Source organism: Manis javanica, chromosome 6 (assembly GCF_040802235.1).
Source record: "Manis javanica isolate MJ-LG chromosome 6, MJ_LKY, whole genome shotgun sequence".
Lineage (NCBI taxonomy): Eukaryota > Metazoa > Chordata > Mammalia > Pholidota > Manidae > Manis > Manis javanica.
In genome coordinates, this window is record NC_133161.1 from 142,519,614 (window position 1) to 142,794,008 (window position 274,395).

At 45.6% G+C, this 274,395-nt stretch overlaps 1 protein-coding gene across 3 annotated transcripts; it reads right to left on the reverse strand.

The window, feature by feature from the left end:
• Nucleotides 1–106,170: 106,170 nt before the first annotated feature.
• Nucleotides 106,171–242,577, reverse strand: SORL1 (sortilin related receptor 1). 3 transcript variants are annotated; one of them, XM_073239591.1, is made up of 49 exons: nucleotides 242,126–242,574; nucleotides 227,568–227,684; nucleotides 221,360–221,485; nucleotides 214,853–215,014; nucleotides 213,370–213,437; nucleotides 208,347–208,527; nucleotides 199,399–199,500; nucleotides 198,208–198,377; nucleotides 193,115–193,307; nucleotides 190,729–190,846; nucleotides 190,461–190,534; nucleotides 187,874–187,962; nucleotides 180,916–181,094; nucleotides 179,261–179,447; nucleotides 175,496–175,624; nucleotides 174,879–174,964; nucleotides 171,652–171,824; nucleotides 170,433–170,564; nucleotides 168,606–168,697; nucleotides 167,083–167,329; nucleotides 166,285–166,423; nucleotides 160,993–161,166; nucleotides 159,890–160,003; nucleotides 156,252–156,374; nucleotides 154,116–154,235; nucleotides 148,761–148,886; nucleotides 146,101–146,208; nucleotides 144,461–144,592; nucleotides 143,437–143,568; nucleotides 142,693–142,827; nucleotides 141,728–141,883; nucleotides 137,410–137,559; nucleotides 133,527–133,658; nucleotides 132,488–132,614; nucleotides 132,157–132,326; nucleotides 130,062–130,174; nucleotides 129,717–129,821; nucleotides 128,872–128,944; nucleotides 125,506–125,588; nucleotides 124,199–124,295; nucleotides 121,421–121,605; nucleotides 119,277–119,396; nucleotides 118,255–118,419; nucleotides 117,717–117,891; nucleotides 116,636–116,742; nucleotides 114,053–114,245; nucleotides 111,668–111,880; nucleotides 110,231–110,328; nucleotides 106,171–107,927 (listed from the first exon to the last, which is right to left on the reverse strand). In XM_073239591.1, exons 1-48 carry the CDS (start codon nucleotides 242,399–242,401, stop codon nucleotides 110,261–110,263), a joined length of 6,636 nt encoding a protein of 2,211 aa, XP_073095692.1. In that variant the 5' UTR covers nucleotides 242,402–242,574; the 3' UTR covers nucleotides 106,171–107,927; nucleotides 110,231–110,260. The 3 variants fall into 3 exon arrangements, 2 of the variants coding, with proteins under 2 accessions (XP_073095692.1, XP_036848580.2); XM_036992685.2 differs by having other exon boundaries at nucleotides 106,171–110,328; XR_005054275.2 differs by lacking the exon at nucleotides 114,053–114,245 and having other exon boundaries at nucleotides 106,171–110,328; nucleotides 242,126–242,577.
• Between the last annotated feature and the right edge of the window lie 31,818 nt (nucleotides 242,578–274,395).

A 274,395-nucleotide genomic window follows, 5' to 3' on the forward strand; every position in this document is an offset into this window, starting at 1 on the left:
GCAGACGTATTAAGTGTAATCTTGGAACTGTTCCAGGTTCCCTTTTCAAGACTTGACTGTTCAATGTTTCCTACACACAGCAGGCGGTTCTGGCCTGGCGTGACATCAGGAACTCTGAAGGATTCACTCCCCAAGTGTCCTGGTGTCTGAGCCCTAGCTCTTTGTCAAGGTTCCACAGAGCTTGCCTGGGGAGCAGGACAAAGCCCCATTACAGGCTGCCTCCACAGCCCCACCAGCTGCCATCCAAGATTACCTGCTCTCTGTCACCCTTGGGAGCACCAGCTGATGAAGCCAAGTCCCGCCCACTGCCCCTGCTTGCTTCCGGGAACAGCCTGAGCTCTGCAGGAGGCAGGCGGGGCCCCAGGCTCTGGCTTGGTTGATGGTGGAATTGTGCTCTTGAGAGAAGTCCACAGGAAATTGCACAACCACTAACAAACTGAGCCCCCTGCAGCCTTACTGAGCTAATACCATAAGAGCTGACTCCACCTGCACTGCGTGGGTGCTAAGACCTCACCTGGTTGTGCACTGAAAACTGCTTCCCTGTGACTACTCAGGGCTAATGCCTCTTCTCACTATGGCAGCTGCACAAATGGAATCCTGAGCCTTCTCCAGACGCTGAAGGGGAAAGAAGGAGTTTTAAGGGATCTTTGGGAGCACTTCCATTTAGACCCACCATCTCCCCCCACACACTTCCTCCCCCTTTTAAACTAATTTGCATAATCACAGACTGAACACGTGTGACACACTCTAGACTCAGGTTTGCATTTACACAGGAACAAGTTGTGTGCTTTTAAATGTGATCTTTTCCTGACTTGGTCCCCACCCTTTGTCTTTCTTTTCATTTACTCTCCCATCTCCTCCTTATATTTCTCTTTTTCTCTGACCTTCCCACACCTGGTGGATGACATGGTCACTTGCAACCTCCCTCCATCAAATACCCACCCTCTTCCCTCGCCACGTTAATCCAATTGAACAAGTATATTCCACAATAGAAAGGAAGGAAACTAAGATTCACTGAGCTCCTAGGAGGCACCAGGCATAGTGCAAAAACACAGAATACAGACGGACAAGCTCCCCGCACCCACAGAGCTCACCTGGAGCCTGGGGCCTGCGCTGGTGCTAAAGCTCCTACCTCATGCACACACGTAAGCCAGGGAAGGCATATCCCAAAAGTATGGGCAAAGGAGTTACAGACGCCCTTAAAGAGCATGAGATTCAGAGACTGGCCAGTGAGGTCTTCCCACAGATTGTCACTGAGAGATGATCACCTTTTCTCATGGAAAGGATGGCAGCCTCAGCTACAAGTTTAAGCTCTGCCTCTAACGGACTTCTGTTAAGCTGAAACCTCTTCTGACCTTAGCTTCCTTATTTTCTCCTTTCTAGGACAATTGCACCCAATCACTACTATGGCCAGCTCTGAAATGCTGTGAATCCGTGAGTCCTTCTCTAAGCTTTGTTTGGTGACCCACATTGTGATAAAACTGTATTCAAATGGACTATGGATACAGGTAGACATCAGCTGTATATATATATTTTTCCCAGGAGACCAGATTCCTGGATTCTTGTCATAGTGGTCCACTTCGGGAGCTCTAACAGTTCATAATCATTCTTGGGATATCTTCGGGGTCTGACCACTAAAATGCAGTATTCCGCTGAGCGTTCAAGTCCATGTTATTTGGAAAGACAGACTGTTATTCAGTCTGCAGCCATCTTTCCTGGAATCCCATTCAGACAAAGCTGGAGCTGCTTGAACTAATGAGAGAGACCTTTCATCAAACCCTGGAGGTCAGCAGATGTGGGCTTTATGGGAAAAGTGAAAGAATGGGGAAATTCCATCATGGTCCAGGAAAGGCACTTACAGTAAACTCTGTTATCCATCAGGGGAGAGTAATAAGCTGCTCTGCCAGGTGGCAAATAAAGAATCTTTATAGATGCTGCATGGATTATCAATTCTCAAATATTGCAAGAAACATGGAAAAACACCAAAACATTGCTGTAAATAAATCCTCTTTGAGGATTCCAAAATCCTTTGCCTGGGTGCTACATAGCAAGTGAGAATGACCAGATATGGAGTATCATTTTTGCTATTTGTTTGTCAAGTAAACACAGGCTCTTGTTTATCAATCCTGCTACTTTGAGGAGAAAAAACAATATTACCAAACACGATTGGCGTTTCCTCTTTTTCCCTGTTTCTAACCACTGCCCTTTTTCTGCTCCTTGCCCTAGCCATGCATGGACAGGACCATCTCTAGAAAAGGATCAAGCATCTCCCACTCGCACACCTGGGCTCAGGTGCCTCTTCCCTCTGCAAGCCCTCCTTGCTTTCACTGCTCTACTTTCCTACTTGCCAAGCTCAGCTGTGTTCTTTTTCATGAAGGGTCCTTAATAACCCCCAAAAGATGCCTGTTCCCCATTTCAGAACTCTTACAGCCCTTTGTTTTTGTTTCCCTTAAGGCATTTATCAACACTGTGCTCTTTGGACCAATGAATCTATCTAGTCTTGGCACTCTCCTTTAGAAGACGTTTGGCATATAATCTGTCTGTCTGAGAACATTAATGTTCTCATTTGGTTTAAACATCTTGATAGGAGCAGAAACAGGGTACTATTTATCAAAATTTTTAAACTATGAAAGCACGGGCAATAGTCTGTATTCTGTCTTCCTAATGTCTGTGAGCATCTTGAGGGCAGGAGCATATATATGCATGCAGCATTTCTGTCTCCCAGCACAGAGCCTGTCATCTGGTGGGGAGCAATCAAGACTGGTTGAATTAAACTGAACATAATAAAAGGTCACCTTGCACATTAACACATTAGCAGACTGCTAGAGACAGAAATGCTCACCCTTTTCAACTGGATAAAAAGATCACATTTTACACTGGAAAGAGAAGCAATGGCCTGTGCCATCGCACTTTGAAGCTCAGATGGTTTTACTTTGATAAAGCAACATCACAAATGAGCCTGTGATCTTTCTAAAAATTGCTGACAATGGCCAGTTTATCATGTTGGCTCTTTTTAGCTGTAGATGTAGACTCATTCATTCATTCATTCATTCATTCAATAAAGAATACTGGGCACCAACTATGTGCTAGGAGCTGGTACAGTTTCAGGGTTGCAGCAGTGGAATAAGGCAAGGTTCTTAAACTCAAGGAGGTTGTATTCTCAAGGAGGAAATAGGTAGAAAGTAAACAAGTAACAAATATGGTTCAGTGGTACAAAGAGTAAATCTGGGTAATGATAACCAGAGTGATAGGGAGATCAGTATTTCAGGTAGGATGGGTGGTCAGGGAAAGCTGTTTGGAGAAGATGACTGTATGACTTAAAGGACATAGTAAGTGACCCATGTAAATATGTGAAAGAGGAACAGCACGTGCAAAGGCTCTGAGGTAGGAGCATACATGGTGTGTTTGAGGAAGAGAATAAAACAGCCTAGTAGGAGGCAACTAGACAGGGATGAGGTTGTGACAAGTGGCAAGAGATGAGCTCAGGGTAATAGCAGTGAGCCAGACATAGGAACTATAGGATACAGTAAGAATGGGATTTTACGCTAAGATGGCACCAGAGGCGGTAGGTAGCTACTGCAATGGTCCCGATGCTGATGGTGGTGAGTGGTGAGGGTGGTTAGAAGGCATGGGGGCCTGGCTAGAACTGCAGGTTTTGCTGATAACTGGACATAAAGTCTGAGAGAAAGAACTATGTGGTTCTTAGCCCAATCAATTGGAAAGAGAGAGTTGCCATTTACTGACATGTAGTAGATTGTGGGAGTAGGTTTTGGGGTGAGGGAGTTCAGTCTGGGATGTTAATTTGGGGATACCCATTGGCCATCCAAGTAGAAATGTTGAGCGGGCAATTAGACATACAAGATTGTAGTTCAAGGAAGATGTTCAGGCTGGACATATAAATATGAGTTGCCAGCAAAAACTTTTGATATTTGTCTGCTCAGGTTGCCGTAATAAAATGCCGCAGACAGGGTGGCTTAAGTGACAAGAACTTATTTCATAAGGCTCTGCAGGCTAGTAAGTCCAAGATCAAGGTACCAGCCAGTTCAGTTCCCTGACGAGGGCTCACCTCCTGGCCTGTAGACAGTCCGCTATCTGTGTTCCCACATGGCTAAGGCAGAAAGAAGAAACAGCTCTCTGACGTCTTCTCTTCTAAGCACACCAACCCCATCCGGCAGTCCCACCCTCACGACCTTCCAAAGGCCTCACCTCCTGACACCATCACACTAGGGTTCAAGAGTTCAACACATGAAATCTGGGGGCATCCGATTCAGTCCATAGCAGTGTTTAAAGCCATGCAACTGTTGTTTAAAGAGAACAGAGGGGAGGTGGGGGGAGGAGAGGTTAGCAAGTGGAGCCCAGGAGTGGTGGGAGGAGATGAGGCAGGACCAGCAACAGTCACAGACAGGACTGGCCTTGGGAGCGGCGAGGAGGAGAAGCAGGAGCGTGCTGTCCTGAGAACCAAGTGAAGAAAGCGTTGCAAAGAAGACAGATGGTCGCCTGGGTTAAACACCACTGACAGACCAAGGGGGTTGGGGACGCCAAGAGACCATGCATACAGCGAGGAGCAGGTCATGATGACCTTGACTAGAGCAAGTCTCTGTCAAGTGATGGGATGATATTCTGACTATGTTGGGGTTCAAGAGGAAGTGAGACAGAGGGAATTGCAGGAACTACTATCAGTCACTCTTCCAAGGCATTGCCCTGTGAAGGGGACAGAGAAGGACATGACAAGTTGAAAAAAGCAACTGCTTTCTGCTTAGCGGGAGAACCGCCTGGAGAGAACTCGCTGTCTTCTGAGCGGAGGAGTGCTGCAAAGGCTGGCTGTGCAAAGGCTGGCTGGCACACTCGGAGGACATGCCTATGGTCTGAAACCACCAGAACCGGCTGCTCCAGCTACCCACTAAAACCACAGGAAGTACAGCCTCCCTAGGAAGCCACGCGTCAGTGGTCCCTCTTATCAGCTACATGACTAGACACCACCTAATGCCTTCCCTTCCCTTCCTGACCTCGTCTGCAGGCACAAGTGGGTCTGGCCACCAGTACAATGACACCCCCTCTAACTTTGTCAGGAACCCCGAAAGGAATGTGAGATATGAAAAGGTCAAGAATCCAGCCAATTGGAAAATTACTCTGTGAGCAGATCGCTGGCAAAGAAGGATGGACACAAGGAATGTGGGGAACATGAAAATGGACAGACACATTTAAATGAGTCCCCAGCTCCCTAACTCCTCAAGTGCTCGGCACCCTATGGCGATCTGGGATGTTCTCAATTTACCTCTTCTAAACTGTATCGAGTGATGCTGTGAACATCTATTCTTTCCTGACAAGTGTGTGCCTGTTGAGCCTGGGGCTGCTTAAGAACTACAACATGCTCATCTGCTTTCCAATTTGGCCTCTTAAACTAAGGCTTAAAAGTTGGCGGCGAGGGGCAGGGTAGTGTGGGTTGGGGGGATTCGGCAGTGGGGGGTGGGTTGCTCTTATATTGAAGTGAAACTTTGCTGTTTAATTTCACCCAACTATGTTTTACTGAGCATGTACGAGGGCTGGATAATATGCTATTTGATACAAGATCACAATTTCTAAAATAGAGAGAATTGAACTTGTTTTCATGGACTTCACAGTCTAACTCAGTGGTTCTCAGCCAGGGGTGATTTTGCCTCCCAGAGGACATATGGCACTGTCCAGAGACATTTTTAATTGGCATTGAGTGGGTAGAGGCCAGGGATGCTGCTAAACATCCTACATGCAAAGAACAGTCTCTAACCACAAGGAATCATCTGATCTAAAATGTCAATAGTACCGAGACTGAGAAACTGTATGCTATCTAAAGGCTATGACAGCACATGTTTGAATAACTCTAAGATGAGAAGCTGTGATAAGCAGCAATTCATGTTTCCAGGGATCCTTTAAGCTTTGCAGAGAGACAGCATCTTAGCTGCAGTAGCCTGACCCCACTAGCAGTCCTGGGAATCACACTCTAGGAAACACAAAGGTCCAGCAAGTTCCTGCATGGGGATTTGTGTGCATTTGTCTGGCCTCTTAGAGGTGACAAGGCTCTTTTATCTACATTATCATATTCAGTCCTACCAACATCCTGTTTAGAGGTCCTCCATCTATTTGCATAATGTGACTGAAGAATAGCCCACCTCTACTTGGGAAAGCCATTCTCTCCAACTGAGAGAGAGGAAGGGATCTCAGTCTAGCCAACGAAATGGCCAAATTGAGCCTGGTAGTCACTGATGTCAGAAGCCCCAGATGGACAGCCATCGCTTGACAATTCTCTTACACAAACAGAATCGGTATATCTCCATTTAGACCTGGAAGCTCAGATTTAGTGACATGACTAAGACCTCCCTGCTCCTAACTTGCAATGACTGGGCACTATTCTGGGCCTTCTGACTGTAGATGTGGAAACCTTTCTACTACAAGAAGCTGACTCTCTCCATAGTAAGAACAGTGGGCGTAAACACCCTAATGGAGCTTAACAATTCACAAAGTGATTTTCCTGTGCATCCTTTTTCTCAAGTGTGCCTGTGGGCAAATGCATGGAAAGGAATGCAACATATATTTTGGGCTTAGACTGAAGGAGAGAAAAAGTCATACCAGCATTTTTTTTTCCCAGCCACATCTCAGCTCAGTATGTTCAGACACAAATCATGGGGGAAGCACAGTCTCAGAGCCACTTTGCATCTAAACAGAGTCAGACTAAGGGGTCCTCCTGTAGCGCCATACACCACACTTACATACCCTTAAAGAAAATGCTCCAGGAAATTCATTCAAGGATGGTATGGCTTAAAATGATCAAGTTAAAACGAAGCCACATGCTTTTATTTCAATACAGATGGTCAGGTCTTGTTTATATATCCAGAATCAACTGCTGATACAAAACAGTGCCCTATACATATAAACCAGCAAAGCCATTTTAGTACTCAGAGTTGGAAAGAGTCTATATAAATGTAAATTACCAACCAAAGGGAGCATAAAAATCTATGGATGTGAAAATGAGACTCTCTTTCCTCATCCAGCTCCTATTGGCCAGTGTGGGCGCACATGGCGTTCTCTCACTTGGGGAATCTCCGGAGCATGGATTTAGCCGAGTTCCTCTGTGCCAACCCATTAGCTGGCAGTAATCAGGTGACCCGTGTTTAGTCTGTGGTTGCTTGCCAAGGCTGGGGGTTCCAGATCTTGCAGAGACACTGAGCCTTTGTGCATCTAACTTGTCACCCCAATACTACTTTGATCCCTTGGATTCTCCAACAGGAGTCTTCCAGGCAAATGCTAGGAGTGTTCTGGCACAGTAATTCCGTCTAACGGCTAGTAAGCCAGCTTTGTCCAGGGCCAAAACTGAGCTCTCATTGGAAATGAAGTGCTTCTGAAAGCTGCATTAGGTCTTTTACATCTATGATGTTGTGCTTCATTAAGGACCCTGCAGTGGTGACTCCCTAAATGGGACTTTGGGGCATGAAAAAAGTTCAAGTGAGCTTCTCCAAGCCCTTCCTTCCCAACAAGGGTGGATGTGGCTCAAACAAGGAGTAGGGGATTTACAGAATAAAAGAGACTGTCCACACACTACTTCGAGCTCCTTGCAGGAAGAACTCAAAGAAGAACAGTCTAGCTAAATGAAATTGTTTTCTTCCTTCCCAGCCGTGGATATTAATTGGGTACACATCGGTCCAGTTAATGCCAATTGACAGTAAACAATTTACCATTTGATGGCAATTGAAAACCCACGCTTACTGCTCCCAACCCTCTTGATTGTTCCAAACAGATTTCCCATTCTCAAGTGGAAATGGATTTAATTTGATCTTCTCAGTCTGTTCACCATTACGTGTAAAACAGTGAGTACCAAGAAATCAGCAGCTACCTGAGCAGTGAAGTGTTCAAAAGGAAAACATACAGTCAGTGGCAAAAATCTAACAGGAAGTAATGATGGCTACTGACCTGGGGTGACCTGGTCGCTCTTTTCAGTTGCTCTTTCATTGTTTTAGTTTCTGTTCATTTGTCTTCTGTTTCCTGAACACCAAAGAAACTTGAAGGTGAGGAACACCCTAGAAGGCAATCTAGTTCAGTTCTGCCACTTCTCCAATGAGAAAACCTAGGCCTTAAGGAAGCCACCTGACTTCCCGAGATAGTTCAAAACAACAGCCCGTTCTCTCCTCCTTCCTCTGCCTTTTTACCACAGCTCAGAGCTCTGTGAGTAGAGAGGTGATGGAAAGAATGCGTGACCTTGTAACCAAAGGACTTGAGTTCAGGTTGTGCCTCTGTGTCATCACCTAACTTCTCAGGACCTTGGTTTCTTTACCAAGGAACGAAGAATAAAGGTCCACACCTCCCAGTGTTTTTACAAGGACTGGAGGAAATCATGTATACAAAAGCACTTTTAAAACTGCAAAAGAACATGACATTTGAGGCACTGTCTGACTGAAGCCCAGCCTAGACAGGAGATGGGCTGAACGGGTCAAAGGCTGAAAGGCAGGCAAGGAACAAACTCTGAGCAATTGACAAGATGAGCCGTAACACCCGGTACACTCCACTTGTACTTGAAGCCAAAGAAAGATTAGGGATCAGAAGGCTAAAAATATTTGCAGATGTTTGGCATGGCTGTGGCGAGCTTTTTGACTTTTGGAACAAGTAACATCTAGTGGGATTTGTTCCACTTGTTTTTCTTTTAACTAAGTTGTCAGCATAATGCTTGAAAACTTTTCTTTTTATTGAAGTGCAGTTGATATACAATACTATATTGGTTTCAGGTGTACAACATAATGATTCAACAATTATCTACATCACAAAATGTTGACCACGCTAAGTGCAGCTACCATCTGTCACCATATAAAGATAGTACAATATTATTGGCTATATTCCCTGTGCTGTACTTTCATCCCTGTGACTTATTTATTTATAATTGGATGTTTGTGCCTCTTTACCCATATCGCATATTTCACCCACCCTACCCCCTGCTGCCCTCTCTTCTGGCAACCTCAAAATAGAATTTCTATTTTGTTTACTCATTTGCTTTATTTTTTAGAGTCCACATATAAGTGAAATTGTATGGTATTTATCTTTCTCTTTCTGATTTACTTCACTTAGAGTAATTTCCCTAAGGTCCATTCATGTTACCACAAATGGCAAGATTTCATTCTTTTTTATGGCTGAGCAATATTCCATTGTGTATATTATGTACCACATCTTCTTTATCCATTCACCTATTGATGGACCCTTAGGTTGCTTCCATATGTTGGCTATTGTAAATAATGTGTCAACAACACAGGGGTGCATATATCTTTTAATGTTAGTGATTTTGGAACACTTTTTAAATTTTAGAGGTCTATTTTGCTGAGAGATATCTAATCATTTATCTGAACAAAGATGTAAACATGGCCTATGGGTTCTCTCTGTCATCATACCTTAAAGTGAAATACACAGAGCCCTACCCAATATTCTGCTGGCAATGTGCCCAAATCCTTTGAAAGTGAAAGTGTCCATAGAAATATGTGCAGATGTCACTTCCACAACTACAGGCATAAATGGAACAGCACATAGGCAGGTAACACTAGAAGAAGGCCTGGGCTAGGAGACACAGAGTGCTGTCTCCTGTCAGCCGTGGGACTTGGAGCAAGACACTTCACCTCCCTGAACTTCCAGGAAATATATAGGGACGCAAAACAGGGATAATAACAACTATCAACCTAGGCTTAAATGGGATCACATCATCCAGGTCTCAGCTCAAATGTCCCCCACTCAGAGAGGTAATAGCACCTGCTGTGACTTGTCACTCAGAACCCCCCTTTTAGGACTGAAGCATCATCCCCGTGGCTGCTGAGGGTGTTGGCAGATGGTAACTTATAGCCAGGCCTCTGCAAAGATTGCTCCCATCTGCTCACCTCATCCAACATCTCACTCACTTCCCAAAGGCAAGCCAATGTACAATGCTGGCCAATAAGAGGGTCTACGGGCCAGCCCTCCAGCACCACCTTGGCACCCTCAGCAGGGCTGCCCCAGCTCCAAAATTCCCTGTGGCCTTGGAGCCTGAGGTCTGCTGGGACTAGGAAACAGCCCAGTGTCTCCTTCTTCCCGATCCTGTTTCCTATACTCCCCCACGGATGCTGAGCCTGAAAGAGTCCACAATAAACTCTCTCTATGCTCATCTTGACTTCAGAATTTTCTTCCTAAGGAACATGACCTGCAACAGAGGCCCTTCCTGGCCACACCAAATGACCTTCCCTTCTCTGGCCTGTTCTGTTGCTCTTGTTAATGCTGAAAAAACACCTTTTATGTCTTGGCGTGTTCATTGTCTGCCTCCCTACTGTGTACTATGTGCTCCATGAAAGCAGGGACGTTGTGTGTCTTGCCTACTGCTATGACCCTAGGGCCTGGCCCACAATCAGTACTACTCAATACTCACTGAATAAAAGAATATTAGATGTTAGGAGCTCCCAATCTAGTAAATGCAATGAGCTGTACACATGTTTGCTTATATATTTTTTAAGAACTCAATTTTTTCAGAAAGGATGAATCAAAGATAGTTGATACATCTGCTGTAGGGACCATCCAGTGAATCAGTTACCAACAGATTAATGGATTGGGCCTCAGCTGACATTTGTTTACAAACTAATGGCATGCTTATTTCACTGTCTCCATTAAGGGCCCACAACATATCCAAAGGGTATATTTATACATGAAAAGAAGCAACTAGAAAAAAACTGAACATAATTGCGTTGTTAAGACACCAGCAAATACCATTTGGATAAACTAACAGCTCATAACTAAGGAAACAGCCATCAATAAAATGAACAGATTATTAGTTCAAAAACAGAGTGTTGTCATAGGCAAGAACGATTCATGTGTTGATTCTTGTGAGGCTCTGGGTCGTGACGGCTCTGAGGCAGGAGATCTGGGCTCTAGTCCAAGCTCTGCCTCTAATTTGCCAAGAGACCTAGGTCAAGTCACTGCACCTCTTAGGCCTGAGTGTTCTCATCACTGGGATAAGGAAGATGCTTTCCATCATCCCTTTTAACTTTGAAATTTCTATGTACCTGTATTAGCTGATTGATGTATATCAATGATATATTTACATCAAAGACAACTTAGACTATACTACCAATTGTATTTAGGACAAGAATATAAGGCCTCCTATAGGTCTCTATAAGTCTCTATATAAGTCTCTGTAGGAGACTATAGTGGATCACCAATGTTGGGTTACTTATTCGGCTGTCTTGAGTTCAATGGCATGCTTAAACTGATTTTTCATGAGAGTGGATTACTAGCTGGAAGGCTACTAGGCATGAAGCCAATACGTGGTAGAGTATGTATGACTCTCTTTGATCTAGGGGATGGAATCTGTTTTCCTGGGCCCAGGGAGGCAATGTTTTTAGAAACATTTCCTCCAAAATTCTTTTGAGAAATGCAGCGGCCCCCTTTCCCCAAATGTGTGAGCTAAATGAGAGATATCAGACCCCATTGCTTTTGATTTTGAGTCCTAGACAGAACATTGTGAACTCTGTTTCCCTCTCTCTCTCTCTTTTTTCATAGCTCCTCTCTCCCTTCCTTCCCCATCCTCTCGTTTGGGCCACCCTTCAATGCTCCAGCCTCTACCTTCTTCCCTCCAGCCTCTACCCTCCAGCCTCTACCTACTCCTTTTAGATGATGATTTCATCTACCTCCCTAGTTTGATTTTTGTGCAAATGGCTCCCGGGGCAGTATCTCTAGCCGTGACATCATAATTTCTAAATCAAAACTTCTCATTGCCTCCTGGATTCTGTTACCAGCTACCATATCAACACCTTGAACTCACTTCTAAATAGAAACTTCTTCTCTAACCATATTTTCTTTAAGCAGTTCTTGACCTACACTTTCCTCACTGCATCTATGTTGATACTCATATTCAAGTTCTTGCTTCCTGCCTCTAAATATTCACAAAATCCTTCCCTTTCTCCTTTTCACTGTCTTCTGCATAAGTCCCAATTTCCATTCCTTGGCACCCTAATACAGGTCTTGAAAAGGTTATCCATTCAATAATCAAAAACACTTACATTACCAATCTAAATGTTGAAACAGGCATAGCATGGGGTGGGGGTAAAGTATGGACCTAACTCGTTTATAAACACAGATAAGGCAAAATTAAATAAGTTGTTAGCAATACAAACCAAGCAATGAATAGAAAAGACATTATGATCAAGTTGGCTTTATGCCAGGAATTCATATATGGTTTAACATTAGAAATTTGAATAATATAATTTATAACATTAACAGACCAAAGGAGAAAAACTATGCACTTGTACCATAGATCCATAAACACAGGGGAAAAAAATTTAATGGTAAAATTCAACACTCATTTTTTAATTTAAAAAGAAAAAAAATTAACAAACTAAGAATAGAAAAGAACTTTCTACATCTACCAGAAACTTACTTCATCCATAATTTTTAAGGATCAAATGTTGAAAGTTTTGTAGGAAATGTGAAGAAATTCCCACTATCAACACTTACTTTTTAAAAGAGGTCCTGAGCAGGACAGTAAGAAAAGTCAAAGAAATAGCAGGTAAAGGATCAAAAAGAAAAACAACATTCAACATTGTTAGTACTTGCAGTTGATTAAGATATCCTACATGGAACAATAAAACAAAAGAATATGCAGAGAAAAGAGTAGACTTAATAAGAGCATTAGATAAGATTTTACATATAGTATAATATGTAAGAATTAATTGCATAGAATAGCAGAAATTAACTTCCCGCACATACCTTAGTGACTGAAATGCATGTAATTGTGCAGGGATTAGAATCCAGAATATATATGTGAGAGTGTGAGTGTGTGTGTGTGTGTGTGTGTGTGTGTGTGTGTGTGTGTGTGTGTGTGTGAACTCTTAAAAATTAGCTTTTTTGTTAATTAAACAAAAAAAATGAAATTAAACAAAAAAAATTTAATGTAGTTTTACAAATACCATTAATAGCATCCAATATAAACTACCAAATAATCTCAGAGAAAATGTACAGAATCTTTAAGGATGAGAAGATATAGTATTGTTTAAAAATATTTAAAAGACAAAACAAATAGATGTACCAAGTTCATGGATAAGAATGTTCAGTATCATAAATATGTTATTTCCAAATTAATCTATACATTAAAAAAAGTTTCAAAGTCCTAAATAGTTGAGAAGCCAAATTCTACAATTGTCTGAAAGAGCAAAAGGCCAAGAAAAGGCCAAGACACTTCTGAAAAAGACTTGCCCTAAGATTTTAAGACTAACACTGTGGGATTGGAAAAGGGAAGACAAAAAAAAAAAAAAAACAGGCTATAAAGCTCAAAAACAGATGTGTGTGTATGAGGAAACTTTGGGCTATTCATAAATGGTGCAAGGATAACTATGATCCATATGAGAAAAAAAAACAATTGCTACCTCATCCACACTCACTAAAAGCCATTTATAATAGAAGCAAAAATATAAACATTGCCAATTTTGGAAGAGTTATAGGAGAAAAAATTTATGACTTTGGATGGGGGAGAATTCCTTGAAAGACTCAAAACATAAAAACTATAAAAGATTGATTAATCTGCCTATATTAAAATTAAAGTAGTCTGTGCTTCAAAAGACGTCATTGGAGGGACTTTTGGTTATGGCAGGATGAAAAAGCAGCACTCCAAAAATATGTATAACACTGGACAAAATTGCAAAATGCACAATTTCAAGGCTCTGGAAATCAACCAAGTTTGATAACAAATTGCAAAGCATTTATTCTTGCAAAGCTGCTAGAGCTTTGGGTGAGAACAACAAGGGTCTGCGGTTTTCTCACCTGGGGTTGCCTCTAGCCCCTGCCCCAGGTTGATTGGTAAGAACTGTAGTTTTGCCACGGCTGGGCTAGCTGCAAAACCAGAGACTTTGCTGCTAGAGGGAACCAGCTCAGTTCATGATGGTTGGAGAGGTGAGTGGGAAGCAAAATCTCTGGGCTTTTCCAGCTGAAAGTGGTGAAATCTGTAGGAAATAAATGGGGCAACTCACAGCAGCTTGCTAGCCCAAGATTGCAACCTTAGTTGTGGTGAGTGGTAGGCCAGTCCGAAATTTAACGGAGAGATCCCTCAAATAAGAAAGCCATAGAAGAGCAGAAATTAACTTCCCACACATACCTTAGTGACTGCAAAACTACAGATATATGCAAAAGAGCCCCAAGAAAGTCTGAAGATAAAAGCCAAAAGAAACTTGAGAATTAGTCACAAGTCTAAATGATTTCCCAGTTCACAAACAGATCCATCAGTACAGGTTAAAAACCTTATTGAATCAAGCACAATCTCTGCCCAAACCATTAAGTTTGGCACTAAGTTGTGCAGACACAGGAGTGACCTCTAGGAGGCCAGGACAAAAAGTAAAATAAGAATTAAAAAAATTCAGCAGATAGTGACTACACATCTTAAAGGAAACAGTTTCTCCACAACCCCACCAACACTTGTTATTGTTCATCTTAATTACAGACATTCCAGTGATTATTTGGTGTTATCTCATTGTGCTTTTGATTTACATTTCCTTGTTGACTAACAATATTGGGCATCTTTCCATGTTCTTATTAGCCATTCACATATCTTCTTGGGTGAAATGTCTATTCAAATCATTTGCCCATTTAAAAACTATACAGCAGTACAGCTGGGGATGAAAATATGGTACAACCATTTTGTAAAATAGTTTGATAGTTTCCTAAAAAGTTAAAACTAGAATTAACATACACATCAGCAATTCCACTCTGGGTATCTACCCAAGAGATATCAAAATATATATTTACCAAAATACTTGTACACAAATGTTCAGAGCAACATTATTCATGATATCTAAAACGTGGAAACATTACAAATGGTGAGTAGAGAAACAAAATGTGATACAGGATACAGCCATACCATGGAATACTATTCAGCCATTAAAAAGGAACAGCCTACTGTTATGTGGAACAGCATGGATGAACTTCTAAGATATCACACTAAATGAAAGGAGCCAAACACAAAAGACTATATATCATATACTTCTATTTATATGACATTTTTAGAAAAAGTGAAACTAGAAACAAAGTGGATCAGTGGTTGGCTGGGGTTGGGGGAGGGAGGTGGTGAGATGGATGGAAAACAGGGAGGAGAGAACATTTGGGGGCAAGGAAAATGCCCTAAAATTGGATTGCGGCCATTCGTAATTTATCAGAACACATCAATCTATGCATCAACAATGAATAAATTTTGTGTACCTAAGTTACACTTCAATAAAGCTTGATTTTTTTTTAAAGCCATCATTGAAAAAGTACAAAGTGAAGTTACATATTGGGAAAAGATATTTGAAATGTATGTAATTGTACAGGCATTAGAATCCAGAATATAGATTGTGTGTGTGTGTGTGTGTGTGTGTGTGTGTGTGTGTGTGTATGAACTCTTAAAAATAAATAATAGAAAACACAATTTTGAAAGAAAGAAGGTGGCAAGAATTATGAACAGACAATTCACAAAAGAAAACCTGAACAAGCAATAATAAATATCTAAAAGATAATCAATCTCATTGTAATCAAGAAAATGTAAATTAAAACCACAATAAAATATCAAGGGATGCCAGAAAAAAAATTAAAAATCTTGATCACACTAAATGTTGGCAAGAATATAGAGTAACGAGAATCCTTAAACACTGCTGGGGAGACTATAAATAAGTACAATCACTTTGGAGACCAATTTGGCAATGTCTCATAGTGTTTAAGATGCACACTCTTTATGACTGAGCTATTTCACTTCACACACACACACACACACACACACCATGATATTCTCACACATATTCCACAAGAAAAAACATACAAGAATGTTCACAATAGTAGCTCGTTTTGGTGTCAGAGACCTGGATTAAATCTTGTCTAAACCATTTGTTCTGAGTAGCTTTAGGCAAGAAGTCCTTAAATCTCTCAGCTTAAATTTTTCAATTATAACAATGGGAAAACTGTACCTACCCAACAGAGATATTGTTCAGATTCAAAGAGAAAAATGTTAATGAAAAATATAACACCATGTCCCACATAAAACCTTGAAGGATCATAATTTCCCCTCTCTCTGTGTACTAAATGAATGTTCGTATCTTTAATTCACTGGACGGAATTCCTTGATGGTAAACAAAGCAAGGACCAACAATGAAGGCAAGTGGGCTCTTTCAGAATGTTTACACGCCATTTCTTTTCTTCTGGTGCTTTCCAGAAAGTGCACAATGCCACGCCTCCCAAAGAATTAAGAATCAGAAACAAAAGGTATGTCACGGAAAGAGGGAGGCAGGAACATTGAGACACTTACAAGCTTAGAAAGCCACCGATTTCAGCCATTCCTCCACCTGGATCGGTATGAATTAAATATAGTTATGCTTGGTTTAAAGGAGCATTTGTGTTACATTCAAATTGGTCTCCTTAGCTTTAAAGGGCAAATGTGCTTCTGTATGTTCAGTGGGACACACTGATTCCTGATCCTTAAAAACTTATAATAAGACCATCTCAGTTTTTCTTACTAGAAAAGAAAACCAGTTAAGTCTTGGGGGATAAAGTAAATATTTTGGCCCCTTTTTTAATTTAATTTTACAAGGAAGCACATGGTAAATGAGCTAAAGATGTGGTTGGATTCAGAAGTACAATGGAATATCATCCTCCTACTACAAATGGATGTCATGCTAAGAGGCCAGCTGGGCTGGGTGAGCCCTGACTAGAAAGAATTGTCTACCCCGGTCAGAACTGGAAACCACATGAGCCAGCAGGAACTCTCAGTAGAGGAGAATGCCCTGGGCAGGAAAGGGACCTCCCAGGCTGTAGTCCCGCTTGGTCACTAACTTGCTGAGCGACCTGAGGCAGTCCCTTCACAGCCCTCAAGGTCTCCACGGACTCGGTGACCTACCTGCTCTATATCTGGGGCTCATCACCTCTTTCTCAAACCCTGGTTGTAGAAGTTATATTCCAGTGGGTCTAATAAGACCTGCTGAGAACAAAGAGATCTGTGCTGGACGAAGGAGTGGGAACCAGGCAAAAATGACGTATGAGAGGCAGGGAATGAAGAGACGAATTAGATGATCCATACAAATGCATAAAAATTAGGAATCCATAAAAATAGAAATGCATTTTAAATGGCATTTAATTGGAGCAGATACATCAAACCAAGATACTGCTATCCCAAGTTCAAGGAGATATAAGTAGGATACCTACTTTATAGTCTTAATTCTTCAACTGACTTGCTGTGTGACTTGGATCAGTCAGCTTCCATTTTCTTCTCTATAAAACAAGGAGTTTGGGTGGGATGGCTTCCAGGCAAAATAATTTCATGAATTAAGTTTAAGAGTAAACAGCACATAAGGTAGGTAGGTGTAAGCCTTTGAGGGATAGGGGAGGAACTAACACATGGTTACAAGTGGTCAGGGTTTCCGTCTTAGAGCCTCTCCATTCTCCGAGCTGTGCTTCCCCCATCAGACTTGCCAGACTGCACTGGCCTCCATGCAGGGCTGCTGGGAATTTCTCTGCACAGCCTTGTTCTCAAATGAACTCCCGGGAGATTGAGGGATGGAGGTGGGTGCCAGTTTGGAGCAGGTTTGATGTGATCCAGGACCTGATAGGGTTTCAGCTGCCTGCTCTCTGGCAATTTGCAGAGAAATTAAAGAGATTCTTGTAGAGGTTAAATGGCTCAAGTCCTAGGGAGGGGACGCTGTTGCTCAGAAAGAAACACAAAGACGAGATTCATCTTGCTCAAGAATTATAAATAGAACAGTCAGATTAGATTCGGCAGAGGAATGGGAGCTCCACGAAGGAGCCAAGTTCTCTCCGAATAAAGAGGCAAGGCTCCAAAGCCTCCCAAAGCAGGCTTTCAAAAGGGGAAAGAAGAAAAGAAGGGAAGGAAGAAATCTTCAAAAAAAATGGGCCTTTTCTTTTAACCCAGAACTTCTTTCAGGCAAGAAGGCAAAATCATCAGTTCCTGAAAGAGAGATTAAAAGTAAATTATCACCCCCATAAGGAGTTGGTTCGCTATAAAAGGAATGAAAATAGTTTACTGCTCTACGGAAAATGCGAGCCGCTTCCAAACTTTAGGTTAAAAACTTGGCACAGGGAGTTGGGCCTCCCTGTGCGTCTGTCTTGGAGCTGTTTATCCAGTGGATGGAGATATTGAGATGGGCCTGGTTTTCAGGTTTGGTTTTTGCTCCGCATAAGGTTTCCATCAGATACAGTCTGCAAACTGGTGCAAGCCAGGAGGGTGCTGGAGGAGGGGCCCGGATGTACTTGCAGCAGGCTCTGCTGACGCAGACTCTGCCTGGTAAGGAGCAAAGCCATACTGCAGAGACCAAGCTGGGAGCAACCCTGGGAGCTGGTGGAACACATAGGTCCCTGGCTCAAAAGACCTCCTTTCCAGGCCTGCTCCCATAATCAAATGCCAGACAGTCTTAGACGTCTAAGTCCCTCAACTTCTCTGAGCTCCAGATTCCCCGATTCCCCATCTGTCCGGCAGTGAGTCTGGTTTCCACCTACACCTCAAAGTTGTTTTAAGGAAGTAATATAAAATACAAGTTCTGTAGAAATGCCATCAGTAGTCTAGCAAAAGTATCTCCCTTCAAGGGAACCCTGTTTCCTACAGAATCACAGGTCATGAGCACTGCTCAGTCTCATGATACATCACCTGTTCTCCACAGTATGTCACCTAAATATTTCCAGTCTTCTCTTCTAAACAGAAGTCCACAGAGGCATGAAACAGAGATTTTCACTTTTCAATGGAGACAGACTACAATTTGAATCCCTCCTGTCTCACTCATTAGATACATAACATTGGAAAAATTTTCTTAAACTCTCATCTCAGTTTACTTCACAGTAAAAATGGGAATAACACCAGCCTTACAGATTTGCTGTGAGGATTCATAAAAATGGGAGAATGCATGCAAGCCACAAAGCATGTGGTTCAGTAAAGTATGGCTATTGTTTTTAATCATCACCCACTGCTGCGGTCACCAATCTTACTCTTTCTGGATTAACTCAGGCAAGGCATTCCTTGATTTACTGGTATACCTCTATGTACCATCTGTCTTCATTTTGTTTTGTTAAGAATACATACATTTTTCTTATTATAAAAATAATACAGGGACCAAAGGGAAAGGGACTGAGGAGGATGGGTGGGAAGGGAGGGATAAAGGTGGGGAAAAAGAAAGGGGGTATTACAATTAGCATGTGTAGTGGGGGGGCACGGGGAGGACTGTACAACACAGAGAAGACGAGTAGGGATTCTGCAGCATCTTACTACACTGATGGACAGTGACTGTAATGGGGTTTGTGGGGGGGACTTGGTGAAGGGAGGGAGCCTAGTAAACATAACGTTCTTCATGTAATTGTAGATTAATGATACAAAAATAAAAAATAAAATAAAATAACACAGGGGTATACTCTCACTTTCACTTCCAGAAATGCAGTAGACATACATTTCCCTATTTCCTCCACAAAGTACAACTAAAATGCCTGGACATTATATATAAAACAAACAATATGCTGAAAGGTGGAGTGAAGGTGGAAGACTGCCTAGGGTCCCGAGGACCCAAAGAACAACACAGTGTTGAGTTCCCTGGGTTCTCTTTTGCTTCATATATCCCAGACTTGGAGCTGAAGAAGCTAAATACTCAGAAATGGCAACAGGCACAGATTTAAAATAGCCTCAACAAAAGCCTGTTCACCTTAGGATCAGGAAAGAGGCAGCCTAGCAAGACAGAAAACTTTCAGACAATAATCACTCTACTCCTATCAAAATGGTGGCCCCATCTCCACCCAAGCGAGCCAAGGTCATTTGGGGGCCATGAGTTCTATTCTTGTCAGGCTCTGATGAGGCACCCATCACTCCCCATCTGGGGCTCTCAGAAAAGGCCAAGTAGTCTAGGAATTTACCCAAAGAAAACAAAATCCCTAATTCAAAAAGATATATGCACCCCTATGTTTGTAAATGCTTTATTTACAATATCCAAGATATGGAAATAACCAAAGTATCCATCAATAGATGAACGGATGAAGAAGACATAGTATATATGTGCACAACTGAATATTATTCGGCCATATAAAAGAAAGAAATCCTGCCATTTGTAACGGCATGAATAGACCTAGAGGGTATTATGCTCAGTGAAATAAGCCAGGTGGAGAAAGACAAATACCATATGATTTCACTTACTTGTGGAATATAAAATCAAAGCAAAACAGAAGGAACAAAACAGCACTAGACTCATAGACACTGAAAAGTGACTGATGGTGACCATGGGGGAGGAGTTGGGGTAGGTGGGTAGGGAGGGTAAGGGGGATAAAAGGGCACAAAAATTCTCAATCATGATATAATTTGGACACAGGGATGGAATGTGGAGAATATAGCCAATGATTCTGTAACATCTTCCTATGTTGACAGATAGTAACTGTACTAGTGGAGGTGAGGATTTTATAATATGGGTAACTAGTGAACCATTGTGCTGTATACTTGGAACCAATGTAAGATTATATATCAACTATACTTCAGTAAAAGAAAATAAATAGAAGAAAAAGAAAAGGCCAAGTAGGAAACTAAAACTTTCATTCCTGGCAGGCAGTAATGACTCCCTCCCCACAGTGTCAGTGGAGACCAGGTAGGGAGCCTGGACTTCCACACCCACTCCGAATACTGAGGCACCCCTTTCCCATGGGGTGGTGTCAGAGGACTAGTGGAGAGTCAGGACTTTCACCACTGCCCAGCTCTAATGAAGACCCCCTTCTTGTGGTGTCAGTGTGGCCACATGGGGAGTAGTAGCAAAGCACATCTACCCCTCCCAGCTGGGGAGTTATCAGTGGAGACCTCGTGGGGAGCCACGATTCCCATTCCCATCTAGCTATAACAAGGATGCCCCACACTAGGTGTCAGTGGAGGCTCAGTGGAGAATCTGTACATCTCTCTCCACCTGGCAGTATCAAAAGAAGACCCTTCTTTCCCCTATTGGAGTGGTGTCAGAGGAAGCCAGCTAAAATAGAATGTTGAAATAAGTTCTAGAATATCATAAAATAAAATAATGAATCCAAAAAGATACATGCACTCCATTTACTGCAGCACTATTTACAATAGCCAAAATATGGAAACAACCTAAATGCCTATCAGTAGATGAATGGATAAAAATGATGTGTTACATACATACAACGGCCCATTACGCAACCACAAAAAAGAATGGTATCTTGCCATTTGTGACAACATGAATGCATTATAAGAGCATACTAGGGACACTTACATACCAACAAATTGGATAACCTAATGAAATGGGAAAATTCATAGAAATCCAAAATCTACCAGGATTAGTAAAGAAAAAGAATAGAAATCCTCAAAAGGCATATACTAGTAAGGAAATTGAATCAGTAATCAAAAATCTCCCAGCAACAAAAAGACCCAGACCTGATGGCTTCACTAGTGAGTTATACCAAACATTTAAAGAAGACCAAAGACCAATCCTTCTCAAACTTTTTCAAAAAAAATGAAGATGATGGAACATTTCTTAACTCATTCTATGAGGCTATCATTGCCCTGATACCAAAGCCAGACAAAGACACTACAAAATTACAGACAAATATCCCGTATGAACATTGATACAAAAATCCTTAACAAAATACTAGCAAACCAAATTCAGCGACATAACAAGAGGATTTTACTTTAAGACCAAGTTAAGATTTATTTCCAGAATACAAAGATAATTCAACACACAAAAAATCAATCAATATAAGACACCACATTAACAGCATGAAAAGAAACACATGACCATCTTGATTGATCCGGTAAAAAGCATTTGACAAAATTCGGAACTCTTGTATGATAAAAATATTCAACAAATGAGGATTAGAAGGAAACTACTTCAACATAATAAAAGTTACATAAGAAAAACCTATCTACTACTTCAACATAATAAAGCTACATATGAAAAACAGGTATCATACTGAAGGTGAAATACTGAAATCTTCTCTACTAAGATAAGGACCAAGGCAAGGACGTCCACTTTACTACTTCAGGTCAACACAGTACTGGAAATTCTAGCCAGATCAATCAGGCAAGGAAAAGAAATAAAGGCATCCAATCAGAGAGGAAAATGTAAATATTTCTCTGTTCACAGATGGTATGATTTTATATGTAGAAAAACCTAAAGATTGCCCATCAACTGTTAGAACTAATATATGAATCCAGTAAAACAGTAGAATACAAAATCAACACACAAAAATCACTTGCATTGTTATATGACTTACTGATTGGTAAATATGAGCAATCTGAAAAGAAAATTAAGAAAACAATTACATTTACAATAGCATCAAAAGATTAAAATATTTAGGAATTAACTGAACCTAAGAGGTAAGAAGACATATGAAAACCACAAAACATTGCAGAAAGAAAATAAAGAAGAGACAAATAAATGGAAAGATGTCCCATGTTCATGGATTGGAAGAGTTAATACTGTTAAGATATCACTACTGCCCAAAGTGATCTACAAATTCAGTGCAATTTCTATCAAAATCCCAACAATGATTTTTTTCAGAAATAGAAAAACACATACTAAAATTCGAGGGACCCACTTCCACTACCAAAACAACCTTGAAAAAGAAGAACAAAATTGGAGGCCTCACATTTCCAATTTCAAAACTTACTACACACATAAAATTGATAGCTTAGATGAAATGGATCAGTATCTTGGAAAACAGAAACCACCACAACTCATTCAATATGAAATAGATAATGTTAATACCTTATTAATGAAATTAAATTCATAACTGGAAACTCCCCCCAAATAAACCTCTGGATCCAGTTATTTTCACTGGAAAATTCTATCATACATCAAAGAAGAATTAACATCAATTCTACATACTCTCTTCCAGAAAATAGAAGAAGAGAGTACACTTCACAAATTATGAGGATAATATTACCCTGTTCCCCAAAGACAGCACAAAAAAAGAAAACTACTTTGGTATCCCTCAAGAATATGAATGTAAAAATCTTTAACAAAGTATTTTCAGATAGTATTTGGCAATAAGAAAAAGAATTAAATATCACAATCAAGTGAAATTTATTCCAGAGAAGCAAGACTGGTTCAATATTCAAATGTCAATCAATGTAATTCAACATATTAATAGACTAGAGGAGTAAAAGCACATGATTATATCAATCAATGCAGAAAATGCATTTGATAGAACTCAAAAGTCACTTATTTTTTTTAAGATCTCAGAAACAATAGGAATGGGGTAACCTCCTAAACTTGTTGACAACCATCTATAACAAACCTATGCCTAACGTGTTTAACAGTAAAAGACGAGATACTTTCCTCCTAAGGTCAGGAATAAAGTAAGGATATCTGTTCTCCAGTTTTACTCAACATAGTGCTGGAAGTTCTAAATATAATAATGCAATAAGCAAGAAAAGGAAATAAAAGGCATTCAAATTGGAAAGGAAGAAATAAAATTGTCCCTTTTTGCAGAGAGAATGTTTCACTAGTCAATGGAGAAAGTCCCAAGGAATTTACTTTAAAAACTAGTAGAACTAATAAGTAAGTACATCTGCAGGATGTAAGATAACATATATATACACACACACAAAAAAATATATCTTATGTATTTATATATTATATATAAATAAATATAAATATACTTGTATATTTCTACACACTAACCATGAATATATGACAATGAAATTATACCATTTACAATCACTCAAAAAAAACTAATTGCTTATGTATAAATCAACAAAACATGTACAGGACTTATATGCTGACAACGATAAAACAGTAAATCAAAGAAAATCTAAATACACAGAGTGAACACATTGTTCCCGGATTGAAAGACATAACATAGTAGAAGATGTCATTTCTCCCCCAATTTCTATTCCAGTTTAAAGTAAAAATTCCTATTAAATCATAAAAAGATTTTTTGTAGATATAGGCAAGATTATTCCAAAAATTATGTAGAAAGGAACACTGGAATAGCTAAAACAATTTGGAAAAGGAGTAGTAAAGTAGGAAGACTCAGTCTACCTGATTTCAAGACTGTTGGCAGAGCTACATCCATCAAGACCATGTGGTATTGCTGGTGGATAGACATGGACATAAATGGAATGGGATAAAGAACCCAGAAACAGACTTACACAAAAAAGCCCAGCTGATTTCTGACAAAGCTACAAGAGCAATCCATGGACAAAAGTCAGGCTTTTCCACAAATGGTGCTGGAGCAACTGGACATCTACAGGCAAGAAAGAGAGAGAGGAGCCTGGGGGTCGGGGAGGGAATGGGAAGAAGAAGGGAACCTGGATGTAAGTCTCACCTTTAAAACAAATACTAAGTCAGAATGGATCACAGACTTAAACATAAAAGGCAAAACTATAAAACTTTATTTAAAAGAAGAGAACATCTTTGGAATCTAGGACGAAGCAGAGAGATTCTAGACTTGCCACCAAAAGTGCAATCCAGAAAAGGGAAAAGTGATAAACTGCACTTCATCAAAATTACCAAACTTTGCCGCGTGGAAGATCCTGAAAAGAGAATAAAAAGACAAGCTAGATAATGGCTGAAAATATTTGAAAACTGAATATCCAACAAAGATCTAATATCTAGAGTATACAAAGACCTCAGATTTCAACAGTAAAAATAAACAACACAATTAGAAAACATGCAAGAAAAATGATGAGACTTCTGACTACAGAGAATATATAGGTGGCAAATAAACACAAGAAAATGTATTTGCCATTAGGGAAATGCAAAACCACAATGAGATAGCAGGATACACCCCACCAAATGCTGGTGAGGATGCAGAAAAGTGGACCACCCATACATTGCTGGCGGGAATGTAAAATGAAATAGCCACTCTGGAAAAGAGTTTGGGAGTTTTTTTCAAAAGCAAACACACAACTACAATATGATCCAGAAATTGCACTCCTGGGCATTTATCCCGGAGAAATGAAAACTAATATTCACACAAAAACCTGGGCACAAATGTTCATTGCAGCTTTATTCATAACAGTGAAAAACTAGATGACAGATATACAGGAAATAAACAATTGGTTCACATAATTATGGAGGCTGAGAAGTCTCAAGATCTTTAGTCGGCAAGCTGGGGGTCTAGGAGAGCTGACAGGGTAGTTTCAGTCCAAAAGCCAGCAGGATCAAGCCCCAAGAAAAGCCATAGTTTTAGTTCAAGTTCAAAGGCAGGAAAACCCAATATCCCAGCTCAAGGCAGTCAGGCAGGAGGAGTTCCCTCTTATTTGTGGAAGGGTCAGCCTTTCTGTCCTAGGCAGATCTTCCACTGATTGGATGAGGCCCACCCACGTTAGGGAGAGCAATCTGACTTAGTCTACTGATTCAAATATCTGATCCAGAAACAGCCTCACAGAAACACCTAGAATAAGGTATGGCCAATTATCCAACACAATGTGGCTCAGTCAAGTTGACACATAAAATTAATCATCACGTGGCCTGATGCCATTCTCTTTCCCACCAGTGAATTGCCGGCCCTCCTCTCCCAGCACTTTGTCTAGTTTCCCGAGAGGTTTTTCATCTAAATACAGACATGACCATATCCTAATTCCTTTGTTTATAAGAACCAAAGGGATCACAGCAGTGATGCTGTGGAACTTGGCTCTCAAATTTTCAACCAGATATCCCACATCTGGAATGTACCTCAAGGGGGTTCCTAAGCGATGGTACAGAGTGAAGTGGCCCCAGAGGGAATGCAGGGTTAGTTCCGTGATGCAGACGATGAGTGATGTGGTGCAGCAGAAAAGTCAGAGCACACTCTCACAAAGGGGCCTGTGGCCTGTCACGCCAGGTATTTCCTTATTTATTCTGTAGTAACCACCTCAGTCTGGGTGGTACAGACTAATACCAGAGCATTGCAAATGGGTCTGTTCTACAGAGGAAGCATGGCCCTCCTCGCTACCACTCCATGCCTCAACTTCACCAGCTATAAATTGGGCATCTTTGATCTCTCTTGGGTTCATAAAGGTATGAAGTATAGAGATGCCTGTACAGCGTTTCAATCCCTTAAAAAACCTGCATAAATAAATCAAAGGCCACTCTGTAAGAAACAATTTCAAGTTCATTTATCACCCATATTCTTGTGAGACTTTCTGTAAATATTTAATAGAAGTAGACAAATGGCTGGCAATGTGAGGATTCAGCTTGCAACAGAGTTCAAAAAGAAAAGAATCTATGGAAAAAGTAAGACTCAAATAGAGCACCTGATGAAGTGATTCTCATTTGGCCATGTAGTTCCACGGCTCTGTGGACCAATTTCCCAATAGCATGTTTCTCATCGCACATTTCATCCATTCTATGACCCAGTAATTTTACTCCTGACGTTCACCCAAAAGAAATATAAAAACATGTGTCCACAAAAAGACATGCACAAATAGGTTAAAAGCAGCCTTACTCAGAACAGCAAAATCTAGAAACAGCCCAAGTGTCAGTTAACGAGTGAGCAGATAAACAGATTGTGGTATATTCACAGAACAGAATACTTCTTAGACATGCAACAGAACCACATGATGATACGATACAATACAAAATAAAAATGATACACACATTCCTGGCATAGGAAACCACATGGATGGATCTTAAAACCAGTATGTGGAACCAGAGGAGCCAGACACAAAATTCCTGCATAATTCCATTTATAAGAAGTTGGGAACAAGCAAAACTAACCTATTGTGAGAAACCAGAGAGGAGGTTGGGTCTGGCAGTGCGGATGGGGTCAGAGTCAGTGGGAAAGTAAGTAAGTGGAAAGAGAAACAAGGGTGCTTTCTGAGGTAATGGAAATGTTTCACATCTCATTGGGGGAGGTGGTTTCACAGGTGTGTAGAATTGTTAACTTCATCAAACTCAACATTAAAGATCTGCACATACTATTGTATGTAAAGCATGTCTTAATTTAAAAAATAGTTTTAATTGTCAGCCCCACCCATATCCCGGGGCAGGAAAACTTTATCCCTACTGAATTAATTTTGAACGAGCAGGGGAAACAAAATTGGGTTTTGTTTTGATCACATCCTTTGACTGTGCTTGTTGAAGATCTCAGTTAAGCACACTACTCAATTTTGTCCAAGAAAGGCAGAAAAGAAGGAAGGGGATGTCTGACACCCTCCCTGACTTTCCTGTTTAATACCCTTACTTCCCTGTGCTTCAACTCCATTGTTCTGTCCATGTCACATTTCCCCATCTTCCTCCAGCCCAGGTGCTTGATGCTCCAACCTGACGTGGGTGGCTGAGTAGGTAAAGGCCTGGACAAGCAAAGGATGACAGGAGAGGGTATACACTTGAGGGATGATTGGCATGGTATCTGTTCGAACTGCCAAATTCAGAGAAAAACCTCTTAGAGGGAATCCGGGTGGGAATGATGGGGGGGGGGGGGGAGAGGTTCATTGAGGCGATGGGATGATTGTCCTTTGAAGAACTGGGAGAATTTAGATCCGGAGCCATAGAAGAGGAAAATTCTATACAGGTGATCAGATCAAAGGCACAGAATCAGAAAAGCACCAAGTGTGTTGGAGAAATAGAGGACTAATTACAGCAACTGAGTGTTGTGTTGAATATCTTTGCTTTGCCACCAAGAGATGTAGGCATGTATTTCTTTATTCAAATATCAAGGGATCTCCTCGTTATACAGAGAAGAAAAGGAAGACAGGGGGCAATAAGAGAATTTGCACAAGCTCTCCCAGCTACCAAATGCAGAGCTGGACTTGGATTCCAGGTCCAAGCCCATGTACTTGCAAAGGACACCATGATGCCATTGCCCTAGTTAGCACCCATGAGGCTGCAACAGCCCCTCGTGGCTTTTTAGCCAAAGACAGGATATCAATTCATTAAAACACAGTTAAGGGGTGGTTTAGAAATACTGACGTGATATAGAATGCAAAGTTGGGGGACCAGACCATAGAGAATTTGAGTAATAAGGAGTATCAATTTTATGATGGGTACAAAGACATTGTTTAAGTTTTTAGACCAAAAACCATATGAATCTGAAAGAAATGTTTTAAGAAGGTTGTTCTGGCCATGCTCAACAGGACCAGTTAGGTGAACCAAAGCAGGAACAGCCTGAAAGAGAATGTTATGATAGTATCAGTTCCAAGAAGAGACCATTTAAGTGCCTATGTAAAGGGAACAATAGCGAGAATAGATATTCCAGAGACATTATAAAAGAAAGATGCTCAAGGCCTCGTGTCTGCAAGAATGAGGAACTGAGTAAGGGGAGCTAGGAAACGAGAAAACGGTTCTAGGAGCCAACCCTGGTTCCGTTACAGCTTGGAAGGAGGGGAGGGCATTCAGCTCATCAGCACAGTACATTTGGGGTTGAGACCTGGTGGGACATACAGACATGTTGAGATTTGCAGGCTAATGGTAGAAGAACACGGCGTTAAGATCAGAGGCCCGAACTCCAGGCATCAGCGCCACCTGCTAAGAGCTTGGACTCAAGTCCGAGCAGACCAGGACCTGCCACCTACCTATCTCAGCCCTGGTTATTCCTCTGAAATGAAACAATTAGTGTGGTACCTGGTTTCCAGGGTTGGTAGGAGGATTAAAATGCACAGTAAGTACATGACAACTGTCAGTTCTGGTAATTGAGGCATGTATGTGTTTAAAGAGAATGAACCAGAAGGGAGGCCTAGAAAACCCAGATGAGGAAAAATCAGAGAAATTGAGAGAAGACTTAGAAAAATGTCACATGTTACATGCTGGGAGGGTCTTAAGGAGAGAATAATAAAGGAGGGTAGGGTCAGAATGGGTCACTGACATTGGCAATTGGTAGACGAAAGGAGGCAAAGTCAGATTTCAGGGAATTAAAAGAACATTGGATAAGGTCACCAGGGAGACAGAAGATAAAGACCAGATGGGTAGGAAAAGGAGAGAAACCTAGGAGAGAGATAAGAAAAAGACAAACTCAAACAAGAACTCATTTTCACTATCTAGAAGACTGGACTGTGATTCAGAGAAGCAAGCTAAATAAAAGTCCAGTGGAAAAAAGGAATACAAACTGCACTTAAAAGAAAAATGGCAACTAAGGGACAAAACCCCAGAGAGAGGCAGAGAATAATGACATCAAGAAGAAACATGGATGAATTAACCTGAGAGATAAAGAAGAACTCTCTTATCTGGAGCAGATGGAGAAGAGAGAGAGAGAATGAGGCGTAAGAAGGGTCCCAAGGCTCTGTGGACGCTAGAGAAAGGTGGGACCCCAAGGCTGAGCCGCTCTGTCCTTTGGGTTCATCTGGGAGTAGAACCAGGGGAGTCAGGCCACAAGCAAAGGGGCCCACTCTACCCCTCACTCCTACCTGACCCCAACTTGAATGCACGCACATGGTCTTCCTGTCAAAGGACACATATTTTTGTTCCATAGGAATAAATGGACTCCGCACAGGCTCTCCTAGAAGGCTTCTCTCAGTTACCACCTCTCCAACATATTGTTCCAGACGCACGATGACAGCGATCGCCAAGTGTTCCTAGAACACTAAAGTAAAAGTTGAAAAGTTCAGATCTGTAGACTTGGGTGTGCCCTAACCAAGCACCCTATGTATGGATCAATGATTTCAGTGGAAATTGTGAATGTCCCAATTCTCTGATGTACGTGGCTTTGAAGCCTCACCCTCACAGGGGCCTACTTCAGCAGTTGGCAGTCCACTGGAGGATGTGGCGCTTGGCATTTTCCCTGCTTCATTATTCAAAGGGCAATTCATTATGTGCAATGGAAACAAATAAAACTCTATTTCTGACATTTCTAAATCTGAACCCTGAACTCCCAATAAACCTTCCAGTTCCAAAATAATTATTTAAGCAAAGCCCTGGTGTATTTGCTCTCAACCATTCAGTGGTACTCCTAATGGGTGGTGATGCAATCTCTGATGTTGAGACTTGGTATTGAACTTCCCTGAAGAGTATTAGAGTCTCCCACACTGCAGCCTATTACAGGCAATCTTGTCCTCACAGGCCTCAATCAAATTTGCATAGCAATTAGTCCTCTACAGGGTTTGATACATTTCTTAATTATAAAACAACTTTGTACTCTATTGGCCCTTTCAGATGGGTTAAGAGAACGTTAATTACCTCCTCCTGAGACATCAAAGAGTTTTTTTTTTTGAATCCCCATCTTAGGGATGAACAAAGCAGGACTTAGAAAGGAACCAGTATCCACTGAGCACCTACTAGGTGCGAAGCTCTATTTGGGGTGATCTACACATGTGTAAATAAACCTATAGGTAAATTATTAGTCTTGCTTTGCAGGTGAGAAAAACATTTAGAAAAGTTAGATGAACCGTGATTGGTCCCATTACTAAGTAAGTCTGCCCACCTGCCTGCCTACCTGTCTGCAAGTGAGTTTTGTATCATGGTGCCCACTGAGAGTGATTTTGCCTTTTTTCTTTTTAATTGTCATTATCCAAGAGCACCTTTCATATGCCAGACTGTGTGCTAGATACAATGAAAAATAAAATGACTCGTCCCCGTTCCCAGAGCAAACCTGACCCAAACAGCTCCTCCTCTGGTCCTATACGCCAGCCAGCAGCCCGAGAGCAGTCGGGGTGCAGGGCGGGGAGCCCCCGGCTGGAACCTGGTGGGTGGGGCTCTTCCGGACCCCAGTCCCCTGGGAACCGCCACCTCTGCCTTTCACCCTCGTCTCCGACATCACACAGGGAAGGAAGCTGAAACATATCAGAACCCGGCCCCGCCAGAAAAAGCGCCCAGGCATTCTCAACCCCTGGCTTGGGCATCAGAAAATCCCAGCCACTCTCTCCCTTTGACTCAGGCATCCCAGCCCGGTGCCCCACGCAGCATCCCTCCCCCACCTCTAGATCTTTTTTTTTTCACTGCAATCTTCCTAAATTGCGCATTTCATAAGACCTTCAGGAGAAAGTCAGGAAATGAGGTTTAGGGAAAGACCGAGGCGGAGAGTCAGGGGCCGAGAGGGGACGGTGGAGGGGGAGCAAACTACAGGACAGCAAGTCTTTCATTATCACGACCTGGTAGGCGCCCATCCCGGGCCCTCTTCCTGGGCCACCCTCTGACTGGAGGGGAGCACGCTCCGGGCCGAGGAGCAGAGCACAGGAGCAGCTAATCCTAACGCAATTACCGCTCGCCTGCACACTGATAGGTTGGAGGCGCTGCCCGTGCGCCCCACAGCCCGAGACAGGCTGGTGCATCTGTGCCCAAGCCTCCTGTCTGAGACGTTTTGACAGCTGTATACAGTCCCGGGCCCCCTCCCCACGACAGCATCCCGGGAGAGTGATCTTTTAGCAGCGAGTCCCCAGGCAGCCTATCGGAGGTGAAAGGAAATCTTAGCAGCTGCAGGGAAGCCGGGCCGGGCGGTGCGCGCTCGGCTGCAGATTTCCAGGGCGGCGGCGGAGGAAGCGGAGAGGCAGGCCCCTTCCCGCAGCCCCCCGCCCGCCCCGGCCCCCGCCGCTTCCGGAGGGCTTACGGGGTGTTTCGACTGCAGTGAAAAATGACAGCGCGGACCGGGCCCTCTCCTGGCGGAGCTGGCGCTCCCGTGATAGGGGGCTGGTTTGCAGCACACATGTTCCTTTGTTTGGCCCGACCACGTGCTCTGTTTGCACAGCAGCGTGTGGTACCGCTGGAGGAAATCGAACCAACGCTGAAAGTTCAAGGAACAGCCAAGCTCTGCTGGGAAGCGGCTGGGCCGGGGCCGGGGTGAAGGGATGAAGCAGGAGGCAGGCCCGGCCCCCTCCCGGAGCCGCACAGCGCGCGGGCGGGGGAGCCGCTCAGCTGGATAAAGGCGCTGCAGGGTTCGCGCCCCAGCACACACTGGGAGGGGTTTCTGCAGTAACCAGCCAGGCCTGCCAGGGATGGGAAGTGGACTTTGATTATGATAATAATCTCTTGTACTTGAAAGAGCCTTATAGTTGATAAAGGCTTCTCACAACCTTTATCTCATTTAATCCTTACAAAAACATATGATGCTCAAGTGCCTCTCCTTCACGGGGGTAAAGAGGGAGAGGGGAACTGCTGAGCCCCCGAACCCTTGACCGAGGAGTCTGATCTTCCAGGATGACCAGCCAGGCGGCTCCAGCCATGACTGTTGGCAACATGCAGGAAACAGTTTAATCGTTTGTCTTTCACATCTTTCTCTCTCTCTCTCTCAATATCTCATTTCTTAAGAATTACAAAACAATACACACTTGTGGTTTTAAAACAAATTCCAAACATTATAGAAATGTATGAAATGGATATAAAATGTAAAAAGGGATTTTTGCAAAACCCAATTTCCCACATATAGTCATGGTTAAGATTTGCAGTCATTTAAGAAAATGACTTTTCCATGCATGCCTGAACATATTTACACAATTTATAAATACTGGCATCTTTATTTTGAAAAGTCTACTACACATACCATTCAGTTAAATCTGTTCACTTAAACAATGCATCAAAAGATATCTTTCTAAAACAGAAAATATAAATCTATGTCGTTGTTCTTTTTAACAGCTGCATAGTATTTCTCTATGTGACCATATCATTTCATTGCATAATGAGATGCTTTCAGTTTTTGTTTGTTAAAACAATGCCAACCTAGACATATATGATATATTAATATACCATATATGCATATATATGAATATATACCCATATAGGAATATATATTACACATTGTGAAACTATTTTAGGATGAGTTCCTAAAATTTTAATTCAAAACAGTGTTGGGTCAAAGATAAGGCATGTTTTCAGTTTTAATAGATGTGGCTAAATCATTCAATATCACTACACTAATTTACAATGCATGTAAGAGAGTTAACTGTTAGTATATCATACTACTGTGGGGTCAGTTAACTGCTTATATACATACCTGACCTGGGTATTTGTAAATCTTATAAATTCTTGCCGATTCAACAGGATAAAAATCTTACATTTTTTAAAGTGAAGTTGAGCATATTTCTTATAATATTTTTACTGGCTATTTGGTTTTTTCCTTCTTTAAGTTGTCTCTTTTGTCCATTTTTCTATTGGCTTACTTATTCCTTGTTATTGATTTGATGAAATTCCTTTGAATACATTGCAAAGCTTTTTCCCAGTTTGTTTTCTACCTCTCCTCTCAGATTTCAATTTCAATAGTGCCAAAACATTAAATGCTTAATGTAGTCAAATTGGTCAGTCTTTATCTTTTTGGTTTCAAGGTTTTATGCCATGCTTAGAAAACCTTTACAAAATTCCAGAAAATTCTAATATTCTGCCATATTTTAAACATTTTCATGATTTTTTTTTTTGGCAAATTTGTATTGAGAGGTAACATATGCCAGATACTATTTTAGAAGCTGGATATGTACACATAGTTCCTGAATTCATGGAGCTTATATTCTAAGGTGGAAGAGAGACAATAAATGAATGAAGGAATAAGTGATAACAGAATGCACAGCACTGTGATGAATTAAAGGAGAATTAAAGAGAATAGCTACTTAGGGAGACCGCGTACAGAAGGTGAGATTCAAACTAGGCTTTGAAGAATGAGAAAAAGCCAATCATAAAAGTGAAGATCTTCCTATTCGGGACAGAAAACATGGTATAGGCAAACACTCTGAGGAGGAAAACAATTTGGAGCATTTGAGGAACTTAAGTCCAGTGTGGCTGGAATTTGTGAGTAATGTAGTGAGTCACAAGGTAAAGAACCTTATAGAAAAAGATGAGGAAGGAATTGGTGGGTGTCTTACAAACCCAGGTAAGGGATCAATTCTACCCTAAATGCAGTGGGAAGCCACAAAATAGTTTCAGGAGAGGAATTAGTTCTCTTGATTTATGTTTTGAATTATTTAAAAGAATGCTCCGACTTTCTTGAAAGTGATATAAAGGGGATGAGCTGAAGCTGGGATACCAGAAAGGATTCTGAGAAAAAAGATGGTGGCTTACTGGAGAGGGTTCATGGGAGACAGATAAATGGGAAGATTCCAGAATCATTTGGGAGGACGTTGAAATGACTTGCTGATGGAGCAGATGCAAGAATCATGGCAGCCTCCTGGAGAGAAAGCTTTCATTTAACCGGAGATCTCTTGATATAACAGCTTAATCGGGTGTGTCTCAAACCTGTTGTGCATTAGACTCATCTGGCTAAAAATACAGTTTCCTGAGCCCCAACACCAGAGAGTGTGACTCAGTCATCCCAGGGTCAGTATTTTAAATACATCCTTCAGGCAATTCAGCTACATAGCACAGTTTGAGAACCACTGCTCTAACCCAAAGATTGATCACAGAATGGAATTTCAGACTGTGCGTCTGATTGAAAGGGGAAAGATTTGAGGACAGAAGGCCTTTCAGTTTATATCACATAAGCAGCCACCAATTCTTCTATGAAAACAGTAACTGTACAGAAAAATATACACCACTTAGCCTTATTCTACAGTGTTTTAACCTGAACATGAACTGGATTCACTGAACACAAGCTGAACTCCCTACTTCCCCTGCCTGTTTGGATATAACCGCAGGGAGATTCAAATAACATTTCACAAGTGAAATTCCTTTTCTAATGTTTTTTTTATAAAGGTCTCCCTAGAATTCAAAAATGTCTCGTCTTCCGTAGCTCTTCTAACTGACTAGATGGTCTAAGACTGAAATCATGTTCTTAAAGGCAAAGTCCTTCTGGGACTCCTTAAAGGGGCTCCAGCGTCCCGCCCTTTCATTTAACAACCTCACTATCAGCAAGCATTTCTATATACATGGTAGCAGTGAGCCTTCACATGCACCTTTTGAGGCAATTACTTTTATTTCTATTTTATGGATGAAAAACTAACTAGAATAAATAGCACTGTATTGGTTATTAATGATGTCTCAAAAATAGCATTCCTTGGCTGGGTACAGATCTGACTGTGTTATCCCGACTATGGAAAGAAAAGAGAGCAGTTTATTGCCCAAATGATTCTGATATTTGCCTACCTTACTGCCCCTGCTGTGTAGACCAGGTTGTTAACAGCCTAGGGTCCATTATCAGCTAGGTTTTACTCTTTCCCAACTTGGAAATATGCATGAGCCCTAGGGTTCAAATTCTGGCTCTGCCCCTTAGTAACTCTGTTGCCTTGGACAAGTCATTTCACCTTTCTGAGCTTCCCTGTCCTCATTGTGAATCATGGAGGTCTCAAAAGGTTGTTGTGAGTACTTAATAATATATGCTACATACACAGTATGCTCAATACTCAGTAACTAATCTTACTTATATGAAACCCCATTATTGCCCCTCAGTCAAAGCCCAGTTCCGCCCAAATCTTCCATGGGATATATTCTTGAAATCCTTTTCTGGGAGGAAATGCTGTTTCTTATCCTCTCTACCACACCTTTGTCTCAAACACCGCTTCTTTTACCCAATTACTAAGGCATGCACTTCGGCACACCCACAAGATTTGGACAGAGTTCAAGTGAGGCGAAGTCCAGGTCCCTGAAGTCTGCTACCACCACTGGCAAGTACAGTGAGGGAGGCTTTGGGGTCCTGTGCAGCAGACACGTTTCCTAATCACCACCTTTCTGGGTGATTAAAGACAGGTGTGAAGACATCTGAAGTGACTTACTGATTCCAGGAATTTAAAGTCAATAGCTCCAGTGGTAGCCTCATTCCTCTCTTTCCTGATCGTGGCAGAGCTGGAAGCTTCTCTGGCAGACCAGTTCCCAGAGGCCCAACCCAAAGCCTGCTCCAGCACATGAAATAATTTTATAAGTACCTACTTCCTTGTATTAAATCTCTTGCAGCTTGAAATTAATAGAGTGCTTCCTGTCCCCAGCAACTGTCTGCTAACCATTTTGGAACAATGAGTAGGATTTCTCGAGACAGAAAAGATTATAGCAATTTAAAGTGTTGTTTGACATTCACATAAATGGAATACCTATGGAACCGGAGTAATGATGGAGAGATCGTTGGACTTGTGGATGGAGGAATATGGGAAACATTATCTTCCTTTCTCCATATGTTTATCCCATAATGTTACAGGACAGCAACACTGGCTGGCATTTATATCATTGATCAAAATATGCAGTTTGACTACGATTATAAATCCTGCTGTATTGATCAGGCCTCTTGGTTACAAGGGACAGAAACACAACTCAAAACAATTTAAGCAAAAGAGGGGGATTAATAGTCATCCAATCAGAAGGTCAGGAGGGGATATGGCCTTCAGAACAACTAAACCAAGTATCAAAGTTCGAAGGAGTCTCTCTCTTCATCCCTCATCTCTGCTTCTGTCTCTTTACTTCCCCCAAACATCACCGATGAGTGGGGTGCATGGCTGCCCACTCCTCCAGATTCATATCTCAAATGCTCCAAAGCCAGAGAAGAAAAAAGAAAAAAGACCCTCTTTTCTCAAATGAAATTTGAAAAAAATCCCAAGATAAAACTTCTGAACATGTTTGGATCTGACGCCTATCCCTCAGACCCGTCACTATGGCCTGGGACTGAGGGGCTGGGAAGAGCCCAGCCTGGACCACACAGTTATCCCTTTAGCCTGGTGAGCGGAATCTGATGGCGGCGAAAGCAGGAGAATAGGTACTGAGCAAACAGAACAATACTCACCCCAGGCCTGGAATGAGCTGAGTGATTCACCGACTGCAGGTGTCAACTCCTCTCACAGGACTGACATGAGCATAATAACATCGAGAAGTCTGTCTCGGGACAACGATTCTGGTGAACGTGTTTCCGAAAAATTTCATCCAAGAAGAGTTCTGGTAAGAAGAGACTTACCGCAGGGTCAGTTATTCAACCACATCAGCCATTTGGAATCTAGAAATAAGAAAAATAACCTTTGAGTACTTTGAAGATGCATTTTAAAAATCAAGTGATACAGATGATAAAAAAAGTTCTGAAAACAGATCCTGGTAATGGTTACACGACTTGGTGAAGGCACTTGATGTCACTGAATTGTACACTTCAAAGTGGTTAAAAATGTTAACTCTCATGCATATTTCACCACAATAAAAAATTACAAATTAAGCTATGGATCTAGTTCATTTATCCATTCATGAATTCACTTATTTACCATTGTTTGACTTTAGTCTAAGAGGAAAACCTATAATGTATGAACATACATATGGAACAAAGGGATATAAAATACTAGCCTTGAAACAAACCTCAGGGCACTCAGCTCTCTAGGGGGAGAGCCATTATGCCATAGAATTCTTGGGCTAAAAGTGTTAGCACAGATCATCTAGTTAATCCTCCACTTGTCACTAAAGAGCATTTCACTCCATCCATCCAGAACACCTAATTCATCCTAGACACAGATGCTCCAGCTGGTTTAGAAATGCCTCTGACAGTAATTGCCTTCCCTAGGCTTCATAAGCAAAAACTTAGGTGTGGTCCAGATTGGAAAGACATTCTCATGTGAAGGATGTCAGTACAATCCCACACCCGCTGCCATGTCAGAATGAACCAATAGGCATTTTCCTCCCAAGTCATACAAATTGCACTGGAAGAAAAATGAAGGCCTTCCATGCTCTTAGCCTCAAGAACCTGAGACTGTTCTGTAAAAGAGAAAAGGAGGCATCATGCATTTTCTTCCCTAAATAAAAAGGCATGACTAGCTCAGAGAGGCTAAACTGTGCTGGTGGAAGTTGTCTGTGATCATTGGAGGTTTTAGAAAAAGAATGATCACAAATCCAATGCTATGCTTCTATTTCCCTCTGTCATGGCATTAGGCTTTTATATAACTGTTCATTTCTCCAGTAAGACAGAGGCTGTCATGGAGAAGACCCCCTTCCAGAAAGAATTTAGGGCATTTCTACAGAATTGGATTAAAGCAGAGCTACTCTCTAGTCAATTGGCCATAATCTGCCATCTCTCATGTTCTATTCATTTTTAGCTCTCCTAGAACCTCTTCTTTCTTTAAAAAAAAAAAAAGAAAAAGATGTTTGTGGTTTATTGTTTATACACATTACAGAGAAAGGTAAAAGTAACAGGAAAAAAGGTAAAAATGAAGTAAAAACTCCCACCATTCATTCCTTTAACAGATATTGATGGAAGGTTTACTACATGCCAGGCTGATGTTACAGGTACCTATTACTGCGTAACTACCTCAACACTTAGTTGCTTAAGCAACTGTTTAATCTTGCTCATGATTTTATGGGTCAAGAATGTAGTGATGGCTGAGCTGAATGCACGTGGCATTTGCTGGGCTGGTGAACTGGAGGGTTCACTTCCTAGATGGCACCTTCATCCACGTGTCTAGAACTTGGGTGTTCCTGAGCCATTCTGTCTTGTCTGTCTGTCTTCCCCTCCCTCCTTTCCTTGAATGTCTCCTTCAAGTGGGGCTTCTCCACTGAGCTTGGATTTCTCACAGCAGGATGGCCTCACAGCAGTCATATTCCTTACGTGATTACTAACTTCCCCACGGCACATGTTCCCAAAAACCTGAGTGGAAACCTTGGAAATCCCGGAACATCACTTCTGCCACATTTTATTGGTCCAGATGAGTCAGTAAGGCCCACTGAGATTGAAAGCGGGCGAAGGAGCAGGTTCTGCCTGCCATGGCAGATACCGGGAGGGAAAGCCTTGACAGCATCCTAGAGAGAAGCTACCATCACAGTGCTAACACAGTCTCTGTTCTCACAGAAAGAACACATGATACAAACAAGTGAACATGTCCCTACAGTGCTACAAGAGGTATCATCGTATGGAAGGGGGGCACTGGAAGGAGAACCCAGCTCAGATTTGGGAGGTAAGGAAAGGATTTCTGGAGCAGAAAGTATTCGACATGAGACCTGAGCCAAGCTTGAGGTGGTGGTGGGTGTCTCCCCTGAGGGTTTCAGCCCTGGGCAAGTGCACGCTGGATTTGGTGAGCCTGAAAAACGACAACAGAACGTTTTGGGGGTAAAAGGTCTTACACCAAGCTTTCCTCTTGTGACGGCAGGTCCAGCGCTAGAATCACGCCCACCTCCGGGCAGTCTGCATGCAGCAAGCTCTTCTCTAGCCTCCCGGCCTCGCTTGCCAACAGTGCTGGGCGGGGCTCTTTATAGAGAGTTAATAATAGCTCACTGCCATCACATGTGTAAGCCTGCACCTGCGAGCATTGCACGGGCGTAGTGGACACGCAGACCAGGGCCAGGTGAGGATCCTGGACATGGAACTTCTATTTTCCCCCACCAAAAGTTGGGAACGATGTTCTAGAAGGCCAAGGAGAACGAGAGAGTGTGTTTGCCTCCAGAAAAACTAAAATAATTCCCCTATGTCAGAACAGTAGGGTGAAAGGGTGTGACTGTTGAAAAGAGACCAGAACATAAATCTCTACTCTTTTCTGTGTAAAGGTAGATGTGCATTAAAAGATAGTTTTTTTAACAAAATGGATCCATGCCATTCACAAGGGTTAGTGGTCCCTATTTCATTACTTTATGTTGCTAACTTCATTTCCTTCCCAAAAGGTATGCTTCTAAAACATCAGCTTAAATAAATGCATAGTATTTATGTTTTGTCTCTACAGTATTTTATTTAACCAATCTCTTATTGTGGGCTATTTAGAGTATTTTCCATTTCTCTCTACATTTATCATTATAGCGAAATCTTAACAGTTTTTAATGATAATTTCCAAATACAGAAATATATATGAATTCTTCTTTAAAGTTTTTGATACATAGTACCAAAAGGTAAGGGAGTGCCTATTTCCCCAGATACTTTCCAACAATAGGAAAAACCATTTTTTTCTATTTTTTAACAATTTGAAAAAAATTCATTTACACTTCTGCAATTACTGGGGACACTAAACTTTTTGTGTGCTGGTAGTTCTTTTTTTATGTAGGCTTTTGAAGATAATAAACTTATCAAAAATAGATAAGTGACTAAACTTCAAAGTTTAGAATGTTGTAAAAACATATTAGGCAAAATTTAATCACCAGTAAATTTAAACTGTAATTTGACAGTACAGATTTCCCCCATTACCCAAAAATAAAGCATTCTTATGCAATCTTATCCTAAGCTGAAATGGCATAAAGCAGAAGCAATTTGTGAACATGTCCCTACAGTTTCCACTTTGTAAAAGCAAAAATCCTCTTCAGATTTCTTTTGGTTACTCAATGCAGGTACTAATGTTGCTCTTTCGTAAAAGCAAAGAGGCATAGAGTGGGCTTCTGGATAGCAGGGGAAACCTGACCTCTGCCTGCCTTTTTCCCTCTCAAATGTGTTTGAGCTGTTCTGAAACAGTCAGGATGACTTGGTATAGAAAGAAGGGGAGGAAGTCAAAGGTTGTGACATTTCAGAGAGCCAGACGAAGTTCAATTCCAGTTAAATAGGTGAAGTGGGGTGAGTGGGGGTCTTATTTCATTCATGATAGCTCATTGGCTCCCTCCTTTAATGCATTTAATGATCCTGTGAACTTAATGACTATTGCAATTAATGTCACCCTGCTTAAGCGTTGTGAATTACATTATGCTTGTTAGTGGCTGCCTTTGATAAAACATAATAGCAAGTCATCTCTTCTACATCATAACTCATTTTAAATATTGTTTTTCCGAATCTGTCCTTGCTCAGTTGATTTACTACCTGGTACTCCCTAAGAAATGTAAGAAAAAGAAAGTTAGGACTTGAGTAATTCTTCCAGTGTCTAGATAAGCTGGCAGGTGAAGGGGAGATGTCCCTCTGATTGGTGAGCCTAAAAATGGGAGATGGAAGTGAGGGTGGCAATCAAGAATTAAATTAGTCTAGTTCCACAAAAGGACAATATTAGCTTTTCGTGGCCTTTTTGCCCTCCCTCCCTTTGGATTGAACATCAACAAAGTCTCTGCCAGGAAGATTTGAGATATTTACTTATCTGGGTAAAGAGAGAAATGGATCTGAGAACCAGGCACTGGGGGTGGGGGCTGGGAAATGTTGCACATCGGTTTTTGTCTGTTTAACTTTACCAAGGAAAAATTCAGCATAGATATTTGAAATCCAAACTGAACAACAATCTGGTGAAATTGACTGACGTTGATTATTTAAGGCAAAAAAAAAAAAAAAAGGCAGAGGAAACGTCAAAAAAACTCTTATGTTGCTTTCTTAAGTACCCTCTACCCTCATCCCCAAATTACAGGAGTTGTTTTCATTCTCTTCTTCATTTTGCTCCAAGAACCAAGTCCCAGCCTTTTGGCCATTCAGTCCAAATACTTTCCCAGAGTTAAGTCCACTGGTGCCTAATGTTATTTTAATATAAATCTATAACCTTTTTTCTCCAAAATATTTGTCCCTACTCATTACATTCACACCAGATACATATGGAGTTGGTAAAGGTATTTGTTGCATTAGATATACTAATGTTCAATGTTTCACAGTGATTTCACTCTGATTAGTGTCACATAACAACACAGAATTATAAGTGAAAAAATGTCTATCGAGGACCAATGGAGGATTCCTCCCCCTGGGTACTGTTTTGTGCTTCCTTAGTTAACTGCAACTGGCTCCTCCGTGATGTCACCGTAATAATAGAATAAAGGCTGTTCCATTTCACACACAGAGCAATAGGCCTTGAGTTGAAAGATACAAAAAATAATTTGCAAATCACTGTGCAATGTCATCTGCTATCAAAATTACTTTTCGAGAAACAAAGTTGTCTAGGAGAAAATGCATTATAACATAGACAAGGAGATCGGTATCTGAGGCCCGTTTCAGGCACCAGCCTACTGTCTCTCCTTAGGTGAATTATTTGAACATCCATGGACCTCAGTTTCCTCATCTATAAAAAGAAGGTTAGACTACGCTATCTCTAGCCTCTTTGAGTTCTTAATGACTATAATTCCACATTGCTGTTCTGATCACCTCCAATGGGTTTTGTGATATACCTTCAGTAATTTTCCCTTTCAAAACATTTTTTCCATGAAGATAATCATTCTGAAGGTATTTGCCCCCTTACTACCTGGAAGAGAGAAAATGTTGATGTAAATGCTTTAAAAGAATATCTAACAATAATAATAAATGTATACATATCTACATATATACATACACATATCTTTACTTTGAGTTTCTAATTCACTTCAGGAAAAAATCTTGGTAATAAAATCATACAAGAGACCTAGATCTCCTCCTCCATTTGTCAAGTATGCTTTATTTGTTCTTCAGATTTAATACACTTCCTTACATTACTGTCTACTGAAGATTATTTCCTTTCTAAATTGCTGTAGTAGGCATCTTAGACATGTCAGTTGCCTAAATTCTATTGTGTTTTGGGAAATAATAGGAACAACAATAGCTCACACTTATACACTGCTTTATGTTTTGTATTAGTTTTAAGGTTAATGTCATACTCATCAGGATTATATTAGTGAGAGATCATCAATTCAGAAGATAGCATCTATAATTTCACTCAAAAAAATTCTAGAAATAAATTATTAACATTAAATAAGTATCAAGCTTGATCTAAAAACACACGCTTTAAAAAACAAAGTCAGCAGAACAGTTTAAGTTACAAAATATAGAATGAATACAATGAAATGGGCACTCTAATATCCATTAATGAAAATTTACATGTAACTGCGACAACCCTTCTAGAAGTAAATCTGGGAGGATGTGCCCAGAGGCTTAAGAATGTCTGTACCTTAGTGATTCCTCTATTAAATAGCCTAAAGAAAAATCTGAAACACAAAGAATTTTTTAAGTAGAAATACTCATGTGTGAATCACTATAATAAAGGAAAATTGGACCCAGTCTAAATGACCAATACAAGGTAATGGTTTGGTAAATTATGGACCATCCATATGATAGAACATTATGTAGTTACTAAAAATGTATATTTTGTCAGAATTTTTAATGACACGGAAAATGCCTCTGGTGTTCTATTAAGTGAAAAATGTCACAAAATTCTTTGTTAAAATTAAATTTTAAAACTTACATAACCAATGAAAATGGAACAAAGTATCTCAATACTGTATTATTGTTTTTTTCTTCTCTAAATTTTTTGTAGTGTCCACATTTTCCAAGGTAGGCATCTGCTACTTTCAAATTCAGAATCAAAATGCAGAGAGAAATGAAGGTCACCGTGAAACGGAATGTTTTGGTGGGTTTAACGTTGTGACAGACTGAGGTTAACTAGGAATCCCTTTCTGAATCTCTTTGCTGAGGGTCAAGTAATCAGCCAACAATTATTTTCTGAATACCTGCTACCTATTTGATCCAGGGCTCTTTGAGTTACTGTTGTCTGGCCCAGACCAGGCACCTTGCAGAGATTTCAAACCGCCGCCATTTAATGAGTGCAAACACGGGCCAGGCGGCCTCTATGAGAGGCCCTGGGGCCACAAGCACAGCAACACCCTGCCCTGCTCTGACAGTCTCAATTCTGCTGGAAGAGATCTATGAAAATTCACTCTGAAATACAGGTGCGAATGCTAAACTCGCAGAGGGGAATGTGGTTCTGCCTCATAACTGTGGAAGGAGAATAACTTTTCCTGGAGAGCTCGGGAAAAGTCTCCACAGAGGACCAAAGGGGGCCTTGCAGAATGGACAGGCTTACAATAGAAAATAAGAGTCCCTACCTCGACCCAGGCTGAAGAGCTAGACGGACAGAGGCAGAGAGGCAGGAAGGAAGTCAGGGCATGTCTGGGCCCAGGAAGAGATCTTTCTAGCAAGGGCCAGAGTCTCTTGGGGAACGGTAGGGTGTGGTTTCTCAAAGGCATTCATTTATTTTCTAAATCACCAACTAATGGTCATAACTGAGTCTCTGCTCAATTACTGTGAGTATTTTCTTGCCTCAACCATCCATGGGAACATTAAAAACCACAGCACACTTGCAGAAGGGCTAAGGCAAAAGATACTGTTCTAAATATTAACCGCAGTCCCTCCCCTTTGTACTGCACCTTCCACAGCACAAAGCTTTTCCCTATGGTTTATCTCATTTGCTCTTCACAGCCACTTGATGAGACAAGCATTATCATCAGCATTTTACCGATGGGGAAACACACTTAAAAGAGATCTGATGAATCATCCTCAGGTAAGTGACAGTTGGGCATCAAATCTTCTAACTGCTTCGAATTTCTGCAGGCAGCTGCCTTTTCCCCAGGGACACACCCTAAAGCCCAATTCACTTTACCTCCTTCTGAATTTCATGTTGATCATTGTCATCGTCTTCTTTCTTCTTGGATTATAGAGCAGAGAGGGTTCTGTTTAGACTGGGTTTGGATTCTTCAAAGCCATTCTCAACTTTCAAAGCATTTCCACACCTCATTTATCCTTACAACTTCTCAGGTAATTCAGACAAATTGAAAACTTTAGTCTAAATGCACCGAGGACAGAATGGGTTGCAGAGCGGGTAGAAGCAGGGAGAGCACAGAGACGGGGACGGGAGGGAGCAGCCAATTCGCTCAGCCTTTGATTCACTTCGTGCTGCTCAGACTGGAGCAGAGAAGAGCCCCGCACCCACCGAGGATGTTAAAAGTACTCATACTCTTGCCCTTTCCAGGTTGACAGACTCCTGGAAATATAAAAGGTATAAAATCCCTCTTTACAAATACCATTCTGTTGCACCACTTTTACTACCAACATTTGGTCCTACAAGAAAAACAGTTCTGTCGTATGGTTTCAAGTAAATCCTAACATCGAATATGGCTGCCAACTAATATTGTAAGAACTAAATAGATGACATCTGGAAGGAAGAATTTTAAAACCCACCGTTTCATTACCCCCACCTGCGTCTTTATAGGCTGCGTGGAAAGGAGAGGTGAAGCAGCAAAGGGAGTCTCAGAAACTTACTTTGGAGGAAAACAGGGGGAGAGGAATTGTGTTAAAACTGGGATTTACATCTGTCATTGTCCTGATTCACCAAATGCATTTCAAACAGCTAGGGTGAAGCGGAAGGTCGCATGTGAAGCCAGTGAGTTCAGGATGTCTCCACAGCCAATCATCTCCCCAAAATACAAATCTATTGCTTGAAACATCAGGCTGGCTGTGGCACTGAGCTAGGGTTTAATGAACAGAAAAATCAACGATGCTTATTGAGTGTACCCTGATGTCCCTTCTCTGTAGAAAACAGGGCACAGTGTAACTTTGGGCCAGCTATTTAATATTTCTTGCTCCAGGCTTCCCCATCTGAGAAATTAGGATAGTAATAATACCAGCTCTTCCAAACTGACAGAATTATTGTAAAGCTCAAATAAAGCAATAGATGTGGAAGGCGTTTATCAGCTCTAAAGAGCCCGAGAAATGCAAAGTAACATTATTATACAATGACCCAGTGGGTCTGAGCTTTGCTCACCTACTTAGAGGAACAAAGCATAAACATGTCAAATGGAAGTAATAGCATAGGGATTAAACCATAGAAAAGCCAATATGAGAAGTGGTTTGGCAAGATAATATGTAATTATTTGCAAGTGAGAGGTATGCAGAGGATGAGATTTATGAATCTAAAACTGGTAACGATCTCATGAGCTGGACTGATGGGAACAGGCTTTGTGGCGGAAGCAACACTGAATCTGGCTTCGGAGGGCAAGTAGGTTGAGCAAGAATAGGATGTCATCTCTGCAGTGAACCTGAGCTCCTTCCCCAGATGCAGGTGAAGACATGCTGAGGTGCAATTCACAAACTCCTCCTGTGTGGGCTCTACCAACTGAGGTAAGACTCCCCACCATTATCAAGACACACAGAGGACTTTAAAAGAAGCCCCTGAACATACAGATTCAACTTGGAATTGTTTGGCTACCCTAGAACTAAAATCGGCCCGGACCCTCACACTCCTGTTCACCACATCCTCCTTATTCCCATTCGCCTCACCTGTTCAACAGCAGCGCGTCGTCAGGAAGAGAATAGCGTGATATTCCCTACCTGAGGCAGCCACGGTGACATCCACTGTGGGTCACAAACTCAATTCCAAGTGGGAAACTCTAAGTGACAAGTGGGAAAACAAAAGATGGGTCTCATTTTGAAACTATCCACCTACCTACGGCTGTGTTAGAAAAGTTGTTTTTGATGAGGATGAACTAGGTCCCAGGCTGTGAAGTGTGTTTGAGTTGCTTGTAGTAGAGGTGCTAATGCAAGTCCAGAGGTTCAATCTCCTGCCCATTCATTCCACAGCCCAAAAAGCAGTGAAGAGTCCCAGGGTGCTGGACAGAGGACGGAGCAGAATCCCGTGCAGCCATCCCACTGGTGCACAGTGTGGCTCATGAGACACTTGAGAACGAGGTGCACATGGCTGCATCCAGCACATTGCCTTGCCCAGGGACACACCTGGAGAGCAAGTCGAAGCCCAAGGCACCAGCCAGTCCCTTCCCTCCTCCCAAATGCCTTTCCCCACTGGTCCCATCATCCAGTGTGTCCAAGACATCTCCCAGCGCACATCTTTGCTCAACCGCTCCCTCCTGTCCCTTTGGCCCTTCCATTTTGTGCACAACATTGACTCAAATCTACTCCTTTCCTCCAGACTTAAATTTTCATTCCCGCTTCCTCTACAAGCCACTCCTGGGGCCCCAATTCCCATCATCTAAATTCCTGGCGCATTCATGACACCTTTCATTTTGGCCCTGGGGTTATTCCTTTGAGCTTGTAACAAAGCAAGTACTTTTTAAATGTTTACGATATAAACTTTGGTTACATATGGTAGGAGTAGCGAGTGGCTAGCAAGAGCCGGATAAAACTTTGCTTGCGACTCATGGGACGGGAACACCTTTTCTTCTGAAACAGCGCGCCGGCAGCCTCAGGAATAGCGCACCAGGGGTGACAGTAGGAGGCGGAAGACTAATAGCGTCAGCTCTCCGTTTCTTAACATCAGACAGGAGGAAAGCACTTGGCTCTAAATAGAGGAGAACTAACTGTAGACTTGAGGCCACTGCCTACGTAGTTTGAAAAAACAAATTGGACGGGGGAATGTAGATCTTTAAACCTACAAAAAATGAGAGAATCATCATCTTCTGAGCCCATCCTTTCCCCTTTTCTCCAAAATCCAGTTAGTCACAGGTCTTGTTGATGCTCCCTCTAAAATTCCCACTTCTAGATCACCCTCAGGCCCTTGCCTTACTTATCGGGGCGGTTCCAGAAACTTCTTGCCTGGTCTCCACCCCTCTAGCCTGTCCCCTCCTTGAATACATCATTTTGAAGGCTGACAATGGCTTCATAACACTCCTGTCCGAGTGTCACCTCTGCCTCTAAGCCGTGAGCGCCTCCCCACTCCCTTCCCTGAAGGTGCCCCTGAGCACGGTGTCCTGATTTGGCCCCAAACCAGCTTTTCCATTTTTATTTCTCACTGTGACCCCTCACATCTTACTCTGTAGACGCCTCAAAATGGTCACCAAACAGCAACTGTAGGGTATGTTTTTCACATCTCCTTGTCTCTGTATGCGGCACCACCTCCCCCAGCCCACCCCCACTCATCTCATGACCACCAGCTTACAGGATCCTTCCTCCAGGAAGCTTCTCCCACCACAGCTCCATCCTACACCCCGACTCCCTCCTCAGCCTCCGCCCGGAAGACTACCAGGAGTGTCAGCTCCCATAACTAGACAATCCCGCTGGACTGAGCTCCTGTGGCCGTATCTCTGCATCTGAGTGCCTGGGACACAGATGGCGCTCCACAAGTGTTTGTTGTGTAGTGAATGAATTAACCCAGGTGAGCTGTCCACTCTCATCAAACCCATATCCTGCTCTCCTATGTCCCTGCAGCTGTACTCATTGCCGTCCCTATATTTCACTCTGATGTATTCGTAAGGGATGAGAAATGGGGATGAAGAGAGAATACCAGGTCGTCAGCAAGCACTCTTTCGCAATCAGACAAGCATTTCTAGATCAGATGTGTGTGTCCTGATGCATTGTTCTTTCTTTTCTCCAGAATCCAATGAGTCACAGATCTCACTGGTTCTCCCTCTGATATGTCTCCCACATGTAGACCCACTGTTAGGTCACTGTCAGGCCCTAGTCATATCTCACAGGGAATTCTCTTGGCCTGAAACTCCTAGCAGTTATACATGATCCACAGTCTTCCTTTCACGGTACATTTTAGAAACAGTGCCTGGAGTACTTTCTTTCCTTATAGGTCTCCTTTAATGTCACCATAGCACCTTCTCGGCAACACGGTAAGAAAGAGGGACACGGCATCATGCATCCAGACACGTAGCTTTCAGATCCACCTCACATGCGAATTAACCATGGAACTACTCAACATGCTTTCCTCCCTGCGTTTCACTTTCCGTCTCTATTGTTAATTTAAGAAAAGCCTCCAAGAATAAATAAATCTTGAGCTGGTCTTCTCCCAGATGATGCACTCGAAGGAATTTTCTAGATCTAACATTCAGGCCCCAGAACTGCATCCTTTCCACTTTCCCACGTGCTCGCCTACCTTCTCCTCTCTCAGCCCCTCACTGGCCAGCACCCAGCCTGACCGAAGCCTCAGCATTTTATTAGAATTTATTTCCATTATTACCTTTGGGTCAAGACCTCCTACCAGAAATAGGAAGGGTGAATATGAAAACCTATTTCCTTTCCATTGTGTTTCCTCCTCCCCTTTCTAGTAAAAATGGCCTATTTGGAGAAGCCAAAACGCTTTTGGATTTAATTCACCAAAGTCATATACACAAGGTTTTAATTTACAGGTTAGCATCTCCAGGCCCCTGCATATGAGTCCTATAAATGAGATGTGTCGTTACAGTAAGTCCCATTGGGAGAAGCTGGTCTTAGACTGAGAACAGCTGTAGAGCTGTAATTCAATAAAGTCAGCTCCTGAACCTGATATGAATTATTGGTTCAGTCACAAAGCTATGGATATGCTTCCCCCCACAGGCACTCACATGTGGCCTCTGGCAGAAAGGAAAATACGGTTTCCCTCCTTTACTGGGTTTGATTAATAATGAACCTTTATTCTGAATACTTTCTTATGTCTGAACTTCCTTTCTCTTTGTTCTCATTCTGATAGCCTCTTCGGGCCTCTAACAGCCACCACTTATACGAGGTGAGGCTAACCACCCCGGTGAACTATTTAGGGCTCATGGAAACCAAGACAACCAAGAGAGTGCCTCTCAGCCCTGCTGTGTACTAGGAACATGGGAGGATCTTTCAAAACTCCCAGGGCTCACACTGCGCCCCAGACCAACTAAACTGGAAGCTCTGCAGATGGGACCAAGACATCGGTATGTTTTAAGCCCTGAAGTTATTCCAACATGTAGTCCACATTGAAACCACTGCTTCAAAGTCAATTCTATCTAAGACAGAACCAGCCTTGTCTCTATCCTTAAACAATGCATAGGACATATGGGTATAAAAGACTTCTTTCCTGAAGCTGAAATGATGAAATCTTCAGGTCCTAAGACCAAGACCTGGCCTTTGAACCAAGGAATATGGCCAAAACTTCAAAATATTTACCCAACTACCATAACTTCCTGGAGAGTCAGGTTTCTGATCCTTGAAGCATTTGGTTGTGAAGGCTAGAGGCTCACAGGGAACAGAGAGAAATGTACGAGAGCTGCCTCACAGAAAGGTTAGGAACGGGAAAGTGTGTCTCTGAGACTGCTGCTCTTAGAAAAGAGTCCACTCAAATCTGAAGCTTCGTTTCCTCATCTGCAAACTGAATATGGAGGTTGGTGAAATATAACCTTTACGTGGTTTCATCCACCACTCCCCTGAAGCTATCAGATAGATCAAGAATATATCAAGTGCTATCCCTTGTTAAACCCTGCCCGAAATACAGCCATGTGCCCTGAATAATAATAATAATAATAATAATAATAATAATAATAATAATAATAATAATAATAATAAATACATAAGTAAATTCTGCTCTTTCCAGAGCTGCTAGATATTTGGAGAGAAAATTAGAGGGGACTTGGCGTGAATCATCCAGACACAGGACCTTCACCTTGACATTGGTCAATAGAATGACAGCACAACCACTCTCCTTGTCATGTCAGCCATTATAAGACCAGAAATCTTTCTGCCCTGGTACCCTACCCAAGACCTTCTGAGCTTCCCCTCCTTCCTCCTCTATAAAGGACTGAGCTCACCCCTGAGTTTCCTGAAGACCTCTAGTTTCTACGTGACCACCTTTCAACCTCTGTTGCTACAGTGTTAGATCTTCATCATTCACACCGACTTTGACATGACCCACCTTTAAGCAGTTAGTTTTCCCTTTTCTGCATGATAAATAGATTGTGTTAAAGGTGGAACTATCCTCCTTTTCTGCAGGACTCTTTGGGATAGTTCATGCTGGATTCTTCTCTCTACCTTGACCTGCATTATTACTGTTTCTCTTAATTCTACCTTTTAATAATCTCTTAGATCTCTTAAACTCAATTCAAGCCCTCCATTCTTGGGGAAAGTTGTGCTTTAAAAGAGATGTCTGGGGACAGGCAAGCAGCAGAGGAGGTACCCCCTTAGCCTGCCAGTCGGTAGGTGCGGAGCAAATGGGTCATGAGAGAGGTGAAGATCACATCTCCTTTACATCATAGTACAGACCTTTGCCATGTCTTCCCTGGACAACTGTCATAGCTCTTGAATTGGTCCACTGTCCACTCCCATCCCCAGACCTTCTTCAGTAAATGACACCATGCTTGGTGCCAGGACTACAGAGAGAAATCACCCTGGGGCTGCCTTCAAGGAACTTCCAGTCTAGCATATGAGATGCAAGTAAGGAAATCATTGCCACAGTTTGGTGAGTTTGAGGCTATGGTATCAGAGAGGAAGATACAGCAACTTCTGATCAGAAATGAGAAGGTTTTAGAGGAAATATTTGAGCAGAAGGACACTTCAAAAAGAGGGTACAGCATGTGCAAAGACCCAAGGGTAGGAAAGATTACCATTCGTTATTGAGATCACAAGTAGCTCAACAGTGGGCATGCAGATAAAAAACTAGAGGTCCACGTTGGAGTGAGGAATTTGGATTTTGTCCCACAATCTATGGGGTGTCACTGGAGGATTTTAAGCAGGAAATCAGAAGATCATACTTTCATTTTCACATGCTGTCTTTGATAGCAGGCTGGAGGATGCCTTGACGGAGACAAAGCTTGGGTGCAGGCGAAGCTCATAGAGAAGGTGGTGTGAGTCCAAGTGAGAAATGAGGCCCAACTGAGGTGGTAACAATGGGAATGAAGAGTAAGCAAATTTCTTTTTAATTGAGGTGTGATGGCACTACAACATTATATTGATTTCAGGCATACAACATAATGATTTGCTGTTTGTTTATATTGCAAAATGATCAATACAATAAGGCTAGTTGACCTCTGTCACCATACATGGTTACGAAGGTTTTTTTTCTTATGATGAGTACTTTTAAGATCTACTGTCCTAGTAACTTTCAAACATACAATAAAGTATTGTTAACTATAGTCACCATGCTACATGTTACAACCCCATGACTTATTTATCACCCAGTTTGTACCTTTTGACCCCATTCACCCAGTTTACCCACTCCTCATCCTCATCCCTGGCAGGCACCAATCTGTTTGCTGTCTAATGGCCTGGTTTGTTTGTGGTTTTTTTTTAGAGTCCACATATAAGTCAGCTTATATGGTATTTGTCTTTCTCTGCCTGACTTATTTTACTTACTATAACGTACTCAAGTTTCATTCGTACTCTTGCAAGTGGCAAGATTTCTTCTTTTTTATGGCTGAATAATATTCACACACACATGCATACACACACGGGTGTGTGTGTAATACTTTATCCATTCATCCACTGATGGACACTTGGGGTGTTTCCATATCTTGGCTATTGTAAGTAATGCTGAAATGCACATGGAGGTGCAGATAGCTTTTCAAATTAGTGTTTTTGTTAGTGTTTCAGACAAATACCCAGAAGTAGAATTGCTGCATCATATTGTAGTTTATGTTTAAATGTTTGAGGAATCTGCTAGATATTTTGCACAGTGGCTGCACCGATTTATGTTCCCACCAACTGCACACCCTCAATGACACTTGTCTCTTGTCTTTTTGATAATAGTCAAACAGGTGATGTGAGGTCATATCTCATTGCGGTTTTGATTTGCATTTCCCTGATGATTAGTGGTGTTGAGCACCTTTTCACGTCACTGTTGGCCATCGGTATGTCTTCTTTGCAAAAATATCTATTCAGGTCCTCTGTCCATTTTCTAATCAGATTGTTTTTTTGCTATAGAGTTGTATGAGTTTGTTATATATTTTGGATAATAGCCACTTACCAGATAATATGATTTGCAAATAGTTTCTCCCATGTGGTAGGTCACCTCTTCATATTGTTGATGGGGTCCTTTGCTGTGCAGAAGCTTTTCAGCCTGATGTAGTTCCACTTGTTTATTCTTGTTTTCATTGCCTTTCTTTGCATTGGGTGTGAAATTCAAAAAAATCATTGCCAAGACCTATGTCAAGGAGCTTGCTATCTGTGTTTTCTTCTAGGAGTTTTAAGGTTTTGGGTCTCATGTTCAAGTCATTTCAAGTTAACGTTTGTGTATGCTATCAGATAAGGTCTAGTTTTATCATTTCACATGTGGCTCTCCAATTTTCCTGACACTATTTCCTGAAGAGAGGAAGTAAACTTTATGTTGGACACTTATCTTGATTTCCTCCTGAACTGTGGATCTTGTTTTTTGATCGGTTAGTTTGATTTTTATTATTAGAAATTAAGTACTCCCATGCTTTCACCTACATCAATTAACCTTCAAAACATCCTCTGAAAAATAGGTATTAGCATCTCACTTTTACCAATGAGGAAACTGACTCAGAGAAGTTAAGTAACTTTCCCAAAGCCACACAGCCAAAGGCAGCAGCTAGCCTAGTGCCCAGATCTTCTGACTACCAGTCAGGTGTTCTTTCAACTATACCTCACTAAGTAACCCCAGCCTCATTCTTGTTCCTGTGTTTCTTTCCTATGCCAGACTGAAGCCTGGCTCATAGACCATTTGCTGTACCTTCAGCAGCTCAGAATGCAGCTATGGCCAAGAGCCTGGCTTTGAAGTCCAAGAAAACTGGATCTGATTCCCAGCCTTGAGCAGCAACCCCCAAGCCTCAGTCTCCCCATCTATCACGAGAGGGCAATAACATCACCCCACAGGGTTGCTGTAAGGTTGCTATAAATGATATCAAAGCCCCCAGTACTGTGCCTGGTACATAGTATGTTCTCAAGAAATGATACCAATTTCCTCCCCAAATAACCAGGAAGGTACCAAGCCATAGCCAGAAACAATGTCCTATATTGTACGTAGGAATATGCTAGTAGAGTACCTAAAAAAAATCCACATGATTTCAACATCTCTCCCATCACCTTTAAGACTATTCTTCCATTTATGTCAACAAGGAGACTCGTGAAAACACCTTTTAAACCCCTCCCCAAGCAAGCTTCCTATCAAGCCCAGGAGATCCTTGTGCAATGCTACATTATGGGGCTTTTCTGTTCTCTTTTTCTCTCTCTCCTTTCACGCTAGAATTAAGAAACCTGTAACTTGCTGCTTATCTCATTATCTCCTGCCTTGCATTTTAATGTGTTGTCTCTAAAAAGACCTCATTGATATTCCAGTTATGTATGTGTTTGTTTGTGTGTCTTGGGAAAATTCACTACCGATCTTCCAAGTTGAGCACCAGCATCTTCACAGCTCGAAGTTGGATCTCTCTTTTGTATATATAAAAAAAAAAAAGGAGATGGTTTGAATATTTTGCATCTACAAGAAGCTGTAAATAGAACAGCTCAAGGGGCTCAATCCAAATCTATGCACAAAAAGGCAGGTGAAGAATTGGGTATCTTCCCAGGATGCTGGCTTATGTCGAATAATTCAAGCCTAAAGGCTCTTAAAAGGACACAGTTACCTGGTTTTCCAGATAATTAGAGACCCCCCTGACAAAGAAAAAAAAAAGGTTTTAACCTAATTTAGCCGGATAATTAAGCAGATGATCCAGAAAAGAGCAGGCTTTTTATCCTGCCTAAAGTATCCAGAGTTTCATCATAACTGACAACCTTCTTTCTCTACGTACTGCTATGTGGAGTCTACACTTCGGACAAAGCTAAACGAAGCCTCAAGCTAACAGGTAACATGAGCAGGGTAACAAGAAATTACCTTACAAAACCTAGTTACTCTTTTCAAGTATTGCAGATTGTGGCTCCCTCCATGCAAAGTACCTTGGGAAGTGTGGGGAATTATCTGTAACAAAACAAAATGCCCTACCATGAGGAAAACCTGTGGATGTGGTAGAGACCTGATTTTATTGACTTTTTGCACAGCTTCAATTATTTAAAGAATGGCTTGTTTCCTACTACTTTGCTTATGTATTAACACTGGGAGATAGAAATAGATGCAGTACTTTTTTGGGGGGTATCATTAATCTACAATTACATGAAGAACATTATGTTTACTAGGCTCCCCCCTTCACCAAGTCCCCCTGACATACCCCTTCACAGTCACTGTCCATCAGCCTAGCAAGATGCTGTAAAATCACTACTTGTCTTCTCTGTGTTGTACAGAGATGCAGTGCTTTTATGTGTCTGATCTTACTACAGCTGATGAAATGTTCTCATTTTATTAATCAGCTTTTACTTCTCCAGAATAATCTATTGAGATCTTTGAGGAGGTGGCCATCGCCGATACTAATAAAACCAATAAAACATTCACTAAATACCAAACTCATGCCAGGTCTTTAACACTTATTATTTCATTTCAAAATGACAAAGGCCCTTTGAGGTAGGTTTTTATTATCCCCATGTTACTGACAACGACACAGATTTGGAACATTATAGACAGCAGGAGACTACAAAACTCAGGTTGGATTAATTGGCAGAGTGGGTGCACTCTGCCTTCTGCCCTGCGTCTACCCCGGGTAGGGGAATGCTAGATGAATCTTTGCTAACTTTCAGCATTGCCTACATCATACTTTCAAAAGTATTGATCAGGACACTAAGAACAGCTATAAAAGCAGGGTGGAAAACAAAATTTCTTGTAGCTTTTAACTCTTCAGAAGCAATTACAGGGGAGATAGCTTGTTAATTAAAAACATGGTTGCTAGAGTCGACCTGGATTGAATTCTGGATATACTACTTATTAGTAGTGTGATCGTAAACTAATTACTCTTTCTAATCTCACTGCTCTTTATAAAATAGAGCGCAGAGTAAAGGGCAGCTCAAGCACGCACAATTCTTGGCACACTGTAAGCGCTTATAGTTGTTGTTATTAAACATGGAGCAGAGCGATCATTGCAATGAATGACATAATTCTTATCAGTAACCAATGATTGGGATAATTTAACTCATGATGATTAACACAGACATAACTGGGCACTATTTAAAGAACTCTGTATATGTTAACTTGTTTAATACTTGCAAAAACCCTTTGAAGTTAGCAACTATTACTACGCCATGTTAGAGATGAGGAAATTACTTAAATTCCAAAAAGGTAAAATTCAGGTTCAAGGTCACACAGCTAGTACACCACAGAGCTGGGACTCAAACCCAAGATTCCTAGCTTCCATAATCTTAGCCACTACTCTACTGTTCCCCTCATCTGAAGAACAGCAGGATTCTTCCTACAATTAGAAGTCATTTCACCACCGTGTCCTCTCTCTTAAGAACCCTGGTCATAGCTTCCCTTATTTGCCCAGCACTTAAGCTTCCCTCACTTTTCAGGCCAATGATCTTTATGGAAATTCTGACTGCAGTTTCTTACATTCAACCAGTTTATTTTTTGCTCCCTTGTACTAGTTGAATCAATAACAAGAAACAAAAAAGCTACATAGCCACAGATTCTAGCCGTCCAGGCAGTTGCTACAGGATATGAACAAGAGAACCTACTTTGCCTTGACAAGAAGTAGTGGAAGACAGCCAGATGTCCCATTAAAAGTCCTTTCTGACCTAAATGAGTTTGTGACGAAGTGTGTTTATACGTGTGAGGATAAAACATACTGTGAGCATTGCTACTGCGAGTGTATAAGCTGTTGTCTGAGAATGAGGCACTTCAGGGGGCTAATTGACCACTGGAGGCTGTCTACACGGGAGAGCGGAGGGGAGATCTGGAGCCCTCCCCAAATCCCCCCAACCCACAGTCCCCCAGCACATGTGTATTTATACTCAAGAAGAACCCTGCCAAATTATCAGACAGGCCGATTTCATCATGTTGATTATGGATCAACATGAGCTTCATTTTGCCTCCATAGATACAATATTTTTATGTTATGTTTTCAGGAGCCTGGGTTTTCAGATGCCCAGATAAGTCTCAGCTGTCCAATTCTGTAAAATGGTCCTCACAGTACCTCTGAGTATACTCCCAGCTCTGCCTATGCTGCTCAGACAGACTGAGCCACCGTGCCCCAGCACTGATTCTCAGAGATCCCTTCTGTGCCAGCCACAGCCATTTAGTCATTTAACAGTGAGCACATCAAAGAAAAACTAAAAGTACAGAAGAATCATGCTATAAAAGTCAATCCCACATTCTGCCTAAAGATGTTATTTTTTGATGGTTATTTATTATTGTTGGCCTTTTTGGATTAATTATGGCACTGTTTTTGTAAGTGGCAGGAGCAATCTGTCACCCAGAATTACACAGACGGCCCCCTGAGCCCCCTATTTCCTGCTCTCCTGCTGTAAATCAGTGTAACTTGCAGGACAGCACGCCACAGCGCACCGATGGCCAGCCCGTCCTCTGTCACGATCAATGCAGTGCCCACCACTCCCCTCTCCCTGCTCCCCAAAGGGTCCTGAAAGGGGATTTGTCCAGGAACGCCGCAGCCCCGCAGTGTGCTGACTTTATAAAGAGACGAGGTGAAGTAACACTTTTCTTTTTAATGCCCCATGGTGTTGAACTGAAATTGCAGCCTGCTTCTATTTTCAGAGGCCTCCTTGGTAAGAGAATGTTTTTATCTGGAGATACAATGACCGTGGCCCGTACTCTGCAGTTCCCATGAAGACCTTGCCAAGGTCCATGAATGCTCGCTTTATGAATTGGTCTTGCAGGTGTTCAGGGGGGTATGTAATCACTAATGAATAGTCGAAAAGCACAGAAACTCTCTGCAGCCTCTGGCACCGAATGCTGCTGGGCTTTATAATTCTGTGAGAAATCACACATGCATCTAAAGCATTCCCCAGGCTCCAGCATTGCCTGAGGCCAAATATTCGTCACAGTCCCTCCCTGGGCTGGTGGTACATTCCAGAAAAGAAGGGGATCTGTAGTCGCCCTGGGGACAGAGACATTTGTGGCTCTTACACGATTTTCCTGCTCTGACTTGCTACAGGCATTATTTGGGCCAAGGAACCATCCCAATGCACATGCCAGTTATGTTACCCAGAGGGCTAGACCACCTGGTGATTATATGAAGATCTCATGGACCTTGGCCCATATGGGCTGGCTGCCCAGTGAAAGAAGGCATCAGGAGGTCAAGACCAGATGACCTCAGATAATCTGCATGTAGCCTGGACAGGGGAAGGAACTAGAACTGTGGGCAGTCAAGAGTAGAGTATTTCCTCCAGCAGGCTAGATAAGGGGAGGGAGCCTGGGAAAGAAAGCATCTGGTGTTGATGCCACAGAACCAGAGGCCTTAGATCTATATAGAATCTATGGTATCCCCTCCACCCAAGCAAAGTTACCTGGGAATCCGTGGTGTTGGGAAGAGGGTCACTATTAGCTAACCCCACTTGGCCGTCCCAGCCTCTGCCCAGGGAGAGAGCAAACATGTGGAAGGAAATATCTGTCATTTTTCTCAGTTTCCCTACCTGCTCTTCCTCTCCAACACGGGCTTTTTCTGAGAGAGAAATCTCTCTGGAAAAAAATCTGCAAGGGGGAACTTGATCAGCTCTCCAGCCCTGTTGAAGGCTGGAAAGGATTTGGGAGCTTTGCTGAGAGATTTCCAACTTTTCTGGCCCTTTGATGGAGTAGTGGTACTGGAGTCTCTGCCAATACAGACTCAAGGCATTGGAGAGGGGCAGGAGACTAGTATGGGAGAAACAGGATACTGGGCAGTAACAGGTGGCACCTCCCAGCAGCCTCCATGGCCAGAAGCAGCCCAAACCCCTGGCACTATGAGCCTCCAGAGGCCCTCGTGAAAGAAATTGGAGGCTGATGGGTGTGACGAGGCCTTGGCCCTAAGAGCGAGGTTCCTGGTCTTATAGGACCCAGGACATTCAAGGCATTCACTTTTATCCAGAGGTAGCAGGAGCAGGCCCACAGCAGGCCTGGAATAGGAGCTCAGAAGCTGAGCTGGCAAGAATACTCATAAATACAGAAAAAATTAACTTTTGAATATTAAGAGTTGCAAGAATTTGGAGACACGTCAGGTCTGAAAGATAGCATGTGCTACCTCACAAAATGCCCACCTTCTCTGGGTTTTCATACCTCTCCTGATTCATGTCACTCCCGCATTTGCTACTATGGACACCCATACCCGAGACGTCAAAACTACCCCAGGGCCGGCCTACCACTGGCAAGGGGAGCTCTTTGAATGAGTGATATTTCAGAAGCACAAAAGAAGACCTTCCTCTTCAAAAAATGTTTCCCAACTTGGCCCCCTGACACCAAAAATTCCACAATTAGAGATGTATTCCTTTGGTTTAACCCAAGCTTGAGCGACCATAAACATTAGTATATTCCACAAATATCTTTTGAACGCCTTCTTTGTGCCATGCACTGTGCTGGGCCTTAGATAAATGGAGCAAAGAACATAGATAAGGTCTCTGGTCCCATGGCACTCAATATTAATCAGGGCTTGAAGAATGAGTTTATCAAATCATTTTCTGGAAGCACATTTCAACAGAAAGGGACTGTAGTGAGATCAGGATGGTGCTTGGTTGTCCCTGAACAGAAACCAAAAGGATGAAAAATGGTGGAACAAGGGCCACTAAGGAAAAATTTCATCATTCATTCATTCATTCATCCAACCATCTGTTCCACAGATAATGTTGTTAGCATCTCCATAGAGCTAGATGCTGGGGATATGCCAGGGAACCACACAGACTTAGTCCCTGTGCTCAGGCACAGTTGCCTGTCTAGACAATTACATTGAAATGATTAGTGCTGGTCAAGGTGGGCACAGGCTACAAAAGGGACCTACACTGGGGACACCTAAAGCAGATTGGGGAAAATGGGTTGATCAGGGAAAGCTTCTTGGAGGGAGCGACATTACAGGAGTGGGGGTGGAGGTGCAGTATTCCTGAGAAAGGGAACAGCATATGCAAAGTCCCTACAACAAGAGTACCATTGTGCTCCCCAGCTCCCCAGCTGGCAGGTGGAGGTGACAGTGCACCTCACATGTCGGTCTAAGGGAGGGGCTGGCTAACTGTTCCTGCAAAGGGCTGGGTAGTAAACACCGTAGGCTCTGTGGCCCTGTGGTCTATTGTGACTACTCAACTCTGCCATGGTAACAGGAACTAGCCATAAGCAATATGTAAACAAGTGGTTGAAGCTGTGTTTCAATAATACGTTATTTGCAAGAAAAGGCAGCAGGTTGGATTTTACCCATAAGCCATAGATCTTCAATCCCTGCTCTAACCAGGACTTTTGCCAAACAGAAGAGGTTAAGGAAACTTCATGCACAGGCGTGGGCCTCCCTAGAGAAAGGTAAAATTCATGGCAAAAAGAATACCAGGTCAGGAGCTGGGAGAACTGAATTATTAATCTGTATCTATCATACTGGCAAAATATTTTTTCAAAGAACACCACTGAAGGGAGGGAAGAAGTGGCAAGAGTATATTCTTTGAAATTCTGATGAAGATGACAATTGTTACAGCCTCTTTAGAAAGCAATATGCATTAAAATTTAAAAATACACATATACTCTGTAATCTGAGAATTTAGCTAATATAAATTAAAAACACCTCTAACAAAAAATGTTATGTGGACGAGCCTCATTTACAGGATCAAGAACAAACCAACCTGGGGACAAAGCAAATGCCTCTTGCGAAAGAAAAGGTTGGGAACTGAGAATAGAGCCACACTGGAATATTATATAGTCATTAAAAAGAATGATTTGTACTCTGTGAGGAGTCCTGGTGGAATATCCATGAAATGTCATTGAATGAGGAAAGTAATATAATTTTATTTCACTTGATTGAAATGCACCTTGCCATAAAGAATGCTATATGTAGGTGTACAATTGTGTGGGTGTGGAAAAAAATGAGGAAAGAAATAAAGTAATTTATTAGGAGTTACATGGAAGTGTGGGAGGAAGGAGCCAAGCAAAAACAAAGAAGAAAGACCACACTAGCAACAACAAAGAGTGTGTGTACACTATGATTGCATTTTTGTGTTTTACAAAATTAGGTCGTTATGAATAAAAGAGAAGTAATTCCCTCCACCCCTCAGAAAAATCTATGCTATCAGATCAATGCAGGCTAAGTTCACCTTCTCTGGTTAACTGTCAATACATCAAGTATCTTTTGCATCCCACTTTGCTCCAAACTAATGCCTCACAGCTTCTGGCAGCTTATTTGGGGATTGAAAAAGATAAATCACAACAGCCAAAATGGTTTTATTTTACAAATGAGTATGTCTGTTTTGATACAAACAATTCAGCCATTCATTCATTCATTTACAGAGAACCATAAATGAAGATAAAAAAAGAGCAAAGGACAGGAAGGGAGGAATATTTTATATTCATCTCCATTTCTAGCTTGTTTCTTTATTGTGTTAATGAATGTCAAGCACATATTTTTCTCATTTCCTCTTCTCATCCTTTGCTGGTTCACCAAACTCTCATAAAGATAAGATCGATGCACGTGACATCATAGATACTCAGTAGAGGCTTGCAGAGTGATGAATGCAAGGCCGCTGGTCACACCTTCCAAGGTCAGGAGGGAGTCGCATCGGCTCCGGCCAGACGCGATCCCGCCCAGTGACCTAGAGGCGCAGGAATCTGATCAGGCCACTTTGCAGAGGCCGTCCACTCCACCAACTGCCCATCGGTTTCTGCTCTGACGGCCAAGAACGAGAACAAAAGAAGTGAAATGCCAGCAGCTGTCAGTCTCCTTGCCCGACTGGATGGCCTTTTTGTTTTTACCTCCCCAGATCTATTCTGGGAACTGTTCACCCAGATAGCTTGAGTCTCTCCAACGGCTGTTCCTAACTCTTTGGAAGAAAAAAGACTCTCTCACGGTTTTCCCTTTGCACAAGAGTAGAGGGTGAAAAATAATCCTGAACATACCAGACTCTATTGTAAGTAGCAGCCGCTACCACCTCATAATAATTACAATTCTTTACAGACAGTGCCACCCACTTCGAAGTACTTCCTTCTACAAAGAAAATCTCCTGAGAAACAGAATGCACAGGCTTATTAACATGAGGTAAAGAATCTAAAGCTAGGGATAGGTAAGCAACTTGCTGGAGATGATAAACCAGTAATAACGGAAATGAGGAGCTGGACCCAGGCCCTTCCGACAGCGCCAGGAGCACAGGAGCCATGAGCACTATAGAGAAAATAAGTGGGTGTAGATCACCCTGGCCCAGGAGGAAGGGAATGCGAGCCACATGGGTACGTTAAAAATTGTCCGGTGGCCACATCAACAATCTAAAAAGAAGCAGGTGCAGTCAATTTTAATATGTTTCTGTGTAACACAATATAGTTTAAATATTATCATTTCATCATGCAGTGAGTTTAGGAAATTTTAATGAGCTGGTTAACCTTCTGGCACTAAGTCTTAGAAGCCTAGTGTGTATTTTATACTTAAAAGACATCTGAATTCTATGAAATGGGGCTAGACCCATTTCAAGTGGGCATGACCACATGCAACTAATGACCACCATTTAGGGTGGGTTCAGACACAGAAAAGGGGGCAAGACACCAGGTTGCATTTACAGATCAAATGAAATTCCCTTCAGAGAAATAACTGTGTTGCAGAAGGGTTTCACCAGAGGAAAGGAGCTGAGGAAAGCCAGCATCAGCCCCAAAATGTGGAGCTCAAGGCCCGGATGCTGTACTGCATCTGAGGTCACCCTGGGAAACAATCTCCAGCTCTCAGTCATAGAAGCAGGGCCTGGGAGGGCTGTGGAGAAGTGGCTCCCTCCAGGGTAGAGACAACAGCAGGCACTGAAGGCCAACAATGCCTCTGTCCACAAGAAACCGGCCACACAATGATTTTAACCACAGCAAGCCATGCAAGGAAACTGACCTAGTAAACCAGACAAATTACCACTGCAGCCAGTCCTGCCGGCCTCCCACTCCACCCCCAGTGAAACTTGCGCTGTTGGGAAGCTTCTGCTCAGCTTTCCAAAGGGCAGGACAGGGAAGGCACACCGAGAAGAATGACAGCCCCGGTCACAGGCCTTGGAGTTCTAGGTCGCCATCACATTTATATGAGAGCAGGCAGGGGGCGGGCCCTTAGAGGGGAGGGTTAATCCTGACTTGCTGGGTGTCTCTGAGCTGATTGGTTCCCTTCTCTGCCTCTCAGTCGCCCTATCAGGAAGTGGCCATAACAATGCCTGCTCACCTGGGACCACATGTGTTCAGGTGGTGCATACCTCAAAGTGCCAAAAGACCGTCTGTTGCCATAATATTTAAGCTGTACATTTGGATAAAATGGCCTGTGGTGTTCACATTGGAATCCTTGGGGCTTGATTCTTGATAAGGAGGCCAGAGAAACACCGAATAAACCATTGGGAAACAAAGAGTATAAAAGTCTAACACGCTTGGACAAGGGATATTGTATGAAAATAGATTTGGGAGGCATCGGCAAGGCCCAAGTGGGTAAGAACCAGCCTTGGGGGCTGAAGTTGACTGCATTCCTGTCCCCTTTGTGAACAGGAAGCCTGTGCTCCAGCTTGATGGTCATACAAACGGCAAACTGTGAAGGCGGTGTCAAATCAGTCTGTTGCAGGAGGGCACCTGGAATTATTCAAACAGCAGTAGACTGGTCGGTTGGGAGCGCCTCTCTGAGCTCCATGATGCACCAGCAAAACAAGTCAAGATGCTTTCCACCTCTGACGTCATCTGAATCTATTTCTGAGCCCTCCGCACTTTCCGAATGTGCCAGAGACTCTTCACACACCAGCTGTGCAAGTCAGGGCATTCCACGCAGGATAGCCCTCTTACAACTTCCCTTGATTCTCACTCAAAATGGTGAGATCCCTTCTACGGGAAGCACTAGGAAGGCGGGTGCTTGGTGGGGAAGGGCAGAGCTGGAGCTCAAGGAACCCCACCCTTCAGAGGGTCCGGAGCCTTACCCCAGGGACGACGTCTCTGGCTTCCACAGCAGCTGTCTCCTGAGCTTCAGCACTGGGCTCCTTCCAGTCCATTTGTGTCCCCTCCATCTGTGGAATTTCTCAAATGCTCCAGATTTTCTGGATGGTTTAACAGCCTTCTGGAGGGGTTAAAATCTCAGATTTAAACTGTCAACTCTGTTTAAGGTCAAACAAAACCTCAACGGTCTAACTGAATCCAGGTCCCTTTCAAAGAAGCAACTGAATGCCATAGTCATTTGGCTTTGGCAAATTCCCCTTTCCTATCAATAAGAAACCTTGACATATCCTAGAAGGCAATGAAATACATAAGAAAAATAAAGGCAATGGCATTTCTGGGCAATACCTTGCGCTCTAATTCATCTCAGTTACGGAAGCTCAGAATTGATTCCTGGAAGGATTGGCTCTAACATAATCTGCCAGTATTGTGCTGGAAGAGACATTCTGCTTTCTCTGCATCTTCACTCTGATATAAAATTGAACAATTTTCTTGAATACCTGAGCCTCAGTTTTACTATCTGCAAAATGGGAAATCAGCTCATTTTCTACCTACCAATATCAGGCATATAAAACTGGAACAATGTCAATCGGGAAGAAAAGACACCAGAATAGTAAGAAGGACTGAGATAGGACCATAGGTGGATTTTTTTTTCCTATTGCTTATTTTCCAGTGGTTTTGAAATTTGATGATATTACCTAAAGAAAAAAAATTAATTTATTATAAAATTTGACATAAAGTAACTTGAAATTGATGAACGCTGTATGAGACCACATCATAGTCAATCGCTAATTATCTGCGTGCCACTGAATTCACATAGTGTTTTGTCCACACTCCATTTTTAAGATCCAAATGGAACCCCCCTGGTCACTAAGAGCGCCGCTGAAGCAAACCCCAAGCAACCAGTCAGTCAAGAAATGTAAATGCATATCCTTATTTTGAACTGTGAATTCAGCATTTCAGAAAGGCTTGGAGATGTGGACGGCTCAAGTCCTGCCCGGAAGGAATTCATAACGACGTTAGACACACATGTGTGAGCAAATGAAGGGGACACGACTGTGGCTCCGATGACAGAGAAAACTGTAGGGAACACATTCTGGAGATGAATGAATGCTCATCATAACCGGTGACCATGTTACGGAGAATCAGGGAGAAGTGATAGCTTGAAAATCGAGAAACATCTATCAGTGAGAGAGAGAAGGGGAGAGGAACTAATATTGGCTAATGGCTAAGATTCAACATCACCGCACTAGGGACCTCACTAAGTAACCTAGCGGACTCCTTACAACCACCACATGAGGCCACTGTTCTTAGTATCCCCATTGGACAGAGGAGGAAATCAAGTCTCGATTATTGTGCTACGCTCCTAGGATAATGCAGGATTCTGCCTGACTGCAGGAGCAGTGACATAATGACACCCACATTGGAGTAAAGGAAGACCAGATGACAGCTGTTCAATACGGCAACCACAAGCCCACATGCCTCCTGACTCTTTGAGACACACCCTGGGTAACTAAGGAGCTTAGACAGGGGGGAATGTTTTTCTTTTAAACACTTTACTTTAACCATTGAAAAGCTAGCCTCCATATTGAGATGTGCTATAAAGTTAAGAAATACACACTGAATTTCCAATGTTCAGTATGAAAAATTATTAACAGCTTTTTCTATTGATGAAATGTTAAAATGATACTGTTTTGGATACAGTAATACATCTATTTGTTTTCACCTATTTCATTTGTCTATTTAATGTGGCCACTAGAAAATGTTAAATCATAAATGTGGCTCTCTATATTTCACTGAAGAGTGCTGATGCTTCAAAACCATGGGCATCAGTAAAATACGTAATTAGATAATACAAGACATTCTTTAATATTAGCTGGAGCTAATATTCTCTTGGATTGCAAATTAAAATATATTCCCAGTGATTTTATTGCCTGCGGTTTAGGATCATCCACATTGGTTTTATTTGTACACTGCACTTTGCAAAGCACTTTCACACGTATTATGTGAACCCTACATCTCTGCAGTGAGAGAGAGTGGGTGTAATTACCCCATTTTACAGAGCCAACATCAAGGCCAGTTAATGCAGCTGAGAGCAAGGGGCAGAAAGGCCTTCAGCCGATTTTTAGCTTCAACTTCTCATCCTTCTTTGACCAGAGGGGCTGCCTCAATAATAACTTGTCCCCATTATGCTCACTTGCAAATCCCGGGGTGGGGGGGGTCTCCCCATGCAGCAATATTGCCTAACAAAGAAGTCCAGGTGGATTTTTAGGACGTTTCCTATTGACACACAAACACAGTAATGTGTCAACCCCTGGTATGCAAGAATATTGCTAGGGTCTCTGCACCCCAGGCTCAGGCCTTCCGGATGCCCGATCCAATAGCTAATTCTGGTCCTCCCGTGATTCAACTTAAGCTCGGCATGTGACACAGCTAAATACTCCTTCTTGGGACGCTCTGACATCTGGCCTTTCCGACGTCACCCCCCCTTGAACCCCGCCCTGGCTCACTGCCTACCTGCCACCCTTCCTCAGTCTCCTTCGCTGGTTCTTTATCATCTTCCCAATCTCCAAATCTTGGAACACCTAGTTTTCTTGCCTTTTCTCTTCTCGCTCCCCTGGTGATCTCCTCCAGTTTCATGCGTTTAAAGAATATCTATGTACTGACAACTTCAAAAAATCACATCTCCATACCAGAGGGCTTCTCGAAACTTTACAATTATATATACAACTGCCTACTTGAAGTTTCTTCTTACAAGTCACACATTTAATATGTCTGTTTCAGATCCAACCCCCGAAACTTTACAATTATATATACAACTGCCTACTTGAAGTTTCTTCTTACAAGTCACACATTTAATATGTCTGTTTCAGATCCAACCCCCAGCACACACGCACACACACGCACACACACACACCTGCCTGCCGTTCCCTGAGATACCTCCCTCTCAGTGAGTGCCAGCTCATTATTCTGGTCTCTCAAGTCAAGCGTCTTAGAGACGACCCTGGCACCTCTCTGTCTCTCACACTTCCAATCCAAATCCTCAGCTCCACCTTCAAAGTATATTCCGAATCCAGTTCTCACCACACGGGCCATGATCCCCCTAATCCAAGTCACTCTCTCCCCACACCTTAGCGTAAAAACTCCCAACAAGCCCCCTGTCTCTCCTACTACAGTACCCTCTCCACACAGCAGGCAGAGCGATGCTCTTGAAAATAAGTCAGGTCATAGCACTCCTCTGTTCCGACCTTCCAAGGACTTCCCATCTGGGCAGAAGTTCAAAGTCATTTCATGACCTGCTGGCTCCCACGTGATCTCCCACAAGCCCCCGCCTCACCTCCCTGACCTCTTGGCCATGACTGTTCCCTTGCCCAGGCCGTAAAGACCTCCTTGCTGTTCTTCCAACAGGCCGTGCTTGCTCCCACCCAGGCCTGTCCTTCTTGCAGTTCTCACCGCCTGGAACTTGGTCTCCAGACAGCTGTGTGGACTGTCCTCTCCCTTCTCTCCCCACAGGTCAACTTGTCAGAGAGGTCACCCCTGATGACTTTATATAAATAAAACACACCTCGCCATCACTCTGTTACTTCTTACAGGCTTTATTCTCCATCATGCACTTAGCATCGTTTGACATGTTATATATGCACTTGTTTACTGTCTGTCTTCTCCTACCAGAATATAAGCTCCATAGGAGTAGAGACTTTATTTCTGTTCTCTGCGGTATCCTCACACCTAGTAACCAACCAATCAGCTAACAACAGTGTCTGACATACAGTAGCTGCTCAATAAACGTTGGGTCTAAATTTCCGCCACTGGCACTGACACCGTCCTAGACACCAAAACCTTGCACCCCGTTTGCTCTCCGCTGTCTGCCATCTTTGCTCAGCCACAGACATGTCACTTCTCACTCTGGGGGTGCTCTGATAGCCAGCCTTTGTTTTCCAGGCCTTCCACCCCGACTCCGCTCCACATCCTTAGGTCCTAGTTCCTAAATTACCTTAGTTGCACCATGCTTGTCTCTTGGCCTCTGTCTCTCCCTCCCTCCAATACATTCTGGTCACATCACTGCTGGATGAATCCTTCTGAACCACCACTTCATTTTTAAAGTTCCTTAAGAGCAAGCAAGGAGTCTTATTTACCTTGGCATACCCTGTGTGTGGTGCTCGGGATGTGCTTAAGAATTATAAGAAATGTTTTTTGAATGTGTGAAACTATTTATAACTCACCTTCATCCACAAATACTAAGATTGCTTTTTACCATCAATTCCTTGCCCATAACCCTTGAACAAATCCCCCACAAAATACAGTACAAAGTTCAAACTAAGCCTGGTATTTGTGGCCCACCATGATGTGGTGAGCCCTCAAAGTCTCCCCCTTCTCTATACTCAACCTTCCCTGCCTTAGAATGTGCCTTTGCCCTGCTTCCTTCTGTGCATATACTGTTCTTCACTCTCTTGGGATACTGTCTCTCATGCGTTCATCAAACTCTATCCAAGTGTGGATCAAGCCCTTCTTCTCCTTGAAGGACTCTCCTAATCATGCCACCCAAAAATAAACATCCTCTGCTCTGTCCTCATGTGGGCCTCACTGTCAGCATCGGTCACCTGGCCTTTAGCACACCCTGATACTCATTCACCATTCATTCATTCATTCATTCATTCAACAGATATTTTTCTTACCATGTCTCTATCATAATATTATTAGTATTTTCTTTCCCCACTTGCACCTGATCTATTCAGGAATGTTGTAAACTCTTTGGGGGAAAAATAAGACTTGAGACTTATTTCAATGGTCTAAATGGTCTATGAAATTTTATATATATATATATATATATGTATGTATGTATGTATGTGTGTTTTTATATATTTTTTATATATAATCACTGATCAAAGAGAATGTGGCTTGTTTCATGCCTCTGTGTTATTTACATGTTGTTCCATTTGCCTAGAATGCCCTCTCTCCAGCTCTTATTATTTCCATCTGCCAGGGAAGTTCTCACCCTTCTTTAAGCACACACGTCAGGCCGACCTCCCCCTCCTCCGGGTACCCCCGGCCCCCAACACACTGCCCTTCTGAGCAGAGCACATTTCACTCTCATGGTTTCCTTGTCTGTTGGGTTTTTTTGGTGAATGATTTCCCTCCCTAAAACCACTGACAACGGTATGTTATGGTATATGTATTAGTACTTTCTTCAGAGGAAACACACTAATTAAATCCATGCAGGTATTGTAGTCATTGCTGTGCCAAATATATCTATGGACTTTAAATGCACACTCTTGTTATTAGTACCTTATGTATCTACAATGTGTTTCCTCCTTTTTTACCCTCACAACATCCATGGGAAATTGCGATGGAACATCCTCATATTGCATCTAAATTAATGAGCTCTGCAATTTCATGTCTCTGTTGTTGTTTTACATATTGTTCTATTTGTCTGCAATGCCCTAAGAATAGAAAGAGATCAAGTAATTGGTAAAACATACTTAATATACACTGACGGTCCCCATATTATTGCTGTTATTTGCCATTCCTCGGCAAGAATTAGGAAGTTTGATTATAATACAAATTCTGAAAAATCATGAATATTGAGGAAGGTGATCTAAGGATAGGCCAGTTGTTAAACTGGCATTTTCTAAGCAAACCATCTTGATTTAAATTTTCAGTTCAACCTCTTTCTAGTTGTATGTCCCTGAGCATATTTTATGACTCTTATTCTCAGTTTCTTCATCTACTAAATGAACATAATAGAAGAATCTAACTGATAGTATTGTAATGACTCAAAAAGCAATGTACATAAAATACTCAGCATGCTGCTGGGCTCATAGAAAGCATTTTATAAATAAATATGTATTATTTATAAACATTACTGTGCCAAAAGGCCAGAAATAGAAAAATGCTTTCAAAACTAAAAATTCTGGAAACAGCTTAACAGTGAACATGATAAACTCTGGCAGAATACTAAAAAATAGATTAAACAGATGACCTATGAATAGGAACAGGTGATCCCTTTAGGTTAGCATGGGTTTATTATGACTAAGTCTAATCTACTAGTCTTATTTCCTGTTTGGAAAAGATTATTAGGCAGGTGAATTAATGTGACTAGTATCTTTATTTTTTGTAATGTTTTATACTCACTTTGGTGACTTCTTTAGAAGAAATATAGACAAAATGAGAACTCTGTTAGGTAAGTTGGTTAAAAATGTACGATGTTGTAATTGATACCAGGCTTGTCCTCTGATGACAAATAACTAAAAAACTAGACAAAAGCAATGAAACGATCATTTTTAGACATTAAAAAACAGTGAGTACTTGATCGTGATTGCTGAGAAAAGAGAAGCAGTCCAGAAGAGTTCTGTGAAGTGAGTCCTTGGAAGTGCTAGGCAGCCTGCCGGAAAGCATTCCCAAGGCCACATACAGGTGGAAGCAGCCCAAGCAAAGCATAGTCGTCTTCCTGAATTAAGAAGGCAGAGATCAGAGTTTGTGTAGGCTGAGGCAGCTGGGTTTTGTGGAATAGATACCATAGAGAAGGAATCCACAAAATAAGAAATTTGTGTGGTGATTCCCTTGAGTCTTTCCTTAAGTACTAAGCTTCACATGTTTAGGAAGAAACTCTAAGAGGCCAGGTAAACAACAAACATGAAGGAGCTATAAACTACACATTTCTAGAACTCACATGGCAGTGGGAGATAGTCAAGTTCCAAACAGCCAACATGGAAAGAGTCTGCTGAACCTTGGAACTTTCAGAGAGACCCCAGAATGGTCACAACTTACAAATACGGTAAAACTACCCCAAAGGTAAAGGCTACTCTAGACGTACCTTTTTTTAATTATTTAATGAAATCTCAAAAGGATCACACTGAGCACAGGTAACTTAGTAGCCTGTCAAAACAAAATTCCCCACTCTTTAAAGGAAGACAACCAAATCTGTGCACTAAACAAAGTTACAATCACAATCTCCAATACCAACTGGACACTCAACACCAAAAATGGCTAGATAGGTAACCCGTAACTTCAAAAAAAAAATCAGGCAATAGAAACAATGATAAACAGATAGAAACAATGGAGGTGGCAGACAAAGACTTTAAAATGGCACATAGGTATACATACATACATGTTTGAGCACTTAAAGGAAAACATAAAAGCAATGAGATAAATTAAAGGTACAGAAAAGAAACAAAACAAAGCTTCCAGAGCTGAAAAATATGGTATCTGAAATGAAAAATTCACCAAATGGACTTACTTAACAGCAGATTGAACACTGAAGAAAAAAAAGACCAATAAGCTTTTAGACAAGCAATAAAAATTATCCAAACTGAAGCAGAGGAAAAAAAAGTGCCCATAACATCAGAATTTTCAAGACAATGTAAAGCAGTCTAATATATGTGTAATTGGAGTCCCAGAAGGGGAAGCCTAAAAGAATATTCAAATACATAACAGAAAACATTTACCAAATTTTATGAAAATTATAAACCCATAGATTCAAGACCCTCAACAAAGTAGAAAGCAAAAAAAAAAAAAACTTAGATGTATCATAGTGATAATGCTGTAAATCAAAGGTAAATAGAAAATTTTAAATGTATTCAGAGAAAAAAGATAGGAAAAACAGGAAAAGAGGGGACATTTGCCAACCCAATTTACAGGACAGCAATAAAAATACCATAGCCAAAGAAGCAAAATAATAAAGACTGCAGAGTTCACTCAGAAATAATGCAAGCCAGAAGGCGATTGAATGACACTTTTGAAGTGTTGAAAGAAACAGTCAACCAGAATTCTACATTCATTGAGAATATTCCTCAACAGTAGAGGCAAAACAAAGACATTTTATAAGTAAAAGCCTAAAGATCACCTAGGCAAAATAGGTGAAGAGGTTTAGGAGGTATAAATGTCCAGTTATAAAATAAGTAAGTCACAAGATGAAATAAGTCAAAAGCATGGTGAATAATAATATTGTAATAACTTACTATAGTGACAGATGGCAACTGCACTTACAATGGTGAGCATTTGGTAATATACATAAATGTCAAATCACTATGCTCTACACCTGAAACTATTATAATATTATGTCAACTATACTTGGTAGGGAGGGAGGGAGGGAAGGAGAAAGGAAGAAAATTTGTCACCAACAGATCTGCATTATAAAAAAGGTTAATGAAGTTCAGGTTGAAGGAAAATGACAACAGATAAAAACTCAGATCTATGTAAAGAAACAAAGAGCACTGAAAGAGTAAATAGATGAATAAATATATAATTGACTTAAATACATTGAATTATTAAATTAAAACTTTCCCCCAAATAAACTCCAGCCTCAGATGGTTTCACTAGTGAGTATTAGGAAGCCTATAAGGAAGAAATAATACCCCTTTTTCAGAACTAATACTATGGCTTTGCAGAAAACAGGGAAAGAGGGGACATTTGCCAACCCAATTTACAGGACAGCAATAAAAATACCATAGCCAAATAAAAAAATTACAAGAAAAGGTATTTCAAACTTTCATAAATATAGACACAAAAGTCTTAACAAGATATCAACAAATAAAACTCAGCAATGTATAAAATTATAATGTGTCATGGCCAAATGGGGTTTATACTAAGAATATAGTGTTGATTGAACATTTGAAACTCAGTTGCTGAAATTCAACATAATCATAAAATAAAGGAGAAAATTGTATAGTCATCTACATTTCCTATAGAATTTGACAGGCTGATTCTAACATGTATATGAAAATGCAATGGATCTATAATATATAATATACTTTTAGGTAAAGAACAAAGTTGGAGGATTTATACTATTTGATTTCAGATTTCCTATAGCACTACATTAAACAACACAGTGTGTAGTATTGGTAGTATTGGTATAAGGCCAGGTACACAAGTCAGTGGAGAATGTACAGAGGGTCCAGAAATAAGTCAGCTGATTTTTCAACATTTTAGTCCGATTCAAACAGCTGAACTACCATGGCAATTCAATGAGGAAAAAACAATCTTTTTAAAAAACAGTAGTAGAATAACTGGAACTTGTAGGGAAAACCATAAATCTTGACTTTTAACTTCACATCACACACAAAAAGTAACTCAAAATGCATCATCCAGGCAAACCTAAAACTTACAACTACAAAACCTCTAGAATGAAACATAGGAGAAAATCTTACCAATCTTAGGATAGCAATGATTTCTTAGGGCATTAAGAACTAAAATAAATAAAGTATTAGCCATAAACTAAAAATAAATAAATAAACTCTATCAAAATTTTTAACTTCTATTCTTTGAAAGACATTGTTAAGAAAATAAAAAAGAAAGTTGCAGACAGGAGGGTGGAAATATATGTAAATGTAAATATAAATATATATAATATATATATATATTACCATGTATAATATGTATAATATATGTAGTCCTGAATCAGATCATATATATATATATAATATATATGTATAAAAGAAATTTTACAACTTGATAATGGAAGATGAGTATGAACTACCTAATTCAAAAATGGACACAAAAGATTTGAACAGGCACTTTAGAAGTGAAGACACATAAATGACCAGTAAGTACATGAAACTCATCACCTGTCATTAAGAAATCCAAATTCACTGCACAATGAAATACCAGTCACACAATAACAGGTGTGGGCAAGTACACAGAACAGCTAGAGCTCTCATCCATTGCTTTTAGGAGGACGAAATGGGACAAATTTGGAAAACTGACAGTTTCTAATAAAGTTAAGCATATACACACCTTCTGACCGAATTCACAGTCAGCATTTGCCCAAAAGAAGTAAAAAAATATGTCCTCACAAAGACTTGAACAGAAATGTTTAAGAGAAATTCAACCGTAACAGCCCAAAGTGGAGATAATCCAAATATCCACCAACACATGAATGAAGAAAGAAATTGAGACAAGGCCATGCAATAGAACATTCCTGAGCAATAAAAGAAACAAACTACCAAACTACTAATATATGCTACCATATGAGTGAACCTAAAAAAACATTATGAATAAAAATAGCCAGACACAAATAATACACACTCTGTGATTTCTTTATATGAAATTTCAGAACAGGCAATACTGTATTGATCAATAGAGACAGAAAACAGATTCATGGTTGCCTAGATTCAGGGAAGGTTGAAGATACCTTCAAGGAGGTGTGATAGATGATAGAAATATCCTCCATCTTGGGTGGTACTTATGTGTGTGTACCTTTGTTAGAACTCATCAAAATGTGTACTTAACACAGGCTCATTGTAATGTATGTCATTTATACCTCAATAATGTTGATTTTAAATAACCAGTAAAGATTATGTAAATTGGATTAAAAGTATAGGGCTTCACAAAATATGAAAGCAACCTAAATGTTCCTCAGTAGATGAACAGATAAAAAAGAGGTGGTACATATACACAATGGAATATTACTCAGTCATGAAAAAGAATGGAATCATTCTATTTGGGGCAACATGGATGGATCTAGAGAGTATTTGTTTAGTGAAATAAGTCAGGCAGAGAAAGACAAATACTATATAATTTCACTTACATGTGGAATCGGAAAAGCAAAATGGCACAGAAATAGACTCATAAATGCAAAGAATAGGCTAATGGTTGCCATGAGTGGTGGGTGAGAAATAGATAGAGGGGGAAGAAAAATTAGTATAAGTGTTTGGTATCTTGACCTGAGTGATGGTTACATGAGTGTATACACATCAAAATCCATCAAGCTGTACCATAAGATTTGTGCATTTTATTGTATGTACCTCAAAAAAAACTTTTTTTAAGTTCAGGGCTTTGTTCTCAACCTTGCCAGATTCTTATGCAGCGAGAAATTATGTTTGTCCAGCTTACTGAGAGCACACAGTTGGGAGAGGTTTTTTTATTTATTCACCCAACACATACTCTTTAAGCACCCACTATATAGCAGGCATTTAAGGCTATAACAGTAAAGAAAAAATGAGGCATCTATTCTCCTAGCATTACAGTCTTACGGGTGAGGCATACACCAATCAAAAAAGTGGAATGTACAGTTTTAAGCTGAAAGAAGCTGAACAGCTCTATGAGACCACATAAAAAGGAACCCTGGCCTGGTCTAAAAGGGGCAGGGGAAGGTTCCCTGAGACTCCCACCCAGTTGGGAGCTTAAGGATGAATAGGTAGGACTTAGCTAATCGAGGGAGGCATTGTGCACTGCAAAGGCCCTGTGTGGGAAGAGGACGCATTTTGAAAGAACTGAAGGAAGATCACTGCGGCAGGAGTTCTCACAAAAGGGAGAGAAGGAAATGACAGGAAGCATGAAAGGCAGGGAGCCATGCCAGCCAGGTCCTGAGAGCGATGGCAGCCACCAAGGGTGCTGAGCAGGAGTGATGAGGTCGGACTGGTGGGGCAGTGGGCCACCGAGACATGCCTGTCCAGGTGGAAGAGCTGACTGTTTATTCTTGGAAGGCAGCATTGGGGAGGCGGAGAATGCACATTTTTGCTGACAGGAGGTAAAACCGGCAGTTCTAGGTGAAGAATTGGATACAAGGGATGAGGGAAAGGGAGGGGTCCAGGATGACAGCCAGGTTTCTGACTTAGACGCCTCTATGGGTGGCAGCATTCATCACTGAGATAACTAGAGAAAAGCGTGGAAGCAAACAGGGTGTGAGAAGATGAGGGACATACTGAGTCTAAAGTCCTGGGCAGAGCCTACTATGCAAAAGTCCAGTTTCCTGGACACACCGTCCTTAAGTCTGGGGAGTCGGGCTGGTGCTGTAGTCTGGCAGCCATCAGGACAAAACAAATCATCAATCTCTTTGAGAGGATGCGATCCCAAAAGGAGAACTGTGAGGACAGAAGAGCAGAGCCCGGGCAGAGCCAACAGAGGAAGCGGGTTCCACTAAGGGCAATGAGAAGTTGTGCCTAAGAGGTGGGAAGAAAAATAGAAAAGCGGCAGCCCACAGAAGCGGAGGGGCAGCAGAAGGGAACTCAAGGAGGATGCGGTTGTGGGCAGCCTCCCTTCTTACTCAAGGCTCCAGATCCAGGCATAAGGCCAGTGGGAGGGTGGGATCATAATGTCTAACATGACTACTTTCTGCACATTCTAGCCATGTTCTAAGCCGGAGAATCATCTGGTTTGATCGCTGCAGTAGTAATGTCACAATGGGTAGGAGACGCGATAGCGTAGCCTCAGTCTCCACCCAGAGCCGGGACTGACACCCTTCCCAGTGCTCCTGCCCCCTGCTGCCTTTTCATTGGCCTAGCCTGCCTGGCCGTCTAGTTCTCCAAACCTACCCCAGGTCAGGACGCCCAAATTCCCTGCACCCTGGAATGGCCATTTGAAACTTTGGACTTCCGGGTCTCCTTCTTGTCCCCCACTGAAGCCAGCTAACTCTTCTGCCAGAGGAGGCAGCTGCCAAGTACTCCTCCAGGGAAAGAGCACCTATTTCCCCGGCCGTCTGGTGCAGCTGCCCCTCCCACCCCCAGCCTTTATAATTCCTTCATTATTGCACACAGCAGAACTTCTGCAGGAGTTGCTATTAGCCCTGCAACCTGTGTGGGACGGGTCAAGGGGACATCTCTAGCTCAGCCCCCTGCCCTTCTCTCCCCTCCCTTGCCATTCTATCCCTCGGGTTGGCATCGTTCTCTTTCCTTCCAGGGCCTTATATAGTCATGCGGTTTCACAAGTACTCAGGCAGACGGTCTGCCAGCATCTCTAAGCACTCTGCTGCCAAGGCGATGGCTGAGGCGAGCTGCAAACTCCGCGTCTGAGCCAGACACTGAATATATCTATTTTCTGCTTCTCAAGAAAGGCACCCGAGATGGCCTTTGGGGGCCCTGGGTCTCTTCCCAGCTCGTGAGCCGCAGCCACTCCATATACGCTTGCAAGGAGACCAGGCTGCCAGAGCGCATGGGCCTGGATGTCCAGGACTGAGTGCGTCTGGGTACCTGGCCCCAGAGCACGTGGATGTGAGCAGGTGCTAACGAACCACCGCCCTTCTCTCTCTCCCTGCGCGCACGGCTCTTTGTGTCTGAGTCTCCACTAGCTGTCTGCGCTAGACTGGGTGGGGGAAGCCGGATGCGTCAAATCAACGTCTGGGGCTTGAGAAACGCCTAGAAGGGTAGACATTTTCATCAGAAACTCCTGCCCTTTTGGAGAGCACACGTATGCTTGCGCAGCGGCCTTCCCTCCCTGGTCGCCTCCCTCCCCGACGCCCTCCCCCTGTCACCTCATCTCCCCCTCCCGATTTGTCGACCAGCTTCTCCCTCCCTGGTCATCTGGATCTCGTTGTTCCTGCATTTCCCCAGCTGTCTGTCTGCGTTTGCAGCCTTGCACGTGCACAGACACACACGTGCTCCCGGCACCCCCACCCTGTGGCCCCTTACCGCGACAACCCCACACCTTTCACAGATTCATAAAGCAATTCCTTCCCTGGTTCCAAGACCCCCTTAACAGAATGGGCCCTTTATTCCAAGGTTGGACCAGAAAGAGCCTTGGGAATAGTTAACCGGAGCAAGAGAAGCCACCAGGAAGGGCTGTATTTTTGTATGGGAGAGTGGGTGGGCAGCTTCTGTGGTTGGGGATATTTTAGTCATTTTCCAAAGAATATACTATATGAACCACCTATTTCTCCACTTTGGGGGCTTCCCTGAGAGAAGACTGTTAAAAGAAATGTTCAGGGAACCCAATTAAAATGTTTCCCCCTCACTTCACCTAAAGGCCTTTTGCTACATTCAGTTATGTTCATCTTCTGTTTTATATGTTAACTGATGTGCTTAAAAAACAACAGGCAAAAATCTAGGACATTGTCGCTTTAAGAATCTAGACTAAAACACCTTAAATGAACTCTGCAGCAGACAGTTCTTTTAAAAAAAAAAAAAAAGAAGGCCCTTCGCTAGCCCTTGCTGCTTTTGCCATTATTCATGATGTAATTTTTCAGGTGTTAGTTTGGCAGAGAAAGATTGGAACAAGGCTTGTTGCTAGGACATGAATGAAGGAGAGCAATCCCATTGGTTCTCTGAGATTTGGCAGGAGCCAATGGGAATGAAGGGGATGGAGAGGGTGGGGGGGAACGCACCCAAAAAAAAAAAAATCCTCTTTGGCAGGGCTATTATTGTGCTCAGTATGTTCAAGTAAAGAGGGGTACTGTAAATTTATGGGGTTTTTATTCTACTTTGTTAAGGTGTAGGTGGGTAGTGTTTCCGATGGACTAACGCTGGAGAATGAGCAATTAAGAGGCAGCTTTGTTCACACTGTCCTGGGTTTCCCTAATAGCTCACTGTCACCAGCAGTCTGGAGCAGTATGCAAACGAGGGTGGGCACATTTCACACCCTTACCCTGCTGCCACACACGGTTTAGGGAATGCAATTATGCTAGAGCTGGAGGCTGGGAGGTGGTAATGTGAGGGGAAGGAGGGAGAGCTCGATGCTTCCTCTAGGCTTGATCACCATTACGTGAACCCCAAACAGTCTTTTGCAAAGTACGTGAAACAGCTCTGCGTATGTAAACCCGGGGCTCAGCATGTTCCCTGTCCACGGCTTCGGAACCGCCTCCCAACATGCTGCCCCACATCTCCGTGGGTCAGAGCAGAGATTTGGCTCAGCAGAACCTCTATTTCCGATAACAACAATATCAGAGACTGCATGCTCAGTTCAGCTTAGAATAGCACCGGGTTTCCAGAACGGTGCTCTGAAACGTTCACCCACTTAGGGCCGTTTGAGTCTCAGCCTCTCCGCTAGAAAAGGAAGCAGTTTTGTGCACCAGTCATGTTCAGCCGCTGGATTCTAGGCAGTGTCTTGCCAACCTGGGCAGGAAGAGAAGCTTTGATCCCTGCAGGGCCTCCTCCTTCCCTCCACTGACTGTGTAGATTTGACAGTCATCCACCTCCCTTGCCATATTCCATTGTCTGAGCTCTGCCTGTAACCCACACCTTTTTTTTTTTTTTTAATAAATGTGCAGGATTTGGGCTGGGTGACTTGAAACACACACGCAATAAATTGACTTCTTATTGGGTTATAGACACGGCCAGTTTATTTACACCCTGGAGGGGGCTCAACCTCTGCCAGATTCCTGCCTCAGAGATTCTGTGGCTGGAATCCAGCAACATAAAAGAATTTCTCCTTGTAATCGGAGCACTTCCGAAGACCACAGGCAGTTTCAACCCATTAACATCTCTGATTGCAGCAAAAGATTTTAGGACACTCAGAAAGACCAAGAGGGTTTTCAACCACAAGCCTTGATTGAATCCATGGCAATAATTGATCTGATTATTGATTGATTTCTTGCAGATTTCTGTGACTTCCCAGGTTGCTGAAGATTTGGGGGGATGGAAGGTGGGACGTGGGCAGACAATGGGTTGAGATGAAGCAAAAAGGAAAATTTTTAAATGGGCCTTTCTTTTTCTTTCAGCCAAATAAATCCAAGGCCCTAATCACATCCATCCCTTAGCATTGATAGAAAACAGCTCCAAGTGCAGACCCTAATTGCACCCTTCAGGTAACAGGTAGCGCGTGTGATTCAGTTCGAAGCCAAAGTCAGGACGGAGTAAATCTGATTTCAGACAGTCAGCATTTCAAAATAAAAGCATTCGACCATGCTCCCCAAACGGGAGGCCTCCTTACAGCCTTTTACCAGGAATCCTGCGAGATGCTCTTCAGTCAAGGTCTCCACTCAAAATTCACTTTGTTCTTAGTTCGCATAAAACCTCAGACTGTTTACAAAGCTGCCCCACCTGCACTAAGTGGAGGCTCCAGAGACTTGTACCAGAGAGCATAAAATGCATGGGAATGATGTTGCAGGCAGCCAGGCCACACTGCTGGGCAGCTGCCAAGGGGCAGAAATGGGTCCCAGAAAAGGAAAAGGAAGTTGACATGGTGTCTTCCCTCCCTGTGTATCGATGCATTGATCAGTTAAGGCCCCTTTTACATGCATTGGGAAAATGGGTCAGAATCATCAGATCTGAGCTCTCCCTTTCATGAGAAAAAATAAAAAAGAGACAAAAGACAGGGCCAGTTAAACGATCAGTATTAGAGCTCTGTCATTTAAACCACGTAGATTGTATTCAAGACCGGGCTCTAACTTCAAGCCTCTAAATAGCCAACTTACATATTATTAACTCTGTGTAAATGCATTGTCATTCCTTGGTGCAAAGAACTAACAATGGTCCAGAACGTGAAGAGATCTGCTTAGTGGTATCCACTCAGCCTGGGTCAGGAACCAGGAAGAGACACCCCCGACTCTGATCAGTAAAGGCCCCTCCACCCACAGACAAATTTCGGGAATGAGCACATTTTCATCACCACTGCATGAACTATAGCTAATTATGTTTTCCTGCAAGGGAAGCGAATTATATTGATTGTACAATAAAAGCTATTGTCATTCCCAGTAAATTCATCATGACTCAGAAAGATGCAAAAACATTGACTTGCTCTAAATAGCATTTTACTTTTGTCTCCAGACAGCAGTTTGGAAGACACAGAATGACTAGAGATAGTTTTGTTAACCGGCCAGGAATCGTGGGAATAACCCACCATACTGTATGTGAATGACAGTATGCTCAAACTGGAAAGAACTGGAAGGGACTCACATCTCAAACCTCATGAAAGAGTTAAACTGGAGTTTTTTACATATTTTTTTCTTAATTCCTTTGCATTTCCAACAGTACCTACAGTAACAAGAAAATAAGGAAGCCCACTGACATCTCTGAAGAGGTGATTAATTAAAGTAATTAGGCTACACTGAATTATTAAAATATGAAAAGTCTTCTGTAGGGATGCCCAAAATAGGGAGAACATTTTTGCAGTTCAAAAATTAAAACCATATTCCAGTTCATTAGCCAAGACGGGAACTCACACGTTTTTTAGCCTACAATCTTATTCACAGATGCCTAAGTGTCTAATATTTCACACCTTTGTAATGGCTCTTGTAAAAATAAAAAAAAAAAGAAAGAAAAAGAACGAGAAAACAACCTGACTTCAATTATTTTATTGCCGGTAGGGCAGAGGAGATTTTTTGAAAGAATGGCAAGCCTTTCAGGTTTACTCTGAAAATGCCCCCGGGCTTTGAAATGCCAGGTGTGCTGAGGCCTGAGACTACAGTCAGACTGGGGACGGTGAAGGGCAAAGAGGCACCTCTTAACGCATTCTTCGGCTGTGTCTTCAAAGCAGTCGGTGTCTCTTTCCTTCCCACTAAATCAAATCAGACTCCTTGGCCTGCCTTTAAGATCCCTCACCGCGATTCTCTTCTCCATCTGTCCCCACCCCAGGAAACCTACGCCAGGTCAGTCAGGCAAATTTCACTCTCTCTTTCTGAATCATCCTCATTGCTGCTTCTACATCCCCAGTCAGCTTGTCCCCTGCCTGCAATGTCCTTTATTTCTCTCTGATTGGCCCGACCCCCACCCCCACCCCCCATCTCTCAGCACCCTGCTCCAGGTCCCCTTCTCCAGTCTCTGCTCTCTTCTCCTGGACCTTTACGCTCAGGACCTGGGATGTTTATGATTTCATTATAAATCTTATCATGTCAGTCCCCCTGCTTTTAAAACCTTCCGTTGTACCCTCTGCCTTCAGAATAAACATTCGGGCACATTAGCCTGGTGTTCGTTGCCCTCTGGAATCTGGCCCTCGCCTACTTCTCCAGCCAGTGGTGAACAGTACCCACGCTGGAACCAGACAGCCTGGATGAGAACCCCAGCTCTGCCACGGCCCGGTGCCGCCTTGGGCAATTTCTTCTCATCATTAAACCTCAGTTTCAACAACGGATTATTGAGAGATTAAAGGAGTTCATGTATGTGAAGCACTTAGAAGTGGGGTGGCATATACTTGGTGCTCAGCAAGTGTTTCTTATTACCATTGTCCTTAATACTATTTTTCCTCATCACAACTCTGCCCTCCAGCAAATTGCTCACTGTCCTGCTTTGCTTTTCCACCAACCTCCATTGTTCATAAAGCCTATCAAATGGACAGTCCCCAGGCCCCACGGGATGTTCTCCAAAACCCTGCCTTGGATTCAGCCCTGCAAATCTATCCAGTCCCTAACTTCCTCGGGACTTTATCTGAATCTCTGGCAGGATGTGTAGCGCCATCTGCTTTGTATTGTGGGTTTGCACAGTAACTGAGGGTCGGAGTTATATCTATCCTTTATATCCACTCCCCACTTGTAGAAGAAACTGATAGCCCTCATCAAATATTTCACATGTCCCATATTTTCCAGCCTCCCTTGCATGACCTTGGCAGTTTTCATATGACTGGTTTAAGCCAACAGACTATAAACAGAAATGGCAGGTGTTACTTCTGAGCTGAGGGTTGAAGGCCAGCATGCCCCATCCATCCTTCTCCTGCCTTCTTTGGAAACCTCAGAGGTCACACATCTCCAGAAAGTACAACTCTGAGACAGCCGAACTATGTGGAGCAGACAACCACTGACAACCCTTGTTGGGTGTGTTGGCTGAGCAAGAAAGAAATCTACATTGTACCAAAGCCCTGGAATTTGGGGACTATTGTCACTTCAGCATAGGCTAGCTTATCCTGACTCTTATGCCATCCCAACTTTTCAGCACTTGGTACAGGAAATTTAGTGCATAGGGGGTGTTTTTACATTCAAATTCTGAATGGATAATGTACAAAATTATTCTTTTTTTTATAAACATGTCTAATAGTTTAATGTTGCACAGCCCAACTTCAAGCTTTTTATATTGACTCCTTACCTCGAATGCATACCCTTTGTGCGTTTTCTCCATTGACCAAAGGACCTAGCATAACACTGGGCATGTGCTTAGTAAGACCTGATGATTAATGAAAAGCCAGCCTCAGTTTACCAGTTCACTAGAATCCACTCTACTGAGACTATGGTCTGGTAGTAAGTTCTCCGGCAACAGCTGATTCCTCTAGAACTACTTTTAACTGACTCCATGCCCTGTTGGGGCTCTGCAAGACGATGGCTGAGCCATGCAGTGGGCATCCTAGCTCCAGAGACCATAGTTCTTCCGCCAAGATAGAGGACAAAAGAGATAAAACCGTGTTTCAACAATTTTAAACCTATACCTCATTAATCAGGACTTTTGTGGCCTTTGCTAAGTGGTTTATAATATAAACATTCATTTTGTAAATGTGAATACATTCCTGAAAAGTACTCTTTTTTCGCCTTCCTTTGCCCACTCTAAAAATTCTAATACACAGAAGATGGGTAAGATCTAGTTAAGCCCCTACACCGGTGTAGTTTTCTGTCATCTTCATCCCAAAAGCATGAACCAGGAATCACATGTAACTCCTCCCACCCTCAAAACACCTCTGCCTGTGGTGGGAATGTACAGAGCCAGGTTCTTGTCCCGGATTTACCCAGCAAGCATTTCTATATCTCAGTTATGACCTGTAAAAAGGAAGGAAAGGAGATTCCTCTCTCCTTCGATCCGCCTTAGGAGAGCAGGAAATGCAATGGGAAGATGATTTTTTCCTGCTGGTTTCTTAATGAAAGCCCCTATTCTCTAGAACATTCATACAAATTAATGTGCTGGAAAAATCTACCCTCAGGGCTGTCACAGACCTCTAGAGTACATGTTCTAGCTCCCAATGAGAATATGACACTCAGGAGTCTAGGCGTCACACTCCCCTTCACTGTCAGGATCATGGAAAGTTTTCCAACACAGGGAAAGACTAAAATACTTACAGAATAGAAGCAACTCAATTCAGCAGGAGAAGGGCACACTTTGGGGTTTCTCCAGTGACTGGAGTTGAAGAAAAAGCCTTAGTTAAGCAGAGGTAAATTTGGTCAATTCAGCTGGGGAAAGGTCTCCACTCCGGGGTCACACCAAAACACCAAGCCATAAACCCAAAGCCACCTCTTCTGCTTGGAAAGGAGAAAAAAAAGAAAAAAAATAGCTGAAACTTCTTTAGAAGGAAGATAGTTGGAGAATAGTCATCCTCTGGGGGGAGATGAATGACTAAACTGGACTCATTTCCAGGATGTCAGAACTTTATACAGAGCATCCAGGCTTCAGGTATATCCACCCATAGTAGACTATGCCATCAGTCCCAGGCATCTCTCCTTGCCCTCTTAATTGGTTTTATCCTGTGCCAGCTACTCTCAGAGCCTCTAAATGCCAGTTTGTCCTGTGGGGCATTGCCCCTGAGTGGCCAGAACTAGCTCAGAGCTGCCAGGAAATCAGGGCCACCAGGCATGGTCGGGTCATCTCAGAGGGGAAGGGCTACCTGCAGGTAAGCAAAGGAAATCTCAGGCAGAGGAGACGAGCTCTCGGGTCATCGCTTAAAATGTAACAGGGAAGCAAAGCTGGTCTCTCGAGCCAGGTGGAAGCCAAGGTAATTAAGAGGTAAGTGACACTGGAGCCAGTGGGCTAGCAATTCACTAAGCAGATGGTGCAGGTGGAAGTGCAGTTGCTCCCCAGCCAAGGGCCCTTGCGCACAAATGACATTGTTGGTGAGGTGTCCCGCCAAAGCTCCAGTTCCTTGACTCCACCACCAACCGCCCTGCCACCTGCTGGATGGGGGCACATCATCCCCCAACCACTCCCCCACCTCCCCCAAGGTTATATGGGTTGCCTGATCTCAGCCATAGGGGGTCTCTGCTTTGGGGGCATTTTATTCTCCTGCTTGGCCTTTGAGATTTTTTTCCCCCATTCTTTAGATAGTGAGCAAGTGAGGATAATGTGCCAAGCTTCATGCTATGTTCCCTGGTGATCGTAAAAGAAATAAGACATGATTCCTGCACTCAGGAAGTTCACTCTAGTCAGAAAGACAGACAAGTACGTCAGTCTGTTCAAAGGATACAGTTCCTAGGAGGGAAACTGGCTGATCACGATTTTCTCTGAACACTGTCTTCTCTGGGCTTTGGGGAGGAGCCCACACTCACCGGTTTTCCTCCACATCAATGGTTCCTCCATCTCAGTCTCCTTTGCTGGACTCCTCTATATATCTCTACATTTCGGAAATGCCCGGGGCCCCTTCCCTGGTCTTCTCCTCCCCTGATGATATCTAACCCGGTGGCTTTGAGTATCATCTACACACTGACAATTCCCACATTTATATCTCCCGCCCAGATTTCTCCCCTGAGCTCTGTTTCACACATGTACCTGCTCACTGGCATTCTTGCCCGGGTGTCTCATAGAAATCTCAAGCCTACCGTTTACTATTCTGTTGATTTCCCTTTCCCCCAAGTCTTCCCTCACCTCCAGCACCTCCATCCCTTGGTACATGGCAGGACATACACCCAACTGCTCAAGCGGAAAACCCAAAAGTGATCTTTGTTTCTGCCCCTTCTCTCATGTTCTTCACCCAGTCTATTAATACATCAGAATAAAATCCAGAATCTGCTGCTTCTCACGACCTCTTCTGCTCTCTCATAGTCGTGGCGGACACTATCCCCAGAATATGTTCACATGCAACAGTTCCCATGTAGGATCCATAAGGGGAGGGGTTTTCAATAGATTCTAAGCTAAGAACCCAGGTCATTGGCTGATGTAAATGAGTGTTTATATCTGTTTAACCGTTTTAGATGTTAAGCTACTTAGGGACAGGAATCCTTCATGTAATTATCTCAGTAGGGCACCTGGCACGGTGCCTCATACAGCTAATCCCTTAATTAAGTCTTTTTGAATATAATACGGAGAAGAAAATTAGCCATTCATTCAATAAGTATTTATTGAACACATACAATATGCAGTGCCCTGTGCTGGCTGTCACAGGGAATACAAAGATGTAGGCAAAACATGCAGAGAAAGTGTGTCAACCACACAACGAAAGACATGGACAGAAAGGGGAACCCAGTTCTAGGTTCAGGATCCAGCATTCGCAAGGATGCAGAGGTGAAACAGGACAAGAGAGGTTTGTTGAAAAGTAAGGCAACCCAACCTGGCTGGAATAGAGGGACTGTGCAGGGGCTCAGTGAGGCCACGGCTGGAGCAGAAGAACACTGGAAACACGTGTCAAGCGGTCACTCTGCATGGCTGACTTGGCAGGAAGGACCATTTGGCACTATTCAAAAGCCATTAAATCATTGAAAGGTGCCAGGCAGCCCCCTTTATGGCCCCATTTTCATGTTGGAAGAGGGAATATGGGTCAGGTTAGGAATATAGGTTAGAGGATACTGGGCAGTGGGGTCCTGACAGGCGGCAGCGGAGTCCAGCAGGGGCCCCTGGCAGTGGGTAGCTCAGTCATGTACTGTGTGTAAGTGTTCACAGGTGTGTGTCATGGCCTTCTAGCACAACTGTGGGCTCTGAGGGTGACCGTAATGATATGGCTAGCTTTAAAACTAAAGAAACAAAACAACAGCAGACTCATAGACTCCAGAAAGGGACTAGTGTTTACCAAGGGGAGGGGTGGGGAAGGGTAGGTGGGGAGGGAGGGAGAAGGGATCAAGGGGCATTATAATTAGCACTCACAATATAGGTAGATCACGGGAAAGCAGTATAGCATGGAGAAGACCAGTAATGACTCTACAGCATCTTATTACACTGATGGACAGTGATTGTAAGGGGGTGGAGGTGGGGGAACTTGATAATATGGGTGAATGTTGAAACCACAAGGTAAAAATTAATAATAATATGACTAGCTTTATTGCAGTAGTAAGAGCTTACAAAACACTCTAAGGTGCATTATCTTACATAATCCTTAAAAACCCCAGTGATAGAGCAGTTATTCTATCCGTATCTTACAATGCAGAAACTCAGATTTAAAAAAAGGAAGAGAGAAGGAGCCCAGGTAATGAGTATCTGCCAAGCGCCAGGACTTGTCAAGCACGTTTCATTTATTCTTCACTGAAATGCCACAAGATAGAATGGACGCTCCTGACGGGACAGTGCAGAAGCCAAGAGTTGGATCATTTGATGATTAACAAGTAAGGGACACAGCCAGGCTTTGAGGATGGGGCTGGTCCCCTTCCCTCTGGCAATGAGGGCCATGCTAGACATCCAGCAGATGCTTAATAAATACGGCCCGAATCTGTGGGTTAATGGATGGTGGTATTGATAGTGGGAAGAACTGGTTTGTGAAGAGCCCCTTCACTGCAACACAGAACACAGAAACTAGTTCTAGAGCCACGGTAACTCAAGAAAATGTCTCCACAGGAAAGCACCCTGGGAAACTTAAGTAAAATTAATTTCAAACATCTCACTCACTTTTATCTCCGGGTGCCTGAGCTCCTGCAGATAAAGCTTGCCTAGCATTTCCCTTTAGCCACTTTGAAAATCCTGCTTGTCTGTCTCCCTTCTAATGGGTTTTTACCCATCGCCCACAGTTCCAACTCTCTGTTCTGATGACAGTGGACCCCTAGCACCAAAGTCGAGGGAAGAGGAATGTCCCAAAATAATGAAAATAGACCATTTATAGCCTTCTTATCACCAGTCCTTTGAATGGCAGGCAGAAGGCTGGCTGTTTATGAAGCCAGAGTATTTAGAGATAATATTCCTAAGGGAAGAGGTCTTGGGAAATTGAATTTATAACCAGGCTATTCTTCTGCATAGCAGCTTTCATTTAAGACACTCAACTGAATATAATCTCTCTCACTCCACCCATGCTCCTATTTCCTATCTCCCCCCTCTATACCAATTTATCAAATAGAACATGAGGCTGAAATCAGTTCTTTGGTCTTACAAGAAGCTGGGGTAGAGCTGGGATAAAGATCTAGAGGGCCTTGAGGAGGAGGATCAATGTCTAACATACAGCATCATGCCCTCTTAGGACCAGAGGCCGGGGCTTATTTATGAGAGTTGCTCAATAAACAATCACTGGATTTCACTGCATTGATGCGAACCGGACTGGTTCTATGAACGGTGCTCAGGAGAGAGCATGGTAAGCCTTCTTTGTATACAAACTTAGTCATTTCGGGGGGAGGATCTTGTGCTTCTGTTTTAAGGAGATGGAATAAAGAGAGGAGAAGCCCTCTCTATCACAGGGTTGGGTCCCTAAGGGCAATTAGGTGTCCATTCTCGGTCAGCGGAATAAGTCACCCAAACCCACGTCAAGCTGTAATGTAAGCTGCTATTTGATCCAGCCTGAAACTTGTATTTACTTCAGGAATTCCGCAAACACGGTCAGCTTGGTCCTGAATCATGAAAGCAACTGGAGATTCATCTCCTATCCTTCAGAGATAGGGGCCTGGTGGTAGGGGGCAGGGACAGAGAGAATATTTTGAAAACAGTAATCAAGGAAACACTGCCAGGACAAAACACACAAGCCAACACAATTGCTCGCCATCTGTTACATGGACTAAGTAAGGATGGTTATTTAGTGATCAGAACAGACCCCACGGTTCCTGGCCTGGGCTCTTCATAGAAACTGCTTTGTGTTTTGAAGCTGGTTCCTTTTTACTGGTGTGTAAAAAGGAGGTGAAATGGCAGTGCCCCTGCACATGTGATGAGAAGGTATTTCCCATGGATAGGAAGGTGACTCCAGCAATCTTCTGATGCCATTACTGTTTGCTGAATATTTTGCAGATCTGCTAATGAAAAAGGCCACATGAAAGGAGCAAAGTCCGATTATTATGGTTTATGACTCAACTCCTTCCCTAAGCTCTGTGTTGACACGTTTGGAATCCCACTGTGATGTCAAAGGCCAAGTTGATCTCTTTTACATGCTTTGGAAAAATCGCTTCTCAGAGGAACACCATTAAAACTTTCTCTGTCCTAGGGCGCCATACCTAAAGCTCCCACTAATACAAATAAAGAGAGATGAGGTAAACTCTCTGTGACCCATTCATGGCTGTTGGTTTCTACACAAATAGTCGATTTTCAATTATGCACTCAAATAAGAGACTAATGGTGCAGAAATCTAAATGGATGCCAATGAAAAGATACTTCTCTTTCCGCCCATTCATTTATCCACTCATTCTTTCAATAAGCATTTCTCGAGCAACTACTAAGTACCAGGCAGTGTGCTAAATCCTGGGAACTCAAAGCTGACTAATACATGATTCTTGCCCTTGAGCAATTCTCAACCTAGAAGAGGGTGCAGACACAGAAAATAGTCATGTAAGTACTATATACAACAAAAGTGAGCTGCTTTGCTCTGAGAACATGCAGAAGTAATACACTTACCTTCTGCCCTGATGAAGCCCCACTGACACCCGTCCAACTGAGGTGGGTCCCTGGCATGAACAGGGCAGCAGCCGGGCCACCTTCCTGCAAACCTAGTCCATGGAGCAAGCAAACCAAGCTAACATGAAGAAACTGAAGACTGGGGGAACACGGTTGGCAACAGAGCCTGACGGAAGCTGAATCATGGAGCTGAAGCACTGGAGATGCAAAAAGGATGCGGAGAAGGAGCAGTGGGTTAATTCTAAGGAAAGTAGTTGGAACCGTCTATAAGCCCTACATGCTCCACAGGCCGTGGGCAATGAGTGGGAGTGAGTTTCAGCCACGGGAATGGAAAGGCTACAGTGACTGATTCTAGCTACATGGTTGGGGAAAACTTAAGAGAGGAATCATGTATGCTGGATTTGAAGAATTTGTAGGAATTTGCCATAGAAAATTCATTAACCAGATAACTGAGCATCGATGGTTATATAGCAGAGAACTGTGGATACAAGATGAACATACATTTGGCTCATCGCTTCTTGAGAAGGCCCGAGTTTGAATTTTCTTTCCCTATGGCATTTAAGGTCACCCATCATCAGATATTAACCAATATTTAAATCCCAGTGGAGCCCTATTTTCGTTACACTGGACTGGTCTTTGCTCCCCACTTTCAGGCTCTGAAACTTTGCTTCTATTGTCCCCTCAGCCTGCAATCCCCTGCCTTGCCCTTTTCCTACTGACACTGCACACGTCTTTCTATACCTACCTCAAGCACTGCCGCATCCCGGAAGACTTTCCCCACCACCACCGATGCCCTAGGGAAAAGGAGCCATGCTTTACTCTGGGCTTCTAAGATTTACTACTTAGACCTCCACTGGCCATCCATTCTATTCTGTCTTGGATTAAACATAGTGATTCACATGTCTTTTTGCCCTTGGTAAACAGTAAATAGTAAGTAAACAGTAAGCCCCCCAGGGACAGGGGCACTGCTTTTTTGTCTTGCTTCTATATTTTGAAATTTTTTTTATCTACAGAAAAGTCAAACAACTAGTCAATGAATACCCAGTATACTCCATCCTTGATCACCGATTTTTAATATTCTGGCATATTTTGTTTTGGGTTATTTTTCTTCTTGCGTCACTTGAAAGTAAGTTGCAAACATCAAGACACTTGTGACTAAATACTTTAGCACACCTTTAACGATAAGGACTTTCTCCTATAAAATTGCATTTTAAAAATGATCAACAATCCCATTACACAGACCACATTCACATTCCCCTGCTTGTCTCAAAAACATCACTTATAGCTTTTTTCCCCTTGGATCTAGGATCCAATTAAGGTTCACACATTATATTTAATCATAATGCTTCTTTAGCCTCTCTTAATCTGAAAGAATAGTTCCTGGATATGAGTATTTCTTACCTTAATTTTTTGTAAAATAGTAGATACTTAATAAACATTTAGTGATGGAAGAAATAGGTGGATGGACAAACAAACGCCAGCGATGCAAGATCCCTACTCAATTCCTTCAAGAAGAGACAGAACTCTGCCAGAGGGTCTTACAGCAAGTGTCCTTTGGGACAGGCACTGGGTAGGAGTCCAGGCCTTTGTCTTTATGTGGCTGCTCATTTCCAGACTCTAACAGTCATGAGCTAGTCCTAAGGCCACTGGGGAGGTGGCTCAAGAGTAATTGACTTAAGGAGAGAAGAGAATCTGGTCCCTTGCATCTGACTGAAGACGGGAAGGTCCCAGAGAGCAGGGACTCATTGCCTCCATAGAATGTCAGATCTAGAAGAGACCTCAGAGATCATGCCCACCTCCCTGGCTTTCCAGAGAACTCAGTCCCCGAGGAGTGCAATGCCTCCTTCAAGGTCACACAGGGGACCTCTGCCTCTGAATCCCTACCTAACTGCCTTCCTATTTTACCTGATCACCACTATATCTGACCCTTTGTCTCTCTCGCTCCCCGTGACTTGTTGTAATTCATTCAACCTTCAGGCATCAAAGATCTCAAAGCATTCAAGGCAAACCTATTCTCAGAAACCCCTTCTCGTAGGGATGAGCCAGAGACTATTCCTTGCCCATGCAGGATGGAGTTATTCGAAGGGTCCCTGTTGCCTCCAGTGGGGAAAGACTGTGAGGCAATGGCTCCTGGAGCCATCAGGGAAAGGGAAGCTGAGAGTAAAGCCCCCAGTCTCACACAGCTAAGGGGTAGGGTGCCTCGGGGTTCCATTTGCCTCTGTATCTACTTTATCCTAAACATGTCCCTGAACTTTTCTGGGGTCCATTTGCCTTCCCCAGAAAATCAGATCAATGCGGAAGACCAATCACCTGGATGTCTGTGAATCCCTATTGAAAACATACAGGATAAATGAGGAAAATCAGGGTGAGGGGTGGTCCTCATTTCTAACTATCTGAGTATAAACATTTATTTAAGCCAGCAAGAAATTCCTCAGGAAGCATCGGTTCTTTCCAAATTTCTTATAGGCGTCAGCAGCACAGGTGTGCAGGTGATGGATGGTTTCCTTGAACAGGAAAAGCGACTGAGTGGAGGCGACCATTGATGGTTTGGAGATTGAGGAAAGGCCTCGTCATCATGGAGGAGCCAGGGGTCTATACAGAAATTCCAGGCTTGGGCTGGAACTTGTGTGACCTTGGCTGAACCCCTTAACTCTTAGGAACCTCATCTGTAAAAACGAGGGGAGTTTGGATAGAATCGCAGTGACTTTTTTAGGTTTGGACGTAGATTAACATCATCTGGTTGCTGGGAGAGTGGTTTAACACTATAATGTCCGTCCCTGACCCTGTTCCCATTCTGATTTCAACAGTTACGCATTGGGGTCCAGGTGATTCTCAAGCAGCAGGTGTTGAGAACCCGTGGATTATAAGATCTCCAAAACCTGCTTCTTAGAAGGGAATAAAGTCAGTGTGGCAGTGGAATAACAGAATTTCTCAACTATTTTTGGTGTGCAGAGGGGGTGGTAAGTTTTGTGCTGGCCTATCTGCCTGACTTGATTATTTCCCTAAGCTGGGCATCCCTGAGGTTCAAGGTGGGGCTCAGCATCCCCCAGCAACCTGAGGGGACGTGGGTATTTTCCTAACTGAAAGGAAACCAGCAGGAAGCTTGGATCCCTAAATGTCCTAGAGGTGTTGGGCCAGCTGCCTGGAGGTCCCACCACCCTTCCTTCTCTAATACAGGCAGTGGGGTGGCCACTGGAGCGGGAAGGAAGGGAGAGAGTCCCAAACCACCTCTGACAAGATGGCCGATCCGTCTGCCCGCCTGCCTGACGCCAGTGCCAGCCCCTGGCTCCCAACACACAGGACTTGAAGCATCTGCCAGACGGGTGCCGGCTTTTGATCAGTACCATGTCGAGCCAGAGACCTGCGGGGAAATGGCCAGGCTCCCTGTAGCTGGCTAGCAGGAATCTTTCTGCAGCGTTGAGAGAAGTGCTTTAAAGAATTTCAGCACAGAGTTAAAAGTGGGGTGCAGGCAAGGGGTGGGGGGACTATATGACGAAGGCTGTCCCCTGATGCCAGGTCATTCCATCTCAGCTAAGGGAAGCAAGACATCCTTTCTTGCCTGGTGATTGGAGCAAGCTCCAAATCCTTTGCACATTTTGCTACTCTGCCCTAGGGCTTGGAAAGAGTCTTTTAGTGTCAGCAGACACCTCTGCAAACCCCTGAGACCGCCAGAGCAGGCCGCAGCTTCCCTGGCATGGAGCACCAGGCTGCGGTGGTTTCTGACTGCAGTAAGGCCCTTTACAAGGGACTCCAGCAGGTCTACTCTTAAGGAGGACTTCCGGGGCCTTGGGCTGGCGTCCTCAGGAATCCCAGTCTGCGTCTCACTGTGGAGACTCTTACGGTACCCCTTAAAGCTGTGTGTTAAAATTGGGTGGCCCCTCCTCCTCAGCCGCGTTCCTGAGCAGCCAGGCCAAGAGTAAGCAGAGGCCCAGCCACAGGCAGAGAGCGTGTGTTTTGTGTCTGACAATAGCATCTCCTGTGACTTGAAGAGCTCTCCTCTTAGAAAACCAAATGCCCACCAGTTTTGCTTATTTGCTCTAACCTTCAAAGAGCCCAAAGCTCCCTTACTAGTTCAGCAAATAAATCCCGTTCTACTCTAGCAGGCTGCAGCCCACTGAGTCCTTCTGTCACATCTTCCCTGAATTCTGCTCTCAGGCACCCCAGCCCCATGCCAGCTCACCCTTCTTTCGGTTTTGGGATAAATCACCCTCTCCATTTTGTGTGTCTTTTTTTCCCCCCTAATTATTTCAAAGGGTAAAGAATGTCGACACCCCCTGAAACATGCCTCTGATGTCTGGTTAGACTTCAGACGGCTGTATTTGAACGTGTGCTGACGCAAGTGGGCAGATTGGGTTAAACCAAATATTACAATTGCAAGAACTCATCTGGAACTAATAATTTTGAGGCCACCGAAAGTAAAAGGGCCCTGCTTTGGGGCTGGCCAGCGGCAGAGGCCAGCCCGGGCCGATGCTGCCACCTGCCGTGGACTCGGGGAACAGGGAGTGCCTGCCTGGCCTTCCTGTTTTGTTCAGGACGCACCGGCTCCCACGCAGACGCCTTCCCAGCCAGCCAGACCAGGGCTATTTTAAAAAGCTAGCGCCTCTCCCCAGTCTTTGGTGTAAAGATAGCTAGTCTGGCTGCCCTGGCTTTTCTCTCTCCCTAAAAAAAAATGATGTCCTCGTAATTATAGAGCCAGGGTTGGCTACAAAGGCAGTTGCAGTTGGAGCTCGATTATTAAACATGTGCCCCTTGGATTAAACAGATCATGCATGTGTCGGTGGCTCAGTTAGGAGGAAAGCTCGTTTGAGTAAGAATTTTTATTTTGCGGGGAACGAAGGGAACGCACAGCTCTGGGTTACGTCGGCACACTGTTGAACTGCAAGTCACATGCCAGATCCAGAAATGATGAAAACATCTGTTTTCGCTTTAGACCAGCGAGGCTCTGGCGGTGGGGAGGGGTGCGGGCGAAGGAAGGGACTGGCTTTGCTCACCAGCGCCATCTGCTGGGCCTGGCGTACAGACCCGCGCGTCCCAAGCACAATGCAGGTTGTCACTCACCCCGGGAAGGGGGAGATCAACAGGTGGGGGTCTCTGCCCCGGCGATCGCTCTCCTTGGAAGGCAGCCCTGATTTCGCCCGGGGAACTGTGCGATTTCGTGTTGTCTCTCAGTGCTCGCAACAAAGAGCTTTGTCCCTGGGGACCGCTCTGGGGCTGAGGAGGAGGAGGAAGGGAGAGCAGCCAGCAAATTTCCAGGTCGGGAAGGAAGGAGGTGAAGGGGGAGGGGAGCAGCTTGCCGGTGGTTTGCAGACAGTGAAATTTGCCCTTCCTCCTGGCCGAGATCTACCAGAACAAAGGAACTACACCACATCTCTAGGAAAAGCCCGGCTGTGCTTCCCCAAGCCGACCCTCTTTCCCGCGATGGTGGCTTTTACTCAGCATGTCTGAGAATGTTCCAGTATTCAGAGGCCATTCTGGTCAGGCAGGGCTTGACCAGCCCTTTCACGTGAAAGCCACCCAGCCTCCTGTGAATGGAGTGCTGGGGATGTGTTCTGAATAGGAGCCGTGCTGGCCAGACAAGCTACCGCATTCCTGCGATATTCAGCAAATATTTACTGCCTGCCTGCTAGGTAGGTGCCCAGCAGTCACTCAGCGCAACTATTTGTCACAGTTTAAAAAACAATACAAATATGTCAGGAGAAAATGTATGTTTAATGTCCAGTGAATGTTCAAGACAATGACAGCTGTGAATTCAGAGTCAGGGAGAGGACTCCAGACCCTGATTCAACCTTTTCCCTGCGTGTAGGGGCAATTCTGAGAAGTCTGATTCTCCCAGTCATCTCTTGTATAGTCTAATTGTCTAGATAACTGATTTCAGTCAACCTGCTTAGGCCTTGACCTCCATTCTTTCCCTAGACGTATATTTAAAACCTAGTCTACAATCCCTGGGTAGCCGATTGCCAGAGGACATCACTGCTAGGGGACCACCCAAATTGCTTCCTATTACCCCCAGTCTGAATTGAATGGGTCCTACACTTGACTCCCAGGCATCTCTCCTGAACCAGAAGCAAAATTCCAAGACACAACCACAGGAACAGTCCTTCCCCACAATACACAGGCAGTGAGGGGTTAATCTAAAGGAGAAAAGAACTTTGGTCAAACGAAAAGGTCCTGGCTTGTGGATTTCATTAAGGTCTTTACCTCCTTTGACACTCATCTGCTGAACACACCCTCAGCATTCTGCTGCCCACTTTTGAGGTTTCCAGAAGAATAGAGTCTGATAATATAGAGTGACATGAATCTGCTCATTTTTTCCCACCATACCTATAAACTCCCAAGTTCAAAGAGAAACTGAGGTTTTCCTTTGGGGCCCAATCCTTCCCATTCTTCCATTTCACAGCCAAATAAAGAAAGAAGGAGTTGCCTTTTGCATGGGTGTGGGAAATTAACTACCATCTAAGGGATGAGTCCGTAAAAGAGTCATTGCAAATTTACAGGTGGACATGTAATAGAACTAGATCAGTCTTAACAAACACTTTCCATATACAAACTATTATCTCTAGAGGCCCTGTCTGTTTCCATAGGACCCATTTCTTAGGTAGTTAGGGCCCACACTAATCCTCAAAGCTGCCTACCAGTCTGTTCGTCGCCTGCAGCCGCCCTGCTCTCTCTGGTGTTGCAAAATTACTAATGCAGGGAAACCATGCAAATTGATACAGTCAATGGCAGTTTTTGTTTCAGGCTGTAAAAGATTAAAACCTGAGATTTTATTTTAGTCTGGTTGGATATCGATCTGCCGTGGAGAGTTCTGCTGAATTTTCCTTGTTTCACAAACTGAGGAAGCTTGGTCACTGAGCTATAAGTCTTTTCTGGCCTCTTGACACTTTTTCTCATTTCTATCTTGTTTTGCAACAGGTCTGTGTGTTGATCTATCAGGGGCTAGATATGGAATACTTCAGCTGCATTGACTTCTTTGAGCTCAGAATTTAAAGTGTCGGGTCAACATTCAGCAAAATGGAATCTCAAAACTAGACTCAAACAATAGAGCCGAAAACACTGCAGGAGGAAAGACGTGATATGAAAATAAAACGGTAGTGGTTTTGTGCTTTACTGAAGGTAGGATGCCTATCTTCCAAACGATTCTCTAAGTCCTACCTATACCCCGTTCTCCTCGTTATAAGAGTAAATTCTATTGCCCTACGTCAGTCCATACATCTTGATGCGACTCTTCACACAGAAAAGTAACCTTTGTTCAAAGCGCCACTCTCCTAAACTGTGCTGAATTCTGCACGATCACTCTCCACATACAAGATTAGCACCTCCTTTCCAGCTCCAAACAGACCATAATCCAAAAGCAGCTATTTAAATAGAGGTTTCTTTTATGCTTAAATTTCTAAATAAAAGAAACATCAGGGCTGCTGATACTCTCCCCAGGTAAATCCAATTTGGAAGAAATGCCACTGCTCAAAAATCTGGGTGTGAGCTGAAGTCTGGGCTCGGGGAAGGCATTTGGGATTCTCCAGTCGTTCTCTATCTGGAGGGCCCTCCAGTGGCCAAAATCATACCTGGTATAAACAAAGACCACCCAACCAAGTGGTTACAACAAAGGCCGGGGTGGACGCTGCCCTGCATGTAAAATGCTGCTGTTAAGTCCCACGTTTTGCCCCACAGAGGTGTGTTTCATTTAAAGAGAGCTAAGAGTCTCTGTTCATGGAAGGGAGACATTATTTGCATTACAAAAGGACCCCTCCACTTGATTTTCAAAAAAAGAGGTGGGTTTGAACTCCATTAAATGACAACGCCCTCTAATTTCTTTAAGATTCTACTGAATTTGCAAAAAACAGATAGACATACAAATTTCCAGAAGGCTTCTGTGGCATAAAACACAGTGTATTTCTATTCTCTGTGTGCTACTTGGCCCACCCCACCCACATTTCCATCTCTGAAAAACCTCATAAGCACTCGAACGAACCATAAAGCACAGGAGAAAGTGGAGGGCAGGGCACTTGGTGGTGAGGTCTGAAGGCTCTGTGCAAGATCAAGGTCCTCTGTGCCCAGCGCTGCCTTTCTGGAGCGCTGTGAGAATACCAGGAGGCTGTTCCCATGTGACCCTCTGTACCTGGAGGTCACTGCTGGTGTTCTAGAAGAGTCCACAACAAGTTTTTCCAGAAGAAGGTCTGCTATGCATTAGCACGTCATGTCTGTCCGGCAGGCTTCAGTTTCTTCTGGTGTAAAATGAAGGGGTGATTATGCAAACTGGACACAGAATTCTAGAACTTAGGGTTCCCAGCCAGTAAACAAGTCTTGCTCTGCAGAAGTACTAGGAAGGAAAAGGAGGGAGAAGGAAGGGACACTTTCTCCCACAGTCCCTTCAGTCCTTCTGACCCCCACCCAGCACCCCACCCCAGCACATGAGCAGCAGCCCCACCGAATTGCCTCCTGCCACAGACCACAATCTTCACAGGCCCACGTTCACCCCACTCCCCAGTAGGCGCATTCCGAGGTGGCCCAGGTCTAATGCTGATTCCACCCTGACACCTCACCCACCTTCCCCGGACTTAAGGCTCTTTGACCCCCTTTAGGTTCCACAGGGTTGTCCCCCTGCCTCTGTCACAGCCCTTGGCAAAGCTGGTGCCCTCTGGCTGAGGGTTGTGGGTGGCCTGGTGCCTCCCCTTGTCTCGCATCCCCGGTGCTTAGCATGGGCACAGCTGAGTGGATGTGGGATAAGGGGCTACTGCCTAGGGATGGGCAGAGTGGTTGAGGCTAGTGATCCCTCCCCCAGGACTGCCCTCCTCCAGGGCCGTAGCCTGCAGCTGTCTGTTGCCAGGAAAGCAGAATGGGGGTCACCCCTCCACAGAGTGTGGTGGTGATGAAGGGGACATCCTTTCCGCCCCGTTGCCTACCTCCCAATCAGGCACCCACCGTCAACCAGACACCACACCCCACCTTTGTGTCACAGTGACCTGAGCTCTCCCTGTACTAGCAGCACAAGCAGAAACAGCAGACATTCCGGAGCAGCAGGTATCTGACCAGACTCTGGGCTACGGCTGGGCACAGCGCCACCTAGTCCTCGCTCAGCCGAATGGAGAGAGGAACCTACAGCCACTCCTCCCTGTCGCCATTCCCTGCTCGGGCTGGACTAATCTAGCCCAAAATGTGTCCGCAAAACCCTCTTATTGAGGAAATGAAGGGAGTCGGCCTGCAGCTGCAGGAAAGACAAAAGGAGGCACCCCCAGGTAAGGTTCAGAGCCACATCATTCGATATGCATCAATCCAATGTGTCTAATAACCTAAGTAGAGCCTCACAGCCACCCTGTGAGGTAGGTGCTAAAGGGTCCTTATTTTCAGGCAATGAAACTGCAGTGCAAAAAGGGTGAGACACCCAGAGTCACCAGCTCCCCAGCCAGGATTCAAACTCAGGCCATGATCCCAGAGCCCAGACCCTTGGCTACATGGGACTCTGCATGAAAAGGATGCTAAAATCTGCATGAAAGGCAGCCTGGCACAGAGGAGCGCACTGCAGACTTCAGTCACGATTCCTCCCTGCAGGATTGGACAGGACCAAGCACACCCTCCCAGATCTCTCTCCTTGGTGCGGAGTGTTCCGGATCCCCAGCTGCCCTCTGGCTTGCCCCAGGCTCCTCGACTTTGGGAGATGCCTGAAATATGGGTGCTACTTTGCAACCTCTTCTCACTCCTGACACAGGTCTCCCCAGTCCCTCTAATCACCACCATCCCAGATGCGCATACCCAGCAAACATCTCCAGCCCAGCTCTGCCTCTAAGCTCCAGAAACTGTCTCGACGGCCCTCTCACACGTCCAATACTCCTTTCCAAACTGTTGTCATTTTTGTTTCCCCATAACCTTCATCACCTTCGAACACACTAGGCCACTGGGTAATCTCTTGGATCTATTATTTATTTTGTCACCCCCTGCCCGAGCCAAAGCTCCCCCAAAACAGGTGATTTGTTTGTTTTGTTCACTGAAGCATCTCCAGCACCTGGAGAGGGCCTGGCACATAGTAGTCACTCAATAAAAGTTTGTTACATGAGAGAAGCTGGCTGTTAACTAGTCACCTCTGCTTGGTTGTGCCCCTAGCCCTTCAAACTCAACATGAGCAAGAGAGAATTCACTAACCTGCCCAGCCTGTGTACCTCCTGGTGTAGAGCATTGGTCAACCACACAACGTTACAGGCTGGGAATAGCAAATCTGCCCTGCACCTTGCTCCCCTGCCAGGCCCCTCTCTTAGTGGGGCAGCACTAGCTGTGTCGGGTCCTCTGCGATGATGAACTCCAGTGTCTCCGAGCCCCTGGAAATCCCTCACCATTGTATGGAGGAGATCTCCTAAATGAAACAATTTTGAGCAATGGTGTGAGACCGGATAAGGTAATACATGGCACAAATAGTGGTGAAGGCAGAAAAATGATCTGCAGGAGAAATCAGCCAGTGCTGAAATTACCACTGTCAATGCTCTCTCTTTCCTTGGAAGCTATGTTCCCAGGGCACCTTCCCGTTTGAAAGCACTTGCCCACCTCTCTTTCAGACTTCCTGGTGCTGGGTGGTGTCAACTTTAGCTGTCACTCCATCTCATGAACAAGGAAACCATGGCACCGGAGAGACTGGCTGTGTGTCTCCTTGGTCACATAGCCAGAATCACAGAACCAGGCTGCCTCCTCAGCCCATATGCCTTCCTCCGTCCTTCCCTCAGGGCTACACCCCTCTAACCCGGCCCTCTACCCAAGCTGACTTTTTTTGTTTTCTAACTTTTCATTGGTTTTACTTTTACCTCTACATGGCAAAATCACTAGCTGCCCGGCCAGTACATACTGCCTACTTCTTCCCATGAAAGCCCTCTGTCATTCCAAGCGGCAATGAGCCAGGCTGAAAGAACTACGTTTCCCAGACTCCTTGCAGAGAACGGTGGCTAATGAAACCTAACTGTACGCTGCTCGGTGGGCATTCTAATAAAACTCGAAAAGGAGCCAGTGCAGCTGTCAGTTTCTCTTCTGCTCCTGCCTCTTGCCCTTACTTGATGCCTGGACATTGGGCTTGATGGCTGGAATGGGAGCTCATGCAGACTGCAGACATGAGGGGTGCAAAGGAAGAAAGCCATGCAGAGGACTGCTGAGCAGAAAGGTGGGAAGATCCTGGATCTTTAATGGCTGGAGCCTCTGCAGCAAACACACACACAGCCCCTCTCATTTAGAACCACTGCCATACGGGTTTTAGATGATATGCAGCTGAACTTCACGCTAACTGATTCATGCTTGGAGAGCAGGGGAACCCATCCCTTCATCCATCCAACTGATTTACTGAGTGTTCAAGGCTCAGTGGAAATACAGCAAAGGAGGAGCTCCAATTGGGAAGACTCTGTTTTCTGTTTCTTCACCCTGACCCTGCTCCAAACCTCACCCACAATCCTGGGTGACAAACAGGGTTTTGTTCCACAACAGCCCAGCCACTTTTGGTGAGATCACCAGTCTTCACTTGGGCACTCTCCCCTCCAGGCTTACAGCCCCGAGGACAAGGCTGACTTGTGGCTCCTGAGATGCAGAGGTCATGGATTTTGCAGCCCCTCCCACTGGGTGACTGTCGGAGCCATTTCTGGCCCATGTACCTTCATGCGAAGAGCAGACTCACTTGAGCTTGGAATGCCTTCAAAGGAAGGATGGGCCCTCAAGGGCTGCCTCAGTCTGGATCTTATTCAGAAAGCTTGCTACATCTTGGAAATGATGTCCATTCACTCTAAAGTGTTCAATGTATCATCAGATTTTGTGGCCTTAAGAAATATTAAAGGTCATAGAGTAATATATCACAAATCTCTCTCATACAAGGAAGTCACATAAATCTCTGGGCTCACTCTCCCATCCAGGTCTTGCTGTTGGCCCTAAGCCACAATTGCCCTGTCTTCTCCTCTCTCTGCCTTCCCCTAAAACCTCTAAGGCTCTGAACACAGGAAGCATTCAAAGAGCAAATGTTGATTCCATATAACAGACCATCCATCAACCAGTGTAGTGGGGTTAATGAACCTCTGGGTCAGACAGACCTGGCTCAAAAACGGGCTTTATCTTCTTATATGTAAAATGGGATGATTACATTTATTTCAAAGGAATTTTAATATTAAATGAGATGGTAGTGCCTGGTACATCATCAGCCCTCAGTACATAGGAGATATTATCCACTTTTTCACCCACCCACCCAACAAGCTTTTTCAACAGTATAGTTAAGTGTGGGTAACAGAAAAGAAGCAGGCAACATGGCCATTCATTTTAGAGAATTTAGTTTTGCCATCGAAAATAGACATTACAGGTAATTTTACCAAGGGAGAAGGTGGATTGTCAAAGTGCTCCAATAGCCGTGGATCGCTGCAATCAAATAAATACTCCAATGAATCCTTCGGTGTGATTTGTTTATTTCAGCAGTAAACTGTACCATGCCTTAAGGCCATGGGTATATATGTCATTCCTTCACAGACCCCTATCTGGGAGATCAGCGGAAAAGAGCTGTAAATGAAGAATGGCAAGCGGCGAGGGGCTGCCTGGACCCACGGGGGCGTTGCTTACTTTCTGTCCTGCAGGGCCTCTGTGACAGAAGTTGACAAACACAAGCATTCAAGGAAGGACTGGACTGAGATCCACGGGCCTCTGGGGAACAATACTACATTCACATCGACAGGCCGTGTGGGCGTGAGGACGCAGCTGTTTGCACTAGTGTTTCCAGGGCTGTCGAGAAGACGAGGCCAGGGGACCGAATCCCACTCGGGGGATGACAGCCAGGAGGAAAAATAACAACTTGGTAATTTATATTTTAGAGGCTCGTTTTCAGTAAGAATTAGTAGGACTTGCAGCAAACAGGACAAAGTGGTTGAGGCAGATGTATCATTACCTCTGTGAAAGGAGGGAACTGAGAAGCCCTGGGGAAATCTTAAAAGGTAGGTCATTCAAAAATTTATTCTCTATGTGTGTTTTGTAAAGATTGCCTACTTTTTGTACATTTTGCTGAAGTTAGGACAATCGCCTTTCATTGCTTGAGTATGAAAAAAAGTCTAGCGTTAGGTTTTAAAATGGTATTTGGGCACTAGGATGCTTCCATCCACCCCTCCTTCCCTTTGAGGAAGTCTACATATGAGAAACAGGAGCCAAAAGAAAACAAGGTATCAGAGTAATAAAATCTGGGTGAGCAGCCAGTGACACACTTCTCCACCCCACATAGGGTTTCTCGTAGAAGCTGAACTGGACCTCACTACCTAGGCTCAAGGGTGACGGTGGGAGCCACTGGCCAGGCTGGACTTCAGGTGTTTACTGTTAAGACGGATAAGTTCACTGACCGACACCCTCAGCCTCGGTTCCCTCTTTTATAAAGTCACTTATACCATCTATATAAGGCTCAAAATGGCCCTGCAACCCTGAGGTGTTATTCTGCATTGCTCCAGAAGGCAAGAATCACTGTCTTATTCCACATTATTCTCCCAAAGGCTAATATAATACTGGCCCTGCCCCAGAGGAAGCGTTGCAGTAAGTGCGTCCTGAATGAAGGTTGCTGTGGGATCCTTGCATCAGGTGCCTTACTGACCACGGCATTTTGAATCTTGAGACCTGACATGCATCTTTAATTTCTTCGGGCACTGCCCCAGTCCTTAGAGTTCTCTTCTTCCTCCTCGATACCTCTCCATCCCACAGGCTTCAGACGTTTGTAAGAGACTCCAAATAGGGGGCTCGGCACCTATTCACATATAGTCAGCATATTCTACCCTTGTGCTCTAGCATATCTATGTGCTGTAATTTAATACTTAGGGAAACTGTTTCGACATTTAACACATGCCCTGCCCAGCTGAAAAGGGGAAAGTTCTCACCATCCAATAGGAAATAGCTCCAAAGCTCTTTCCAGTTCCTTCTTTTCCACCCCCATCACATGCAGGCAAACTGATCCCACCACCTGGCCTCCAGCAATACTTAGAGCACCCCCTCCTCCTCCTTAGAGTTCAGATACATCCTTCTTGGCTGGTCAGGTTACTTTTGTACCAAACGTGATTAATTAACAACCATGACTGTGACCCATCTTCTGCTTACGTGTGTCCTATGCTCTCTTAGGTCTCCTTCTGCGCTGTTTCCTTTGGTGTGACGCATCGATAGCTGTTCCTTTCCTGTTCTGAGTAGCCAAAGACTAAATGGGGAAACATGGGTGAGCCAGAGATAAGCGACTCAAATAGATCCCAAGTTTCCTTAGTGTGGAAGATGAGACAAGAAGCACTTGACTATTACGATAGGTAGAAATGCAGCTAGTGGCAGAGGGACAGTTCTCTGGTTCCACCAGTCTTTCAGAGTAAATCTGTATCAGAACTGCTGATAGGGACAAAGGAAAAGAGGGTATCACTCTGCTTCTGGGATCCAAATTCACATCCGCCTTTGCAGTTGAAACCAGGATGTAACAGAAATAGCAGAGGCTTGGTAAATTCCTCTACACTGACTCGGTCATGATTATGACAACGGAATAATAACCAGATGCGACTGCTCACACAGACTAAAGTGATAAAAAGGACACACACCAAATGATAACAGTTGTTATCTCTGGGATGACTAGGAAATCTCATTTTCTTCCTGGTGTTTTTATATTCCCCAAATTTCTATAGTGGGTACTAATTCCTTTTTCAATCCCCCAAATAAAACATTATTCAGAAAGGTAAACTGGCTGGTTAAAATAGATTCCACATGTATACACCTACATCAGGCCATCCGAAGGGCCACTTGGAGCAGCTGGTGAAATAATGAAAAGCGCAGGCTCTGGGGCCAGGCTACTTGGGGCCACATCTCAGTTCTGCCTCCAACTAGCTGTTCTGACCTTGGGCAAATTCCTTAACCTTTCTTTGATTCAGTTTTCTTATCTAATAACATGAGAATAATATCCTCCTTAAAGGACTGTAGTGAGGATTAAATGAGTTAAAATATAAGAAACCCTCAGAACAAAGCCTGGCATGTAGCAATTACGTAATTGCTGTTATTACAAAACTACCATTGTTGAAAATGTATTGGGACCACCTTTTGGGAGCCTCGTACTCAGATTCTTAAGCACATTCCCTTAAATCACCTCAATGCAGATACAATTTCCTCCTCTGAAGATGGGCTAATTCTTGGGAGCAGTCAAGCTGTTATTATTCAGGAAGGTAAACTGGCAAAGTTAGTGCAAAGTAAGGCAAGCTGATGAAGTCGTAAGCTCAATCTTGTATCGTTCATCTATTGTCTATGAAGAAATCCATAAAACACACGTGCTCACAGATACACACAGGGCTCGGCACCATCTAAGGCCTGACCAATACTGGGATATCAATAGGTTCTGCTGCTGCTAGAGAGAGACTGAAAGTTAAATTTTAACTATGAGACGTCTTCATTCAATCCATCTTCATTCAATCCACCAAAGGGCAAATTTCCTATGCTAATTAACATTTAAATCCAAGCCTTTTTTTCTTCCTCAAAGTTTGCTGATGCCAAGCTTTAAGTATGAAATGTCACTGTTTTCATAGAAATATTCCCAAACATTACCAGTTGTCATTTATGCGTTAAATAGGGTTGCGACACTACAATGATAACATTAACATTTTTAAAAGCATTAATACCATTATTCTTCTACAGATTATTGCAGGCTCAAATTACCTTACACATAGCTTTAAAAGAAAATTAATGGGGGCACAGGCATCCAAGCCAGTTAGGGCTGGAGGGAAAGAATGGCAGCCACCTCCTTTAGCTGGGACCCTGATGGTCTGGTCCTAGCCCAGTTACTCCCCCAAGGAACATGTTACAGTGATGTGCCCTACCAAGTACATAAATAAAGGTGAGTAAAATGCGTGTTAAACATTCATGTGCAAGATGCAAAGGATTCTGGTAAAATCTAACCAGGTTGTTGAAAAAGAAAAGAACCTTCGGTGTTCCTAATTACTGAATTCTTTACAAAAACATTTTCCAATAATAAAAAAAAAAGACTCCATTGATCTAGCATCAGTCGGGAATACTGTGTTCCACATAAATGATTCTGCAAAGAAATTTAAGTACACTTCACTGTTTCCAAAGGCCATTTTTAATCTTTCTGGTGGAAATCCTTTAAATGTATTGCCTGTGCACCCCTGAATTCCCTAAACAGCCAGTATTACTATGATGGCCCTCTAAGACTGTACCACAAGGACAAAGAAACACGGAGGGGGTAAGAACACAGACTTAAAAAGAATGGAATAAATCTAGGTTTGAATTTTGACTCTGTACTTAGTACATGTGAGATCTTGGAGAGGTTACACTCTCTTATGACTAATTTTCCTATCTTTTAACACAGTTAAATACTTAAATCACAGGATCATTTTCAGCATTAAAAAAAATGTTCATAGAGTATTTAGTACAGTGACTGGCAAAGAATAGGGGCTCAATAGAAGGGACCTATTCTCATTCTAGTTGACTGGGCTACCTCACGTGTAGGACCCTGTCCCTATGGGGCTATCGGGCCCATGCTAAACGGCCCCACCTTGTCTGGAGTGCTTCTACCCCTAGGTTTTCTGTAGTCTAACTATAGAGTGCTTACCTTTTCTCTCATTGTCAGGGTGTCTACCTTTATCAGTCTCTTTCCAGTTCTCACTGACTGTGGGCTGTGAATGACATACTAACAGCTGACAGATGTAGTCAGAATCTGGGGGCTCCCCTAGGACTCCCAAGCAGTGTCCTCCCAGAGTGAAACCTTAAAGTCCACATATAATAGACAGAATAATCTTACAGACGCAATAGCTCTCAAGCCAGGAAGATTTCACTGTAGCCAGTCAGAACGTGTTAGCCTTAGCTATAGAATGTTCTAGTGAGGCGAGGGAGTGTGCCCAGTCCAAAAACACAGGTAGAGATGAGCCAGGACAGCAGAAATGAGCAGTGCCACAGCCCCGTCCAGGGGAGCCTTTCGTGAAGGGACTTCAAGGATGAAGACCCAACCAGGAAGATCTTCTGGAATAGAAATGGGCACAGGAAGTTGCACCCTGAAGGTCTCAAATGCTAAGTTCCTATGGAGCAGATCATTCCTGTAGAGGGGTGTCAATCATTCGTTTGTTCATTCAGTATATTTACTGGGCAGCCACTATCCTCACCTGGACATGTCTGTGTCCATACTCACCAGGCAGGTTCTGGTTGTGACTGGCTTCCTGGGTACATCTCCCTACAGGGGGACATGGTACTGGCCATGCTAACATTCTAAACGACAGGACTATTTCCTGTGATGATTTAAAAATGGGCATTATCTTGATGCCTGTCAAGTCTCGTGAGTTTGGTTAAAGTCCATTTGCCCACAGGAGATGAACGCACTGATGTGTGTTGACAAGTCATCTAAGTTTGAAACCTCCAGGCTAGGCCATACCAGGTAAATACTCCCAGGTGGTAGGTGTCCCTTGGGATTTCTCTGAGTGCAATGTGTTGGACTGTGTTCTTTATGACACTGAATGGTGACAGGAGACAGTGTGGCACAATGATACAGAACAGGATCTGGGGTCAGAAGTACCTGGCATCGAAGGCTGGTTTTGCCATTTACTCTCTGGTTTCCTCTAAGCAAGTTACTGAGCCTCTCAGAGCCTCTGTTTCCTCATCTACAAAATAGGGTAACACTTCAGTTTCATTTGGACTCAATATTTAAACAAAAGCAGCAAGAAGATCTGTTCAATTAAAAGCAGCTGCCCCCCTCCAGTTCCCACCCCCTCTCCAGTCCGGACTTACAAGTCCATCTGCCACTCATTTGCTCATCAGAGAAACGTGCAGTTTCTTCCCAGGACTTCCCTGCTCACGGAAACCTCTTAAAAGTGCTCTTTGACACACAGCTTGTCATACAACAGCGCATTCTTCTCTTAGATCTGAAAATTGCCTTCTTAGCAAATTGCCTCTCAGCAAAATGTAGCTACAGCTGTAAGGGAGCCTCTTTCGTCACTGCGCCTGTGGAATAATTCTATTTACTTCAAAACCACCATCACAAACATCTCCCACTCCTCAGTCAACACAAAGACATCGTGTTCTGCAAGGACCCACCACCCGAGACCAGCTTGTTAAGAATGAAATTGTTCCGGATCTCAGTGTTTTCTCATCTAGGAAATAAACATATTTTTAAAACACACACCTCAAATGGTGTTTGGAGACCTGTAGGAACCGTCTTTACTGCACTCCACAACTCAAGACGTGCATAGAAAGAGGATTTTCAAAGCAGTGTTTTCTTGACCCAGTTAAATTTTTATTTGGTGAAAAAGTTGACATTGAAATTATCTTAAAATTGTGCAACGATATAGTAAAATCTTCAGCATAAATCAGGGATTTGGGAAACGTATCAAGGCAACTGAAATCATAAATACCTAATCTCACTTGGGAGAGAAACAAGTGTGCAGTGTTTCACTTTTAAATAAGAGCAGAGTAGGCTTTCATTTTGCTACAAATACTTCTGATTTTTGCCTAAGGTTTCTAGTAATTCATAACAAGAGTCTTTCAGTGAGAAATGACATGGAATATCCGAGAGCAGTGTTCCACTTCGGCACTCATAGTTAGTTGCTCCATTTGAGCTAATACACATGAAACTAACACCATTCTTGAGTTACTTGGCCCTGATGATTTAATTCATAATATGGCTGCTCAAAATGACTGGGTGGAAATAAATACACAACCTATCCTCCCTCAACCCATGTTCAGCGGTGGTACCCGTCCTGAAACCATGCGTCTTGTCCACATACCCAACACTCCATATCTCTTGCTATCTACTCCATATCTCAGTCTTGCATAGAAAGTAGTCTATATAAACTTAATGCACTGGCTTTTATTACACAAAAATTGTACCTGAAAGGCAGCACACACTCCAGTTAAGAAAAGTAACATAATAGGAATGTCAAGATACAATCCCAATACAAGTGGAGATTCCGCACAGAGTTTTAGAGTCAGTTCCTAAGATCAATGTGGGGGTGGTATTCGGTTTGCTTCCATCTCTCGGTCCCTGTTCTGAGGGACCTCCCAACTCTTTGCCCAAAGAAGAAAACAATCTTCTCAGGGATTCACCATGACTCTCTTCATAGGAAAAGGACCCACCTAACAGAGCAGGGTGTGGTTTTTACCCTTAAGGAAGTGCAGAGAATATCATCTTACTAGGTGAATTGACCACCGGGTGGACATTTGAAGGCAGGATTCTCCACGGGGAAATGGGTGATTATCCATGAGAACGTCACCCATACCTTCAGTCTCTCTGGTTCCCCCCAAAAGGCCACTGGCTTGAGAATGGTTACATTCCTTCCACTGCTGAGTTATAAAAATCTAGCGGGCCACAGCAAGGGCAAGAGGGAACATGCAGCTTTGTGAATTGTGCCTGTCCCACCGTAATATCCCCGGTGATGCTCCCAGAGATGGATGCCCAGGAACCACTCATACCCAAGTCAGGCGTGTCACCCAGTTACCCAGCACTGAACTATTTGCCCAGGCTGCCAGGGCGGCCAGGAGTTACTGGAGCTTCTCAGCTGTCTGGAGACAGGTCTGCCCAGCCATGGATTTTCCCTGGGATCCTCTGCAGAGCTCTTCTCTCCTCTCACCCACACGGACCCAGGTCTCATAGAGCTTGAGGGGCGTTCAGTACATACATGGGCAAAACTGGCTTCCAGAGAACATCAGTACACAATCCCCCTGGCCTGCCAAATTTTAGCAGTCCATTCGTGGTCCATCATGGGCCCCCATGGATGTGGGCTTCTGACATTCCCATAGACCCTGGGAGAGAGTAAACACTTTTTCCCGTGCAATGTGAACTTCTGCGGTGGCATTTCCAGCGAGGTGCAAAAGCCCCTTCTTCACAAACAGCCAGGGGCTCCGACTGGTCACAGTGAAGACAATTATCCGGTCACCGTCACAGGCTGTGTGTAGTTTTTGTTTTCATTTCTTACTGTCCCTCCGACCTCTGGACTCTTGCAGACAGCATAAATACATTAGAACCCACAAAGCTATGCAGAGGGAGGTAAGAGTGTGTGCTTCAAAAGTTCATAAAAATATACAATTTACACATAGCTGCATCTATCTAGCTTCATCTTCAGGAACATAGCTCTTCTGTTTATATAAAATACTCTAGTCCTAAATGGCTGCTTCTTCTCAAACAGCACAGTGGCATTTTCCAAGGAGACGGGTAATGGCCGGTCTATACAGTACTGTGCACTAAGCATTGGGAGGCACTGGGAGCTGGAACTGGATGCTCAGAAACATCTCACGTTGCCAACTGGAGACATATGCTCCGTAAAAGGCTTGCCCATGGAGTAATTCAAAATAAAGTCTCAGAGCCTTTTAGGTCAGCTTTTACAAATGCCACCAAGAAGTTGGCAGAAAAAGAAAAGAAGAAAACACACTTTGTAGTGGTTCAGTGAAATGACTCGCCTCCCACCAGATTGTTAATCTTTCAGTGACTTAAAGGGCCTGTTAAAGGGGAGGTTGGTAGGGCTTGCGGTTTTGAGTAGAACTCCAAGGTATTACCCAAGACAAAGCTAAAGTAAATTCCACTCTTTAAAAAAACTACAAAGGAAGCAGAAAGCAAGACAGAATAGGTGGAAGGGGCCTCATCATTACCACCACTTGTTAAAATACGATGGAGCCTTACCCATACAACACACTACAGTTTAAAATACTCCTCAGCCCCCCTCCAAAAAAACTTTTTAAACTAAAACATTTAATTGGCTCTTTGTTTTCCAAAAAAATCACTAGATAGAATGAAACTATATTATCACCCAAAGAATGATACTTTCGGTTAAAAGAAAGCAAACACTTGGGAGGTGATGCGTGGCATCTGAGAGGAGACAGGGTTTTTACAAAGCTTGCATATAAAGGACATGCATTCCGAAGCCTGACTGTGGAATGCACCCAGAGCTCACTGCCTCCTGGCTTGGAAGGAGTTCTGCAGTGAGGTTTGCACAGTAGGGGTCACAATGATGCTGGACATTGGTGCCTCCAACACTCACTCTACAAGGGGGGCTGAGGGGGCATTGGTTCCGTACTGGATTCCACATACTTATCAAGTGCCCATGATTTGAATACGGGTCGGCATTTAAAGGCAGAAAAGGAAAAGGCCAGTTTATCTTACAGAGAGAAGAAACTCTAAGGTTGCCACTACCATCAACTGGACTGAATGGCCTCAAATTTGTAGATGTCCTGTATCTCCCTAAGAGTGAAGAGCATCTAGCATCTCCTCTTTAAACTGGCAGGGGTGCAGGCGAGCGGAATGGGAGAAAAGACAAAAAGAGAAGGCACTGACCCAATTCAAAATGACTGCATATATCAGTACAGTAAAAGGACAGTAAGCGGCCACCTCAACACACATACAGAACTTCACACTCAATATTCCTCAGTGGTTAAGTAAAAGCAAACAATCGAAAAAGGAAGAATTAGGTACTACGTTGGCCAGTGTATGTATCATGGCACAGATCTAGAACCCTCTGCCACAACCGGACTAAGTTTTTGCAAGGATGAGGACACCAGTCATAAAGCAGTGTTAGCATTTTGTAGCTTGAAAAGCTACACCTTGTACAGAGGCGCATACAGTAAGGTTCCATCGATTAATGTAAGAGACGGGGCTGTGGCTTGCAGGGCGTCCCAAGCTGCAGCTCTGTGTAACTGAAATCGAGCAATGACTCAATGCACCCTCCTGCCAAATACCATTATAGGACACACAGTGAGTAAAAATGGATTGTTTCTGGAATGGCAACAAAACTGCTCCTGTTCTCCACCCCTCAACCTCACAGGCGAGGGGCCCTTAACATGTGTGGTGTCAGATGATCCCTAAAACCTTGCCTTCTACAGAGTCTTAATAAATTAACAAAATAACATAAAAGAACCTTCCCCCATAATACACCCACACACTCTCATCTCAACTAACCCCAAACAAAATTTAAAATCCGAGCACACTTCCAGAGAGGAGGGATTTCCATCCATCACTCTTTCTTGAACTTATTAAATATATTTCTGTGTCTTAGAAAAATAAAAAGAATGTCCAATATAATGAACCCAAATTATCTCACAGACTTAAAAGCATGCCCAGCAAGCACAGCCCTGTAAGACCACATGAATATCAAGTCAAAGCAATTTGGTTACTCAAATCAGCCTGGTTTGAAGTTCACAGCTAATCACTCCAAAGTTTACTGGTTCCTTTCTTTCCTTTTTTTTTTTTTGTTTGTTTTTGGCCCATATAAAAATAACATATTGCAACTCAAAGTGCATCTTTTAAAATAAACCATCAACTCTCTTTATCAAATAAAATATTTACACCATTTGGTTTCTAGTGAGGAAAGCTCTCTCAGGCTATCACCATCGGGACGTCATCTGAAAATCCAGTTATCATAGGAGCATCTTCATCATCCTCCCCTAAAGGCAAAACAGCCAGTCAGTGGTGGGTCCATTGCACTCTGACCCACCCTCACCTGCCACCTCTCTGCCCCAGGTGCCCCCACCCCGATGACAAGCTGCCGCTGGTCATATCAGCACCACAGACAGCCGGGCATGATTACACGTGCTGAAGACCAGCCCTGCTTCTCTCTGACCCTCCTCGGTCACCTTCTCCCCATCAATAGATGGCCCAGCTTATTTCAGTGGCAGCTTAAACTTAACCAAGTAAGAAAAGTAAGTCATTTGGGAAGGAGAATCTTACTACCTACCCGAAGTCCAATTTAGGTTATCGTCTTAGGTTCCTTAATTTGAGGTTTCTATACCCTATGTTAGCGCAGGGAGTTCTCTGCCTGATTTCTCTTTGAACCCACACTGCTCTGAGGAAAAGGATCTGAGAGGGGGCTTTCAGCACTTTGAGGACAGCTCCCTAGACTCGTGGTTGTCCCCTGGTGACCCCTGGTACAATTCTGTGCAAGTCAGCGCTGATGTGCACTCAGTGGTTAACTGCATGGCACCACAGCAGGCCGACTCCTTTTGGCCCCAATTACAGAAGTAAAGAGCCCACCCCATTCATACAAGGCTGTCCAAGAACTTGTACTAAAGCGAGAAAGGAAACTGAGAAGAAAAGGGGACAGAGCTAATATCAAATGATCGGTGAACAGGAACGCTTGAGTATCTTTATAAACATTAAAAAAAAAAAAAAGCGTTTACAGAAGAAATAAATAGGTAAGCCCACATTCAGCAGTCTGGGTTTGGGGAAGGCCCCATTACACACCCATTTCATTATATCAAGTAGTCTAGCTGCTCTGCCAGCACTCAGCAGTGTGAGCACGCAGACGTTTATAAAAGAAATCTGTCCTCCGTTTTTCCCAGGTCACGTGCTGTCAGTACATAGAAGAATGGCAGGTGAGACTGCCCTGGCCATGGGAAAGAGAAATGGCAGGACAGAAAGGGGTTCCGTCCAGCAGGTTGGGAAGTCATGACTGTGCATTCTGACCGGGATGTCCAGCGGTGTCACCCTCCAGGCCTGTGCAAGTGAGAGGGAGGCTGGAAATTCTTGAGGATCTGCCCATACCTGGGAGTACCCAAACCCCAGGGCCTCTCTACCCTTCCTATACAAGGCGAGCTCCCACCAGTTCTTCCACAAAGCTGCTTCCCTTCCTGGGCCAGAACCACGCCAGGGCTCCAACTAGTTTAAGCCAAGGCAGTAGCTCCTCCAGTGTCAAAAGATGAGCTTAAAGCAGGTGTTTCCTGATCACGTCCCTGGTGTTGTGGGGGTCTGCCCTGGGAGGAAGAAGCCCAGCCCTGGGCCACTTACCCAGGTCGTCGCCTGAGGAGAAGATGGCCGAGCCCAGCCTGGAGCTGTAGTGGCTGTTGGCAAAGGCCGTGAAGCTGCTCTGCAGCCTCCGATGCTTCGCGTACAGGACGGCAAACCCCACGCCCAGACTAAGCAGTATCAGAAACAGGATGGGCACCACCACAGCAGCAACATCAGTAGATCCGCCAGCCTGAGATGCAGACGCATCCACGCCTGCAGAGGCAAGATGCCAACCAGTGAGCCTCCTCCGTGAGGGCAGAACGGACCCCGGAACCCCTCGGTCCCACCCACCAGAGCAGCCAGGAGTTTGCAACAGCCACTCAAACCGCCTGCCTGGTGTGACACGCTCCCACACACACGTGACGCCTGAATGTTTCCCGGCACGTTGCATGAGCTGAGAGACCACAGGCCTTGTGCATGCAAATGCGGTAATTGCATTAGGCTCTAATCACTGCCTTGTTGGCTATTGAGATAATCTCTTGGAAGGGAGACCTTTGTTGGGGTATCAACATCGATTTCATTAGCATTATTACTTAAGACCACTTGCTTGCCTTCCATAAGAGGATGTGAAATCAGACCACTAATTAACGAGATTGCAATTATTTCCCCCTACTTGGCACCAAAGTCACTCTGAACTGCAACTACCTGAAGCTCCATTAAGTGATACAAACGAGATTCCTTTACTGCAATACTGACTTAACAGCTCATGAAGTTTTATGAGGTTTTTTTTACTTAAACAGAGAGAGAGAGAATCTTTCCATAGACATTTAACATTTTTAAAAAGCTCTTTGCAAAGCCATTTAGGTGTGTGTAACCAGCAGTGATGCCCCCTTCTCACTGTCTTAAACAAATACTAGCTAGCTTCATGACGATGTACTGCTACATGTGTCCCAACAGGGCTCTAGGGCAAAGCCCTCCCCTTGTCGGGTTAGGGCCAGTCTTCCTGGAAGAGGCAGACGTTAAAGTCTATCCCTGCTGGGAAAAATCTGAGTCTGAGGCAGGGAAATGGGACTTGGGAGTCAGTTGTCCCAGGTGCAGGGTGGTGTGGGTCAGGCCCCTGCCTGGTGGGGAGAGCTCAATAACTACCCACCAGGGATGCATCCTGACACCATAACCCAGAAAAATGGGCCATACAGCAGCCATTTCTTGTAAGCCTAATAGAATAATTATGCATGTCTTTAATTTCATTACTGAATTACCTGGAAAAACCTCTAGTAAAATCTTATTTCATGCAGCCAAACTAACCTCAACTGTGAAGGTCAAAATTAGGGGAATGCTCTGGGTGGGAGCAGTTAAGAAGGAGCCAGCGTGGCACAGGCAACAGGAACGAGTGAGCTGCTGGCCCCCACCCCACTGCCAAGGGGACAGCAAACGTCAAGGGGCAGGACGTGGACTGAGAGGTCTGAGAGATTCTTTCTGCTGGACAATCTGGGTTTTATAAAGGCAGCTAGCAGGTGACCTGACAGTAGTTCTTCCCGAAGTCTATTTCTCAGTTGCTAATTGGTTTTACTTAAAAAGGAGGCTTACTTGGGAAACACTAGGTTAACAAGAGTTCTGTTGTTTGTTTTCTGTAGGACTTTCCCTGAGCCTCTAATATGCTATGATTCTCCAAAGAGATGTGTCATGCAAGGCTTCCCCCTTTTAGAGAGCTGCCACGGGTGTTTCCCCAGAACACACCCTGGGAAGCATGACAAGACAGGACACACAACAACTCTTAACACGTGGTTTTGACTTGAGCACTGGTTGGCTCTTGGCTGGGAGTAAATGGAACTACAAAGGTCAGTAGCAAAATGACTGTGGAAATCCAGACCAAGCTACTGTGATAGAAGCAGAATTTCAGTGTAATGGCGGGTTCCTCTCCCGTGCCATCAGCTGGCCCAACGACGAGATCTGTGAGTGTCTGTAAGACAGAGTCGCCGAGCCAGATTCGGGTTCTGATCTGAGGCTGACAGTAAGATGGGGAGGAGGAAAGCTGTAACGTCAGTTACTCCATGACAGGGCGATACCGGCTGACACAGAGAACCGCTGGGAATAGTAACTCGCTGGAGGCCCTGAAAAGTCCTACAACAAAACAGAACTCTTATTAACCCAGTGTTTCCCAATTAAAATTCCCTTCTGAAACAAAACCTACTAGCCTTCCCTTTTTTTGCACTTTACATTCAGAATGTGGCCACCGAGTAACCCCGGCTCCTCACACCATGAGTGGTTTGGGACTTATTTATAAACAAATCAGTGCCTGAAAAAACTGATGCAAAATGATTTGCTTCTGAACTGAGAGAATATTTTAAATGCATTTAGAAAGACACCTGTTCATCCAGCCATGCTACATCCCTGACGTAGTTCCCTAGAACTGAAGGTGCAGCCGGAAAGCGTTTAGCACCTTACCAGACCCCACGTCGTCATACAGCAGGACAGCAGGCTCCCCACAAATCTGGCTGCCAAAAAGGCATCTTGCTTGGACGGTGAAAGTGTAATTATGACCCAGTTTCAGATTGGAGATTTTAAAGAAATTGTCGGTGGTATTCCCAAGGTAAGCTGTGATATTCATCGCACTATCAAACATGCGTATCTCATAGCCCTGAAAACAAACACAGCAGAGATGGCTCACGAAGTTAAAGAAGGAATCTTGCAGCGTCTATTACTGGTGCCACCCTTACGGGAGCTCCTTATTACAGGCTTTCATAGATGCTAAAGCCTTTTGGGTTTCTTACCAGATCTTCTGCATTATCGCTGAGATGCAGAATTCAGAAAATGGTCATTTCCCCACCCCCGATGTCTCTGAGAACTACCACGCCCACTTATGAGCTGCAGAGTGGAAATGAAAGTGCAGCCCTAATAAAAGCTGTTTAACAAGTATCTCAGATATGCAAAGTTCTGGTCAGCAGTTCTACCTGCCACATACAATAGTAAATGTCACACATCTGGACAATTCAGCTCTAGTCTGCTGTCATAGGAATGGACTAATAATAAAACCAGGTGGCAGTGGGCTCCAGCAATGGAGTAGGAAAAGGGAACTGGCATTAGAAAAGATGGGGTGCTTGTCCTTAGAACAGTGTGTGGGGACTCCATGGCCTGCCCGTGGCTCCCTTCCTATCTCGGCGCTTTCTCTTCTTCCAAACCCCACACCACCCTGGCCTGGGTGTAAACATCTCAGCGGGCTCAGGCCCCTACTCCCTGGAGGAGAGTGTAAAATAAGCTTCCTTCCTCAGACTGGCTCAGCAAGTGTCCCTCTCGGGGCAGCCCTGACGCGGCATAATGACTGGGGTTAGGAAGGACTACTAGACTTCTCCGCTGATCCCCGAGTGTCCCAGTGTCAAGGACACTGACACCCACCCCACCAGCACCAGAGGAAGACCTTGGGTCCTATTTCGATCCACGTATCAGGCCCCAATGCACACTCGTGGTCTCTGGGTCCCCATTCCGCCGAGCCATCTATTCTCTGAGCTCACTGTCAGGGGGAGGGAAGGACACGCCATGCTAACGCCAAGCCCCCCCACCGGGAATGGAATACTGAGCTGCATCCCCACCTAAAATCTGGGCTTCTGTCCCCCAGGAAGGCTACCCCAATGTCAACCGGCGGCCAAACAGGGTCTCCTAATACCATCTTCCTGGAATCCCACCCCTGCCTTCTTCTTTACAAATTAACATTTATTATTTTCGATCTAACACATATTTGGCGTAGAAGGTTTGCAAATACATGAAGGTATAAAGAAAAAAAATTTAAGTGACCCATGTCAACCATCTGTAATTTATTTAACCAGTCTTCTTCTGCTGGGTATTGAGGTCGTTTCCTCTTTCTTGCTATTATCAATGAATGAAACGACTCTGACCCTCCTTGTACAGGAATTCTTTGTGCACATTGTTTCCTTGGAGTACAATTCTAAGAGAATTGCTGGGTCAAAGGGTGTGCACACTTGTAAGGGTGCAGATCATCTTACCAGTACATATTCCCAGGTTGAACCAATTCATAGAGCGCTAATCTCCCCAACCATTACTCATACTGGGACTACCCCCCACCCCAAAACTTTGCCAATTTAACGTGAAAGTGTCATCCCTTTTACTAGTGAGGCTGAACTTCGCTGACGGGTGCTGGCGTTTTTTACTGCTTACCTCTACCTTTTTCAAACTGAGACTATTTCTGTTTCTGAATTGATATGAAAGCTTTCCTTACATTTGAGTAGTTTGACCATTTCTATATCACAGTTGTGACAGTTGTGAGAACCTCCAAATTTTAATTTCTCTTTGCTTCTGGTTTTACACTGTGACCAGGTGGCACCTGGGATTGGAAGGTAGGGGGGGAAGTTCGCTGTCGACACTCAACCTCAAAGTTACTGCAGCTGATGTATGGTGTCTCTCCTTAGCTCAGGCTTCCCAACGAGGAGATCAACCTACTCCATTCAAAATCTTATCCACCCTTGAGTGTCAAATCTATTCCAAAGTGTCACTTTCCTCCTCCTCCTACTTCCTGTTGAGTCATTTGTTAACAAAATAAAACAAAAAAAAAGTGTTTTCCGTATGTCAGAGGGTTATCTTCAAGGACTGCCGGCTCCTTGGAATTTCACTGGAAAGGAACTGATGAGATGGCAGGTTGAGGGTGCAGCTCGGCCCGGGCACTAGGTCCAAAGCCTTGCCCTGGGACTCTCTGGGAAAGATGGGCCCCCTTGGTTCTGATGCCAAGCCCCCTCCAACTTCAGGAGGCACAGAGAAGGCTTCTGCCCATTTCCCTGTCTTTCTAGGAAAGACAAGCCCAGGAATGACAAGTGCCTAGGGCAGAGCCTCTCATCTTTAATGGGCAGTATAAACGTTTCACTAATTAACAATCCCACACAAAACGGTCCCTGAACTCTCAAGGTCCCTGCCCCACTCTTTCTTTTTTACTCTCTAGCCAGCAGGCTGTGAACAGGCTCATCTCTAAAATAGCATTTCAATTAGATTCCCAGAGTCACTGAGAATGGGGGAGCAACTCACCCTGCTTTCATTAAAATGCTTTTCCTTCAAAGCTAGACTTTTCCAAAACAGAAGAACGTGGTCATTTTCTGTTATGATTTTTAAGGCATCGGGTGCTGATAATGAAACTGAAAATTAAAGATGAAATAGGATGCAGTTAGTTCCTGTACATTTGAGTCCGTTTTCTTGACTGTCAGAGGGAGATTAAATAATGCTGCCCTTAAAGGGTTAGGTTAATGAGGAAATGAAACACATATACTGCTTAATACACAGCCTAGCAGGTGGTAGACATTCTTTACTGGCATCTTTTGTTGTTGTTATAATACGTTTAGCCAAGAAATCTGGACAATATCTAACTCAGACCCAAGGATGGGCCAAAAATACATGCGTTGGAAGAGGAAGGGATGGGAAGGGAGGGACCATGGCTGAAGCCAGCCCAGGCTACTTCTGGTTCCAGTCCACTTTCCTGTCCCACTTAGTCCCCCGAGGAGCCTCAGAGCTCAGCGAGGGGCTAGGGAGCTGTGCCTGCAGACAGAGCCCAGGGGCGATCATGGTGTCCGCCCGGGGCCCAGGGCTCACACTGCCAGCCCAACTGGGCTGAGCCTCCGTTACTGACACCTGACACTGCTGCTGTCCAAATAACTGAGCCCACTACCAGTCCTCTGACCTTGAACCTCACTGCTGAGCCAGCTGTGGGCTGGCAGCAAGTCCCCCTTGAATCCACTGGCCAGTTATTGGTCTCCCTCCTTCTCTACATGTCATCTTGCCCCAAGGAACCGCTGTGACTTCCGTCCAGGCATCCCGCCGCAGTGCTTAGTTTTAGTGGAAAATGCAGTTTTATTCCCTAACTCTCTACCTCTTCTCCCCTAGAAACATCAAAACCAGCTGGGGGAGAGGAGAGGAAAGTGACAGAGAATGGGAAAGCCTGCGGTGCCCTCTGCACACTGCCGCCCAGACGCCGGAGCCCCGCCCCCGCTCTGCCCACGTGGGAACTGAAGGGTGGTATCTGCACGCCCCGGGCAACTCCTGATGGAAATTCCACGTCCAGAGGCGTCCTGGAGCCCTGGGCTGCACGAGAAGGCCTCCAGCCCCTCTCCAGTACCTGTGGTGATTTTTATACTGGAATCTTTGCTCATGTTGCCCAGCTGGACAATGACGTGGTATTTGCCTCCGGGTTCCAGCTTGCTCAGCGTATACTCCACCGTACTGTTCCGGGACTTGAATTTGTAGTTCCTGTCGCTCTTTCTTATTAGATCTTTAACCGTGATTGCGTACAACTGGGACGAGAAACAGACAACTTCACGGTCATCAGGAACCCGGCATGTTTTAGAGCCCCAAAGTCTGACCCTGTTCTTTAGAAAAGCCTTTGGGGTGGCAAACCCACTTTAAAAGGTCAGGGAAGGGGGTACAGAAGGACAAAGGAGGGGTAAAGCAAGAGAACGGCCGGGAATAATGGAGAGGTGACAAGTGCAAAGGGGGCACCCCCAAGACACTGTCCTTGGCCAGACAGAAACGGGGAAGACCCCCTGCTGAGCTCTAATCATCAGACGTATCTATGTTTCTCACCCCCTTACAGGACCCCCACCCCCTCCAAACCATGCCAAGAATAAAAAAGCTTCCTGGATGCCCAGCTATCTCACCAAGTCCTGGTCAGGAGAATCATACGGGGACTCCCACTTGATGACAATGGAGGTTTTGCCTGTGTGAACCACATGCAGGTGACGGGGGGGCAGCCTGCTGTCTGGGATCATCTTCACCACCACGTAGTCAGAGGACGGCCCTTGGTACGGTACCACGACCCGGACCTGAAACAAATACCACGTGGGCTCGGCAGTCTTCATCAAACCACTTTTTTCAACAAAATAGGGACACATGCACACAATTACAACTTAATTAGTACAAAAAGATACGAAATGTAAAATAATCCCTCACCTACCCCAGGACTCCAATTCCTAGAGGTACTATACTGGTAATAGTTTTTTGGGCTGCCTTCCTTCCATCTATGCACATGAGCACAGACATCTGTGCATATGTGTGTATCGATAGATACATACTTATCTAAGCAGGTGTGGATGCCTGTGTGTGTATGTGTAGCCTATTTTTCTTAAAAAGTTTTTTACACAAATGAGAAAACATTGCACATGTTATTATGTTCTTCATGTCGTCCACTTTGTAATACAGCTTAGAGATTTTTCTGTTAGGAATTGTTGTATCTCTTTTGGATGATTGCCCTGTATTCTGTTGCAGGGATAAGCCACAATATTTTTACTCAATCCCTCTCTTAATAGACATTTGTTTCATATGTTTTGTTATTACAAGCAGTAGTGTACCAAACACCTTTTTCAATGTATCTCAGCACACATGTGAAAGTATGTAGGCTGAAGTTCTATACACATGCCAGCAAAAGCTTTCATCTACTCCTGAGACCCACTGGCCAACATCTCAGTCCTCCACAATGGAGCCACATAGGTAAGTGGCTGTTCCTTTTGTTTCAAGCAGGAACCTGACGGCTGTGCTGCAGAGGAACTACCCTCCCATCACGTGCACGGATCCTGGAATTCACACCTCCAGCCCCCTGGGTCCTGGGTCTGTGCTGGGAGCCGAGGCATGAAGACATCCCTTAAAGGAGCAGAAACTCCTCTGGATTCTCCAGGAAACTCACCAGAAACAAATACTGCTCATCCCTGCTGACGATAATGGTTTTGTTGTGGAGTGAAGTAGTCAAGCTGTTCGGCTGGCGATAGAGGTCAAGAAAGGACGTGGCATAGAAAATACCATAAACCTGGTACAAGGAGAGAAAGGAAAAAGAAGTCAGCTCAACAGCCAGTGGCCTCATCTCTTCAAATTCCTAATGTAAGCCTCTGGGAACCACTTCAGAAGAGCTGAGAGATGTCTTCACTCGACATTTATTTCATCAGCATTAGAGAAGGCCCAGTGAGCCAGGCACTGTGTTCGTACCTACAAAGATGAATACGCTACTGTAGTCTCTGCCCTCAAAGAGCTCATTTTTGAGGAAATATGCACAGAGAAGAAAAACAAGATACAATTGTAAAGTAGCAAATACACAATGTTAGATGGCATATTAAAAGACTGCATGATGAACTAGGTAACAAAGTAGGGGAGGGGTGTCCCCAGGACAGGGTGGCACTCTACCAGGTGAGGCACAGATGGGGATGCTGCATGCATGTGCTGAGTGGGGCAGGAAGTAGCGTGGATTTGTGGGGGGGCGGGGGTGCAGCAGGGCAGACACTGGCAGCTGCTCAGGAGACACCCATTCTTGTTTCCTCCCAAGGAGAATCCTGGTTCTTAGAATTGCTACCTGGAAAAAAGTCTCCATTTCCCACCCCCCCTTGAAGCCTGTGCAGGCCAAGGAATGAAGTTCTGAGCAGAGATGTAAGCGGAAGTGTCCTGCGGGACCCTTGTGAGGCTGTTAAACAAAGGGATGAGCCTTCATTGCCGTGGCCTGGAATACTGATGACAGTGTGGCTCCACGAGGCCACCCGGACTGAGAGGTGACCTTGAAGATGGACGCTACAGGGTGCCAGCCTGGGTCCACATCACGCCATTCTGCCGCTGTGGAAGCCCTGGGCTGCTGACCTCCAGCCTTCTTCTATTAGGAGGAACATAAACTGTTAAAGCCACGGTGACTTTCAGTTCCTTTCATATGCAGCCGCTCTTACCCTTAATTGATACACGGTGGGAAACAGTTTAAAGCAGAGAAGGGAGAATCTTTTTTTAATCAAAGTATAGTTGACATATAATAGGATGTGATTTTCGGGGGTACAACATAGTGATTTGACAATTACATACATTATGAGGTGCACACCATGTAAGTATAGTTACCATCTGTCATCATATAAAGTTATTATAATATTATTGGCTATATTCTCTAGGCTGTACTTTTCATCCCTCTGACTTATTTATTTTATTATTGGAAGTCTGTACCTCTTGATCCCCCTCACCTGTCTCGCCCATCCCACACCCCCCTCCCCAAGAGGAATTTGATGGCACTCATAGCCAGGGGTAGAGGCTGCAGGGGTTCACAGTGGGAGGGTGCGTGCTGAGGAAGCTTTCTTTGCAAGGCAGAATCAAAGAACATTTCCTCCAACAGTGTATGAGCAGGTAAGACAGAGAAGTTGACGAAAATCGTACAAGTCTGGAGAAGTCATGGGAATGATGAGAACTCATCAGGGATGTGCAAAGGGATTTCAGAGCCCCAGCTGACCCCGAATTTCCCTCTAACCCTGTTCGGCAGCCAGGAATGCAGAGAGGGAAGCATGGACAGGAGAGAGGAAGGGAGGCCCCAAGGGCCGAAACTGGGAGGAGGTGAGCAAAGGGAATTTGGGGACTTAGGGATTGGAAAGCAAATGTGAATTAAGCAGGAACAGGGGGCAAGAGGGAGCGCAAAGAACCTCTACACGAGAGCAGCAAGGACACTGGAATTGCCCAGGGGGAAGGGTCGGGGAGCATCGCCTAAGGCGGGGAGGGCCTGCGGGACCTTGTTGACTGCGCGGATTTCTCACCATGCCCAGCCGCCAGGGGGAGTCCCTGAGCACAGGAACGTGCGGCCTTCTTCGCACCTGTTCAAAGCAAACAGCGCAGGCATTTTCACACACTTGGCCAGGGTGTGCGAAAGGATGCTGGGCCTGGGAAAGAAGGTGCCCCAAAACTGACCAAGAGCATAGCTTGTGTCTGGGTGAGAAAGGAGGAAACAGCAACAGAGAAGAAAGCCCCAAGGCCATCCAGTGGCCCAGCATCAGGACATGGTCCAAACTCGCACTGCAGGGGTCACCCTGGCTGACTCACCACATTCCTGGGACCGGTCCAGGTGCATTCCACCGCAGTCTGATTGATGGCCTTGGCTTTGAGGCTGGGAGCAGGTGGGCGGTCTCCCTTGGTCAGGACATGCTCAAATGCCAGAGGACTATCCCCTAAGTCAGTCTTGGCCCAGGCAGAAATCTCATAGGACGTGTGAGCTGTCAGATTGCCAACTGTGAAAGCAGGAACAGGGAGATACCAGGAGGGAGCTGGGGGTGTCACTCAAGAATGTGTGTCTTGACACACATACCCTGTTTTTCTCAAATGTAAGCTCTCAATTGAAGTGAGTCCAACATGTTGTAGGATTTTCACTATTTTCCGAATTCATTTAGGTGTTATTTATTGATGACTACCACTCATAATACACTGAGGGGCACTGGGTAATGTCTTTTTTTTTTTTTTTTTTTGAGAGAAGGCATCTCTCATATTTATTGATCAAATGGTTGTTAACAACAATAAAATTCAGTATAGGGGGGTCAATACTCAATGCACAATCATTAATCCATCTCAAGCCTAATTCTCATCAGTCTCCAGTCTTCTGAAGCATAATGAACAAGTTCTTACATGGTGAACGAATTCTTACATTGTGAATAAGTTCTTACATGGTGAACAGTACAAGGGCATTCATCACAGAAACTTTCGGTTTTGATCATGCATTATGAACTATAAACAATCAGGTGAAATATGAATATTCGTTTGATTTTTATACTTGATTTATACGTGGATCCCACATTTCTCCCTTTATTATTATTATTATTTTTATTTTTAATAAAATGCTGAAGTGGTAGGTAGATGCAAGATAAAGGTAGAAAACATAGTTTAGTGCTGTAAGCGAGCAAATGTAGATGATCAGGTGTGTGCCTGTAGACTATGTGTTAATCCGAGCTAGACAAGGGCAATAAAACATCCACGGATGCAGAAGATTTCTCTCAAAACAGGGGGGGTGAGGGTTTAAGCTTCACCACTGTTGATCCCCAATTTCTCACCTGATGGCCCCCCTGTGAGTAATGTCTTTTAAAGATGCCCATTTCTGGGGATATAAATCAGTACAACACTCCTGGAGAGCCATCTGGCCTTATGTTAAGGGTCTTGAAATTCTTCATATCCTTCAATCCAGAAGTCCCAGGGAGTCAGAGATGGGCTCAAAAAATGTGTGGAACATGATTGTCCATCACAGTGTTTGTTATGGTAAAAAAACACTGTACATAACCTGCCTGTCTAACAACAGAACAACAGTTAAACAATGTGCATTCCATGAACTGTTATGCTGCTACTGAAAGTTGTTTCTTAGACTATTTAATGAGACTAGAAAATTCTCATAACTTCATGTTAAATTAAAAAGGCAAGATATAGAACTATATATAGAACTATTATTCCAATTTTATAAAAAAAAGACATAGATCAGCAAAGAGAAAAAAATACTAACTTGGGAGAGATCCAAAATGGAGAGGGTCCCTGGGAAGTGAGATTGTAGGAAATGTAAAATTTTCGTTATAGTTTTTTTGTTTTCTCAGTTTTCTGTAATAAGCATGTGCCCCCTTTCTAATCAGGGGAAATGTTATTAAAAACTAAAAGAACAGTTGTTATAACAAAGGGGAGGGTTCTAAGAGGACAGCCTTTGGACTCAGAAGGCTGCGGGTTCAAGGCCTGACACACCACTTGGAGGTGGTATAACCAAGGGTGAAGTGTTGATACTCTCTGAGTCCCTCTCCTAGTTTATAAGGTGGAGAAAGATAACAGCACTCATAGCAGCTGGCTGTAGTGGGGATTTAAAGGAAAGGCTTATAAAGTGCCTGGCATGATGCCTGGCACTGAGTAAGAGCAAGCCCTACGTGCACTCCAGGCAGCAGCTACTGTTCCCGAGTCTGCCAATTCTGTTGATGCAACACTGAGGCATGGAGTTCACAGCCTGAAGGATTAGAAAGACATGGGTTCTGATACCAGCTCTGCCACCTTCTGAGGGAATTGCTTAATCTCTGAAGCTCGGTGTCTCTCCCATAAAACGAGCATATCCCTCAGAATTAGCACAGAAGCTATGAAAAACAATGCACGCAGAGGAACTGAGTGACCGCCTGCACACAGTAGGTGCTCAATGTTATTTTTACTCTTGTACAACCTCCTCAAGCAACCGTCAGTTTCCAAAAACAGAGAAAGGTAGGAATAGAGCACCTGTGAGCAATGAAAACCTGACTGAAGAAAGTACTTTGCAAAGAAACTAGAAGGAGAGAGGAAGAAAGCCTTGCATGATTCTCAACATCCCTAGGCAGCCTCCGGCCAAGGAGAGTTCTATGGAAATAAAATTCTTCCTTTAGCCCATTTTCAGATAGGAGAATTTTAGCTGAGACTCACTATCTGCACAGATACAAGAGGGATTCGACTCCTTCCTTCCTTCCTCCATGCAGATCTTCGACAAACATTGGCGGAACACCTGTCATGCACGGGCCCGTGTCACCTGACACTGGCAGAGGATGAGAGAACCAGGCCAGAAACAGGTAACTAAATCTTGGAACTTTCCTTTGCAACTGGAAAATCATCCGAAGAGGGTTCATCTATTTTCTTTCCAGGTTTTCCTCCTTTTAAGCCTCCCACTTCCATTAAGAGCCTTCAGGTTAGAAGGGGGTTTGAGGGACCACCCAGTGGGTCCCCCACCTGGAGTCAGGAGTCATGGGCAGAAGGCAGCAGAGCAGACCCCCACAAGGACAGCTGCAGAAAGCACCGCCTTCCTCCTGCCACCCACACCCCGACTTGCTCCGCGCTATTGATTACCTTTGTGTGACAATATGCTCCCCCGGAAGTTCAAAGTTCTCTTCTCTTGTTTGTGGGTGTCGAATGTCCAGAAAAGGTTCACCACATAGCCATTCACCTGCCCAGAACCAAAAAACATGTGACAGGATCAGAGCACAGTCCCGTAGCTCACCAAGCACAAAAGGCACCCCTTTCCCACTGATTCTTCAGGAATCTCATTTCTTACAATGGACAGGTGGTTTCCTTTGACCTGTAAACTAGCTCCAACCTGTGCTGTCACTGAATATTTAGATTCCACCTACTTCTAAAAATCACATGAGACCATGTATCGTACAAAAGAGATTCAATGGAACAAAAAAATATTAATGCGGACAAAAAGGACGGAGAACCAGGTCATCAAGGCAGAAAGAGGAAAAGCTGAAAAGATACTCAGGTCTGGGCAATTAAGGCTAAATCTTAGTTCAGGTGGTCCCTGCAGTCAAGGCCAAGTGGTCAACACAAAGGGGCCTGGGTAGATCTCATTGTCTAACAGGGGCAGATATACCCACGCGACAGGAAAGACGACCTCTCCCAATTGCTGAGCTCATAGAATTGGTCTAAAGATCTTGAATGGTGGGATAATGAAGATCATTAAAATGTCTTCACAACCAAAGACTATACGGACAAGGCCCCCCTAAGGCCACGCCTTGCACCCTGCCTCTGTAGCCAAGGGCATCATGCCAACACATCGTAGTTCAATAAATGGCACGAGGACTCTGAGGGCTGTCTGTCCCACAGCAACTTCATGACAGGGAGGGAAGTGAGGAGCAACAGTGAAGGAGGGATGCTGGGGAAGGCGGATCCCCACCGGAGAAACCACACGGAATGCAGTGGGGCTGGCTGTGCGGGCGGGCCGAGCCAAGGGCCCGGGGCTGCTGGCAGAGGAAGGTTCCCAGTGGAGGCGAGTGGGCATGTCTCCCAGGAGTTTGACCCTCTCGCCAGGCTCTCCCCTCCACTGTAGGAACTTCTGCATTAGCGCTTAGCGCCAGGAAATCCAATAAAGCTGAAAATTACAGGGCGTACATATTCTGTTAACACCAACTCTTTATTTGCACTGTAGCTGTGAACCATTTAATTATATGGTTAAAAAAAAAAAAGACACCAGGCTGAGGCAGAATAATTACATGTGAGGCCTTGAGTCGTTCTTCGTCGGGGAGGGAACCAGCCCAGCTGTGGGAGCGCGGCTTCCCGGGGCCGAGGCCCGCGTGTCTACCTCACTGGGCTCTGCTGCGCTGGTTCCCGTACAAAGGAAAGCCCTGCCCAGTGGCTATTTGGAATTTCCACATTACCTTGATGTCGCTATCCATGCTCAGGGTGAAGCTCAGCGAATTTTCACCATAGCTGTCAATGCGGATCCTCGGTGGCGGGATCACTGAAAATGAAAAGCGAATCACAAAGAGAAGCCACGTGGTCCAAGTGAGGAAGGCAGAAGGTCACAGTTTTCAACTCAACAGACACAGCCGCCTTTCGGTTGGGCAAGAAAGGACATCGCTTGGGCTGTTTTTACTGTCTGCGTCCTGCAGCCGAGGTCGGCCCCCCAGCTGCCTGGTGAACACATAAGTATCTTGGCTCTGTCAGCTGTCCTGGCCATTGGGGGGAGCAGAGGGTCCCTTATGTAAATGCCCCCAAACAGCCAGCTTCCCACCTGGTCCTGAAAGGTGCGGGGCACAGGGAGAGCCACCCCTGTGGGTGCCAGTGAAGTCCTGGCAGCCTCGAGTCCTTTCTGAAAGCTACCTGACAACAGGAGAAATCCTAAGTCCTAAGTTGTACATGTATGTGTGGCAAAATGGAAAGATGGTGGCCTCTGCAGTCTGGCGGACTTGACACTTAGCCAACTGTGTAACCTGGGGCAGGTTCTCTCTCCTCACTGAGCCTGGAGATAGTGTCTATATTTCACAGAGGTGGGGAAATCCACTAAAATAATATATGTGAAATGTCTCGCCCTCAGCTGCTGCTCCCCTTTCTCCCCCTTTCCAATAAAGTCCCACCTCAGCCAGATGAAAGAACTGGTCGGTCACTGGCATTCTTGGGAAGACCTGAGCTCAAGCTAAGAGCAAGGGGACAAGGAGAGAGCAGGAGTCCAATCAGACCCTGCTCGGTTCAAGCAATGAGCACCCTGCTTGTCATTTTGAAGGTCGGCCCACCGGCAAGCTGACCGTGCCCTGCCGGGGCACCCTGACGCGGCTGGACGGGATCCATGTTATCAGGAGGTGATTTAATGTCTGATGACAACCTGCATATTAGACCCTCAGCACAGGTGCATGCCTCAGACCCAGGCGAGGCAAGAGAGACTCAAAGCAGCAGATAAGACTTGGTGGCGTAAGAGATGCACCGAAATGTGGGGGCGCCCCTCCAGAGGCTCAAGCACGAAATGAAAGGGGGCTTGAGGAAAGTGCAGGAACCAGGAGAAAGAATGGTAGGAGTTTCGGGCTGTCAACACAGCAAAACAGTCCAGGTGCCGCCACAAAGCCGACCTGAATTATAATCACGGGGGACTGGAGGCAGGTCAAGCTTCTCCAAATCTGTCTCCTCAGCCACGAAATGAGTGTAACATCCTTACAGGCTTGATAAGGATTGAGAGAGAGCAATCCATGTGAAACAACAAGCACTGGGCTTAGTACACGAGAAGTGCTCACAACCGGTGGCTTTTCTCATTGTTACTATTAACCCACTGTGTTCGCGAATTAACGCGGAGCTTCTGGTGATGCCACAGCCGCTCTGTCCTTGTCTTCTTAACGTTACTGAGACACAAGGTCGCAGACCTATCACAACACACGCTTTCGGACTCAGCACACATTTGTAAGAATAGAAATAGGTTAGCATAAGCGTAGCTATCTTAAGGGCCTAGAAGCCATTTTCTGAGTATGTGACTTAGAAAGAAAAACTGGAACTGGGTAAGGCCTTGAAAAACAAGTTAATCCTGAACACCAGGTGGTGGGCAGCTGTGGCCTTTAGTCAGCTAACCTTGGTCAGCTAATCTGACATACCAAGTTTATCGTGCAGAACCTCCCTGACAATTGAGGGGTGGTCTTATCTTGCTCCTGCCTAACTCCAGGATGTATGTCTTGCAAGAATAATGTGCAGCTGTGGAAAATTACTATGAGTTAAGTGTTTTGAAAATGCTATATAAACCCTTGGCTTTGAGTGCTCGGGGTCCTTGTTGAAACCCGCTGTGTCGGGCAGACACTTGGACCCCAGCTAGCTGGAATAATAAACCTCTTGCTTGTTGCATTGATCTGCTGTGGCCTTCGTCTCCTCACTGGGGGGAAGCGCAGACCGGAATAAGGCCGTTGGGTCTTACACCTTCAGCACATACCCTAACCAAACCCCTGTGAGGAGCTGAGGTTCAGTCATCAAAATCATGCAAGTTTAAGAGAAACAGCCACCTGCTGAGATTTTCAAATGCAGGTAGGAAAGTTTAGGGTTCCTTTTCCTTACGCTGACCTTCAATGCCCCTTCTTCTTAGCATGTGCTGGCAGTAGGTTTCGACCGATTTTGTAGAGGGAGCTGGTAACAGTCGAGGGGAATGTGAATTCAGTATACTTTTTCCAAGCCCCACAAGCACCCTGCTGCAAAGACTGGCTGGCTCACTGAGTCTGGCTGCCTCCTGCCCTGACCTCTATGAGCCCCAATTTTAAAAGTGACCAGAGAGTGGCTCTCCACAGCCCAGAGCCCATTTCTCACAGGTTAAAGTAAAATCTCCCCATCACATTCCAAGAGACCCTTCTGGCTTTAATACTAACAAGTCCAGAAACGAAAGCCCCAAGTGCCAAGGCTCAGAGGAGGAAAATCCCTCAGGAAGATGAGTCTGTGCCCCAGTGTGCCAGAGCCTTCATTCTAGCTGCTTCCATTCACTCATTCACCAGCTCCTATCCAACACCAGTGACAGTGGGAAGCAGACCAGCTCTCTGCCTTCATGAGACACACACGTGCAAGACGAAGCGCCAGGCCCTCTGCGCACTGCACGGTGAGCACATCTCAGCCCAGGAGAAGCAGGGGGTGCTGGGGTTAGGGCCACAAGCTGTGGAGTCAGGAGGATCGGGTTCCAACCCCGGCTCTGTCACTTACCGACTGTGTGCCTAGCCACATAACCCCTCCCAGGTCCTTATCTCTTCTAAGAGTTTCTCTGAAGGTTCAACAAGATGAGCCGATGTATGCAGAGCAGCGAGCACTCCAGAATGCCCAGCCCCTGGCAGGCAGCCAGTCCTAACATCAGCTCTAGTGCTAGAAACTACCACCCACACGTGACTCGTCAGGGCCACTGAGGAAACAGCAAGTGTCAGCGTGACACACGCTTGAAGACACTCGCAGTGAACATGGAAAAAATCACCTTTAGCTTTAGTGAAGGGAAGGACTCCTATTTGGGATATTTGTTGGATATTTTGAGTATTGTGCATGGATAGAAAAGCTGGGCAGGATGGCCTCTGGAAGTCCCTTTGTATGTTTGCACTATGAGAAATGCTCAGTTCAAGCAGGAGGAATACATTCGCCAGTCACCTGAAGACGTTGTAACCAAAGTACTAACTGGAGACACCCAGAAAGGTGGACGTGTCAGGGGAAGGAGGTTGAGGGACATTTTCTAGTCTTTGCTTCCTGAAAATGATTTCCAAAGGGTTTCTGTCTCCTCTAAATCTGCAAATGCTGGGATCATTTACCTTTTCCTTTTACGGTGGTAATGGATTTAGAGTCGCTCCAGTTTCCTATCCCGCGACTAGTCACTGCAGCCACCTTTTCAAATCAGAATGTGAATTAGTACGAAATACAGGCAATATGCCATACAGCAAGCATTCTGAATGAGCTAGAGGGGTGAGACTTTGGCAATGAGGGTGGAAAAAATTATATGCAAAGGGATCCAGGATATTCAGAGGACCCAGAGACTGAAATAACAGGAGGAAAGAGATGATGGGACCGAGCCTAGATAAAGGGAATTGTGACAGTGCAAGATTATGAAATGTCCATTGAACAACTGATGTCAAGGTTGTTCTTAAGGGTAAGGGTGTGATAGTGTGTGTGTTACCATACATATACACATACACATACATGGAAAAGGAGATTGAGGAAATGATCAATGTATGTACTTAAGGGTCTCAACAAACACGATTTGTGCAAAATCTCCTTTCTGCTAAAGATATAGAACTTTCACAAGATCTGCATGATATCAGCTGATAAATGCCACTTATCATAGCTTGCATCACACTGCAGCCAGAGATAAGCAGAAAAGAGGTGGGTATAGAAGTGTAGGAGCTGGAATGCTAGCAGAATATCAGAGGTAAAAGCTGGTAAAGCTGCATTACGATTGGTGCTCAGGGAAGTCTGCTTTCCAGTCTGTGGCACTGGTTTAGGAGCTTAAAAGAATTATGACCTCCCAGAGCAAGGCTGGGCACCTAGCAGGCCACTAAAAAGGATCTCATAAAGGGGAGCATGGAGCTCTCATGAGAAGGCACCCATCTCCCTATGTTCTAAGACTGCCCAGACGGCTGAAATGGGTGCTAACACTCACTCTGACAGTGTATGGCGTGTTGACCAGCAAGTTCTTTATTTCTGTAGAGTTACTAGCAGCCCTCTGGGAGGCCCACATCTTGGAACCACTCCGGCTATATTCTACCTAAAGCAAAAAGAAAAAGATATTAGTAACAGGTAACCTAAGGGGCTGCGGCATCCTGATGCCTTACAAGGAGACAGGAGGACAGAGGGGAGATGAGATGCAAAATGTCCTAATGGATGGGTCATTACTTACAAGGCTATATACCTCATAAGTCCTGGTCATACAGAACACGCTTCTGTTCTAACAGACCCAGAAATCTATGCACACCAGCACACCTGCCAACTCCCAGAAGGAACTTACAATATACTCTCGAATAAGGCCATTGGTGTGGGCCGGAGGGGTCCACTGGCCCTCAATCATGCCTTCCACTTCTCTGTGCGGCCACAGCTGGAGATTTCGAGGAGCATCTGGCACTGGAAAAGAGGTAAGCTGGAGTTAAAACCCATGTGATCCCGCTCAGCTGGAGGACTTTCCCTGAGCCCAAAACAAGGACAAGAAAGAATCTAGAGTCGGGGGTGGGACCCGTCCACCAGGAGAGGCTGTTGGCTTGGTTTTCACACTGACAAAAACCTTTCTTTTCTTCCAGAATGCAAGGGGTGCTGAACACACACGGGTCACAGCTTAGTCGAGTCTGACGTAGGGCTGTGCTCACAGGGCTGCGTGACGAAATCACCTGGGCAGGTGGAGTGACCAGTGGCCATGGGCCTTCAACACTGAGATATTAATTGTCAAGGGCAGGGCCTGCTACCTTGACCTGTCACACAACCAGAGAACCGTGGGCCTGATTACAAAGAAACAAGACTTACTTTCCAACAGTACAAACGTCTACATCCAGAACAGTGAGAAAGAATTCCTATTGTTTAAGCCACCTCGCCTGTGGTACTTTGTCATGGCTGCCCAGCCAACTGAGACAATGAATATTCATCAACAATTAATGACTGCCAGCCCTTCAAGGACTCATCTCTGAATCCCCAATATCTAACATAGAACCTGAGCGACAGTAGGGGCTCAGCTAGTACCTGTGGGAAGAAAGTCACAGACGGTGTTCCAGGTCATCAGGAGTTTAGCCAAGCCGCTCTGTGACATCACTGCCTCGGCATCTATTTTGTTTGGCCCAGTGGCCTATGGGGCCTTAAACTGGCATTAACCCCTCATTCAAGTGCATGTCCTAGATAACAATCCTTAGGGTTACTAGCAGATGTGAGTTCCTGATATGAGTTCATCAGTAGCCCTCGTGAGAACAGTCTTTGTCCCCCAGCCTCTAGGGCCTCCCCCTTGTATACCACATGAAGCCTGCCAAGACCCTCTCCTTTTGGTTTGAACTAATCCAGCCCAGGAACCCTAAAACAGGCATGTGCCCTGGGGCTCTGGCTGCTGTCTGCCTGTACCTGCCTTGACCTCCCTATGTGGTGCCTTGAGGGGTGCCACGTACCCCTAGGACTTATGAGTAATAAACGTCTCTATTCCAAGTTTCCCTTGGGGCCTTTGGTTGACCGTCTGACAAGCCAGGGCTCCACGGAACAAATGCTAATCTAACAAAGGCAGACACACAGGTTCTCTTGTTTTGTTTTGTTTAGTACTTCTTGCTTTGTGGCGCTACACGATGCCCCATGCTCATCTGTAGGTGCCCCGCCCCAGGGTGGCATCAGCAACTTCTTCAGGGAGCCTTGGCCCCTTTTGTTGAAGAATGGCATCAGAAACCTACAGCTAGCTGTGCTCACCGCTGCCCAAGTGTCAGCTCTCGGGGCCTTCTCAGCTGACAAAGCACAGGCATATGTGACCTGTTGCATATACAGGGGTCTATAGATATTTCATATGTGACCATCTGCAAGCACGTTTAAGATAAACGAGTGCAAACTGACAGCTCCAAGTGCGACCCAAGTGTAAACATGGGCTCTGATGACAGTTGCAAATGCAAAGTTCACAAAACCGTGGATCAAAGGTCAGCATAACAAACACACCGTCACCCCAATGTCACCTACTGTGAAAGGGGGAGGAAGCAGGGAAGTCTCTAGGACGTGTGAGTTTTGGTAAGCTTCTTTAAAACTTAGCCGCAATACTTCTGCTGTGCCTCATATTTTAATGACAATCATCTCATAAACGCCATTACTGAGACATACCTAGAGATGGACAGTGGAGGCAGTAACTAAATAAAAAATGCAAATGAATGAGATGGGCAGAATCTGAAATTAACTTCTTAGGGTAAAAAAAATGTGACATAGTAAGAATAAATGTTTGACAACTCTGTCGGGACCCTGAAACTAAGCCACAATATTTCTGGAACACATGAGGCACGTGTAATTACGTTCCCACACTCCTGAGCATTCTTAGAAAGCTCTTCAAAAATTCCACATTAGGTCTAGCACGTGTCATCAAAATCGGCCCTGACACTCACGTCCTTCCGGAGTCCGCAGCGTCACGATGTCGTTGGTGTTGTGTGACTTGCTCAGACACTGGACCTGGACTTTGACCTGGTATGTGGTGTCTGGCTTCAAGACTTTTAGTATCGTGTTTGTCTTATTGCTGTGGGTCTCCAGTGTCTTCCAAATGCTCTCTCCAATGACCCTGGCCGACAGAATAAAGATACCATCACATCAAAGCAGCAAGGGGTGGCCAAAATGTCTGACTCAGTTAATGGGAAGCCACTCCATGCCCACAAGAGCTGTGGAGCATCCAGTGGCAAGAAAGACATCATCTTCTTCTCCTGTGGCAAAGAGGGGACCCACCTGTAGTAGACATTGTATACGCAAGAAGCAGAGGGCATTTTCTTGGGCCGCATCCAGGTCAACGTTACATCCCCAGAGAAGTCAGCTGTCCACTGAAGATTCTGTACTTTGTATACAGTCAATTCTTCTACAGAGAAAAAGGGGAAAAGGGAAAGAAAGTGGCACCTTACACATTCTCAGATTTCAAAGGACCCAAGAGCTTCCTTGATCTTTGGCCATCTAGACTGTCAGACCACAATCCTCATCTTATAACATCCCAGAAAAGAATTCAAGCCTTCCTAAACAACCTTTCCCAAGGGGTTCCTATTTCCAGTCATATTTTCCCTTGCATTTCACCTCCTTGTCTGCACTGATTTAATATAGTTTCTCACCAGAGAATGCTACAAGCCCGAGGACAATGTCACACACAGCAGGATCCGGTATTGCTACAAGACTGAATGTTTGTGTCCCCCAAACACGTATGCCTAAACCCGGTCCCCAATGTGACAGTATTAGGAAGCGGGGCCTTTGGGGGTGATTAGGTCACAAGGACAGACCTCATGAATGGTATTAGCATCCTCACAAGAAAGACCCCAGAGAGCTCCCTCCCCACTCCCACTGCATGAGGACACAGAGAAGAGAGGCCTCCGTGACCCAGGAAGCAGGGGCCTTGGGCTTCTAACCTGCAGAGCTGTGAGAAAGAAGGCTCCTGTTTATAAGCCGCCCTGTCTGGGCATTTTGTTACGCAGCCTGCACGGGAGATGACAGCTACTCAACACACTCCAGAGAGGGGCTGAGTCCACGCCCCCTGAGCCCGAGGCGCTGTGTCCCAGGGCTGCACCCACACGAGCTGGCAAGTGCATGGAAAGCCGGGGTAAGACACAGCATCTCCCTAACTGGGATGAGGTCCACGGGAAGCTCGATCAGAGGGACAAGCCTCGCCCCACTGGGTGCTCCAAGACTGGGCAGGAATCTGTTCCATGTCCATGCTGGGAAAACGCCCTGGGAGTGGGAGGCAGAGGCCCTCGCGGAGGCCGAGCGGGTGCCCGGGTGCACTCACCACCGCAGGCCCTCTCATCGCTGCCGTCCGAGCAGTCCAGGAAGCCGTCGCAGCGCTCTGAGAGCAAGACGCAGGCCTCACTGTCCTCACACCTGAACTCCCGGCTCGTACAGGTCAGCGTGCTGTGCGTGGCTGCAACACAGGGGAGGGGCCGTGCTGTGCGGAAGGCTCAGCCTGCGGGGAGAGGGGTCTGTGCCTTCCGAGCCAGCCAGCTTCCACTTCCAAACACGCCTCTGGAACGAGGAAGGGGGTCTCCATGCTGGCACCGCTGTCCCCTGGTGGGACATTAATGACTGGAATCTGCCTTCAGAAGAGTGACGGCTTTGCAGTCAAGCAACCTGGGGCCTAACTCCTGGCTCCATGTGAGCTTAAGCAACAGCCTGAGCGTGAGAGTGCCCAAGTGCAGTTCCCCTACATAAAACTGGGGCAACCTCCCATCCCTTTCGCGTCTACAAGGATCCCGTGAAACGAGCACCTGCCCTGGTGCCTGGAGGACAGCAGGCACCTGCCCCTGCAGGCGCCCCTCCACCACATGGCTGCTAAGCATCCTGGTACCGTCATTAGCTTGCAGCCTGGAAGGACACACTGACTTCTGGTTTGGGTAATGCTAAGAATAACAAGATGAATCACAGCAGTGAGAGGCGTATCTGTCTTCTGTAGTAGCTCCACAGGAAATGAAATAATGCAAACAAAGAGCATCAGTAAGTTAAGAATCACACAACTCTGGTGATGAACCACAATTTGATGTTCAGTTAGTCAGGAAGGTTGATCCCAACTGGCATATGAGAGGCTCCGAAAAGGAAGAGGTGACAATGTATTTGCAAATGATTCCAAAAAGAAGAAAGAAGAGAATGGCTTATGGAAACCAAACCTGCTGCCCCAGGTGGGGCTGGACTTCAGACCTTCCTGATAGAGACTCACACACGCTGGCCCACCCCAGACAGGAAAGGCCATCTCATAACCCAACCCACCAGCAAGAAGGGTCTGAAATCACTCCTGCTTCTCCAGCTCAAGGTGTCCACACCCAATCCCCGTAAAAGGGCTTTGCAGGTGTGATTAAGTCAAAGACCCCAGTGTAGGGAGTTCAGCCTGTGTTATGCAGGTCGGCATGTCCAGTCACCTGGGTCCCTAAAACCTGAGATCCTTTCCTGGCTGTGGTCAGAGAGGAAGATGGAAAGACAGAAGGATCAGGGAGATGGAATCTGGATCAAGCTTTGAAATGGCTTTGAGGAAGAGGGCCCCTCAAAGCTGGAAAAAGCGAGGAAACGGATTCTCTCTTGAAGCCCACAGAGGAAGCAGCCTTGCCCACATCGTGGTTTTAGCCAGGGAGATGCATCAGATTTCTGGCTTACAGAATTATAAGATGATAAACATACATTGTTTTAAGATGTTACGTTTGGGTAATTTGTTACAGGGGCCACAGAAAACTAATACACATGTGAATCTCTACTTGCCCAGACCTCACACTCAAGTTTCTACCTTGGCTTCCTGAGTTCAAGTTGCAATTTCTCTACTAGGACTCGGAATCAAGCCCCTCCTCCCTCTGTTCCCTGCCCCGTGCAAATATGCACACAGTATTCTACATCATGACTGTATCAATAGTAAAAGAAATTGCCAAAGAGACCGCTAATATGCTGTAATGATCTGAGAGTACAGAATCTCAACAGTGATTCTAAATAATCTTCTGGGGAATTCTAAAAAATACAGATTCCTAGGACCTGCCCCCAACCTACGGAAGCAAGGACCTGAAGCTGAGCATGTATAGCGTTTACAGAGCTCCACGGAGCTTCATCAGAATGGCGGGGCTTGAGAACTTCTGTTCTAGAACAAGAACAGGTAATCCTGTTTTCTATCTGAAGCACCGGATCCACTTCTGACAAGCACAGTTTGAGATGTTCGTAGAGAAACTGCATAATGTTCTCATGAGAATAACCAAGACGGTCAAGAGGAAAGCATAAAGGATCCTGGGATATTTCCCTAGAGATGAGAAATACAGGGGCTGGGGGGGAGGGGCACAGTGGAATGTTGGAACAGCTGTCCTCAACTGGTGAGTTTTCACAGGGAAGAAGAATTAAGACTTCTCTGGACGTCTCTAGGGTACGTGTACAGACTTTAGTTAAATGTATTTTTCAAAGAGCTCTCTAAATTTTCAGTGCGAGATGGAAAATACCAAAACCATTTGAGAGGCTTTGTGCAAACTATAATCCCCCATCTCCTGGAAAATCACTGCATTAGTGATCTCTTTTACGCTGAGCTGAAACTGGTTTGCCTTGGGGAGGCTAAGAGGGGAGTTACAGAAAAAATTAAATTATTTAGAAAAGGTTTGAGAATGACTAGCTTAAAAGTATCAGAAGCCAAAGAAGGAATCCATCCATCTGCTGACCCATCCACCCATCTATCCACCCATCATACATACATCTACTCACACATCTATCCATCTATCCATCCACCCATCAACGACCATCCATCTATTTATCCACTCACCCATCCATCCATCTATCCATTTGCCCATCATCCATCTATCTAACCTCTCATCCATCCATCCCTCCACCCACCCATTTATCCATGAATTCAAGGTGGAATTCATCCATCCACCAACTCAACTACCCACCTATTTACCCATCATCCATCCATCCATCAGCCATCCACCCACCCACACATGCATCCATGTACCCACCTACCCATCCACCCAACCAGCAGGCATTTATGGAAGTCCTACTGTGAATCAGGTACCGTTCAAAATGCTAAGAATATGGTGATGAATAAAACAGACAAAGGACCTACCTTCGTAAAGCTTAACTTCTATTAAGAGAAGCAGCAAACAAGTAAACAAATGTTTTTTTTTCCAAATATGTTATTTTAGACAGTGATTAAAAACTACAAAGATAAAGAGAGTCATGGTAACAGAGTAATGGGCGGGGGGCCATTTTATATAGGATAGTCAGAGAGGGATGCCATGCTCAGAGGGGACTGTTTTGGAAAATACCAACCTCCCATCACAGAATTATTCCATGTGGTAAGAATGTGGTAAATGGAATAATTTAAACAAATAAGTGGTAAAGCTGGAGGATGCTTGAGGTTCCCCTATGAAATCTTTCTCAGTATTTTAAAAGCACGAAAACATCATGTTTAGAAACAGAAAATAGAGTTGTCATTCATCTCTGAAAATTCTTAAACTGATTATTAAACAGAAGATTAATGGGCAATTAGAACAGAATAGACTAGCCTTGAGGGGCCAGCTTCTCGAAGAACCATGCCACGCTAATCTCATCTCCTTTTTTGATAGGGTTATCAGATTAATGGGCCAAGGAAAATTATAGATAGAGCCATCTTGATTTTAAGACCCTTAACTAAGCAAACATCTTTATGAATAAAGTGGATTTGAAATAGGCTGAAGAAACTTATTTAAAGAATACTGATTAATGAAATAATCTTGCCCAGGAGGAAGGTCCTATTTTATTTCCTCTTTCTCATCTCACTGTGTGGTTACTTATTTGGCGGAGATGTTCCACATGCTATCATTTTAGTAAGAGTGGGGTCAATCTGCCCTGTGATTTTAATGTCCCAATGGTCCACTTTTTTCATTCTATTAATGTAAGTGCAACATTTTTCACTAATCTCTATTTCTCTGCTATTTTGGAGTATGCCACCCCATGAAAACTTTGGCATGATGAAAAGACCACGACTTTGTACAAAGAAAACCTACATAAATACCCGAGTCTATAAATGACTGACTAATCCTCTTTGCAGCTTAATTTTCCTGTCTCTAGAATGCAGACAGCTGCCACATCGCAAGGTTATTTGTGAGAAGGGGAGCACAGATATTGGGGTCTGGGGCTCTCAAGACCTCGTCCCTGGGGTGGATTTCGCTCTGACTACTCACGACAGTTGGCCTCGTCCTGGCCATCCTGACAATCCTGATGCCCATCACAGCGCTTCCAGTTGGGGATACACGTCTTGAGTTGGTGGCACTCGAACTCAAATCGGTTACATCGCCCAAGCTGGGTGGGAGTGGAGGCGGCAGTGACATTTGCTAGAGAAAGAGATTTGGAAAATTCACTCTTCAGCACTGTGGGAGCTAGCCAGCAACCGCAACCAGTTCAATGTGTTGGGAGACCAGTGCTATAGGGATTACGATGGGACCTGAAGACACCAGTGGGCGCTAGATAAAAACAGCAGATGGGCAGACCCAGGCATCTCATTTCGCTCTTTCATACGAACCACTAACAGAGACAAAAGCGACACAATCTTGGAAGCTGGAAAACAGACAGACAGTGGGTAAGTGACTAAGGGGCCCAGAGCAGACTACACCCCGTTCTAAGCTGTCAGGGCAGCAAGCTACACGCCAACAAGATCAACGCCACAGAATCCTCAGAAAGGTGGAAGACGTAGCACTTCACTGGGCGTGAGAGGGGAAAGTTACAGTCAGGGAACAGAGGGAAAAAGGCTTCAACAGCACAGAGATCCCAGATCCCTTCTCCCTGCCAGCCCCTCCCTGGACGGCGGCCCTGACGGAAGACGCAGGATTGTTACTTACAGAGGGAGAAAACAAGGGCTGGTTAGACAGGCACAGTCAAGAGCAAGAACACTGCCCCGAAGACAGGGGGATTGCCCCTACAGATGGCTAAATGTACAAACCTTAGTCTTGCTCATCCAGAACCCTGGAGTGAGACCATTTTCCTCAGCAAGAGATTATAAAAATCTTCTCCAGGGAAACTGACCTGCCCCAGAGACAAACCCTGAAGCAAACCCCAGGAGAGGTCTCTGACCGTGGCACTCGGAGCGGACAAGCCCACCCACGTTACAGAATTTCTCAGGATCTTAGTTCCCAGTCTTACAACACAAATGAGTGACCCAGGATTATCTGAGGAACACCTCTGACCTGGAAAAAAGAGCCAGTGCGGACCCACTTCCCACAGAAAAAGAAAGACAAGGGAAATTTGGAGGAAGCAGAGGATTTGTAAGAAAACTTCAAAGATAAATATCCTTACTAGGCTCAGAAAGAATACATATTTATCCATGAAAAAGGACAACATGCCATAAAAAAGGAACAGCACTAAAAATTTAAAAGCTCATAGAATTAAAACCATGGTAAGTGAAATGTAAAACTCAATAGAAGAGTTGGAAGACAGAGCTGAGTATGTCTTCCAGAAAGTAAGAAAAAAAAAAAGAAATTAAAAAATACAAAAGTTTTTTTTTTTTCTTAAGTAAGGACCAGATCAGGAGATCCAATAATCCAATGTATGAATGGCAAGTGTTCCAGGCAGAAAAAAAAAACAGAGAAGAAAACATCACTCATGGAGTACTTCAAGGAAAGATTCCCAAAACTAAAATGTATAAATTAACCAGAATAAAAGAATCTGTATCCTCCACATTGGATGGAAAGGGAGCCATATCAAAGCACATGATTGTGAAATTTCAGAACAGACCCAAAGGGAAGATACTACAGGCTTCCAGAGGGTAAAACCACGTTGCCTACAGAAGATCAAAATCAAAATGGCATTAGATTCCCAAAGAGCTGCTCAAAGACAGTGGGGAAATGCCTTCAAAATTCTAAAGGAAATCTATTTACAACCTAGAATTCCAGACCCAGACCAACTTTCGACTGGGTCTGAAGACAGAAGAAAAAAACTTTCAGGCAAGCAAGATCTCAAATAAACCACTCACAGACCCTTTCCCTTTCTTAGGAACTTTCTGGAAAATTGCTCTACCAAAACATGAGGTTAAACTAAATAGACAGACAGAACCTGGGATATAGAAAATAGGAGCTCGCACAGGAGAGTCCTTAGGGTGGAGAAGCGACATCCCAGGAGACACCTGTGCCCCAGGCACACACGGCCAGTGGCACAAACCAGAGCTGCCGGACTCAAGGGACGAACACGCGGATGGTCGTCATCACTGCATCCTTGGCCACCCTCTCATCACATTCACCCAACAAAACCACTGGAGGGTGCACTGCACCTAAATAAGGGAGGAAACCAAGAAAAAGCAGAGCACAAGATCCAGGAAAGGGGGACTCAACGTTGGCAGAAAGGCAGAGAGAATTCCGCAGAGAGCAGGGAAGCCCCGGGGAAAGGGGATGGGCAGGCCCAGAGGACAAGCAGCCCAGAGAGGAGGCCCCATGGAGTCGGAAGCGATGTCTGCAAGGGCAGCACTGGAGCCATGGGGTCACCTGAAGCAGGGCCTTCCAGGAAGTCATACTGAGAGGAGATGCATTAGCAAATGGTACAAAATAACAGGCAGAACACTAACAGACCAAAAAAGGGCAATTATTCATTTTGGGATAGTGTGTGTGTGTGTGTATTCCATAGTTCTATTTGGATTTTCAGAGGGACCTCTCCTACTCACTAGGACCACTCTGCTAAAACAAGGCGCCTGGAGAAAAGTGGGAAAGAAAATAAGGCTAGAGAGTGAGGCACATCACAATGCTTCTGCTGGAAAATAAGGGACCCACCAGAAGGCTCCAGTCCTGGGGATATGATCCTGCATCAGTATGTGGCTTCTTGAAAGATAAATGGAAATGGGGAGAGACATGAGGCAGAGAAACCAGTTAGAAACTTTTACAGTGAAAAAATCAGATCCGAGAGCTAGAGACACCAATTTACATTTGCACTGACAATGTACAACAAAAAAGAAGTCACAAAATCTGAATGCAAAATCTAAATAGGGATCTGCTCGCTGGGACCCTATTTGAGGTCAGAATTTGAGAGTCAGAATTGGCTCGAGTCTCTTAATGTCTTGCTTAGAGTCTCAATAACCAGAAAGCAATCTTGAGAGAAGGATACATCGAGTTACTTTATAAACAGGTATGTGGGCCCTGAGGGGAAAGAGCAGAGATAAAATTTTTTTTCCAATTTATTTTAATTTGAGAAGCATTTATGAGAAACCAACTATTTGCCTATTATCGTAACAGGCACAGCAGGGGATTGAAAACAGTATTCAGCATGATCCCAAAACACAAGGTGCACACAATCACCACGGAGAGGGAAGGTTTATGACATGAAGTGACGAGGAAGCAATACGGCAGGTCACAGTTAAGAATCTAAAGGGCAACAGGTAAAAGAGTAACTGCACAATCCAGTCTGAGACTGGAAAGAGATCAGCAACAGTTAAAGAAGCAGTGAGAGCTCCAAGGAGCGGGTGGTGGGGGGGGAGCAGGGAATAACACCCCACCAGTGACACCAGCCGTCTGAAACTTTAGGGAATGTGCAGGTCATATGGGCAACTCCTGACCTCCATCCGGAATTTCTGATTCTGTGCTTTTTATGAACACTCCAAGTGACTGCACTCCAGGCGGTCTTTGTACCATCCTTTGGGAAATACCAATGACATATCAAGGTCTCTTTCAGCTACAAAATCCACACTTCTGTCTGCCATGATGGACAGTGGGTTTCATAGCCAGGGAGATTAGGACAAGGTCGAGGAGGGCAGAGGGCTCTGATAAAACAAAAATCTCACAGAAGGAGTATAAGCAGAGAAGAAATAGGTCTGTCCAGAGCGCACCAGGAGCCCCGCTCAGCAGAGGTGAGAAGTAATGGCATTGAAGGAGAGAGTAGCTCACACAGGGCCTTGAAAATAGGACTCAAGGGTTACACAAGGATGCTAGGAAAAGGATTATACAAACCAGGGCAAACAACTGTCTATTCTCGTACTATAACTGAATTGGGAATAGAATCCTGGTTAGGAAAGGACACAGCATCCCTACCTCTGTTCCACCCGCAATTAAGGGCATGCGCTTGATGGGTGTCTCAGGGTTTACCCGGGCCTCTGGAAATACGGTTTACTGCACGGATCTCCGGATGCCTCACCATATTCAGCCACTAGATGGCAGTGCTTACCCTTCTTTGAGTAGGATGGCCTCCAACTAGCAAGCAGGAAAATTGGGCTCCCTCCCCTGGGAGCTGAATACACACAAACACTTCCCTTGTAATTCCCACAGTAATTTCCTGTGGAGACGGAAGCAAAGGTGGCCCAACCACAGCCAGGGTGGAAGGCAGGGTGGCTGGCCTTTCCTAGCACGAAGGTCAGAGGGCAGCTACAGACAATGAGACCTCTAGCGTCCAGCTCCCAGTCTCCCTGCTTGGGAGGTGCAAAGCAGCCTGACACAGCACAGTCCAGAGGGCACTGAGCCTGGCCATGCTGCACCCAGGGTGTGCCTACGATGGCCCTCTCCAGGGCGCAGAGGGCAGGCCAGCACTCACCGGGCGAGGGGCAGCCTTCTTCGTCCGAGCCATCTGCACAATCTTGATACCCATCACACACCCAGCTGTCCATCACGCAGGCCCCGCTGCTGCAGCGGTAGTAGTTGGGCAGACACGTAGACGGCCCAGGAGTAGGCGACGGAAGGATATGTGAGTCTGAAGAAAACACCAAGCAAAAAAAAAAACCCCAAGTATGACAAGAAGCTTGATCTCAGACCAAAATGTGGCCCTAACCTCGTGTGGAGATCTCAGTTTTAGCTGCACCAGCCCAGGAAGGCCAGCGTCAGGCAGTTCTGAACAGCGGCTCATCTCAAAATCACTTCTAATGGGGTGTCAGAGTAGCCTGTAAACTTCTCCCTTTTTTGGAGCAGATTCACCTTACCTATTACATTTGATGGGGGCTGATATTTGGATGAGTTTGCTTTTGCAGAAGCTCAAGCAGCAGACGGAAGGGTGATGACTCAGAATGACGGGAGAATCCTACTGAGGCCAAGAACGGCTCTGGCTAACTCAGAGCGACTCCCCTAAGCCCCAGCTCCCAGGGGCAATGGCGAGAAGGGGGGGATGAGGGCGTGCTCCCTGTCAGCGCTTCTCAGGTACCACCCGGAGGTCCTGCTCAAAGGCAGGCTCTGGCTCAGGAGGGAGGTCACGGGGTCAGAGACGGCATCGCTAACAAGCTCCGGAGAGCCACAGGGGCTGCCGGCGGGCGGAGAACACTCACAGGACCGGCGCGGGGATTCACACGGGGTGCCTGCAAACTAGGGAATCTGGAACCCTAGGAACAGGGGAAACCCACACACTGATCTTAAAAATGGGAGGAGGATGGAAAAGAACTCGGAGTTACTCCTGAAAAAAATCATCGACTAAGCCAGGCGCCAGGCGCAGAAGAGACAAAATTCAATTCTGTGCAGGTGGGCGGAAGCCCACTGACGCGTCCTGGTCTGGGGCTGCCTCAGGACCCTTACCTCCACAGTCCTTCTCGTCAGACCAGTCCCCACAGTCGTTCTCCCCGTCACATTTCCACCTGTTGGGGATGCAGTGGCCATTCTCACACCGGAACTGGAAATAGCGGGAGCAGTTTGGAGCTTCCGTGGGGTTTTCTGGGGAGACCACACCACGCCATCAGTCATTTTCCCTGCACCGGTGCGCACACAAAGCTCTAGCCACACAGCCCCTCAGCTCCGACACCCCAAGGCGGCCTGCGCAGCCCACCGGGAAGCTGAAGCAGCTCCTCGGGCCCCAGGGGTGGCCAGACTATGTCCACAAACTCAATAGAAGCCCACCTTCCCGGACCAGCCCATGTTTCTCTGCCCTGTACTTCTCTCTCTGGCACACGATACCTGAGTTTTTAGTTTTGACACTTTATCAGACAGAATGACCTAACTATTGACAGTGACCCCATGGTGGCAATCCATAACTTTCAGAGGGAGAGGGGGGCACTCTCCAAAATATATATACCATGACTTCTCTACCGTCGTCAACACACACAGTGTGAACTTCCCAAGTGGGGAAAGAAAAGGAAATGGAATGAACATCTATTAGGGAGCAACTTCCCACCGCAAGACTCGCCTACACGCAGGTTCAAGAACTGGTGGGAATTACTGCTGAGGAAAGAGAGGGCAGAGCCCGAGAGGGGGCGTGTGCTGAGCCGGGCCGCCGGTGTCCGCATGGCGTGGACGTGGGGTGAGGGGCTGCACCCGAGGCCTTACCGCAGTTGGCTTCGTCAGAGTAATCGCCACAGTCATCCATCCCATCGCACTTCCAGATCAAACTGATGCACACGCCATTCTGACACTGGAAGCTGAACTCATCGCAAACCTTGTGGAACTCGGGGTCTTGGGCTAGAAAAGGGACAAACATCCAAAAATGCAGGTTAGTCCCCACTGAGGAGTTCCAAGTCGTACAGCTGCTTGGAAACAACAGGAAAGAGCAAGTGACCCCACCAGGAAGCTGCCTCGCTAAAGGATTCTTGAGCAAAAGACAACTGTAGGCCTAACCCCCGGGCCCTCAGAAAGTGACCGCACTCGGAGATAAGGTCTTGAAAGAGGCAACCGGGGTAGAATGAGGTCACTAGAGTGGAGCCCTAACCTGATATAGCCAGTGTCCTTATAAGAAGAAGAGACTAGGACACAGGCAGGCGCATAGGGAGACCATGTGAGGACACCGGGAGCAGACTGCCCCACCTACAAGCCAAGGAGAGAAGCTTCAGAATGAAACCAACCCTACCCACATCTTGACCTCAGACTTGGAGTCGCCAGAACTGAAAGAAAATACATCTCTGCTGTTTAAGCCACTCATTCCATGGTCCTCTGTACTGCAGCCCAGGCCAACAAATACAGTACCTACTCAATGTGGGGGCGCTGTTTTAGGAATGGAGCTACAGGGGAACACGACAAAGTGAAGCGCACGCTCCAGCAGGAGGAGACGGGCAGTGACATAAACACACAGTGTACAGAGCGGTGGTCGGTGCTGTGAAGACCCCTGGGGCAAGGCTAGGGGGCTGCAGAGAAGGAGACGCCACGCCAAGATCTCAGCCATTCTCCATCTTCCCCCCATACATATGCCAACAACTGAAAGTGATACTTCTGCAGCAAAGCTAAAGTCTTTCTCGGGGGAAGCAAGACTAGAAATGCCATTGAGGCCCATAAACCAGAGGGCGAGCCTCCCCAGAGCGGCCCACCCCTGGCAGCTTCCTCAGTGATGGCGAGTCGCCTCCCCGCCTGCCCCACTCACAGCATCCCGCAAAGGCCGCATCCTCGTCCGAGCCGTCGCGGCACTGGATGATGCCATCGCACACCATGGAGTGGGAGAGGCACTGCTGGCGGTTCTTACACACAAAGTCCATGAAGTGTGTGCACAGGGGCTCTGGAAGGGGTCCAGTGAGAAGGGCCATGAGCATTCAGGGTGGGCAGGGCCCTCGCTGGGCCTGGGCACATGCACCCCAGCCCAGATGTGCATTCAGGAAACAACCATTAGCAGCCACTGTGTACTGAGCACTTGCTCTGTGCCAGGCTCTGCCCTCCAGGACTTGGCATAGGAGTGCATTATAAAACCCTCAAGACAATATGATGAGAGATTCCACTGCCCTGTTTTCAAAATGAAGCATTCTGTCAAGACCACGCAGTGAGGAGGGAGGACCCGAACTGACTGCCAGAGCCGTCTGACATCAAAGTCCACAGTGATCTTACTCTCATGGTACCAGCTCCCCACTGTAGGGCTTCACGAACTTTTCTTATACAGGCCCAGTGTTACGGACAGAATTGCAGCCCCGAAAATTCATACGCTCAAGTCTTGATTCTCAGTGCAGCTCCATTTGGAGACATTGCCTTTAATGAGGTAATTCAGGTGAAATAAGGTCATAAGGGTGGGGCCCTGATGCAGTAGGACCAGTGTCCTTCTAAGAAGACACCAGGGATGGGGACATAGTGAGAAGGCGGCCTTTGCATTGGAACCACAGACACAGGCTTGTCTCGGGCCTGCCAGCCAACCCCACGGATTCTGGACTTGCCAGCCTGCATGCCAGCATGAGCTGACTACTTACAGTAAGTCTCTCCCTACACACATACACATCCTATTGGTTCTGTTTCTCTGGAGAACCCTGATACAAGCAGAGGGAGAGAGTTCTCAAGGTCTTGCAGGCCATATAATCTCTATTACAACGAAGTGCTCAAATCTGCCACTGTGAAAGGACAGCAGCCAGAGACAGTATGTAACAAAGGTAGCGAGTATCTTCCAATAAAACTTCCCTTACTGAGAACGGCTTCCAGGCTGGATGGGCCCCAGGCCGGCGTGTGGACCCCTGCACTACTATGTCAGTTCTCAGTCTGGGCTGCCCAGCAAAATCCCCGGAGCACTTAAAAAAATCCTAATGCCCCAGCCACACTCTAGATAAAATCAGAATCTCAGGGGGTGGAGACAGGGACACCCAGACACCAGCAGCCTTCAAAGCCCCCCGGGGGGGTTCCAGTGTTTATTCAGGGACAAGCATCCCTGACCCAGGACAACCTTTCTGGGCTGAAAGAAGACTGGGGATGAAAAGGGTCACCTGGCCTAAAAATGTTACCCAAGTAGTAATTAGCAACACTACTAAAACCAAGAAGGTTGGGGAAATAAGGGACTAATTCAAAACAGTTGGTGGATTCATGGAACATCCTGCAACTTAACAGTAACATTCACGGGGCTGCCACCATCACCCACCACCGACTCGGCCGGTTCCCCTTCACCTGAACCGAGGCTCCCGGCCAGGATCGGCCTCCGAGGGTCCTGGCCCAGCGCTCGGGGTCAGCTCGGTTAACAGCTGGCCACAGCAGGTACTGAGCCGGAATATGCTCACAAACCACCGCGTGGGCCCGTGGGGCACGAAGCGGACTCACCGCAGAGCTGCTCGTCCGAGCCGTCCGAGCAATCCCGCAGACCATCGCAGTGTTTGATGGAGGGGATGCAGGTGCCATTCGGGCAGCGGAAGCCATTGCACTTCTTCTCTGAAATGCAATTCAGTAACAGAGAAAATGACAATGAGGGAACAGGTGGGCACTCACTCACGTTGCTGTGGGGGGTCTAAATTTGTCCCAAATGGAAGGAGGGCAATTTGGCGATTACCACCACAATTACAAAGGCATATATGCCTTTCCCCAGCACTGCCATTTATAGAAATGTAATCTACCTACACGGGTGGAAAATAATGTAAGTACGAGGTTACTCACCGCAAGTCTGTTTGTAATAGATTGAAAACCACCTACATGTCCATCGATAGGGGGTTTTGTACTAAATTATAGTATACCAGAACACAGTAAAAACTGTTGATTATTAACCCTGGTTTTTTAAAGCTGTCTTAAGTGACTCACCATCTTAATTTCTCAGGAATTATAAACCAAAGCCCTTTTAGAGAAAGTCTGTCCTAAAAATGTTAAGAATCTTAGTTTCCGTGCTTAGCATAGAATTCTGGGCACTAGGTCACCCCTTCTCCTGAACAGAGAGCTTCTGCCAGATATTAAGCTTAGAACTCAGTGGTAGCAGGTCGGTCACAGCCATCGCAAACCCAACTCTTGGTAGAATAGTTCTCACAACGATCAGGTGGGAGGCAGGATATCATGGATTAGTCCTGTAAAAAGTCATCATTCCTAGGAAATCATTTCTAAGGACATCAAACAGAAACAGTAAAGAAGCACCATGAGTTGGGGATATATTTAATTTCCCTACGTATAAAATGTTTTTTAAAAAGTACCAAAAATTATAGGGGGTAAACCCCTACTCATTAAATTAGTGAAAACAACTAAAAAGATAAAAGGTAGTAACAACAAAGAGTTGGAGAAACATACAATATATAACTGATGGGCATGTTTTTGATATAATCACTTGGAAATGAAATCTGGAAACAATGAGACTGAGATCAATCAGAACCTTTGACCCATTAATTCATTACTGAGGAACATATGCCAGGAAGTATCTCAAAGGAAAAATAAGGCTTCATTTCCAAGGACAGGAATAGTTTTACTATATAGAACAGTGTAAAACTAAAAAGCACTCAAATGTCCAACATATAAAGTGAATATGCACCCACATAAAAATGCTAAACACAAAAAAATACGGATATATGGGAACATTTTTAAAGTGGTGATGTGAAAGGAGCCGAATATATAACAATGTGGAGATAATGATACAATCCCATGAACATTTGTACAGTGTGAAATAATAGAAAATATATACATTGGCCTCTGCCCCTGGGGATGGCACAGAGCTCCTAAAGCCTTGGAATTTCCTGGGTGATAGGAGTGTCTTTAGTTCTGATAAGGCAACCGGTGGTTGGCCCCTGAATGGCTTTAGACCAGGGGCTGATCACCAGGAAAACCGGGCCATGACTAGAGGCTTGGACTTTCCGCCCCAGCCCCCATCCTCCAGGAAGGAGAAAGGCATGGAGATTGAATTAATGATCAATCATGCCTGTGATGAAACCTCCATAAACATCCCAAAAGTACAGGGTTCAGAGACTTCCAGGTTGCTGTACACGTGGAGGCACAGGGAGGGCAGTGGGCCTAGAGAAGGCACAGAGCTCGAGCCCCTTCCCCAGACCCTGCCCTAGGCACCACTTCCACCTGGAGACTCTTCTCCATCCTTTAGTAAAAACCAGGAGGTGTAAGTGTTTCCGTGATTTCTGTGAGCCATTCCGGCATATTACCGAACCCAAGGGAGGGGGTCAGGGGAACCCCGTATACGCAGTCAGTCAGAAGTACAGGTGACAACTTGGGACTTGGGATCTGAAAGATGTGGGACAGGGGGGAGGGGAGTCTCGAGGGACTGAGTCCTTAACTTCTGGGTTCTGACTCTACCTTGAAGGTTTGTCAGGTTGAGCTAAATTACAGGACTCCCTGCTGGTGTCAGGAATTACATGATGTGGAAAACATCCATCCGAGCAGTGTCAGAAGTAGCGTTTCTGTGAGCAGACTAGTGAGAGCAGAGGAGAAAAACAAGAGTTTTTCTTACAGACACAGGCAAAGGGCAGGAAACCTTAAAAATATTTGGTATAAAAAGCATTTTATAGATTGTGTTTGTATGGTAAGCAGTTATGTGGTTCATTTCTACTGTGAGGGGCACTACTCAGAATTCTTTTTTGAATCAATTATACTGAAAAAGTGCTACCTGAGGGGTGGTGAGCCGTGTTCCCAAAGGGCCAGTACCGAGAACGCTTAGTCATAAAGTACGCTATTTATACAGGAACTGCTGGCTAATTTCTGGCAGAACGCTGCTAATATGATGCAGTTGGCCCTCTGGGTGGGTTAGCTGGTCTCCATTTCTTTTTTCCGTTAAGTTGTAATGGAAAAGCAGTGAGGCGAAGTGCCTGCCCGAGAATTAAGAGCACACGACACACCCCGCTATGCCCCATGGCAAAGCCACCCAGAAAGTGGGTGGGCTGGTCTGTTGTCAGAGTGGGGACACGGGCACAGCAAAATGCTACTTCAACTCCTGGCCCATCTGCCGCCTCTTTTCCTGAACAGCTGGCGAAGCTCCGGCTGGGAACCAGAGCGTTTGCACTTACCGCAGTTGACTGGTTCCTCGTCAGAGCCATCTTGGCAATCCGTGTCCCCGTCGCACGCCCACCGCTGGGGGATGCAGTGCCCGTTGCGACACTGGAAGTTGGAGGCCTCGCAGGTGTGATAGATGGCTGCCAGCAAAAGAGAAGGCAGAGACTGTCAGTGCCTCCCTCACCCCTGCTCCCCTGGCAACCATCAAGGGGCTGACGGAAAAGGCATGACCTGGAGCGTCTGAACCAAGAGACAGGCACCTGGTGCTGCCCTGAAGGTGGAGTAAAGCTTCCAGAGTGGACGAGGACTCGAGTCGGTGGGTTTATAAATGTCACACAAGCACAGAAATACAGGTTAAAAAATCATTTACTTTCACAACCACTTATGAAGTAGGGATGGATTCCTTTTTACAGATATGAAACAGGCTTAGAGAAATTAAGAAAATCACCCACATTCACAAATAATAAGTAACAGCACCAGGGCTGCCTGAGACCAAAGCCTGTGCTTTTTCTTTATCTTGCTACTCTGTCTTCTCATGAAAATCCTCCCACTCATTCAGATTCTACAGGATCAGGAGAGGTGGCAGAAGTCAGGAAACCAGGTGCTACACCCAGTCCAGCCACTGTTTGAGGGCCTCAATTTCATCACCTATATTGATATTTGATGATCTTTGTAAACTCAGAAAGGTATGATTTTATAATTCTAAAGAAACTACCCAATTTCAAATGTGGGAAACCTCTGGTCCAAAGAGCATAAAGGATTTATCCAAAGTCAAAGGGAAACCAGACCCCAGCACCGAGCACTGTCTTAACTTTCTGGGTCAGTCAAGAGCAGTATCTTCCAGTCAATTCTACAATAATACACGGCATCCACTCTAATCACAGGAAGAAAAAAAGAGGGAGACAGAGAACCACTTTTAGACTGAACAGCCTCATTTGCATATGTGGGCTGAGGCCACATGGAAACCATTTAAAAACATCTCAAAACCTCAGTCAAAGACTAGCTCAAATGCATAATAACCACCTCAAACCCAACCAACATTACCAACCGCCTTCTCTCCCAGATTTCCCTTTCTTCCTCTGAAACAGAAAGCTGTTTGTGTCTCGTCATTGGTGAATGAAAGCCAGGACTGGCCTTGCTTCCAACCAACATAAAATAATACAACCGAGAGAGACAGGCCCTCTGTTAGTTTAACTGTGGACAGGACGTCTTCACAACAGAAGCAGGCAAAACAAACAAAAATGGGTTGTTGAAGGCAAACTATAGTTACTTATTCAGTCAAGATGGTTGGCAATAAGCTACTCAAAGGTTGGGAAAACTGACTTCCAAAGCCCTCTAGAATCTCTACTGAATTTGAGGCTCTTTTTTGCAATACTCTGAAATAGAAAGGACCTGATTTTTCAAACCACTTTAATACACGGGGTGGTCCATTATCTGTTGTCTTCTTATCTCTCCAAAGACCACGGCCCTGTGTGGCAGCATGCAAACGAATCCACAAGAAGTTTCAATAGTGTACAACCTTCGGCACTCAGAACCCATTAAACATCTTTATTAAATATACTTCTCTCTGATAAGAGGAGTAAGTGTATCATGCATGTTCAATGAGCTTTTGCCCCAGGAACAGCCTGGAATACTTTTGATCTATTGATTTTACAAGTCTGACAGCCCTTAAAAAAAAAACAATCCCTCACCAAAGCCTTGCTCACTTTCACACGAGATACTTACTATTGCCTGAACTCCATGCCACACTGAATATGCTTGTTATAATTCAGCCTATGCTTTTCACTTCTAACTGAAAACAATTTCAGAGGACTAATGGACTTTCCAAATGACCATTCTGGGAGACATGTCTGAAATCTCAGATTCTATCATAGAACTAAGCCAGAAAGACTATAATCAGTTTGAGCAATTTCATTCAAGTGGCCAGGAATGACTGGAATGCTTATTGCAGTCTCTTTTTCTGGATTTTTCCATCTTCTGAATAACATACTAGTTCTCTGACATTGGGTATCTGGTAAGTAATCCATTCTTTTACAAGGGTGGAAGAGACTGGCTTTAATACAGACTAAAGAATTTGGGGGGTTAGGAATCCTTGGCATGATGGGATACATGGGGCTCTGAGAACAGAAAAGGCTAATGGGGTAAAGGATCATGAAATCGGAATATCAGGGTTTCTAAGAGCGGCCAATATGCTACAACTCACTCCCTGACTTTGACAGATCTTTCCTGACTCAGGAAGACCCTCTATAGTGATAGCTAGAGAGAAGAGACCATCCAGGTGTGGTTCAAACAGATAATCTGACAGGAGAATTCAAACCAACACAGAAGGGGCCAGAAGGAAAGAGGATAAATTCTATAAGAAAATACCTACAGAAAATTATGACAAACCTAGAAACCCAGATCCATCTAAATTTAGGACTGAGATCAGAATAAAGACATTTATATAAACAAAACCTTGGAAGAGTTTACCCCTCACAGACTCCTACTGCAAGAAGCACTGAGGGCTGGACATCAAAGGAAAGCATTAGATACAAGAAGCAAAGGTAACCAACTGGTGAACAGGTAGGTACCCAGAAATAAGTTTGGCCATTAAAAAATAACAATGACCAATTTTAAGATTTTTCAGATGCAAAGTTCAAATACCAAGTAGTCAGTATTTTTAAATACCAAGTAGTCACTAAGTATTTTAGTATTTTATCTGGGTGTAGAGATTGGAATCAAATTATTCTGAAGTCCTGGCAGCTCTAGGAGAAGGGAAAGCCATTAAGAATACACATAAAAACCCAGTAATTCCACTCGTAGGAATTTACCTGAAGAAAACAAAATCCTTGATTTAAAAAGATATTCAAAAAGATATATGCACCCCTATGCTTATCACCACACTATTTGCAATAGCCAACATATGGAAGCAACCTAAGCATCCATCAATAGATGAATGGATAAAGAAGATGTGGCACATATATACAATGAAATATTATGCCATAAAACGAAAAGAAATCCTGCCATTTGCAACAACGTGGATGGACCTAGGAGTATTATGCTCAGTGAAAAAAGCGAGGCAGAGAAAGACAAATACCATATTTCACTTATTTGTGGAATATAAAAACAAAGCAAAACAGAAGGACAAAACAGTAGCAGACTCACAGACACTGAGAAGTGACTAGTGGTTACCAAAGGGGAGGGGGAGGGCAGGTACAGGGGCCAGAGGTGGGTGGGAGGGTGGGGAGAGGGATAAAAGGGCGCAATAATTTGCAATCACAATATCAAGTTGATCATGGGGACTGTTAAACCACTGTGATGGATATTTGAAATCAATATAAGACTGCATATTAACGGTACTTAAATAAAAATAAAAAATTTTAAATGCATGTAAGATGTCTAAGGGTAACAGCTGTAAGAACAGAAATCAAATGTATAAAGTTCAAAATCATTACAGGGAGGTGAGGAGAAGGCAGTAAGGAAAACCCAATCCCATGGAAAGCAGAGGTGGGGAAGAACAAGGACAATGTATGCACAGACCAGGCACACGAGCTGACGCCAAAGGCAGTCGGCTGGCTCAACTATTTTCTTTGGCTTTGCATATGACTTAATTTATTAGGTCAGGAAATAAAGTGACATGCCACACATCTTAATGAGCTCACATCTGACCTCAGACCGTGCTGAGATGATAGAAGAGAGTAGCCTTTAAAAGGTTTGGAAGAACGGCCATCGGAACAGGGAAAAAGCACACACATTTCCCCCAGGTTGCCCTGCTGCAGAAGAGCAGAGACAAAACCAGGCATCCGTGATGAGCTACTCACAGAGATGAAGATGCTACTTCATGCTGGAGGACTGGCCCACGCTGCTGAAACTCGAGTTTCACTGGTGTGGTTGTGCTAATAACAAGATGTTCAATCATCCTGCACTTTACAGACTGAAGTGCCCAAGGGCACCCCTCTAATTTATTAACCAATTATCCACCCAAACACAAAGCTTCCAAACAGCACTTGTGTGCTTCCTGGGCTGACGGGCAGTTCCTTCACTGATGTTGGTTTCTCCCCGTTCTGTACACAGAAATTTTTTTCTGCGAGCCTTCCAGAGGCAGAGCTATAGACAGTGAGATGCAGAATTTGGTACATCACAGATCATCCTGTGTGGTGTATATGGCATTTGAGGAAACCCGTGTCCTCCTTCAGGCCACGTAAGGTTGCCTCTGTACTACAATGAATGGACCGAAGGACTGACATTACCCAGCCAGCAAAGGGTCTCTGAACATATCCTCTACCAGACACTGGACACTGGGAGCAGGCAAAGGCCATTTCTGCCCTTCAGGAACCCAGTCTAAAGCAGAGCACAGCACAGTTACTCATATTTAAGTTTGGGATATGATAACAGATCTCCTTTCTTTTTTCTTGCTTTTGCTAAACAGTAAGCATGGTTTGAGCTCCCAGATGCTGGGCTGGGTAGGAACTGCTGGGGTATCGTGGGAGCAGGGAGATTAAGACCTGGGATCCAAAAGTCACTTCACAGAAGTAATGATCCACACCGGGTGACTAAGAGGTTGACATGTTAACAATAAACTGCAAGCAAAGCCTGAATTATCAGTGTAAAAGCAGATCTGCCCTCACCATAAAATGGCTAAACAAAACTTATCTCCGTCACTGGAAGGATTTAAGGTACAACTGAATGACAATTTCTAGAGGAAGGTGCACAGAAAACTTACTTATCACGTAGTAGAATTTGTTTTTATTCCTTCACAACCCCCACCCCGCCCCCCAGCTCCTTGCTCCCTGCCACTCCAATACAACCTATACGGGCTTCATACATTCATTCTTAAAAAACAGTGAAATGAATATGAATGAAATGAACCTATTACCCAACAGAAGAATTAGGACATTATCTCTACCTTACACCACCTAGCCTTCTTCTCACAGTCTCATGGTTTTTCCAGCTTTATTTTTAATGAAATGTTACCCCAAACAGATGTAAGTACAGTTCAAGTCTTCACAGTTTGTGGTGCTCTATTCTAAAGCATGAGCTAGTTTGGTGCTACTCAATGTATGCTCCTCAGAGCAGGGGCTGCTCTGTAAACTGCTTATTACTGGTCCTGAAGAAATAAGAAGCTGAGTCACAATGCAAATCAATCATATCGCTCAGGACACTGCTTAGTTCAGTTAACATTTCTGCAATGCAAGACTTTCTCAATGCAGGAAGCAGGGCGTCGATTTACATTTTGGCGCAAGCTTATCACAGATCAGCTCTCTGAGTAGCATTCAACCAGTTGATTTCTAAGGTCCATTTCTGAGAGCCTAGAGTTGAGGATCACACAGGGCTGCAATGTTAAGCAGCATATGAACAGGTGAGTATGAGGGAGTCCAGGAAATACTGACCAGTACAGTTGGCTTCATCGGACCAGTCCCTGCAGTCATTGTCCCCGTCACACACCCAGGAGGAGCGGATGCACATGCCAGAGCTGCAGTTGTATTCATCACTCCGGCACTGGTGCATTTCTGCAGGTGAGACCACAAACACAGAGATGAGAGGGCAAAAGGTCGCCAAAGCTCCTAAGGGGTAGAGATGAACCAGTTACCCCCTTTATCCCTGATTATCCAGAGACGGCATTGATGAAGAACCTTAACCTTGGATGCAAGGTCATCCAGGACGGGCTCCCACTGGTGCGCTACAAATGGGGTGCAGGCGAGCAGAGTTACTGACACCTGTACACTCTTGCCACCGGTTGCTCTAGGCAAGAGCAACCTTGTCCACTTATCTGGGTGCACTTTACAAATATTACCACTTGCCATGCCTGCTATGATGGGAAGCAGTCAGGAAGCAATGTTCTAGTTGCCCAGAAAGTAGAATTGTCAAGAAACAGACTTGTTGAGACAGAGCCTAAGGCTTCACAAAAAAAGGAGTTATAAGAACTCTGAGCACACCAGTCAGTATGAGATGCTTGGCTCAGGGAAAGCGAGAGCAGTGCTGAGCTTCCAAAGCAGGGGAAATGCAAGCTAAGACTGCACACTGGAGAGGTCCGGGGACACTGGCTGGCGGACTATCTCTACAGGGCAAGGGCAGAGGCGAGTTAACCCAGACAGCCTGAAAGAAGGCTACGTGGGCAGCATCTTTTGCAGACCTGGAGATGTCATCAAGACAGAACATTCAGATGGAATTGTAAAGATGCTCTGGAAACAGGAGCGGCACAGCCTGGGGCCCCCGGCAGCTGCCTCAGTTGCCTGACCCAAGAGACGGTGGTGGCGATGCTGCTGATTCGGACAGTCACGAGGAAACAGTCTGAGACTCAGGAAGAGGACCTGGCTCCGAGGCTGTCAGGACTCACCAAGGCCTTGGGAGGGATTCTGAATACACGCGCAGGGAAGGGCCCCGAACAGAGTCTCACAAGGGCTGAAACTGTCTGTCACACATGCCCAGTGAGTGACTGAAACGACATCACTGAAACATAACCATATGGACTGTCCTTCCTGTTAGAGCAAACCAGCTGCCCACTCCAACCCTCTGAGCGAGGAGGAGACAGGAGAAGGGAGAGCTGTTCTGAATCCCAAGGACTGCTTTCAAGAACATCCTATTTTTGCAAAGATGAAGGAAAATTATGCAATCCCTCCAAAAACCTCCTCTGAGAGCCAGGCTAGAAGCATTTACTCTGGTCCCTCTATTTCAGTCCCTGCAAGTCAAACTACCTGCTCCTGATAAAGCAGGCCCTGTCCGTCAGCACAGGCACAGCCTGACCCGACCTGCCCCCATGGGTGGGCAGAGCCCTGCAGGGCCACAGTGTCTGGGTCAGCGTCTGGACTCCATTCTGGCTTCCCTTTTATGCCCAGGAGCCTCCAATCTAGTAACTATACATACTGCAGAACATCTCCGCCTCCGACGGTCAGCAGCTACGAATTTGGTACCAGAGCTCATTAACTAAGATGGGCTTGTGAAACTGAACGGCAGTACTGGGCATGGGAGACACGGATTCCTGTGCCCTGTTCTGACACAAGCTAACTGTGTCACGTTCAATAAACCTCTGACCTCTAGGGACCTCACTCATTTAATCTGGAAATAAAAGGACTGAGCTAGAGACTCCCTATCACTCTTTGCAATTCCAACGAACTACTTTTTTCTAAATATACGCACTTCCATTCAGAAACCAGATGCTTACACAGTGTTTGAACCATCTGCTGGCTTCCAACAGTTTAGAATTCAGCTGGTAGTTCACAAAGGTATATGGATCTCTGTCTTGGGGAAGCTAATATCACAGCCACCCAGGTGTGAACGAGTCTGCAGAGCTGATCATACTGCCTGAATTCACCTAGAATCTTAGTGTCACATTCATACTTTGAGCATCCATCTGCACAAGGTACAGCAGGACCAACACACTATAAGTGAATCAATCCTACCATGTGGGTGGAGGTGGTCAAGCAGCCAAACATCAGAAACGGTTTTCAGAATCCACCATTCCCAAGCCAGCCCATCCCCTAGTACAGTGAGCAGGGAACGGGGCTCCTGACACCACGTCCTCTTACCACAGTGACTTTCATCACTGTTGTCTCCACAGTCATCCTCCAGGTCACATTTGTAGGAGAGTGGGATACAGGTTCCGGACTCCTGGCAGCGGAACTGGGTGTCCAGATCACACACAGTCGTAGCTAACACGCAAGAGAGAGATGGCACTCATTAGGTACAGTTAATTCCCCCCAAATACAAGCAAACATCGTCCTGGGGGGAAAAAAACAATTAAAAAAGAGAAAGGAGCAGATTTTAACTGTTGCACCAGAAACAAAACCTAGACTTAAAGGAAAAACTAAACAGCATGAGAAGCTGATTATTTACAACCAAGGGAGGTAAGAGCCCATCTTGCCAACGACAGCTTCCAGGTGGGAGGAGGCGAGAAACTGTCATGTAGCTGGGAGAGAGAGTGACGGGCTAGACCCCCTCCTGAGATCCCCTCAGACGTGAGGTGTTCTCCTAAATCAGTGGCAGAAACGCCTTTTTCTGCAACACCCCACTCGGAAGCCCAGCTTCACACACGGAGCCCACGCCCTGTCGCAGACCAGGGAGGGAGGGAGGCGGCGCGGAGGCAGGTCTCTGCAGCAGCAACACAGCCCTGCTGCCGGCCAGGACTGGGTTTCAGAGGCTGGCTCTCCTCTTGGTCGGGTTAGTTCTAACCTTCCGGAGCCTGTTCCCTGATAAAAGGAGGGTAAGGTAACATCAGAAAGACTAGAGGAGGATCTAATTTTACCAGCTAAGATTTGCTTAACCTACCCACTCTGTGCCTCCAGTCCCTCTACAGGTAAAATGGAGATAATACCTACACCGTGGCATGATTATGAAGGTAAATAAGAAAAGTCCGCACCAGAGCCAATTAAATAGGGTGCAAACACAAAGGGCTCTAAACAAATGCCCCGTCTCTTCCTCTCACTCTTCTGCATCTGAAGGAGCACAGAATGAGATTTTTGTCCCTTTTCTAAATAGAAATGACAGGTGTAGGCACGATCCCTGGAGCCCAGCGGATGGGGCTCCAGGAAGGGCTCTGGGAAGGACAGCTGTTCTCGGGGGCAGCTGATGCGGAAGGCACAGCCCCAGAGCAGATCCCGGGAAGCAGGGTGCAGGGGAGAGAACGCCAGCAGCCCTGCAGCCAGAATCCCCAGCAGCTCTTGTTGGAGGCTCCATTTCTCCGCTGTAATTGAGCTTGTGGTGGGAGGCAGGGGATGGATATAAAAATGACAAGTCTGCAGGGGGTCCACGTCAAACCCTGGAGCGCCTGACAACTACCCAGCACAGGAGTCTCTGCTGACAGGCCCCCGCCCTCGCCTCCCATCACCATGCCCCTGCTCCCCCCTGGCAGCGGATGGGGAAGCACCTTCACTTCCCAGACAGCAGAGCCCAACACGGCCTGTCCCTCCCTGTCGCCCTGCCCCTGGACGGGTGCCACCCACCCCCAGCACCCATCATGATAAGCACTTGCTCTCTTCCAACTTGGTAAGGGAGATGCACACAAAGGCACAGATAAGCACCAGAAGATTCTAGTTCCCAGGCTCTTGGTTCTCGTTTCCCAGGCTCCGCACTTTGACCCTTGAGCCCTCACCTGCTCAGTTGCCACATTGGATGAATTGGGCAAGCAGAATTGTGAGAGAGCAGAGCAGAAAGCCATCTTCAGGTCTCGGGAGGGTCAGTCCCAGCTGACATTCATGCCAAGCCAGGAGGAGATCAGAGCCGGCTGCGCACCTCACCCAGAGGGGATGTGCAAACTGCGGAAGCCCACGAGGCTGGGGGCAGAGCTCAGAGCACTGGGTGGGAGGCAGCACTCCCTGGAGATGGAGGGGATCTTTCTCTCAAAACACTGAACCCATATGAGACCCCAGTTTGTCCACCTAGAAGAAACCAAAGCCAAGGGACCCAGGGCGGAATCCCCATCTACGGGACACGAGGTCATCTCGTGTACCGCTCTGCGGCCAGGATATCTCCCTATGTTGAAGCAATCTTCTTGTTAACCCTTAGAAGTGTCTCTTCTCCCAGCCCATCATGTACTGAGCTCCTTTCCAGAACCTGCTCTCATGTTGTAAATATTTAGGAACACTTTTAAGGAGTTTTGGCTCTTCCCCACACATACCTACTACACCTTCCCAAGACTCTAGCAGGCAGAGAAGATTTTATCAGTGTCCTTTCTGCAGAAAAGAAGGCCAGCACTGTCCAAAATCTGCCCATCAGTAAGCTCATCCTCAGTGTGAAAGGTGTCCACTGACACCAAGAAAAGATGATGAAGGAAAGGTCTGCCGGGGGACCTACAAGCCCATGCACAGTGCCGCAGGGCCCAGACGGGTTCAGGGGCTGACTGCTCCCAAAGGGACCCTGCAGGGGCTCCGCAGCTAGCTGGCTACATACACCCACCAGGGGCCAGAGGAGCATGTGGGGCCAGGAGCCAGCCACCTAGGAGTCTGTTATTCCAACACAAAGTGGCAAATGAACTTCTGGGTTTCCAAAGGTAAAACAGGTGAAGGAGAAGCCTTCAGGGTGGTTGTCTGGCTTCCCTGCCTCTGCTTTCTCCCACCTGATTCATTGTGCCCGCTGCCTACCTTTCCAAAGGCAAAAATCTGATGTGTCATTTAACGGTCCCCTGCTCTTCTGAAAAAGTCCACAGGCACTTGCTGCTGTGGGTCCCCTGCACACACTGGTCCATGCTCCGTTCTGACCTCTGGGCTTTCACACATCCTGTTCTCTGGCCTAGATCATCCTTCAGGGCTCTTCATAGATACCTACCCGTGTTTTATTTGGGTGCCCTTCCTGTATGCACACAGCGCTCCCCCACTACAGCATGCATCGCTCTACTCTAAGCTACTCTAAGTACCTCTTCCTTCTGGGAATCTCCCTTCAGACTACAAACTCCAGGCCCACCTTGATCACCAGTCTCTCCCCAGGCCCAGCACAGAGCCTGGGACGAAGGGTCAGTATATGAACACATTACTGACTGTCAGCATCCTTCTAAGATGCTGTCAAGGCTACTGAAAATAAACTGAATTAAAAAAAAGAGCTGAAGTTTACGGTAGATAAATTACCCATTATAAGCAGCTATCTGTCTTTAAACCCTGTTCAATAGAATCATATACTTTAGCAGTTGGACTTTAGAAATTATACAGCCCAAAGATGACGTCTACACGCACACACACCGATGTCCCCACAGTCCAGGCCACACTAGGCATCACTCGTCAATTAGATCGATCTCTCTTGAGCCTGGCAGGCGGCTGACGTCAACTGACGTCATTTAAGGTAAATGTGGCATTTAAGGTAAAACCTGTTTCCCACCCTGAAGAGGCTGAATACTGAGTTTACGAATCAAGGAAGGCCCCCAGGTCACCCAGCTCATGGGTGTTACTTATCACAGTGGTGGGGCCACAGTTAGAGCCCAGATCCCCCGGCTCCCAAATCAGCTCAGTTTCAGCCACGGGATGCTCGTGTGCAGCTCCCAAAATGAGGGCTAACTTACACTCACAGGGGTTCTTTTTTTCAGGAATCACATGTCTCTACTTGGCTGTGGAAATGTGTTTTGCCCACTAAGGGCATCACCCCTCACAAGGGCCGCCCCACCCCCAGGAGAAGCCCACCAGCCTCTTGAGTAACAGCGAACGCTTAGCATCCCGAGAGCGTGGCCAGACCCAGGACTCACGGCAGTTCCTCTCATCGCTCATGTCTCCACAGTCGTTGTCAAAGTCACACCACCAGATGCTGTTGATGCAGTTGCCGTTGCTGCAGCGATACTGGCTGTGGAGACAGGTGTTTTCTGGCCACAGGGATAGAAAGAGGAGGAAATGAAACCAACATTACTCTTAAGGCTGAACCACTAGACCTCTTGACCTGCCCTTTCTCTTCCTCAGATAACACACGTTAGATGGTAAAAGGAATGACAGACGCCAAGCTCACATGCATGCAGGGGAGGGAGCGCCCAGCAGAGGCCCCCTTCTTTCCTCTTTTAATTGAAATTGAAGAAGAGGCTGGCTAGAGGGGTGTCAGAGCTGGTTACAAGGCTAAAAAGGAGACTAATGATGCCAGTTGGGTCTAGTGGGTAGAGAAACCACACATCAACATTATAAAGCACTAATTACACAAGGAACTCCTTAATGAACTGTGTTGACACAGTATTCCACCAACACACACATGCAATAGATTTGCAGCTGCATATAGTCGTATATAGTCATGTATATTCGATTATCAACCAAGAGAATTAGGAAGATTTTCTTTACATACTCTGAGGAATTTTTTTTCTACCCCATGACTTCTTTCCAGCAAGCAGTTTTAATTCCTCACACGCACACACAAAAAAAACTGCACTGTTGAGGAAACTGGGTCAAGAACACGAGAGGACTGGGTGAGACCAGGTGCGCTGAGGAGGCGTCCAACTGGTCCTTTTCCAAGTCAGGCTGGTCCAACTCACAGAAAGCAGAAGTTGGAGAACGCAGATGTGGGGGACGGATGAGGACAGGAGGACACAAAAGAAGGGAAAAGGTAGACCCTGGGGAAAGCCCATTTCGTGGGATGTTAAACCAAAAACATAGCTTTCATTTTTAAATAAACAGCAGGGGCCTGTTCTGGATGAGGACTGAGGTACCGCAGGCCTTAGAACCTCAACCAGATGCCTGTGAGTATCCAGGGAATTTTATTTCTACCTTAGGTATTTTCAGTGACCCCAAAGTATGATGGAATTGAGAGCATGGGTAGAGAAGATGGAAGACGGGAGGGAGGATGACAGGCAGGAAAGAAACAGAGACGCACCTTCTTTGACACAAGTGTTGTTCTCCATTTGATAGCCCGGTGGGCACTCGCACATCAGGTCCCCGGATGGGAGGACACTGCTGGACACACCCTCTGGACACCGGCAGCTTTTTGTGTTGTTGGCCTTGGGCAGGCACAGCAGGCTGCATGGCCTGGGCACGCAGGCATTGCTTCCTGGAGAGAAGCAAACAGCCGCAGCACCCAGGTTAGCAAACAGCAGGGGACACTGACCGAGGACTGACACCCTCACTTGACAAACACATCGGCCGACAGCCTCTGCTCAGAGCCCCGTGCAAGGGCCTGACCCACACGGGCCTTCGGCTTGAGCAGACTGCCCCGGAACGGAGCCAGGCACCAGCTATTCCTCCTGGGAATGTGCGACTGGGATACTGAGAGGCTACAAAGGACTCGGGGAACTGGAGCTGAGTGGAAAGTCACATCACACGGTGCGTCAAAGGTGACCTAGGGCAAGCCAAACCTTGTGCAAGTCAAAGCTGAGAAGCAAACTCGGACGTGTGGGTAAAACGGGTCTACAAAGAGGCCAGGGAATAAAGCAGAATTAATTACAGAGAGAGGGACAAGGACACCACGAGGGCTCCAGGGGGAAGGGGAGAGATAGGCTGGCTAGTTTTGCCATTCTCAGTTCCAGTCCCACAAGGTTCACCTACACTTCTGACCTCTGAGTTCCTTACTGTCCCCCTTTATTCCTTTAACAGCACTTTTCTCTTCAGTTGGCTTGAGTGGTGCCTGTTCCTTAGGACCCAGAGGCCCTTAGTTAGAACCTGCACCTGAGCAATGGCAGGGCCCAGACAGATATCCCAGCCTCTGCCTCTCAACTCGTTTGTGCTGGAGCACAGCTGCCGAGCTAAAAGACGAACAACCACAGGACTCATTAGCCACTGTCTGTCGTGCAATAAATTCACATAAGGACTAGTTAATGCTGATCTATCCCATTATTTCCAATCTTTTCTCTGGTTCAGCTTTCCAAAGAGAATGCCAGATAGAGGCCATAAAACCCTCCACTGCACTCTTGAGAGAGAACCTTTGCAGATGGACAATGACAGAAAAGGTATTTTCCTACCCCCACAGCTTTCTGGGAAGGAGAGAAAAGGAGGCATTAACCCCTTGAAACAACTGGAAATGCGACACAACTATCAAGCATCATATAAGGACAGAAATTTTGGAATGTATGCCTTTTCTTTTGCCTGTAACTATTCATCACCAAAATTGGGAAAAATAAACTTAAATGCTTTGATAAAACTCAACCAGTGATGCCTCTTCAACTGTGCCATCTCGCGGACATAGAACCTCACCAGAATCACATCAAAGCAACTGGTTTCCATCCAGCCAACATTTTCGCTATGCTGTGCCTATCCTGGCCTGCGGGTTGGAGAAAAGCATCATTAATGACAATCACTACTGACAAGGATGACAAGACACTCAGTGGCTTTGGGTGTACTGGGCACGGCATTGGTATTAACCAGTGTTAAACATAAAAATAACAATCACACTGATACTCAAACAGTGTTGTTTCAATGCTAAGGAACAAAGAATATAAAGGGCTACCAAGTAGATAAAATACACACCCACAGAGGGAAATCCATATGATGAAACATCCAAAAGGGCTCCCCAAATAATTCGATCGACCCTAAGGGGTGGATTACCACAGTCAAATAACCAGCTGATGAGAGCAGAAGTGCCAGAAATCAATTCACCCTGATCCGCTCCAAGGGCAGACTGTTCTTCTATCACAAGCACACATGCCAGAGGCGATGGGAAGGTATACGGAGCCATCACTCATGATAAACAACTCCAAAAGGGTCTGGAAAATATTCTCTGTATTCAAAGGCAATGTATTGTACAATGTTCCCAAACTGAACAATAACAGAGTATTTGAAAAGTACTCAATGACAGGCTAAAATTTTCACATGGGTTGTATCTGTAAGATAATGTGACTAACATTTTCACATACAGAGCAAATATTCCTAAGCAAAGAAGTAAGAGCCAAAGAACAGAGTCCAAAATGGGGATCGATGTGCCTGAAGGCTGGTCTGGGCAGACATGCACACAGTCTCAGAGGGAGTATGCGGGGCAAACCCCAAACCAAGCCAACCAAGTCCCTGATCCCAAGATGCTCTGCAGGTCAGGAGCCAGCAGGCTAGTCCCGAGAAAACGGGAGAGCCACATCAGAGAGACCTGGGAGAACATGGAAGGAGATTCAGCAGAAAGCTGCCAGAACACAGCCACAGCCCTTTACCCAGGATGACACAGTCTTAGTGGGCCAGGCAGATGATGTAAAGAGCACCAACCCAGTGTGATGAGGGACTAATGACGGCCGTCACCTCCAACGACGACCCTTAGACGACCCAACACTCAGGTCCATGACATCTTCCTGAGGCACATTCAGAACATTTTCAGATTTCCTCCAGAATCAGTTTAGAAGCCAAAATTGCTCTTCTCCTGATTAATTATCTATGCATCTAACAATTATCAAAGTCAAGTCCACCCCATAAATACATGCCGTCATTATATTGAAAATCCCTCACTGACCACAAGCTCTGAAGGAGAATTCCAAGAGCTCCAAAATATTTTAATCCTTTGCGACATCCACCGAATACATTAAGAGCCTTGCAGAGTAAGCTGTTTAAAGGCAAAACACTTTTTATGGAGAAAATATTCCAGCCACACTATGCAAAAATCAATGAGGTATGAAGATAAGAAATGCATATGTGTTTATAACCAAATATCCTAAAAGGACAAATGTTCCAAGCAAAGAAATTTTTATCATGAACAAGAATCAATCAACATCCCATCCTTATAAATCACCGGAGCGTGTACTATAGCACCGCTACTCCAGCAACATCCGCTACAGGGCACCGAGACTAATGGTTTTATTTAAGTCAAGCTTCAAAGTCAACTAGACCACGGCTCAATTTCTTACCACTTTCTAAATGTGTGATGTAGAAAAGCTACTGAATCTGGCTTTCATGTTCTCATCTGCAAAATGGAAATGGTAATAGTACACATAGATTTGGGGAAGATTAACTTGAGGTTATGCAAACCCACAAAGCATTAACATGGTGGTTATGACACAGCAATCCCTTGTTCAGTATAGTTCCTATCACTATTATTGTTATTATTATGTTTTTACACTTGGCTAATAGAAAAGTCCTAAGCGGGTTAGGAGCAGACAACAAAAATAATAAAGATTGACAGGGACCAGGGGTTGCCAATACGACTCATGAATTTTCAATATTCTCAGCGCAAAAGACCAAGAGGCACCCACTGCCTCCAGGCAGCGCTGGTAGCCAGATGCCGCTGCAAGAGCGTTGCGTTAATCCCAACTTACCTGTCCGAAAGATTACAAACTTCCTTCTCTGGCCCTGCATCTTTGGGCAGGAGGCCCCCTGGAAGTATCCTACTGACACGAAAGAGACAAAGAAAATTCCAAAGGCAGTGGAGCAAGGAGCCCAGAGTGGGCACCAACTGGCCCTGATCCTGCACAGTCCCAAGCCTGTGTTCCACCAGCTGCACACAGCTCCTCTCTCCAGACCCCAGCCAGACTCCCAGAATCACACTGGCTAGTTTAAATGGCGGGGGAGTCATGCCTAAGGTGAGACAGGCAGGCCTCTCGGTCCTGCACCAGGAGAGGGCACGTGCACATGCTTAGACCACAAACCCCTACCAAGCCACCGCACAGCAATTGTGTGACGTGATCAGCCACGACTCGGGGACAGAGAGCGCAGCAGCGCCAGTTCACCTGAACACAGGGCTTCGGGAACTGCTGTGTGCTCACAAAACACGCTTACAAGCCCTTGTCAAGACAAAGACCTGCTCTTCTGGATTGGGCGCTGACTTAGGAAAACGCTGACAATTCGCATGGCTTGCTAGGAAACGGATCAGCAAGGGTGGGCGTCCTCCACCAAACAAGTGCCCTGAGATTTCAGCCGCTGGAGCTGGGAAGCAGGATCCCTTCATCAAACCCTATTTTAAAACAGGGTTTTAAGAACACCTCTAAGAAAGAACGTCACTTCTACGTTTAGCAGCAAAAATGGAACAAAAGCCCAGCTCCTAAACTAGAAAGGGCCCTTTGGGAAAGCTGATTCCTTTCTGAGATTCTGTTCCCTCATCTACAAACCAGGGATCCCAAGAGCAGCCCTGCCCACCTCACACATCTGTTGTGAAAACACCAATGACACAGCCTTACATCTCTGGGATACTGTATAGTGTTTTAAGGCTAGTTCTTATGCTATCTTCATTGGGCCCAGAAGGACAACAGTGATACCTGGAACCGTACTGTTTCCCTTTGCCCATTTTCTCTTAGCACAGGGCCAGCAAAAACCCACGAAACAGTATCAACATCTAAACAGGTTCAAAACAGTAAACCTAGCAGTTTGTCAATAAAGGCGAGTCAGCAGACCTGAGCTGCTATTTAATCCTGCAGAGATAAAGAAGGCACACCTTAAAGAGACTATTCTTCCTCTGAATTCCCTGCTTTCTTTCCTCTAGAACCAACTGCCAGGGTGGGAGATAAACCAAGAGAACGGGCAGTGAAATAAGGGAGAAGGCTTTCTACTGGATAGTTTCAGACTCCAGGACCAGCAGGTCAAAAGCCTCATAGGAGGTCCCGAAGTCTCGGCTGACAAGGACATCTATTATCTATACCCACTGACAGGGGCTCCCTTTCCATTATTTCTTCCCATAAATGTGAACTGAGCACCTACTAAGTGCTAGGAAGTGGCAAAATTGTTGAGCCAAAAAAGAGAAAAAGACACATCTCCATCTTCATGGGGCTACAAGTTTCACGGTAGGGATACATTAATTAATTCACAGAGACCTACACCTAGATAAACAAGGAAAGCAGGTGCTCAGCGAGGTCACTGGGCAGCTAGAGAACAAGACGCAACTCCTGTTGGGAAGGAGGAACTACCTGCTCCCAGAGCTCAGCCCTACTCCCTGGAAGCAGCCAAACAGGGATAAAGCACATGCTGGGACTCACCAGCTGCAACAAAAGCCACACCACCAATCAGTAAGGGGCCAAAGGAAGGAGGCAGCTGTAATTACCCACCAAGTACCGACACGCTAGGCAGGGAAAAGCACGCTGTCTTCCAGCTGTTTGTGTATCATTAGAAAAGAAATTAAGATGTCATTAGGAAGAAATTAAATAATGTGCATGTTGTCGTGACAACAGAGATGCTGGCTGCCAGATGATGCTCATGCAGAGATTGCCCACACCCAGCCCCTTTTGAGAGATCAACTCTATAAGACATGAAGGAATAGACGCTGCCTTACCAGTAGTCTTCCCCTTGTAGAAAATCTTCATGTCCATCAGACCCGTGAGCTGGTTTGCCAGAATCGCCATCTGCGACCCACTGTACTTGGAGGCCCGGAATATGCTGAGCTGTAACCAGTCATCCCAGTAGATCTCATTCTGAAAAGAAAACCTTTGCTCTTTAGTCCAGCTATTTGGTCTTTTATTCTAGGCCCTTGGTAAGAACATGAGTACCCACGTACAGGGGGCAACTAGCCTCCATTGGCTGCATGGCCAGCCAGGTCAAGATTCCACTTAAGAGTCGGTGGTTTTATGCAAACCTCGCCAAATAGCCACACTGAAGGGACTGCCCAAAGAAAGCATCTGGTAAGCATTCAAGTCTGACCACGAGCCCAGCCCCGCAGTTCAAAATCGGCTTCCCATGTCAAGAACCATTTTGTTCTCTATTGCCAAAGAAGGATGACAGGCAACATAGGGAGCTCGTTTCTTAAACAATGAGGGAATGAGCTCAGCAAACCCCACAAGAGATGAAAACACGCAGCCAGAATGAAGCTACCAACAATGAAAGGGCAAATCAGGGATTTTCGTGAAGTAACCTTGAACTGTAACCTTTCGAAATGTGAACAATGAGAGCCCAGACCCCTGGCAACCCTTGATATGGGCTGAAAGAAGCTGTCTCCACAGTTCAGAAATGAGCCAATTTTCTAGAAGGCGGTCAAGCATCTCTGCAAAAACCCAGAGACAGCAGGCTCTCCACCTCAGAATGCCCTTCACCTGTGCGAACAGACTGCCCGATGCACGGACAAACAAGGCCCCACCTTAAAGACGGCGATGGCGTAGGGGTGTGGGAGGTTGTCCAGGATGACTGAGCGCTGCTGGCCACTGACAGTGATACGCTCAATGCAGTCCAGGTAGGCATCTGTCCAGTAGACCCAGTGGTCGTCCACGGCAATGCCGTTGGGCCACTTCACATTCTCTGACACAAGGCGAAGGATAGCAGAACCATCCATGTTGCTCCGATAGATTCCAGGCCTCAGGTCTCCCCAGTCGGTCCAGAACATGACCCTGATCAGACCAAAGAACACATGTCAGTCAGAACTGGGGAAATGGAAGCTCAATTACTACCCCTAAGAGGTATGAAGCCCCTCCAGAACAATCAGCCAGCTAGTTCAGCAATAGTATTATAATCTGTAATGATAATACTTAAAACCACTTAATCCCTTCACCCAGAAATTCCTTTACTGGAAGTTCCCCACAAATATAATCAGGTTATGTGAAGATAATGTACAAAGATGTTCATCACAGCATGGCTTAATCACACTAGCAAAAAATATATACATATATATACACTTAGGTGTATATATGTGTGTGTATACATTATATATATATTATGTATACACACCAAAGTGTTAATCTATAGAGAAGGTGATACACTATAGAACATACAAAAGAATACTGTGAACCCTAAATATTCACATGTACTCCCATGAAACTATCTTCAAACCATATCAAATGTTTTAAAATGTTCCTATAGTAAATTCCCTGTGATTCTACTTGATGCATGAATGCATGTGTGTGTGTGTGTGTGTGTGTGTGTGTTTTAAGGACACATGCTTGCACACAGGTTAAAAAAGAAGTCTGAATGATACACAGGAAACTATCAACCATAATTACCACTTAGGAGGGCAAGGGGGAAGGTTCAATGGTGAGAAAGGAGGAAACAATTATTTTTCATTTCATAAACTTTTGTTGTCTTTTAAAATCTTTAATCAAGTACATGTATCACATTCAGAGTTTTCTTTTAAAAAAAAGATCTAATTCCAATCACAGATGCTAGAAGAATATTATAAAGCTTTGAAAGGAATCCAGAATTTCCCTTTTAGTTATGTTTCCTTAGGTTAATAAACTGGTAAAAAGCATCTTTGCATTTCCCAAGTGTATGTAAATAGCTACTAAGAAAACCTACAGAAGCTGGGGGGACCGGGGTGAGACGGCATGGATTAAATGTTTGTAATGTGCATGAAGCTCAAGACAAAGAATCCTTATAATATCCAACCAGGCCTGACTATGTCTGGGGAGAGACTTCCAACATTACCTTGTGTTAGAGGAACACCCCGCAACCACGAGACATCTGGATGCCTAAAGGGATTCTGATGCGTGATGACATGAAGGGCACAGAGTCACGTGACCAAGACCCTGAAGCTGCGGTTTCGAGACTTGCGGTTAACATAGTCCGTCAGTCACCATCAACAGAAACCAAGTTTCCGTCCAGCGGTTTGGATGTCCATGCGAATCTGTACGGCATCTGACACATGCCGATGCCGTGTGGGGTCACACTTACCCATCGTGGGGCACGAGGACCAGGGCCCTGGGCCGATCGAGCACCGAGGAATTGACGACCGCGAGCCGGAAGTCGCCATCGGGATGGGCCGCCTGACAGACAGAAAGGCCGAGGTGGAGCCGAGCTCAGCAGGGGCGCAGCCACAGCCCGGCTCCCACCCTGCAGGCTGCCGACGGACACACCCGTCTCTTGGCACCTGATCCTCTACAGGCTGATCTGGAAAACCTGCCCCAACAGCCGGTCAGAATGGGCTGTCCCCTCCTCTGGCTCGTGTGACAGTTCCCACCAGGCCTGACACAGGACCTGGCGCCACCCGGGCCCCCTTCTGCAGGGACAACGCTCTGTACAAGCCCATGTTCCAAAGCCGTCGGCTCCTCTGTCCTCAGAGCAAACCCTCCACGCCACAGCCTCGCAATTTAGTCTCCACAGACTTTTCTCTCCTCCACTTCAGCTCCTGACTGCAGCAAGGAGGGTCTCCTCATGGTTTTGCAAGCCTGGCATACTCACGCCTGTCTGCTTCTGCCATATACCCTTCTGGGCCTGGGCTTTGCTCTCTACTCAAATCATATCTTTCTTTCAAAATTCACCTTGTTGCCTAACTGTTGTGACCCACCTTGATCAACGAGCATCTGTGATTCTGGTCACTGACTCACCTTCACCATTTCTGCACATTTGAGTTGTACACAGTGACGGTATGGACACTTGAGCTTCACCTAGCTCCTCCTAGCTCTTAGCAAAGTGCTAACTGCACACAGTTAAAGACAACAGAGAAATAGCGATCCCAAGACCCCTGGCCCACTACTCAGTAGGTGTGCCAGGCACACATGCCTTCTGCTCCCTCCTCTCGACTGCACAAGCAGGTGAACACCCTCACCAGCCTCCCCTCAGCCTCAGTCACATCCTCAAGATGCCCCCTCTGCCCCTTCCCCAGGCACACAAACACACTGCCTGCTTGACGTTCTTTGCATCACCAACAGGACTGACTTATTTCTTCCTCCGCTAAGATCTAATCTCGGTCAGAACAGGGCTCGCGTGTCTTGCCCAATGCTGTATCCTTACAACTGAAAACCATACCTGCACATATCATGCCTTAAAAACACACTTGTCAAATGACTGAGTGAATCAGTGAATCTTCATCTGACAAATGAAGAAACAGAAGCTTAGAAGAGAAACTTGCCCACGTCACTTGGCTGCCAGGAGAAAGGCAGAACCTGGGTCTGTCTCAAGTTTGTGGCTTCTGTCTTGCAACTCCCCCTGGCTCTCTGTGTCTCCCTGCTTCTACTGAGCTGTCCACACAGCCCAGTCGTCTTCCCTCTGCGTGGAGTCAGCATACGAGAGAGGCGCTGAGACAGCGCCCCAGGGCCTCAGCTGCAATCTGCAGGAACTGAGTGTGCCTCCGAGATGGTGACTCTGGTGGTTTGGGGCCGTTTCTTACCCTCATGCTGCCCTGGGTTGCTCCGTGGCAGATGGGGAAGTGGAGATGGTAAGAGTACCTACCATACAGGGCTGCTATGAGAAGTGAACCCAACTGTATTATCAACATTATTACTACTGTATGCTTCTGCCTGCCAACATAATAGTCATTCAGGTATCTCCACGAAATCTCTGTTTGACAGATTCAGGCGTCCTGTCCTCACGTGGGACCGTCACAGCAGTGAGCGGTAATTCTGAAACTATTCCCCTTTTCTTCCTTCTCCAGAGGCTTCGCTGGTCTGTTCTCTGGAATTTTCCATCTCCATACTGGTTCCTGCTTCTGTGTCAAATCCGGTTCAAAGCCCAGGCACTCCCCCCACTCCAATAGTAAAGGACAGCGTGGAACAGCCATACCTCAATCTTTTTAAAGCCAGAATCCACCCAGTACAGCAGCTGGCTGAGAGGCTCAAATGCCAAGGCTTCCACTGTCTCTAGGCCGGAATTGATGATCACCTCTTGCCCTGTACTTCCATTCAAACAGAGACGCTGAAGAGAGAAAAAGAATTAGAAATACTACAAAACGCTGAGAAGGCCATCTGCCAACTCAGCCCCACAGATGGTATCACTTTATTTAACTGGCTTGACTGGCAAGGGAGGAGATGTTTTATATACTAGTAAACTCTACAGATAAGTGAAGCTGGTTTTTAATAACAGCATTTCTAAAACGTATTACAGCTTCCTGTTCTAAGCAGAATACCTAAACAGAGTGTAATCATTTATATTACTCTGCATTATCCTTATGAATGCTGGTCCCTGAAAAGTAGGGTTCACAAGAATGAGGTCAGCAATCACTGAGATGCATGAGTCTGGTTGCTTTTAAAATAAATGAAACCAGACTCCTGTTATTTTTAAGTCCTTGAGTCTGCTTTTCATAATGTTTCCGGCCCCCCCTTGGGAGGCTTTTGGCTCTCAGGTGCTCTTGTGGGGTCAGTTACATTCAGCAGTCACCACCCTCCCCCGGTACAGCCCCCCTCAAATACCCAGGCGCTGCAAAGTTCTATTGGGTTGGAAGTCCAGATAAAACTCGTTGGAACTGCTTTTCTAAAAGGACTTTAAATAAGCAATGAATAAAGATCAAATAGCTCTCCTTTAAAATTGCATGGATCTGAGTGCATGGCTGTCTATCTGGCCTGTGCTGGGATCTTTAGAGCTCATTTCCTGGTTCTTGACTGTGTTCAGAATAGCTCAAGAGGGTAATTACGGGAATTCCGGACAGTCAAGTGTTACTATACCATGTCTTGGGAAGAAGGACGCTAAAGAGGCAGTTGGTACAAGAGGGAGTGACGAATAATTCTCCATCCCTAGTCCTCAGACTTCCCAGTAGGAAACGTGAGACCTCACTCACAGGGAGCACCTCGGGGGGGTGCCCTTTGTCTCCTTCTACAAGGATGGAGGTGGGCAGGGAATGCAAACACTAAAGCAGAAAACTGAGAAGTTTCTTCCATCAGCCCTGAGATGAGTTAAGACTTAAAACCTCTAATACCCATTTCCTTAGGCCATTCTGGAAGCAGCTTAGCAGGACTGGAGGGTCACAAGGCACAGCCCTCCACCACTAGACCCACTGTGGACACACCTGAATGATGTCCAAGGCCAGGTCGGACCAGTACAAGCAGTTGTGTTCATAGTCAAAGTCCAGGGCCACAGCTGCCCGCAACCCGGTAAGAGGCAATTGCTCGGTGGCTCCAGAAGCGAGGTCATAGCGATGGATAGATTTCCGCATGGCGTACAGGATGAATTCGTTCTCCTCTGCACAGACACACAAAACAATAGGGAGGATGGCCTGGGAGGCGCTGAAGAGGCGCTACCATGTCTGATTGGCTTCTTTCTCACACACGAGCCCCAGAGCCATTGGCACAGTGGCGTGGAACAAGGGTAAAGACTACAGCATCAGGACTTAGAAGGTATGTAATAGAATTGCATTTCTGTCCTGGGCACATGACTTACAGTCCCGTGAATCTCAGTTTTCCTGTCTGCAAAGTCTTCCCTGTTACATTTCTTTTTTTTAACCTAGATCCCCCAGTAGGCAGGCTCCAACATCAGTACTTCTTAGCTCAACCTAAACGTCTCCAGTCACATTTAACAAAATTACACCAGTCAGCATGTTCTCCTTTGTCATATGACTATTGCACAGCACCATAATCTCGTTGACTAGAGATTACTAGTCCCTGAAGACTTTGAGTTAAATTTTCTAATCTATTTGTCCATTCAGTATTGTTCATGAGGACATGTGGCAATTATATCCACCTACCATATGCTCAAAACAATAATACGTTTGTTCTTGACTACTTGCAAAATGTTTTACAGCATAATCATCACAAAGATTCTACTTCTACTTAACAAACATTTACAAAATGTACATACTATGTGCCAGGCATTGTTTAATCTGCTGTATAATGGAAGAACTACTATATAGTCGGTTTTACAAATGAGAAAACCGAGAGCAACGAGGTTAAGTAACTTATTCAAGGTCACACGACTACTAAGTGGCAGAAGCAAGACTTGAACTCAGGCAGTCTGCGTTCTGACTCTGAGTTTTAACCACTATAGGACACTGTCTCTTAGAGTGTAGATACGAATGCAGATATTTTTTAAGATGTAGAAATAGAGCCCCAGACTGCTTAAGAGACCTCCTTAATGTCAGACAACTAGAAACTGAAGAGTTAATGCTCTCTCATTAGGAAACAGCCTGGAAAACATCTAGATTCTTCCAGGAAATGGAAACGAGGTACACACCCACATCCGTGTATAAAGTGCCCATTTGGACAATATGTTGCTCACACGACCAAGATCTGAATCCCTTTGCTGCATCTCTACACAGTTACTGTTATCATTTCTCTCTTGCCCCTCATTCCATTCATTCACTGAGTTAACACGCACTAGCCAGCCACCTGCCCCATAAAAGTTTCAATACAGGTAAGGCACCAAAAATACAAATCTACCTACAATTTGTAATAAAAATTTCCCTTCTTTTCCTTGGTCTCATTTCACTTCAAAACTATCTAAGCTACCACCACATGATAACTCATCTCTTCTTTTGGTTTTCAAGAAAACCTTCCCACTGTAATTCCCAGTGAAGGCAGCAGTCAAGATGGGAAGTATCAAGATTGTCAGCGACATAGAAATCAAGGTCTCTCGTCAGAGCTGCCGTGTTGCATCATGCAGGTACATTCACAACAGCCAGACTTCCACCCCACAGCTCTAACATCTAGAAGAAAAAAATATGGGTTTTTCTTCTAATCAACTAATGCCTTGACAGTAGAATTTGAGTCCAGAAATAATTGCCTTAGGATTAGGTACAGAGGAATGTGCTTAATGGACAAAAGGAACAGGATTCTTGACCAATCACAGCACAGCCCAGAAATCCATGTTATGACAATAATCAATAAAGAAGAAGAGGACTTCGTCTTTAAAAATCTTCCCAGATGCCCGCAGTACCTCATCTTTGCAAAGGAGCCTTGGTTCCCATCGGTCCTAGGAAACCATCTTTTCCTTTCTTTGGTACATTGCTGCCTTCTGCTCCACGCAGTTCCTTTTTTTTTTAAACATTCGAATGAGGCCTACAGTCCAGATGAGAATCTTTCCACTCCATTCCCTGTTCAAGCTTCTCCGGTCAGAAGAGAAAATACCTTTCCTACCAGTTTAGATGGCTTTAAACAAATTGCTTTATCCCTTGCTGAATTATCTGCAGAAATATTTGTTACAAAAGCACGTGCTCCAGCCCCACCAGCCCACCCTCATCACTAACAGCTCTTGGGGGGGGGGGACTTTTGGGGTATTTTCTGCTCATTTGTGGGAATCTACTGAAGCCGTGTTCTTTGTAAGCCTCCACAGTGAGGGATGTTAATTATTCTGGTAATGATGGAAGATTAAGTTAAAGGACTAATGAGCTTAGCATGAGAAACACCAGGGCGAGCTGGCAAGCGGCGAGCAGACGACAGGGCGGCACAGCCCTGCCCACAGAGGACGGTGCGCCTCTCCCGTGATTCGCTCGGCGCTTACGGTTGTTCTAAAACAACACAGCACTGCTCGCGGGTCACTCTCCGTCACCAACAGGCCTGAGCAGGAGCACCGGCTCTGCGGGAACAAGCTCTACGTGCATAAGAACCAGAAACAGTGAAGAAGGAAAAGACGCTGGGGGATGAGCTGTTTGTTCAGGGATTATGATTTCATGTCTATATTACAAATACCTCAACATGTGCCACTAAACCAACTTGAAATGGGTCCGGAACATGCCAGGCCTTAACGGCATAGGCCCTCACTCCAAGGAAGTTTTTCGTAATTGGCACATGTGATGATCATCTGAAACAACAGGAATGACACTCACTCGCCGCGCGGGGGAATGTCCTAGTAAGAGCACAGGGCTTAAGAGTGAATTTTAGCTTTGTCACGTGCCAGGGGTGTGATCTTAAATAGGCCTGTGTAAGCCTTTCCTCTGAACATGTCTCCTTATATTTAAAAAATAAAATGGAGCTGATAATACTATCTGCTTCACTGGACAGTTATAAAGATTAAAATGGCAACACATGGAAAAGAACACAATACAACAGATGCTGAATATTTCTCAATGAGTAAAAGGAGGATTTCACTCAAAAAAGATTTTCCACTCCTCTAAAGGCATAAGGCCATAAATACACTTAGTCTGGATACCAAGCTGAGGGGGAAATAGGAGCTCTATGATGCTTGTAAGTTCCACTCTTTCTCTCCACTGAGTTAGAAGAACCACAAGCCTGGGCCCGGGTAAGATGGCGATAAGGTTACGATGGTGTCGCAAGAAGTCAAGAGCAAGGAACCACTTCTTACCTGCCAAAGGACACGGGACCACCTCTCCTTCCAGTCGTGTTTCAACATCTCCTCCACTACAAGTGTCCCCAGAAATCTTCCGATAGCTGTCACCCCCCCACCCCAAGAGCAAGAGGTGAGAAACATCAAATCATAGTCACAAAGGCTTCATAACGGGGAACCTGTTTCCTACCCGTGGATAACACAGCGCCTCTGTTCATTTCCCTCTAGAATAAGAAGGATGCTTCGCCATTCTGAATAGGTTCTGCTTGTAATTAGATTAGACAGCCCAGACCATGGGCAGTGCCATCCCAGACCATGGGCAGTGCCCTCCCAGGCAGGAGCTGTACATGCATCTCTTCAAGAAACTCCTCTGAAAACTTGTCCTGGCTGAAGTTTATGACTTAAGACACAACTAGAATTGCAGAAATATTCACAGACTTGCCTTTTTTTCCTCCCTGGGGTTAGAAGACATTGCAAACATCATAATTTTAAATATTGCCCTAGTGGCCTAAAACCTGCTATGTTGGAATTCTAGCATTTTGAGCACAAAAAGAAGCCCAGGGGTCCTCTGGGCACTCTCACACCAAGGGCAGAACCCCTCATGTCCCCGACATGGCAACTTCTGTGAGACGTACCCTCTGGTTCTCCGGTAAGTAGAACCCACGGGACAAGATACAGGAGGGGAGTATGACTTCCCAGAAAACTCAGGATCCGGAACACAAACCTCTGAGGATAGATCTTCACTCATCTTGAAGCCGAAGTCACTGAAAAGACAATCAGGTTCGTTAAGGCCATTGGTTTATACACTTTAGGCATTTCAGTACCAACTCTTGTGACTCCTACCATACCACCTGCCACTGCAGACATTACTCAATGGGTCCCTTTCAAGAATACTCACTTTTTTACATTAACACACTTTCAGAAGAAATTTTTCATCAGAACCACAATTGAAAAATCATTATCAGAGGCCATGTATAAATAAAAACAATACAAATCATTATGCCGAAAACAAAACAATGCCACACGTTTTAGCTGGATCTAGTTCCCTCCCCAGAGACTCTGGGCCTGCTTTCTCTTTGTGAAAATGGATTAGCAAAGGTTAAAGGGTAACTAGCAACCAGGGAGACTTTCTCCTTGACAGGACTGGGAGAATTAAAAGAAAACTTTGCAAGGATACTCTTTTTTTTGTAAACTAAGGATTCGATGTTATTTAAGTCCATGTCCACATACTTACTACCTAAAATCCCCTCGGGCATCTCATCCTGCACTCTGGGTGCATAGTGCTTTGGTTCATGAGACCTGCAATTTGGGGGTCTCATCATTGCCAAACCATTCAGCTCAAGGAAAGCAGCCCTGGAGTGGGAAGCTGGGGGCCTGGGCCTCGTCTTGACTCTGTGCTGAACTGCATGACTCCTCAGCTGCACCATGTACTTCCCCAAGCCCTGTCCAGACTGGAAAGCCTAATTCAAAGGGATTTTCCATGGAGATGGGCTCTCCCCAAAAGGCTTCATTTACTCTATTCAGTTCAATGAATATTGATTAAACATCTCCTATATGAAAAGTATTTAACAGGTTTAGGGCAAAGTAGTTTATCCACATTTAGCAATTTTTAGAGAATTGTTCAGAAGGGAGAGTTTTATTACTGTATCAAGCAGGTCTTCATTAAATCAGGTAGTTTTTATTGAAAGGCTGCTTTAAGCCTCTTGGGCGGACTAGATGGAGCATTAGCTAATTACATATTTGCCTCCCTTGGCAGAACACCTCTTAGGCAGATTTCTTCCAACTGTAAGTCATAACCTAGTGGGCTGTGCACACACGTTGGAGGGACCAGACCAGCTTCCTCCCCTCCCCACAAAGAACAGAAGATGGCAAAATTTATCACACTTAAAAAGTCAATGTTATCTCATAAAACTTTTGTTTTCATGGTATGCATGTACCGACACACACAAATATGTGTATGAACAAGGTCCTACTATAAAGCGCATGTCTTACTGGGGGTTACAGTCAAGACTGAAAGCCACACTTCTGGGCAATGTGGGGAAATACAAAGATATAAAAGAAACTACCCTGAAATAAGGGGACATGTGGGGCAAAAGCTAGGCTTTCCAGTGAGGTCTGAAAGGACCGTCAGAAGCAACCTGACTTTCAAATGTGTTCGTCACTCAGGAGCTGAGCTGACTGACAGATGTTACAAGCGCTCACATTAGCATCTCCTTCTCCTGCCGTCCAGCTGGGGACAAACCACTTTTCTTCTCACTGCTGTGGTCCAGTGCCACCAAACATTTCCAGAGCCACGCAACCAGGCCGGCTCCTTTGTAGCAGCTACAGCAGAGCAGCAACAGGACGGCCTGAGAGTAATGCTGCACCATTTACCATTTTCACGGGTCACAACCTGCACAAACCCGTGTGACAGGAAGCCATCTCCAGGAGGGGCACAGCGGGCAATCTTCCTGGTGTGTAATACAGACTCAGCAGCCCTGGGTCTCCACCTGCCAGCTGGGGTGGGTTGGCATCTGGACCGAGAGGGCCCAGGCCGGTTTATGAGAGGCATACCTGCCCCTGGTTCTCATTTTTGTTGCTGCTGTCATTGTCACTGCTCTTGTTTGGGGGGAAGAGTAGATTTTAGAGAAAAAACTCAGGAGTGGGCAAGCCAAAAAAAAAAAAACCCGAAGATCTGTTACATTTGTTTGATTTCATTTTATCTTGTAGTTCTTAATGCAGACAAAAGAGAGACGAGGGAGGGCACTGTTATCTCTCCCATGATGAGGGCCTCCACAGTCAGGGGATGCCCTCGGGCAGCAAGAACTCTCAATCAGGTTACAACTTCGGGGTACCTAAGTGAGAGCAAAAGAGGACAAACGGGTCTGAACTGACATCACCAGGAACATCAAACAGCTCTGTGGTCCTGCCACGGAAGCATCTGCACTGTTATCTCAGGACCACACAGTTTTCAAAGGGAAGGTGCATCTTGTGCCATCTCAGGTGCTGCTCCCCAAAGGGTAGTTTGCAGATAAGTAACATCGGTCGGCACCACCCAGAAGCTGGCAGAACTGCAGAACCCCAGAACTGCAGAGTGAGAACTCACATTTTAAAAAGATCCCAGGTGATTCACACACACTTTCAAGTTTCAGATGCACTGATCTCAGACGGGAGTTGGTCAGATCTGATTAGCTGTTCTTGTAATAAAGCTTTAGGGCATCATTCCCGCACCCAGTCACCTGTAGCTGCCTTTCTCCTGCCACAGCAGAGCTGAGCAGCTGCAACAGAGACCCTAAGGTCTGCAAAGCCTGAAGCACTTACTGTGTGGCCCTGTTCCAACCTCTGGACCAGAACACATCAGAGGTTTCTGGCTTTAGGCACAGTGAGTGTGGCCTCCCAAAGCAACGCTTATTTCTCTGTGCCTCAGGACTACTGAGAAAGGAGTTACGGGTCTGTTTGATACCCATGATCCACTGATAGCCCTGCCTATTTGGGAATAATTTCATGCTAGATTGCAGAATCAAAGGACTGCCCAGAGGCCCTGGGACCCTATGCACTCTACTGCTGGAATCATCTAAAGCGAAGCTCTGCTCTGATCTTAACTCTCCCCAAAAGTGGAGGTCCGTATGCTTGCAGGGTCTGGCCCTGTGTTCTCTCTTCTGAGCCTCATCTCTACCCACTGACCCCGCTTCATATACCCAACGAGGCATCCGAACTGAGCCACCAACTCCTTCCCCCCACAACACCTTCCCATTGCTGCCACATCTTAGAACACCCCTGCTCACATATCCAGATGCTTCCTTAAGGCCCATGTGAAACAGTGCTTCCTCTAGAAAACTCCAGAATCCCCAACCGCAAATCACAATCTCCTTCCCGTCAATAGTCACAGTCAAAGTACCTGTTCCTCCTCCACAGGGCCTGCGGGTTTCCACCCTGGTACAATTGGTCATGTGCCTGTTTCCTCTGCTCTCAGCAGTCTCAGCTATGACTTATATAATGTGCTCAAGGAATAAATATACAAATAGATAGATACTAACACCCCCCAGTTCAGATAAAGAAAGAAATTCCCTCTAGAACTGAGCTCCTAAGACAAAGGAGTTACCTACAATGGAACCTTCAGTATGTTTCCTTTTGGGGCTGCCCTCTGAGAAATAAACCCCACAGGCATCCAGTCCAAAATAAATTACTGTAGCTTCCCTAGGCTGTAATACCTCCACCTATCTGCGGCTGTAAGAACCAAATGGAATAACCTATGTACAAGTTCCTCACACAGTTCCCGGACCATCAAAGATGCTTAATACAGATTTGTTTCCTAAGATTTTCTGCCTTTCCTCGGGGAAGGGACTGTGCCCTAGTCTGTTTCCCATGCTGCTGAGTGAATGAAACACAACTCAAGCCCCAGGCATTGAAGAAGAACCAACCATTCATAGTCCTGCCGGGTGCAGGAGCAGTTGGACACGACCACAGGCCTGTCGAAGTCCTCTCCATTAAAGCACGTGGCATGGGAAGTCCTGCGCTTGAAGACGGTCTTGTGTCCCAGCAGACACTCGTTGCCCCGGTCATCAGACGGTGACCACAGCTTGTAGTCATTCTCTGTGCAGGGAACCCCTGAGGAAGAGGAAATGGAGCACGGCTGAACAGAGGCAGGCCCACTCGGGGTTTCCGGCCCTGCCGGAACCTCAGCCCAGCCGCCCACTTCCTGCTCGGCCTGCTGCTGCCCAGCAGGTGCACAGACCTCTGGAGCTGTCCCAAGCCTCTCATCAGCCTGCTCTGAAACCAGGAGGCCCCCAGGCAAATGGAAATGGTAGCCCTGCAAACACAGGTGTTCATCGGAGAAAGCTGGGAAGAAGCAAGCTACCTTTACGGCTGTCTACACTCCTGAAATATTTAGATGTCAGTTTCCCTTGGAAATGGGTACCCAGACATGTTTATCTCCCAAGGAGTTAGGCAAAGGCTGCATCCCTGATGGATGGTACCGCTCAGAAGTACTGTTCCCTGCTTGCTTCCTGGGTAGTGTGTACACAGCAGGCAGTACAGCCCAAGAACAGTAGAGAATCCACTGCCACTACTTGGAAGGTACAGGAGCTTCATGGAAGGAGGCTGAGAAATGTTCAGACATCCTGGAAAATCACTCCCACTACCCACGCACCCTGGAAATGAGAGTAGCTTCTACAGGAATTCTGAGGTATACCTATGTCTCTATTAGTCCTTTATGTCTTTCTTATATACATATGTCTTCAGTAAGATTAAATGCTGCCTGAAACTGAGGAGTAACTGTCAACTCAATACCATTCAAATTAGCAGGTACTTATTAAATCCTGGCTGACTATAAGGCTATCAGGCTGCCCAGTGGGTGGAAAATAGATATGCACAAGACAGGTTGTTTTTCTAAGGACCTTATAATCTAGCTGATGGGAGATGACACAGACTGACAGACACAGAGTTATAATTCTAGGCATGATGAGTACACTTGTGTTTTGGACACAGAGAAGATGGGAGAGGATGTCAACAGCCACGTGCACTGGATCCTGAAACAGGAAAGGGATTTTGACTAGTGGCAACTGAATAGGCAGCACTGGGGATGCTCCGGGCAGTTGGAATAAAGTCAGCCAAGGCAGACAGGGACGAAGGGCCAGCATTACATGGGGGTGGGAGGCAGGAGGCAGAGGGGCTTCACTTCTCCCTGCTTGCTTACATCCTGGGCTAGACTAGCAGATTGTGGTGCGACTTTACCGGCTCTGAGGAGGGCCTGCATCCTGTGGCACACTGCCTGTTGCATAGTAATTACTCACCAAATTTGCCAACCTGGAACTGCTCATTTGGAAAAATGCTTTTCATTCATTCCCATGCCCAGCACACATACACCTACACCTAGCCTATGCACAGGAAATGAGGACCCAAACGATAACACACGGTCCTATTAAGAACTGTCCGAGTAACTCTGTATTTCTCAATCACTAATCGTCTATGTGCCCTTCTCCCTCTGAATCGTAAACTCTTCTCAGTACAGAGCGTCTAAGGTGACGCTCTGGTCAGCAAGTACTTCCATGAAGAGGGCCGAGGCAGCGCAGCTTACCCAAGGCGTCTGTGGCATTGACCTGGAGGATCAGCCAGCTGTGGACATTCTCTTTGTTGGAGCCGAAGATGGTGAAGACAGTGCTCTTCTCGCCCGGTTCCGTGAGGAGCCCGTACACAAACACGGGCTTCTCGGAGAAGAGGAAGGTTTTCCAGGCCTCCCCTTCGTTGGTGCTGTATCTGCCCAAGTGCAAGGAAGAGGACCCTCACGGTTAAGGTCTCGAAGGCAAGGACTTGTTTCCAGATAAAATTCCCTAGTAATAGGAACCAGGAGTCCTTGGAGAAATGGCTGTTCCTGGGCTAATGTACAGAAAGTTTAAGGATGGGCCAGAAAGCAAGGAGGCGCTCAGAGACGAACGCAGTCGGTGCGAAAGGACAGGGAAGCCAGCTGATGGGGCTCCCACTGGCCAGTGTGAGAAAATTTGAACATAGAAAAAAAAAAAAATGATAGTGGCAGATTATATGCTGAATGAATATCTAAATGATGTGAACGTGGAGAGAGAAGGGAGGAGGGACAGGTTTTTCTTATTATTATACTGCTACCTAATACATGTTGAAACAATGACAGAATGAGAAAAATGGCCATCCTGCAACCCCCACTGTAAAAACCAACTCAGACAGGATGGTCACTGGGGGCTCAAACTCCTGGGTGAGAGCACGCAGGCACTAGGGTGTTGGCGTGATCTCAAGCTACTGACCCAGAGAGTCACTCGCACAAAGGGGGAGAGGAGTTTTACAGCGCCCGAGAGCCATGACATCACTAGCCTTAGTGTCACTGATGGTAGGACAACTGGACATTATACGCGTCTTGGATAAAGTACTGGGATAGACAACACATCCTCTACGTCCACACAGCCACAGTGTGTGATGTTCTACATGACAACTGACCCAGATTCTTCAAAAGAATCAAGGTCACAGAAAACAAACAAAAAAGGCAATGGCTTGTTACAGATTAAAAGAGACTAACTAACCAAAAGCAATGTGTAAACCTGGACTGAATTGGGAGGCAAGCAACTGCAAATAATATGGGACAACTTAGGAAATACAAAAGCCGTAAGTAATACTGAATTAACATTAATTTTCTTAGGATTCTGATTGCACAGGAAAGGACCCTTATTTATTGGAGATGTCTGTGTAACTACTTAGCTGTGAAAGAGCACGATGGCTACAACTTACTTTCAAATGATGCAGAAAAAGAAAGAATGCTAGATGATAGACAGATAGATGGACAAACAGGACAGACAGATGGCAGAAGGGAGGCACATTGGCAAATGTTCACACCTGGTGATACTCAGGGAAGGTTTTATGAGTGTTCCTCATACAGTTCTTCCAAGTTTTCCTGTGGTCTTAACAATTAAAAAGTCTCCGAAGAGAACAAGAAAGCAAGCCCTTGGGGAAAAAACAGCACTGAACTAACTGTACTGATTTTAAATTGTCTTTTGCACTGAAAAGCAGAAGAGAAGGAGAAAGAGAAGAAAAATCAGCCTGCTAATTGCTTCGGTACACAGTAAGCTTGGCGAGATGCTCAACATGAGAACCATCCACGGATCTCAAGGCTATCGGTTCTCTGTTAATCCTAAGTATAGGCAAAACCCCTTTTTCTTTTACCTTTCCCATATTTTTGAGGTTTTAGTTTTACTCCTTCGGCATCCTAATACTTGACGTAAATCCTTTCACAACAGCACTCAATCCAAACACTTCCCCTCATGTTGAGATTGCTAAAATTGATAATTATGGCCAGAAAGCTGTGGGTTAAACCGAGTGGTGGTGTTACAAAGCGACGTGGCGAATGTTGCCAGGAGGATGTATCTCTCCTCATCTGACTGATAGGCTTTTGGTTCACGTTAATTTTGAAGCGCATATTAATTCCTTCAATCTCCTTATACCGGTGTGAACGAATGGCTTAGTGCCACTGAAACAGGCAAACTGAACCGGCAGAATCGGCCTATTAACTAGACACGATGGGACCTGTCTGCCCGCTCTGTGTTAACACTGATTCCATCTAAGTGCACATTGCCTAGTTAATTCTAAAAGTTGCTTGACCCCAGGATGACCTCAGGAATGAATCACCCCATTTCCCAAAGGACGGTGACAACAGTCCTTTAATGAGACTGAGCTGCAGGTGCATGCCCAAGCACACAGCCGTGCAGAAGAGGGTAAATGGAGCATTTAGAAAACGGTACTTGGGCAGAATTTCAGGGAAGGGGACAGTCATGTCACCGATGGCAAGAACTGAGGGAACATCTATTCTGAGCCCAGCTCAGACCCCCTAACAAAGAACTTGTGTTGATGAAGTGAAAGTGACGAGGACCTTGCAGAAAACCAAACCACACCGTGTTTGCATGTACTACTAAGTCACAACTGTCGTCAGGAGGGAATACCCAGAGCCCTTGCCTTTAGGAATGGTGAATTCACAATGCTCCCGTAGAAATACAGCGCAACCCTGGGACCAAAAACACTCAGGGGGACAGGAAGGTCGCTGGCTATGACATGACACAGTTATGTGATATGATATCCTCAGGCTGCCGGGGTCAGATCCAGGCCTCACATTTGAAAGCACTGACACCCTGAGGTGGACCCGACCTGCCCCAAATGCCATCCTGCAGACTTGGTTCTCGGAGTGCTAAGGTTCCACCTCAGCCTCGCCTCCCACTCCCACCTTGCTCCTTTTAAATTCATCCCCCAGGACTCTCCAGAGCCATCTTACTGGAATGCCGAGCTAGCCGCATCATCCCCCTAGGTAAAATCCTCACGGAGACCTCACCACTTCAAAAGCCAAGTCTAGTCTCTCCAGCATGCCACGTAAGGTCCCCGAACCGGGCCCCTACCTAATACCTACCCTCAAGCCCCGCTTCTCACCACCCCCACCTTGCAATCTGCATTCTACTAACACTAATGAGGTTGCACCTTCCAAGCTGACCCACACTGACTCTTCTTTGCCCTTTGCTTAGGGTCTTCTAACTCTGGAGTGACAGGCCAACCCTGCTTTCTATCCTCGAAGCCTCAGCGCATTTCCTCTGCTCCCCGAACAGCACAACCTGGCCCCCATCCAGTGCCCCCTCTAGCTTACACCCTGCCATGTCTGCATGATCTCACTTTGTGAGCATCCTCACTACACTGCCACTGGTCAGGCCCAAGACCTCTCACTCACTTTCTTCCCCTGACACCTGGCATCTTTCCTGGCACAGAGAAAAGGCATTCAGGAATGTTCATTAAAAGAATTAAATGAGCTGTACTATATTTTCTTTTTTTTTTTTAACCCTGCCTCTGTCTCTTAACAATTAAAAGGTGATAGAGAAGAACACCTCCACTCTAACCCATGGGGGTTGGAATGAAGGGTGGGGCAGCTCTCTCTGCAACTGTCCTGGGGTTACTACCAGCATTAGGTGCTGAATCAAGCTGACAGGTTAACTGCCACCTCCCGCATTCTGGAGTGTGGGGCTGTTTCCAGAACTCGGGGCCAGAAAAGACAGCTGCCCTTTGCAGGGGCTTTTCAGGACTCCCAAGGGGAAGCCCTATGAAATCGGAAATCTCCTATGAGGACAGACGTTTTGGGGCCAGTCCAAAGTATGATTAGTAGCTCTGCTGATGCCGATAGGCAAACTGCCAAGAAGAAACGGGAACTGATGGCATCCTTCATCACCAAGCCATCAAACTTATGTCTGGGTCTTTTTTGGGCCAGAGTGCAAAATCCCACCACAGCCCCTTCTCTGAAGAACACTGATTGTACCCAGGAAAAATCTGCATTCCCAGAGCAGGCTCAGGGGGATGGTGTGCTGAATGAATACGTGAATCCCCAGAACCGGTTTTTATTTACTCACTTCAGACATGAGACACACGAGCAGAACAAAGCATTCCACTTTTTACTCGCAATTTCAATTAACAATAACAACAAAGGTCACAGTCTTAGTGGAGAATCAAGGCAGAAGCTGAAACAATTAAGTCAGTTCTTAGTTATCTGTGCTAATCAGGGAGAGAAAGGTATGAATAATGTGAAAGAACAACAACTAAAAACAAAACCTCTTATTTTAAGCAACGTTTTAACCTCTGACCCACTAAACCTCCTCTTGGGAGTCCCCGATGTTACTCTGCCTGGCTTCCTCCCTAAGGCCTTTGGTCAGATAGTTAAGCTTCCTTCCCAAACAAGCCCTTCCCCCAGCTGGCAGCTCTCCCCAGATGACTCAGAAGCCTCACAGAGCCACAGTGGGCAAAGGCAGGTCCTGAACGATGCCTCACCCACCTTTGTATCCCTGATACCTAGAGCATCATCTGCTTCATTGTGGATGTGCAACAGATGTTTGTGTAATTGACCTGAAATGATGCTTAACAGAAATAGGCTCCAGTTCCAGCTTGGGCCCTAACTACTGACAAGCCTTATTATTTCCTCATGTGAAAGCAGAGTAAGGTAGATTGGGTCATCTCTGGTGCCTCTGGGGTGTACACATCCAGGGCCCCCTCCCCCCACCCCCGCTCATATCTGAGCTCCAGGGATGGTCATTTACACAGAGCACAATGGGAGTGGTCCCCCCCAAACTGTGCCACTGCCACAGGACCACACCCCCTTCCAGTTTTATTAATCAGTAACAGAATAAGCAGTCTCGGAAGACTAAGTGTGTGTGACCTATTAATTGAACAATCAAACATTTACTAAGTGCCTGCTAGCCCGTATAGAATAGAAATTCTGGTCTACAAAGACCTTGCTAATGAGTTGAGGAATTCAAGCATATAATGAAAAGGTAACTAAGGGAAAGAGTCAGAATGTGATCAATGCCAAATTAATGAGACAGCCAATAAATGCAATGAGACTCAAAGGAGAGAGCAATCACTGTGGCTGGGGAGGCAAGACGCAGAAGTGGCCTGAAGCCCCAGGCCAGCAACAGAGGTCCAGCTGGGTCACAAGCAGCTTCCACTCGTGCACGGGTATCACAGTAAACCACCTTTGTGGCTGGAGGGCATGAGCTAACTAATACCTTCTCCTGCTTCTCTTCCGATGAGGCTGAGAGCACACAGTGACAAGTCAAAAGCAGAGCAGCAAGAGGGGAAGGAATAAAAACCCCGGGTGCAACACAATGAGTAAATGCCAGGTGGCTACACAGATTCGGGCCAAGCTCCGACTGGTATTTGGGACACATGCACCTGTCAACAGGGGGCCTGAACATACTCTCATATTTGCAAATGCTTCATTTGCAACACACATACAGATACCTCCAAGTGACCTATACAAACAGAGGAATGCTATAGTGTCCATAACCCCTGATGTCCACAATCCCAGTCATTTTTAAATGTCTAGGGAAGACACTGATTTTTCTGGCAGTGGGTTTATTTTCTTGGTCATCTCTCTGCTCCAGCTAGGGCAGCAATGACGGTGCATTCCCTGAGCACATATGCACCAACAGATGGTGTCAGAGGACTAGAATCATGCTAACTACCGCAGAGAAGTCAGCTTGGAATGCAAATGTAATCTGCAGAAAAGTTAAACAAGGAAAATGAGGAACTGACAATGCAATGTGACCGCCATACAAAGAAGGAAACCTATTGCTAGCAAGCCAAACCATGTGCCCTATGGTGCTTCTCACAGGGTAGTGCCCTGGTAATCACACCGTGTACTGGCATATTTTACAACTAGGAAGGACTCTTACAAGTGAGGGAAAACATCCTATTTATCTTTAGATACACAGTACGGTATCTGGCACAATTAGTGCTTGCTGAATGTGTGAGATGGAAATTAATAAATGAGTGGATTAATCAATGACAGCATAAACATGGCCGGCACTGTGCCTCGTGACTGTCCTCATCCGAGAGCAAACACCGATCAGAACGTGGATACGCTGTTGCATACAAACAGGGCTGCTTCTGGCTCTTTCCTCTCAAGAAGCAGTGGACCAGTGTTGCACAGACCAGAGAACAGCCAGGCAGGATGCCAAACACCAGTACACTGTTTCTCTCCACTTCTCTGAGGCCAGGCTGCTCAGCACATGTCAAATTAACCACAGGGGAAATCAGCTGACATTTTTTTTTTTTTTTTTACAACCACCCACCTCTCTTTTACTGCTGGCCCAGTTTATGAAAGGAGCCAAGGAAAAGAGGCTTTCCTCCTTGCATTAAATAAGATGATACAGGAGGCCGCTCCACCTTGTCAGTAATCCAGCTCATGGGTTCAGCTCAAAACCGGGGAGAAATGAGGGCCAGCCCTGGCCAAGCATTAACAAAATTAGTTTTTGCCCTAGCCAAGACAAAATAATTGAAGGCCTGGTTCTGATACATAATCAGACATTAGGAGGCAGAGGTTACAAACTTTTGACATCTTTGCATTTCCGAGCAATGTATCGGGAAGAGTACCAGATGTGATTTAAAGACCTGAGGGCTAGGCTTGCCTGTCACTAACAAATGGGGGGAGGTCTGGGACAAGTCACTTCACCTTGCTGACCCTCAGGTTTCACACCTGCAAAATGAAGCAGTTAACACTAAATGTCCCTTCCAGGTCTGTTTGTAAATCAGCAAAACCAAATGGACAACACCAAAGATCACTTGGCTATCAAGTAATAGGCACTCTGATATTATTACCTATGTAATCATTATTATTATTATTATTTATGATTATTGTTATCATGACTCATTCAACGAGTAGCTCTGTGTCACCCACAAAGCAAAAACTTGAAGAGTCTCTTGTTAATTTTTCAGTCACGTATCAATTTACATCTATGTACAGTCGTACTTTTCCAAATCGAGAAAATTATTTCATTTGTTCCTCCCAACACCTGTTTGAGACAGGAAGGGCAGATTATTTCCCCACTTTATCAATATGCTCAATTGAAGTAATTTCCCGAGGTCACCAATTAGCAGGCAACAATCCAGTGCTGTAGAGAAATAACCCACTTCTACAACCAGAGACTTCAGTTTCCAAGAGAACAGCGTGATGTTAGGATGTTAGGAGAAAAAGCTTCATCAGAGACACTTACTTTAGCTCGTTGGTTTCCATGCCCTGTGCGATGGCCACGATGATGCCGCCGTGGTCGCCCCAGGTATAGTAGTGAGGTCCAGGAAGGGCCTGCAGGGGAGAAGCCAGTGCTGAGGCCGCCGCGGAGGAGGTGGCTGGGCAGAAACCATGCACACGCGTGCACATGTGCGTGCACACACAGACACACCCACAAGCACGGAGAACAGACGCCCACCACTGGAATATGATTTTTCCTTTTCCTGAGCACACACATCCACTGTGTCACCGGCTCTGCACAGCCCTGGAGGTAGGCAGAGCAGCTACTTGTACGCGAATTTTTTCCCCAAATGAAGAGACTAAGGTTCGTGTTAAAGTGACAGGTATTCTACCCAAGAAAAGAAATGTACGTCCACCTAAAAACCATGTAATTAAATGTTTATATTTGTAATCAGAAAAAACTAGGAAGCCCACCAACAGATGAATGGACAAACTGTAGAATGTCCTCACAAGGGGACACTAATCAATGGTAAAAAAAAAAAGGGAAGAACACTGATAGCATGAAACAACATGAATGTACCTCAAAATGATCATCGTGAGGGACAGAAGCCAGGCAAAAAGATTGTACCCTCTGTGAGTCCATTTATATAAAATTCTAGAAAATGCTAGCTAGTAATTTGTCAGGGACAAGAAATACCATGGGGAAACAATACCGTTGCGGGGGTGACGAAATGTCTGCGGTCTTAACTGGCATTGGTGATGGTCAAGTGATGGGGACCAGTTCTGATCAAATTGTACACTTAAATATGTGTCACTTACTGTATTTCTGTTTGCCTCAATAAAGTTGTTAGAGTAAAAAGCACAAAAAAAGAACCTAAGGATCAGAGAATTTGCACAGCTAATTAACAGGAGATGAGGAACAAGAATGATAGGCACCAGTTTTCAAGGTAGCATCTCTACCACCACCTATTCCCCTTGCACACCCAGACAGCCCCTCTCAAGCAAGGACGGCCCGTGGGACTCAGATGCGCACTCACACAGACACACTCTCAACCTTTTCATCCCCTCGTTAGTTCTCTATTTCCAAAAATAAGGCCCCTTGTGCACCGGCTGCTTCTTGGCAGGCGTTAGGCATGCCGGATGGGAGGCACCAACAGCTGCCCCAGCGCTAGCCAGACGACACCACTTCACTGGAGAACAAGACACGGCTTTATACCCAGAAGGAAATCACTTGCAGATGTTCAAATCCCAGATTACACCAACATCAGAAGGTACAAACAAACCACAAGCCTGTCCGCGAGGAGAGAACACCCTATTTCAGAAAGAATGTCCGGCTCCATGGCAGAGGGGAGCAGCTGCTTAATCTTTCTCATGGGCACAGGACAAGGATGTCCCCAAAATTCCCAACCGTTCACCCTATTCGACTACTCTGGCCCCAACAACCTCCTGCATCCGGATATGTAATCAGGTTCTCTGCCATACTGTACATATAGTCTTTAATTTATACACACACACACACACACACACACACACACACACACAATGTCTGGGACCCAGATAACCTCAGCCGGAGGGCCGGGTAAGCCCTGCCTCAAACACGATAAGGTATGCAGCACATCTCCGTAAACTGCCAAAAGCCAAACATTCGGTATTATTACTGCTTCATGTACCACATATTTAAATACAAATGTGTTCATACTGCACTACCATCAAGAGGCCTCAGGAGGACAGGAACACTTTCCTGCCTTTTCTGAGACCTCCACATCCCTCCTGTCATCACACTCAGCCTGCAAGCGGTGCTCAATAAATTCTCATCACGTGGTCTGCTGCATTCTGCTGGCAGCTCCTACACATACTCAGAGCGCCACCGAACGCCACACCTACAGAATGGGGCCAAACACACTTCCCCCCGCCTGCCTAAGTCCTGGGAGGCTAGAGCAGAGCATTTCTGTTTTCTACATGTTTGGAAATTCCCTGAAGTCCAAGGCTGATTTAGCATTTCAGGACTAGAATAATAGTTCCACCTTCAGCATTGGTATAACAGTGGCTAAAGATCCACATTAGTTATACTAACTTATAGGGAAAACAGCCTTCTTCCAACAGCACAGAATATGATGAAAGCACATTACGGCACAGCCCAGTGATGGGAGAGCCCGGCTTCAATGTCAGCCATGTACCAAAGTAAGTCAACACGCAGTTCAGACCTGATACCACCACAACTACACCGTCATGTGCTGATAGATTCAGCAAGTATTTAGTGAGCACCCACTCCGTGCCAGACGCGGCTGGGTCCCAGAGGTACAGAAGTGAGTGAAACAGACATTGCTTTGTCCATGTGGAACTTATAATCTTGGAGCATTTAGTCAAATACACAGTTGTGTTAAAAAAAAAATACGTTTTGGGTTGAAAGGAATATTTTTGACAAAGTTCACAGCCCACATCACAAGATGGGCATTCAAATCAGAGCAGCTGACCCTCATGTGTGACTCTGGGTGCCTTTCTCTACTTTACAGTCATATGTGGCTTCACTGGCTGGCCCTGAAATGTGTCTCTGAAATTCCAAGGCTCAGTCCATGTTCTCAAACAAACAAGAACAGGGGCTGGGGGCTGACCTCTCGCCACCGGGCTCCAGCGCTGCTGGAGATGTACACATTCGTCTTGCTTGCTAAGTTCTTTCCCACTGAACCTAAAACGCAAGCGGAACAATTATTTTTAATTTCAGGAATATGTCAGATAATCACCTTGCCCAACTAGAAATTCTGGGGAGTATCTAGAAACAATCTCGAAACCACAAAAGCACTTTCTGCAGCAGATGCCAGTGGGTCCCTGGGTGTCTGGCTGCACATAACCAGAGTGTGAGAAGTGGCAGAGCAAACTTACCGGTGGCAACGATGAGACCGGGAGCCGACTCCTTGGACAGGATGGGCATCCTCCGGAGCTGGAGGTTGAGCAGCTGACTGAGCCGCTGTGCCAGGTGCAGAGAACAGCCCTGGGAGAGCTACGGAACACAAGTCCCAGGCACCATCAGCACGTGACACACCACCTCCATGTCCCTCTAAACAAGAGGCCAGCGTGCACACACCACAGAGCTGGGCACAGGGGAGACCAGGCCCGCGGAACCCAGAGCCTCTGCCCTGCTGTGCCCACACTTCCCCAGGTGGACACGGTTATCTGAACCTGGTAAATGCTTCTCATGAGAGAAAAAAACTCTAAGAAATTCCTTCTGAGCCTCTCAGAATAACGATTAGAGATGGATGTCAACTCAAGTGCATAGGAAAGCTATCCCTCTCCCGTACTACCCAGAGATTCTCTCCTGTGACTCAGAACTAAAGAGAAATCAAGTGATTTCACGGCACTCAATTTCTAAGTCAGTAGAGATGTATTTCAAATATGATTTAAGCAATTCTGTCAGAAGTAAAACCAAGAAGCAGAAGTCATAAAGCCTCATTGGTAAGCTCCCAGATGTACAACATATTAGATATAAACACCAAAGGATCCACATTAAAAAAACTTTTAAATTTTCACATTTGTATCAAGTACAAAGTCTGCCGTGTCCACTGTAGGACAATATTTTCAAGCTGGTCTTATGTTGAGATTCTAATAGTTCTGCAAACAAAGCCTTTTGCTAACATAGTCATGCCTGATTCTCTGGCCAGAAAGGGATGTCAGATGCTATTAAGCCCTTATTCAGTGTTCTAGACAGGGTAACTCCGTGTGTCCTTATGGTTAACAGGTAAAAACTAACATGATTTGCTAGATATACTTATTTTTATAACAAAAGGATTTCTCCAACAAATATTCATTTCACTAGTGTCACAGTTTGGCAAATGCAAACTGGAGCAAATTAGGTTGAGCCTCAAAGAAATATCTTGCCAACTCTCGTTTCTTTCGCTACCTAAAATCTGAAGTTGAAATTAAATGCTGATTGATGGTTGTACCGTTCATAGATAAACTGATCGGGGAAGTAAGAAGCTGAATGTTAACAATACCATCAATTCTATTTTAAGCAGGGCTCAGATCCCCACGGCACGCTCAAGAAATGCCCTGCTCCCACCCACACCACGTTGTGCACAGCTTCTAAGGTCTGGAGAAGCACTTAGGTATTTATCTATATCTACTCACATCTCTCCTCTTTCCAAAGTTAGATTTGATGTGGCAAGTTGAGACCTGTTGCCAAATGGGGAAGCGAAATCACAAGGCACGTGCTAGAGCAAAAGACTCCAAAATTATTTTTCTGAGGGCCACAGACGTCAACAGATTTAACAGTGGACACACAAAAGGCAAAAAATCCAAGACCAGAAATTGTTGAACTGAAATGTTACAGTTTCTCCAAAAATTACTACTACTTGTTTTTTTCGGAGTTCCTCCTGCCCACCTCCTTCCCACGCCCTAGACCCCTTAGGTGAAAGGAAAACAGAGGTGGGGCTGGCACCCAAAGCCAGGGTACTCAGTACACACTGTGCTTCCGAGGGAAGAGGGGGAGCTGCTCAGGTGTGTGGGAACACTTCCTGGGACCAAATAATACTTTTTAGTATTCTTAGCTTTTCAGAGGATGCCACAGATAGAGGAAATTGGAGGGTTCTGAAATCATATGCAGAGAGGGATTGTAAAAGAAGTTCCACACAAATAATAACTTATGGCAGAGGTTCCCCAAATTTTCTTGATTCCCAGCAAACTGGTGCTTCAGTAACTTTTTTATAGCGTCCCCAGGCCAACAGATATAGACCAACATTTGTCTCTTACATAGTTAAGTCTAAACAACTTAATAAATACCTATGCCCTAATAACGTAGAAGCAGTTTGAAATAATAGCATATACATGTGTGTGTATGTTTAATTTTTTATTTAATCCTTAACCATAATTACTTAATAATGGGATGTGTGCCCCTGCTGGGCACCACACAACTTCTCAAATTCTGGAATCCCATCAGATACCAACAGTGATGTTTTCTATTCCATCTTGACTTTCTCACCTGCTTTTTGTCACATCCACTGCTGTAAACCCAGCGCCATGAAGATACAATGTCATCAGAACAAAAAGAGCGTAAGCTCACGCTGAAACCGTAAACCCAAGGTAATATCCACACGGTGACTAAGCGAGGCCCAGAACCACAGTGTCTCCCTCAGAAATACAGAGCATCCCATGGTGCCCCCGTGAGCTCCCTAAAGCACCCCAAGGGGCTTTGAGGCAGAGCCTGGGATCCCTAAGGGAGAACTACAGATCAAGGTTTAGATTAAAAACCCAAATAGGAGTAAAGCCTCTATACCTCACAATTGATTTTTTCTCCATATCCTGTGAAAGCCGGAGCCTGAAGGAATTCCCAGGTCCCCCCTTTGTCAAAGGTGATGACTGATCTCATGTTCTCCTCATTCATGGAACCATTGATCAGAGTAGCGATGTAGACTCCCTGTAACCCTTCCACACGGTGGAAGTCAGCAAACGGTTCATTTGCAAAATACCTGCAATTAGAAAAGATAAACAGCTGTGAACCTGAACTGATACTTGCTTGGTCTGGTTTTATGGTAAGTAACATAGAATGTAACCATTTTGAAGTATACAATTCAGTGGCATTAAGTACCCTCACAATGTACCAACTATCGACACTATCTAGTTCCAGAATATTCTCATCCTCCCAGAAAGAAACCCTGCACCCTTAGCAGTCATTCCCCACTCCCCTTCCCACCCCAGGGCCTGGCAACCACCGATCAATTTTCTATGGATTTACCCATTCTAGATATTTCATATAAATGGAATCATACACTGTGTGGCCTTTTTAATGCTGCTTTCACTTAGCATAATGCTTTCACCTCTCAGTACTTCATTCGTTTTTATGGCTGAATAATCTGCCTGCTCTTTTTTTAAAAAGCGATTTTTTTTTCCATTAGACTTTGAGTGTTACATGCTAATCTGATCAATAACTCCCCAGAAGAAGTTCAGAATGACCACTGCAACCCACAGAAGTTGACATCAGACTCACCTTTACTTTTTCACTAACAAAACTGACCCCAAGTCGCCCAGGGAGCCTTAACAGACCAAGAACAATCAGCCAGACTTGCCAGGTGCTAATATTAGTGCTGGGGTTTTCAATTTAACCCAGTCTGCAGGAATGTAGCTACGGGCTACACACTGTCCGAGCCCTTAGAACTGATTACCAACACCCTGAACACACAGATGCAGCAGGGCTTCTGTCAGGAAGCAGAGCAGAGTCCCTACCCAAAGAACAGGTGTATATACAGCAAGGATGGCTCTAGAAGCTTGAAGTTACGCTTAACAGGGTAGCAGAGAATAAGGCTCTCCCAGACCTTAGCTATTGTCCTAGAATACTCTGAGTTCACTGGAAAGCAGTTTCACTGGAAAACGGTCCACATATTACAAACTTAACAGATTTCTGAGAAATGGTAATAACCATAGTCCACATACAGTTTTTAAAACCGGAAGTGTGCCTTTTATTAGAGGGCTCTGAGCCATTGGGCTTTGTAAAAATGCACAGAACTGCTTTTTTCCATTATCTGCCATACAAATCTACAGCCAGATGCCTGCTCAGCCACCTCAGATGGAAAGACACACTCCAAGCTCTGAGGCAGAAGAGGAAAAGTAGCAGATTTCACAAAGCACTGGCTTCAAGAGATTGAGAAACTGAGCAAAATCCTACGTGAGATACTGCGGGTGAGACCACATATTCTGACGTGTGGTTTCCTTGAGCCGATTGGAGTTATTTTTCAGTTGCTTCCTTTAGGGAATCTACCAAGGCCTGTTACCCTCCTGCTTGCCGTTCAACTGCTGCTGTGGACTCGGTCATCGGGAAGCCTGCCATCCTCATGTCGACCGGCTTCTTTCATGTACCTCGGACATCTGAGTTTCTCTCATTTAGACAAGGCCTGTTTCTTTCCCCCCAGTCATTCTCCTGGAGTTTTGTCTTTTACTTCGAGGCAGAAAGCTGTCCTCTGACCTCAGATGATCCTCTGCCTTTGGGCCCATCCTGCCATCTCCCCCTTGGACCGGCCCTGCCACAATTGGCCTCACCCTAGACACGCTCTCTGCGCCCATTTTCTCCCATTTCCTCTCACGTGCACTGTCTACAATACTTCTCCCCTGCTTCCCAGAGTGTGCTGGGCCGAGACTTGCCAGCCAACTCAGCAGGCCCCCTCCACCAGCCCAAGCACAGGCCGCCAGCCCACCTGGCCACTCCAGACCAATGGAGCAGATCCCTTGGGAGACCCAGCAGGCGTGCCACCTCACAGGCACACCGGACCCCCCACCCGACAGTGACTTCCACAGATGGCTCCTTGGCACACCTCTCCAGTGCCAGGGGCACCCCCTATTAGGACTTCTTCCTCCAGCTCTCTGAGTAAACGAACCAATTCCTTGGCACCACACTTGCCTACGGAGTTCAAAGAAAGGCCCATTTCAGATACCACAGCATCGTGCTTTACTTTTTAATCCACCTGCCCACACATACTGCTAATTCACCCTCATCCCTTTTCATCTTACTGAGACGGACAGGCGGATGCCAAAAGGTTCAAATGAGCATATCTGCGTATCTCCAGGCCTGAGATAAAATCTAAAGAACAAAATAAGAAGGCTGAGCACTACACGCTGAAGTACAGATCTTGACGTAAATCTATTTTCGACTTCCTAACTGGACTGTACAGCCAGGCAGGGTGGAAGGGACCTTTCCACCTACATAGAGGGCCGCCTGCATGTGGGACGAGACCATATGGTCGCATAGCTGGGGTGACTACTTCCTGGGGAGCTGCTCTCTGCAGCTTCTGGGTCCCGCTCTGCTCCACCATGAGATACTCGTGCTGAGTTGGGCAAATAGAGAACAAGGAAACCTTTGGCAAGCGGTGACTTAACTACCCCATAGCTGGAAGCTCTCAAAGGTGGAAAAAAAATTTTTTAAAAACCTATAGTCAGTGAAAGGCTAGAGGGATAATGGTTCATAATTTCAATCATAAAAAACTAAGGCTATTATTGACCCATAGGAAGGAATGAAGTCCTGACACATGCGACATGTGGATAAACCTTGAAAACATTATGCAAAGTGAAGGCGTCAGACACAAAGGTCACACATGATGACATGACTCCATTTATATGAAATACGCAGAAAAGGCAAATCCCTAGAGACAAAGTAGACTGGTGGTTGCCAGGAGCTGGGAGGAGGGGATAGTAGAGAGAAACTGCTCAGTGGGTAAAGAGTTTTCTTTTGGAAAAATGAGAATGTCTTGGAATCAGATAAAGCCAGTGGTTTACAACAGTGTGGGAAAAAAAGGGACACAGTGTCAATCAAAAAGGACGGCCATCGACCAAACCAGAAAAATCTGAGGCCGAATCCTGGCAGGAATGGTTAATAACACAGTAAAAACACACTGAATAACAAACAGCCTATTGGTCTATACTGGGAACCAAAAAGACATAAAGACTAAAAGATGACAGCATCTCTGAAGGGAAAGAACTGCAAAGTGGAAACGAGCATCAGAGACAAGGCTCCACGTGGGTACTGGCATCTCCAACCGAGGACGTCCAACCCAGGCTCGACCCTTCCTGGCAGCGGCTCCACACCCAGACCACCCTGACTCCAGACGCAGCCAGCATTTTACCAGCTGCTCAGCCGAGCGGTGATGGGCCCTCGATTCCACATATCCCAGCAGCAGATCTCTCTGCAAATGATCACAATTTGATGACGTCTATCAGCTCCACTGCTGGGCCAGGGGTCCAGCCCACAGCCACCTCCACTGGCCTGGACTTCTGTAATGCTTCTGCCACTAGTGTCCCTGCTTCCACTCCTGTCGCCCTGCAGGAGACTAATTTCCACCCAGCATGGAGGATGGCTTCTTGGCAAGGTGAGTCACGTGGGTGTTCACTCAGAATTGTGTACACCACTGTCCATGTACATCTCACCTACTTCACTTCAGGTAATGCAATTCACAATTTTTTAGATGGTAAAAAAAAAAAAATCAGATGATGTCCATCTTCTGGTCAAAACCCTCTATCCTTCTTAGAAGAAAAAAGTAAATTCTTTTTCTGCCTTTGAAGGCCCCATACGATCCGAGCCCTGCTCCACTGGGTCCTGTCTTAGGCTCTCTGCCCTCCCCCAGCTGGGCAGTCCGGCCTGGCCTCCTCATTGTTCCTAAAGCAAACCAACAAAGCTCACAGCGCACTTCCCCAGGTATCTGCCTGGCTCCCTCCCTCACAAGGGAGCAGCCCTCCACGACCAGCCTGCATGAAGTGACAGCCTCGTAATCCTGTCCTCGGAAGTCGCTTTATTTTTCTTCTAAGCACTCACTATTACCAGGCAGATTATATATTTATTTGTACTGTCTTCTCCTGATTGAAACAAAAGCCCCACGGACCAGGGACCTTGTTCTGATTTCTCACAGCCATGCCTGTTATTTCTCCGCTGCACCTGGAACACAGTGTGCGCGGAACAGCAGGACGGTTGCTGAAAGACCTGATGATGAAATGAATTGCTGGCATGAAGAGCTGGTGGACCGCGGCGACGTGCCCTCTGACCCGGTGATCACGGCCTCGGAGCCATGCCTCACTGCAGACCCGGCTACGACAGCTCTTCCCAAAAGCAGAGGGTGGTCCTAACCACAGTCAGACACCTCACAAAAGACTGGCGTGTACACAACAAATGAGAATGAACAGACAGACTCATGGCACTGATGGATCGCAGTGCCACCCACAGACTCATGGCACTCATCCCTCCAAAACCCCCGCCTCCTCCACAGCCCCAACTCCCAGCATCGATTACAGATAAAGGTTCAATGACACTCGTATCTTTCCACAGACTCCCCCAGAATACCTAGGCCTCAGAAGCTAACATTCCTTTGGAATCAAAAGTCAAAAAATACACAAATCAAAACACATATATGCCCTGTGGACGTTCCCTGGGCACACTAAGGTAATGACCTCCAAATTACTCTAGGAGTAATGAAGCCTATTAACCTGATTCACTTGGAGGTAAGGCTGGGTGGCTACATTCGCCAGCTCCCCCTGCACTGACATTTTCTCAGTGCCCTTTCCCACTGGCTCAAACAACAAAACGGGATAACTGAATGAAAGGGACCCAGGGGAATGGCTGGCACAATGGCTTTGACCCTAAATGTCACCTAGAACGGCAGTGCTCAGCCTTGACATCATATAAGAGTCACGCAGGAAGGTTTTTAAAATCCTCACACCCTGCCACACCCCAAACTGGTTAAATTACAGTCTCCGGGGACATGAACCAGGCTTTGCAGTTTCTGAGAGCTCTGCCAGGTGAGTACAAACACGCAGCTAATGCTGAGAAGCCCCCAACTACAGGCTGGTGGGTGCCCTAGGGTGAGAGCAGGGGAGGGACGCCAGGGCTCTTACCTCACCAAGGTGTCACTGCCCGCCCCGCCAGGGCTGTAGTAGAGCACGTTCTCCAGGGACAGGGAGAACTTCAGTCCCTCTGCCTCCGAGATGTACAGGTTGGTACGGTTGTTACTGTGACTGACGCAAACAAACACCTGGTCCTCAGAGGCGTCGGCGATGTAATATTCCTTTGGAATCAGAAGTCAGAAAATACACAAATCAAAACACACATAGGCCCTGTGGACTTTCCCGAGGCAGCTAAAGTAATGACTTCTGAATGTCCCAGGGATGAAGGTGGGCCCGGAAAACTTCCCAATCTTGGTAAAGCAGCTTAGCCAACTTTGTCTTTGGAGAACCCGAGGCCACACTCTAGCTGGAAGAAGCCCCTTAGTAGGCAAATAGGAAGGGGCCACTGAACTCCATAAATGACCTAAAAGCCTCTTTTAAGTTAATAGTGCCTCCCTCTTTTTCCCATGAGACTTGTCACTCATAAAAAGTACAATACAGGTTAATGTACATTTCCTTTTCTCATTTTCTCTAAGGTGACTACAGGCAGGCAGAACCCATGGAAAGCAAACAACTGACAAGTGTCACCATCACACCCTTGTCTGAGCCACGAGCCTTCCCCCACACCAATCGCTGGGGGCAAGGCCGTCCGCCGCCACCCCTGCCCTCAGGTCACATCTCTGATGACCCCAGCCCGCACGGATCTTTCCTACTGACCTCATGTTACAATGCATACTGCACAAGCAAGCATTTGCCTGTTTGTGGTTTCTTCCTCTGCTCATTACTCAGGCTCACCAGCCTGTCTCCAAAACGGTAGGGCCCAGATCTTATCCCCTTCGGGAACCTACCATCCGTAAGCAACATAGCTGGTACTTAATAAATAGTGGCTATCGCCACTAACTTCCCATTCCTTCAGGACTGGCACCCAGAACCCACTGATTCTGGCTCCAGACCTCTGCCGAGCCTTCTCCACTTTAAGAAAATTATCCTGTTCAGCAGCACTCCAAACAGTGAAGAAGGGAAAAACAGGCCAAGATGCTCCGAGCATAATCGTTCTCCCTAGAGACCTCCCTAGAAGATGCCTGACTTCAAGGGGCTTGCATAGAACATGCACCCACGTGGACATCCCTGCAACGCTGCAGGGGGTGAGCTCTGCATGGGGACAGTGACACTTCTTGCCACCCCCGGGCAAACCCCACTCACATTAATAGGATGTCTTGTGACAAACTGGGCTGCTCGCAGGGGCTTCCGGCCAAAGGAGACCCAGAGCTGGACAGGAGACGGTTGCTGACTGCCCGAGAGATGCTGCCAGACAGAAGGAGGGAAAAAGTCAATGTGTCACATCATAGCCACTCACAACAGATGGAAGGAAACAGAAAAGTCAGACCCCTCCAATTCCACTGAAAACACAGAATCGCTAGCATGACAACAACTGCCCGTTTTTGCAATGCCCACCACCATCACTGGACGAATGGGGACGAATGGCGCTTCATCCTAGACACCTGGTCTGCAACAGACACTGGATACTCCACAGATACTAGATGGGGAGGAAGGATAACAGTATGGTGGGGGGACTCGGGCTTGGGGGAGGGAGGAGGCTGCCAGAGCCTAAGCAGAGAGTGAAAGGAGAGGAGGGTGCGCTGACGCTGAAGGGACCAGTGGGGCAGAGCCACACGGTGAAATACACCCAGGCTCCCAAAACATATCCTCCTCTCCTCTCGACTACTACTTTCAGACAACAAGAATAATGGAGTCACAGCACTTCAATTTGCACCAAGCATTGACGGAATTGTCATTGATTCTGTTTTTGATCTTTAATACTTCTCAAAAAAGGTAATGATTCAAAACAGGGTAAGAATTGCTGTAATGGCTCTACATATGGGTTTTTTTCCAGCTCTAAAAGTATGTCACTGGTTGCTGAAGGTCAGTGTTGTACATGTATCAGGACACCCTCACATGGCTATAATCACACACGTGACTATTAACATATAGACATGTTGGGATTCCCAGCCAGAAAGGGTTAGTTTGGCTTCATTTGTCTTTGACTATGTTGCTACTGTTTATTAGAGATTTTAAATTCCTAAAGAGTAAGGAACATAACAATTTCTCTTAACTATAACCTAACAACTGAATACCCTGTGCTCACCTATGCCCAATAATTACTATTTGAAGAGCAAGCTAATAAAGTTATTTTTTATTCATTTGAGCAGTGTATCTAGATAGATATTAGATACATACATATATATATACACATATATGTATATCTTTCCAAACCACCACTAAACAAACGGTTAAAAGCAGTTTGTTTTAAAGAAGCCAGGAAGAGAAAGAGTTAAAAAAAAAAACTCTCCTTCCAGAATCGCACCCTGAAAAATCATGTTAATTGTCTGTACTCCATATGGAGCCAGAGAGAATGATGGGCCCATTAAAAATGTAACATATTACCTGAATGAGAAAACCATTCCCAGCAGAACTGCTATGTGTAAATTCCAAAAGCCCTCCTTAAGTCGATAAAAATTTACAGTTATGTATACAGGTCAGATGACCCTCCATAAGTCTTTATAAAAATATATGAATACACAGATATCAACGAAACACATACTTTATACTTTATATTGTCTCACTATTTCTACTGTGGTTACAGCTTAGAAAGGAGCCACTTTTTCCCAGTGACACCCAGACCCTGCATTAGTAAGTGTTCCGAATGATTGCCGCAGGAGGCCTGAGAATTGAGAATGCATAGCAAGACCAGTCTTAGCTCCGTAAATGCAAACATCACAGAATACAAAAGTTGTAAGAAACCTCAAAACACGACCATTCCCCTTGCTTTGGGGAGAATTATTCCTAAACCTGGACAATTCGGGCTTGCCCCTAATGTATTCTTAATGAGTCACTGTAATATTTTACTGCCACCAAGAAAGATATTAACTTAACCTTGCCACACCAGGACTATGAGATGTAAGATGAGGCCTAATACTTTTCTTATTCAGCCATGGGCTTTGGTTGTCATTGAGGTCTTCTTAACCATGATTATAACAGTGAAACGTGCTCATGGAAAACATCCACCAGGACACACAGGTATAAGGTAAAATGTAGCAGGTCTGTTCCCTACTCTCCACTCATCACTCCATGCTGTGCCCTGGAGTGCCCCGGTAAAGGTTTTTGTGCATCCTTTACCAGGGCCCTCCAGGGCATAACATGCTGTGTGCCACCACATATAAGCATATGTATATAGTGACAGACACTGCTACACTCGGAACACCCACTATCCCCTTCCACCTTAGCAACAGGACCCTGACTGCCACACGAATCAGACTTTTATACAACTCCGTGTGATTGTGTGACTGAGTAGCAATCAATGAGATGTACACAGAAGTGTTGGCTTGGGTTTCTAGGAAGGCTGCTTAAAGTGATGGAACCAGATGGAAGGGGTCCCTATTGTGGCCTCTCTGTCTGTCCTTATTCGTCTTAACTCCAATAAGACCTGAAGGCTAGTACAGGTGTCCTGGACCTTGAGAAAACCTTGAGAATGGAAATCATTACTTAGGATGGTAAGAACAGACAGAGGCCTGGGTCCCCAATAACACCAGGGCTCCAAACACCAGCGTGCCTCTAGGCAGCACTGGTGAGAAGAATAAACTTCCACCTTGCTTAAGCCACTTTCATTCTAACCTGTTACCAGGAACCAAACACAATACCAAACTGTATACCGATACATCCAATTTTACTTTTCATACACAAACTAGATCTTGATAGAAATAGTGTTACATAACTCTTTTCATTAAGAGTGTCTTACTGTTCTACAGTTTAATTTTTTCCATTAACAGTGTATTCTAGACATCTTTTATTTAACAGCTACTGATGGACATTGAGGTTATTTCCAGAAGCCCACTTCAGTGAGCATACTTGTATATATTACCTTTTTCAGAAGTGGACAGGAACACTGTAGGGTGCATTTCGAGAGTTCCCTAGGTCAGAATTTTCATTTTTGAAGCAAAATTTAAGCAAATGATTCTCCTAAAAGGTTACACCAATGACATTATTTCCCAGCACACATATCTTCATCAACTACTAGGAATTACTTAAATGTTTTAATTTATGCCAGTATTATATAGGACCTGAGAATTTATAAGATTTTTCCTATTTGGTGTTTTCATTTCCGTTAAGTAAAAATAAAGCAATACAAGTATCTGAATAATCTGAATTTCAGAGAGTGTACTTATATTTACGTTTGAGATTATGTGAATACCAAAAAAAGACAGGTCAAGGAGAAAAGAGCAGAAAGGAACTAAATAATATGATACATCCTTGACAAGAGAGGGTCGAAGGATGTCACAGTCAACTATTCAAATGAAAGTTTCACAGAGAAAACTGGTGGGAGGGACCCCCTAAAGCACATGGTGGACAAGGACATGAGTTCAGAGGCACCTGGGCTGTAGCTTTCACAGTCACCTTCTCCTCTCAGGAGTAACAAAGACTCAGCAAAACATCATCCACATTATTGTTGTGTACTCCTAAATATTTATACATAAAATGATATATTCTGATATTTGCTTTACAATACTCCAGGAAAAAATAAATAAATAAGTGATGGGGTAGACAACCAAAAAGATAATAGCGAATGTAGATAACATTGAGGTTGAATGGGGGCACCTGGGGAGTTCATATCAGTAGAAACTGTTCCTTTATGTAGATTTGATAATGCCCATAATACAAAATCTACAAATCAATATTAATTAGGAACCCTTCCAGAATGGTAAAGTAAAAAGCTCTGAAAATCCTTTCATCTACACAAGTGACAAGAATACTGACAAAAATCCTCAAAATCAACTTTTTCAGAATGCTGGGAATTCAATAAAGGCTTGCAAAAACCCAGAGAGCATTTCTTCAAGCTGAATAAACGTAGTCAATTCAACCGAAGCTCAGCAAGAATGGCCAACTTGGTGGTGTTCTGACTTGCCCCTCATCCCATTCCCTTCTCTCTAGCTCTGCGGTAGCCTTGGAAATCCACAGCTCTGCAGCTACAACTGCTGTGAAAACCACCAGCCTAGCAGCCAACCAGAGAGGACAGAATAGGTTTGAAGCTTCCAAAATGCCCCACAGCCAGAGGGCTGTCACTGTTTGATCTGGTAGCTTGCTTGAAAGCTGCATTCATAGGTCTTCTCTTTATATAACCTGTATCAGCTCACTGTACAACCAAACCTACACACAGGACATTCGCAGAACACAGTATGGCAAAGTTTAACATCACAGCTGCCAGAGAAGCATTGCCACTTGGACCTAAGAAAAGGCTAACTAAAAAACATTAGAGGAATAGCTGGGGAAGATGTCCCTAAGATGCACTGATAAGCTCTGGAATTTTCCAGGAAATCGACAGGTCACATGCACAAGAGCTGGAAGTAGGCTCAGGAAGGAACCGAAAAGGGCCTAATTGCTCACCTCTGGCTAATAACACTGAGGCTCCGTATCGCAGGAAGTGAAGGCTAAGGCAGAGTTGAAGTCTGTCTTGAAGGCATGCCCCCAGCACAAGCTCAGAGGCCCTCAGCAAAGGGGGCCAGGTTTACTGGTTCAAAGCATTTTAGGAAATCTCTGTTCAATCATTAGCTGACTACTAAACTAATTAAGCACTTCAGTAGCCATGCACATTGAAGAATACAAACTTTAAAGTAAAGCAGGAAACTCGCAAAACAAAAAAAAGTAACAACAGTAACAAAAAGCAACAAAAAATCCTGAAAAGGGGTTGCCAGATCATTTCATTTCAAATGTCTGGTTTTCAACAAAGAAAACAACAAGACAGGCAAATAGCCAAGTATGGCCCACACACACAACACACACACACACACACACTCTCAGTCAATAGAAGCTATCCCTGGGGCAGGCCACATACTGGACTTATTAAGCAAAAAATTAAAATCCCCTATGTAAATATGTTCAAAGAACTAAAAGAAACCATGGACTCAAGAATTAAGGGAAAGTATGAGAATATTCTCACCACATAGAGAATATCAATAAACAAATAGAAATCACTTTTAAAAGAAACAAACAGAAATTCTTCAGTTAAAAAATACAATACCTCAAAAGAAAAATTCGTGAGTGGGGCTCAGTGAAGATTTGAACTGGCACAAAAAAAGGAATAGTCAACCTAAAAACACATTAATTCTGATGATCTATGGACATGGATAGAACCGGAAACATTATACTATGAAAGAAAATAATCACACAAGGGCACATATTATATGTAGGCAAACCCAAAAGGTAGGTAGAGAGTAGGTCCATGGTTGGGAGGAGAGGGGGGATGGGAAATGATAATAACGGGCAGTTTCTTTTGGGGGCAATGAAACTGGTCTGGAATTACGTAGCCATGAGCATTACACAACCTTGTGAATATACTAAAAACTGCTGAATTACATGCTATAAAAGGATTAATTCTATGATATACCTCAATACCAGTGTTATAAAAATCTATTTTAAATTTACTGGTATTATAGTTTTATTTCTAATCTGCGTAAATATGTTTGGGTCTTATTGTTGTAAATGAGTTACAAGTGTGAGGTGCTTAAGCCTAAGCTTTATGTCTGCATACATTTAAGCAATGTTATAATTAAAATACTTTGTCAACTGTTATGTTTTGGTCAGCTGTCATGTAATTCACACCTCAATTGTTATCAGCTAACTTCTCATGTAGATACCCATAATCCTGAGGCAATGCCTAAGTTTTCCTGTTATCTCTATCAATAGTAGATGCTTTAAAATAGCATAATGAAGGGTAGAAATTGGTTTTTCATAGTGAAATACCACTGGTTGGCTGGTCAGAATAGCAAATGAAAAATGAGCTCTCTGGGGACATCAGGAGCATGCAAGATATTTGAATTGGCCATAATATCCCCAAGATAACACCCAGCATACACAGGGCATAACAATCTAGTGGGGCCTGTAATCTGAACTGTGAGAGGTAATGCCTAAGACTTGTCTTCCTCTTACACTAGGGGTTTCCGATTGCCTGATGCCAACTGAAAGGGTAACACAAACCTGCCTCTGCAACAAGGGTTGGCAAACTTTTTCTGTGAGGTCCACACAGAAATATTTTAGATTTTGTGGGCCATCCTGCCTCTTGGCAACTACTCAGTTCTGCCCCTAGAACATGAAAGCAGTGAAGGACAGTACTTAAACAATTAAGCACGGCCTTGTTTCAGAAAAACACTGCCGACAAAGACAAGTAAAAATCCACAGCTTGCCCATCCCTGCTCTAGAACAGTGTGTATACATCGTGCGAGGCATGGCTGCATCACTGGAAGGACACAGCAGGCACTCATGGGGCCCACACCTCTGGATGACCGATACGCAAGAAATGTCTGAGCCTGGCTTTCGGGATAAGCTGGTGGTGATGCTGTGAGAGAAGCAGCTAATCCACGGGCACCTCCTACTTTCTGTTAAGTATGGTTATCTACCAGAGAGAGCCTAACTGCTACATATTGCCAACTTAACAGATGACATTGGTCCATTTGCAGGGGCGCTTTCTCGTTCGTTTAATGGCCCTGTCATCTGGGTGTGGACTAGTAAGACAGGTAAGTGAACTTCATGTCAAAAGACAAAGAAAAAAAATTAAACTTGGGTTAACAAAAATAAAAACCAAAGGGCATCGGACACAAAGGACATATGAAGTAAAAGCCAGGCCGACAGGGCACCATGGGGTTCTGAAGACATGGACACCAGCTCCAGTGCAGACCCAGAGGGCTGTCCTCACAGGTTCTAAAAAACTAACTTTCAAAGAGTTGTAATCACTCATGGTGCTGCAGGAAAACAAAAGAGTTCATTGCACAAACCAATTTTCTATGATTTTGTAATTACTTCCTTGACTTACCTAACTTGATGAAAACCCACTTAATATTAAAGTCACTTGAATTCCCCAAACTGGGCAGCCTGAGGGATTGGCACGCTCCAGATAAGAAGTTACACCAGTTGGCCTCAACACTCTGAACTGACAGGGTTATCCAACCAAGCAGTGTTATTTATCCTGAAGGTTCAGGAGTCTCGTGTAATAAAAAAGACAAAAACCCCCATTTTATCATCCAGAGCCAGTTGTGCTTCCTCTCTCAACAATCTAACCACTGACAAGTGTTCCTTTGACCATACAGTTGATATTATCGAAAGCTTCTGCATATAGAAGGCCTCAGAGAAGAGCTCTCAAATTTGGGAGATTCTTAGGCATCCTGGGGTTGCGCAGGGGAAAATGCCCTTAGACCCCACAGTCTGCATTCGTGAAAAGTGCCCTCGTGAGGGCACTGCAGGGGCTACTAACAGCGCGACGTGACGAACACTGACCGGTGGTAGCCTAGCTCATCCTACCTCAAGCCTCTAGCTAACGCCACTGACGCTGCCACCGGGTGGCCCACCCATGTGCTGAAGGAGCAGACACATTAACTACAATTTGCACCAAAACAATATACACAGAGAAGCCGTACAGAGAGTTGAGAGTTACTGTAAAAGTACCAATAACTTAATTCCCCCACCCTGCCGAAAACTAGCCCGAGCTTTCTCAATTAGGCAAAGATGGCGTTCATGAGTCTGCTGCACATCGGCTCTCTATCAAGCATTGTTCAACATGCTGGGCACTGGATCAGTGAGGATCAAAACAGACACAGCCCCTGATGTGACCCCCGGCCGGGGGTAAGTAAAGGTGTTCCACCACACTGCATGGCAGCTACGTCTGCAGAACAGACACAGCTGTGAGGCTGGGGTGGAAGGCACAGCAAGTTCCAACTGGGATATAACACTCCTGGGTGTGAGATCTAGAAAAAGCTCAAGTACTCAGCCCCAACTCCATCAGCAGGACCGATCTTGAAACCAACCACTGGGTTTGAAAATCAAGAAATTAAAACAAACAAATAAATGAAGGCCCCAGACCTAAAGCAGGAAAGCCTGTGGACCCTGGAGGGCTGGAGACAGTCCTGGAACTGGACACGGACCAGTCCTGGAACTGGACAAGGCCCCTGACCTCCGCATTCCCACACCCACCTTCCTGCCCGAGCCAATTCAAGGATACGTGTGCCCTTGGGCTGGGATGTGTGTGCAAGTGTGTGAAGGAATGATCCAGGCAGTGACCCAGGGCACACAGCCCGACAAGAAAAACTGCCAGTTGCATGGTTTTAGAAACAATTTTACAAGATATGTAATGAGGAACCCTTCCTGCCTTTAGCCACTCACATCTCATTCCAACTACTCTCTGCTCTCCCTGGTGGGGAGGTCCTCTCTCTACCCTAGAATCCTCCTAGGGGGATTGACCTCCTTCTGCCTGGCCAGGCACCAATCATATGAGAACGTGGAAGAAAAACATGACATCTGACTTTAGTCCCTCAGGTGAACAGTGACAGAAAGCAGAGCAACCTTCTGGTTACAAGAGGCCTTCAGCAGAGCGGGAGGTTATTGAGGGGATGGCTGCCTTTCAGAAAGCAAGCTCATAGCCCTCCAGGAGTAGTAGACCAACCTGCTCTTGGCCAGGCCTGGTTTTTTCCTTTACACAAGCCCCAACTTGCAATGTGATACAGTTGCAAGGCAAGTCCTGTTAAATAATCAACCTTGCTTGTAAACGAGCAAGCCCACCATTTCAGCATCTGGCCCCCAACACATCCAATCAAGGGGATGATTTTCCCAAAGGCTGAGAGTTAAGCTACTTACTGACAGCTGGAAGCTTAATTACTGCTTTTCTTAGAGCATTAACTCCCACTAGCCAATGACTACACATTCTATTAGCCATGTAAATTAACATGTGTCCAAAATTCGCAAAGAAATCGGCCTAATGTGAAAGGAAATCAGGCAGTGGGATTAAAGAGAAAAGCCCCTGAGCCCCTCCCACTCCTTTCTGGGTTCTGAAAATTGGGATTTCAAGGAAGTATGTATTCAGCAAAGATGTTCTGCTATCAGGAAGCCACCAAAACATTGTGAGTGGCTGTCTAAGCTTCTCCACTCCTCCAACCTGCCTGGGGCACCCAACACCCTTGGGAGTTTTCACCCAAGCTCAGCACCCTACAGCCAACCTCCCCTGGGCACATCGACCCGTACCTACCTGTGCAAATTCACCTGCTTCATCAGAGCAGGCCAAACCGCAGAAAGGAAAACTAAAAAAGCAGCTTATTCCTTAGCCTTCAACTTACCACCACCTTTGTAGCAAACATGTATTTGTCCCGAAGCTGAAAGTCTCTCACTTCCTCCAGGATGACTTCCTGGTTCTCCCGGGACAGGAAGAAGTCCGTACTGCGGAAAACCGTGGAGTAGCCAGAGGGCTCATGCCGTGCGACGTAGACGGTGTTTGGCTTGTCATACGGATCGATTCCCCTAGAGCAAAAAAAAGTGGCTGTCATTTCCATGCTTCATCACTGGAGGCACAGAGGTTCCGTCAGCTAGAATTTAGGGACACACGGTGGGATCCCCGACTGATGCTCTCTGTGCCGCAAGCAGAGCCCTTTGGCCGCTCCTCAGCTCGGGAGAGGGAGAGGAACGGCCATTTGCAAAGTGCTGTATGTTCTGACGGCTATTTTTCAAAGCATCTTGGGTTTTGCACAAGGCAAGCTCTGGCCATGCTTAAGAAGCAGGGAAAGAAATAAAGATGGCAGGTTTCAGAATCATAAGCAATGGACTGCTTGAGGCAGGAAGTTTCTGGCCTCAAGTTATGAACCCCAGAGGAATGAAGGAGGGTGTTTACGCAGGATGCGACCTTCTCCCGAGAACATGTACCAAAGAGGAAACCACATTAGGGAGCAATGAGCCTGAGCCTCCTATAGGGCCTGCCGTTTCCCTTTCTGTCTGTCCTGGGCTGCTGTCACCGATCTGTGTAATCCAAATTCACAGGTTCGTGTCCTTGCTCATACTGGTCTCCTTGACGTCTTTCCAAAATGCAGGGCTCATTTGTCCTCCTGTGCTTTGGCCAACACCACAGCCCTTGCACCCATCCTCCGGATCTGCACGTACAAATCCTACTCATCTTCGGGGGTCAAGTTCAAGTCCCCTTTTCCAGGAAGCCTTCCCCCAACGCCCCCCCTCCCCTCCACCCTCCTCCCAACACTAGCAGTGTTATCCCTGCAGCACTCAATTTCAAAGGTAGAAAACCACCCTGGATGGGTGGATTTCGGAATCACTCATGTTCCTTTATTCAGTGGTGCTTTTTACTCACTGTATTATATTGTTCACCACAGTGTGTTTGTCTAGAGAAAGTGCAGGTGCCTTTAAAGGCCACGTCTTATGTTTCTTTTCACCCTACAGGGTTTCCTAGTTGAACTGATTATCCTTGCTGCCTTGAATCCGTGGGCCATATGACAAAAACTATCCCAAACCGAAAACTGCAGGGTGAGGAGGTCAAACCACCTCAGAGAAGAATCTCTGAACTGGTGTTCCCCCAAATAAGGCCCCAGACAGAGGATGACAAATCCTCCCCAGGTTGCTGACATTCAGAGGGACACCGAGGCCAGGCAGACCATGCAGCAGGCTGGAGGAGTAATTAGAAAAATCAGGAAGAGAGCTTCACAGTGAGGGGGCAGTGATGACCCGAGGGCAGGCAGGAGGCCTCGCCTGGGTAGCTGTCTCTATACCACTGCACATGCCCAGTGGCTCTCGGGATAATGAAGGCAATGACATAAAATTCCTTCAAAGATGTACAGTCAAGGGCATGTTCTAGAAGAAAGACAGAGAGAGGGAGGGAACAAGGGAGGAGGGAAGGTGGGAAGAAAGGAAAAGGGGAGAGATAAGAAATAGAAAAACAGATGTAACTTCGGCTCTACAATGCAGTCTTAGCAGGGCACGGTGGGAACCAGAAGGCATGTGTCTCCCAACCCGGAGACAACTGTTCATTATTAGATGCTGTGTGCATGTGTGTGGGGGTGGCAGCGCGTTCTCTTCTACAATTAGAAGTACCGATTAAAGGACTTCCTCTACCCTAGAGGATATGCAAATTAAGTGATGCGGCTGGATATTTTTAAAAGGCAGAGAGGAAAGGACCTTTGTTAAGATATTTGAGACCAAGCTCCCCTCTACTGTCCTTTCCTGGTCAAGGGCATTGGCCAAGTACCTAGAGATGGAAAGAGTTGTGCCTTTCATCCCAATTTTCTTCTGTAATCCCTACTTGAACCTCTCATTACTGAGAGCCACTCCACCTACAAACTCTTGGACTTGGCGATCACGAGCTTTCTACGTCTCATGCTCACTCACAGCTACTTTCTGCTCTTTTTGCCTTCATTTGGAAATTCCAAGCCTTGCTCTACAGTTATCAGTCCTCACCTGGCCTCACCTGCCTCACTTGAATCCTGCAGTGACGCTCCACACGGCATCCTTGAGGCCCTCACTGAGAGTCCCTTCCCGTGCTGTCGTGCCCATCTCCAGCTCTGGGCAGCACAAATCACTGGTTTTCCTCACCCCTGCTGCTCCCAGGCTGCCAAGCATGACTGAACAAATGTATACCACTATTCCCGGAGAGGTTAGATTACACTCTCACTTACTACAGGCAATCCTAGGGGGAAATCCCCCAAATAGCCTGAAATTCTCTGACACCAGACAGGTAATTATGTAAAATAAGAGGCCAGTCCCTCCTCCTAGGATGGCTATCTGCATGCCTGCACAAAGGCGGAAGGTACAACACGCCAGTTCCTGAACATGAACTTCCTCTATGTAGCGAGCGTGCTGCTGGTTTGCCCTCTTAATATATGGGTCCCCAAACAGATAAAAGGGCACTCTGTCTCTTTAAAATTCAAATAAAGCTAAAGAACATTCTAATGGTATTCTTTGGGTACAGGCTGTACTTGAATGAGATTAAATTAAAACTCTACAACCCCTGCCCAAGGAAAATCACAAAAGGGTCAGAAACAGCTGCCCTGTATGAAGAAGAGGTCCACTGGGGCCTGCAGATCCTCAGCTGTAAGGCCCTTCCCTGGGCCCATCTGTATGTCCTCAATCACGAAGGAAGCAAGACTAACCCAAAGACATTGCTCTTCAAACAGAGGGCTGAAAGAAGTAGTGTCCACATCTTGTTGGGCCATGACAGTTTATGGGACCACAACTGCATGTAACAGCCAAAGGGCAAATGACAAACTGGAAAACATAAATATCAATGGATGTACAGCACATACAAGCTATCTCACATCACAAAGGACTGATCTCAAATATATAAAAGGGCTCCAGGAAACCAATAATTAAAAAAAAAATCAAACAATCCAATAAAAAAAAGGGCAAAGAAGCACATGTCACACCACACATACAAAAAGAAATGAAAATGACCCTCAACCAAGTTACAATTTTAAGAATGCACATTAAAGCTACACTAAGATATTATTTCTTACCTGACACACTGGTTGTGGGGAGAGACACAATTCTATGTTGTTGAGATAAGGACAAAATTTGACACTTTCTATAGGAAATTTGGCAATCTGTACCAAATTTACCATTTCAATACTTCCATCTCTGGGGATATATCAGTGCACTAAACTGTCAAAAATCCTGCCCCTGTGGGGCTTTTATTCTATTGAAGAAAGATAAGCAAATAATAAGCACAGTAAGTTAAGTACTCAACTACCATGCAAAAAATAAAGACTAGATCAGGGTACAGCAGATTGGGAGTGACAGGAGAGTAGTTGTCACTTTAATAGGATCCTCAGGATAAGCCTCACTTAGAAGGTATTATTTTAGCAGATCTGAATGAGGTAGTGGAGTAAGCAGTAAGTGTCTCCTGAGTAAGAGCATTCAAGACAGAGAAAACAGCAAGTGCAAAGGCCCTGTGGTAGGAATGTACCCAGCATTCCATCTGAGAGAAATGATGCTGCATATTAAAGGGTTCAAAGCACAGAACAACATGATCCAACCTAGTTTTAACAGGATCAATCTGGCCTTGTACTGAGAATTAATTATAGAAAGACAAGAGTGGAAGCAGAAAGACCAGCTGGATGACTGATGAGTGACAATGGTGCTTGGAGTAATAGTAGCAGAGTGGTAGTTCCCGGATATATATTGAGGGTAGAGCCATAGGATTTCCTGACAGATTGAATGCGAAGCAAGGAACAAATATGGAATCAAGAATGACTCGAAGTTCTTGGTCTCAGCAACCAGAAACTGAAATAGATGGGATTACAGTTGGGGCTGACTTGGGGCAGTGAAGGGTCAAGAGTCAATCTGGGAGGTGTCAATTTCGAGCAGCCCACTGACCAGGAAGTCCACTCCCAGGAATCTGTTCTACACATTTGCCTGCACATGGACAAATTCATGTATCCAGGATTTTACATCATATCCCCATAACAGTAAAAAATCAGAAGAAACTGTGTCTTGGAACAACTGTACTTAAAGTACGGCCCTGCTGACTTCACTTTCCTTCACAAGAGCTCCCTATTGCTTTCAGAAGTCAATCAAGTTCTTCTACCAAGCACTGCAGGTTCTGATACCAATATTCCTTTCCAAACTTCACCCACCACACTGTCCAAATGCAAGACTCAATGGCCTCCACTCAAGCGCCACAGTGTCTCGTGCCTTTGGCCGTTCTGTCCCTGTCTAGAATTCCTGTCCTGCATTCCACACCCCTCCTGCTACACCCTACCTGCTGCGCACACCCTGTATCAACAGGACCTCCTCCGTGGACCTGTGATCTTCCCATCTGGAAGGAATATGTCCCACCTCTGGCTTCTCATGCTGTGTCCACAACTTCTGTGCTTCTTTCATAATATGCGTTACATGCCCAAAACGTCTTTTCTTACCTCCTAAACTACAATCTCCTTAATAACTGTATCTATAAATTATTCAACTTATACCTTAAAGCATCTAGCATGTTTTGCATTTAGAGAGTCAAAAAAATACATCATGAATGAACAAATGAATGAATCTTATATAGAGAAAAATCCCCACTTCTGATAAGATCCTCCAGAAATGAAGGTCCTAAGAAATTCTAATACATGAGGGGCTTCAGGACTGCCCTGGGTTCCCTGGTGGACTGAAAAATGCCAAAGCTCACCCATCGCCTTCCCCTCTCATCCCCCCCACCGAGGGAGCGTTCTATCCCTGAAGCTCTAATTCCCCAGGCTGGAATATGTATTTCCTGAACCAAAGGTTTCATAGTCAGATGAGGGCAGATCGATCCTCCCTAAAGGACCTAGAACTACAGAAAGGAGAGCCTGTAATTCAGATTCCTTAGATGGCAGCAGGACTTACCAGGAAAAGGACTTCACGTGCTCCTGAATCATGATCCAGGTCTGGCCAAAATCATCGGACTTCCATAGCTGTGAAAACCAAAGCAAAATATGAGAGATGCCCTCTCAAAAAAAAAAAAAAAAACAACCCAAAGCAGCACGAAGGGGTCATGAAGTCAGAGGACACACAGCCTGAATGGCCTCACCACCAAACGCTCATGGATCCCCCACCTTAGGTAGCTGCTGTCTGTGAGGGCAGACACCAAGATGGCCAGGGCCAGCCCGGCCACCCCAAATGCACACCCGGGAGGAAGGGCCGACTGACACCTCGGTTCTTCTCCACAGACACTAAGGTCCCCACAGCAACCGGATGGAAAATGATCGTGATGTGTCTTCCATTTATGGATTACCAGAAAGTATACTTTACTCAAGACTAGCCCTCAGCTGATGGTAAAAACAGAAGGATTATATTCAGTATTTCTTGCCTGGGAAATAGGTGTCCTTAAAATCCCAAAATGGGCCACGCTGAATAAAAATAAATAGAGAGGACACTGGCTAAGTATACAGAGTCACAACACAAAGGGACCTGCTGAATACATGGGGAATGGCAGTGAGCAACTGACTTTGCCCAAACTCCTCAATTTCCAAAGACATGATCCAAGTCTGGCCCTGGTGACCATGTGTTATGAACCAGGAGACCAAAAATAACAACAATCCACCTACACCAGTAAACGAACCCAGCCCATACTCAGGTCACTACCTAAGGCAAGTGAAGGTAAACAGATCATGTTGTGGGTAAACAATCTGCAATGAAAAAAGAAATGTTCTAAGGCTCCTCTGAGCAAAGCCACTCAAAACTCATCATAAATCCACTCCTGCAGGACAGGGTTTCACACAGGTTTCAGAGGATTTTACCAGACCAATCTCTTGACTTGGCAGGTTTCAAGCTTGATATATAAACCCAGTCAGGCTCCCTCCCCATCTCTCACCCGTCTCCACATCTGGATTCAAGGAGGAAAATGCACACACCATGGGGTATGCACATGCACACCAAGGAGAAGTATGAACGTTCATGGTGAGGTCATATAAATGGTAGGCAAAGGCTGTATGTTTGAGGTGGAGGGTGGGAAAGGTAGAACAGGAATCTGAAAAGAGGTCTCAGCAGAGCTCAGACTGCAGACCTCTCCCTGGCTCTCCCCAATTAGATTCCAGGGCCTCGATTTACCCCCAGGACTAACAAAGGTGCATAGAGCCTAGAAGGCATGTTGGCTAATGAACCAGGGCCAGCCGGGGGCTCAGCGTCTCTCCCTGGCTGTGAGACAGGCTGAGGGTGCCAGGGGATATGTTTCGCCTTAGCCACGGGAAATGAAATAGTAGCTATCAAGGTGAAGCCTGAGAGAGGAGGAGGGAGGGGCCGGGGGAGGTCACCCAAAGGACACGCAATCCACACGGGCGGGACAGAAAACCCAAGGAGCCCCACCTGACTGGGCTCCGGAAGCTCTTACCTGCTTGTTGGGGTGAGACCTGTCAAAGCCCAGGAGAAGGTTGGAGGCCTTGCTATGCAGAAGGAGATCGGCTGCCCGGAATGGGATGGAAAAGCCCTGGATAGTGTTGCAGAAGTCGAACGTGATCCAGAGGTACTGGGCATAAGCATCTGCAAAGATGTACTGTAAGAGACAAGACGAGTTAGAGCAGGCCCTGGCCAGAGCCACGTACACGCTCCAACAGCGTCTGAGGGCACGCACACAGCGGGGCAGAGCCGGGCCCGGGGGGCTTCCATGAGGCTCTCACCACCTCCTGGCAATCAAGGGACATGGTGCACCCCAAATAAGGCTCAGTGGCAAGTGGGGTGAGACCGGAGGGTGCTCTCCTTCAGCCAGTCCAGGACACCAGCCAAGCCTTTCTATTTCTTCTCTCAACTGACCTGCCTATTCTCACACCCTGGCGAGTCACTCGATCAGTCGGAGGGTGGCTACTGGGAGCTGCGACAGAGAAGTCCCACTCTTCAGATGGGCCACACACAGATGGGCCTGCTGACTATCTCTGCATCCTCTGAGCAGCTATGGTTCATGCCTTTCCAGGAAAATCCCTAAAATCACACCCATCTGGAAGATTAGCTGCTTCTTGCCCCTAGACCAGGTGACAGGGCGGCTGAGTCCCAAGCAGCCACTGCAGCCGGCAGACTCACTCTGGGACACAGCAGGAAGTAGCCCCGGTGAGCAGGGCCTCACCTTATTTTGCTTCCGCACGGGTGAGTAACTTTGAACAAGGCTGGCTGGACAGTGGCCGCCAGCCTGAAGAGCTCTCAAGGGGAAAGGGACAAGGCAATTCAACTGAACAAACGTGCACCGGAAACCCTCTGTGGACCAGAGGATGGGGGCGCCGCAGGGAAAACACGGGGCCCTTCCTCCTAAGTAGCTTGCAGCCCAAAGTTTGCGGCTAACTACAGTTCCAGGCAGAAGTGAGAAGCCAGGGACAGAGTCCTGTGAGGGCAGGCGGATCAGTGCTAGTTTGGGCAACAAGAAATGACTTCATGGGAGGTCCAGGCCTTGGAGGGCACATGAGGCTCCCCTAGGGACAGAACGTCCCAAGTCCAGGGCACTTGGAGCTTAGGAACAAAGGAGGGGGCAAAACACCCAGCATGGGTTTGCTGGCAGTCTTGAGGACCTGAGGGAAATGAGGAGAAATAGAGCTGGGCAGTGCAGACTGGGGCAGGCCCTGAGCGCCCAGGGGAGGTGGGGAGGAGAACGCCTGCTCCCAGAGAGCGAGGGGGCACTGCTCTGCCGGGGGGCCCCGCCCCACCGACACCCCAACCCAGAGGAACCCAGTCCAGGACTTACCCTAACTGATTCCACCTGACCAGCTGATCGGTCTTAGCCCTGAATCTTTCTGCACTAATGGCTTCAGGCGTGCACTAATATTTTGCACTTTTTTGCACATCGCTTTCTTATGTTCTGGCTCCTTTTCCTTGGCCCTCTCTCTCCCCAAATCTAGACCGCAAACTTCCCAGGGACATGTTTGATGTGTTCTTTCTCTCATGCTTCCTCCACAGCCTCTAAGGCAAAAACTCTAGCAGAAGCCTAGTTAAATCTGATTTTAAAGGGTAGTAAGTGTTTCGGAAGCAAAAACGACCATAAGCAAAAGCAATGTTATAAAAACAATCACGATGCAAAGCACACCGCGATGATTTTTGGCACAAGAAGTGTTCCCTAGTAGTAACTTAGAGATCTTCCTGTTCCAAAAACCATCTTGGCTGCTGGGGAAAGGAGAGCTCTCAGTTTGGAAAGATCTCTCCAGAAATCTATTCCATGGCTTCCAGCAGTTTCACAATGGAGAATCTAAAAATCATGTACCCAGCCACAGAACTTACTTTTCATGATAACAGCCAACATTTGTCAAGAGGACGGTGCGTGTACCAGGCACTGAGCTGAAGTTTCACATGCCTTATCTCAGTTTGTCCTTGCAGAGCCCACTCACTCAGTGCTTTAGATAATATTGTTATCTTCTCTTTGACTAATGAAGACACTGAAACTTGGGGAGGTTAACCACCCAACGTGACCCAGGAGTGGGCAGCATTTGTATCAATGTCTTGGCTGGTTCAGAACCCATCTCCTTACAGTCACCATCAACCCTCACCTCTCCTCGGCCAACAGAAAGGCAGTGTTTCCTGAATTTAGGTAGTAGGCCTTACACTGCACCACTGGGCTCAGTTACGTGTCTCTTCTCTTACTCCACTCCACCAGCTTTCACTGGGAGCTCCCACCCCGCCCGGGCAGCCCTGTTTCATCGCAGATCTCTGTGCCCCAGCCTGATCGGCTGTCCTCAACTCTCTGACCGGCTCCCTACCCTCAAAACCACATAACCACAGTTAGGTAGCCTCCTAACTCTCCCCTTGGCTGCTAACCTGGTTCACCCTTCCATGCAGCTTCACCCACTGACACCAACAGCAAGCATTCCGTGACTCCAAATCTCCGGGCTAACCGCGACCTTGCACCGAGAGCCTGGTTCCACTAACCCTTCACCTTCTCAGCATCTCCACACTGACGTGCCAGCGCATCTCACTGGGTCCGAACCGAATTCATTGGTACCTTCCACCAAAACCCAATTCTGCCTCCCCACATCCCAGGCTCTGTCCATGCTACACCTTGTCCCAGCCCCACCATTCACATGGGAGGCAGGCGTTCACTCCACTGCCTTTGCTTGGCCCACAGTTTCAATCAGCTTCCTACCCTGTTCTGTCTCACTTTAAAGTATTTTTCGCAGTCTGTGCCTCCTTTTTATTTCCAGGGCCACTAGTGTGGCCTGAGCCCCTACTGGAGACTATCCGCAAATCTGGGTGAAGCCCCGGGGTGTATTCACCCTCATGTCTTCTGGGACCTAGCAGGCTGTGAAATACTCAGAGGTGGGACGGGGTTTGGCTGAGCGCCTGGAGAGCGTCATGCCTGCTGACATGATGGGTCCCTTCCAGACCCTCCTCTCAACTTCCCCTTCCACCCACCCAGCGTATTGCCAGGAGACACACTTCCCCAAAAGACCTTATACCCAGTAACTCCCCTACTCAAAGATCCTTCCGTGGCTTCCTCCCATACTCAAGGCAAAGAGCAAACTTCTCCTTCTCCAGACATGGGCTTAACTGATACTGCAAAGCACCTCAGTGCAGACCCCCCACCCCTGGGAAGCGAGCCCCTCACTGCCTGCACAGAAACCACATATCATACCTTGAAGTCTTGGCCTATGCCTTTCTCCTCCTCCAGGACTCACACCAACTCTGCTCTACCTAGTAAAATTGTGCCCGTCCCTAAAGCTCCACTCTAACCCTGAGCCCCTCGTGAAGTCTTACCTCTCTGATGCAACCTCATCTGGTCCCCTGGCTCCGAACACCTGTAGTTCATCACACAGGCATGTGTTGCTTCATGCTGTTACGTAACCGTGCCACACAGGCACATATTAGGAAGCACAGAACATCCTACTCTGTTTTTAAGTCCCTAGACTCCCTGGCTGTCGAGTCTTCTTGAGGCCAACCCCACAGATCTGCCAGCAAAGCTGCCCTACCAGTGCTTCCTAAACTGCGACTTCTGGAGTGTCCTCACCTACCCCCACCCTCCACCTGTTTCCCATCACTTAATATTCCAGAGGGGCTTCACCTTTTGGCTGAAAGCTAACATACAAATCCCTCTGGAAAGAGAACCAAATTAGCTACAGAATTCCTCTCCACGTTAGCATTAAGTGACTCTCTCCTCTTTGGAGTGGGAGACCTAGAGTACAGTGAGAGGGCAGAGGAAGCAAAGAAGGAACACACCTCTAGGGGCTGGGGCCGAAGACAGAGCTGGGCTATGATTTCATGGAGGACCTACCGTGCCTGGAAAAAGGCAGGACCAGCTCTCACTTCCATGGAGGTCGTGAAGCCTTGCTGTACCTTCAGGGGCCTTTAAGGAGCCCCAGGCATCCTTAGTGCCTGACTGATCTGGGGCTCGCTGCAAAGCTAGTGAGAAGGCCAGGTGGCTAGACCTGGGCACTGGTTCAGGAACAGCACCTAGGATGAGGAGGAGGAGGTGGGGCTGTGGCCAATGCGAAAATAGATGCAAGCATTCACCTGAGCCCAGGACGGCTCCATCTCCATCACAAGGCAGCCGCCAGACCAGAGCTGGTGCCTAACTAGCACCTCCCTCTCCCTGCCGCAGGCACACATACCCTCAGATTTCCTTGTGGCCCTTTTAACCTTGCAGAGCAGCTGCCTAAGGTCATGGCAACCACTTCAAACTGTGCTCCTTGACAGCCCACCTAACATGGGTACAAGGGGATGTGCCTGGGCACAGCACCTTGGCACTGACAGCAGGACACCCAGCCTTGTGTGACTTTTCTCAGGAAGTAGAAGGCCTGGTGAGGCAATGTGCCTCCCAAGGGACAAAGGCAAGACTAACAAAAGTAAACGGCACAGTGAAAGGCATCATTTCCTTCCTGAGAAGTCTGGGGAGGGGTAACGGCCTTCTCTGGGGACTTAGAAACTCAAGAGAGAATGCCACGTCCCTAACCTCACCCAGCCTGCTCCAGGCCCAAGGTCCAACTGTCAGTACGTTCCCCAAGAAGAGAACCTCCCTCCTCCTCCCCCAGCCAACCCAAAGCAAATCGAACTCTCCCTAAGAAAGCCAAGGTGTGCATTCTTCCAGATAGACAGCACAAAGGCCCACAGCACCTGTGACTCCTTTACTGCAACCCCCCCACCCCCACCCCCACCCCCGTTTCTCACTGCTTCTTGCCCCAACTCACTCCTGCCTTACTCCGGCTCCAGACCAAATACTCGGAAAACCCCTTATCCTCCCCCTGCATTATCTTTCCCGTCTTCCTACTCCTCAGACACGCGGGCTTAGCAGCTGATCACCACAACCCATGACAAGCAGGCAGGAAGTGGAACCTGCTCACAGACACCTGTGCCTTGTGGTTGGCGGTGAGGAGGGAGGAGACAGAGCTGAAAAGGGAGACTCGAGACATAACAGTGCAGTTTTGAGGGCACAGCTTCAGCTAGTGTTAGTTCTGGGACAATGTGTAAAACTAACGCTAATAACAGATGGATGCGACCTGACAAAGTGAGGAATCCCAGGGTTATTTGACGGTTGAGAGGCAGGAAGCGTCCAGGTCTACCCATGGGAGACACAGCACAGCCAGCAGGCCACCCAGCTCTGGGAGCCCCCAGGACCAGGCCTGCCAGGCCACAGCGCAGGGAGCAGAGCCGAGGGCCGGCACTCTTGGCGAGAGCCGATTCCTTCCAGCACCTTCTCCTTGCTGTTTATCGCAGGGGGAAAAGCCACAATTATGCTGTCACCCTGGAACCGAGTAGGAAGGGAGTCTGTTCCTAAGTGCTGCTCTATTGTGAGGCCAGTAGGCAGGGCTGATGTTATATTAACCAGAACGCTTCTGGGTCAGTTAGTAAATAACTGCTTCCCTGAGACCCCGGAGTGGCTCCTCCTAAAGACCCCCATTGGCCCAGCCCCTTCCCCAGGAACTCCCCACAATCCAGAAACTAACAAGTTAATGCCAGGCCCAGCAGAGTGGCCCTCAGGACCCAGCACCCTCCACACAGGTCTGTTCTGATTGGTCAGGGCCATTCCTGCAGTCAAATATTTTGAATACAGCCCCTGCTGATAGACCACAGGCAACCTGAGAAGCCAGCGCTGGGGGTGGGGGCACCTGGCCAAAGTTGAGGACTCCGGAGACCTACCTCCCAGTCTTGTTCCTTTCTACAGAGCTAAGAGCAGCAGCTACCCTTACCTCAGAAAGCTTTTGCCAAGTTGTAGTTTCTCAGCATCCTTAGACGCAGCCATCTGCCCCTGGAGAGGAGCTAGCCACCACAGGAGTGAGGAAAAAAACAGCCTAACCCAACTCCGCGCGCTCAGGCTACCTAACCTCCCTCCCCGGCAGGAAAGCCTTAGGCTGCCTGATTCCGGCCCTGCCCCCTCCCCTGCCTTGGGGCCCAGGACAATCTCAGATCAATGCTTCCTCCAAATCAAACGGCCTGGGTTCCACTGCAGAAACAAAGCCCCAGGCCAGGCAGCTGGGAAAACAATTTAGGAGGCACAGCAGTTATCTGTTCACAGAGGGACTGGTTGGAGGTGGGGGTGCACATGCACACACATGCACACACACACGCACATGCACACACACTACTGATGCCAATGAAAGCAACAGCTGAGCAGCCTCTGGGAGACCTGGATTAGACTGCAGTCCCAATGGGTTTGGGTAACATCTTTGCCCCTATGAGTCAGGCTATTTATTAGCTGGCAGATTTGCTGTGCTTTTAGCTGACACTGTTTGTCTAGAAATCCTGCCTAGCCAGTACCTGGCCTGCTGGATTATGCACGGTTCCACCCTGAGAAATGTATCCTGTTCTGTCACAAACTCCCTGGTTACCAGGCATGCTGCAGAGATGACAATGCATCGCCCAGACCCCCTTTTTGTGTAGCAATCACCCCAAAATACAGCCTCATAAAGCCCCAACAGGTAAACAGCTTCCTTACGCGTTTGTTATCGGCAGGGCTGTGGTAGAACTGGGCGATCACAGCCTCACTGCTGTTTCCCACGCCAAAGTTGAATTTCTCCGAAATTCTCTGGAATGACTTTCCATAGTCGTAAGACACGTACACCTGGAATATGGAGGAAAGAGCAAAGAGGTGTTGAGAAATGTGGCAGGAAGCTCTCTCTCCCTGCCTCCACTTTTGAGTGCCGCACCCTGGATCCTGCACGAGGGTCCCAACAGATCCCTGATATCATGAAATTACAGATGAGAGAAGATAAAAGCAGGGCACCTCTGTGTCTGTCCCCAAGCACGTGGAGGCAAGAAGCATGGGACACAGCCACCACTGCCTCCATGGAACACACAGGCCTCTTTTCTGAGGCCAAGGCAAGTCCCCGGAGGGCAGACAAACGGATGCAAACAGTGATAACCTCCTTACCATGGCTGGGTTAAGTGTTTAACAAATCATATGCAGAGGCAGAGAGAATGTGGTTGTCCCAGGGGAAGGGATTGGGAATTTGTTTTGCCATCTGTTGAAATGTCCCCAAAATGTAATCTAATTCTTCATCCTTCTGCTGGGAAGTTCTGTTCCAACAGCATTCCAGAAGATAGACAAAGAGCCCAAGAGATGAAAAAGAGAGAGTGCCAAGTGATTAACGAATCGCAGAGGTTAAATATCTGGGCACCAGAGCCCCCTAGCCAGGACTCGTGTTTTCTGATTCCACGGTAGGCAGAGTCTTAGGATGTGAGAACGGTGGCCAGATCCACTGTATTTATTATTGGCTCCCCAGGAGGCGCAGGAATAAATGTAAGAACAACTCTCATTCCCTGAGTGTTTGCTTGCTGCCAGATACTATATAGCACCCTCTTCACATGAATGAGCTCAGAGAGCTCTCACCACCACCCTGCATGGGAAATGCAGTTATTAAAATCACTTTATATAAAGATACCGTAGCAGGGGCTCACCGGACAAGGTACCTACCAAAATACCAGAGAAAGGAAGGTGCAGCATGAGGCTCCCACCCAGGCGGCCTGTCTTCAAAGCCTGAAATCTCAAAGCCGTTGCTGAAGGTAACGGCTGGTGGAACGGATGTTGTCAGAGAATTTGTACCTAGACTTTACTACCCATGCAACAGGGAATTCACATAGTCAGTGGATTAAAATTTAATATAATCAGTGGGTTATTCAGGGATAGGTGAATATTGATTGACTGTACTTAGTTTTAGGTATTGGGGTAAACATGACAGAAAATAATGACAGGTGAATTCCAAGCCTGGGATCACGGACTAATCCCAGAAAGTGTATTGCCTCCATTGTGCACTGACTGAACAGCAAATGTTTGAAGGGTTTTACGAGAGCCCCTGGGGGCTGTGCTAAGCATGCCACATAAAAGACATGGCCTTTAGACACAACGCAAACATACAAATGTTTGTAAACAATGCAGCCTGTAAACAATGAAGGACACAGGGTATGTCAAAGGGAACCAAGAGCGCACCTGGGTCATTAATATTTATTAGATGTCAAGGAGAGAAGAGCACAACAGGGCCTCTGCCTCTATGTGGGTCACAGTGAAAGAAACCCTATTACGAATGCCGCTCTGACACAGTGTGTATCCCCGACTACCAAACACCTGTAAGAAGCTGCCACGAAAGCAGCCTCCGAAATACCGCAGGCTGAGAGTTTACAGAGCATGTGAGTGGGTAACAAGGCAAAGGGGCACTTTCCTGCTTCCATTCTCCAAGCCGAGAATAGGCACTGAGGGGTCCATTAGGATCATAAGTCACATGCAGCAAACTAAAGGCTTCCCAAAGAGGGAACTCGAGCCCCTTCCAGCTCCAGCGTCACCTCCTCACAGGCACAAAGGTGATCAGCAGTTCACCTGAGGGTAGCATTTGCCAGCATACAATTCCTTTTTGTATACATTCTCCCTTTTCATCTTTAAAAACTGTGAGTGGGTCTCACCTCTGCCTCCCTCACTGTGCCTGAAACATAGCAGGTGCTCAGTAAAGATTTCTGGAATGAATAAATACCACTATAAATTACAGTGAATGAAAGTGCTCCTCAAATGATTAAGAGAGAGTGAAATGAAAGAATCAGGAAGTGGCTGAGTAAGGATTTCCATTTAAGAGATAAAAAAAAAAATACTAAGACTCAGAGAAGCAAATGAACAGCCCAAGGCCAAACCATCGCAGGTTCCTCCAAGCCCAGCTGCCTTCCATTCTGGCAGCTTAACCTTCTAGGAGAATGTTCTCTTCCGCGACGTAGGTTCTCTGTTCAAGAGGAAGATCTCATGCCGAACCCAGAGGCCAGGCAGTGGGAGACGTGCCGGACAGGAGGGGAAACCCTGACCTTAACAAAACACAGAGCCTTCCAAGGCTCTCAGCCACATCGCCGTCACTTCTCACTCAGCGGCACCACCTCACTGCCAAACAGCTCTTTCCAGAATTCTTACCTGTAAACAGAACCCATCTCTCTGGGTCTTGGACTTAATAGAAGTTAAGAGTAAGTCTGCCAGGGCCCATCCCATGCCCGAAGGCTCTTGTAATTCCTCACCATCCTCCCTTCTCTTCTCCGGATTGAACAATTCCAAAATGGTATTTTTATCCCATTCTCATAATTCTTCCTTTCATTTGATTAACCTTGACCCCAAGCTCCAGAGGACAAAGACCAAGCTCAAGACTGCACAGCTATCCACTTTCCTCCACAACGAAGAGCCCAGAAAAGAGATCCAAAGGCCTCTACCAGCATGCAGACACCGCCCAGACCGCCAGCCTCGCGGCCTCTGCACTGCCCCCCACTGGTACTCCGGTTCGGACTGTCTTCGCCTCACCGAGGCGCTGGGTCACGGCCCCTCTGCCCGCGATGACCGCCAGGTGAGTTTGGGCAGGCATCCCGTGCATGCTCGTCTCATACTCCTGCAGTTTGTTTTCTACCCAGACACAAGTTTCTGCACTAATTCATCCTCTAACCTTTTGATGACACCACCCACTAAAGATCAAATGGAAGGAGTTACTAAACCGCCACAAGTTGCTGATTAGATTGTTGTCTTACCTATAAAAGATGGTGCTTCCAAGTGAATGGTCTTAACTTCTTTCTCCTATACTTCAAAGCCATACATTAGCAGTGAGGAGGAGGAAGATGGGGAGAAGGGGGAGAGGAGAAGGGAAAGGGACAGGGGCGGGAGGGAGGAGGGCAAGAAAGGATAAGTGTGCAGAACACATCTCCGTATCTGGTGCTGTTCTAAGTACTTCACCCCAGCGCCTCTCAAACTGTGATACGCCTACAAATCACCCTGTAGGACGCAGGTCAACATGCAGACTCTAATTCAGGATGTCTTGAATGGGACCCAATATTCTGCATTTCTAACAGTTCCCAGAAAATACCCCTGGCTGCTGATCCCCAGACCACGCTTCAGGGAGCCAGGTTTTACAAGTACTACTCCACTGACAGATGAGAAGACTGGAGAAGGTGAAATGACCTTGCTCAAGGTCAGGCAGCTAACGAATGACAGAGCCAGGATTCAAACCCAGGCATTCTGGTTTCAGAGCCAGGGCTCAGCCAGACACCAGCTCCCTCGGGCTACCAAGCTCTACACAGTTGGCAAGTACGGACCCTGCCACCAGGTCAGTCCCGAGGGGCACTGATCATACTATCACACCACTCTCGGTACCGGGGCAGCGAGTCCTACTAGTCCAGACACCTTCCCTGGCTGATTTTAACCTTCTGGTGGGTGATATCTGGACAACTCTTCGGCCACTTATGTTGTACCTGAATACATCATAAAATATGTCAGGAGAGGACAGAAACAAAGAGGTGGGAGGGGTCCTGATAAACACCACCTATCATTTCCTCACATCTACCAGCCAGCCTTATCCCAGAAAAACACGGGTCCTACAGGAGCCGTTCTTCATGGAGTCAGACTTGCCTCAAGTTCATCAGGGACATTCTTCATTTTTCCTGTTCAAGAGCAAACCTTCTGGGATTCCAGCTTCCAGACCCATCCCTTTTTTACATACTGAATATGTATGACCTGGCTACTGTCCACTCTCACACAGTTCCTTATTTGTCCAGGTTCTCCCCCTCCTGGACTGCTGATGGGGCCCTATGAACCATGCTTCCAGCCTTCTTTAAAGAACATTCGGATTGTTACTATTCCCAAGCCACCAGCTCCTGCCTCCGAGTACTAATTTATTTTTGCATTAACTTTTCACATCAGAACATCTCAATTTCATCTGCCAACTCTTTAATGGAGCTTGTATACAGATGGGGGAAGTTCTGCCATCCCTATTTATCTCTGACCATTAAGTTTCCTTTTCCATTTAATCGTATCATATATTTCATTCCAGAAGAGTTTATCACGTCAAATGTTCAACGGGTTCTGAGTAAGATACACTTAAATATTTAGACAGAGCGAGAACTGGGTTTGGGTGGACTGGCAATACGGAGTTTTTCTGGTTTGCCCAGGACTGTGGAAGGTCCCAGGATTGGGACTTTCAGTGCTAAAGCCCAGGTGACTGGTCGCCCTAGCAATGCTACATCCTTACACCCAGTAAGTGACTGGGTCTTAATTCTCACTAGCCCCTCCTCCCACAGATATGCTGCGTGACCTCAGGCAAGTCACTTAATGTCCCTAGACTCCTGTTTGTCCAGTAAATCATAAAATAATGGTTAAGGTCTTTTACCTACCTTGCAAAAAATACTATCTGGACAAAGGCTTTTTTAATGCATGAACATTCTAAGGAGGAGTTCTCAACAGTCAGGCTAGACCTGTCTCCTGTGCTACAAGGGACACATAGGGGCAGGGACTGCGCTGAATATGTACTCAGGTGCCCAAGGCATACATAAGCTGCCCTGCATGCTTGCAAAACCTGATGGCATTTATAAATGGGCCAAAGTCACTGCATCAAACCAGTCTCGCCCTGCTCCAGAGCACTGCACCCAGAGTGGCTGCCAGGTGCCACCCCCCACGGCCCAGCAAAGCCTCTCCCATGCCCTCCCATTCGATGCTGGGCCTCCCTCCGGTAACCGACCTCGGAGCACACCCAACCCAGAGAGTGCCTACACAGGGTAGGACCTCACGGAGACCAACTTGACACTCCAGAATTACAAGTGTGTTCTTAAGGCTGATGTGACAGTGCCAGCAAAGAGTGATCAAAACTCCACATGTGTTTTTCTGTCCACATCAGACCTTTGTCACCACATCAGACCCTGACTCAAGGCAGGGCTGTTTCTCTTCCCCAGAAGGCAGAATCTGGAGCTGGGACCCTAGACTTGGGACCCAAGGGCCAGCTCTGGCCCTCATATATATCTTACCTGATGTTTGCACAACTATACATTAGCTACCAACATGTAAGACTCAGCAGTTTTCACATAAAAATCCAGACCTCTGAGCTTCTCTCGGAAATCTGATCTGGTAACACAGCCCCTGCATGGCAACCAGAGCTGAGAGCCGGTAACAAGAGTCCCTCAGAGGCACTTCCTCTCTGGTTCGCCACCGTCTCTTCCTGGGCTCTCTGGGATGCCAACCTGAGTAACAGCCACCACATTCACATTAAGATGCAGGTGAATGCTTCTTGAAACTGTGCCTCTATCAAAAGTGGGAAAATGACATACTGTCCCACAGGCCACACACTCCCAGAAGTATGAGGGCACCCATTCTTCCCTGTGGAGGTATAAAGAGTGTTGTAAATGTGGGGGCAGCTTCCCCCACCCATCACCCACCGGCCTTTTCTAGGCCTTTGAGTCTGTAGCCCTTGATCTCATGTTTTCAAAGCACCTAACCTATTTAACATTGTGAAAGTCAACTGGGGAAAGAAGGAATATGAGCGAATCAGATTCAACAACTCACCTGACTGGAACGGATTACAGGAAAGAACAGTTAAGATCACACCAGGCTCTGCAGTGGACAGGTGGCTCTGCCCGAGAATGCCCTCCTGGCACTGTGTTGATCAGATACAATGATCCAGATCGCACACACCCTATCATTTCACTAAAGTCATCACGCACCGCATGGCTCTCTGCAATGCAGACCACCACTTGGCATTCGGCAAATAAGGCATATATGTTATTTTCCAGATTCTCCTCCCCGTTCTGTAATTCATCCCATCCATTCTCCAATTACCTTCTTTCCCCCCTGACTTGATGACCCCAGTAGATCCCAAAAGGCCATGCTGGTGGCACAGACGCATGCTCAGCACCACATTAATACTTACATCACTGCTCCTGGGCCTCGCCAGCGCCAGGCTGTCTCGGGCTAAGGCCACGATAACATTGCTTTTCTCTCCGGCCCAGTGTACCACCATTTGATTGTGGGAATCATTCAAACTGACCTGAAAGAGATCAAACCAATGCAGAATTAGTACCCATGGTGAGCGACAGTCACACATCCAAAAGCAAGACCCTCCTCCTTTGTCACTTGGAAATAACTAAGATTCTTAGATCTGGAGCACTGAGTGAGGTGACCTATTTTTCCTCCTATGCAGACTTCACCAGACACAATTTTCTGCAAAATAAACACTAATTTCCTGCTATTTTGGATATAACTGGATGGCAAAAAAATCTTCCCAGGTTCTCAATGGCATAGCCCATTCCTCTGCTGGTCTCTGTCCTTGGTGAAATCGTTCTCTGGTGACTCCCATCCTTCCTCCATGCGTGGGACCTGCACTCCTAAGGTTTGCAACCAGAGTACTGGAGCATCTTACTCGGTCCCAGAAAGCGCACAGGCCAGACACACGCTTTCAAATTCTGTTCAACCAGAACTCTCTGGCTGACAGGTGACATTCTTCGTCCTTAGCTTTGGTAAACAAGGAGGAACAAGAGAAAAACATCCCAGGGCACTTTTATCTAGTTAGATGTCAAGTATCCCAAGTAAGAAAATAGTTTCCAGGACTCCACAGAAACAACCTTTGGATCAATGCTATTAGTAGTTCCCAGACTTCTGGATTTTGTAAACGGGTAAAGTGAAAATAAATTAGGATTGGTTGGCTCCTTCCTTACCTAGGTTGGGTAAGGACATTAACAAAAACAGCCTGTGTGTCAGACCTTGACTCCTTCCTCATCTTCTTGCCCAGACTGCCCACACTGGGGTGTGGCCCCACGACTGAGTCCCAGCCTGTGGGACCCACGAGGTGGTCCGTGCGGCCAGCCCCAGTCCCCCACAGCCTGTTTTCTTTCCGACCTGCAGGCTGCATTCAGGCAGGACTCCAGGGTCTCAGAGGACAGCAGAACCGGAGACAGAAGGAGCCCACATCCCCGAGGAACCAGCCCTCAGCTAATCAGGGACACTCATCCTGAACTCCTCATAATTGGGAGTTATATTTACACCACTGAGCTTCTGAGGTTCATCTGTTATGTAGCAGCCCTCCCAAGCAATACAGCCACCAAGCTATCATCAAGGTCACTTTGAAAACAAAGGATATTTTAGCACCACAAACCAAGGAAGGATATAATCTCGGAATAAAGAACAGTTATTTTAGAACTAACCCCATTATTGTTATTTTTCCTATTTCACCAGTCACTGATGGGCAGTTCAAGGGCTGGCTTCTCAGAACACCTGAGCTAACATTTCACCCGCTCTTTGTGAAGAGAAACCAATGGCCATACTAACAAAATCTCTGAGAACCGGTGTTCACATTTGGGGTCAGGACAAAGGCCCGCAAGACTAGGAGCATGAGCTCTCTCTCTCTCTCTTGCTGAGCAATGCCTGGGAGAAGCCTATTCCACAGGCCTCTCCAACCTCAGCCGTCTCATGCCCATGAAGAAGGAAACAAAGCTTCTGGGCTCTGAGCAGCCTCTGCACAGACCAGCCTGCACACCTCACCAGTCCCCACCCTCACCTCCTGCACGGATGCGAGTACAAGCCTGAGCTGCCCTGCCCTCTGAGCGGTCTCCCTACTAAGGCCCTACAGCAGAAACCCCCCCTCCCTACAGCTCCTGTCTCCCCTTCAGGCCACCCCTACCAACTAGCTTTCCCCACCCACCCCTTGAGGCGCTCTCAGATGTCATTAGAGAGAAAGGGAAACACCTGTGCCACAAACTTGGCAGACAGAATGACAAAGGAGCTAACTCCTAACTACTCGGCTTCAGGTCTTAAGCACCTGTGTCTAATTTGATCCAGGATCCAACCTCTTTTGGAAAACATTTGAAACGAGACCTCTTTATGAAGAAAAAGACTCTTGACATTTTTCAGGAAAATAACTTTCCAGAATGTTCCTTCTCATTCCCAGAGAGATAAGTCCAGGCAAGCATCAACAGAGAGGTGTAAATAAAATAAAATAAAATAATAAAATAAAACAAAATAAATAAATAATAATAATTTAACCCGAATGCTACAAAGAGAAAGCAGCTAAGGAAATGCCACAAGCCAGGATGCCTTTCTCGCCCTTTCCCTTCCAGCTCCCGCCTCCGGGAAGAATCTGGAAGCATCTGTGGAGCAGAAGCCCACCAGCACAAGTGCCCTGGGAATTCAGGCTAAAGGTCTTCTCCCCTCCAAACATATCAGTACCCTCAGAACCAGAAGGGAATAAGCAGAGAAGTTATCCAAACATCAGTAAAGGATTCAGAACCTAGGAGAATCACTCAAGTTCGTCAGGGATCTGGGATGAAAGAGCCCACCTGGGCAACCTCAAACAGAGACACCGCTCTTACGAGGTTGCAAAGCCTTCAGAGATCGGACTGGGAACAAGGTCTGAACACAACTTGCAGAAGTCTTTCTAGCCTAAGGACGCGAGATTTATGAGGCCCCAGCCGGTCCTCAGAGGGGTGAAGGGTGAGAGCAGCCCAAAGGAGGAGCAGGGAGCACTCAAGGGCTTTTTCACAAAGGAAGCCTAAGGCATGGCGGTGAAACACCTTAAAAAAAAAAAAAAGACTTGATAAATGAGACAATTAATTGGAGCTGTAAAAGCAGCAGGGAGGGAGGCCCAAAGCCTCATCTCAGAAAGCAGAGAAAAACTGCAAGCCCCAGAAATCTCTACACACAGAAACTGCATCACAAACATCTAACAGCCTCTGGGAGGTGCTTCAGGCCTCCGTTAGGCTCACAGCACGATGTTCAGGGTCAAGGTGATGCCCCCAGGGGGCACCTGGTCCGGGGTCCCAAACCTGGCTGACAGAATCACCAAAGACCTACCAATTCAGATGGCTGATGGGAGTCCAGGGATCAGGATTTTGCAAAGACCCACCCAGGTGTCTGTAATGCAGCTTATAAGGGGAGTGATGAATCTAGTCCGCTCCCCTTCCCAGCAGGACTCGCAACTTAAATGATAGTGGCTAGAAGATTCGCTCTTCTGGGGGGTTGTCTTTGGGTATTTTGGGGTAGTTGTTAACATTCCACGGTCTACTGATAAATGCTACAATGTGGACAAACCTCAAAAACACAATGTTATTGGAAGAAGCCAGACCAAAAAGTCACATATTGTGTGAAATATCCAGAATAAGTAAATCCATAAATAGAGAGGACACTGGTGCTTGCCAGGGGCTGGGAGGGTGGAGAAGGTGACAGGCGGTAACTATTTAAGGGGCAGGGGGTTTTATTTTGGAGTGATGAAAGCAGTGGAACTAGACAGGGGGGCAGGTTGCACAACATTGTGAATGTACGAAATGCCACTGAATTGTTCACCTTAAAATGGTTAATTTCATGTTACGTGAATTTCCTCTCCATTTTTAAAAAGCTTGTATCTATGACCTGTCAAGAACATTTACACATCTCAAGCTCTGATGCAATACCTGGAGCTCCCACTCTTGAAAGGTGCTTCTTTAATCTCATCTCGATCCATCATATACGCTACCAAAATATGCAGCTAGAATGAGTCATGGAGGAGGCAGGCTGAGGAGTGAGTGGGTCTCTAGCCAAAGCCATCCTTCAAAGTGCTGTCAGCAGCATCTGCAGAGCCAGAGCATCCGTGCAGGCCTGGTCGCTGGTCCCCAGCTGGAGAAATGGCCACAGGCTGGGGCCAGCATCCACTGAGCTTGCAGCAATCACCAGACCCACACTGATGCCCCTCGGCCCACGCCACCCCACACGTGGTCTCCCAGCACCCCCAACAGACCCAAGCATTCCAAAGAGGTTAAATGGCTTGCCTTGTTATTCAGTGTGGGGAAGATTCTGCTGCCACCCCAGCCCTGGGTGTGGGGTTGTTACAAAGAGACGGGAGGACAAATAAATGGCTTCCCATAGATAGGTAGGTGCTCACTGCTCCTGCGTGCACCTACCGGCCACATAGGAACCGAGGCCTACTAGGTGTTAGGCACCCTTTGAGGCTCTTTAACCATTTCTTACCTGCTGAGAGTAGACAAAGAATTTCCTGGGGGAAATTAGTGTTGCAAGTTTGACCAGTAAGTACGAAATTTACAATAAAACCACCAAGATCTGTATAATCATGAAGGCTTATTCAGGAGGACAAGCCCTTAATGGAATGAGTCACATATTGTCTCCATTTCTTCTGCCCTCACCTCTTTCAAATTGGTCAAACCCAAAGATCAGGATGTCCCAGACACCCACAGCCTGTAGTCCTCACGGTTCCTACAGAGCCTCTTTCCAGAACACAGTCCAGACAAATAAGGCAGTCTAGTTCATTTCAGGGCCTCACTAGCAATGAAATATAAAGAGGCATTTTTTAAAATTCTACAATGAAGGATAAAACAAATATCCTGTCGTTCAACTGCCAGGACAGAGGCAGCTGCTAAATCCCCTGAACTACAGGACGGCCCTAAGGAAACCAAAGACAGACTTCTGAGGTCCAAGAATAACAAGGTTTTCTCAAACCTCCCATTTGCATGACCTAATTGCTAGGTATGTAAATGGCCCCTCTGTGTCCCCTTGCAGGGCTGTGTTTTCACTGTATTTAGTAAGCTCATTACCCTCCCTGGACTCTCCACACCTCAGAAGGGGAGCCAAGATCTAGTTTACGAGCCCCCTGCAGAGAGCCCCTGTTCATGGAAGGGCAGCTCACTCACCTGACCTTTGTGTCATCGTTGGCTCAGGACGCTTCACCCCCAGAGCTCATCAACTACTCTGCTGATAAATGCAGGCTGCCCATTTTACAGATGGGAAGACAAAGGGAGAATAACCCTGCACTAAAACACAGCATAGCTCTATAATTTCCTTAACTGGAGTCAGGAGCTCTCTTTAGAAGAGACAGAAGGACAGACAGAGAGACAGATGCTTTTTCCTTTCTCTTTACCAAAAGGGTGATAATCACATTTCCACTGACAGTAACAGTTCAGACAGACTTACTTTTATTTGATTAATATTTGGAAGGCAGACTCTGTCCACCACTCACCTCTACGTACCACTCCTTCCTGGTGAACCCCACTTTGCCATTTAGCAAAAAGCATGCTTTGCTATTGTGGGAGGGCTCCCATTAAAAGGAACCCATGAAAAATCTGTCATGAAAAGAATTACCCTGAATTTATCAGTTGGTAGGAAAGGAAAAGAAAATATCAGGGCCAGAAGGAATGTCAGAGAACTTCTGCGCCAACACCCAGACTTTGTAGATACGGCTGAGCCCACAGAGAGAGTGAGAGGTAGTGTTCCAAACTGCCTTAGAACTCAGGGCCCCAGAGCAGGGCGTCCAGGTGCAGAGAGCTCAGCAAGCCCCCCAGCAAGCCCCCTTCACCAGTGCTAACTGGCTGCGGAGCTTCTGAGCCAGGGCCCTCCTTACATGAGAATGTACCTGTGAACCCAAAGTCATTTCTACGAGCGCTTCCGGATGGTTCAGGACATCCACCTTCCCTGACCCTCCTCTTGGGCTTTGCAGCTTCACCATAAATATCTCTCTGCTTTGTTCGTTCAAAAACATTTACTGAGCACTTACTAGATACCAAACATCATGCTAGGTGTTAGGGAAACAGCAGGCTTCTGGGAGTGGGGGGGGCGGGCACATAACCTCGTGCTGGGGAAAGAGTGGCACTATGCCCTACAGTGGGCAGCACAGGGTGCAGCGGGAGGAGTTAGGGAACAGGGGATGAAAGAGAGATATGGGGGAACAACAGTCAAAACCAGCAACAGGGAGGGACTCGTTCGAAGAAAATCGGCACAGCCAGGAAAGCCAAGGGAGGGCGGGATTACCCGAGGTCACTAGGTTTTCAAGGACAGTAAGAGTTCACAGTGGGCTCCCAGCTGACAGCCAAGCTTTCAGTGGAATATTTACAAGAGGCGAATGTGCCACAGTAAACTGGAGAGAACTCAGAGGCATGGGTTTGAGTCCTGGCCTCTACGATTTACTAGTTGCACAGCTTTGGGTCAGCATGGGACTCTTAGAAGGACCAAACGAGATGTGGCCCACAATATATTTCATAAACCTCAAAATGCTAAAACATGCTTTCCTTTTGTCACAGGTGCATTCTTTGTACCAAAGTAAGCCATTCTTCACAAAATGGCTCCATATAAAAAATCAACAGGAGCATCACCAAGGCTGCAACCCTGAGGCCTAAAAGCGAACGACTGACATACATGAAACGATGAAACACGCACAGCTGAGCCAAGCAGCACGCTCACTCCCGGCCCTGCGGGGCACGCCAGCATCTTCCTCACCCCACGGCTGAGCTCAGAACCCGGGCAAACGAAGCCTCCGGCACACAGGGGGTCCTGACCTCTGGCGCATCCTCGCCCAAAGAGAGAGCAGTTAGACGGTACATCCCAGAACCGAAGGCCTCGGGACCTTGCCCTCCAGCGCACAGTGAGGGACACCAACAGTGAGCCAAGAGCAAGCTGACAACTCAGAAAAACACATGCCCTGCGTCCCCAGGAGGGTCAGGCGCCTGGCGGAGGCCCTGGGACTCTCCTCTGCCAGCTCGACTCCCCAGGTGGAAGTGAGAGCCCTTCCACCTCTGTCCAGCCCCCACATGCACTGCATCTTTCTCTGCAGATTCGAGGCCGTGTTTCTGCAGAAACCCTTCCACCACCCCCAGCGGCGCACCTTGCCAAATTCAGGCAGCCAAGTGCACGTTTAAACGTGGGGTGGTGGCTGTTGTTTTTAACTACTCACTGAGAAAACTTGAGGGAACTAAATATATACAGATGAGCTAAGTCACAGGTATAGAGGCTCATGTTACTCAAATAATTGAGCACAGGTTGAAAACATTTCAAGACTCTCCTGAATATTCCCGGTTTCACATGCCCCTGGCCCACTTGCGCTCTGTCCCCAGGCCCTGCCATCAGCAGGCTGCTCTGCTGGGCTCCATTAGCAGGCCAGAGCGAGACTGTGCAAGTCTTCCCTCCCAGTGCTCCAGGCACACCCACAAGGAGCTGTCTTGCCTCCTTCCCTAATAGAGAAACTGGGTCCTTTACTACTGGGTCTCTACCCCATACACGGCTCATCTCATAGGCACCCACTTGAGTCTCCCAGTGACAATCCCTAAACTACCCTTTCTCCCAAGGTCACTTGTTAACCCAGACCCTCCAAGCTCAATCAGATCACCCCAGCTTTTCCCAATTTCTTCTGGGCACAGAGTTTCCTAAGACTTAAATATTTTGCCATGACACAGTCCAGCCCCACAGCCCACCAAAGTCAAAAAACGGATCTCACCTCAGTACCAACTAACATACAAAAACCCCAATTCAGGACCCGCTCATCGGCTCAAACCTGCAGTGGCTTCATGCAGGAATCTCCCTGGCTATCTTACCTCTTTTGGTCCACAGTTATTTGGGGGAAGAGAATTTCTACTCAACAGGCTCGTCTATTTTTTAAATAAGAGAAGCAATATTACTTACCTTTTTCATTTAGAAAAAATAGTGAGGAGGGAGGGTACTACAGAGCACACGGGCACAAAATGCACATGTACATCTTTTTATTGCCCTTGTCTGCCACTCCGATTGGGGACATAATCACATCAGCCTGCCTTTCTGAGAATTCGTAGCTGTGTTTTTAATCTAATTCAGGGCACTGGAGATAAATCATCCTGAAGGGTCCCGATTTGCCGAGCCAGGAGCCTGCCGCGGCAACTAGCAGAAGCTTGCTAAGGCGAAGGGCCCACGGGAAGGGGGGTTCTAGGCAGTGACGAAGACCACACGCCGGTACTGTTTGCCTTCATGCCAGCCTGCAGGCTTGCAGGGATGAAAGGCAGGCACAACAACACTGAGGTAAGTCATTAAGAGCACAGGAAGCGCAGGGCAGAGGTGGGGAGATGGCGCTGCTGTTAAGGCACTGTTTACACCTTCCTCCGCTCAACAGGCGCACAGGGTCTGCTTGGTACCTCAGCAGAACCCCGTCGAAGTGGGCTGTTTGTGCAAGACCGCATCAAAAGTGAAGCACAGAGGCCAGCCTTCATCGCCAGTCACTGATGGGAAAACGCAACGGTGTAGAAGCAGCCCCTACAGTGAACACTGCCCCCTGCACCCGCCATTGCCACTCACACATTTCTAGCTATGAAATAAAGGCCTCTGTCTCCTGCACCCAGCTTGGTGCTCAGCAGCCACCAAAACCTGGGGTTGAGACCTGCAGCTCTCAATTCCTGCTTTCCCTCCCCAAATGCAGGCCTTTGCTATAACTACAGCTTCGCCTCTGGGTGAAAGGAGAGGATGCCCTGCGAAAAGGAGGGCTCCCCCAATCTGCTGAAGCTATGCTAATACAGTAGCCAGAGGCCACATGGGACCACTTAAGCTTAAATTACAATTGATTAAAATCGAATAATGACAGAAAACAAATTCAACTCTTCAGCTGCATTTCAAGGGCTCCACCACTAATACGGCTAGTAGACACAAGGCACAGCTCAGACACAAACTGCTCCCACCATCACGGGAAGATCTGTCAAGGAGAAGGGCATTAGACCTGTCAGGAGGCCAGTCAGGATACACAGGATCTTCCAGCTCTTGGCTTGTAGCAGTGACATGATCATGGATGTTACCATTATTGACAATGACCCAGTGGAAAACCGAACATTGTAATTGTTTTTAACCCCTCACTATCGCAGTCATGATTGTTATGAAGTCCTTTTCTTACGGGACTCCCCTCAAAACACACAAAGCATTCCTCGTGTTACAGTCAAACACTGAGGGTCTCAGAATCACAGAGGACGAAACCCCAGTCTTGATCAGCAGCCCGTCCTACCTGCTGATTTATAGCTTCATCACCCACTTCAATGCCAGAAGGCTGCCCATGCCACTACTTCCAAGGCCCAAGGTTCACAGGTCGATAAACCAATAAATTAGGTCAAAATTAACTGCGACTCATTTTAAACGAAGGGAAATTGATTTTTGCATTTACGTGGCTGGACTGAATATGCCATGTGCAGATGGATCCTGGCGGACCTAGGGAATGCATGGGAAGGTTCTGTGCTCAAAAAGAAAATGCCGCACCCCTGCAGCCCAGACCTCTTCTGGAGAAACACTAATTCCCAGTCAAACCGAAACATAGCGAGCTCCATTTCCCATCACAACTCAACCTAAATAATAGAGGAGAGGTTAACGTAATACCTTAGTTTTAATATACTTCTATGCAGTCAACTCTCAGCTCTCTGAACTATTGTCAAAAATTCTAAACTCAAAAAAAAAAAAATTCTAAACTCCAAACTGGCTTTTCCCTGAGCGCATTTATGCCAGCCATTTTGCAGAGCAGCTGCTCAAAGAATGCAAACTCATTTTAATATTCACCAAAGAAAAATTGAATTAGGAAGGTAAACACTTTAAAAACAACAACAAAAGACTAAATAAATATATAGCAAAGGCAAATAGGTTATTTCTTGGATGGTCTGTTCTCCAGACTATTAGAATGTTCCTGTGCCTGTCCATTACAGTGGACAGGACAAGGCTGGCTCCATCTATCTCTGGCCCTGGGATTAAACAATGACAATACAAAGTGACTGTCACCTCTAAGGAGGAACAGACCAAAATATGACAATGAAATGTTCCCAAAACATCCGCCTTTTGCTTTGGGATATGAGCTGCTCTTAGTTGCCGGGGGTGCTGGTTGCCTCCTGGATGCCAGGTCTTAAAGCAATTTATTAAGCATACCATTAACTTCATTTTACGGGATATAAAGAAAACATTCTCAAAAAGAACCTGAGTTAACACCAAGATGCATGATCCCTATTTTCTGACATTCTCACAAACCTGGGCTCTATTTCTCTAGTGAACACTGCTTCAGCACCTTTCCAAGTTCCCAAAGGGCTACATAATGCTGTTCTCCTGGCCTGAAGGATCCCCAGAAGCGGAATGAGAATGAGCTTTCTGTCACCTGGCCTGGAGAACAAAGAACAATCCATCTTATACTATGACGCTTCAGGTAACTCCCTTCCTATTGGCAGTCACAATGCCGTAAATATATTTTGGAGCTAGGGTTAAACCTCATTGTTCATGATATCGGGGGCTATGGATAACAGAAAGCCACTGATATTTTAAGTTTTGATGTATATACATATTATAGGTATGCAGAATGTTCCTGAAAGGGTGTACAAAAAGCTGATGACAGTGTTCGCCAACTGGGAAGGGGCACTGGGTGAATGGGAGACAGAAAGTGGGGGGTGGGGGGATTTACTCACTACATACTCTTCTGTACAAATGCTGCTTTGTAAGGTGTATGACCTACTGAAGGCTAAATAAACTGAATGGCTTTTCATTGCATCCTTTTAATTCTCTGACTTCTCACTCCCCACCCTGGCCCCTTTTCCTCCCATACCTTCACCTCTCAAAGCCTCTACCCACTAAGCCCTAAGCCATGCAAGCTATTCATGAACTAAGCGGGGGCCAGAGACTGAGCACAGAACTCATACAGCAAGGAGATGCCAAGTGGTACCAGGAAGTTTTTCAAGGTCACATCCCTTTCCGAGCCAACCCAACAAGCCAAGCAACTCTTCGCAGACGTCGGAGCCAACTTGAAACAGCAAATGCTTTATTGCCTTTTCATCTTTTGGAAGCATACAGGTCAAACATCCTGACTTCAGAATCAACCAGACAATTCTTTCCCAAGCAAGTATATCGTGCAAGATTCTACCCCCAAAGAGATCTAAAGTCAAACAGTATCCACCCCCAAAGGAGGCTCTTTGTCCCAGGGCCTTGTGCTGTAACAGACACTTTATTTTCAGTCTCAAATGAGGACACTGAATACTCGCTGGCCTCTAAAAAGCAGGAATTATGAAGAGAGAGCTCATTGGAAGGAAAATAAACCTCTAAGTTCTCTTAGGCTTTGTGCTCCATTCCAAAGGATTTTTCCCCAAACAACACCATTAGCAATACCATGATAGCCCTAAAAGGGAGGGTTCTGTCCAGCAGAACCCCAGCACTTCTTGCAGAATAACTGCCAAGATAGCACAGGAAAATCAGGGCTCCACTACCTACATCCACGCCACCAAGGGAGCCAACTCACTATCACTCTCCGATGCGAGCTCACCCTGGTCCACTTTATAGATAGCCTTTCTATAACTTGGGCGGGCCTCCTACCCTGCAGGCCTCTCTTCTTCCAGGTGGGCAGCTGGTCCGCACATACGCCTTAGGGCCTCCCCGGTGCAGAGACGGAAATGAGAAAGACTTGCCCCACGAGCAGACAGCAGATGAGACCGTGAAACAAAATTGTATCACAAGGCTGCTGTAACTGAGCTCAAAAGCGCTCTTCCCACTGGAGCCTGGGAAGCCGAGGAGGGATTCCTGAGATGCTGAAAATGAAATAGGGGTTTTGCTGGCAAAGACAGGAGAGGCGTAGACCATTTCAGGCAGAGGAAAAAGCAGCATGAAGGCACAGAGGCATGCAGTGGGCATAAAATCAGCAAGAAATCCCATGTGGCGAGGACTGTGGAATCCCCCTTCTTGGGCCTGATCTTCTGTAGAAGGAGCTCAACTTTTAAACGCTGAACTTGGGCAGAAATGCCCTAATACCTGATAGCAAACTGTTTTCAGCACTATTGGCATAGTTCGTTATTACAAACATGTCCCTGAGGAATCATGGCAGAAAACAGTCTCCCACATTAGAGAACATGAGGATCGACATGGAAAATAACTAGGCCTGGTTCATTGCATGAGGATGGGTTAGCAAAGAGACACAGAACCAACACCGACTGCCGCTCAGGGCTCTTTCTCCAGATGCAGGTTATCTCCCTACAAAAGCCCTTCTTGCTGCTCTCCCTGAAGCTGGTGGCCTCAACATCTCCCCTAGGGTTTCCTCCTCAGGCAGTTTCTGCTTCCAGCCCTAATCTGTGCTGCCAGGCATCCTCTTTACCTCAAAGGTCAGAGGGCAAGAAACTGCAGAGTGTCTGAGCCCACTGACCCTCTATCACCCCATCTCCCACACCCTATCATACAGCCCTCTACCACCCCACTGCAGAACTGCAGCTGGTTTACTGGGTCCATGTTTATTTGTTTCTTTCTTTCTGTCCCATATATTTACATGCCTAGATATGCATCTGCTTTACCTCCTTAAATTGTAGTTTTCTGAAAGCAGGGGTGAAAAATTCCCCACCCCCATCTCTACTTCCTTCACTGCATAAAATCACATTCTGTGCAAACAATATTATGGAAAAACATCACAATTCCTTAGGTTTGAAAGTTAAGTGGGAGGAAACAGTGTAAAGTGAGACTTGGCTTAGGGCTAGAGGTAGAATGGCCATATAACTCCTAGACTGCATCCTGACACTTAGACAGGGAAGGCGGAGCTTCTCATGAGAAGGGACAATTTATAAACCAGGTCTGTCCCAGGGAAAACAGAGGCTAGAAAGGTCAAGCTAAATGGATGTGAGTTACCCCAGAGCTCCAAGAGGGGAATGCCAAGCCCCTTCTGCCACTCTTTCCTATGCTTGCCTTCTGAAGAGGCAGGAAGTTCCTCCTTCTATCTAACTCCAATCCTTAAAGATTCAAATTAATTTCACTTTTAATAACGTCAGGGCAACAGAGAACAATGGCCCAGGAAGGCGGCCTCAGAGAAGTAAAAACACTGCCCTGTGTCTTCACCATTGGTAGGAATTCTCTTTAGGACTGAGGCTGGTATTTCTCTATCCTGAACCAAACTCGGTCTGGATGGCTCAGAAACACAAGCGCCAGGGGGTTGCAGTCACTGTGGTGGGAACACAGTTCACCTTTAACTTGCTGCAAATCCCCAGGAGATCTGACAAACCAGACCCAAGGAAGAGACGGCACCTGCGGGGACATTTTTGCGACCAGGAAGCTCTTCCCTCAGCCAAAACTATAGCTGCAGGGGGCCTGAGCTCTGGAAGGGATTGTCTCCGGCCACCCCCCATTCCCAGGCCCTAAGAGAGCTGACTGGAGCCCCCAGCAGAGCTAGGCCCACCGGGAAGAGTGAATGAACACGGGGCCTCTCTTTCTCCATCCCCCATCCCCAGCCCCCACCAGGATGCTAGTGTCCCTGTTGAGGAGGCAAGGACCTTGCTCACTTCTTTTCAAAAATACAAAAAATAAGTTTTGGATGGGGATGTGGAGGGGAACAGGCTCTGGACCCAAGAGAGAACCCAGAAGCCCATACCCACCAGCTGTTACTGGGCACACGCTCTCACCCAGGGGCTGACAGCAGATGGAAGAAGCCAAATACTCCCACCCCTCACCACCATCCCTGCCCCTTTGCAGCCATAATTTTATTTGAGCAAGGAGTTAAGAAGCATTGTATAAAGAGAGGAGACTATTTGATCAGCCAGTGGCCCCAGAGACAATGCAGACAAAAGCTAAGGAGGAGGCGACCTGGCCCACGTGACCCTGGGTCACTCACTTCACTGTTCCCAGCTTCAGTTTCTTCATCAACAAAATGACACCACATGGTGAGATGGTTTATAAGGGTCTTCCTGGCTCCGAGGGTTGAACTTTAATTTGACTATATTTCCTGGGGGGAAAAAACGGCTCAAGGAAAATCAGTGAAGAGAGGCAGAACTCAGACGGATCTTTTAATTTCTTCTTTGAAAGGGAACATTTTGACCCTAGAAATCGTGCCGTTCACCACCTCCACTGGTCCCACCTTTTCTCCACCGCCCACCTTCTGGTTTTGCTGATATGAGACAATAACACGGTCAGTTTAATTTTGTCAGTGCCGATACTAACCCACAAACTCGGTTCGCTATTCCTAGCAGGAAGTCTGGCCATAAAAGTGAAATTCATATTACCTGTGATCTAATAAACCCGTTGCCTGGTTGGAAAGAAATCATTTACGGAGTAACGATGACCACCAAATTCTTGCAGTCTTTCAAATCCCGGAGGGCCATGAGGGATATTCCTGTCCATCATAAAGTCAGTATTTTGCCAGGGAGAGGAGGATGGAATGGATAGAACGTCACCCCCCAAAATCATCAACAAAATAATATCAGCCTTTACACACACACACACACACACACACGTACGTACGTTTTGCTTTGACTACACCAAGACAGTCAAGCTTTCAGGTCTGCCCACCTCAACTGCGGTTTAAAACGCTAAGTGTGGTCACCCCTTGCCTCTCACTGTTCTGTGCAAGCGCACAGCAACTGCAGGGTGCTCGCCTCCACTGCCGACCGACGATACACTAAAGGAAGCCCGTCTTTTACCCACATGTAAGATGAAGCTGCACCCCTCCTATACCTGACGGAAACTACACCGCTGCCCACACCCTGGGGAAATGTGCACTGCACCCGCGAGTTACCTGGAACACGCTGGCTAAAATCGAAAGGAAGAAGGGAAAGATCAATGCAGTCCAAGTGCCGACGGTTGCACTCCTGTGAGGGGGGTTGGGGGGAAACAAATGCAAGCCGGGAAGTCCCCAGTGGAGTCCGCAACCTGGGAGGCGACTGCAAAGGATGGATGCGGGGGTGAGGAAGTGCGGAGAGAGCAAAGGGCTGGCTGGAGGACAGTGGGTTGCAAACTGCTCACCTGTCCGTACACCTTGATGGGCTCTGGCTGCAGGGCGGCGCTCCGTCTCCTCCGGAGCGGCTTCTCGTCCGCCCCCCGGGGATCCCCGCGCGCCCACAGCCGCAGCTCGCGCGGGTCGCCCCGCACCACGAGGAAGCCCCGGTCCTGGGGCAAGGGCGCGCGGCCGCCGTGCAGCGCCTGCGCCCGAACCTCGCAGAGAGCCCCGAGCGGCAGCAGCGCGACCAGGCTGTATAGGAAGGGGAGTCGCGACTCCCTCCTGCTGCTCCGCGTCGCCATGTTCGGGCGAACGCTGCTGCGGGTGGCGCCGCCGCCAGGAGAGAATGTGCAGCGCGAGGCCAGCAGAGCGGCGGGGCCGGGACCGCGCGCGCCGCTCCCGGGGCTCCAGGTCGCCCGCGCCGCTCGGGGCCGCCGCTGCGCCCGCCGCCGCCGCCGGGTCCCGCTCGGCTGGCGCGGCGCCGTCACGTGTGCACTCGCCGCCGCGTCCCCTCGGCGCACTTTCCCCGCTCGGCGGCCCCGGCGGCGGCTCGGGCCCCGCCCCCGCCGGGGGGTGGGGAAGTGAAGGCAGCGGGCAGCCGCGGGGGTGCGTGCCCTTCGCGGCCGCGGGCGCACCTCGTCCCCAGCCTGGAGCGGTCAGGAGTTGTGGGGGGCTCACTCGGCTTCTCTGGAGTCGGTTGCCTCCTGCGCCGGGCCGGGTCGAGGTCGCCCTAAACCGTGGCCGCTCTCCGGTCCTGGCACAGCCCCGCGTCCCGCCACGCGACCGCGTCCCCCGGGCCCTACTGCGTCGCCCCTCCGAGTGAGAGCCCGCAGCCCAGGGACATCATCTCGGCGGCCACGGCGGGCCGGCTTAGAGTCCACGTGAGCCCGCCCCCACTGACACTCCCGTGGTTTCGACTGCTCTTCAAAACCAAGTTGAAGTGACCACAGCTCCAACTACCCTTGACCAAGCCATGCTGCCCCTGCCCCTGCCCCAGCACGGTAAACACGCAGCCTGCACAGAGGCAGTAAAAGCAAGTTCCATCTGACCCGGACTTGCCACACCTGGACAATCACACAGTTATACAGTGGTTTCTCGCTCACACGTACCTGTGTGTGAGCCGGAGCCCCAGCCTGGTGGCTGGCTTGTGACCCCTCCAGGGTGACCGAGCACTGAGTCACCCTTCCTCAGCCACAAAGATGGGCATGCCACCAGACCCTTTGGCCCTCAGGCACTGCTGCAAGTCCCCTCCCCACACGTGTAAGCTGGCCACTGGGAGGGCCAGGGGGAGCACACACACCCCAAGAGCAGGAAAAACACTTTAAATTATCCCTAAATCCAGCTTGAAGATCCAGACCTTCTTCCAACCACAAAGAGAGAAAACTTCTAGGACTGGAATTGCTAAGACACACCCAAGGTAAATAGGCTCCTCGCAGCTTTGTGGGAGCAGCACGGCCCATCCACTGTGGCCTCTGTTGCATTTTATGTCACTGTGCACTGGACTCCAAGTCTGGTTTTTGGTAAGACTCAAGACACGGGGAGCAGGATCAGTAGTTGTATTCAAGCCCCTGGTTTAGAAGTGTGGTCAGTTCCCTTCCTCCAAAATGCTCCTGGTCCTCAATAAACGCCGGTAGCTGGATTCCTACCCCTGTTCTCTCTTGTACAGCCTCACTGGTGACACGCTGCCAAAGGAGGGACAGCCCCTCCCCACCCCCTAAATCCAGCATTCTACCACCCGCAGCACCCCATTCAGACATGCTAGGGACTTGGCCTCAGGTTCCGCAGTCCCCTACCTCCTCTCACCCCCAAATTTCTCCCGAAACCCGATCTCCCCAGTCTTTTCTGTCCATCTCAGTGTCATCACAGAGCCACGCAGTCCTGCCCACCAAGCAAATCACTTAACCTCTGAAGAAGCTGCTGAACTACCATCAGCTCCCACTCCCCATCTAGAGCAGCATCTCGTCAGCATCATCTTACAGGAGTGGACCACCCTGTGGCCCCCTGAGACCTGCAGCAAAAACACCTCTACCTGCATTTAGCCCCCGGGGGGAAATGAGAGGAACTCACAGAGCTAGAGTCAAAACACCCTGCAAATGATCCACTTGTTTTTCTCAACAGATATTTGATGAGAACCTTCCCTACAAGAACAACAGTCCCAGCCGAAAACAGAGACATGTGATCCCTCAGTGTGGATTTGAAGATAGGGAGCTACTTCTCCCACGCCCTGGCCTGGGGGTCAGTTGGCAATTTGCAGGGAAGGATAAGGGCAGGGCCAGTTACTTGCTGACTTTGATTAGTAACTTGGATGCTGGAGAATGGGCAAGAATGCTCAAACACGGTTCATTTACTCCTCGAAAGCCCTCCTCTGTAGTCATCTACATTCCAGGCCACTCTCAGGTGGATCGTGAGCAAATTCCGAGACTGTGTGTGCCTCATAACTACAGGGCACAGTGGAAAGCACACTGAATTTTGAGTTAGAAGGTCTTTCCAACAATCTAACTTGGGGACTCGGCCAAATAACCTCTCCAACCGTCAGCTTTCCCTTCTGCAAAATAAGCATCCTCATCCTCACCTGCTGCACAGGACTGCTGAGAGTATCAGACAAGGTCATGCATATAAACTAACTGCATTATGAAGGCCCCAGATAGGACTACTGTGGGATATGGACTCCAGTGATGGCTTTATGACCAGGTTCCTGTGTGATTTCCGTCCTGGTTGTATGGCCTCTCTGGGCTCTTTGTATGTGAAAGGAAAAGAGACTTTGCAGCCCTGATCATTCCCTGCTCATTTCAGGACCCCTTCCTGGGCATGAGATGGGAGCAGCCTCAGGCCACCAAGGATGAAGCTCAGAGCTGAATTGTGCAATTGGGCTGGGGTTTCCTCCTAGCTTCAAAACCGGATCTGGGTTGTAAACAAGCCGCCACTTCCTCCATGCCTCCAAAATAACATCAACATCGGTGTGGGAATGTAGACAGACAGAAGGCAGTGTCCCCACCCCCCTGCCCCTCATCTTGCACAGTCTTGCTCTTGACGCTGCCCAACATCGTGACAAAAATCAGCTTGCACAGGAATTGAATGCTAGACGCAGCTGTGTATACAAAGGTCCTGGGCCTGTGGTCAGACTTTAAGCTGCCCCCCTCTGTTCTTCTGCCCATCCTATGCCATCCCGAACTGGAGATGGAGATGGGGCTGAGGAAACACCACCCGGAGATGGCTGTGTCCCTCATTTTGATCCAGATGGAGATACATTTAAAATAGTAACAAGAAGGGCCATGAAGAGAAAGGGAAAAATAATCCCAAAAGCCCAACTGGACTTCATTCTGTTCTCTCTCTCTCCCTTGTGGCCTTCCCACCCTCCCCCCACCCCAGCCTGACCAGCTTCTATTCCTCGTGTGCAGGCTCCAGGGAGGCCTCCTTCTGCAACTAGCAGAGGTTACATCCCTGGCTGCAAGGCTGGAAGCTCCCTGCGGCCTCTGACACTTCCTCTCTGGCCACCGTAATCATTTCACCTCCTCTTCCTCTTAAACTCCGAGCAGTAAGACGACACCGCGAGGCTTGTCTTGCTCTTATCCATGTCCCCGGGGCCTAGCATGCCCCTGGCACAGGGTGGGCGCTCCATGATACTTATAGAATATGTATATGACTGAGGGGCAGGGGTGACCCCCGCTCTGCCTCGTGGTGAGGTCTGGGGAGTGACTGAGGGCCCGTGGAGCTGATCTCAGACCTCCACTTACACTATCTGCCTCCCACCCCTTTCTCCCAAAGCTGGCCTCTTGGAGTCACATCCAGATCTCTGAGTCACTAAAGCAGAAAAGGGACCACCCCAGCACTTGGAGAGGGGGACTTAACCCCCCCCTTCCACATCACCTTAACCAAATAATTATCATTTACCTCACTACCCAAGCTAAGATAGAAGATAGAAACCCTGCTGCCCCCAGGGAATAACCCCTTTCTCCTACTGTTCCCCAAAATTCCTTTTGTTTAGGCAAAGTCCAGGATTAATAATGAAGTTTAAAATACAGATGCACTGAGAATGTAGAACAACTAACTTAAATTCTTACTCTGGAATAATTGAATGCAAAGAGGAGGTTCTGGAAAGAGTAGTAACTTTGCACATCAGTGATTGACAATTACATAGTCTGTGTTACCTATCAAATCTCATCTCACAGCAACCCTTCAACGTGGGCCACAGCAGGAATTACTGACACCCGCTCTTTACGGATTTTAAGAATCAAGGCTCAGAAGAGAAGGTTACATCTTTTGCCCAAAGTCACACAGTCTGTAGATTCAAAACCAGGTTCTCTGACTTTTTCTACCACATCTACTACCGCACTTAGGCAGAGGAAAGAGCTGGTGTTTCGAGTCCCGGGTGGGGTAGGGCAGCGAGAACCAGGGCGGGAAGGAGACAGACAGCTCACGTCCTCACCTCTCACACCTCAGACCAGCTTTAACCTTCCGTAAACCAGCACCCCAGGCGCCCTGCGGAGGTGTGATGCCCATTCACTGTACTCTCTCCTCAGGCCCTGATTGGACCACGTGGGGAGTAATAGAACAGAGCTCACAAGCCGAATCCTGTTTGGAGAAGACAAATTTAATGAGGGATTTGGTTTTGAATTTTTCCAATGAGGGACTTTGCCTGAAATCTGGTTTTAGAGGCTGTCCTCAATTTCTGGTTCCAGGTCTTATTCTAAGGGTCCTGCCTTGTTCTCTCCAAAACTACTTCTGTAGCAAAGTCTTTAAACTTTTCTCACCAAGTGCAAAATGGAGAAAAGTCCATTATTGTTATGTAGATGCAAGGACAGACCTGCTGTCCTAAGACAATAGTTTGCTGAGGGTCACTGGAAAATTATCTCCTGCCCTGTGCATGTAAAAAAGAACTCTCCTTCCAGGGTTTGGAGTGAATGGCGGCAACTAAAGCCTGAGATTCTTTGAAAAACCCTGACTACTTACATATCAAAGGCTTGTATATCCTTCCTTAGAGCCTGCAGTGCAATAACTTGGGTGAGCCCCGCTTTAGGCACTAGAATGGGAGGCACTAAAAGCCACTTGGGCACAACTCAGTGTAAATGCCGTTCAGCAGATGCCCCAGAATCAAGCCACCCAGGCTGGCTTTTGGCCCACCCCTGTGATTCATTCTAACAGGGACCTGGGATGCCTACATTCCCTCCCTCCGTTTCCCCTGCACCAGTGGAAAGGGAGATAAAAATGCTTCCCCACCATTGTTCATGCTCTTCAACTAGGGGCCACCTCTTGGTTCTCCCCGGATTTCCCTCAGCCCTGCGACCTTGATCAAGGCCTCTCTGGAGCTGGTCATGTTGTGCCTTGCACATTAAAGCAACAATCTTGGTCCTGTTAAAAACAAAATTCAACCAAGCAGATTTTAAAGATCTTACTGGCTTTATTCAACAATTCACCAATCGGGCAGCATCCCGTCCAGAAGACAGAAAGGATCTCCAAAGAGCTGTGCAAAATGAAGGACTCTTACAGACACAAGGGGGCGGGACAAGGAGTTTGTAAAAGCAAAGATGGGATCTTTTTTTTTTTCAAGGCCACCTTTCTTGAGGGGATGGCAGGGGGTCTGTCAGGCAGATCACCTCACTAGTACTGACCAGGTGATTCCAGATTGGTTTAAGATTCCATTCCTGTGGGAGGCTGAAACTGTAATTAAATTAAGTAATATTAAGTCTGGGTTTGGTGACATAAGGCTTAGTACAAGTGACTTCATTTGTGGCCTGTTGTCTCTTTTTAACAGTACTTACCTCCTTTTCTAAATTATAATTAGGTCTTTGGACTTATTCCCCTGGCTTGCACTTAATAGATTATATCTTGCTAAGTTAAAATGAACAGTTGAGGGGTTGGGGGGGAGGGGCGGAATCACTACCTCCCCATACTCACAACCCATTGCCAGTGGGTTCTGTAAATTGTTGCTCTTGGGAGACTCAATTTCCCAGCCTAATGTCCACACCAAAGGATGCCAGACAGACAGCTGAGGGTCCTGTCAGCTCCAATGAGTCGGCCTAGCCAGGAACTGGGTCCTTCCACAGTCCTTCCACAGCAACGTACTTTTATGTAGGACCTAGTCATTACCGACTGCCCGATCACGGGGGTGGCTGGGTGCAAAAGCATTCAGCCGCTCCCTGGAAGGAATTTGAAGAAAGTGAAGACAGATAAACAGAAATAGCAGAAATATGTGAATACAGTGTTAAATTAATAACAAGCAGGCCATTAGACTGAAGTGCTTCTAATGCTTTGGGGGACCTGCATCAGCAAACCCACGTCTAAGCCCGTGAAGGCCTCCATTTTAAGAAATCAAAACCTAAGGATAAGCAAACACAAATAGCCGACTAGACTTGAAGCCATAGCTGATCACATAGCTTCCTTTCTTTACCTCCGCACCTTCTCTATAGGAGTCTTTCCCTGGCTCCTGCCAGTGCAACATTCCTAACCACTTAACAGCTTTGTGCTGCCCAATTTGAATCAATTTTTGCTCAGATATACTCTTAAAATTTGCAATATGCCCCAGGTCCTCTTTTAACAACAGAAAGAACTCAGATTTGATGATCAGTGCATTTGGGGAATGCGGACTGGGGAAAATATTCTAGAAAACAAGCCCTTTTAAGCCATGTTTTCAAGTGTGTAGGTGGAGCGGGGGGGTTGCGGGGGCATGGAGCCAGGAGAAGGTTGAAATTGCTGCTTCCACAAGCAGGAAGTTATTTTATGCTTCTGAAGAGAATGAGGAAAGGCTTCAAGGTGGGAGGGTGGTGGCACGGTAGGTATGGGAGCAAATAGGGAGGGCAGCACCTGCCACAGGAGGCCAGGATGGCAAAGGACAAAGTGTGCGGAGAGCGGACACTTAAATGGAGTGTCTCATCTCCTTCCTCACAGGGTGATTGATAGATGCCATGCAGACAGGGCAGCCGGAAAAGCACATTTCTAACCAGCCATTTCACCAGGACCACAACACATGACCCTGAATTGCCACTTTTGTCCACCTCTTGATACAGCAACGGGAGGAACCTGTTCCTCACGCATGGGATCATTTACAGGGTGCTGCGGCCCGCACCTCTCACTGCCTGCCATCTCTACATCCATCACCCTGGAAATTTCCCGTGGCGTCATCAGCTGAACTAACACCTGTGATGATGGTCTTTCCCACCAGCTCAAAAACTGCAAGTGCTTTTAATGAGGTCCTGCACAAAGGAATACGTTTTCTCAGAGCCCTTAAACAAATTACATTAAATCCTCCACACCAAATAAATTATTGAAGCGGTGATTAGGGTCTGGATCACACCAACAGATCTACTCAGGGGCAAATACAGTCTCATTTGGGGTTTGACCCGATGCCAGGTAGAAAACTGCTCACCCACCTAAGCTAAGGCCTAAGCGAAAAATCCTTTCTCTTTCAGTGGTTATTTAAACAAGAACTTCAGTGCTGAATTCAGCAGGGGATTTTGTGTATGAATTTTCTTTGCATTTTCTAACATTATGTAAATGAAAAACCCAACGAAGTGCAAATTAAGACTATTCTTAATTCTAAAAGGCTGCTATTCTGTGATAATGACGCCATGGAATACTTCACAGTCTGCCAAGCACAGTGTGTGGTTCCCTCTCCCCCATCTGCCTTATTCACCTCTCAGTAGGGGGGCACCCATTGCGTCCCCCTTTTTCCTGCCCACTGAAGTTGATGCAACCCTTCACCCTTTTTCTTCCCCACGATTTGGTTTTGCAAAGATCATTTTATCACAAAAACAGAGCAAGAGTTTGATATGGTGCTTAACCTGCATCGGAGAGCAATGTGGAGAGACCAGAGACCTTAGTCTGGACATTCAGGAACCGTTTACCTGGGTTTATAGCCCAGCTCCGCTGCCAAGCAGTGGGATCATCCTCAGGCACCTTCTCAGAGCCTAATTTTCTTCATCTGTAAATGAACTACTTACCTCTGCAAGGTTTGAATGGATTAAATGAGATTATACATGGTAGGGAATTAAACCAAACCCTGGCATGTAAAACTTGTTCATTAAATGATACCTAACGTTATTATGGAAAGTTCAGGTTAGATAATGTTGCTAAGTCATCGTGGGCATTCAGCAATTTCAGATTTTTATTCAGGTTTGTATGCATCCCCTTGACCTCACTGCTAGGTGGCACGTTGGGTTGAAAGCAAATCTCATATCTGGTTCTGCCGCTCACACAAACATCTCTTAGCCAACAGGCACAGCAACAGTCAGGACAGGCTGTGCACCCCGAAGCCCCTTGCAGGAACACCCGGCCCTCAGGAAGATGTATAAACAGTGTTCTGAAGTTAGGGATCCACCGAACTCCTGGTCAAATTAGGCAACAGTTTCCTGTTAAGCAGAGGGACCAAAGATCAGATGAATGCCACCCTTTGAGCACAGGTCGGAGGAGGAGTTAGTTCTTAGAACATGGCCATGCAAGCCCATTCCAGACAACCACATTTCTTAAACTGCACTGATTTCAAAAATTACTTCTAATATCTCTTATGCTAATTCACGTATCATCTGATTCAGACTTGGATCATGATATTGCAAATTTTGGGTGGAGTGAGGCATTTCTGTAGCATGGATTCCTGACCAGGATGTTTCAAATCTCTCATCACACTTAGAGCATGGATTGCTGAGTAGGACCCGTCAAACGTTAACTGAATGCCCCCAGCATGGATTAAAGTTAATTTATACACATATACATGACACTGTTTATATTAAAATATTTAAAAGTCAACTACAGACAATACAGCAACTACGAACAAGGAAAAGATTCCAGCATCAATGGAACAGGAGAATGATGTAAACCACTATGACTTACAATAAAAAATACATATTTGGTCTTCATTCCATTGCTGGCACTGAGCTCCTAAAACTGTTGAATTTTCCTAAGTGATAGGAGCAATGAAGATATCTTTTGTTCATCATAACAAGTCTCTTTCCACTGCACCAGTTTGTTAATGAGGTGACTTTTGAAACCTCAAGGTAACTTAAGGATGGGACTCGTTGTCAGGGGAACCGACCAAGATTAGCGGGTTGGAACTTTCAGTCCCACACTCCTTCTCACCCCAACCTCTGTAGACAGAAGAGCAGCTAGACGATAAATCAGTCACCAATGGCCAGTGATTTAATCAATCATGCCTATGTAATGAATTCTCCATAAAAACCCAACAGGATGGGAGTCTAAGCAGTTTCCAAGTTGGTAACACATGGAGATGCAGGCACAGCAGAGAGGGTATGGAAGCTCTGCACCCTTTCCCCATACCTGGCCCTGTGCATCTCTTCCATCTGGCTGTTCTTGAAGTTATATCCTTTAACAATAAACCGGTAATCTAGTGAGTTAAATGTTTTTCCATGAGTCAATTCATCAAACCTGAGAAGGGGGTCATGGGAGTCTCCCACCTCGAGTCAGGTGGTCAGAAGCACAGGGGACGAACGACCTGGACTTGCGATTGGCATCTGAGATGGAGGGGGTGTAGGCCTTGCCCTTAAACTGTGGGATCTGATGCTGTCTCCAGGTAGATAGTGTCAGAACTGAGTCAAATTGTAGGCCACCCAGCTGGTGTCGCAGAATTGCTAGATGTGTGGAAAACCCACATTATCTGGTGTCCGCATGAAGTCGTGTTGGAATGGAGTGTGGATTGTAAAGTAAAACACATGAGGAGTGGGTTTTTCCTTGACACCCTATAGATTCTCCTTCTGTGGGAATGCTCGTTAGCTGTCATTTATTTAAGATACTTCAGGCCAGACAGTGCAATATTAATTACTGTGTCAGCTCAGGCAGCTTCCTAGTGTGGGCATTAGCCCTGATCAGGAATCTATGCCTCGGGGGTGGTCAGCTAGTTTTCTAATCAGAAAGCCCACACTTCAGAATTAAGCCATGGCAAGTGTTTTGGTTATTCTAATCTCCATCAGTACAAGTGATTTTTTTTACTAAATAGCATTACAAATGTTAAAAGTGGATTTTCATTAGTGCTTGTCAATTAGCTTAATGAGTATTAGAAATGGGCTCTCATTAGTGAATTCAGAAGTACTCAAGACATATGGCTTGTCAAAAATATTTTATGGACACACCCAACCATTGCCTGAGCAGGTGTAGGAATATAATTAGCCTCTAGCCTCAGAGACGACAACGGAATCTCATTTTCTAACTTTCCTGTGTGCTCGGACTGAGGAGTCTGCTTGCCAGTTACTGACTGCAAGCTAACTGCTAGGACATTTTATCTGCAGCAAGTAGAGCCCATTCAGATTAGGTGTGATGAGAGAAACCAGAAGCAAGATGAGGCTTAACATGTCCTGTTGCTAATAAACGTTTAATAAAGGTCTGCATGTGTGGCAGAATCTACTGTGACATGTGCTTCATTAAAATCTGGCAGTAAAGTTACGGGGAGTGTATTAGTCAGCCCAGGCTGCCATAACAAAATCCCACAGACGGAGGGGCTTAGTTTAAAACCACAGACATTTAGAGTCTCGTAGTTCTAGAGACTGAAAGTCTAAGGTCAAGGTGTCAGCAGGGTCGGTTTCTTCTGAGGCTTCTCTCCTCAGCTCGCAGACAGCTGCCTTCTCACACCGCCCTCAGACGGTCATTCCTCTGCGCATGCCCACCCTCGGGTCTCTTCCTCTTCTTATAAGGACTCCAGTCGTATTTGATTACAGTTCACCCTAAAGGCCTCATTTTAACTTAATCACCTATTTAAAGATCATATCTGAAAATATGGTCACATTTCAAGTTACTGGGATTGGGGCATCAACATGTAAATTTGCAGGCAGACACAGCTTGACCCATAACAGGGAAACTAACCTGTACCTGCTCTAACTCGGCAGCTATTCTTATGTATCAAAAAGAGCTACTGACTAGGCATAACCAAACTGATTGAGGTCCCTTTTAACGTGTGATTATAGAGTGGTCCTGTTGGAAAACTAGGGTGAGGGTAGGGGTAACAGGTAACGAGTTCTCAAGACCAGTGCATGAGATGTGATAAACCTTCAGCTGCAGGTCAGAGACCCAGTGTGATGGTGACTTATACAAGACAGAAGTTTATTTCTCTTGCGCATAAGCCAATGTCTTGGCCTTGCTCTGTGAAGCTATCAGGAGTTCAGGCTCCTTCTGTATTGTTGCTCTGCCATCCCAGGGTGCCTCCTTTGAGTGGTTCACAAAGGCTTCCAGACACATCCTCATTCCAGACAGTGGGAAGGAGAAAGGGCACAAACCTTAAGTGCACACATCACTTTTGCTACATCCCCTTGGCTGGAGCTTAGTCATTTGGCCACAGCTACCCGCAAGGGATGCTGGGAAGGAGAGCCACTATGCTGAGCATCTGTGCGCCCACCTACAAATGACAGGTTCTGTTCCCAAGGGGAAAGCAATAGTCCCTTTCAAAGTTAGGGAATAATAACGGGGGGAACAGGACTACAAATCAAAAGGCAAGCTCAAGTACTGGTGCTCTGGTTCTAAAAACATTGAAATACTTCATATTTGTTGGTAAATAGCCACTTCTCTGACCCCTGAGTACCCTGCACCCCAATGTCCCAGTCACCCTTCCAGACACGGACTTTCCCTAGGATGTAACTGAAAGATTACATAATGTCTGGTCCACCAGGGTCCTCCCAGACTCTGATCTGGCCCAATAACCGGTGTCCATTCTAATTAGTCACTGCCCTTGTCTTACTGATTTTTAAATATTTCAGGTATGACTCATAGAAGCAATGCCTGGAAATCATATTTTCTGAAAAAGGTGGATGATTAGGGATATATAACTGAAAATAAAGGAGATGTGGCAAGGGAAACACTCAACTATCATCTTTAAACATTTATAATAACAATCACTAACTTAAAATTTTCTTTCAAGTGTCTATTATGTGCCAAGACTTGAGCTGGGTTCAGTGCTTTCTATGTATGCTCTCAAATTCTCGAAGCAATCCTGTTTGGTGGGAATTATTTTCATTTCACTGACAAAGGTGCTGAGGATCAGAGACACTGAGCTACTTGTAGAAGACATATAACCGGAGTCTCCACTCAAACCCCTGGATGGCCAGCTCCAAAGAGGAAGCTTTCTCCCCAGCCATACTGCCTACTAGGTAATAGAGGAAGTAAAGTATTCACATTACTTATAGAGCAAGTCTAAGGCATTACAGGGGAGCCAGGAAAGAGAAGTTCAAATTTAAAAAGAACTTCTAACAATAGAGCTCTTGAAAAATGAAATGTATTGATGAGCTGATAGTACATTTTATATGGAAACACAGAGGACCTAGAATACTCAAAGCAATCTTTGAAAAAGAACAAATTTGAAGGACTTATAATAATACATGATTTCAAGACTTACTGTAAAGCTATAATAATTAAGACAGGTGTGGTACTGGCATAAGTAGATAAACAGACGGGGAAAAAATAGAGTCTAGAAATAGAATCAGATGTATAAAGTCAAATGATTTTTGGCAAAGGCACCAGTGAAATTCAGCAGAGAAAACAAAGTCATGATTATATGGTACTTGAAACTTTGGATATTTGTCTGGAATCAATGAGCCACAATCGTCACTTCATATCATATGCAAAAATTAATTTGAAATGGAGCATACGACTAAATGTAAAAGCTAAACTACAAACCTTCTAGAAGAAAACATAGGAGAATGTACTTGCAAAGATTGGAGTTGGCAAAGATTTCTTAAACAGGACACAAAAAACACGTAACAATAAAAAAAAAATTGTAGAGTGGTCCTGTTGGAAAATGCACTTTATTAAAATTTCTTGTTATCAAAGGACATTGTTAATAAAATGAATAGGCAAGCCACAGACTGGGGTAATGGTAATATACATTTCTGAAAAAGAACTCATAAACAGAGTATACCAAGAACTCCTACAAATCAATAATAAAGAGAAGAATATTCTTAAGTGGACAAAGAACTGGGGGGGTTGTTTATCATTTCAATGTAAAGTGTTGTGACAAACATTTCATGAAAGAGAATACGTGCATAGACAAAAAGCACAAAAGAAAGGTGCTCATATTGTTTGTCAGCAAAGAAATGCAAATTAAAACCACAATGGGATACCACTACATTGGGACTAGAAAGGTTACAATTTTTCTAACAGTTCTAACAATACCAAATGTTGGAGAGGCTGTGGAGCAACCGAATCTCTTGTTCATTGCTGGTGAAAGTGTAAAATGGTACAGCCACTTCAGAAAACTGGCACTTTCTTATAAATGATCACCTATCTTGTGATCCAGGAATTCCAAAAGAAGTGAAATTTTTAAAAATGTATAAAAGTATTCATTGTGGGGTTAGTTCTGATAGCCAGACTTTGCAAAAATGCAAGTGTTTACCACTAGATCATCTCGGTATATTCATCAATAAGAGAACGGATACACCAGTTGAGGTATATCCATACAGTGGGATATTGCCCAGCAACGAAAAGGAACAAATTATGAACATATGTAGGAGCAGAGATGAATCTCAAAAATATTACATTATGCAGAAAAAAAGGCCAGACACAAAAGAGGACACACACGGAATAACTCCATTTATGTGAAGTCCTGGAATAGACAAAATCAATCTGTGGGATTAGAAATCAGAACTGTGATTTCCTATGGGAGGAGAGAAGGAGGGTGGTCAACTGGAAAGGAGCTTGGGGAAATTTTCTGTGTGATGGCAGTTTTCTACATTTGATGAAGCCATAGGATACAGAGGTATATTTGCCAAAACTCCTCAAACTGTATGCATGAGATCTGTGCATCTTACTGTATGTAATCATACCTCAATTAAAAATAAATCTAAATCAACAAAAGGATGAAATGCATTGCTCTTCCTGGTATTAGGCTCCTTGGCATCGGAAGTATTCAAACTGGATTAAATGCTTGTCGTAATTAATTTGAAGGGCTCAGATTGAGAGTTCAGATTAAGTCATTTAAGAAAATAAACTCAGATTTTAAGACCTTGATATACATAACACTGAATTAATTATGTATTTTGAGAAAGGCAAGAGCTGTCTGCATCTTCTATTTTAGAGCACTCAGCATAGATAAGGAAATTCATGTCAACAAAAATTTTAAAGCACTTTAAAATGTTTTTGTTTCTTTCCTTTTCTGAAATTCTTCCCCTAGCTAACCTTATCTCTCCTTCCCTCCTGACACCCAAACCTTTAGCCAATCTGTGTTTCTGTGTCTTAGAATATGTAGGGTTTGCACAATTCCTTTGTTAAACACCCTCTGCACCTCCACTTCCCATCAATTTCTGTCTCTTCTTGAATGTCCTATGCAGAATTCACCTGCACCAGTAAGACTTCCCCATGAACACTACCCCTTGCAGTTTGAGTTCTGTGCCCATCCTGGTCAATCTATAGCATAGCAAGTACCCCAGGCTAAATGATGTTAAGGTTCCTTCCAGCTCAAAATTCTAGCTCTTTGCATATGGGATTCCAGACTTGAAGAATGAAGAGACCCAGTCAAGCCATCAGCAGGATCTTTATCAGGCCTTACATAAGGTGGACTGAATGAAAGATTACGATGGGGGGACATGACACTTTTCTATGGGAACTCCGTTACTTAAAGTAAGTCCGGGAATTACAGTATCAGCTGACCGACAACAGCCAGCTGAGATGTTCAAACTTGTGTTGAGTTGGAGACTGGCAGCTTTGGGGCTAGTATGAAGGAACCGAGCTCAGTGGTTGCAGGAGAGGGGGTCTGCACGGGTACCGTGGCTCTTGGGGGGTTGCAAGAAAAGGATGAAAAAAATCAAGGCTAAATGCCGAAGCTAATATTTATGGAGGACTTTCTCTGGTGCCAGATTCTATGTTAAACATTTTGTATCCATTAATCTTATTTAATCTTCATTATATTCTCTGTAGAGAGGTTAAGTGGTGTGCCCACGATTTCACGGCTAGTAAGTGACAGCACTGGGGCTTGTTTGCAGGTCTGTTTGATTTCAATCACTAGGCTCTACTGTGGCCCGGAAAGGAATGCCAAAGTCATTTTGCTCTGTCTCTTGGTTCCAGGTGTCTCAAAAGGCCCCAGATGGCAATCTCCTTTCCTATTACCTTTAGGTTATCTGGAGAGAGGAGTCTGTAGCACTCCCCAGTAACCTGTTCCAGGGTCTCTAACGCCTTCAGGCAGGGCACTCTTCTTTGATTTCATGTGAGTCGTCCCTTCTCTTGTTTTGTCATTAGTGGGTGAGTTGAAGGCTCCATTTATACTTATAACTTCAGTGCAAACAGGAGGATTGCAGAAACTGCTGGACGGAGGACATTAAGTCTTTGGATGCGTCTCCTGGTTGTCTGCGTTTTATCAGGTTTCTGTAGCAGAGTAGTCTAGAGCCATGTAAAGGGAGACTGATGACAGGACACAATGAGTCAAGAAACAAATGCTCATTAAAGAGATCAGGAAACGGGGTTCATTCTCACTGAAGTGTGAGCACAGCAGACCAGAGAGGGTATTGTTGCACGAACACACAAGGAACTAGTCCGGCGGGCATGGGAGCCAAGGGCAGGAAACTGTTGCAATATTATGCAAAGTTTTGCAATGGTCTTCTCTCCTTGGTCGTTTTGTCTAACTACAGGAAACCAGGTCAAATACAGTCAGCCCCTCACACGCACTCTCCATCTCCTTCTCTTCCTTTTCTTTAGGGCATGTGACTGTGTTATGGGGCAATCTTTGCTTTCAAAAACAGTTCTGTGAGTACCCAGAATGTGGGTCCTTCTTGCTCAAGAACCTGACCTCAGTCCTCAGGGTGGCGACCCAGGATTTCTCAGATGACTTTTTCATCTCTTTCCATTTTCTTCAACCAGGTACAAGAGAAGAGACTCAGGACAAGCACATTTTTATAGAAAACAGACCAGAGAGAGAGAACCACAATCCAGAGCATTGTCTGAGAGCGCAGCGCTGAGCACGACATTATAGTGGCATCCTGGCCAAGGTGAGCCGAATCAGAGGGCTTTATGTAAAGGAGTAAAGGACAAGCCATGTGTGTGTGACACCTGCCTCGAGGGGTTTCTAAGGAAGGACAAAGAAAGGAAACTCAACTGGGCCAACGGTTGACACTGTCTTTCACCTGACAGCTTGAATACGTACACCAGCTCCGGCATCTCGCCTTGTGGCCTATGCAACAAGCCACACGGGCTTTGTCCAAGTCTAGGAGCCAGGGTTTCCTCAGGGAAGATACCTGTTGAGCAGATGGGATTATGAAATTCCAAAGGAAACCTTTAACTAGAACAAACAGGGCCACCCTAGAGGTTGGAACAAGGTGCAAATGCTATGCTGGCATTTGAGCCGCTGGGACAGTCTGCACTCGTGATGCCAACTGGTTAAGAAAGAGCATGAAGGGAACCACAGCTGAGGGTGGGCCCAGTTTGGGTCAGAGGCCTTTTTGAATTGAGTTGATGGGGAGATGGAGACTATAATAGTCAGATTGACCAATTACTTCGGCTAGTATGGGGATCCCTTCTTAGTGGATTTCCTCAGATCCAGGAGCTGGTTCTTAAGGGCAGGTTCAGAAGTTCAGTTTCATCACAGCACATGCACTGACTTTGGGCCATTATCAATTTCCTGGATATCAGCCATTTGCCTTTAAGACAGTCTCCATCCCTTTTCATGCCACCCTGTGCCGCTAGAGGCTGGCAGTATGGACCACATCAACAGAATCCTTGACCCTTTGGCTTTGCGTTGGCCTTGGCCAGTTGGAGATCCTGGCAGGAGATCACAGTGTGGCAAAGAAAGAAGGTTGGGCAAGGTAGCCCCCATTTTCCCACCTTCCTGGTAGCTGAGGGTCAGCCAGGTGTCTCCACTGGAGGCCCCCGCTCCTGGTGGGCAGCCCTCTCCCGAGCAGCTTCCCTCTCTGGCTTCCAGTGACTGCTTCTTCTTGTCCCTTCAGGCCTAAAGGAGGTAAGGGTTTCTCCATTATTAACCCAGAATGCTGCAGTGCTTCTTTCAAATTTTCCACTGTTTGGAAATCGTAGCTTTATCAAACTCTCCTTGAAATATCTGATTGCGCCATCTCGGAGCACTTCTGATATTCAATCAACCTGATATTCAATCTATATGTGTCAACCTGTGAACATTTTTTCCAAAGGATTCAAATGAACAGCCAGATGAAGAGATGCGCCACCCTCCTAGCACACTGATGAGTTCTTCACCAACCCAGAAGCTCTCCAAACCCATCCGCTTGGTTTTTTATGGAGGCTTCCTTACATAGGCCTAACTGATCAAATAATCAGCCATTGGTGATTAATTCAACCTCCAATACCCCCCTCCCCTCCCCAGAGGTCAGGGGGGTGGGGATGAAAGTTCCAACCATCTAATCCCTGTGGTTGGTTCCTCTGGCAACCAGACCCCATCCTTGGGGGCTTTCCAAAACCACCTCATTAACATTAACTTAGAAGTGGTTTAAAGGTGCTTGTTATGAATAACAAAATATACCTTTATCTCTCTTATCACTTAGGAAATTCCAAGGGTTTTGGAAGTTTTGTGTTAGAAATAGGGAGGGAGACCAAATATATATTTTTATTATGAATCATATTGCATTCCTATAACCAAGAATTCCAAGAGGTGAGCTTCAGGCCCAGCTGGATCTAGCGGTTCAAATGACACCATCAGCACTGTTTTTCACTGTCTCTTAGTGCTGTAGGCAGCTAGTTCTGTTGGCTCCAGACAGAGCTTTCTTCAGACGACAGCAAAGGTGATGACTAGTTATCCCTGGTTTATCTCGTCCCCAAAAGTAAAGAGAAAAGAGAACCTTCCCTTGCTGACATATCGTTCCTGGTGGCCCCTGGTCAGACTGCATGCTTGTCTTTCTATATCCAGGACGTTGGTGTATTCTGATTGTTTAGCTGGAGACACGTGCCCACAATAATTCCACGGTGTGGGGAAAGGGCCTTTCCCAGAAGTAAAGCGTGGAGAATAGGAATCCACTAGAGCCCCCAAGTCCATTTGGCTCAAACATTTTTCTAAACTCACCGGTGTAAAGCTGTTTCAACACCCACGGAGTTGGGGCATATTCGGTTTGGGAAAAGGAGCGCTGTGCATTTGATGACATTGAGGACAGGTCAGAGGTCATGTTCTCTGCCCTGTCACTCTCAGAACTCTGCACTGCCTGCTGGACTGTTGGCTGACGATGATCATCTATTCAGCGATTACAGCCCAGATTTAAAAACTGGGAGGGTCGCTCGGCTGCACCACCTCCCCAGTTTACCCCCCTACCTCCCCAGATTGTATCTAGAGGCACACCTGTGAGACAGGAAAACAGTGTCCGGGCACAGAGAGGCCACGGACAACAGCCACGTCTATTCTTTCACACTCTCAGTTCCCCAATCTGCTTTTTCTTTCCACTGGTGGAAAGCCAGACTGCAGAGACCACAGCCACCTTATTCATCATTCCCCTCAGCCACCAACATGATAACCCCTTATTTTTCAATGAGAGGGTTTTCTGACAGCTGGCTTTTATAATTCATTGACTACATAGTTGTAATTTAATGACCACTTTTTAAAATAACTTTTGCAGGCCCCCTGGAGTGTCAGTCATTTAAATGGTACACAACGGAATTTTCCAAAGAAATAAAAGGTGATTTCTTCATATGGCTTCTCATATGCAAATACATTTGCCTACAAAGACCGCCTGAAAAGACAGAACTAATGAGCTTATGAATGAGATTCTCTCTTTCCCAGTCTCAGAATCCCTCCCCTCTCTGTATCAGGACTCTTTCAAAACCTAACGTAAAATTATTCCCTCCAGGGGGCTTGAGTATCACTTTATGTATTTTTTTGTCATATAAACAATAGTTATGGTTACTGTTCCCGTTAGGAACTGTACTCGTTAAGTCTTGGGTTCTTGAGTCTGTGTTCTGCCTCCCCATGTAGGTGACAACCTGTGGTCAGTGATGTCTCCCCAGTGTCTGCATAACCCTCCGTCTGTCCCCTCTTACCTGCAGGGCTGCTTTAAGTAAGGACAGAGGAAGAACTTGTGGAAAGGTGTAGTGAAAGATCGTGGGCTCTGCCAACGGCCACAGCCAAGCTGAAATTCCAGCTCTGCTATTTACTAGCCATATGGGAAAAGGATCAACTTTGAAAAGCCTAATTTTCTTACGTGAAAAAGTGATTATAAATTCTTGAGCGTTTGTGTGATAATTAAATAAGATATGCATTCAGAAGCTCTTGAGGATGCTCATAGACCCTCTAAAAGAGATTTGTTTCCTTAGTGATATGAGTATAGAAGCTACGGAGTCCATGAAATATACCTTTCTCATTTGCGGTTGACATTTGAAATTCTTTTCCAGAAGACAAAACCTTTTATGCCAAATCTGAAATAAGAATGAAATCGCAAATAATCTTGAGGCAAGTAACAATGGGTTAAAATACACTGACTTGGCCAGGTATGATTAATACACGGCCACATGCCCCATCACTGCCTCTTCCCCAAAGGCGAATGACACTGTTGACTGGTCAGAGTGGTGTCCTGTTCGGCCCATGGGACACCTCAGGATCCTCAACACAGGACTCTCAACAGACACCAGCAATCAATTGGCATTTGCCCACTCATGTTAATGCACACATCGTTGACACTGGCTACTTTCAGAGCAGCAGGGTTTGAGTAGAGGATTATCGGAGGCAGATCGGCAGAAGAGGGTAAAGGAGCCCTCGTGGCTGGATGTAGAGGTCGGAAAGGGCACCAGGAGAGAAGGCGTGCAAGTTCTTTGGCCTCATACAATTTCTAAAATGTCACCATTACCCAGAGAGGGATTCCTCAGGGCCCGGTTGAAAGGATTGCTCCTGGACTGCTAAATAAAATAATCACTAATGGTGAAGTATTTGAAGTAGCGGGGTGGTATGATAGAAGACAATCTGAGGAGACCTTCTTTATTTCGACAGCTTGGCCTTTGGAATGCCTCCCTAAGAAAGTGACTTTTGGGCTGAGAGCTAAAGAATGGGCTTTAGGAACCAGCCATACAACGAGGAGCAGAAAGAAGCAGGCTGAGGAGTTCCAGGCCACAGTGAGGTCAGACTTCTCACGCAGATGTTTGAAAACGGGCAGGGCTGGGGCAAGGTGAGCAAGGGAGAATGACGAAGCATGAGTTTTAAAGGTGGCAGAGCTGGGTCACATGGAAATCTAGGGCCTATACTAGGAAATTTGGATAGACACTGATGGACTTTCAGGGCAGACTTCTATGGTGGCCTGGTCCATAGAAGTGGACAGCAGTGTGAGTGGCAGGAGGTCGACGCCACTGGGTTTGCTGATGGCTTCAGGAGAGCAATCACAGGCGACTCCCAGTTTCTGAATGGCAATGCCCTTTACCCAGATGAGGGCCAATGGGAGGAGAAACATTGATTTTCTTGCAGAACAAGTCTGTGTCATTCAGTGGACAGTGCCTCTTATCCAGTGGGAATTCTGGGCATGGAACTGAGAAAAAAAAAAAAGTATCTGAAATAGAGAACAAAGGGACTGTATGATTTTATCTGGGTCATTCATTCATTCAACAGATATATATTGACCTCCAGTTACGTGCCAGACCCTCTTCTAGGCTTTGGGATGGCCAATGCTCTCACTGTCATGGAATTTATATTCTACTAGGTGGGGGGAAGGAGGTGCATGCACAAAAATAAGCACATAATATACCAAGTGGTGTATGTGGCAGTAAGTGCTATACATCAAATGAAGCAATGTCAGGGATAAAAAAGTAAGTGTGTGAAAGAGGAGTGGTGTGCTATTTCATATGTGGTAGTTAGTAAAGCCTCTCTGATGAGGTGATGTTTGATGGGAAAACTTAAGGAGGTGAGGAAGCAAGCTACATGGGCACCTAGGTGTGTTCCAGCCAAAGGGCTGTACGTGCAAAGGCCCTGCTTGGCCAGGAGCTGCAAGGAAGCTTTGTGGCTGCAGCAGAAGGATGGAGGGGAGTGTAGGGGAAAAGGAGGTCAGAGAGGCAGTTGGGGCCAGCTCTTACAGGGCCTTACATGACAATAGTAAGAACTTTGTATTTGACTGTAAGATGGGGTGCCACTGGAATGTTTCTACCTTTATTGAGAACCCACCAAAGATTCCTAGTGCATTCCTTGTTCTCATTAAATGAGGAAAAGTTTTATTCCTGGGAAGTTTATCATGAAACATAAACATAGATCAAGAGTGCATATGTACCTACTATAAAAAATTGTCAAAACCAAAAAGCTACCCACATGTCTCTTACTCAAGCCATTTCACCCCTGAGCAAATTGGGATGCAACCCTGTGGCCAGCAAATTCTGTTATAGGAGAACGTGATTTAGGGAAAATAGGAAGTGCTGTTTTTCTTTCTTAAGGACCCTGAGCTACCAAACATCTTCATCCATCCATCCATCCATCCATCCATCCATCCATCCATCCATCCATCCACCCATCCATCCATCCATCCATCCACCCATCTATCCACCCATCCATCCACCCATCCATCCACCCACCCATCCAAAAACCATTTCTTTGCTCAAGCAGGCTGACCCACGTTCCTCAGGTCCTCTGAGACCTTGGAAACGGATGTGGGTGTGTTCTCTGCAGAACCATTTGCTCTTCTGGAAGTTCACTGTGGCTTGGCACCATCCTTGCGGACTGCAGCTACCCTCATATTAGCCCTTCAGTTCTCCTTGCCCTTGCTGGTCCTCAACAAAAATCTAGGATATCTTCAGGCCACTGTTAAGTCCTAGAGATACATTTCCACTCTATTAAGTGCCTCGGAGAAGTTATCATGGTTTAATGTCTGCACTTTAATGCTCCCTCCTGAGCAATGGTTCATCTAGCTAAGTCACGCTTTGATAATTAGAAAAGAGGTGACCAACATGGGGATTTGATTCGATGGCTTAGTTTGCCTGGAAGATATATTTTTTTACTGCTAACTCATATGACAAATCTGGGAGACACTCTTGGCTAGCATAATTTATTTTATTGGGATGAGAGGTTGTGTTTTCCTAACTCATCAGTTGAGCTTGCTGACCTGCAAAATCCAATATTATTGTTTAAGCGTCCTTGTAGAATCTATGCTAAATATTAGCAGTTGAGTTCAAATGGATATAACCGGCATCCTCTGAATATTTATATTCCAAAGCTGACACAAACACAGACCAGTTTGACATAATACCGTGAAATATGCTCACATGTGGTCATGATTTATTCACAATTGCTTCCTAGCTAAAGTTTTAGAAGCTAAGTGCTGAGCCCCTCCTTCTACCAGACCTACTGAAACACACTAGAACTGCCTGGTGCTCAGACACTGACCCCAGTAACGGTGAGAATATTCCAGTGACAGCTTCCCAAGCCTTAGGCTCGGTCCTCCAGACGCTTTTACTCTGGACTTCCCTCTTCGCTGACTGGTGGCTTGGTGCTTTCTTTCTGGGAGGTTTCACCAGGTTAGAAAGTGTTCAGCAACTTCGTTCTCCACAGTGTACATTTATTGAGCCTCTTCTTCATCAGATATCCTTTAAGGGGCCCCTCGATGACTTGGGAAGGCCATCGGGTTTTACAGCACATGTCTGCAATGTGCGTCTCCATCCCTCAAGAGAACTTCTGCCACAGTCTGAGTCCCTCCATCTTCCTCTAGTGCCTGTTGGAGCGCATCTGAATAACTTAATCCTGCCTTTTATGGGTCAGTTAGCATTCATCTGAGCAATTAACAAACCCAGTTCCCCGCTGTGCTAAATTAAACCTCTTACAGTCTACAAATTGGACCTGTGAATCCCTAATCCCACTTCCGCCCCCTGGCCTGGAGCTTGGTGTTGTATTCATTTTGCATAGGTTAAGTCTTCAGAAAGCCATAGGAAAATCATTTGGGACTTCAGGGAAGAAGCCTCAAGACAAGAAACAGGTAGGCAGAGAAAGCTGTCCTGGTGCAAAAGCTAAAGAAAAACCTCAGGCTGCCAACTTCAGCTCTAAAGGGAAATGGGGACGGAAGCCAATAGAGATGCATTTCAGCCCCATGTCCGCTGAAATCTAAAATGCCGTCATTCATTTGGACTACAGCTTGGAGTCATTTCTATGTATCTTTAACTTAGAAAATGCAATATTAATCATGGTGCTATTTCTCTTGGACTTGAGCAAAAGGATTTGGGTGGAAAGTTGCCCATTACTACAGCAACATTTGAGGGAGGGAGGTTGGAAGGCAGAACCATATGTCCCTCATTTGGAGATTTTCTCTCCTCCTTCTAACGGTTCTTTCTTATTTTGTATGTAGGGATTTTGCAAATTAGCCACAGAAAAGAAAGCCTCACTCTTTCTTGCTCTGCCATCAACTTACACTTTGAACAGAGAAAAAGTGCCTGGGGCAGTGTGATGTTGACTAATTTATTTTATTTTATTGACTGAAAGATGATAGTACTTTTATTTATCTTAGCTCCCCTGTGGATTGCAAGCTTGGGGGAAGGCAGTAGCTCTGCAACAGTTACAGCACTACAGGAGTAGGTGCTCACCAGCCTGAATGCAAATGAGAGCTGGCTGTCAGTTACCCTGAGAGGTGATGTACAGTCATTCTCAAGGTGCTGCTACTGCTCAACTGGTTTTGGAGCTCTGGGAGGGGGAGTTTTCTAGCTCTTTCCATTGACTGCATTTACTTTGGAACTGGTTCACAAGTCACCTAAAAATCAGTGTGGATAGTTTATGATCATGACACTGCATGTATTGTTTGTTTTAAAGAATTGGTGCAGTATAATTTACATATAATGAAATTCACCATTTTAAGTGTACATGTCAATGATCCTTAGTAAAGTTACAGAGCTGTGCAATAGACACCACGATCCAATTTTAGAACCTCTCTGTCACACGTTCCTATCCTTAACCTTGACAACCACTAACCTACTTGCTGTCTCGACACATTTGCCTTCTCTGGATATTTCATATAAACACAATCATACAATATATGATTTTTGCAACTGGTTTATTTCACTTAGCATCTTAAGAGTCATTCCTGTTGCAGCAGGTTTCAGTACCTCTTTCCTTTTGATGGCTGAATAATACTCCATTGTAGAGCTATACCAGTTTTGTTTATCCATTCATCACTGGATGTATATTTGGGTTGTTCCCAAATTGGAGCAATTATGAATAGAACTACACTGGACATTCACATAAAGGTCTTTCTGTGGACTTCATTTATTTTTGTCAGAAAACATATATCTCAATTTTATCTTGCCTCTACTTTAAATAGCTTTGTAACACTGACACTATCCAAAAGCATGTACCATAGGCTCTGAAGGTAATGTCCAAAGAAAATATTTTATGAAAAATCTATACAGATAGCACCATTGGACAAAGAAGTAATTGTGCCAAAGAAGACAATATTCATCTGCTATACCAACTTAGGTGTACCAGCTATAAAATAGTTAATCTCATGTGTACAGCTTCATTATACCACTCCTGTGAGTCTATGACCATTTAGCACAGTACCTTGCAGATAGTAGCTGCTTGATAAATATTTGCTGATTTGCAGATAAATTTGCTGAAAAATGTCCACGGTGGTTCCCCTTGGAAAGTAAAATATCAAAATTTCTGAGGTTTAAGAGCTTTTTCCCATTTTGTGTAAACAACCGAAGCCCTCTGAGAGAACATGACACGTTATCTAAACAGCCCAAGACACAATTATCTACTGTGCAGCAGTACTGATCTTTCAGCTCCAGTCGGAGCGATCGCTCTGTAGGCTTGGGGAAGCAGGAAGCATTGTGTGGGGCCACAGGGAGCATTTGGTCAGCCCGCACATTATGCCTCCCTGAGAAACAGTCACAGGAGGCGAGCTTTCTCTTGGCAGGGCCCCCCACTGCCTCCTCGCTGGCATATTTCCTTAGAAGGTTGACTGGCCCGGATCCGATCCGGCATTGGCTGACTTCCTCTCACTTGTTCCCTCACACACTGTTCCAGGCCTGTGTGGTCAGATCTGGGCTGTTAATTCAACAGATTCCAACCGCAGGGAAACTAGACCCACTCCGTGGCCCTACTTGCTGACAGTTGAGCGGCCTTATTGGCTCTGGACAGCCACTAATGCCTATGCGCCTGCGGTCTGTGGGCTCTGGCGTGGCACTCAGTGAGAGCCCAACTATAATTGGACAAATGAAATGTACTCCTCTGGGTTTTCCCGGTGCTCAAGAAAATATGCATTAAAATGCAATCCGAGTGTCTACCCACAGCACGTGATCTGTGTGCCTCTTCCCTGGGAATGCTCCCAAGAGCAGGAGCATGACAGGCCCTTTCAGCCAGGTTCTACCACCTCAGCTGCCAGCTCTTTTCAACTTTCATAGGGTCCTAAGTTGTTTCTGTTTTAAATTTCAAAGTACCTTCCCACATCTTAGCGACTCATGGCATAAGCATGGGTTTTAGAACTTCATATGAAATGTGTTTAAATAATTAGAATTCTTTTCCACTACAAAATATTAAGTTCCATTTTACTAGATGTCAGTGAGAAATGCAATACACTCGATCTTTTATTGTTTCCTCATTGCTCATTTTTCTCCCTTAAAAAATGATAAAAATGTATGTTACTCATTAGCTAATTAAAAATTTTTTTTCCAGCATTGCTGCTGCCTTATCAACTCTAGCCTTGTAATATTATAATTGACTCTACTTTCCTTTTCCTTCAAATACTAATCCTAAATGTCTTTCTTTGAATTTTGGCTTGCCTGTTGAGGGGAATATCTACTAGTGTTTGCCCAACACCCTTCCCTTCCCAAGAGTGTTGCCTTCTTCCTAGCGATGCTCAGGCCCTCTCCGCCAGCCATGTGATCCAAGAAGAACTTCTCCTTGTCTGACTCTGTGACCCAGGGATGGGCAATGACCCAATTTGGCCAACCAGAGCCCTTTTCTTTTTATTAAGGTATCATTGATATACACTCTTATGAAGGTTTCACAAGAAAAACAATGTGATTATTACACTCACCCTTATTATCAAGTCCTCCCCCCACACCCCGTTGCAGTCACTGTCCATCAGTGTAGTAAGATGCCACAGAGTCCCTATTTGTCTTCTCTGAGCTACACTGTCTTCCCCGTGACCCCACACACACCATGTGCATCCATCATGATACCCCACAATCCCCTTCTCCCTCCCTCCCCACCCGCCCTTCCTCACCCCTCCCCTTTGGTAACCACTAGTCCCTTCCTGGAGTCTGTGAGTCTGCTGCCATTTCGTTCCTTCAGTTTTGCTTCGTTGTTAGACTCCACAAATGAGGGAAATCATTTGGTATTTGTCTTTCTCTGCCTGACTTATTTCACTGAGCATTATACCCTCCAGCTCCATCCATGTTGTTGCAAATGGTAGGATTTGTTTCTTTCTTATTGCTGAATAGTATTCCATTGTGTATATGTACCACATCTTTTTTATCCATTCATCTACTGATGGACACTTAGGTTGCTTCCATATCTTGGCTATTGTAAATAGTGCTGCAATAAACATAGGGGTACATATGTCTTTTTGAATCTGAGAAGTTTTCTTTGAGTAAATTCCTAGAAGTGGAGTTTCTGGGTCACATGGTATTTCTATTTTTAGTTTTTTGATGAACCTCCATACTGCTTCCCACAGTGGCTGAACTAGTTTACATTCCCACCAGCAGTGTAGGAGGGTTCCCCTTTCTCCTCATCCTCACCAGCATTTGTTGTTTCTAGTCTTTTCTATGTTGGCCATCCTAACTGGTGTGAGGTGATATCTCATTGTGGTTTTAATGTGCATTTCCCTGATAATAAGCGATGTGGAGCATCTTTTCATGTGCCTGTTGGCCATCTGAATTACTTCTTTGGAGAAGTGTCTGTTCATATCCTCTGCCCATGTTTTAATAAGGTTATTTGCTTTTTGGGTGTTGAGGCAAGTGAGTTCTTTGTATATTTTGGATGTTAACCTCTTGTCAGATATGTCATTTACAAATATATTCTCCCATACTGTAGGATGCCTTTTTGTTCTGCTGATAGTGTCCTTGGCTGTACAGAAGTTTTTTAGCATGATGTAGTCCCATTTGTTCATTTTTTATTTTGTTTCCCTTGCCTGAGGAGATGCATTCAGGAAAAAGTTGCTCATGTTTATATTCAAGAGATTTTTGCCTATGTTTTCTTCTAAGAGTTTTATGGCTTCATCATTTACATTCAGGTCTTTGATCTATTTTGAGTTTACTTTTGCTTATGGGGTTAGACAATCATCCAGTTTCTTTCTCTTGCATGTAGCTGTCCAGTTTTGCCAACACCAGTTGTTGAAGAGACTATCATTTCCCCATTGTATGTCCATGGCTCCTTTATCGTATATTAATCAACCATATATGCTTGGGCTTATATCTGGGCTCTCTATTCTGTTCCATTGGTCTATGGGTCTGTTTTTGTGCCAGTACCAAATTGTCCTGATTACTGTGGCTTTGTAGCAGACCTTGACGTTGGGGAGCATAATCCCCCCAACTTTATTCTTCCTTCTCAGGATTGCTTTGGCTATTCGGGGTCTTTTGTGGTTCCATATGAATTTTAGAACTATTTGCCCTAGTTAATTGAAGAATGCTTTTGGTATTTTGATAGGAATTGCATTGAATCTGTAGATTGCTTTAGGCAGGATGGCCATTTTGACAATATTACTTCTTCCTATCCATGAGCACGGGATGTGTTTCCATTTATTGGTATCCTCTTTAATTTCTCTCATGAGTGTCTTGTAGTTTTCAGAGTTTAGGTCTTTCACTTCCTTGGTTAGGTTTATTCCTAGGTATTTTATTCTTTTTGATTCAATTGTGAATGGAACTGTTTTCCTCTCTTTCTCTAGTTCATCATTAGTGCACAGGAATGCAACAGATTTCTGTGTATTAATTTTGTATCCTACAACTTTGCTGAATTCAGATATTAGATCTAGTAGTTTTGGAGTGGATTCTTTAGGGTTTTTTATGTTCAATATCATGTCATCTGCAAACAGAGACAGTTTAACTTCTTCCTTGCCAATCTGGATGCCTTTTATTCCTTTGTGTTGTCTGATTGCCATGGCTAGGACCTCCAGTACTGTGTTGAATAAAAGTGGGGAGAGTGGGCATCCTTGTCTTGTTCCTGATCTTAAAGGAAAAGCTTTCAGCTTCTCGCTGTTAAGTATGATGTTGACTGTGGGTTTTTCTTATATAACCTTTATTATGTTGAGGTACTTGCCCTCTAAACCATTTTGTTGAGAGTTTTTATCATGAGTGGATATTGAATTTTGTTGAATACTTTTTCAGAGCCCTTTCCTGAAACTTGTCCAACTGAGACTGAAGTGAAAGAGAGTTCTGCTATTTTTTTGCTATAAGATATTCTGTCATTTGGTTAAGCAACTCCCACTTAGGTATTGCCACTTGCAACCAAAAATCACGACTTACATACATACTCTTTCCCTGTAATCTTGGCTGTAGTCTTTCTGGCTCTAGAACTTTATCACTTGCTTTGTAATCTGCAAATTAAAACAAAACACATGCCATGATACTTTTGCTTTGTCCTACTTCCTTTTTATAAACTAAGGATCTTTGTATGACTCTAAGGGTCATGAGAGAGAACAGATGAAGATAGGAAGGTGTTTAGAAACTGTGTCACTATGGAACATTGCAGACAAATGAGTGTCCAACTAAGAAAAAAAACCAAACAAACAGCCTCAGGGGAAGGGGTGGAGGAAGTAAAGCTATTTGCAATTATTTGGAAAGCTGTTAAATGAAGAAACAAGATGCTTATCATTTTCCAGGGACATTAATTCCCCTGGTTGGAATCAGTAGGGTCTGATTAATGTTCTTTATAAAGAGACAATACTTTCTAATTACCAAAGTGTATAGAAAGTGAAATAAGCTTCACTCAAAAGTAAGATTCCCAGAGACTTAGAGGTTATCCTTTAAGGATTTCTGAGTGAGGGGTATGAGCTCAAAGACTTAAGTTCTTTAGAATCTGTGGTGTTGAAGTGGAGATAGACGTGGGATATTGCTGGTGGGACAGGTCGGGAACACGGAGCTCTGCCTGGATGAGAACCAGGCTCTATCTGAGATAGGAACGGGTCCTATCCTGGATCCTGCCATTCTGGAGTGATGGATCATTGACTTCCCTGACTTCATTCATTTAAATTATTTAAGTGGTAGCTGGAGGATCTTGCTTCTCTGGATCTTATTTTTCTCCTATGCACACTGGAAAACCTGGACTAGCTCAGGAGACCCAGACTTTCCTATTAGGGATCATAGAGGGAGGAATGAGAGGGAATCCTAATGGTTGGAGAGGTGAGGAGATGCAACCCCTGGTATCCCACATGGTTTCTTGCTCTCTCCAGCCACTGGCATCTTTCTATAGCTGGATAAGTCCATGGAGGGAGGGGATGTATGCAGGACTGGCTGCATAATTTGTTGGGTCCTGTGCAAAATGGAAATGCAGGGCCCCTTGTTCAAAATTAGTAAGAATATCAAAACAGCTAGAGTAGAGGTATTAAACCAAGAGCAGGGCCCTAGATTTGTCCATAGAGTAAACCTATGTGACCATACAGGCCATATGTCCATACAGTCCTGGGCATATGACATACAACATATGACAATACTCGATATCAGTTGGACAAATATAGAACAATAGATTTGAGGATCCTTGTCTACTTAGTTAATTTCAAAACTCTCCTTTGGCTGTAAGAGAGAATATTTCAATCAATAAATCAATTCAAAGCTTTGTCCATCATCTATACACTAAAAAATTTTGTAATTCTGTAAACAAACAGTAGAAGAAACAAATAACCACCCAACTGCTAAGTTTCTCTGAAGTCCCTAAACTTGGAATGATTGAGGGTTTGGTTCATTGTGACAATGAGTTGACAATGAGACTTATGAAGTAAGGGACTCTCCTGAATTGTTTAAACACACACTGTGTCCCCAGTTGTATCCATTTATCTTCTGTGAGGGGTGCATGGGGAGGGCTGTGCAACACAGAGAAGACAAGTAGTGATTCTACAACATCTTACTACACTGATGGGCAGTGACTGCAATGGGGTTTGAGGGGGGGACTTGGTGAAGGGGGGACCCTAGTAAACATAATGTTCTTCATGTAATTGTAGATTAATGATAATAAAATAATAAAATTAAAAGGTAAAAAAAAAAAAGAATACAGTGAGCTAAGTGTTATGATAATGATGTATTTCAAATATCAAGAGGGTCGTCCCTAGGAAGGGCACCAAACAGTTCTGGTGATCAGTGAAGTATTCCCAGAGGAACTTGTAGCTCAGGCTTAGAAACTAGCAAGGCAAAGTGGGTAAGGGGACAAGGAAAACTGTCATAGAGAAAAAGCAAAACTAAGGCCCCTGCTTGCTGGTAGCTATAAATCACTGAAAAGGGCTGGAGCATAGGGTGTGGAAGCAGAGAATTGGTGAGAGATGGAACAAGAGAAATAAGCAAAGACCCAAAGATAAAAGCCATCTGTGCTGGTTTCCTATTGCTGCTGTAACAAGTACCACAAATTTAGTGGCTTAAAATAACACCACTTTATTACTTTACAGTTCTGAAGATCGAAAGTCCAAAATGAGACTGGCTAAAATCAAGGTGTCCACAAGGCTGCCTTCTCCTTGGAGGCTCCAGGGGGAGAATGCTTGTCCTCGTCTTTCCAGCTTTGAGGGGCCATCTGCACTCCTTGACTTGTGGCAGCCTCCACTGTATTCAGATGACACCCCTCCAGCCTCTGCCTCTGTCTCCTGTCCTCACCCTCTTCTCTGTGATTACACTGGGCCCACCCAGACAATCCAGGGTGATCTTCCATCGCAAGATCCTTCATTTAGTCCACATGGCAAGGACCCTTTCGCCTTGTAAAGTAACCTTCACAGATTCCAGGGATTAGGATGTAGACATCCTGGGGATGGGCCCATTATTTTGTCTACCTCGCCATTTTAAGATCTACTCTTTATCTTAAATATAATGGGAAATGATAGAAAGATTTCAAGAAGAGAAGGTGTGTAAGACTTGGTTTACAAACTATTATTTCAGATGTGGGAGAAGAGGAACAGCAGAAAGGGCAAGGACTGTAGGCAGGGGCACCGGTCAGGAAGCTTCTTCAGCAGTTGAGGCAAGAGGGGATGGCAGCGTGGGCCGAGGCAGCAGTAGCAGGGATGGTGAGAAGTGGGTGGACTGCAGAGGCTGACTGAGAGGTAAGTGCGGTACTTACAGTAAGAAATGCATATTTGGTCTTTGGCCCATTCCTGGTACATAGCCCCCAAGCCCTTGGATTTTCCTAAGTGATAAGAGTAAGGGATCACCTTTCTTATAGTATCTGGTCTTTTGTCCTTGGTTCCTGAAATAACTCCAGAGCCATAAGGTGACAGGAGTATCTTGTTATTCATAACAAGCCTCTTTCATTCGTGCCTGTATTGAATTCAATCACTAATGGTCCACAGTTTAATCAGTCATGCTTATGTAGTGAAGCCTCCATAAAAACCCAAAAGGGCAAGGTTCAAAGAGCTTCTGGGTTGGTGGGCACGTAGAGGTGCTGGAAGGGTGGCATGCTCAGAGCACTTGGAAATTCCACGCCCCTTTCCCTATACCTTGCCCCATGCATCTCTTCCATCTGGCTGTTCATCTGTCTCCATTAATAATATATTTTATAATAAATTGGTAAATGCCAGCAAATGTTCCTCTGAGTTGAGCAAGCCACTCTAGCACAGTCATTGAAACCAAGGAAGGGCTTATGGGAAAGTCCGATCTATATTCAGAAGCACAGGTAATAACCTGGACTTGTTAATGCCATCAAAGGGAGTAGGGGGAGACACAGAACTGAGCCCTTAACCTGTGGGACATGATGCTAACTCTGGGTACAGTGAGTCAGCACTGAGGTAACTGCTTGGTGTCGGACAGAACAGTGGAATGAGGGAAAGGCGGGACTCGGTGAGGACCTTCTGAAGACCACTATTTGGAAGGAGTTTCTATTACTTAATATGTAGGTTATAATTAGTGTAGCAAAGATCCAAGTATGTGACTTAACCAGATAGAAATTTTAACCACATAGAAAGTTTCTTGGTTAACAGTTCAAGTAGTCTAAGGCTGAGAAAGGAAGGGGTGTTGGGTTTAGACATTGGGAACTCAAGCTCTTTCCATCTTGTTGCTCTGCGATTTCTAGATTTGTCCACAAGATCAAAGAAGATTGATCATGACCGCATTCCAGAGTAGGTAGGCAGAGAGGACACGAACGTGCTCCTTCCCTTTGAAAGGCATGAGCAAGTGGTGGCATGCATCGCCTGAACCTAATTTCCCAGCCATGCCAAGAAAGAGTAGAAAATGTCATCTTCAGTTGGACAGCTAAGGGCCCAGCTTACACTGACGTGACCAAACAGCAACGGGAGAATGGACATCGCAGGGCAGTGCCCACCACACCTGTCAGTGAACCCAGTTGTTGGCAAGT

Bases quoted from the DNA above. Each gene is read 5' to 3' on its own strand.
- SORL1 (XM_073239591.1), bottom strand. From the start codon at position 242,401: ATGGCGACGCGGAGCAGCAGGAGGGAGTCGCGACTCCCCTTCCTATAC. The intron at 187,963-190,460 runs GTCAGCCCCCAG...TCTCCCCTGCAG, and splicing joins CTGGAGCCCGGTGGCGAGAG to GCCCTTCCTGGACCTCACTA. The intron at 142,828-143,436 runs GTAAGGCCTCGG...TGGTCTCCCCAG, and splicing joins CTCTGACGAAGCCAACTGCG to AAAACCCCACGGAAGCTCCA.